The sequence below is a fragment of the Borostomias antarcticus genome (assembly GCF_949987555.1).
Source record: "Borostomias antarcticus genome assembly, chromosome: 3".
NCBI lineage: Eukaryota > Metazoa > Chordata > Actinopteri > Stomiiformes > Stomiidae > Borostomias > Borostomias antarcticus.
The window spans coordinates 3,637,772-3,891,740 of NC_140236.1; the positions used below are offsets into that span (position 1 = coordinate 3,637,772).

Genomic DNA, 253,969 nt, shown 5'->3' on the forward strand with positions numbered 1-253,969 from the left:
TTGACTGGTGTTGGCCTCAATTCAGTAATGAAATGTATGGAATTCAATTGAATGTCCATTTCCCAGCTAAATTCTTGTTTTAGATAGTGATCTATAGTGCGACTAAAAAGACTCTTCTCCCTCCCCTTTCATTGGAATCCTCTTATGTGTGTGTGTGTGTGTGTGTGTGTGTGTGTGTGTGTGTGTGTGTGTGTGTGTGTGTGTGTGTGTGTGTGTGTGTGTGTGTGTGTGTGTGTGTGATTTCAGCCCAACGAGGTGGTGCAGGTATGTGCTCCCCTCACCCTGAGAGGAGACGAGACGGAGGTGTACAGTGTCACATTGCTGGCTTTGGCCTCCAGAGCCAATCAGTAGCCTCCACTCAAACACTGACCAATCAGGTCAGGAGCCTCTACACACAAGCCATAAAATACCTACAGGCACAGAGCACTTAAAATGGGACAGCAGGAAGAAAAGGTTAACTCACTAGTTTGCACCTCCCATCAATCCTGTAAGTTAAAATGAACGATAGATATTCTTTACAAACATTGAATGGATGAATTTGTTTGAGAACTGTGGACACTTACTGTATATTACTGGTGAATATGAGTGTAAACAACAAATGCTTCTCTGTCTGATTCTACTGCTCTTGTTATTATATGTATCTATCAAATGATATATGTTGACAATTCCAATTCACTCTAAACGACGTTTTCAGATTCACCATCATTTTAGATTGGGCCCATCCTCTTCCATTCATCAGGTATTTGCTGCCCCATATTTCACCACCGGGGGGCATAACTGGGACACATACCTCACTATGAAGGGAGTGTCAGCCGTAAACCAGCACAGGTGCATGTGTGTATGTATTTGTGTTGATACCACAGCTGCTCCCGTTTTGTTTTTGTGTGTGTGTGTGTGTGTGTGTGTGTGTGTGTGTGTGTGTGTGTGTGTGTGTGTGTGTGTGTGTGTGTGTGTGTGTGTTAGTGCTAAACGCAAAGCAAAACCAAGGCGGTAACAAGAATCGTTTTTCTAAGCCCTGTGTTTCATTAGCTTAGGGCGGTTGGTCACTCTGGGCCGGTCTATTCAGGGTTGTGGAGAGGTCAGGTCAAGGACCCTGTGAAGGTAGAGATATACCCCATGACAGGAATAAAAGGGTATAATTCTTCTCTACTCTACTGTAAACAGTCACACCACTGGCCTGCTATAGACTGGATCAGACCACTGCAGTTACGGGTTCCTACCCCTAGGGGGCAACTAATCTGGGAATAATCTTACCAGTGCTTCTGTTCCAGAACGTCATAATGGATATTGATGGATCAGCTGTGATATTTCTGCCCTGCTTATTAAGCCGTTGCAGTTGTACAGTATGTGTCTTAAATATGACCCGTCTATAGCAATGAAAGGAATCGGTTACGTTTCTTGATTGTACAAACAGTTGCTACACCATTCTAGAAGAGAAAGCTGTAAAATGCTTCATGATGCATGGCTAAAGCATGGTAATCAAGGTACAGTATTACAACTATGATATGCCTACTCTTTAATGTCAAATATAATTATATGCACCACACATGCTCACTACATTTCAAGATGTACACCCAAAGCAGTGCAGAGAGCGTCAACATTAAATTTCAAGTGCATCTGTAAAGGAAAGAGAACTGATATTACTACTAACAGTGTGTCTAAAGAAAAATGACCAGGACACTGTTATGGAGGGGAATTTAAAAGGAAAATACATCCATGTTCATATAATTTAATAGTTAGCCTACAAAATAAATAGCTTGCTGATACTTTAAAATGTCAAACCAAAGATGTTGCATTTCAAAGGCACTCTATATAAACACAAGGCTCTTTATAGGAACAGCAGATATCAGTAATGCCGTGTGCCGACCAATAGGATCCGTCCTTCCTAAGAGATACATGCGGTAAGCATTTATCAGAGATTGAAGCAGATTACACTAAATCAGATTACTGTATCCCAACCTGGCTATAAAAAGCAAGGTCATTATGAGCTTAGCCTAATGTAATGTCACTCGTTTTATGAAAGGTATGAGATCATATTATGGGATATTTGTGTTGCCATTTTGCCTTATTCTAATCTGATTTCTCATCTGATCTCCACTAATACCCTATGATAGTGCCACTTACATACACTCTATGCTCAGTAGTTTGGGGAGTTATTCTGTTTGTGTGTTTGTGTGTGTGTGTGTGTGTGTGTGTGTGTGTGTGTGTGTGTGTGTGTGTGTGTGTGTGTGTGTGTGAGAGTTAGAGAGAAAGAGAAGGAGAAGGAGAAGGAGAAGAAGTCGTAGCAGTAGAATATACATATGGAGGATGCATAATAAGGACCTACAGTAGATCCCAAGTAATAGAAGCAGTTACTTTCTTGGGCCACTGGGTGGAAATACCACCAAAATGTAGCACAATCATTCACTAGCATTTTCATTCAGGTAAAAAGGCACATTTAGGATTCACAAACTTAAATATTTAAATATGTTTAAAATGTTAAAAGAAAACTCAAAAATGATTAAACATGTTGTTAGTGTGCATGTTACAATAGCAAAAGGATGTGGGCTTTTTTCTTTCAGACTATCAAGGCCGGTGCCGGTCAGACAACCATGCAAAACACTCCCATGTAGTGTAGCTTCACAACAGATGCATGCAGCCAGGTGTATCCAGGGCAACTAGATCTCAGCAGCACTTAGGTCTACCTGGATGTAGCTGGGTTATGCACATGGGTTCCTTGGAAACACTAGGGTCGGCTGGTGAAGACAGCTTCCTGTCTCCTAAAACACACGCACAGGGCTAGTCTTTTACAATAGTACACATACATCGGCAAACACACCAATACAGACACATGATAGGTGCCTATTCCATTCACGCTTTCCGAAATGCTCAGTGTTGAAGGAGATAAACACTATAGAAATGCATACTATTTAGAAGTTTATTTCAGGGACAACATACAAATACGTTAGTCTCCTTAGAGAGAAGATGCATTGTAGACTAACTTCTTGTACATAGACGGGATGCTGCAGATGTAAACCATGTTTTGTTTTTTTATGTGGGTGTTTATATTTGTCAACATGCAAGTGCATTGGAAATGTGTTCTTTTTGCATATCCCAACTCCCCCCGAGGCATGTGCAATGAGCTGGAATCAGCCAGGGTGGCCATTTCTCCAGCACCCCTGGATATATAACATGCAGCTCAATTAATTGAATTTTTGTGACTCTACAGATAGAGAATGATTGAATTATAAACTGGTGGAACTTTTACTTTACATGGTGTCTTGATCATTATCTCTGGAAGTACGTCATGCTAACGTTATTACCTACTAACTCCAGACAAACTGAGTTTTACAACTTCAAAACATAGATGAGCCACATCACAGAGGAAATGTAGAAAAGTGTGTTGCATCGCATGACTGGGGTTGTACTTGTCTCATGCACATTGTCATACTGTCCAAACACACACACACACACACGACAGATGAAGATAATGTACAATGTGTTAATCTAATTAATACTTGTTTAAATGGTTTTAGTGTTGATTGCTGTGAAATTCTCCCTTCTGTTAGTAGTATGTACTAAACATCAAATCAGTTTGCTCTACGTTATAAGACTGCATAGACAATAGGCTGCCTGGGATGTTTGTAAAACTTCAGAATAATTTCCATTAGAGGGAATGGCTACATGAAACAGATCTGGCATCTAGATGGACAAATATGAGGGCAGGTATGGGACAGAACAGAAGTATAGCAGGTCCTGGTTAACTAGAGTTTCAAGTGGGGGTTTGTTGACACTGCCTGCCTCCTCACTGGAGAGCAGCACTGATGGAGGGGCTCTGTCACTCCCCCAGGTAATGGATGAGGGGATATTGTGTTCCAGGTCTCTAAGTAACGCCTGAACCCGCTGAGCGACTGCTCTTCCTTTGAGCACTACATCACACACTAGCTACTGGTGATAATGAGCTATCTAGTCTGTGTAGACTGGTATTTCCCCTACAGACAGAAGTGGCAGAGGTCCCCTGACAATCCTGCTTGATCTAGCACACTTGTTTTTCTCTGACGCATTGGCAAATGTGGGACAATCTGTTAAGCCGTGATGCTGTTGAGGACCGGGCACTGCATTCAACCCAGAGTAAAAGAGAATTCCAGGGTCCAATGTGCTCGATTAAGACACATGCAGTGTGTTTAAAGGGGAAATGCGAATAAGCCTTAGCTATGGCTGTCTGAAGGTAGCCAACTGCATGAATATGCAATCTGGAATATGTAGAGGTGGGTCATATGCCCACCTCCCTTGTTCTCTGTAAAGCGCATTGTGTTGCCTCTGGGTATGAAATGCGCCGTACAAATAAAGCTTTGATTGATTGATTGATTGATTGATTGGTGAATGAACTGTGTGCCACAATACTTGACTTATTCCACTTCCTGGTCCTTTGGACACAATGAGGACATGATTGTGGACAATTTGAGTTAGGCAAGGCAAGTTTATTTGTATAGCACATTTCAGCAACCAGGCTATTCAAAGTGCTTTATATGAGACATTAAACACATCAAGACAAACACATAAAAGGCCATAAACAACGAAATGCAAAAAAGGACATTTAAAATATGCAATGCAGTGCAGGACAAATAAAATACAGGAATAAAAGTTACAGTGCAGTGTATGAATGAATAATTATTGGATTAGTGTTTGATTAGAGTTAGTGTTTGTTCAACAGGTAGACTCTTAATGAAGAGGTGAACTAGATTTTTAGGACACAAGCCACTGCTCTCAGAAACTACAGTGAAGCAATGACGTGCTTCAAAAGACCGAAACAATTGTTATCAAGTCATTGAGTCATCTTTCACTGCTCATTATGGGTTCCTTGTGTATAATTAAACTGCTAATAGAGATTAGGGTTGCTGCTAATTGTGTTCATCCATATCAATTAGAATCAAGTCTATATCATAGTAGCCTGTGCAGCATTTGCATACTAAATGACGTGAAATGTAAAGAAAACTAAAACTTTATTCAGTCAAGTGGCTAGCTAGATGTCACATTATTAGAATCAAGTCTATATTATAGTAGCCTGTGCAGCATTTGCATACCAAATGACGTGAAATGTAAAGAAAACAAACTTTATTCAGACAAGTGGCTAGCTAGATGTCACATTATCCCGGGAAAAAACGATCCGATTTTGGAGTGGCCGACCCTGTCCGTGCGTTGTGACGCTCCCGTAACGTGGGGTTTCCCAGAGCCGAGTGCAGGGTTACCGCGCCCATCTCTGCTGTCTGATGGCCGGAGGAAGCGTTTGAGACACTGGCGTGAAGAAAGAGAGAACAGGGGGAAGACGGTGGGAAATTACAAGAAGGACTGAAGAATCGGAAAGAAACTGTTCTGAATTGGAAAGAACACACGGAGACTCTAAAAACTCGTTTTTTCAAATCACGTTTGGTGCGGTTGAACATTGCCTGATCTTTGTGCCTCTGTGCCTGATCTTTGTGCCTCTGTGCCGGTGTGTCTCCCCTGGGCGGATCGGAAGCTGGGTTCGGGGAGTGCCGCTCCTCCATAGCTCGTTAGCTCGCTAGGTCTGTGTGCTAGGCGGAGAGGAGAGGCTATCTTAGGGGTTTCCAGTCAATGCGATATAAAGAACGGATAACCCTCGACTGAAAAACGGGTAAGACATTATTTGAAATGAGGGGACTGGGTAAAGAAAAGAGTTAAGATAATAGTTAACTCAAAGTACCTGAGTCAGCTTGAAAGCCAAGTGAAAACGGGTTAAATTGAGTGACTCGTTGTGGTGTTGAATGCTGTTAGCAGAGTAGCAGGAACGTTATGTGAAGCTAACATGCTAGCCAGTAACGTTATGTGAAGCTAACATGCTAGCCAGTAACGTTATGTGAAGCTAACATGCTAGCATGCTAACAGTATTGCGACGGGGATGAGGGGGGTCATAATTAGCTAGCTTGCTAACGAGGACTATTGGCCAACAACATTAATGAAGTGTTTCATTGCCCGAGTCACCTGAATAGCTAAGACTCAAATTTAGTGTGCAGTTTGCGTCTCTTAATAATTATTAAAGTGGTTTTGTAGCCTTTTGCGGGCTAATTTGATCTAACCCAGGCAGGACTAGCGTGCTGTAACACGTCCGGGTTTTCTCCGATAAGTTAGCTAGCTACTAGACTCACTTATATTTCTTACACTGTATTAATAAGTAGCTTAGCTGACCAGAAGTATGAACCGTATCCAAGCATCAATTAGAAATAATATACGTAATTAGGTGAAATTCGTACACTGATGGATCTGGGCCGGCGATGGTTTGCTAGGTACCAAGCTAAGCTAACGGTACATGTACTACAAGTTGGCTAGCATGCTAGTCGGCTAGCTAGTCAGCTACTTGTCAAGCAAGCTAACAAATTAGCCCTGTAAAGTTAGAAAGCTAACTATTTGAATTGCAAACTGAATACATCGATTAGTCAAATTCGTGAGTCGTCTTTATAGATATATACCAAGGCTATGATTTGATTATTCAAGCAACTGGACAAGACACTCCCTATAAAATAGTGTAAAACTTAGCTAGCTAACCAGTCAAGGGAGGGAGTCTAAAAATGGCTACTTGACCAACATAGCCAACATCCACCCCCACTTTCCCCAGCAGTTAACCTTACAGTTAAGCTAACGTTGGCTAGCGAGCTACGTTTATTGCTTGGTTATGCCTAGAAATAGGGTGTGTGTGCCTAGAAATAGGACCTAGTATTGGTAGCTACCTAACTAGATCCCCGGCCTTATATTAGACTTCAAAACACTTTGTCAATTCACTGTAGACTAAAAAATAAGGTGAAATGAGAGTGATAAAGTCTGTATAAGGCAACAGTCGTTGCCATTTGCAGATATTAATGCGAACCATCTACCAATGATCTCCTGTTACAGTCATTGGGGTTGACTTCGTCATATATGGCTTTGATGCCAGGGATTATTGCCACATTTCACATGGTGCATCAAGCGGTAGGCTTTGTAGTTATGAATCAGACATCCATTTTGCTAATGGACAGTGTGGTTAGCTCGCAAACTGGCTAGGTAGCATTATTAGTCTCTTGGGCTTTTCATTGGGATGCGTTAGAGGAAAATGTGGATAGGGAAATGACAAGTCGCACAGAGTGGATAGTTTAGAAGCACGTTAAATGTGTGCACTGTACACTCCCTAGTTTCATAAGTGTGAGCAGTTCAATGCATTAACGTTAGCTTGTCAGCTAGCTAGGTCACTGTCCAGGTGGATTTGATTGGCCTTAACTTAAGCCTCTGCTTCTAATGACATACGTGCGATGTGGACTAATTGGATCTTCGACAATCTATTTAACCCGAGCATAGATCTGTATAGGAGACTGTCTATTTAACCTGAGCATAGATCTGTATAGGAGACTGTCTATTTAACCTGAGCATAGATCTGTATAGGAGACTGTTTCTATGCTTCAGAGCACGGGCCACTCTGTGAATTGCATTTGCTAGACCGGTTTAGAGGAAACGAGAAACGTTACAACGGTTCCTCAATGAGGAAGCTGCAAATCCTATTAGTTTGTAACATTCACGGGGTGTGAGAACATGAAACCAGGCATTTTTAAATCCGCGAACTGAGCTTTTAGTGTTCAATTGAGCCAGGCTTTCTGTCGCAGAGCGTCCAGAGCGGCTGGCAGTGTTTCCTCTCTGGGACACTGGGTAACAGAATGGTCGCATTTCTGTTACATTTTTACATTCAACACAGCAACATGTTTTTGGCATGTTCATGGCTGATGATAGGTGATATGTTTGTCATGTAAATGCCTGTCTTTCAAAAGAGCTATTTGTTATTGCCTGTTAACAGAGATGAATTCATTTTGCCAGTCTGCCCCCCTCCTTGAATGAATGGGTTCCTGTATTCTGGGCCTAAGCAGCTGCAATGAACAAGATGGCGTTCAAAGCCTTTTTTCCTCGCCGCTTTTTCTCAGACTGAGTTAGACAGCAGCTCCTCATCGGATGTGTTTAGGCTTGATATTGATATTTATTTTAACGTTTATTGTTGATTTACACATTGCATCCGTACACTTGCGGTTATATTTATCAAGTAATGAATATGCCTCGAAAATAACGAAACCGGCGGTGTCTATGGTCTGAGATGTAGGACAACATGGAGGGATTGCTTGGGTAGCGGTTTAGTTAGTAGTAACGTTACATCTTTAGTATTTTTAAGTGGGACTGTACATCGAGAAATATTTGTAATGATCCTGATAGTAATTTATTATGATTACATTCAATTAACTAATTGAATGCTTTTTGTTAATCATTTAATTAAGGACTTTTTACAACCATGTTTTAAGTTGGTCGTTAATTGTAATGTTGAGCACTATTATATTAATGTTAAACTATAAAAGTTGTTCAATGATGCTGGAAGGCTATACTTAATTAGTTAGATGATTTTCCCCCTAGTTCCTTATAGACAACTATGTGACTACATTGAGAAGACGAACCACATTTGTGTATCAACTTAACCAGACAGATCAGAAAAGTTCATATGCTGGTGCCTCTGCATATTTATGCTTTATGTTATATAAAGGGCTGGTTGTCACGTTTTGATCATACAACTGTCTTGGCTTCATGTGACTTTGAGCAAAGGAGGATTGTACTTTGTAGAAATGTTTTCACATTGGCATAGGTGAAAAGGTTTGCAGCCGCTGATTGTCATTTCTTGTTATAGACTGAGAGGCATCAGCCCAATTACCCATAAGCCTAATTTTAGCTGCTAGTAGTGTCTGTGCCTTATAGTTCAGCTGAAGGCTACTCCTCGGTGTTCGTTTTTCATCTCACTTCATCCGCACAATTTTCCCAAAATATCCTCATCTGTGCAATGTGTCTGTGATTACGCTCACTAAGATTAGGTTTTGATCCTCTATTTGTTGTGTGCCTAGACGAGGAGTGTTTCATAGTCGTTTCGATGTGATTTCTACAAAACATGATGCTGTGAGACTTCAGACTTAAGTGTTTTCCTCAGTCACACATGGATTGAACTACAACTCCACAGTCAACCAATGAAAAGCATCAGCAGAACAATTACACGTTCTGCACATATTTAACCCCCAAGGTTTTTGTAAACATTGGAATGTGTGTGACCCTCTCATGACCCATATAATGGCATTTCCTACAGCGGCTTGTCACTTTCTGTCAATGGTGAGAGTATCATGGACAACCTCAGGATAACTTGACTGTCATATAAAGCCTATCCAGTGTGTCTAGGTGACATTTGCCCCCGCTGGTTTGTACACATCAGAGATGAGTGACTACGCTGGGATGAGCATATGCCTGAGCTGAATTATCTGCCCTGTGTGAATTAGAGGGATTTTTGTTTTGATACAGATTTTCATCACATTGGATTTTTTTTTTTTTCAGTAAGCGCAGCGTATGAATGGGATTAAAATCTTAGTCTGTGGATATCAGTCTCTAGGATTACAGGGCTTGGCCGGTCGGTGATAGTGCTGATTTTCCCATCTGATCCTGTTTTTAGCCATATGGAATTTCTTAATATCACAGTAACTGTCCCTCCCTTATCTTCGTGACCGCCAAATGGCATGGAATTCATGAATCAACTGTACTTAAAGTTTCTTTTTTTTCACATTTGTAATGTGTTTGACCAGGACAATATTTTTATAGCCTAGCTCTTAGGGCTGGAAGAACGCCAGCCAGCCGGCACCAACATCCTTTAGGCTAGTAGGTGGAACATATCTCTCATGAGCAGCTGCTTCCTGTCAGACCCTTCTCTCCTCTGGTGTCCGTCCTGGTTCCTCATTCCATAATTTAAGTGCGAGAGTTGGAGCAAAACGCCCCGGACACTTTCGTTTGGTAACGTGGGCTGCTCTCGTCGGCAGGGACGGTGCTTTTGAACAGGAACAGGTCGCCCAGATTTTATTAGATGCGATTGAATTAACCTTTGCCCCGTCCTTCTGCACTATGCACTAATAGCTAGATTTTGAGTCCGCAGACAGGCAAACCTAGTCTGAATTGAACCACTTAATCTGAATTGTTATTATTTTTGTCCGTGTAATCCACCCACTCTACTTCACCCACTCTTCCACTTTTGGTTTCACCCAGAGTGATCACACAACAAGGCTCTGCCGCAAGTCACAGCACTCCCCTTTCATGGGTCCTTGCTATCTCAAACGCAGGCCTAGTTTTTATTTTTAACCCAAGGTGCCAGTTTATGACTGCGTGTAGGCACTGGGCACGCTGATGTTGGTGAACCCCCCTCCCCGTCCTCCCGCCCTGCTCTGCGCAGAGAGGGGAGGGGTGTTGAAGCCTGTGCCTGACCCCTGAGGTCCAAGTATATTTGAACACAAACAAGTACATTTTCACCACAGTTTATTTTTAGTGTGGGCTGCATGTGACTGGCCAGTGGCCACTCTTCCCCCTCTTCTCTCCTCCCCCCCTCCTTCGTTTCTTCTCTCTTCGCCTCTCAAACCATTCATCAGCTGTATGATGGTGTGTGTGTGTGAGCGTGTGTGTGTGTGTGTGTGTGTGTGTGGGAGGGGTTGCCTAGAGTGAGAGGAGGGCCACACCAGATATTGTTGATACAGGTTGTGTGTGCGCATGTGAATGGGTGTGTTTGAGTTCATTTCCACGCCACAGCTGGAAGCTTTATCCACCATCAAATTGTAGGGTTGCTGTTAGTTGTTGACTGCATAGTCTTTGCTTCGACATAGATTTTTTTTACATTTATGAAATATACAACCAAATCAATTTTATTTTATTACCTTTCCCCCCTTTTAAAAAGTTTTTCCTCTGTTCTGTTTGTACCAGTTGGCTTGATTTGTTGGTTCTCCTGGTGTGGGTCAGTAGTACGATGGTAAAGTGTTATGGCTAGCAGCACCATCAGGTGAGTTTTGGTTTGGTAGTCAACACACTAGCTAGACTCTGACATACCAACTGAGTGTGTGAGTGCCTCTGTTTTGAATAGTCAAAGTGAGCAGTGACTGGGCCGTTAGTAGTGACCCACACCCACCCCTGTGTCATCATATCAGCCACACAGTCCTTTGCATGAAGCCGCTGGACGCCACCGCTTTGAAGTTTGAATAAAGACGGGCTCTATTTGTATTTCCATTCTAACCCAGTAGATTTGACTACAACTGGGGAAAATGCGACCTAACCTGAATTCCGACGCACCAGGAAGGCAGGCAGGCGAGAGGGTGATTTATTTAGTCTTGGCGTAGCGGCAGAGTGCAGTCGCTGAACTGAGGAAGCACGGGCGGGCAGTCATGTGACTTCTCACACACTTGTTGCTCTCTTTTTGGATTCAGGGGGGAGCGAGCGGGAGGGAGTGGGGAAGTATATTAATGCAATCAATGGAGTGTGTTTGGTGTTATAAACAAAGTCATGCTTTTGGCTCTGGGCTAGCTGGCCTTATTTTATTTTTTTTGCCATTCTATTCCATTGGATTTTTCTCTATGATGAAGCTGTTTGTGCACATTTCACAAGCAGAAACCATTTATATTAGAATGTAAAGGGGAAAAAAAAACAATCTATACCTACATTTTATTCTTTTTTTAAAGATTTGTTTTAAGTCTCGGTTTGAGCCCGGTAGTCGCTAGTGTCAACTTTTATTCCGCTAACCCTTAATGACTGTCCTCACACTGTGGCATTTTGGACTAAGTTAGCCAGCATGGGCGCTAGCCTGTGGAACCTGTTTGGCTCCAGCCTCATGCTCAGAGACGTAACAGGAACAGAGGGGGTAGGGCCAGAGGGTGGGCCTATGGCTGCAGAGAGCAGGGGTGCCTGGGAATGTAGGTACCAGAGGGCAGGTGAGAGGTCAGTCGGTCTTCACCACTCCTCTTACTTGAGTGGCTCTGGGGGGTGGGGGTGTGTCCCAAGCCGCCTCATTGTCTTCGTGTGTCGGTGGTGGCCTGGTAATGGCATGGTGAGAATTTGCTATAGGATTTACTCGAGGATTGGGATTGTATCGCATCCATGAAATGGGAAGATGCACCTTTTATGTTCAGTGATTAAGCCACCACCCTAAGTCAGGTGCCGCTTATAGCTTATTTATTTTTGCCACCGGGAACTACCTCCACAGGAAAGGCCATGCCCGCTCTTTCCACCCGCAGCCATCCTCCGCTTGCTAGGAGCTCCTGGCACCATGGAACGTTTCACCAGTCAATCAGTTAAACTCTACTCTCACTCCCATTGATGTTATGTCTCTTATGGTCAGACGTTCTCGCCACAGACCTGCAACCATCATCCACTCATCTACTCTTACTGCAAATGGGACTGACTAATGGGACGATTCACTCAGTCTGAAGAAGAGCAGTGGCTCGAAACGTGGCAGATTAAAGCATGTTAAATGGAGCTCCAGTGGGCGGATCATCCATTCTTCCTACGATTCACTCAGAAACCATAAGAGGTTATTGTTTTTTTTAAGTTCTACGTTGCTCAAACCACCGTTTATGAACATACCAGGGGCAGCCATTGTTTTTTTTGCCTCGCCGGGGCGGAAGTATATATTTTCGGTTGTGTGTGTTCGTTACTTCTTTCGTTCTTTAGCAGGATTTTCAGCCTGGCCCAACATACTGGCTGGTGGCCGAGTTAAGCAGTTGCAATCTGTAGACCCGGGTTCGAATGCAGACCAAGATTTTTTTTTTCTTTTCATTACAATGACGAGTCAAATTAACTTTAAATAGCCTATATATATATATATCTGCTTCATTTTTTTGCTGTTTAAGCAAACATCTCTATGCATGTAAAGCAAAATAATATCTGATTCTCATTATTAGGCAAAATTACATTTTCCTAGCCTGGATCCTGTGGTAAGCTATTACATATAAACTGAGTGTTTTTAACCATTTCAACTGAGTTAAACCAACAAAATGTATTAATTCACGGAGGCCTGTGCTCTGAGCACACTTTATAGTTTTGCATTTATTTTGCTAACTTTTAGGGAAAAGAAGAAGAAAGGAAGTTAATGTTTTTCACTTCACAAACTCCCAATAGATATACTGCAGTAAGCCATAGTTGGCCTTCTATGCCAGTATGTAAGAGACGTGCGTCATCGTCATATGCCTATATGTTCTGACTGCATCATCGGACGTGCATAGCTATGGATTTAACAGTGCAGTGCTCCATTTAATTAATCCTTAAATTGAATAAGGCGACCTGTCCTGACCACACACGACCAGCTCATGTCAGTTTTCTGGTTTGACAGAACAGGATGTTCAGACCATATCTCTCACAACTGTGTTTGAGGGGGGGTCTACCTACTATCTTGTCAAGGAAGAAATGCAATGGCTCAGCTGCGCACATTTAGCCTCTAGATGTAAAGCTAGCGAGGTGGAAATGTTTTTGTGTAGACAATATAGTAAGCCTTGATGCTGCCCTCAAAAAGGCCTTTTCTTAATGGCCTCTTCCCGATCTCAGTCAGCCCCCGGGTTCTGACTGGTTTAATACTACATGTGATGTCACATGCGTTGAAAGCATACCACTATGTTTGGGCCTTTGTTGATGCGTATGGCGAAGCATATGGTGACCTATCTTTAATGCAATGATCCAAACTGTATCCTAACTGGTCCACGTCAGAGTACAGAAGCAGGAGTCTCTGTGAATGGGTCCATTGAACGTTCCTTTTGTGTCTTTTACATGGATGTACATGGCAGGAACTGTAGCCTAATTGTATAACCACTGTAATTCAAAAGAATTATCTGGAAAATCCCAGTCAAAATTGTCATCTTATGTAGTACAAATTTGTAGCCTGGGGATTTTGGATCCAAATCTGCTGTGCTCTAGTTTTTCATGGAGGAAATGGGCTGAGGGACATTTTTAGTTGGGTGGTTCTCCTCTAGTCTTATAAGTGATTAAGAATTCACCTATTCCTAAGACATTTACAAATTAAGGCCAGGTCCTCCCTCTATCCCTGTTAAACAGTGCAAAGCCACAGAATCGCAATATTAATAGGACAGGCTTGGCAGCTATTCCAATCCAAACTCAAGGTTTTATGCTGTGTACAATTTCTAGTATGGTCCCAAAGGAACCCACAACCTGGCGTTGTATGAACATTGCTCAACTAATAGATTCATACCAGCTTAAAAGTAGCATGGCAGGCCAGTATACTATAGACCAAGGCTAGGGCAGGGGATTGCCACTGATTTTCTCTAAAACGATTGATTCCGATTCACAAGGCCCCTATTTGATTTTCGATAGCGATTCGGTTAGATACATTTCAGTCAATACCAATTTTGCTTGGATTGCTTGCTCTCTCTCGCTGTAAATTGTAGGAGGTAACCCTTTAACTTGGTGTATTTAAAAAAATATTAGTCTAATGTTTAGATTACATTAAGAATTGACCCCAAAGCAGAACACATTACATTACATTAGTCATTTAGCTGACGCTTTTCTCCAAAGCGACTTATAATAATTGCATTTGTACTACTACTTGCCAGAACTCATAAGTGAGCCTGCAGAGAAAGATGGGCTCTGCTGTCCTGACGTCAGTGGGCAGTCATTCCACCACTGCAGGGCCAGGACAGAGAAGAGCCGTGACCGTGTCGATTGACCTTAGGGGCCTCAGTGACGGGGCTTCCAGTTGCCCCGAGGTGGCATAGCGTTGTGGTCTGGGGTGGTATAGGGTTTGACACATGAATGTGCTTCTTATTTAACATGACCAACACTAAGGCAGTCAACACAATATAGTGTAAGCTGTGCATCTCTACGGACTCTACAGTCAATGAGAGTGACCAGTATGGAGAACTGAGCATGTGTCTTTATGCACAGAGCTTTATTTTGACGTTTCAGCGAAACTGGAAGTTGCCACCTTCTGGTGTATAAAGTCATGGCATACCATCAGCTAGCTGTCATTTGAATGCTAGCAAACGTCAGCTAATGATCAGTATGATCATTCAGATGTTCAGAATGATCATTTGCTAACACATTACTAATGTGCTAGCTAGCTAGCTAAATAATATGAACTAGCTACAAGCAGTAGATAAATGTGTAAGCTAGATTGTTAGCTAGCTAGCTCCCACAGCTCATATGTCCAGCACTAGATAGTCTTGCTTGTTACCGCGTTAACAAGGCATATTTAAAAGATCGATCTCGGGATTTATGAATCGATAGCGATCATTCAAATGTAGATCTATTTTACCCAGCCCTAGTAAAGACTATGGTGTTAAGTAAAATCATGACTGAGTTTTATTTTGTTTTGTATGTGTCCCATGTTCATGGTTGCATATGTCCCTGTCTGGCATCAGTGAAACAGCCAGCAGCCCCTCCCATGCAGTCATGGTTGTGTCTGGCTGTCTGCTTGAATTTGTCTTCTACTGTAACTATGCAGAGACAGGGGACACTCTCTCTGTCTCTCTCTCTCTGTCTCTCTCTTTGTCTCTCTTTGTCTCTCTCTTTGTCTCTCTCTCTCTCTGTCTTTGTCTGTCGGTCTCTCTCTCTCTCTCTCTCTCTCTGTCTCCCTCTCTCTCTCTCTCTCTCTTTCTCTTTCATTCTCAAATGCCAATGGTGGATTCCATTTGGGAAGGAGAGGGACTGAGAGCTAGTGTGAGTGGGGTTTGGGGCTTTTAAGAAATGGCCGGGAGCAACTCCTACCTCTCCTCTGCGTCATATCCCTTGTCCCGGCCCTCGTCGTGACCTCCTTGTGTTTCACATGCATGACTTCCTCACAGCACTTAGCCTCCCGCTCGGATACCAACCCCACACACAGTCCGGACTGTTGCTCGGGACATCCCAGGGGGAGTGTGTGTTTCGGGAGAGGAAGTAACGTTAGGCCTACAACTCTTATTTTGTGCACGTTTGTGGCTGTGGTGTAGGGGGAGAGGTAGTTGTTAGGGCTGGGATTAAATCAAATCTGAATCAAATGATTCAGAATCGATTCATGAATCCCATAATCAATCTTTTATTTAATGAATGAATGAAGGAATGAATAGTTCATTAATTCCTTCAATGATTCATTCATTCATTCATTCATTTTTGGAAATCAGCATTGATACCCAGCCCTAGTATTGATGTGTTGCATAACTTGGCAGTCATGTAATTAAGGTTACAGCTATAAAAAAATAAAAAATAAAATCGATATTGAATCGAATTGAATCGTGATAATCGATTCTGAACCTTGTGAATCGGAATCAAATCGATTCTTGAAATTCAAATCGATACCCAGCCCTAGTAGTTGTTGATAGTTTGGTTTTACCTGAATCATCCCTGCTCCTCTAGGCGAGCGTGAGTGAGAAATGGGAGGTGGATTTGGGGAGGAAGGATTGTTTCCATACTATTCAATATTGCATGCTGTCCATCTCTGGATGGATGGAGGGTAGGTAGGTGGGTGGGTGCTCTTTACAGACTGCAGAGACGGAGCCCCTCGTATAGCTACAGCCAAGCGAACGCTGCTCTACTTCAGGCCATGGCTGCGCCATCTGGGCGCCTCAATTACTGGGGCATTATGTTTCCATTGACCATTCTGATTACTACAATCATAAAGCCTAACTCGCATTTATAACATAGATTTATGGTGCCCAGATCGGTGCCATTTGTGCTTAGCGGGTTTTAGTGTGGAGAGAAGTGGTAGCGGTTCTTGGCTGTTCTTTCCATCGTATTTACAGTCCCTTGTCTTCATATTTGTCAGACTGTTTCTGCCTTTTAGGGTTATGTGATCTCTGGAATCATTGGCTTGTGGCCTATTTGTGTTTTTTCTGTCTGGGCTAAAATGTAATTCTTATTTTGTTGTCTGGGAATAAGGGTGACGTGCTTGCTACTCCCAAACCTCTCAGGTGAAAGACTGGGTGTGGAAAATTGGAACAGTATGATGGGATATGTAGCCTGTGTGTCAACACTTCAAATTGTATCCTTATACTCTTCCTTCATTTCCCCTCAATAGCGCATAGGCTGTTTTCATTAGAAATCAACGGTCCCAGACTCCAGATGAGTTTAGATGTAGTCTAGCACTTCATTACATACTCAACTTTCATACCATTTTAGAATGCAGAGCCCGCAGCGTGAGATTACATCGGGTCACAGTTCTAGCGAGTGTAGTGTACTGTACATGTGGATTAATCTGAGGTGGGAGTGGTATAATCTCTGGACCAGAGCACCGGCTTCTGACTCAAACCGCAGCAGCTTGCCATCACACAGCACCTCCTGCTGATCAAGCGAGCAGCTGTCTGGGTTGCCTGGGGCTGTGGCACACTATCAGTGAATAGGGAGAACCCCCAACAAGCCAATCAGGGACCAACCACTTAATCATCTGCTATTGGGTCGTGCTACATTCTATTGGGTCCTGAGGTATGGCTTAAATTGCAGACGGGATTGCAGCCGTCTAATATGTGTGGTTAATTACCCCGGAAGAGCGAGCTGTGTTTTGGGTGGATGCGCTGTCGCCACTTCCGCTGGGTGTTTCGACAGAGCGAGCGAGCCAGGGCCAAGAGCAGCAGAGGAAACACCCTTTCAGAGGAAACGCCCGTTCGGAGAAGTCTCCACACTGTGGTGGAGGCAGTCTGCTGACACACACACAAAACAGTGGTGGAAGAAGCACCGACACAAGTCGTCTATTGACTGGTTCTCCCCCGCCGTAAGCAGTCAGAGAGAGGACGAAACTTCCCTGACGCCTCGTTAAGAGGGGGGCAAATGGTTATCAGCTAAATGCCACCCCAAGGAATAGGACGACCAGGGCAGAGAGACGGTAAGAGGGCAGGAAAGGCGTGAGGCAGCTGGCGCGGAGTCAGGGGGCCTTTAATTATTAAGACCACCCTGCTCACTCTGCTCTTAACCAGGGCCTTAAGGTTTAATAGTACTAGGTACTGTGTGGGGAGAGGCAGCCTCCTCTTCTCATAATAGCTACCGAATCTCTGCCACAGATTTCTGTGTTGGGGTTTCCTACCCCACAACCTCGTTGGGGTGAGGCAGCTCTTCTCTCTGTGGGATCGATCATGGGGTCGACTTAAGCAATAAACCATGAGAGGCCGTGTGTTATAGTGATTTTATAACAGCTAGGGGGCGTTGTTAGGCGCGAAGCGGAGTGCCTAAAACCCCCCTAGCTGTTATAAAATCACTATAACACGGCCTCGAGTGGTTTATTGCTTTTATACAACGGTTACTACAGCTATTAGTGTAAAATAAACACACAGCAATGTAAAATATTAACATTTATTCAAAACGAAGCATCATCCCCTCAATTCCGCCGAGCAAAATAGTTCCCCTAACAAAAGGGTTGCCAAGCAACAACAACAACAACTACAATGCATTGGATCAAATGGGAAGCGCATTAATACTGATAATGGAATGATATGCGGTCCCAGGTGTGTTACAAAGTATTTTAACACGGCTTCCAGCCAATCAGAATCAAGAACCAGAACTAACCGTTGTATAAAAGATGATTAAGATTGATTCAGTCAGGGAAGTAGTGACTCATCTGTACGGCTACTAGTATGATTTAAGTGTTGAGTTGAATTTTGACTGGGTGCATCTGTGTACCCAGAGGCCAGGGGCTTTGACAAGCCACGGTCTTATCAATGATGATACTGGCTATATTTCTTTTAATTTCATGTCATAGTTGTTCATAGGTTAATCTCATGCTGCTGAAGTGTTCAAAAGCTGAAAATGAATTTGTAACAAATGATCGTTTTACGGTCGAATTACGGTCAGAATTTTACAGGCTTATCATTAATAGGCTATACTTACTTTACTTACTTGCCTTTATGTAAACTCAGCCAGTGACCACAGTGGAAACAATATTATTGTGCATAAGATGAGAGTAGCCACACCCACTGCACCTGCCGGCACCTGTCTGTCCTGCTGCCTTCAGTGGGTGCCCAGCGAGGTGAGCCTTAGTCTCTCCAGACTCAAATATTACGTTGAAGCGCTGTGCTCCGCATACTACATAATAGAGTCTGTGCCACTTCGCCAACCGAGCTGGTGTTCTGAGGGCGTATCGACGGTTCAAATTTCAAAAAGGTGTCGGGTCGTAGCAGCAAATGAGAGGCACAGCTATGGGTGGGAGCGCCTGATCGCGAAAGTCGTTACTGATTGGTGTCGCAGGGATTCCTGCGAAACTAATGAATTGCCAGGATTTGAGCACCAAATTTTTGCGTGAAGTGTCCCAGGCCCATAGAGAGATCTGCAGCATGCAGTAACGTAGTTAGCGTAGCGTACGTAGCGTATCAGCGGAAGCACTCTCATGGATCTGGCGTTGACTAGGTGAGCCGCGGCGTGCGGCGTGCGCCTGCTCCGCCGGGGCCCTTAATGCCGTGAAGGTTACCACACCCTGTTCCTCCTTCACCAAGGGGTTAATTAGTAGCTCTCCTCCCAGTCGTCCTCTGCTTGTTCACTCTCATTAGGCTAATCTGTCTCTGTCCTCCACCGCGCCTCCCTCGCCTGTATCCTCCTGTGCACCGGGATGCCTCCCTGCCTGCCCCCGGCCGGCAGCCTCGACCCGCACTCCCCATCCTCGCGCCGTGGGGTGGAGCCTTCCACCGTGCATCGTCGTTCGTGTGGATCCATGTCCGAGTCGAACCCACATGTTCATATATTTAGGAGGAGTCGTCTTCTTCGTATGGGTTAGATGTTTGTTTCTCCTTCTCCCCCCCAGGCTCGGGGCCGAGGGGCTATCCTTTTACCACCCCGAGCCTGGAGGAGTTATGTGTTGGTTGTCAAGTTCTGAATCAAGCCTCTTCTGATGTTACCTGAACGTTCCAAGTAACTTTCCAACAAGCCTTTAGGGCTTCAGAGAGATGGGATCCCGTTGGGTATCCTGCCTCTGGGTTTCTGACAGTGCCAATGATCCAATTCAAGTTGAAAGTAATGAGAATAATCACTTTTTCTGGTGTATTATTATTGAAACACTCTTAAATGGTCTTTGGACATATGGGGGCTGCATGTGTGGAGTGAGTGTACATGAGGGCTACACGTGGGAGTGAGCGCTTGCTTTAATAAATGCCCATTTGGAGCTTTTATAGGCAGAAGAATGGGTATCAAACACTGAAGTGGGGTCAAATTTCACTTCCTTCTCCTCTTGTCACCGCGTTGCTTGAGATGACGGGCCTGATAGGACTGGCTGGAAAATGTGAAGTCTGCTTCCCTCCTCCTCCTCCTCCTCCTCCTCCTCCTCCTCCTCCACCACCACCTCTCTAAAAATAGCCCACTGCGAGGAGCCAGTAACGTAGAGGCGGGCTCTATCAGTGGGGCTCCCAGTGGTTTCAACACACTCCCACCACCAGCGCAGAAAAGAAAAAAAACCTCTCCGAATCACACCTGCCGCCATCGCAGAGCTCTCTCTCCCTCTGAAAACGAAGACACACCCGTCACCAATGCAGAATCCCCACTCACCAAAATATACCCGCCACTGCCTACCGGACCCCCAATGAAGCCCGTTCATGCCACCGCAATAACAAAATGTGTGTTCTGTACTGGATCATATTACATCATTTTGGTCTCATTTTGATGGGAAAAAAAAGAATGGGATTGACCCACGCCGCTTCTACCTCCAACAGTAGTCCTATCCAATATAAATAATTAAAATTGCTCATAGATTTAAAAATTGACCTTCCAACTCCACAGTGGATTGTAAATGTATTCAGTTTAGAAACATCCGTTTTTATTTAGAAGCTGGAGCCTTTAACCTGTCTATACCGTAATGGAAAAAGGCCACCAGCTTCTAACTGGCTGTGACACAGAGGGCTGTCATTACAGAGGAGACGAGGAGACTTAGGCATATTACCATGACACATTTTTATCAACCAGATTAGGTGGTTAAGTCGCATTGCTGAAATGCAGACCCAGTTAGCCGCGCTGACCAATCGGGTGGCAGGTAGCACCCCGGGACGGGTCAGGTGCTTGAAGGATAAGGTCTTCATTCAGAAGGTTTCAACCATCCTCAGGACAGACGCAGGACCTGTACAGAAAAGAGAGAGAGGAAAAAAGAGGGAGGTAAGATTAATTGGATAATCCAAACAAGGTGGATGCCTTTTTACAAAAACATTGCTGGTCTATTTACATAGTAAAGACCTTGTAAAGACTAAATGAGAATTGTATTTCTTTGTGATGGTAGGGATGACTGTGGAAAAAGTAGTCTGCCAGGATTTGACCCATCCTCTTGTGATTGGTTTGCAGTGTAATTTTTCGCGGAGTTTTCCTTCATCTTCATTAAACTGTGTAGGTAGAAGCCTGTTGTTTTATGCGGCACTGTTAACCATTTTGATTTTGAAAGCCAATGGCGTGTAGAAGAAAGGAATGAAGGAAGGGAAGCACCGTCAGGCTGCTGGTGATGGTAGATCATTGTAGATTGGTAGCAGTCAGCAAGTTCCTCTTTTGCATGAAGGGGTAGGAGGAGGACTTAGAATTGGGTGCATTCGGTACAGTCTTCCACGTATAGAGCTTATCCAACTTAGCATCAACACGAAAGGTTCGTCAAACCCACAAAGTCAGTTGGCAGAGCATCTGCCATGTACCAATGGCCTGTATCCCAGGTATGCTGTAGGCTACTTTTGTTTTTATTTAGTCTCCTTTCTCTAGAGAGTGAAAGTGTCAGGGCTAAGCCCGTTGACCAGAGGATTGGGGTCAGCGGGATAGCCACTGCTTTTAGGATCATCAGCAGGTTTTGTCTTAACCGGATTTGGCTGGAGGAGCTGAATCAACTGTGTCCCAGGATTACAGGGATGACATTGGGAGGATAGTTTAGAGTCCAGTGACCAAGGCCAGAGCGCTGAGAGCCCAGAGCGCAACCAGAGCCTGCCCTCAAAACCCCAGCACCTCTGGGCTCCAGTAGCACGCAGAAAACCTACCTTCCAGCTTCTCTAGCGCAAGCTCCAGGCCTTACCGTTGCGCCAGGAAAAACGAGGGCTGGGGGTACGTTCACGTTCAACGCCTCGGTCCACAGAGTGGGTTTCAATCTCGCGTCGGCTGTCCAGGAACGGTCACCGGCCACTTCAGTGTTTGCTTTGGGCTGGCCGTGCATAAGGGAAACAAATTCTGCGTTATTTTAGAAATGGTGATCTTTAGCAACTAACTGGCTGCAGAAGCCTGTTGCTAGGTAACCGTTTCATGCTGGCAAGGACACATTTTGGTTTCTCTAGAAAGTGTTGGGATTCTGCGATTTCCAGCTAGTATTTCTGCGACCCTTGGGTCAGGTCAGGGGGAAGCGGGGTGATTGAACAGGGATTTGTTTGTGCATTAATCTGTGCCTACGTGGCAGGCGATTTCTTGTAGATGTTTCCTTTCCTTTTGGAGATGCATGGAACATTTTCAACATCTTACATGTACAAAGTTATTCTATTGCCCGCTGTCTAAACATGCTGACTTGAAAGTGTTTTCTGTGAAGCAGTAATTAGCCCACTTGCAACCCAGACCTTGCCTTTTGTTGTCCCTGGAATAGTGTCTGGACTGCATCCAAGTCTGCATTTTCGTTCATAAGTATTTTGACGATCGGCAAGCTTATCAATACATTTGGAAGCCCTGTTACGGCAGTGAGTCAACGTAAACCCTTGTGTAATGCAAATCGCTAATGCTAGGGACAGTGTGAACGATGTCCAGGGTGTTGAGCGTGTGTCCTCTCTCTCATGTCGTCCCCCAGATCACCACGAGTCCCGGCGGCGGAGCGAAGCACACCATTAGCGAAGGAAAATGAGCGAACTGGACCAGCTACGCCAGGAGGCCGAGCAGCTCAAGAACCAGATCAGAGTACGTTTTCAGCCATGTCCCACCTCCCCCTCTCTCCCCCTTTGTTTTAAACACTTTAAACACGGCATCGTTTGTTTATGCGGAGAGGTTGCGTAATACCGCTAAAGGACGGTACAGCCTACGTAGACTTTAACGTAAAAGTTCTAACAATTTGCCGTCTTTGCAAGCCGCTTTCTTTGCTCTCGTTCTGCTACAAGATGTTATGTGACGCTTGCATGTTATGTAACAGTTTTGCTAGAAACAAACAAACATCTTCACAAGACGAGCAATTTTTAAGTAATTATTAATAATTAATGTTTTTATTAGCTATTTGAAAAAATTGCAGCAGCCGTAATTCTTTTTTTCTTACCTTGTTAATTTACGAAAATGGGGTGTGTTGATGCAACTCATTTCAACAGTTTGCGTTTTAACCCAAAGCACAGATTCAAGCAGTATACTGTAGCCTTTTAGGGCCATGGTTCCTCATCCTGGCTGACGCATCAGGTTGTGTAATGAACATTGCCTCCACGCTAATACATAAAATATGTGAATGTTGTCATGGGTGTGAATGTTGTCATGGGTGTATGTTCCTCACGCTCTCCCTCGGTCATTCTGACCAGTCCCCCTCCATGTTAGGAGTACAGAAATCCAGACCTGTACTGTTACAGGATGTTCAGCTTTAGCCTATGTATTCACTCACTAAAAGCTGTATCGGTTTCCATATCAAGTCTTCTGCTGAGTTTGTGTCTGTTCATGGAAGTAGTTGTGCTTCTGTGTTTGTGTGTTATACTAGTGTGGCCCTCTTTAGTGTTATTTTTGTGTTAATAAAATCAACTTCTTACTAGTGACATTTACCAATGGCAATTAAGCCTTGAAATGAATTAACATTATTATTTTGGAAAATCACATGTTGCAGTTTCTAAGTACTCCCTGGACTACAACATGGTGACCAGAAGTGTAGTTTATTTTGTTACTGAAGTGGAGCTTGGTCCATGTAATGCTATATCCGGACCTATGTTCAGATCTAATGCGGGTCCCAGTGTAATGGTGCCCCTATACCGAATGGAAGAAGGAGATCTGACACCATTGTGACCAGGTCAGGGGGGGGCATGAGAGGCCAGGGTCTGTGTTACTCAATTTAGGTCAGCTGGAAAAATGCCAAATGTCTACAGAGACATGATTGGATTAAATGAATCTATCGAGACACTTATCATTAGCACTTTACTGTTGAGTGAAAATGAATGAAAAGTAACGAAAAGATGTTTTTGTTTTTCAGGATGCCAGGAAAGCGTGTGCGGATGCTACCCTGTCTCAGGTGAGAAGCCTCCTTCTTTGTCGAGTTCCAGGAAGCTCAACCTTCACTGGCAGTTCAGATATGAGGACGTGGAATCCTGAAGCTTTTCGTTCAGACAACCAATGTCATCATGTCTCTGGCAGATGGTAAAAACATATTTGCAGATGGTAAAAACATTTTTTTTTTTGCAGATGGTAAAAACATTTTTCCAGGCGTAGAAAGTTATACGGCTAGATTAGTTACCATACCTTGAGTAAAGGTATGGTAACTAGTCCAGCCATATAACTTGATATATATACTAGACATCCATGTTTGTCTGCTACCGCGAGCTACTTTGGACTGACCAGTAGTTGTAGGAAGAGAAAGCCTGATCAAAGCTTCTAGTAAACAGTAATACAGCTAAACTGAGTGACGTGGGTGAGGTCATCAGGGTCCAATGAGTTCAAAACAAAAGCATATAGTCTGCATCCTTGTCACCACATACCTACTGTTTCATCAGATATTCCCGTTTTTGTTTTGTTTTTTAAACTAAAATTAATATGAAGTACAGATAGATCATTGAAAAATGCTTTTACCATCTGTCAGAGATGACATTAGTTGTCTGAACGAAAAGTTCTTTCATTTCTGTCGCATTCCTTCCCTTTCTGACTTGTTTGTGAATGCAGCAGCTAGCCAGTATTAGCTTTTAGCTAGCGCTAGCTAGTGATACGATAATCAGCCAGGTTGTATGCAGACAGGAGAATCCACTTGTAGTAGATAATGGATATTAAGCAATACCTGTGGTCATTTTGTAGACATTTATGAGCCAGTAGTGCCAAGTAGTGCATTGTGCATAATGTAGTGAAGTGAGAAAAGCTCTCATAATGTAAGTTTTATATTATCAAACAGTCCAATTCACGGAGTGATCTTATCCATCTTTGTTGTTACCTTTCTGGGTATTTTAGTGTGAAACCTTAGAGACATCCATTATTGGTTTATCTCAGAGAAGCTATAACTATACCTGTCACTGAAAAACACCTTAATGTTCCCAATCTACATTGGTTGGTACTCATACGTTCCCAATCTAACGTATTAATGCAGCATCATTGAGAGAATGACAGATCTAAGGATTCCACTGCAGAGATTTAGAAAAAAAAAGGGGAAAAAAAACATACATATGCAGATAGACCACCTCTTGACTTGTCTCTAATTTATGTCTTGACTTGTCTCCAATTTAATGTATATTTCTTCCCCTTAGATCACTGCTAACATCGACCCTGTTGGCCGAATTCAGATGCGCACCAGACGGACACTGAGGGGGCATCTGGCTAAAATCTATGCCATGCACTGGGGCACTGACTCGAGGTAATCTCCTCTAGCTCCCTCCACCCTCACACACACACATGCCATGCACTGGGGCACTGACTCGAGGTAATCTCATCTAGCTAGGTTCTATTCATTAAATAACCCCCCCACACACACACACACACACACACACACACACACACACACACAATCCAGGAAATGGACAAAACGGTTGTATTCACTTGCCAATGGCATCTCCTGTAAATCCTTGTTTTGGTGGAGAACCATTTGGTGTGTGTGTGGAAAATAGTTCACTCGCAAGTGTTTTATGCACACTGCGCGTGCATCAGTGAATGTGAACGCAAGAGTGCTTTTGTGCACTGGAGTGTTTGTGTCGGTGCATTGTGTATGTGTGTGTTTACTGTGTGTGTGTGTGTAAGGGGTGGCGTATGTGGGTAGGGAAAACATTCAAAATGGAGTCGTCCTCTGGTTGTGTTGTGCCTGAGCAGGGGAGGCAGACACTCGTACACAGACACACACCTAGGTGGCTGTCCCAAGAGCCCCCACACCATCTCTCACCCCAGCAACCGGCTAGCTAATTACACGACCGCAGGTGTGCACTAGTCCACAGAGACGCCACACGCCAAACCACACTAAACTGCATTGTCATCTTGCCTGGTTGCTCATTCAATTCTGCCCCTTCTCAACCTCTAGCCTACAAAACAAAATCAACTGTTCTTTACCAATTAACTCACCGCAATGCAACAGCAACAGCCATCACCCCCATGTTTTATTTATGGCTTCTTTATTTGGGTGAGTGCTTGGCAGTCAAATTAGACCCCCTGGTGAGGCTCAGACCAGCGAGAACGTGGGTGGAGATATTGACCTGGAGTCCGGTGCTATTTCTGGACAGGGGTCATGTCCCAACTGTTATTTATAGCCCCCCGTGACTCGCTTTTAATTAACCGAGAGCAAGGAACTCATACAGGTTGAAACAAGTCTCGTCTTTTCTCTGTGTGCTATCAATCCCTGTCTCAAAGACTGACATCTAAAACATTTTAGTTCAAATGTCTGCTAAATTGTTTTCCCCCTTTGCGGTACGAGTCTTGACTTCCTCGCTCGGTGGAGTCACGTCATGTAAATCAGTGGCCTTAAAGGTGCACTTGTTTGTGACTTGTTTGTCCCCTGTGGCCCCATGATGAAATGTACAAACGTTTAATATTCAAAACAAACACTCAAACACAAACAGGCTTACATCAAAGGTAACCAGTATGTTTGATGAGACCAGGCTGCCCCTCCAGCCAGTCATTCTTTTGATTTTTAGGAATTACACCACAAAATGCACCCGAGTATATCGGTCAAAAACCCGTTGGTCATTTTGAGTGCCCCACTAAGTTGAGGCAGTAGTGTGATGTAAAAGCAAGTAAAGCCAAATTCAATTTGTAATCAGTAAATGCAACTGAATTTAGGCACTAATCTAGCAAGAACAGAGCTAGTTAATTCCACTCCTGCCTTATTGCAGCGTGTTGGCAAAGCCAGATAATGCGCTACAATCTCCGCTAAGCATCTTACTACTCTGGAGAAAGGGTAGAGTGCGTCTCGGCGTTTCAAAGTAAACTTTCACACGTTAATGATCAGATGATGTTATGATCAGAATCGGGACAGAAATTCACAAGGTTTGACACGGAACGTTCCAGATCCCTCAATTCCTCACAGGCCTTCACATTCTCTCTCCGTTTCGGACGGTTTTATCCCGCAGTTGTTTTGATGAGAAGCATGACGCAGCACACACTCAGGAGAGCGTGTCACCTCGCCTTAAGGCGAGAAGCGGCTTCCTTTGCAAAAGCAGACGAACACCTTTGAGTGTCTCCTCACGTGCGTAAACGTGATACTACCAACCCCTTCGTATCTCACTGGGAGTCTGTGAACCTGCTACGAATCACTTTCCAATATTAAAGGTGTGTGTGTTTGGCAGGCAAGCGAGGGTTTTCATACTCTGAGCAGGGTCCACAGGGAGTCAATGTGCCCCAGCATGTGTGCCGTCCTACTCCCTCCTCGGTGCGTTGGGGCTGGTTTCTGTGGTTACTTTGTTTTGAGTCACCCAGAAAGCAGAGCTGTGCTCCCGAGGTCCCCAGCCACGCAGGCACCTGGAAACCACATCACCCCTCAGACGCAAAACACTATTCCACCATTAATATCTGCACATGGTCGCAATCTGTAGTTTCACCTGGGGTTTATAAAAAGATTAGGCCTGGAGTGTGTCAGGTAATGTGTGCTGTCGTTGTTTGGGATTTTGGTGTCTTGCCTTTGATTTCAAAATGTTCTTTCTCATTCATGGCCATAGAGGACAAAGAAGTTGGAAAAATGATTCCTTATTACTAGATTGACTCATTCCTTACATTTTGTGTCTCCAGGCTTTTAGTCAGTGCCTCTCAAGATGGTAAACTCATCATTTGGGACAGCTACACCACAAACAAGGTAAGACCAACACTCTGGGACCTCCAAGATCAGAACAGCAGGCCTCATTCACCAGTATCTTCCTATATTCCGTTCGTGACTTTCTTCCTAAGAACGTTTCTAAGAACGAAAGCTCCCGTCTGATTCACGGCGTGTTTGTAAACCACCGGATGAGCTCATACCTGCCTTCTCATGATGATGCATCCCATTGTTTCGTGACTTGAAAGCGCCAGGTCTCCCGAATTAGCATAGGTTATACACCCCGCCAGCTCCATATAAGGGCATGTGACCAAGGGGCCATGCGCAAATGTCTGTCTGTATGAATACCTGTCACCTGCGGCGTCGACCTGCTGACTTTTCAGTAGTGTAGTGGTTAAGGCGCTGTTGTGTCAAGTGCGTTGGAAAGTCAGAGGACCTTAGATCGAATCCGGCTTCGATTAGCCTGCTCGTTCAGTGAGTACTGTGTCCGGAGAAGGGCGCACGGCGGTTTTAGCTGGACCAGCGCATCGGGGCTATTATTGGAAAGGCAGCACTTTCGTTTTGTAAAATAATAAAACCAATTATTAAAAGATATGACAAATTATATAAATATGATTGTATTCCAATCATATAATATTATATAACTGTAGAGTTGAAGTAAACGCAATAATTTTGTATGAACATGTCTTTGGCATGAATATGTCCTCACTCCTGTAGCTTGCTTGCAACTCAGAGTTAGTAGATTCTGTTCTTGGCTACAGAAAAACCCCACATGGGAGAACATTGGTGAATGCCAGAATCTTAATGGAAACTGTGAAAGTGGAGTTTAAGAAGAAAATGCTTCGTAAGAACTTCTTAACTTTGTTCGTGAATGAGGCCCAATGCTTTTCATTATTCAGCCTTTACTGAAAAGCGTGACTGTGATTGAGTCCATATGGATTTGTGTGCATGCGAGTTCTCTTTTTCCTTTATTGAACCTTTATTCAGGCTAGTCTGTCTGAGAAAAAAATCGATCTTGCAAGATGAACCTGTTCAAGATTGCGGCGAGCTCTGTATGTGATGTAAGACCCTCCACAACAGTGTGGTTTCTGAGTGCTCCCCAGACTCATCGATGGGCCTCCACTAAAGACCGGACTAGGACCGAAAAGAGACATCGGCCTCCCATGATTCCTCTAATGCTACTTCCGCTCTCTCTCAGGTCCACGCCATCCCGCTGCGCTCTTCCTGGGTGATGACGTGCGCCTACGCGCCCTCTGGGAACTATGTGGCCTGCGGAGGCCTGGACAACATCTGCTCCATCTACAACCTGAAGACCCGCGAGGGTAACGTGCGCGTCAGCCGCGAGCTGGCCGGACACACAGGTCAGTGAGCGCTGCCCGCCCCTCACACACACGCGCCAGGGAGGGCGCAGATGGAATAACCGTCACATTTGTGTTTGTGATGACGATTTTAACCCCAATTGTCTGCACGCCTCCAAGTGTAGTTAAATTGCTGAGCCTTGGCATTAGCCCAGGGGGCATTTGAGGTTGTCTGGTCTCAGACGAGGCAAATTCGTCTGATCCATCACAGGATTAAGGAACTGTGTCAACTATCTAGATCACTTGGTTTAATACGGGGCGTCAATTCCATATCTGCAGAAGTTGCTTTTGCAGAAGTTACTTTTGAACTTTGGATCATTCAAGAGAACCCCCATCTGTCCCTTCTTAAATACACTGAACTGAATCTAAATGTGACTCGGTGCTCATTGGCTGTTCTGGTGTTCATGTCAGGTTACCTGTCCTGCTGTCGCTTCCTGGATGACAACCAGATCGTCACCAGCTCTGGAGACACCACCTGGTGAGTGGAGGAACTGCGCCATGGTCAGGGGTGGCATCCACTTCCTCCAGATCACCCAACAGATTACTTTTCCCCACACAAGCTTTTCATTGTTGAATAAATGCATGTGAAGTGTTTAATAACATTCTGAGGTAGTACGTCACTTTGAACAGTGCCAAAAGGATCAAGTGAATGGCTTCTAGCATCATCTAGCATCGTCTTGACACAGTTATGCTTACTTGCGCTGTCTGAGAAGTGCATACCCGTACTTCACCGCTTAAGACTTAAAAGTTGAAGATGAGCACTCGGTGGAACGTGGCTTTTGCAAAGACACACAGCTCATTAGTTTATCCTTTTGTAGATTTTGCACATTTATTCAAACATTTTCAGTCAAGCCTAAACTGCAAACCCCCTAGTTCACAGCTCACTACTTTTAAGTGTTCCTGACATGTACCCCCCCATCCCCCAGTGCTCTCTGGGACATTGAGACGGGGCAGCAGACGACCACATTCGCTGGCCACACCGGCGATGTCATGAGCCTGTCGCTGGCACCAGACACCAGGCTGTTTGTGTCCGGGGCGTGCGACGCCTCCGCCAAGCTCTGGGACGTCAGAGAAGGAATGTGCCGACAGACGTTCACCGGGCACGAGTCGGACATCAACGCCATCTGTGTAAGCCCACCTCTCATCCTCGTCGTGGTTATTCTTATGAGCAGCTGTCATGCCAAATAGTGTCTGGGGTAGGAAGTCCAATTGTCCAGTTGTAACTTTTCTGAGTTACAATTGGACAATGAACACGCATACATACACATATCAACGTTTCTAATTCATTTGAATGAAAAATATCTCTAGAATTGAAAAATCTGGTCCACGAACGTAAGCTACTTAGGGAGCTGGTAGCTAACGTTGGGAGCTAGCAAGCTGGCTAATGTTTGTGGACAAGACGGGTAGCTAACGTTCTTGGATGACATTTTTCAATTATATAGAGATTTTTCATTAAATTGAATTACAAACATTGATAGTATATATACGTGTACTGACCTCAGACAAGTTAGGTAACGAGCTAGCAGCAACAACAACAAAAAACACAGAATTTAATAGACAATCAAACTTCTTACCCACGGACACAATTTGGCAAGTGGACACATTTTTGCATGACAGCCATACTTCCTGAATGTTTTCTTTATTAATTTTAATTCTCTCTGTCGCAATGAATTCACCCCCCGTAAAAAGTAGGCAGTGCTTTCCTCACCTGTCGGACTCTCATCTGCCTCTTCCTAAACCTGACTAGACATACTAAACCTAACTAGACATACTAAACCTAACTAGACATACTCTACTCATCTGATACTAAACCTGACTAGACATACTCTACTCATCTGATACTAAACCTGACTAGACATACTAAACCTGACTAGACATGCTAAACCTAACTAGACATACTCTACTCATCTGATACTAAACCTAACTAGACATACTCTACTCATCTGATACTAAACCTAACTAGACATACTCTACTCATCTGATACTAAACCTAACTAGACATACTCTACTCATCTGATACTAAACCTAACTAGACATACTAAACCTAACTAGACATACTCTACTCATCTGATAGTAAACCTAACTAGACATACTCTACTCATCTGATACTAAACCTAACTAGACATACTCTACTCATCTGATACTAAACCTAACTAGACATACTCTACTCATCTGATAGTAAACCTAACTAGACATACTCTACTCATCTGATACTAAACCTAACTAGACATACTCTACTCATCTGATAGTAAACCTAACTAGACATACTCTACTCATCTGATACTAAACCTAACTAGACATACTCTACTCATCTGATAGTAAACCTAACTAGACATACTCTACTCATCTGATACTAAACCTAACTAGACATACTCTACTCATCTGATAGTAAACCTAACTAGACATACAGTACACTCTTGACCCTTAACCCTTACTCTTTTCCCAGTTCTTCCCCAATGGCAACGCCTTCGCCACAGGCTCGGACGACGCCACCTGCCGGCTGTTTGACCTGCGCGCCGACCAGGAGCTGATGGTCTACTCGCACGACAACATCATCTGCGGGATCACCTCGGTGGCGTTCTCCAAGAGCGGCCGCCTGCTGCTGGCCGGCTACGATGACTTCAACTGCAACGTGTGGGACTCCCTCAAAGCCGACCGCGCAGGTGAGAAAGTTGTTCAAGTTGATTTGTCATCTGCACGTGTTAAAATGCATGCAGCCTTAGAATCGGCTGGTGGATACAGAGACGGGGCTAGCCTACCCATAAGGAGTAGCGTGGCGTTACAATAGTCATTTAGTACACACTTTTATCCAAAGCGACTTAGAGTAATTGTATTTAACGTAGGTAGTCAATGTACTACTAATCGTCAGAACTCACAAGTACAACTCCTTTTCAAAACAAGTGACTTAGAGCATCGTCTAGTGCAAAGTGCAAGAGTAGCAAAATATGTGGCATTGTATAGAAATACAGTTGATGAAAGGGCAGAATATATAGTGTTTTGCATTAGAATAATACACCATGAATAGTATTGTGCTATGACAACGCTTGTGGGGAATCACTGTGATGGAAAAAGGGCGTGTCCACTACCATGGCAAGCGGTGTCACGTTACCGTAGCAGTGAAGTGAAGAACTCCAGCAGTAGCCTCTGTAATTTCTTCAGCGGTGTGTTAGTGATATATGGGGTGAATAGCCGCTGTAGGGGTGTACCGTACAGCTATTGGGGGAGGGTGTACACTAAGGATAAAAGGAGTTTAGGGTGCACAGCAGGGTCACAGAACAGTCATGGGGAGGGGGCATCTGAGGTGCTGTAAAGCACCAATGCGAGAACCGAATAGCCGCCACAGGAGTGTGTTGTTGTGGATGTACAGCGCAGGGTAGTGGATGGTGCTGCATCACCCCTGCCTCCTCACCTGCTCCACCGGCGGAAGAGCCCCCACAGAGGCATGAATACTTTAGAGCTATCGACCGCATGCGCGGGTAGGATCAGGGCAGGGAGAGATCTGGGGCTGACGCCACAGACACACGTACACAAACGCATACGTACGAAATCAAATCAAACTTTATTCGTATAGCGCATTTCATACAGAGAGGCAACGCAATGGGCTTTACAGAGAGCAATAGGGGGAGTGGGGGGGCATAGGTCCCATTCTTACATATTCCAGAGGGAAGTGAAAAAAACAGTATGTATATATACACACAGGCGTACGTGTAGGTACACGCTCGTACACACATACATGTGAGCGTACATACACTCAAAACAAAGAGTACACCCCTTGTGAAATTGGCCTGCTAATTTTCCACCGATTGTTGTAAGATATGTGTCAAGGCTCACAAAGCAATAGGTTATTGTAATCAGTGCACAACATTGTAGAAGTGAATAGCCTTACAACATTCATATTAGGTAGGTAGTCGTCTCAATATTGTTCTGTGACCTGATCTCCTCCCTACCGCTGCCTTCCCTCCTCAGGTGTTCTGGCCGGGCATGACAACCGTGTGAGCTGTTTGGGCGTGACCGACGATGGCATGGCCGTTGCAACAGGGTCCTGGGACAGCTTCCTCAAGATCTGGAACTAGAGCCTGAAGGTACGGCACCACCACCCCCACCCAGTAGCCAAAAACGGGGTTGGGGGTCATATACCAGCCGTGACACTCTTCTGACCATCGTCACTTGCTCTCATAGTGCCCTAGTGTTAAACACTGGCCGTGTGAAATGAATGTGCATTAACACAGTTATGAGGGAATGTGCGTTAACTTAATAGTATGCTATTGGAACATAGTTGTCCGTTTATAGAATAAGTATCTTGTAATGGATCGTTGACGTCTATCAGTCCAACTAGCTGAAGGGTTAGCCAATATGGTTATACTGGTGGAACAATATTTTACCACTTAGCATTGAAGCATCTAAATAAAGTAGCTAGTGAAAACCTTTCTGGAGAATGAACTAGATTCTGGGATATTTTACTGGGGTATATTTTGAGTGCGCTACTGTATGCCTTGGTTCACATCATCATTGATGCATCTCTGTGGCAAATGCTCTAGTTGTATAATGGCACTGGAGAAATGTTGGCTGTATTTCATGTGTGTGTGCTGCCATCTTGGGGCAAAAATGGGATGTACAGCAAAAATGTTGCTTGGCTTGGACAAGAAGTTACACAACTGTAAAAACCACACACTTGGAAACAAATTCTAAAATGGACTGTCTTTAAAATGCGGTTTCTTATTGTATGTCTTGTCCTTTTCCAGATGGCGGACTCCAGAGTGGAGTGGAAGACCATTCCAACATTGAAATATTCAATTTTATTGCATATCCAGTCCTCTCAAAACACCACGATACTGACTCCCAACACCCCCAACAAACTACCAAGGGCAAATATTCTCTTTCTCTCCTTCTCATTTAAAAGAAGAGCACAATTGTTATCACTCACTCAGCTAAAAAGATGAGGAATCAATGGTATGAAATGGAAAAATATTGTGCATTCCTCCTGGGACCATCCTCTGATAATGTAGTGAACAAAACATGAACACTCACCCCCAACGCAAACGTCACCCATCTTCAGAACGCAAGGTTTGAGTGAAGTAAAGTACACAAACAGCGATCTAACTCCTGATAGTTTTTTGGCCATTTTTCTTTTTTCTTTTTTTTTTTTGTTTGTTCACTTTTTTCTTTTTTGTTTGAGAACTAGATCAGTGAACCCTTGTCGGTTAATGTTTAAATGAGGAACGAAAGCTTTCTTTTATTTCATAGTCTTTACACATTTTAGAATGATGTTTGTAGATTGAAAATAAAAACTTTCAAATGATCATGTCATTTTTAATCCAGCTTTATCCCACCGGAGAAAGAAGAGAGAGTTGAATTTAAACAGGCAGTCCTTGGGCCGCCCGTGGGTCCGGCCGTTCTGTATATTTAGTCCCAAGATACTTTTACTCTTTGTTTCTGTTTTCCGTCTAGTCACAAATCTTTGTTTGCACAAAATTAAACTTTGCGTATATAGAATAATGTTTAAGGAAAAAGTTAACTAACCAAGCACATGCTGTTTATGATAATGAATGCTCATTTTTAAAACGAAAACAAACATCAAAACATACATTTTAACCATTCTCTTTTCACCTTTTGTCAGGCATCAATGTAGAATAATTAAATGAAGATTAACCCATTGGTTCATTATTTCTTTATTTTCATTTTTGTTTTCCCTTTTTTTCTGTTGACTGTGGTTGGGACCGGTGATGTGATTTGGTTGGGCAGGGAGAACCTCCATTTTATACCCGGTTTCATTCCGGAGTTTGTTTCAACAGAGGTGCCCATTCCGTGCTTGGAAATGCAGTTACTACTCTGTGAATGACATGTTGTATAAATCAATGTTTGAAAATAATGATATTGAAACTTTTTAAGTTAAAAACAAAAAAAAAAAGATTTTGGTTGTCTGCCATGGGTGGGTTAACTCTTAGAATCGCATGCTGTAGAATTGCTTAAAAAAGAGGTGCATATGGAACTAAGTCCTTTGATGTTTTTCTTTAAGAAAAGAACCTGTTAAATGTCATCATTACAACGGCAGTTATATTGTTTTTGGCTACTCTGTGCATACATAATTCAATTAAAATGTCAAAGCTATGCACTTGAGAGAAGCAAACACCACAACAAACGGTTACCCGGTCCATGAGAAGGATTCTACGAGAAAAGTAATGTAAACATTGAAAATGTATACACACAAACACAAATGGAACAAATAAAATTTCATTCCTTCTGTAGCAAACAAATTCCACCGACAAAGACACATTTTGTAACAAACAGGTTTTTTTCTGTCCTCCTTTAATAATAAAAAAAGAAAAAAACTTGCAGCATCTGAATGGCAGAATTTTCTGTTGTTCCCCTCTCCTTGTAAACAGAGACGCTCTTTCTTTAGCAGTAGTGGCATTTTTTTCCATTCTGTTTTTTCTCTGCGACATTCTGTACAAAAATGTGCTGTAATTGTGCGTTAGGCCTGGAGTTGGCAAAAAATAAGAAAAATAAAAAAAATATTAAAAATTAATTAAATTCCCTTTCCTTTTCTCTCCATGAAATAACTGTAGAGCTCTGCACCCCACTGTCCCCTTCTCACCTTTTGTATTTAATTTTAAAGTCAGTGTACAACCGAAAGCTGGATGCAAGATAGAAACTATATTAAAATGTACTGTTATTTAAGATGTAATAAAAAGCAGTTTGAGATCTACAGTGTTTTGTGTCATTTCATATGAAACATTTTGTAGCAGTTGAAATATTTGAAATTGTTAGATGATGTAATTACCCTTGAGTCAAATAGAATAATTTCATATACACTGATAAATCAGCCTGTTTTCTCTTACCACAGGTAGTTAAAAAGTTCAATTTTTTATGCTATGGCTCCTCTGGAACTTGCAAATATGATATACAAGTTCGAATATGAGCTACAACTTGCCTTCTGCAGATGGCAGACACTTGACAAGATGATTGCAATCTCTTGAAATCAATCTTCTCTCTAGAAATTAAGTATTATGAACTAGTGATATCTACATTGGCCATCTAGTGACCTTTTTTTTTGAGTAGTGTTATGTGCAATGTGTGTGCTGTTGAGGTATACGGAACAATCCAAGGTCGTGTGCAAGTTGTGCAGGGGGTATAGTCAGTGTGTGTGTGTGTGTGTGTGTGTGTGTGTGGTGGGGGGGGGGTTCATGGGGGGACACAAGCCTTGTTAATGAGTCTGATGGCCGTGGGAAAGAAACTGTTTTTGTGGCGTGAGGATCTGGTCCCAGTGGCTCGCAGTCTCCTGCCAGAGGGGAGTGGGTCAAAGAGACCATGACCGGGATGGGAGGGGTTGGCCACGATCTTATTGGCCCATGTTAGGGTCCTGGAGGCGTGCAGGTCCTGGAGGGGTAGCAGTCTACAACCGATCACCCTCTCAGCGGAGCGGAGTATTATGGTTGTGGTTATGACAATAGTGTTGTAATGTGCTGATGTTTCAGTTTTGCTATAGCTAGATTTGAAGAAAATAAAAGTAATTCTTGTTAACCCCATTGGCAATAACAGTGCACAGTAAACATGTCCCCCATCCATGATGCATGTGCCTTTGTGTCAATGAAGGAGTGGAAATGTGACCTTTTCTGAATGAATATGTGAAATGTGTTATAGTCATATTCATATTATGTGCATAGTATATGTACATGTGCATAGTATGTTATATGTATCTGTGCATGTTACTGTATGTTATATGTACATGTAATGTTGAATTGTATATGGTTCAATGAAGTAGGGCATTATGGTCTGACAGTTGCATTGCATGTGAATTACATTGTGCAATAAGCAAGGAAGCTCTTAAAACTCTGGATTTCAAAATTTAAGATTTTTTAAGAAGTTTATTTCGCCAGGTAGCCAACATGGTTTACACATACTAGGAATTGGACCAGGGTAATGGAATACATTGATGAAGACGACACAAGACATGGTCCAGGACAGTGCAAAGACATGACAGTGCAATACAAAAAACAGTAAAAATACAGTGCAAATGAAGAGTTCATAGGTTTTGATAAATTATTTTTTCAATCACATATTGGTATCCTTTTGATTGATATTTGATGGAAAAAAATGATTTATCAAAACGAACTCTTTAAATACAAAATATAATATAACCAATAAAAAGAAAGGCACACTGCAAATTACTCAATTCACTATATGCACAACTCCAGTACTTCCTGAAATTAGACATGCTTCTCTATTTCCTGTCTCACACTATTGGATGAAATGATTATTCAGGTGTGCCTGATCATTGTGCTGCAGTCAGGCACACCTGATTAATCACTTCATCCAATAGTGTAGGACAGGAAATAGAGAAGCATGACTAATTTCAGGAAGTACTGGAGTTGTGCAATATGCTAATAGAGTTTTGTGAGTACAGTGTGTGGGGAAGTATAAGGACCCCTGAATAGAACTATACTGGTACTGAAACACAAAGTAGGCTACATGATTATGTATACAAAGCAATACCCTATGTATTGAATGGCAATGGGGAAATGAACGGCGGTTAGCACTGCTAGTAGCCCATGTATTGAAAAAATGAACAGTGGCTAGCACTCTGATACATCTCATAGAACGGACGGACGAACGCCCTTTTAAAAGATCTCCTCCGATTTCATAGGGTGGGGGACAATACATATTATAAAACTAATGTAAGCAGCATTAAGCAAGTAAACAGGTCCTGAGACCCAGACCACTGCGGTTCATGATGACTAGAATCGGACGCTGATACAGTTCAACCTATCCTGGCGTCACCAGGCTCTCCTCGGGGGAGAGGCTGGTTTCTATTCACTCTGTTTCCGGTCTAGAGCCCGTTGGTATTCTGTCACACAAATGCCGAATCGAGCAGCCTAGTCTCGCCAGTCGCTACGAATTAGAATAAAACACGGACATACCAAACGAAGTAGCCATTCCAGGAGAAGTTCTTGTCGCATCGCAGCGTAGGTTTACGGGTATGCCTGTTTTTGGACAGTATCCGCGTAGACCGGAAACCACAACTGCAAAGCAAATATGCCCCAGGCTAGTTCAACCTGATAAGGCAAAGAGTATGGAATGTCAAGAGGGGACACACCATTGATTATCTTATGGAACCACCCAGCTCCTGAGCTGTCAAGTCGATTGCACAACCTGTGCTGCACTGTTAGCTGTCTGTGTCATGCACTCACTTTTTCATGTTGAGTTTGATGACTTTGCTGACCTGCTGCCTATTATCTGTATTGACTTTGACCGTGTGGTTCTTGTTGGTGATGTTGACAACCCTCAGGATATAGGGGCTAAAGAACTGTTTTGTGTCCTTGATAACTATGGACTGACTCAGCATGTAATGGAGCCAGATTCAGAATGCTGCTGCTCAAGTCACATCACTCCATTTCTGAGGTCTTTAACTGGCTTCCTGTCTTTCAAAGAATTGACTTTAAAATACTGCTGTTGGTTTATAAAGCACTGAATGGTTTAGGGCCAAAATATATTTCTGATCTGCTGCTACATTATGAACCATCCAGACCTCTCAGGTCGTCTGGCACAGGCCTGCTTTCTGTCCCCAGAGTTAAAACAACATGGAAAAGCAGCGTTCAGTTTTTATGCTCCTCATATCTGGAACAAACTTCCAGAAAACTGCAGGTCTGCTGCAACTCTCAGTTCTTTTAAATCAAGACCTGAAGACTTCTTTTTGCCGCTGCTTTTTATTAAATCAAATAATTATTAATTCATACACTGCACTGTAACTTTTATTCCTGTGTTTTATTTTTACTGCATTTTGTTTTAAATGTCCTTTTTTTTAATTTTGTTTTAGGCTATATGATCTTTTGTGTTTCTTGCACTTTGTCTTGATGCTGTTAATGTCTGATGTAAAGCGCTTTGAATTGCCTTGTTGCTGAAATGTGCTGTACAAATAAACTGGCCTTGCTTTGTCTTACTAAATAATAAATCATCAGGAAATCCCAGTATTACGATCTCACTCTTTTTATTTTATCTTCATGAAAATACACAATTAAATCTGCACAAATACTATACACGTTACTCATTTAATATAGACTGATACAGCTACTGTACATCCACACAGGTTTACAAAAGGTACAACTTTTCCCTTTTTTCACTGAATTTAATTTCCACAGAAATGTTTGTTTCATAGTGAAATCTATGTCCATACGCATATTTACATACCTACACTTCTATTTCATCAGTGTTTATACCATATTTACATCCCAGCTACACCTCTATTTCACCAATGTTCATACTCATTGAATTCAAACCTTCATTTATTCAGGCTAGACAATTGAGCTCTCTTTTTCAATGCCGCCCTGATTACAATAAACCAGGCCAGGCCAAGCCTGGCTTATGTGTGTGGCTGGCTTGTTTCTGTTCAGGACTGGTAGGACGGAAGCTAGTCATGCCACTGAAATAGCTGTGAATTGAAATGACATGAAACTGTCTGATAAATTAAGATAGATATTGTCGCCTGGACACATCAGTTCCAAAACGTAAACAACAGCATTTGTTCAGCTACATATAGACTAGAGGAGTTTCGCTCAGCATAGACGGTAATCTCTGAGAATGTCCCACATGGGTCCAATGCTCTGACCACTACTCTACTTGTGGAATTAAGGTAAGGGATAAAAAGGTTCGAGTGAAAGAATGAACGTGTGGAGGTTTGGGGTATAGTCCCATAAAGTCATCCCCACTGGTTCTTGAACCCCGGTCTCCCGGGTGGGAATCCAATGCTCTGACCACTACTCTACTTGTGCAGTGGAGATCAGTGAGTTGATTTTGGTTGATTTTGATTTTCCAGTCCCTAGTGTGGGTTGGGGTTAGAATAAGAGTTGGGGTTGGGACAGGATCTGATCTATAAGGCAAGGGGTAAAGGTTGGAGTGAGAGGATGAACATGCGGAGGTTTGGGGTATAGTCCCATAAAGTCATCCCCACCGGGTCTTTAGAGAAGTAGGTGAGGCATGGATATACAGAACATCACCATCGTCAAAGACATATAATATTGTTGAGAAGCAGAAAAACAGGATTTATTTCTGAAAAGGAATCCTATCTTTCCCCTTAGCTTCTTGGTGAAGTGTTCCACATGGGTCTGGAATGATAGCCTGCTATTCAGCCAGTCAACAATTTCTATTTGCATCCCCTGTAGAGTGTGAATACTTGTACTGGCAACAGTCCCACGAGACCTTGAAAACAACATACATTTTGTCTTGTCGGAATTTAGGACAAGCTTACAGCCAATAAGCGACAGCTGGATAGCATCAAAAGCAGACTGCAGATTTGCAGTGGCCATTCTAAGAGTAGGTCCTGTACTGTAGGACTGTGTGGTCAGCATAATAATGGACAGAACAGTGTGGGAAGAGGGGCACAATGTTGTAAATATATGGACACAAGATGGACCCTTGTGGGACACAGAACAGCCTGAGTCCTCCCAGTAAGATAGTTTGAGAACTAATTAACCGATAGCTTGTCTAGACCTATGGAGGATAGTATGTTTAATAAAATTCTGTGATCTACCATATCAAACGCCTTAGACAGGTCAATTAAAAGTGCAGCGTAGTGCTGGCGGTTATCAAGAGTGCGGACTATATCGTTCACCACAAATGTTGTGTCTGAACCCTGATTGTTGAGGTTGAAGTATATTGAATGCCTCCAAGAAAGCCCGTAACTGAGAATTAACTAAGGATTTGAGAATCTTGACTAGACAACATAGCTTTGAAATTGGGTGGTAGTTATCTAGCTCAGTAGGATAACCACCTTTAAGCAGCAGTATAACCTGTGCAGCTTTCCATACAGTAGAGATTTTACCAGAGACAACCGTCAGATTGAACAAGTGGACGAGTGGGGATGGATCACATGTGCCCTAAGGCGGAGAAGATAAGCATCAAGATCATCCTCACCCTTAGATTTCTTAGTGCTTAATTGTGAGAGAGCATTATAAACTTCAATGTGGCTTACTGGTCTAAGTGTGAGGCTACCGCACACATCGGCCGAGCTCCCAGCCACTAGACCAGAGATACGGTCCGCAGAAGATGCACTAGCAGGCCTTCTATCAAAAAGGTGGCCAGACCCAGATAGCAAGCGGATCTGGGCCATATGCAGGCCAGATCTGGCCCTTGTGGCTTAGTTCTGGCCCATATATGGCCCAGATCCGCTTGCTATCTGGGGAGGATCGAAAGTGGTGGTTAAAAACATGGCACAGGACATATCCGTTTCCTTGTTTAGAATCTGAAACTTATCGCTACAGATCTGCGGTGGGAGAGAGGAAGTAGGCCTGAGTTTAAGAGATTTCATAGTTCTCCAGAAGCTAGCTGCATTTTCTCTGGAACTTGTAAGAAAGGCCAGATAATAATCAGAAATAGCTTTTCTAATCATGCATGTGCATCTATTCCGCAGTTGACTTAAGTGCAACCAGTCTGATGGACGGTTGGTATGTCTGGCTTTAGACCAAACCAAATCTCTGACTTGAAGGGCTGTCCGTCAATTCTGCAGAAGACCAGCATTCGGTCGAGTGGGGAAAGAGATCAACTGAGTAAGATTTAATTCTAGACACAATTCTTTGAACCTATAAGAATTCACAGATGACCATTTCAAGTTCAGGTCACCTAAAGCAATTATTTCAGATGAGGAACTTAAATATATCAGTTTGCTAATTTCCTCCAGGGCCAAATTAGTTGTAGATGAAGGATGGTAAATGCCAAAAACTCTGAGGTGACCCAGACCAATATCTAAAACAATATATTCAAAGTTCTTGGGAACAGAGGAGGCTGCCAGTTGACGTGCATCTAGGTGTTATTTAACATAGACAACCCCACCCTCTTTTGACTCCGCTATTCTAAATATAGATCGACTTTCTCCAAGAGCCAAGATTCCGTCCAGACAAATATGTCTGGTGAGGCTTCATCACTCAACACATTAATAACATGTTTAAGTGCAGTAGTTTTAACCCATTAACATGCCTGAAAATCCTGTGGCGATCGTCAACTGAATTCACAGCAGAAGAGGTAGACACATTTTTAATTAGATTTGTATTGATATGTAGGCCTACATCGCACCCTGCGGTCTGTATTTCTGACACAGCAGACATGTACAGTGGGTGTGATGACAGTAGGCTAATATGCATGTTATTACTATTTGGCCTACAGTTGGAGTTATTGGTGACATGTTATCCCGCGTGAGCAGCAGTAGGCCTATCAAAGCTAGACACAGCAGGCCTTGACTTGAACCCGATTGAACGTCTCTGGAAAGACCTGAAAATAGCTGTGCAGCAACGCTCCCCATCTAACCTGACAGAGCTTGAGAGGATCTGGAGATAAGAATGTGAAAATACCCCAAATACAGGTGTGCCAAGCTTGTAGCGTCATACCCAAGAAGGCTTGAGGCTGTAATCGCTGCCAAAGGTGCCTCAACAAAGTACTGAATAGGGGTGCCCTGGTAACTCACCGGGTAAGGTACGCACCATATGAAGGCTAGTCCTTTGCGCGGCGGACCCGGGTTCGATTCCCTGTTCGGGTCCCTCTCTCTCTCCCACATTTCCTGTCTCTCTACACTGTCCTATATCATTAAAAAAACAAGCTGAAAAGCCCTAAAAAAAAACAAGTACTGAATAATAATAATACTTTGTGTATGTAAATGTGATATTTTTTATTTTATTCTTAATTAAATTGTATTTTTAATACATTAGCAAAAATTCTTTAAAAGGTTTTTTCACATTGTCATTGTGGGGCATTGTGTGTACATTGATGAGGGAAAAAATTAATGTAATCCATTTTGGAATAAGGCTGTAACATAACAAAATGTGGAGAAAGTGAAGGGGTGTGAATACTTTCTGGATGCACTGTACATGCACGGAGTGCTTCACATAAAAATACACATAAAAGATAAAGATAGGAATCAAATAAAATACAGTGCAAAAATGGCAATTTAATAAAATATTGTACTAAAGAGATATACATTTAAAGAGAAAGAAAAGTACAGTATGGCTATTTTCTTTTATATATATATATTATTACTGTATTTTATTTTTCCTGCATTTTGTTTTAAATGTCATTTTTAGCATTTCATTTTATATGACCTTTTATGTGTTTCTTGCACTTTGTCTTGATGCTTTAATGTCTCATGTAAAGCACTTTGAATTGCTTTGTTGCTGAAATGTGCTATACAAATAAACGTGCCTTGCCTTCTACACTTTTGTGAACATGTTGAACAAACAATTACCTGTCAGAATCTTTGGGGAACTGGTGAAAGGCAAGCTCTGCACATGTACCCTGATAATCCTGACAATTTATTGCAGAACACTGTTTTTGTTTTTTCCAAGCTGATAGTCTTCATGTTGACCTGACTGGATGAATTTGGCAGCAGCTGACATAATGGCGGCGAATCTACGCGAGCGCCCTCTTTAGGCGGGTGCCAAAAATCACACAAGTGTCCCCTCTTGGCATTCTATACTCTTTGTGGCCCAGTGAGCCTGTTGTTCACAATGACGTCAGTAATTACAGCGCAATCAGGAAACTACACAGTTGACAGCTCGAGAGTTGGAGAGGGCAGTGGGAGCTAGCCAGCTAGTTAATGATAACAGGGCTGATACAGTCGAAAGGAACAGCCAACTAAGCAGATGGATAGGCTCTGATCCAACATTGGGTCCCAGTTCTTCGTGGCACGTCGTGAAAGTCTTAAGTTATAAGGTAATGGGTGATGCAATTAGCTAGCTAGTTAGCTAGCTAACGTTATTGGCTAACTTCGCTAGCTTGCATGCTTAAAGTAACGTTGACGTTAACACAGCTAACGCCAGTGCTAACTAGGCTTGTCGCTCGTTTGATATCTAGTGACATTGTTAATGCATATTTGATCGTTTATAAAATCAGAAGAATTTGGAACCCTAGTAGCACTAGCCGGGGTTCTAGAACGTCGAAGCTAACGTTCTAGGCAGGGCTGAACTCATTTTACCCACTTCTTGAAAATGAGACAGTTTGTTCACCTATTTTCTGATCAACTGTATTAATCGATGACAATCGACAGAGTTTACCAGCCTCTGTATACCACTACACCCCTGGTTATAGGTTGCGCATCGGTAGGTAAGTTGGCGCAGCAAATGACCAATAACGTTATACTAGCTAAGACTAGAACCAGACACAGCCTGGTTTATGGGCTGGGCCGGATTGTTTATCTTCTGGACTGGTTAGTAGGACGGAACCAGCTAGCCATGCCACTGAAATAGCTGTGAACCGAAATGACATGAAATCATTTCTGATAAATTAAGATTTATTTTTTGTCCAGGGTTCAGAATTAACACCCTCCAAGCGCCAGATGCGGGTATATTTTTCATTTGGCGTGTATGTTTTGGATGCCACCCGACACTTTGGCAGGTGACATTTTTTGCAACAAAATATCAGCATTGATGACTCGGTGCTTAACAAAATATCAGTCTTTGTGGATCATAGTACAGAAAACATCTTTGCAATAAAATACCAGTATTGACGCAGTGTGGGTAAGATCAGCCTTGGTGGCTCATACAGTGCAGTGAGCGCACAAGTGAATGTAGTGATGGAATAGATCACTTTTTGTGGATCTGCTTGTTGTGCATCAAACGAAACAAGCTGTAAAATTATTTGGGGGCCTGTCTCAAGCCTGCAAGGTACAGTTACTATGCTACTAATTGGCTAACATTTCTGTTGTGTTGACCGGTGAACCAACATATGTAGGCTATTCACAGCAAGCAAACTTGTCATCGAAATCTATGCTACGTTAGCTGACTGGGACTGTCTCGTGACAAGCTAACGTTAGCTAACTACTGTAACTAACTGTATTATGCCAGACAGCCAAACAAGCGTCACATTTATTTGAGATTCTGGCTAGAATCAGTATTGTGAAATATGTTTTAACAACTGGTCAGTTGATATGTTGCGCAGCAAACAAGCAGTACAATATCGTTAGGGCTAGTATGTTAGTACCAACACACGTGTGTGTGTGTATGTGTGTGTGAGAACTGTGTTAATAAAAGGTGGAGTTGATGGCTAGGGTTTAAAGGAATCCCATTCATACATTCATACATTGGCAACGTTAGCTAGCTTACCTTGTTGGTTTTGCAAGGAATTTTCGCAACAAGGTTTCTAAAAGTTGGCGATTCTACTATTGAAAGAGGTCGCATATCTTCGACAACATGCTCTGCTACAAATCTCCTTATGTCTCGTACTTTATATACGTAGATTGCACTTCACTATGACATTGTTGCCCTGGTCTTTGACCAACTCATGTCATCAAGTAATTGGAGCAGGCTATATCTATTTCGAAAAAGCTTGTTGCCATTGTGTTCTCATCGCGGGATACAGTATGCATTGTGTAGCTATGCACATTCCAGGCGAGCTGTGGTCACAAGTCAAAGTTGCAGCCTCTACTCCCTAGGCCCCACCCCCTCTGAACCTCTTTACCAATCATTCATCCACATCCTCCCCCGCTCCTGTGGTATCAAATGCCAGCAATCAACACAAACAATAAACTTCCTTCTCCCCATGCTCCAAGCCATAGCGTGGCGGTCTGTCTTTCTGTAACGTGGTAAAGCATTATTTTATATGACATAAAATAATGACCAAAAGACATATGACCAAAAGCAATATGTTAATGTAATGCGCTACACCCAACTATGCCATTATCCCTCCTCCACCAAACTTACAGTTGGCACAATGCAGTCAGGCTGGTAACGTTCTCCTGGCATTCGCCAAACCCAGCCTCGTCCATCAGACTGGCAGATAGAGAAGCGTGTCACGCCACACAACACGTTTCCACTGCTCCAGCGTCCAGTGGCGGTGTGCTTTACACCACTCCATCCGACGCTTGGCATTACGCTTGGAAGCTTGCGTGCAGTTGCTCGGCCATGGAAACCCATGTCATTAAGCTTCTGGCGCACAGTTTTTGTGCTTATTTTAATGCCAGAGGAGGTTTGGAACTTAGCGTTGGCGGGTTTTACGCACTATGTGCCTCAGCACTCGGTGACCCCGCTCTGTAACTTTACGTGGTCTGACACTTCTTGGTTGAGTTGCTGTGGTTCCTTAATGCTTCCACTTTGCAATAATACCACTTACAGTTGATCCTGGAATATCTATAGACATATCTATAGATATATTATATATCTATATATAGACATATCACAAACTGAACTGTTGCAACGGGGGCATCCTATTACAGTACCACGCTGGAATTCAGTGAGCTCTTTAGAATGACCCATTCTTTAACAAATGTTTGTAGAGGCAGAGTCCATGGCTAGGTGCTTGCTTTTATACACCTGTGGCAATGGGACAATGAAACACCTGGATTCAATTATTAAAAGATATGTCCCAATACTTCTGTCCATACAGTGTATGTTAATCTGGTGAGGTGACAGCTTTGTTTAAAACATTAAATAGTGTTCCTGACTGATTGTCTTGGGACTCTTACAAATTCACTAACGTTAAGTACATTTTAAGTAAGTTTAACTGATGATGTAACTGATTATATACTAATCCAGCCATATGCATTATTAGGAAAATTTGGAATGAATTATATGAACCAATTAATAGTAGTAGTAAGACTACTACCACACAAAGTAGGCTATACCAGATTGGAGATACTGTCTAGCCAATCATCTTGGTTGAACTTTGACTCATGTTTACATGTTATTTTCTTCTTCTCAGCCTGTTGAGATGGAGAGTGGAGAGCAGGTTGGAGTGGATGCTGTCCCCTACTGCTGTTCTACCTGTGACAGTGGGCAAACCCCCAGCCGTGGCTTCGCTATGTGTGGCAGGAAAACCCGCAGTCTGAGCACCTGCTCTGCCCTCGGCTCCTCAGAATTCAGGTATTGTACTTTTATAGTGGTATTTCTGTTACTAGGTTAAGGTTATTGCCACATTGCTCAGTGTGGTTTTTGGGTAGGTCTTTGCGACATGGTTTCTGGAACTGAATGTCATTGTTGCACCATCCTGAATATTTCAGCAAATCGAACTTAGGCAAGGCAAAGCAAGTTTATTTGTATAGCACATTTCAGCAACAAGGCAATTCAAAGTGCTTTACATGAGACATTAAAAGCATCAAGACTAAGTGCAACACATACTGTAAAAGGTCAGGAAATGCAAAAAATGACGTTTAAAACAAAATACAGGAAAAATAAAATACAGGAATAAAAGTTACAGTGCAGTGTATGAATAAATAATTATTTGATTTAATAAAAAAGCAGCGGCAAAAAGAAACGTAATTTGTAGAGTGCATTTCAATGTGCTTTACAATGAGCAATGGGGGGATGGAAATAGATCCTACCCCTAACTTTTCCAGGATTTCAGGATCTATAATCACAAGTTCAGGCTGTGTGTGTTTATATTTGTGTTTGTGTGTGATGGCAACCATCAGCTGAGCCTTCCTACAAGGATAAACGAGGTGAAAAGACAAGGGATTACCTAATTATTGTATCGGTCATCACACAGACATGGTCCACACTCTACAGGCTTAATCACTGTGGATAAGGAAGAAAGTAGATCTCACTTTTTTGTCAACATCCCTTTTTGTGAAAAGAAAAGGTTAACTCTCTCACTTGCAATATCAAGATCATCTTTTGAAATGTTGAATACCCAACAATATCGGTTGGCCACACAGAATTTCTCTCTCTAGTCTGGCTAGTGAATTTTTGTTTGTGCTGTCTGGCTAGTGAGTGTGGTGTTTATGAACAAGCCAGTAGCAGATGGTGAACTCATATAACTAAACTACTAATAGGATTTGCTAAACAGAGTCACGTGATATGGCCCTGGGGCCTATTTGAAGGGAGGGGAGGCAACCACATTGTGCAGCTCCATTAAAGCTTGAGGACTCATTCTGAGTATTTGGAAGTAACCTTTCATCCCCATTACAGTTAGCAATGTTTAATTAAGTTTGGAAACCATGAGTACACAATTTTCCATTGCCGCATCATCAAGCGGACACAGTTTTTGTCAGGTACTCATTAGCCTTGTAGTTCAAAGAGTTTGTGAATGTTTACATTGTTGTCCTTAGGCGTGTTCTGATTTTTATCAGTATTTCATCAGTATTTGCACGAGACCTTGACAAGACTTTACCTGTTTGAGTTGCATCTTACCTTTCGGTTAAAGTAAAGGTGTATATTGCTTTGATAAAATTAGATTTTAAATTTCAATTAAATTTAATTGAGACTAATTTCATTCTCTGTGAAACAGTCTCACACAGCCCCCCCCCCCAACATGTCTGGTTGTCCTCTGAGGGGTTTATAGGCAAATACAATTTAAATACGAAGTTATTTCAGTTATGAAAAAGAACAAAAAGAGTCTGTTGCTGCTAGATGTACCAAACCCATTCATTACTTTGCATATTGTATTTAAATTACTGTTCATATACACCAGGGGTGCCCACACTTTTTGGGCGGTGAGCTACTTTTAAAATGACCAGCTCATCAAGATCTACCACCCAAACCCCGCCCCCCGGCGGGCCCCTGCCTCACACCCCGGAACCCCCCGCCCTTCTGTCACTTGTCACTTAACATTGGCTAGGTTTTAATTCATGTGTCATTAAAGTCATATCTTAAAAGAAAAAATAATCCCATACTGAAAATAACATAACATTAATTAACACCTCTTGTGGTGCCAACAGAGAAATGCAGGTAGGGAGGGAGTGATAACCGGTCAAACGCTATTCTAGGTGCGCTGGCCTACAGCCATGCACAAAAAAACACTGCCTTTTGTGGTAGCAACATAGAACTGCAGGTCAACAACCCGACGGAGGGAGGGAGGGAGTGACAACTGGATATTTGCCATCTTTGGTGCGTCGCCACGCACAAAAATAACAACATACAACCGAAATAACAACATACGGCTACTGTTTCAAAATCAATTATTATTAATGATTAATCAAGCGGTGAAAGTGGAACGTTAACTTTGTTGTATATATGCCTTGCACAATCTTAACAGGTAACAATCAACTAATGGTCAGAACAGAGTGTCTTTAGCCTGCTTACATGACTCAATCACAGCACAATACACTCTGCTGACTTGCACTGAATGGATCAGTCAGGGTTGCAGAATTCGGGCTTTTTTGAGTTTCTGATTGATTTTGCTGGGCTACTATCAGCTGTCAGCTACACATACAAGACTAAACAATGATGAAATCAGCCCACACATGATTCAATCATTAAAACGCTCAGCTAAACTGCAGGTCACCCTTGTAATCTACAAAGTAGCAGGAGGAAAAAGTTGCTCATTTGGACAAAAAGAGAGGTGATGAGACTGCTTATCTCTGCACACGCAACTTCAACACGCATCATCAAGTCGCCTTTTAATGGCTTTTCTTTTGAATGGCTGGAGATCTACCAGCATAGAGATCTACCAGCATAGAGATCTACCAGCATAGAGATCTACCAGCATAGAGATCTACCAGCATAACCTCTGAGATCTACTGGTCAATCGCGATCGACGTATTGGGCACCCCTGATATACACAGATTGGCAGCCTTAAATTATTCATTTTAAATGTGTTCATGCTTAACAAGTTTTGAGAAGCACAGAGATTAGTATTATTTTCTGACATATGAGTGACATATATTGCTTTTTCTCTGTTTTCTTCTAGGCGAAATCAGTCTCTTCATGGACCAAGCCCGGTGACCACCTTTGGACCGAAAGCATGTATGCTACAGAATCCACTTGCCATTATGTAAGTTGGACTCAAAAAAATTTTTTATGTTTACATTTACGTTTACTGAAGGGATCAGGCAGGTTCAGCCAGGGTTGCATAATCCTGACTTTTTTTCAGGTTTCTGATTGATTTTGCTAGACTATCAGATATCAGCTACTGTGCACATACAAGCCTGAACAATAATGGAATCAGCCCACACATAATGAATTCATTAAAATACTCAGCTGAACTGCAGTACAAAAGGTCACACCTGTAATATACAAAGGAGCAGGAGAAAAAGTTGCACATTTGGACAATACATGACTGCTTGCCTGCGCACACGCAACTTCAACGTGCGTCATCAAGTCACCTTCTCTTGTGGCTTTTCTTTTGAATGGCTCGAGATCTACCAGCATAGAGATCTACCAGCATAGAGACCTACCAGCATAGAGACCTACTAGCATAGAGATCTACCAGCATAGAGACCTACCAGCATAGAGATCTACCAGCATAGAGATCTACCAGCATAGAGATCTACCAGCATAGAGATCTACCAGCATAGAGACCTACCAGCATAGAGATCTACCAACATAGAGATCTACCAGCATAGAGATCTACCAGCATAGAGATCTACCAGCATAGAGATCTACCAGCATAGAGATCTACCAACATAGAGATCTACCAGCATAGAGATCTACGAGCATAGAGATCTACCAGCATAGAGATCTACCAGCATAGAGATCTCCCAGCATAGAGATCTCCCAGCATAGAGATCTCCCAGCATAGAGATCTACCAGCATAGAGATCTCCCAGCATAGAGACCTACCAGCATAGAGATCTACCAGCATAGCCTCTGCGACCTACTGGTCGATCGTGATGGACGTATTGGGCACCCCTGCTGTAGGGAGATGACCACAGCCCTTAACCCCAGTTACCACCCCCCTTCCAGAGGGACATTATCAGGCACCCTCACACCTGCTTGGCATGCAGCTGAAAAGAGAAACATAGGTGAGCTTGCCAATGTGTCAGAAGTAGCCATAACCAGCAATGGCTGGACAAGTATCACACAGGATCACACTATATTACAGTGATGGTCCAATATGTAAATGTAGGCTAACTGAGACAGAAAGTCAAAGACAAATGGGCCATTGACATTTTTGGAATACCTCCTTGTCAACAACATGACTCGTCAGCACACAAATACTCAGCTGGCGGTCTCTCTTGTATTTCCATGTATTCTGAATCTTCTAGACTCCTAGGAAGTCTGACTTCCCATGCATGAAAAATCACCAAACATTGCACATAGGTCCAGTCCTATGCCAGAAGTCCTCAACTGGCATTGTGGGCCAATAGTCCTGATGGTGGCGCTACAGCAGCCGTCTAGAGTTTAAAACGTTAAAAAAATCATAACAAATCAGCCGTTTGTGCTCACTTTGCAACCACCACCAAACTGTAGGCCCAAGTGAGCAGAAACTGCCATATGCTTTGAGCTGGCAGGAATTAAGTCCATTACTCTGTTTTTCCCAAAAACTGTAAAACCCGACTCCTCCCACATTTTTTTGTCAATTGACACCCCAATTGCTACAGTACATCTTCAGACTCCCCCACAAACGATCTTCACCGATTTTTGAAATATCAAAAAATTGAGCCCACAGCGCATCAAAATGTTTTACTGTAAATAGCACTGTATGCAAATACTGCTAATACTTGCTCAATAAATCTCCAATGTTCATGAAAAAATGACAAAATGTTCATGACATGGTAGATGTAGTGTGAACATTTTCAGAATTTTATTTCAAAAACGGTATTTTTGACAGTATTTTGTCTTCTTCCTCCTTTTCTACATCATGTACACTTCCCCATAGTTTCTTTGTATTGAGGCAACCCAGGAGACAGGGAAGACCACAAATGGCAGTGGCACACAGAGACAACGGAAGCAAGTTGCAGAAAATAGCCAGAGGTTGTCTCTTTAATAAAGTTAGTGCTGCTAAATGACAGATCTCAAACAAACAGAATCCACAGATGAGTCAGCATGCTGTCTGCCTCACCCCTCTTCTCCCACTATTAGTCACAATACTATTCTCTATAGGTAGCAATTTTAAACTAGCCTGTGCTTTACATAGATGTCTGTTGTAGGCAACAGTTTATTTATATAGCACATTTCAGCCACAGGGCAATTCAAGGTGCTTTACATGAGACATTAAAAGCATTAAAACAAAAAGCAAGACATTATAGACATTTAAAACAAAAGGCAGGACAAATTAAAAGCATTAAAACAGTTTCTACAATCAGGTACTTCAAAGAAGGGAAAGAATCCAAAAATATGCTCAGATCAGAAGAGTCAACATGAAGTAAAAATAGTCATTCTCAGGATAGAATAGAATAAGAGGACATTTGTTTAGAAAAGAAAGAAAAGCAAATCGTCCCTTTTTTAGTAACATTAACAGCCCACTGCAAATACTCCAGCTGTGACTGTTCACTAACGCACACATGTGACTGATCACTAACGCACACACGTGACGGACTCATTCATTGCTAGTTTCCCCGGTTGCCCTCTAGTCTCTCAACTTCAAGTAAACTGACTGACTGAGTGCACGTCTAACCAGGAAGTCTAACCAGGAAGTCTAACCAGGAAGTCTAACCAGGAAGTCTAACCAGGATGTCTAACCAGGAAGTCTAACCAGGATGTCTAACCAGGAAGTCTAACCAGGAAGTCTAACCAGGAAGTCTAACCAGGAAGTCTAACCAGGAAGTCTAACCAGGAAGTCTAACCAGGACGTCTAACCAGGACGTCTAACCAGGACGTCTAACCAGGACGTCTAACCAGGACGTCTAACCAGGACGTCTAACCAGGACGTCTAACCAGGACGTCTAACCAGGAAGTCTAACCAGGAAGTCCAACCAGGAAGTCCAACCAGGAAGTCAAACCAGGAAGTCTAACCAGGACGTCTAACCAGGACGTCTAACCAGGACGTCTAACCAGGAAGTCTAACCAGGACGTCTAACCAGGACGTCTAACCAGGACGTCTAACCAGGACGTCTAACCAGGACGTCTAACCAGGAAGTCTAACCAGGAAGTCTAACCAGGACGTCTAACCAGGACGTCTAACCAGGACGTCTAACCAGGACGTCTAACCAGGAAGTCTAACAAAAAGCAAGTCATTATAGACATTTAAACAAAAAGCAGGACAAATAGAATACAGGAATAAAAGTTACAGTGCAGTATACTGATAAACATAGCTCCTCTTAGAAAGCAGTGGCAAAAAGAAAAGTCTTAAGGCTTGTTTTAAAAGAACCAAGAGTTGCAGTTGTACCTAATAACCAGCTTGCGGTTTTACTGTAGTTATACGTTGTGAGATGTTGGTAATAAAATCTCTGTTTGGGATTAGTTGTATATTTGCTGGGTAGATACTTTAGTCTCCTCACAACGTTGGGCTAAAAATAAGCAGGGGGATTGTTGACATGACAAAAACACATACACTACAAGGACTGAATTTAGTTGAATTTAGACTCACTTTTACAGGAGGACTTCTGATTTTCTTTATCCGTATTGAACTTCAGACTATATGAATAACCCAGCAATTCAGTCTGTTAGTTTGTCATCAGTCTCATGATTGTCCCCCACCCAGGACTTTAGATCGACCTGTGTACTGTATGTTCGTTCGTTCGTTCGTTCGTTCGTGTGTTCCTTCATTTGATCGTCCACTAGGTGGCACATGGCCATGTTTCCCATTGTCAAGTACATTTTGCTTTGTACATTAAAAAATATGCTTAGTATCTCAGTAAAAGTATAGTCTTTTCTGCTCAGAGACCCATTTACTTTCTAAATCCACAGAGTTCAGAGCTTGAGCTTTTAGTAGCTCTTTTGGGGCTTCTTCTAAATGTTAGGTTCTAAATGTTCTCTTAGCTTAGTATCGAGGTTAGGTGCATTATGGGTACAATTATCATTAGTTGTAGTTGTTATATTTTAAAACATACAGTAGATCATATTACACTTTAGGTACAGTAGTTTGATCATGTTGGATAGCGCAAAGATGTGTTTGGCTAGGTCATATATGTCCAACCATGACAGTTAGTCATGCCGTTAGGTGTGGAGTCTGTGGGGTTTGGTTGTGGAATGCACTACAGCGCTCCCTACTTCTGCGATCGATGTTTGGGTCGCCTACTGTATGTGTTTAGAGGCTCACACTTCGGAGGTTATGAGGATCTCTGAACCACACAGGCGTATGAAGCAAGGTTATTATAGTTAACGAAAACTAACTAAAAAACTAAAACTAGGTGTGAAAAAACATTTTAGTTAACTGAAATAAAAATAAAAACTAGACTTTACAAAAAAACGATAACTAACTAAAACTGTATTGTGTGTTACTAAACTAACTAAAATAAACTAAAATTGAGAAAATGTCCTTAGTTTTAGTCTTTTTCATTTCATACATTAGCCTAATATTTTGGGTGGATATGTACTGTAATCTATATCCTCCATTTTTTCTTAGCCGTGCCCCTGCGCAGAAGTAACCTGACGTGCGCCAGATGGCTTGTTTCACACGGAGTGAAACAACGTGAGCTCGCGAGATCAGGATAGTCTCATGAGGCTAGCACAGAAGAAAAAAAAAAAGAAAACTAATAAAAACTAAACTAAAACTAAGCATTTTCCAAAAATAAAAACTAAACTAAACTAGCAAACCTCCTTTAAAACTAATCAAAACTAAACTGAAATTGAAAACAAAAAGTTAAAACGATAAAAAAATAAAAACTAATGACAAAAGCAAAACTATTATAACCTTGGTTTGAAGCCCAGCTTTGCAAAGCTTCACTCACCGGTGCTCACGTTTCACGTTCGTTGGCTAAGAATGCGCTTTGAACAATGCACTCCAGAGGGAACGAGCGTCTCTTGGAACGAGAAGCAGAGCTAGTTAGTTAGTTAGTTTCTTTTATTAATCCCCAAGGGGTGAATTGAGTGCCACCATCGTACAAAAACACACAACACAACATACTGTACAACATACAACACAGCACAAAAGGGCTTTTCACACTGTACTTAGCCCAGGGCTAAACACATTTTTAGAACCTTCTTAACCCCAGGCTAAGAAAGCTTTCACACTGGCACAATCCTGGCACATTCGAAAGTTGGCTGACCCCGACTTTAGCCTAGGGCTTGCTGGCCCTGCTCTGGAGGGGTTAAAAGGCGCCAGTGTGACGGGGCTAAAGTAAACAATGGACTTTGCATCACGTTTTTGTTGTTCAATCACACAACTTTTTCACGTCATTACAGTAGGCACTAGGCAACCAAAATCGTTTTAGCTACACTACTTAAGGCAACACCATAGCTATCTAAAACAACAATAATATGGCCATAAAAAGATTTTAAAAGATCAAATTGATCGCAGGTGGAAACAGCAATGTTTCTGAGTGGTCGGAAAAGTAAGTTCAGAACAAACTAATGTTGCTGCTTACTCTTAATGAATAGGCTAGTCACACGTCATTCGAATGTAAATACATTAGTATTTACGTACATTAGTTGTGTGTTCCAACAGACATTTAACCCAGGGCTAGTAGAGCTGCAGTGTGAATCATATAGTCCTTGGCTTAGGTTAACTCTGGCCCTCCAGAATACAGGACAATAAAGCACATCTCAAGGCAATGTAGGCAGTAGATGGAGAACACAGACATGACAAAGACGTTCATTAAAGAACTTCACAGCAGCAGGTACAAAGGACTTCACAAATCAGTAGAGCACTTAGGCATCACAAGAGCGAATGAAACTCAGTGGACAGAAGCTACAGTATGTGTATCACACCACACTGAATCCTTTGTTTTACCTACAAACGGTCAGACATTTCACAAATGCAGGAACAGTACAATGCATCTGCTTCACGTTGCCACGACGCAAGCGAAAAAAACTGACTGGTGCACATTGTGACAATTGAGTCATTTTCTGGATTTCCAGAATTGAAAGAAAGCGCTCAGGTGCTCTTCTGCTTTTCACACAGTTTAGAGCGCGTATGCACATAAAATGAATAACACAACATTTCATTTATTCCTGAAGAAAAGATCATGTTTCCACTCCATTGCCACAAAGGGACATGCATCATGGGTGGGGGACGACATGTTTACTGTGTACTTGTTTTCAAGTCGTTTCCTACGGCCTTTTGGGAACCAGCTACACTGGTTAATTGTTTCCTTGTCTGTGGAAGGGCGTTGTTGTGAAACTGCCCACGTGTGATTGGGATGGGCTTTTTGTGAGCAAAATAGAGAGAGATACTGAGAAGATCCACGCCGAGAAAGATGCACACACAATATTGGCAAGGTCAATTAAGTTCTTGTCAGAGTTGCCATCTGCTTTGTATTCATCTGCCACAGAGCTCTGTGATACCCTATAATCTTAATTAAACATATTTCTAGAATGTGTTAAAGGTCAATAGCAACTCTTTTTTGTTAACCCATACTACTATAGTCAATAAATCACCCTTTTTAGTAATGAGAATCAATATTATACAACATGAGCAAACAGTAAAATCTGTTTCTATTAATGACATTTTGGTGTTACGGTAAATTGTTCAATGGTATTGGCAGGTAGTAAACCTATGCTGGGAAACGCCCAAATTCTTCCCCAGTATTATGACACACCTTACCAATGAGGAAGACTTTATTTCTCTGAAAGGGGCGTGTCCCTTGTGGAAGTGTGGGCTGGTCTAGGAGAATGCCATCCTCCCAGCTCTGTCTTACGATGAGGGAGAAGCTTTGGTCACCAGCAGAATGCAGAGAGAAGATTTAGCGTTAAGACCCTGTGTGTGTAAATCTTGACACAAGTCAGCCTTGGAAGAACTGTGACTTCCTCGCTAGTTTTGATTGAAGGCAGCTCATTGGAAGATTTCCTGCAGAATTATTACCGCTGTAGTAAGTTGATAATGAAGAATTTTAATTGAACGTGAGATATGAGGGCAGAATGAGACGTTTTGTTGGATATAGTGTAATTTGTAGACTGAAGGGTAGTAGGTAGGGCTGAATTAAGCACAAAGAGTGCTCACTCCATCCACCCTGGCTTGAAGACACACTAGCATCACATGCAGACAGCCATGAAATTCAACCAATCTTGGCACCAGCAAGGTCCAGGGAACAGTGGCAACCTGCTGTGGAAATGGTGAGAACTTTCTTGTCTTATTGTACGTCTGGAAGGGGGTTTCTCGATGCAGGGAATAATAATAATAACAATAATAATTAACTAGCAGCACTCAATTGATACTGTAGCAGTTCGAGGGAAGTCGCCAGAGGCGAGTTCCCTGAAAGTCTTGTAGTAAGATTGTGACCTTAATTCTATGCTGCTCTACACAACCCATTATCTTCTATGACATGACTGCAATTTATGGTCTTTGTCAGGACACAGCCTTTGTTTTATTTGTTATATTTGTTTAACAAAGGCTGTTTTTAGCTGTAGTGCCAGCACCTAGGATAACTGTTTTATGTATCACTTTGGGATGTGAATTGGCAGTGTTTTTTGCATTAGAATATAGCCTAGTGCAACCTTAAACCACAACTCTAAAAAGAACGATGAAATGTTCGGTTTTTAAGGAACTTGCATTAACTAGTTTTGTGACATTCTGAAAGTAACCTATTGAGCTGCGGCACGTAGCGCATTTTTGCCTTTAGTGAGAGTCACAATGAAAGCATGGAGTCATGAGTTTTTGCTGTGTCTTTGTTCTGTCATGTTTTAATACAAGCCCTCCTCTGACCATTAGTTGTAGCAGCCCTGTCTCACCAACACAGACAGCTCAGCTGTTTACAGACATTGCATCACAGCGTGCTACAAAGGTTGAGGATATGTATCGTAACTATGATTAGTACTCAATCAATTAATCAATCAAAGCTTTACTCGACACAACCTGAGAGAAATGGGTAACCTGGCCGGCTTATCAAGGCTTTTCATGGTGGGCTTTCATTTGGAAAACTGTTTTTTACAGGCATTCAATATCACTATCACCATGAGATTATAGATAACCCCAAAATGTGCTGTAATCTTATGGCAGAGGCCTATCGTATTGCTTACCATCATTTTGTGACTGTGTGCCCGTACACGTTAACCCATGGGACGATTCTGTGAATTGACCTTAAATCGTGCTGGGTCACTTGCATAAAAGAAAAGGGAAGCCCTATTGTTGAGTGAGATAATGCAGCAACTCTCCCAGGTAGAGGGATGCTGGAAAATACGGAAGCTAAGTTGACCTCTCTTCAGTATTTCTAATATGGAACCCATCCATAGCATTTATTTTACATAACAGCAGTTCCATTTCATTGATATGGCTGTTAAATCGGTGTTGAACCCAGCAGTTACCCAAATGAGTACCATTATCAGTGACGAAATTTAAAGAACAGTTTGTTCCTTGTAATAGTCCTTGTTTTATAATATCTGTTGCACGATTTTGTATGTGCTGTGTTACAGATAAAGGCCATGTGTAACCACTAAGTCTATATGGGCAGATAATGCCTGACATCAGTGTTGTGTAATGCTAGATTATAATACCTGACTCAGGTTCCCGGGCTGCTGTTTAGAAATCAGAAATATTTGATTGATCTTTCAGTCGGCAGTGGGAAAGTTGAATTGCTTGTGTGCGTCTGCCTTGCTTTCTTTCATCCCTTTGGTCCATCCCTTCTTTAGATAGATAGATAGATAGATGGATAGATGGATAGATGGGTAGATAGATGGGTAGATCGATCGATCCTGAGTTGACCACTGGCCCTGTTACACTTTCTCTGTGCTACTAGACTGTAATGGGTTCCCTTTATTTAGCCCTGGTCCTTGTCCTGGCCCAGCTGGACAGTGAGCCAGCACTTGCCTAAGCCCCAGCCTCTAATTGGATAGGGGATGTGACTTCAGCAGTAAGGCATGTTATCCAACCAGGCAAAAACAAACAGCAGGTACAGTAGCTTCGGTTAGCTCGCTACAAGACCCAGCTAACAACACAGACATTTATGAATATGCTACAGTGTAGCGTATTCATAAAGTGTAGAGTGCTCACCAAAACGAAAGCAGGCCTCCACAGATCACAACCTTACATTCTACTTTAAAATAATCACCTGTTAGTACAGTACAATATATCACTTTTTGCTTTTTTATTTTATTGATTTTATATGTTTGACCTACGCCTAATTATGGGTGAAAATCTCCGGCGGTCTATCCATCTGTACAGGCACATCCAGGACCCGGCCAGTCAAAGACTGACATGGAACAAGCCTCCTAAAAGTGTCCTTGTCATCAAGAAGATCCGCGATGCCAGTCTTCTACAGCCTTTCAAAGACCTCTGTGTGTTTCTCACTGAGGTATGAGGAAGGGCTGTGTGGCCAATGGCATCACATTCTGGAAATACCTGTGATTGTTCAACCATACAGTACATGTGTGCGCGAAATGCGCTGGAGACTGTATAACCTGTTAACCTACACAAGTGCGTTTGCTGTTGTAGCTGAAAAACATGGTTGTTTACGTGGAGACGAAAGTTCTGGAGGACCCGGCCATTGCAGCCGATGAAAGCTTTGGGGCTGTCATCAAAAAATTCTGCACCTTTAGAGAAGGTATGGAACATGTCTGAATGGTTGTAGTTTAAGGTAGCAGTTTCATATTATGAGTATTCCCTTGATAATGCTTGTGGTCGACCCCTCAGATCTTGATGACATCTCCAATCGAGTGGACTTCATCATTTGTCTCGGTGGAGATGGAACCTTACTTTACGCATCTTCTCTCTTTCAGGTATGCAATTTCTGGATCTGTCATCTTTTGATGAACTACCAAGGCTGAATTCTACTGTAGTTTACCAACTGGTTGTGTACTGCTTAGCAGATCATGTACACTCTGTGTGTGTGTGTGTGTGTGTGTGTGTGTGTGTGTGTGTGTGTGTGTGTGTGTGTGTGTGTGTGTGTGTGTGTGTGTGTGTGTGTGTGTGTGTGTGTGTGTGTGTGTGTGTGTGTTCTAACTTGGTGGGCTGCCGTGTCTTTTCAGGAGAGCGTTCCACCAGTCATGGCCTTCCACCTGGGCTCTCTGGGCTTCCTCACGCCTTTCAACTTTGACACCTACCAGTCTCAGGTCACCCAAATCATCGAGGGTATGTTGACCAAGTTTCACAACAGGAGGGTGCCCTCTTATCTATACTGTATACTGGGTTATTTACCCAGCACAGATTGAGAGAGCATTTCCAACCACTAGTTTAACCATTTTGCGCTAATGTAACCCTTTTGTGCCAGGATTGTTCTGATGTGTGTTGTGTGTGTGTGTGTGTGTGTGTGTGTGTGCAGGTAATACTGCCATCATCCTGCGTAGTCGTCTGAGAGTGAGGGTACTGAAGGAGACCAGAGATAAGAAGACCAGGGTGGATGAGAAGGGCGTCATCATCACCAATGGCGACAGCGAACCCGGCCGCAGAGCCGTGCAATATCAGGTGAGCTACACCCGACATCAGGGACCTGATGACCCCTAGATCAGACACTAGGTGGTCAGAAAGTTTCTTAAAGTTAAATATGATTTGATCTGCTTAAACTAGTCACCCAACGTTTAGCACATTACTGCAATCCATTTTCCGAAGTAAAGCTAACGTTAAAAGATGCATTTTCACGTTTTACTTGCATTTCGAGTTGAACGTGATGGCTTCAAAAGCTATTTTTAAATTGTTCCCTAGTTGTGCTGACAAACTCGCCCCGGTTAGTTTCAAATAATTTTCAGTGGTTATTATTTTCTTTTTAACCCTCTCTACAGTCTATACGCCAATGGTCTGTCTTCCTGTTTACATGGTAGCCGTTGCTGGGAATGCTGGGTAGAGAAAATAATATAAAATAAAAACTACTGAAAGTTATTTGGGTGACTAGTTTAAGGAGATCAAATCATATTTAGACCGGTATGGTCCTTTTAAGGACCCTTAGACTGGCTTTTGTACGAGGTAGTATCCACCTTTTGGTTGGTTATTTTAGTGCTCTGGCTCCAGACGAGCACAGGCGAGCACCAGATAAAGTCTTTGAGGTTTAGAAATGCTTTAAACCCAGGTCTGTTCCCATCATGGTGACTTGGCACATATCCGTCAAAAGACCTCTGTCGTCACTCTGTGGTCGGACTGGCTGTATACTGTTACAAAAGCTGATGACTCACACGTGATGCATTTACACAGTAGGTTTCTCCCCAGTTCCATGGCGCCATAGGCAACTTCCTTTTAGGTGCCTGTGAGTAAAGTAGCTCTCCCTCCCTCTGTCTGACAGGTGTTGAATGAAGTAGTAGTGGACAGAGGCCCATCCTCCTACCTCTCCAACGTTGACCTCTTCCTGGACGGACACCTCATCACCACAGTCCAGGGAGACGGTGAGTGATTGTCAACTGGACCTCCTGCCAGAAATTCCAGACTTTCAGACGATAAATATTAGCCTGTCCCTAATCAATACAGGTGCATCTCAGAAAATGAGAATATTGTGGAAAGATAATTATTTTCCGTAATTTAATTAAAAAACTTTCATATATTATTACACATGAAGCGAAATATTTCAAGGCTGATTGCCTCCATGCCGCGCTCCACGTTGATGCAGTAATTTGTGCAAAAGGAGCCACATTTATACACCAAGTATTGAGTGTATAAATAAACATACTGAACATACTGTACAATCATAAAGATTGAAACAAAAAAGGCTTGAAATATTTCACTTTGTGTAATGGATCTAGAATACATGAAAGTGTCACTTTTGGAATTAAATTACGGAAAACAATGAACTTTTTCCACAATATTCTAGTTTTCCCGGATGCACCTGTATTCTAGTTGCCCCGATGTTCCATGCCCTGGTCCTGTTGCTCTCTGCTTCAGTGGTACGCGGCACATGCACTGTTACAACCCACACAGGTAGAGTTGCGGATAGGAAAAAGTTTAGTCCCAGCTCTAGTGTCTGCCCTTCACTTCCTGGAAAGGCACTTCATGGAAAAGTTTCAGAGCTTATTGCAGTGAATTGATATTTCACTCGGGTGCCAACTAACGTACACGCTTTGTAACTAGCCCTGATGAAGGCCCCATGGCCAAAACATGTTGGCTGTTTTATTTTATTCTGTTCTAAGATGAACTAGCCGATAATTAAAGCTTTTTAATCAAGAAGAGTTTCATCAGAGATCAAAAAGATGAATCCCATGTTTTCCCTGACATCCAAAGAGCACCTTTGCTACTTTTACTACAAGAAAGCCGAAGCCCTCCTTTCCATTCATATAACGTACACGTATTTTGGATTTCATCGCTGTCAACAGCCAACTGCCGAAGTAGTGACTGTATGTGCGTGCGTGTGGGTGTGTTTCAGGTGTAATAGTATCCACTCCCACGGGTAGCACGGCGTACGCAGTGGCGGCCGGGGCCTCTATGATCCATCCTAACGTTCCCGCCATCATGATCACGCCCATCTGTCCTCACTCGCTCTCCTTCAGGCCCATTGTTGTGCCCGCTGGGGTGGAGCTCAAGGTGAAAACGTACATCTGTACATAGGATCACACAAACATAGTCTCAAACCTGCATACCGATACTACATACATCTCCATTTTAAATCCCTTTACACAACACTTAAAAGGCCTCACTGCTATTACCATATCATTTGTTCATACATTTTAAGAATGTGGAGTGTCATTTAATGCAATTACACCAAACATTATTTTTCTCACAACACCTGCATACTTACCTGACTGAACATGCTTACCCATAATTCCTTGTCTCACTCAGATCATGTTGTCCCAAGATGCCAGAAACACAGCGTGGGTGTCCTTTGACGGGCGAAAGAGACAAGAGGTCTGCCATGGAGACAGGTACAAAAAAAAACTTTACTCCCCACGGGTCATCGCAACTCACAAACATGATCGAGCAGTATGAGCTGAGCCCTGGTGACATAACTCCATTGATTGACCTGTTGGGTAGATTTTCCAATTGTCGAAGGAGAAATCTCTTCCTTGATGCTCAAAAAGAACTTTAATAGATGTCAAATGCCAAGCGCCTACTTTGTTTCCTTCTTCATTGTGTTGTGTTAAATACCTGGAATATTTGTGTCGTCGCCCGCATGGAACAGAGCGTGACTTTTGTTCTTTTCCTTTATGCTCAAAGGGAACCAGCTTTAAATGATGTCAAGTGCCACGTGTTCACTTTGCTTCCTCCTTCGCATGGAACATTTCCACCCCCCCCCGACTCGCACCGAGCTGACTGTGACTTTTGCCATCTTTTGTTGTTTCGTCTTTTCCCCTGCAGCATCACTATCACTACATCCTGCTTCCCTGTTCCTTCTATCTGCTTCCGGGACCCGGTGAATGACTGGTTCGAGAGTCTGTCCCAATGTTTACACTGGAACGTGAGGAAGAAGCAGAACTACCTCATCTCGGAGGAGGATGAGTTCTGAGGCGGAACTCTGCTCTGGGATGCGAATTGGAGAATGCATTGACTTCTGTAAGGCTGATTCTATCTGGGTCAATTGCAAAGAGTCATCAGATTCAGATTCTCAATTGCATTATTGCTACAGGATCCCTAACGATGTTTTCCTCATTTTCTTTACCATTTTTGTTTTTAGTTCATCACTTGGCAGACACAAACCGTCTATTCTGCCTTTTGATGAGGAAAATGTCAATAGGATTTCGTCACCGCTGAACTCAAACTGCAAATCAGTTGGAGTGAGAAGTGAGACCAGGTAATACGTGAAGATGGTGATGATCTAAAGACAAGACCAAGAGCTGAACTCCTGACAGCACTCATCATTATCGACCTGGGTGTGGGAAAGGATTTGTTGTACTGGAACGTTGCATCTTGTATTCGGCTGTCAGGCGCAAACCTCTCCACCACTTAAACGATCACTGTTGTTTTTCAGAAGAGCAAATGGCTGAAAGATTAACAGATGTAATGACAAGATTCTCCCTAATCTAATCATCATTATCATGTTCATCAAGACCAATGTTCAATTCACGCTTTTCAGTAATGATTGGTTTTTGGTTTTATACAAACCCCTTATAGAAAAAAGAGAAGTACTTCAGGAATAACATGAGCATTGTATCCACTCAGCAATAATGATGTAAGTTTATTGTGCCTTAAACACCTAATTATTTTATAAAAAATCAAATTTTCTAAGGTTTACATCCTGCATCTTTTTTATTTTCTTATTCACAACCATGTCTTAGTGCAGGAGTATCATTCACATTTTCTCAGTATTCCTCCTTGCAGTCTCTGCAGCATCTACAAAACATTTGTTATTGTTATAAGGACCCCAGGAAGAATAGCCGTAGCCATGCTGCAGCTAATGGTGGATCCTAAATAAACAAACACACAAACAAACATTTGAGAGGCTTGAACATTGTCAACAACCAATGTGTCACCTTTTACAGTATGAAACGTCAAAGACCGCATGAAAAGAGAATGTAAGGACTACTATACATTCCAGAGCATAGGAGAGCACACCGCTGATGTCTTCAAAGCCTCTCTTATGAAGCCATGGCTGGTCTGCATCTTAGTCTCTCAGTACATAAACAGGGTACAAGTTGGATATCGTCGTCTGAAGCCCAGGCAGGCTGTTACTATTGTAAAGTGAATGTGATCCTGCAGAATCTAGCACGGTAGCACCTGCTGTATCTTACATAAGGTGTCAGGCTGTAATCCGAGTATGTATGACAATGTTGTATTTGTAAGACTGAGGTTTTCAGTCCAAGCCGAAAGCTTCATACCCTACTAAGCCAGTATGGTATCTAAGAGTTTACCTTACCCTATCTAGAGTTTACCCTACGACTAGAATTTGGTTGCATTGTAGATCAACAGGAATAGAAGTATTTTTATTTTCATCTGATAAGATGTAATAATTCTGTATATTATTACATACACTAAAAATGGGCTAATGCTAATAAAACTAATTTACAAGCCAGTAAAATATCTAGAAAACTGGTGAATACTAACGGACCACACTCCAAGCGGACCAGTGTTCATTCAACTCATTTCTGAAATAAATCATTCCGTTAATTCCCATTACATACAGTATAGGATGGTTTAATTGAAGCTATTTGGATATAGCCTATATGTTTATTAACCAATTTATACTGTCACTGTTATTAAAACGTATTTGGTACTTTTTTGTATGTTCATATATGATTCTCTTACGGTCTTCAGAAGTTAGTTTCTCTAAATTGTACATTTTGTTAAGGTTGGGAAAAAAACAACCTCTTACAATAGAATTTGGTGTATAATCATTTTTTTTCTTTGCTATTAACTCTTTCTCTTAGTAATTAAGGGATGGTTAACTTCACTTTTGGCAGTTTGATTATTTTTTAAAATGTTTGTCTCTATGTGATATTATACGTGCTCCTTCAGAACAGGAAGTAGATCTCTTGACCTGTGCCCCGTCTTCTGGACTTGAGGCATTTGTGGACTTTGCCTTACAAACCTGTCTAAATATCATGAAGAAACTAGTTATTACACTGAATTAGTGCAGGTTAGTGCACACTTCCCCATGGCTATACCTTTGTGGGAGAAAGACATCTGTTTCTATGAAGCTTTGTCATGTCTTCTCACTTCAACTGTTTTGACTTTTTAATGGTAAGATTGTAAATATTATTTCTGAAATGAATTCTGCTATTTTTCAAGAGCACTTTAATAAACAAAGACGACATATTACTTGTTTTTGTTTTTTTTTCAATATGAAATGTTAATATTTTAAGGTGTTTGGAGAGCCACAATTTATTTTAGGCAAATTTCAGGTGAAGTTAATGTCCAGAACCATTGTTGGCGTTGTTCTAGCTGTAAGCATCAATGCCAAACAAATGGCCAAAATGTGAAGAGTGAATACAAGAATAAATCAGTGCCTCAGTCTCTACATAGAACCACCTGTGATTTAATGGAGACATAGCAAACGTTGCTTGTATTGCTGAGCTTTGTTGCATTTGGTTTCGGTTGAGCATCAAACAACTGAAAAAAGGGTCATATTTCCCTGACAACCTCAAGTAGCATACGTGTAAGGGAAATATGACCCACCCTTTTATAAAATGTCCACAAGAAAGAAAACTAACATATTTATTACCCATCTAAATTGAGGAAGCAGTTGCACTTCCCCTGCATTGCACCTCATTTGTTGTATATTCTGAGGGACCTGAGCAACAAAGAGGGCTTATACAACAGTTTCGGTTGATATATCTTTAATTAAAACTTTCCGTTAAAAAAAACACATTGTTAGGTTGTCAAAGAATCTTAGTCTAATCATTATCACTGTCTCGATTTGAGTGACTGAATGATTCAAAGAAAATTGTTAAGATTTGTTAATAAATAGAAATATAACAATATGTATAAAAAAGGATACAAACCCCATAAGTTCCCATATATCAGTGAGTGAACAGAAATCCCCTGTGCAAATGGAAATAAAATGTTAGCCTCATACTTCTCAACCGCTTGAATTCTTCCATTTCAAATGGTCTCATATTGCCAATAAGAGTATATTGTCTTTGGTTTCTACTATTAGAGCACTAACTAATATGTTGTTCCAGATTCTGACCAAGTATCAGGTTTACCAGAAATGTGCAAACACTCACATAATGCACACCTGAAGAGTTACTCTTTCAGTGCAATTTCCAGAGAAAGGTTGTGCATGATGTAGTCAGTATTAATCTTACTGGGCTGTTAGCAGCTCACGTCCTGTAGTGGGCACATTGAAGAGGAAGAAATAACTAAAACAAATTTTGTAAACTTTTTTTTTTTAAAGAAAAGAGTAACTAGCCGCCTTAGATTACCTTATAAAGTTCAATCAATATGTTAAACCTTAAACCAATAGTGAAGCACAACAGTCCAATTCCTTTCCTTTAGTTACACCTAATTGGAATCGTCCATCTCCTAACCGAGGGTTAGTTGCATGAAGAAAGGTTGCAGAGTGGTCGATCTTGAGTCATCGTTGGCTGCAACCTCCCACCAGTGCTACCTCATGCCCTACTGCTTGTCCGATGCAAACACTGCAGAGAAAAGGTAGTAATTCACAGTAATGTCTCCATTCTCCACCACTCTCCAGTCAACAAACAAACGGTTGAAGGTATGTTTCAAGATACAAATCTCTCTGAAAACCTAGTCCTTCCCTGCACGACTAGTCATTTGTTTTATGTTTCATGTCTGGTCTGTTATAGGCTTAGTTTGCCTCAAACTTCAACTTCTAGTTATGCTACAACGGGTCAGGAAAGAAAAGAGACAGGAAGTACTCACTCCTCTCCCTCAGGCCCTGTCCAAAACTGCGCACCAGTCTGACGAGGGCCCAAAGCAGCACGCCCTTAATCAGGACTGAGATCAGCGCCCCGGTGATGGTGGCTGCCTCCAGAGTGTATGTCTTATCCTGGCCCCACTTAACACCTATCTGAAACCAGCGATCGTATGGAGTCAATCACTAGAGAACGCATATTCAGGGACTGAAGTCACGTTCGGAGACTGGGATCACGGTTTTAATCAGCTCACCTTGTACATTAGATAGATGAAATAGGCCAGCTCCGGAACGTTCTGCAGCACAAAGACTGACACCAGCAACTTGGCTTCTTTTAAAACCTGAGAACAGACAAACCTGTTCTTTAGACAAGCCTGCTTGGCAAATTAGCGAGTGGCTTACCTCATATCTCTACATTGGTGTGTTATTAAAGTATTTACTGCTCTTTACCTTTACATAGTCACCTTGCTATTCCTAAACCTGTACCTACGATATACGGATAAAGTGGCTTTTGACAATGACGAACTGGTACACCAGAAAGGGTGCAATCACTCACCGCAATAGTCCCAACGGCAGCTGTGAGACAGGCCCAGACCACTCCGATGGCCAGGATAAGGTTGTCAGGGAAGGACATGGTTGTTGTTCCTGATGTCATGATCAGGATACACAGGCATAGCTGACAGACAAAAGGAGAAATAATCTAGAATACGAGTGCACATTTCCGTGGCAATTCAAAGATCTTTAAGTAAAACCAACTCATAAAGTGTTGTGTGCAGTAATTACTGCTTAGGGAGAGGAGGAGGCAACTACATATGAAACTTGGGGCTGGAATGCAGTCGTACCTGAGCCTGTAGGTCGAATGTTACCATGGAGAAGCACAGGTTGAGCAGGAAGTACTGTTCCTGGATGCTTTCCAGTGCCCCGCCCACGCGGAAGGCCATCATGTTGGGTCTCTGAATGAGCAGGGTGGTGCAGAAGACATGGGCCACGCCCACACACAGGATACACACAAACCGAACCTGGTACATGAACACACACCAAGAATGTCTAGACTGAATTTGATTGAAATTATTTGAAATCTCAATTTTTTTGTGATGATGATGGCTTCAGTTCAGTTCATGACTTTCGATTTGATACGAGACAAGTGTTGACAGACTTCAAAATTAAACTACATTTGTATCGCTATTTCTGCCATGCCTGGCAGGCAGATAATGTTAAAACTATCATCAAAATATCATAGACCCCAACAGAGGGCAGCATACCAGCAATTCCTTCCTGTCCTGGAAAGGAAGTACTATAAAGTTGACCACAGAGCGCGCCATGACCACCATCACACTGAGAACAAAGACTATAAGCTCCTGTCTGTTCTCCTGTAGGATACCCCTGGTGATGTAGTATATGCAGAACACTAGGGAAACAGAAACAGATGACAGTTTACAGTTACAATGAAGGCATAACATGGATTGACAGAGTTAACTTTTAGGGAAAAAGATGTCAGAACAGTGGGGGAACACACACAATTGTGATTTCACATAAAACTTAGGAAATAGACATGACACTAATAATAACTGTAATAGTGAATCACATAGTAGTAGGGTAGTAGTCTCAACGCCAGACCCATGAGAGTTATTTCGCCGATACACTACGTAAGCTACGCTAACTACGTTACTCCACGCTGCAGATCTCTCTATGGGTCTGGGACACTTCATGCAAAAATCTGGTGCTCAAATCCTGACAATTCATTGGTTTCTCAGGAATCCCTGCAACATCAATCAGTAACCACTTTCGCGATCAGGCGTTTCCACCCATAGATTTGCCCCGCCCATCTAATCTGGGCTAGCGTCTCTCATTTGCTGCTACGACCTGTCACTCTTTCAATTTTGAACCGTCAACACGCCCTCAGAATACCAGCTTGGGCGGCGAAGTGGCACAGAGTCTATTATGTAGTATGCGGAGCGTGGCAATTCAACGTAATATTTGAGTCTGGAGAGAGACTAAAAGGGTAGTAGCTACTGTATATAATTAACACTGATGAAGGCTTGATGTTGGCTGCATAATAATTGCATCACAACAGACAATGACGCCATTGGTATAATAATCTTAACAGTAGTTGTCATCGCATGCTCACAGGATACTTCTGCCTTCTGGAAAGAGGGAGAGGCATGTACAATTGATCTAGTCATGAACGACCAATCTTTTAGTATCGCTACTAATCTAAGTCACACCACTTACATATTCCAACCAGCTGTATGAGGGATACAGTGGAGTCGTCCTCATAGCTGTAGGTCGCCTTGTTCTGCCTGTAGATGTTGCTCACTGTGAGGGCGAACAGTGCCAGAAGAGATGTGATGGAGAAGCAGAAGTAGACCTTGACCAGGCAGGATAGCTCTGACCAAGGCTTTATCTGTGGGAAAGTAAAAGCACACTGAACCTCAGATCCAGGGAGATACACAATCGAACCGATGCAGACTCAAGGAGCTTAGCTAAGGAAAAGTCCTCTGTTTAGGCTTGTTGATGTGACAAATGTACAAGTATGTGACAAAAGTAAAATAATGTAGGAAGGTAAAATCATGTTTCCCTGTAGCCCTGGGTCAAGTGTATAGGTCAAATATTTGAAAATGATCGATCTACCAAATTAACATTTTTATTTTATTTATTTTATTCCAGTTAGTTTCAGACCCAGTTTTGAGTTTCAGCAACCCCCCCCAACATAGCAATGAGTGTTTTTAATGGAATAATCCTTATCCGCATTATGCCATTTGTGCATTTCAGTGAACACATGTGGGCCATTTGGAAAAAAAGACATTTCCTCTCTTTCATCCCATGTCAAGGACTTCTTGACAATGGTTCAGCTGGACCTCTGACATCAACAGGTAAACAAAACAAACTTGTGGATGTCTGCTTGGTTTTATGTGTGCCTACTGTGCACCTGTCTGATGGCTTAATTGTTTTCAAAGCGCGAGACTCAATTGAATACAGGCTAAGTGGATATATAATTGAGGACAATATCTCACCGGACCACATGGTGTTGGGATCAGTTCCTGATGCCTGGGCCTCAGGTTTGGGGACAGGAGATCAGGAGTCTCTTGCGTCTGGCTGCCCAGCAGTGGACTGAAACATGGTCAACATCAGCCTTAGCAGTGAGAGGGTGGATAGCGGTGACAGCTAAAGGCAATTACTTAAATGCACTTTATTTTATAATCTGAAAAGTGAGAATACTAAATCAGATGTAGCCTACCCAAAAGCCTGGGTGTAGGTTTATATCGAACAGACTGCTTATATATCGAACAGGCTACTCCCCTTATAAAAGCCGGAAATATTGCACTTCAATTCAGACACAAAACAGCAGCGTTGTTGACATATTATAGCCGATTACAGAATTGTTAACTAAAATGTTGTCAAAAACTGACCTTATCTCGTCCATATCTAACACGCCGACCAATGCACTTCCTGTTCTACATTACTGCAAACAAGCCACGTCACGCTCAAATAAACCACGGCATCACTTTGCTTTGGATAGGCTACCAAATATTAAAAACTGTTATTATCATCCACGGATGTTTTGATCTTCTTTATGCTCTGGTTCAGCTGACAAGTTGTATCTGACGTCATTCCGCACAGGGTGCGTTCATGCTGTATACTGTACGTGCAGTGTCTACGAATGTTATGTTTGCCTCCTTTTGAAACATCAATAACACAACATTTAAAACCGTATTATTTATTAAATGATGAATGAATACATACATTCTGTAAAAGTGGTCCGTGTACCCTCTGTCCAAAGCTTTATTCAACTTGATTGATGACAGGATAAATGCATTTACGTTTTTGTGTGTGAATAGCCTAATAAAAAAAAGGAAAAACCGCAAGCTTTTCCCATTCTCGTTTTCAAATCGGCAATTGAAATATAGATTAAACCAAAAACAGATAACAGCTTGCTTTTCGCTTTTATTATTATTCAAATATATTCATAAGCGTCCGGCGTCTGATTGGCTGGCTGGGCCGCTTGTGCCGCCTATGGTCCGGCCTGCATTCAAGAATCCGCTTCCCTGCTTAGTAGACAGTCCGGGAGCCGCGGTGCTGAACCTACTTTTGTCGGGTGACGTTTTCTACCCTGCTTCTTGTAGATTGGGGTCCCTCTTCAAAATACAACAGGAGATATGCTTGGAGGATTTTCATATATTAACCCCTTTGCCCAAAACCCAGCAAAATATTTGGATTTATGAAATTACATGTAGCCTACTCAAATCAGATGCAGCAAATTTGCTTTCTCCAGTGTTTATTCATAATGAAGGTCATCTGTGTATCTGATTCCAAATTAATGAATATTAACCCTTTTACACCATGCCAATAAAACACACTTTTGATGAAAAAAAGGGATAAAAGTACGAAGATGAAGATGAGGTCGTGTAATTCATGTCAAGTTGTCAGAAAGGGTTGGGGGTATAAAGGTGAGTTTATATTTCAGCTTGACTCTTTCAGTGGCCTACATCCAACATCCAGTTCCTGATTTACAGCATTTTGCAACTAGGGTTAAAACTACATTTTAATTGAGGACCAGAGTGCATTAAAGGACCAGAGAATATATTTGTTTAAGATAAGAATTAATTGAAGTGCCACAGTCTGGTCTTGCGCGGTCTTATATTCAAAGCAATACACAGGTATGACGCTTCCAGGGATGTGATTGGCTAACCTATCTGTACACATCATAATAAATGGCATACATCATCAACAGTGGTCAAGAGTTGAGACGCGTGATATGAGAAAGAGCGGTAGATAGGACAATAGAACAAAGAATGGTTATTCAGGCCAGACAAAATCTAGGTGTGTTGACCTCCTGAAGGGAGGTCATCCTGTCATAAATTAGATTAGCACAGCTATGTGAAAGGTTGAGGGAGGTGGTGAGGTGGTGAAACTACCATTTCTATGACAGTACAGTATGACACTGTAACTGTATCGGTGTCCTCAGGCAATCCTATTTTGTCAAGGTTTAAAAAGACTAACAGGTACACCCTTATTCATAAGAGCGTCTATTCCACCAGGGGTCAGCTAAGCCCTACCTTAGGGTTCCCTGTATCTAACATCATTTTGTTTACTCTGTGTTATTTAAAGCTGCAGGGCAACATGGGAAAAGCTAAGTGAGAAACATGAGAGGGGAGATGAGAGAGGGGTGAACGAGGAGAGGAGAGGGGGGTAGGAAAGAGGAGAGGAGAGAGGGAAGATTCCGTCTCGTCTGTCCTCTCCTCCCCACTGACTTTCAATCCATTGCATGTTAGTGTGCATTGAAGAGAAAGCAATGCCTTGCACTGTTACCAAGTGTTTATGTCATAGGGTGTTATAAGACACGAACCATTCCGCAAGCCATCTGGCACCTGAATGACTCAAAGTAATGTATACTGTTCCACTATATCTAGTGGGTCAGAATATCTAGTGTATATAACATAACCATACATGTAAATGCAGATGTCAGTATACCTCACCCCTGGGATTATTTCTTATAGCTATAGTATATACATAACTGACATATACATATACATTTCAAACAGTTGTGCTGTTTGTTCAAGTGAATGGTTTATTCAACATCAACACATAAAACATTTGCCCTTTGAAGTGTGTGTCAGGGTTGGGTTTACAATTTTCACTGTTTAAAGAGTACTATCACATGAACATGCACCAAAACAGCCTTGATCATCATGCAATTTTAACTCACACTCTTAAAAATAATGGTCACATATGCAACCATTTTGGTCGCAGTCTCGAGTTCTGTTGTGGGCATGATTCACGCATGCACACAAAAAAATCTTGATGACAGTGTCATGTCAGCCTTATATATATATATTATATATATATATATATAGAGAGAGAGATATAGATATAGATATAGATATAGATATAGATATAGATATAGATATAGATATAGATATAGATAGATATAGATAGATATAGATAGATATAGATAGATATAGATAGATATAGATATATGCACACACATACACACCTTTCACTCAAGTTTTTCATCAAGTTAACATGCTTTTAGGAAAAGGGGCTTTGGTTTGCAACCACTCTATTCTCAATAACTTGTTACACTATGGATACAAAAAACTGCTGCTCAGGCTAGGCTCAGAACAGGATGAAAGAAAAGACATGAGACTGGAGGCATCATCATTTCTTTTTTATTGGGCAAAAACCTGTAGGCCTCCAAAATCAAAAGCTATGTCTGCCTAACACTAATTTCACCTGAGAACATTCTGACAAATCTAACACTTGGAATCAAATGTCTTAAGTAGGCTACATAGGCTGTAGCAACTGTCTTCAGTAGGCTAACTGTCTCATTCAAAGGACAAAGGATGGGTCACCTTTGCAGCTATGTGTAGGCTAACTACAATACACTGGTTATCGGCTAAACGATGGACAAACTTGCAGGCTATTGAAACATGTAACATCTTTTAGGCTATTGAAACATGAAACATCCTCTCCACCCTTCAGGAGAAAGGTGTCACTGGCTCTGCAGTTCCCTGTTTGCATCCTACCTGACGGGCTGCTCCTACCAGGTGACATGGAAAGGGTCGATGTTGGAGCCACGTAGTCTGACTATGGGGGTTCCACAAGGGTCTGTCCTGGGTCCTGTCCTTTTTTCCCTCTACACTACATCTCTGGGTTCTGTCATTCGCTCACATGGCTTCTCCTATCACTGCTATGCCAATGACACCCAACTGGTCCTGTCATTTCCCCCTTTTGATACACAAGTGGAGGCGCGCATAGCTGGGTGCTTGGCTGACATCCTGGAGTGGAGGGTTAGTGGAAGGCGACACACCACCTCAAGCTCAACCTGGACAAGATTGAGCTGCTGTTCCTCCCGGAGAAGGGCTGCTCAATCTCCATTTCCGGAGGTATGCCGCTAGTGTCTGCATGTCCTGGCACAGTGTCTCCTCCACGGCCTACCAGTCTCCAGCTGAGCGCAAGGTCGCCTGCGTAGGCGCACTTCCTGGAGACTGTGATCAGCAGGTCGTAGGTGTAGATGTGGAGGAGGGTGACGAGGGCCTTGGTGAGTCAAACTGATGACGAGGGCCTTGGTGATGCAGGCCAGGTGCTCGATGACGTTGATTTTACTGGGGGGTGAGCCCTTCGGAGTTCAGCTGCAGAATTCTGGGTTGGGAGCAAACTCCGCCGGCTGCTCTCCCCTCCTGTGGCAGCCGAACACCAGCCTGGATGGTGGCCCTCATTTGGGAGACTTTGCTTCGCTTACAGTGGTTAATCGCAGCTACTACTGTCTGCTGTGGATGTCGTAGCATGTCCATAGGATGCCCTCTCTCCTATGATGCTTTTTTAGCCTCTCTTACTCTGAAATGTAATTTAACGTAATGTATTGCTTTATAAATGTTCTTAGCCGGTAGACAAACATACTCCTGGAGCTTGCTCGATCGCCTTGTTTAGAGGGGTCAGGGAAGAATTTTTTACAGCTCACTTATCTGGCCCCTGGGTGATCACTGTTTTTTTGCTTTTCTCTGGAATATGTAGAGAGTGGGTCGTATGCCCACCTCCCTTGCTCTCTGTAAAGCGCATTGTGTTGCCTCTGGGTATGAAATGCGCTATACAAATAAAGCTTTGATTGATTGATTGATACTGATGGGGGGCCCCACGAGAAGGTGTCTGCCTCGCCCCCCGAAGTTGCTGACGCATAACAACATTCGGCCTCGAGGCTCTGCGAGAGGTGGAAAAAATTATTAGAATTAAATGAAATAATTCATAATGCTATCTTATGGGCCCAGTTAATGGTGAGTTCTGCTATGTAATACTAGCTCATGTGCCCAGCTGATGATGTTATAAATGTATGCGTTATATTACTACGAATCTAGAAATGTTTCGAAGCGAGATCTAGACACAAATCATGATAGAATTTGTATTTGTTTTGTATTTTACTGCTTTGTAACACTAATTCAAGTAGGGACAAGCCTGAACATGCCTGTTCAAGGTCAAGATGACTCTTAGTTATGATGATTGCTTTTGAGCTATCTTCCTGTACCAGAATAATCACAGAGAGGAAAAATGTATCACGAGGAGTTGGTGAGCATGTGATTGTTTGATGATTATCATAATGATATGAAGAATAGATATCAGGATGACATTGTAACAGTGAGCATGTGACGACCATGAGATGATCACTCTGTATGAGGTTATGATGTGTGCCTTTGATTGGTTGAAATTTATGTAACGTTTTAAGAGAGGGAGGAGTGTTTACTTTGATTGGTTGAAATTGAGGTAATGCCTGATGTGATGGGAGGAGAGAGAGATGAGGGAAAGAGTATAAAAGATAGGGAGCAACGATACTCCTTGGGACTCTGGGGGCTCAGGCCTGCACCCCAGAAGGAGATTCGGGACCAGAGTCCCCCAGCCGATACTGTGGAAATTGAGCAGTCTCCTGATTCTACGAAGAAAGAAACTCTGATCTGAGCTGAAAGAAAATAAGTTTCAGAAAGAAAAGAGAAGTTAGAAAGAAGCTTCCAGAGAGAAACACTCTGATCTGAACTAAAAGGGTTCATTCAGAAAAGAAGCCTTCCAAGTCCATGCTAGAACCTCTGTGAGGAGAGCTGCTGCAATTGACAACTAGAAATGGTGCTCAGAGAGCACAGACCTCCGCCCCTGAATGCATATCGTGGCTCTGTGCACGCCAAAATAGAATAGGTTCAAAATTAGCCCATGCTACAGCCCTCCACCGAGTTTTATGAAAAGCAGTCTGATGGTTTTTGCGTAATCATAGTCTAAAAAATGAATGGAAGTGAATGGGCAGTTGGAACGTGTTTGGGCGGCCTATGGACCCGACCCATGATTCAGGTCTTCTCCAAAATGTAATGGGTTCTAAGATGGACGATGCTACACCCTTCTACTGAGTTTCGTGAAAATCAGCTCAGCTTTTGCGTAATCCTGCAAACAGACAAACACACACACACACACATGCACACACCAACAAACGCATTTATTTAATATTATCTTTCATCTATGTTTTTTTGCTTTTGGACTTGCCCTGATAATCAATTAAGTAATAAAGTAAAGATTACATTTAAAGTTACAGTTCTGTTGTCTCTGTAAAAGGTTTTATGCATGCTAAGGATCTGACAGGTTACCCTGGACTCTAAAGAAACATTTCCCTACAGTAAAAGTATACTTACTATTAAATTAATTTCTAGCAACCACACCAACAGACATCTCAATGAGAATTTGTATCTATCAGGTCACAGGAGGGGTGTAGTTTGACAATGAACCGAGAAGGAAACAGGAGGCAAGGCAAGGCTTTACATGAGACATCGAAAGCATCAAGACAAAGTGCAAGAAACACGTAAAAGGTCATATAAAACAAAATGCAAAAAAATAGATAAATAAATAAATAAAAGGACATTTAAAACAAAATGCAGGAGAAAAATAAAATACAGGAATAAAAGTCACAGTGCAGTGTATGAATGAATAATTATTTGATTTAATAAAAAGCAGCAGCAAAAAGAAAAGTGATTCAGTCTTCATTTAAAAGAATTGAGAGTTGCAGCAGACCTGCAGTTTTCTGGAAGTTTGTTCCAGATATGTGGAGCATAAAAACTGAACGCTGCTTCTCCATGTTTTGTTTTAACTCTGGGGACAGAAAGCACGCCTGTGCGAGACGACCTGAGAGGTCTGGATGGTTCATAAAGTAGCAGCAGATCAAAAATATATTATGGCCATTTTGACATGCATAGGAGGGTATATACTCTGGGAGAACAATCAAGGAACAACATACAGGTGTGTGAGATATCATTGTCTGAGAAATATTTTGCCACCATATGCCATCATCATTCTACAAATAAATAAAACATTTGCAAACTTATGGAACAAATACAAAAAGATCAGAGGTGGATGTTGCATTATCACAACGCTTGCAATAATTTTGTGCCTCTTCCTGTGTGTGTATGTGTGCGTGTGTGTGTGTGTGTATGTGTGTGTGTGTGTGTGTGTGTTTGCGTGCGCGTGTGTGTGTGAGGCCCTTAAAAGCGGCAAAACCACGATTTCCTGAGAGGCTCATTTAGTCAAAACCTCATGAAAGTTGATGACAGAGTTAAAAAGATATGGAGGTTATATTGCGACATAGAATGCTATACTGTAAACGCACCTGCTCTACCAGTACACATCCGGCTGAACTATTGACATGCTGAACTATGTAGAATTCTAAACATAGGGCTGCGGTTGGAAAGATTCTTAACTGAACCTGTCAACAGTGTGACCAGCGAAGCAGCCTCAGCTAAGTTCTTGCTGACAGTGACATTTTGCTGACGATGTACAGTGCTCTCCCCAACAGTCTAAACCTTTACCGGTAATTTGAAAATGTACTGGTTGAAATGTTTTCCTACTTTGTTCTGATTGGCTTATAGCCCTGATAGTACTTTCTTAAAAGTGTCAACTTGCTTTGGAAGCCTCACGTTATTCTGACCTGACCACCACAACTGATGTCAAGCTCTGAACCAGATTAGTACCGTATCAGACATCTTTATTCTGTAACTTCACATTTTATACTTACGTTTTTGATCATTAAAACATTTATAATTGTATTAGTTTGTAGTTTTGTGAACATCTCCTGACACGTAGGCATAGAGAGATAGAGAGACGTATCTTGACATGTGCAACAAGACATAACGAGACACAGGTGCATACAATCACCCAGATTGTTTCACAGCAGCGGGCACAGGAGCTCAGGGGCAGGGGTCCAGGCCAGGCACAGGGGGTGAACAGGGCGAACTGAGGGTTTGGGGCAGGAGCAAGGTTCTGGACCAGGAGCAGGGGGGTGAGAAGAGCAAACCAGGGGTCCAGGGTAGGGGCGAGGGTCCAGACTGGGAGCAGGGGGTGAGCTGGGTGGACCCGGCCAGAACCACAACAAGAGGCTAGACAAATCTACTCAATCCCAGCTTAATAGTATTCATTAGAATCCCAGTGAAGGTGTAAACCCTATGGGCTGAAGAATAAAGAACCCTTATTACACAGGATAAGCTGGTGCTGGGCTCTTGTACTGGAGAATCGGGAGACACCCTACACTACATTCTCCAGAGTCCACAGGCACCTACGCCACGTTTGTGGACTTCAGCTCTGCTTTCAACACCCTCCTCCCGCCCTCCCTGGAGGGCGTGCTCTCCCTGCTGTGTGCCCGACTCCACCAGCAGGTGGATCACAGACTTTCTGTCTAACAGGAAACGGCATTAGCACATTAGGCTCCCCCCCAAAGCTGTGTTCTTTCCCCTCTACTCTTCTCCCTGTACATGAACAGCTGCGCCTCCAGCCACCGGTCTGTTAAGCTCCTGAGGTTTGCAGACGACACCACCCTCATCAGACTCATCCCCGAGGGCCACGAGTCTGCCTACAGGTGGGAGATCCACCAGCTGCTGTCCTGGTGCGGCCAAAACAACCTGGAGCTCAACGCTCTCAAGACAGTGGAAATAGTAGCCCTTGTCTATTCATGTAGATAAGCATGTACTCTCTGATCCAAATTATATTTGTTTTGCTTTTAATAAGCACTTCACTGAGGCTGGGCACTTATTTGATAGGTTGTTTACTGGGCTGGCTCCCTTGGATACTGATTCTGGTTACATTCCCCCTTTGGACCGTGTCTCTCATTTCTCCTTTCGGCCTTTTACACTTAGTGAAACGTTAGGAATCTTGCAATCCATAGACCCTAAGTGTTCTACTGGTGAGTACAGTCTAGATCCGTTTTTTATAAGACTGCCCAGATAGCAAGCGGATCTGGGCCATATACAACCTCACATGTCACATCCGTCACACGTTCCTGCAGATTCATGCTCTACAACATCAGGAGGATTCGCCCTTTCCTCACTAATGAAACGGCGCAGGTACTCATCCAGGCCCTGGTCATCTCCCGCCTGGACTACTGCAACTCCCTCCTCGCGGGGGCCCCGGCGTCAGCCATTAAACCTCTGGAACTTGTCCAGAAAGCTGCTGCTCGCCTGGTGTTCAACCACCCCAAATTCTCCCACACAACTTCCCTCCTCCGTTCCCTACACTGGCTCCCTGTAGCGGCTCGCATCCAGTTTAAAACTCTGGCGCTAACCTACAGGGCAATGAAAGGAACAGCCCCCTCCTACCTCCAGGCCATGGTCAAACCCTACATCCCCTCCCGACCGCTACGCTCTGCTACCTCAGGGCGACTGGTTGCCCCGTCACTCCGAGGCTCCTGCGGTCGATCGACACGGTCCCGGCTCTTCCCTGTCCTGGCCCCGCAGTGGTGGAATGAGCTGCCCACTGATGTCAGGACAGCAGAGTCACTGCCCATCTTTCGTCGCAGGCTCAAAACTCATCTCTTCAAGAAGTACTACAACAATCCTCCCACCTAAGCACTTATTATATTATATTGCACTGTACTTTAGATTGTGATCCTTGCACTTTGCCTTCAGCACTAGATTATGCTCTTAGTCACTTGTTTTAGAAAGAAGATGCACTTGTGAGTTCTGGCAAGTAGTAGTACATTGGCTCTTCCTACGTTAAATGCAATTATTGTTAGTCGCTTTGGATAAAAGCGTCTGCTAAATGACTGTAATGTAATGTAATGTAATATACAGGCCAGATCTGGCCCTTGTGGCTTTGTTCCGGCCCATATATGGCCCAGAACCATTACACATCCGCTTGCTATCTGGGTGGCAGCCCCAGTCATTAGTGAGCCGTTGTCATGCATTTTTAATCTCTCCATTGCGTCAGGTATAGTTCCTCTGGTTTGGAAATCTGCCCAAGTGGTCCCGTTGCTCAAAGGGGTTGATAGGGATAAGATGGATAACTATCGTCCTATCTCCAGATTGCCATGCTTAGCTAAAGTTCTGGAGATCTTGGTAAATAACCAATTGACATCTTTTCTTTCAAGTCACTCAGTTTTAAGTACTCACCAATCTGGATTCAGAGCTAATCACAGCACCATTTCTGCTGTTACTCTTGTTACTAATGACATCATCTCGGCATTAGACAACAGGAAACATTGTGCTGCCCTCTTTGTAGATCTTTCAAAAGTATTTGATACAGTCGATCACTACCTGCTTTTAAATAGACTATCTAGTATTGATTTGGATAGAGGTGCTTGTGATTGGTTTCAGGACAATCTGTCGTCAAGGTGTCAGTGTATGAAATTGGGTAATGTAACATTCGATCTGATTTCTTGTCTCTAGCTAAAGGTATTCCCCAAGGCTCAGTGTTGGGTCCTGTCGTTTTCACCATCTATATTAATGATATTGTCTCTGCACTAACTGGCTGTCACGCTCATCGGTGCAACACACCTGGACTAACTATTGGGCTATGGTAGACGGCTATTGAACGTCTAATGTGGGGCGAGGATAGCCTACTTGGGCTATGGTAGACATCTACAGTATGAGTATTGCTCTAACAGCCCAAATATAGCCGAGATTTAGCCTAGACGTCAGGATACGTCAGGAGACGTCAACAGATAAAGACAAGGCCAGACTGCAGCGCATCATCCACTTCGCTGAGAGGGTGATCGTTTGTAGACTGCCATCTCTACAGGACCTGCACGCCTCCAGGACCCTACGGGCCAGAAAGATTGTGGCCAACCCCTCCCATCCCGGTCACGGTCTCTTTGAACCACTCCCAAACGCACCTGCTCTACCAGTACACATCCGGCTGAACTATTGACATGCTGAACTATGTAGTTAAACATATGTTATGTAGCTATGTAGCTATGTAAGCTATGTAGCTAAACATAGGGCTGCGGTTGGAAAGATGCTTAACTGAACCTATCAACAGTGTGACCAGTGAAGCAGCCTCAGCTGAGTTCTTGCTGACAGTGACATTTTGCTGGCAGAAAGATTGTGGCAGAAAGATTGTGGCCAACCCCTCCCATCCCGGTCACGGTCTCTTTGAACCACTCCCCTCTGGCAGGAGTCTTCTTTCCCACAGCTATCAGACTCATTAACAAGGCTCGTGTTCCCCCACAACGCCTCCTCCACCCTCCCCATTGACTCTTAACCCTCTGCACCAATTGACTATCACACCACACTCTGCACACCCAATGTGGGTGTTTACTGACTCAATGACAATGGTGATTTAAAAAAAAAAAGAATTTCCTTATATATATCATTAAATATCTGTTTTTTTTTCTTGTTACCTTACTATGTATTTTGTTTACTGTGTATTGTACATTGTTTTGAACCCCAGGAAGAGTATGTTATAATTTGTAAATGCTAATGGAGATCCTAATAAACTAAACTGTACATACACCAACCACACTCTATTCTGTATATATTGATTAATTTGCATATTGAATATTGTATTTTGTATGTGCACTGTATTTTGTATTTGCACTGTTTTTGTGTGACATTTGCACTGTTATGTCTTTGCAATGTCCTGTCCTCCTATGTCTTCATTAGCGTACGCCATTACATTACATTACAGTCATTTAGCAGACGCTTTTATCCAAAGCGACTAACAATAATTGCATTTAACGTAGGAAGAGCCAATGTACTACTACTTGCCAGAACTCACAAGTGCATCTTCTTTCTAAAACAAACAAGTGACTAAGAGCATAATCTAGTGCTGAAGGCAAAGTGCAAGAATCACAATCTAAAGTACAGTGCAATTACGCCATTACCCTAGTTAAATTCCTAGTATGTGTAAACCACATACATGGCAAATAAACAGATCTTGAATCTTGAGCACACTAGGAAAAAGGGAAGGGACACATGAGAGAACAGTCAGACAGTCCCCTTTATCCACAAGCAGAGCCAACCCCCCTGCTGATTCTGTGTGAGTAGCAGTATTTTGTTAGTTATTTGTATATTGTGTCCACCCTATTTATCCCATATTTATTATATATTCATATTCTGCACATTTTATTATCCTTACTCTCTTAATCTGCTGTGAAACAGAAATTTCCGGGGATAAATAAAGATCTATCTATCTATCTATCTATCTATCTATCTATCTATCTATCTATCTATCTATCTATCTATCTATCTATCTGTCTGTCTGTCTGTCTGTCTGTCTGTCTGTCTGTCTGTCTGTCTGTCTATCTAATCTATCTATTTGTTCACCAATCAGGGCTCAATCACAGCTACAGAGCCGTGGGCACTCTTTCTTCCAAACAAACGAATGGGTACCCTATATTTTACGGCCACAAGGGGCAGCAGTTGTATTTGTTTTTAGAAGCAGCTACATATACATGCTACAGTCCCATGAACAGTCCCAACAAAGCAAAGCACAACTTACAAAGACGCCAGATAGGAGGACACTAAACCACTAAAACAGTCCAAATATGTCATGCACCTGATTAATTAGATTGAAGAATTGTATCAGATAAAGAATAATACATCTGCGTCGGTCGAGCTTGAGCCAATGTAAACTCCGTGAAAGCTACTGAACGCTCAACCCAGGGGGTGTTTTTTTTTTTTTCTTCTTTTCTTTTACTTGACACTTCATCGGGTGGTGCCTCCGAAGCAGCTCAACGGGGTTGATATCATGCTAACGAAGGTTTTTCACTCAGAAATGCATATAATCAGTTGATTCAGTTGATGTGGCAGTGGATCACAGTAGGATCTGGCCTTGTTGTGGACATAGGTGGCATACCACTTGGTGAGATCGTTTTCCAATCTTAACTGTTGTGGTTATTATAACGTAACTAGCCAACATGCTGTCTAGAATAACGCCATTTCAGTGATACTAGCTAGCTGGATCGTGGATGTATTGAGCTAGATCAGTGGCACGATTTCATGTTAGCTACGTTTGCTAGTTTAGCATATTCAGTAACGTTAGTTAGCTAGCTAACGTTATATGCTAACTGCTTGAAACGCAATACCAGAAACGCATACGTAGCTAGCTAGTGCTAGTTAGCTACCCTGTTTTTTTCATTTTACTACTGTACAATTTTGTTAACCTGCTAAACTAACACGTGGGAAAGCTATTTAGCTAACGCAACCTAGCTACTGTATCGTTACTTAGTGTTAACTGGCTAAATACGTTTAGCAAAAATATCATCAGATCAAAAACTCCAATGCCTCTAATTCACTTTGAACCTTTGTGTACTATTGTTTCCTATGGGTTGGCCCAAACTGCTAGATGTCTAGTGTTCACTGCACAGTGCAATGGAAAGCTACGAATATGACTAGCTCTCCTCACTCAGTGTTGACATGGTATACACGTGGTGTGGACTTTCCACCCTAGAATATCTGAATTTCTCTTTTGTGTTATTACAGGTGACAGTGCGCACCAGTAGCTACCTTAATAATGCTGGACACCCTACTGGACTGACGCTCAGGCTGAAGATGGACTGACAAACTACAAGTCACCTCTCACACAGGTCCTTCTGTGTTTCTACCTGCTGGACCCCGGTGGGTCCTCAGTGACTGGGCACCATGATGGCCAATGGGCGGCCCGCAAGGCACTCCATATGGCGCCTCCTATCACCCTTCCGGAATCGGCAGGAGCGTGTGGTGCTGGCACGCAGCGAGAGTCATTCGGGTGAGCGGGTGCTGAAGATCACAATCACAGAGACCACGGTGATCGAGGCAGACTCGGGAGTGTGGAACTCCCGCTCTGTGTCGTACTTGGGCCTGTGGTACTTCTTCAGCTTCTGTACACTTTTCCTCAACAAGTACATCCTGTCACTGCTGGAAGGGGAACCGAGCATGTTGGGTAAGGGCCCTCCTTGTTACATCTCCCTACCTCCTTCTCATATTGTATTTGAGAGCAAGGTAAAAGGGAAGAGATCTCAGATTTCCTCTCTGAGATCTTGTCCACCAGCGCCATTTTGAGAAGAGGGTGGGGAGAGGCTTGGGTAGGTATAAAAATAGGCAAGATGGAACTTGCTGGGCCTATCCCTTATAACAGTTTGTTACATTAGACGCCCTAAAATACCCAATGGAGTATGTCAATTAGTATATAATACTTAATTCAGGCCAAGGAATCATGTATTAATTGTATGAATAATATGTTTGCAGGTGCTGTCCAAATGCTCTCCACAACAGTCATAGGCTGCATCAAGATGTATGTGCCTTGCTGCTTTTACCAGCACAAGACCAGGGTGGAGTACCCTCCCAACTTCCTCATGATAATGTTGTTCGTAGGAATGATGAGGTGAGTCTATACACTTGCCTTTCACTAATGTTCAGACAAAGCCAATGGGCCAATAGGTAAAGCAATTTATAATATTCTATACAGTTTGTACCCAGCAAGCAATTTTACTACTACTAGACGTTTAACAGTCTATCGTAGTCCCTGACGTCTAGGCTAAATCTCGGCTATATTTGGGCTGTTAGAGCAATACTCATACTGTAGATGTCTACCATAGCCCAAGTAGGCTAGCCTCGCCCCACATTAGACGTTCAATAGCCATGTACCATAGCCCAATAGTTAGATGTCCAGGTGTGTTGCACCGACAGCCCAAATATAGCTGTGTTTTAGTCTAGACTTCCAGAGTCATTCAATAGTCATCTACAGTAAATGTGAATGAATGTATCCAAACAAATTCAATATATATAATTTACAAAAACAATAAAACAGGAACATTTTAAACAACTTAACATAGCCTACTGTATTAGCCTAAACATAATAGCTACATATTACAAAAACAGTGTTTGTTAAACATTTTAAACAAATTAGACTAACATTAAAACATGATGGCCTACATGAACAATCCCTGTAAACATGGTCTTACTGTTAACGAAAAAAACTTAACACTGCAAAGTAGGCGACTTAACAGTGTTTCGGCAAACTTTTCAAAGCCAAGAGTAGCATTGCAGGTTGGATATCACAGCATGTAATAGTGCATCATGGTTTGTATTGCATAATATACTCTCCCGGCCAATCAAAAACAATGGAAAAGGCTAATTCCCATTAAATCTAGTCATGCTGTGTACACAAACACTTCATATTGTGGCAATCTCATTATCCCATATAAACCCACTACGACTGCGATCATTAGGCTACATCCACAATGGCACAATGGTTATTGAGCAAACAATTTAATACAAAGTTGTGGGTTTAAAACTGCATGCGCAATTGATAACTGCTACACTATTTTGTTTGTCCAATTTCAGTCTTTCTAAGAGCTGAACATAACCAGACAGCATGTGTCCAAGGACCTCCAGCAGACCCTCAGTAGACTTGGAGTGGTCTGCATCCACCATTTATCACAGTGGCAGGCGTTCTCTGTCTTCAGCCTTGGGCTGTACTAGGAACGGGAGATGTTAATTGTTAGGTTCGATATAGCGTTCAAAATCTATTACCTGAGGCCACTAGCTTTTCACTGTAAACCACTAGACCTTTTATTATGAATGCATCCATACCCTTTTTTAGCTATAAGAAATAGACCTCTGGATTTGGGACTCGTTATCAGGTATGAGTGTAACATCTAGCTCTTCCTACGTCTTGACCAATGACAGGCATTCTTATAAAGGCCGAGTAGGCGTACAAGTTAGGGGTGGAGCTGGAGAGAGAGGCCTCGTGGAGCCAGGAGGAGTGGGAGGAGCCATGGCGAGGAGGGGGAGGGGCCAGGGGGAGGGTTTGTTGGCTGGAGCTGTGGAGCACAAGGAGCCGCCGCTGCCGCCAGCCGAATGGTCATGGGACGATGACATCACAGACGGTTGTACCGAGAAAGAGGAAAAACATGGAACCTGATAGCATTCATATCACTTCCTGTTAATGGGACAGTGTGACGCCAAACACAATCAGTGAATGTAAACATTGTACATTGCAGATAACTAGCTGACTTGCGTTGAGAGGCAGGGATCTGGCGGATGTAGCTCGCTGATGGCGGTCAGTGCCGGAGTTTTCAGTTAGTTTTATTGTCACTGGTAAGGTACATACAAGTGAAAATCTTTGGCTGGGAAGCTTCATCATTAAAACCATTTAGACCATTTAAAAAGCATTAAACTATAATAAAATATATGATAAAATCAGTAATTACTAAAAATAGTGATATAATTAAATGATAGAAATACATAGTAATCAATATAAACAGTAGGGATAAGAGATAAAAGCTACACATTCCTTCCATTTAGCAGTCTAATTGCCTGGGGAGAAAAACCTGTTCCTTAGCCTGCTGGTACGAGCTTTGCAGGTCTTGTAGCCCTTTCTCTTTGGGAGCGCAGAGGGGAGAACAGGCTTTTGTGGGGGGGGGGGGGGGGGGGGGGTCTTTGATGATCCTGAGGGGAGGGATCCTGCCGGACCTGACTTGCTGGACTGCTGACTTGCTGGACTGCTGACCCTGACTGACTGAGTCCTTCTTGGACTTCAGAGAGGCACCAACAGGATGCTCTTAAAAGCAAGATAGAATGCATTGAGCGTTAAAGGAGAAGCATAATGTCGTAAGTCAGCAGTTGGTGGTCCGGCGAGCCAAGTGGAATTCATAATTTATCCGCATGTATGAGTCTAGATCCACGGAAGAATTTTGAGGTTAAGTGATGGAAATGAGTGGGGATTGAGTGTAGTGTTCCCAAGAGAGAAACAGATAAAAAAAAAGGCTATTCACGCAAAACATACAAGCACCTCAGGGTCTCTCCTGGCTCAGAATGGGTCTTTGGGGGGGGATGCACACACAAAAAATCCTCTATGCAGGAAACCCAGCACACATGCCTTGTTCCTCCAGGCGAGCGCTGTGGACCAGGGCCCGGTTCTTGGTGCTGCTCATCAAGTTAGTCAGCCTCTCCCGGCAGGGCCTCTCCCTCGGCCTCTCCCTCAGCCTCTCCCTCAGCTTCTCCCTCAGCCTCTCAGCCCCTCCCTCAGCCTCTCCCTCAGCTTCTCTCTCAGCCTCTCAGCCCCTCCCTCAGCCTCTCCCTCAGCTTCTCCCTCAGCCTCTCAGCCCCTCCCTCAGCCTCTCCGTCAGCCTCTCCCTCAGCCCCTCCCTCAGCCTCTCTCTCAGCCTCTCCCTCAGATTATCCCTTAGCCTCTCCCTTAGCCTCTCCCTTAGCCCCTCCCTCAGCCCCTCCCTCAGCCTCTCCCTCAGCCTCTCCCAGTAGCAGACCCAGCCCTGCAGCAGCCTCACCGCCACGCAGGGCCCTACGCAGCCCCACACTCCAATCCAATCCAACTTTATTTATAGAGCCCTTTTAAAACAACAAGAGTTGACCAAAGAGCTTTCCATTTCAATCAATACAAAAAAACACAGTAGACAACACAATGGGATAATAGAAGCATAATGAAAGATAATAAAGAGCTACTCTGATACTTAGTATTAAAACGCCAGGGAAAAGAAACGTGTTTTTAGGCGGGACTTAAACACTGGAAGCCTTAAACACGGGAAGCGTTCCCATGGCAGCTGCACATAGGGTGGAGGTAGAGTCGAGGATTACTTCATGACACTTTGTCATATGTGTTGGAAAGATCATGTTTTTTTACCCGGTCAGGTCCCAGGTGGGAGGGGAACCAACACCTAGCAACAGTCAACACCTGGCAACAGTCAATCACTGACTTTATTCAGCCCCACATAGCGTGAAATAATTCTTGAGCTACCTGTGTCCTGAAAGAGCAACAGCCACTGTAGATGAAAGGCAAGGGACCAGGCCTACTATAATGTACGTGTTTCAACTTGTAGTGCCTTAGTATACTGCGGAGGGTTAGCTGCTGTACATAAAACATGCAGGTGTTACTGTTGAGGGCGTCACAATTCTCCAAATCCACGATAGCTTTCAGTCAAGTGACGTCACCTTCAGCTTCACATGCCATCTCTGGCCTTCTTAAAAGCCATATTATATTATACTGTATATCCCAGCAAATGAAGCCTACTCGCTAGCAAGCTAACAGGATGTTATATTCAGGTGATGGTGTTACTAGCATAGTCAGGAAATGCACTTTTCTAGGCCTCACTTCCTTCCAGCAACTTATCACAGCATTTGCAAAGTGAGAAAAGCATGTCTTCAAACTTCATTCATGGGTTTATGGCACTGCATCAAAATTCACCCATTAATATTATACCTGTGCAAAAATAAATACTTTTTCATATTTGCAGATGTTAATGAATGAATTGTATGACAGTAAAACATAATGCAAATTATGGATAGGCTGGAATCAGGCCAAATCAGGCTACATGTCACTAGCCATCTAATTGAGAGCTAAATCGTGTCAATGAAATGATACCTTGTGTTCAATGCAAATTATGGTGATCTTAATAATTTGGATATCTATCTCACCAGCTCCGTAGGCAAAAACTAAGGAAAATGTTTTGGCTAGCAGTTGGTAGAATTCGGGGCTAGGCATAGACCAGGTCAAATCACCTCGCTGGAAGGGCTAATATTCAGGATAGATGCAGGTCATAACCGTCTAATTCGAGCTAAATCATAGCCTATGTCAATGAAATGATAATACTTTGTATTTATTATTTACATTGCAAATTATGGCGATATTAATAGTATGGATATCTATCCCACAAGCTGCGTAGGCACAAACAATTATGAACCAGTTTGGGCTAGAGTCGGCTATAAAAGACCCGGTCGAATTGAGAGCTTAATCGTGGCTACACATAGACCATGTCAAATAAATTAAACGAAAAACCTTTTAACCACACGTTGACGTTGCTTACATGATGGAATATCATACATCTCACAAGCTGCGTCAGCAAAAATTAATTCTAACCAGCTTTCAAGATTTTCTGGCTACAAGAGGGTTACGCCTAGACGACTCGATCTGGGATTATAGCCAGCCGACACGTCTAAATGACGACTTTTCCTTGCAGGGTATCAGGTGTCAGCTACTGCAGTCACTCGATGTTTTCTTACTCTGGTGGATGTGGTGATGATGCATGTTTCATGGATTACAATGATAATGGGTAGATCCATTCATAACAATGGCTATTCAGATGGTTACTTGGCCCCGTTTTTATTAACAAGATGGTTTGTCCTTACATCAGGAGAAATACTAGTCTAACACAAATGTCAAAACCGCACATTTTAGGGAAGTGAAACGCTGCCAAGTAAAATACAACAGTGTGAGCTCAGCATGCGTCTAGCTTGGAAGATATTTAGGGTATGAGTGACAAACAGCCTTTGTTTAGCTGTTGCGGGGGTGAGTTGAGGGGTATAGCTTTTGTCTTCGAACGCAACCCATCTTTCCTGTTCCGTAGGTTCACTACCGTGGTGCTGGGCCTGGTGAGCCTGAAGAACGTGGCGGTGTCCTTCGCCGAGACGGTGAAGAGCTCTGCGCCCATCTTCACTGTGATCATGTCTAGACTCATCCTTGGGGAATACACAGGTGAAGCTCACAGAACAGTCCACACCCGGGCGGGCTGGGTTCCATTTCCTTTGTCCCGGCCCCTGACTGTCTTGCTTCGTTCCAATTCCAGATATTTCTGTATCAGAAATATGCTCATCATGATGCCTGCAATTATCTGTCTCCTTGAGTAAATATTTAGTGAAACTACTGAACCGCTTGTTGAACTATGACTTACAGAGGGTTGACTCACTGCTTTCTGATGGAAAGTATTTCAGTGTCAGCTGGGTACACTGCTATTTTATGGTGTTATATACCTGATACCAGATATGACTATTTGAAACCTAGGTCAAAGTGTCTTGTTCAGCAGATTCTGCATGTGCATTTAGCTGTGTGTGTTGTGTGTCTTGTGTGCGCGTGTGTGTGCGTGTGTGTGTGTGTGTGAATACTCTAGGTCTGTGGGTGAACTTGTCTCTGTTCCCTGTCATGGTTGGCCTGGCATTCTGCACAGCCTCAGAGGTCAGCTTCAACATGCTGGGCTTCTCTGCAGCCCTCTCCACCAACGTCATGGACTGGTATAAGACACACACACACACACACACACACACACACACACACCGACCGTGCGGGCCTCTCTCTCTCTCTCTCTCTCTCTCTCTCTCTCTCTCACGCTCTCTCTCTCTCTCTCACGCACACACACACACCGACCGTGCGGGTCTCTCTCTCTCTCTCTCTCTCTCTCTCTCTCTCTCTCTCTCTCTCTCACGCACACACACACACACACACACACACACCAACCATGCGGGCCTCTCTCTCTCTTTCTCTCTCTTTCACGCACACACACACACACACACACACACACACACACACACACACACACCAACCATGCGGGCCTCTCTCTCTCTCTCTCTCTCTCTCTCTCTCTCTCTCTCTCTCTCACACACACACAATAGCACAATACCCCTGTGTCAAATTTCACCAGCTGTGAATGACACTACACTCTTATTCTATGTCTTCTCAGTTTACAGAATGTATTCTCCAAAAAACTACTGAGTGGGGACACATACAAATTCAGGTACATGCATGTTTTTGTTTTCCTCATCGGTGTGTTACCTAACAGCAGGGCTTAAAATGAACACCTGCCACTGGCCAAATGCAGGTAAAATTTCCAATTGGCGACTAGATTTCGGAAGGCTATGTGGAAAAAAAAAAAAAAAAACTTGGCCGGTAGATTTTTTCATCTACAGTCCCCCTTGGCAGGTGACTCGCCGTGAGCCAAAAAGTTAATTTTCACCCCTGTGTGGGCCTATTCCATATAAGGGTCTAAGGTACAGTTATTAGTGATAAGGTTGTGCAGTGATACATTAGTGAAGATTATGAGTTTGCATTTGATGGGGGTAGTCAGTTTTTCTGTGTTGGGTGTAATTCGTTGCACATTAGATATGGTTTCGTTTAATTTCCTGAAAGTGAATACGTGTTTGTGTACAATGCTCAGCCCTCCAGAACTCCAGTTCTACACCAGTGCCGCTGCCGTCGTCATGCTCATACCTGCCTGGGTCTTCCTCATGGTCAGTCCAATATTCTGCACTGCAGTGTCTTATTGACTGTCTATATTGTGTATACTAGTACAGTGCTTACTGAATGCTAAATGTATGTCGGTGTAGCCTCCAGTGCTTCATTAATTGGAATTGGTTTAATGAGCTAGTTCCCAGAGCACAACCTAATCCTTGAGCTAAATGCAGAACTCCTTTGAACATAGCGAAACATTGTTTCGACACACTGAGGGGATTTCATCAGGGGGGTCGGATTTGACATCGGTATAATCCCACGCATCCTTAGGACATTCCAGTGATTGGGAAGAGTGGGCGGGGCTTCAGCTTCAATCAGGACGTAGTGGTGCTGCTGTTGTTCGACGGGGCCCTCTTCCATCTCCAGAGTGTCACCGCCTACGCGCTCATGGGCCGCATCTCCCCAGTCACGTTCAGGTAGGAGACGGTGTCGTCGGCATACAGCCTGAGAAACTCACACATCATCTCCAGGAGGATTGTCCTTGACATTTGACATAACCACGGGCTTAAGAGTTTTCTGGTGAAGCGTGAAAGTGTGCATGACTCCTAAATGTAAGATTTCGGGAGGGTTCAAAACTGCGACTAAAGTACCTCAACTAAAAAAAGTTGGTATGACCAGTGCTACCAGTGGAAAATGCTAGTTTTGAACCCTGGGTTTCGGGTGTCCAGTAAAAGGGATTGTGGAAGAAGCAGAGAACTGGCACTCATGGAATAAATAGTAACTATATATTTCACAGGCAAACGGATAATTGATATGCTGATGATGGCTTAATATCGAATCGTGTCGGGTCGCTTATTAAATATATTAATAAAACATCTTCTAAAACTATTGTTTCTATTTTTGCTCCATCTTTACCCCCAACAGTGTTGCGAGCACCGTGAAGCACGCCATGTCCATCTGGCTGAGCATCATCGTGTTCAGTAACCAGATCACCGTGCTCAGCGCCATCGGCACAGTCCTGGTGGTCATCGGCGTGCTGCTTTACAACAAAGCCAAGCAGTTCCAGAGGTGCACCCTGCAGGCAATGGCTGCAGAGCAGGACCAGAAACCGCTCACGCAGGACCACGACATTAAAGCGTCCCAGTCCTAGAGTCCTCAGGAGACCAAGACGAGACAGCGGGTCGGCAAACTAAAGGGGAAGTGGGCAGAAGTCATGGTTCTCTCCTCAACTGTGACACTGTAACCAGGACGACGCCGACATAACAACTGGAGCACATTTGTTCTAGCATTCCAAATCTGAGACATCAGCGTTCCCCAGAGATGGGGATCACTCAGTAGGAATGAACTCTGGGGCTTCACTTGCATGTCATTGCATATCTTGACACACTCGCTGTCTCCAATGTGAACTTGCCTTTGCTGATGGTTTTTGTATGGGCTAGTGTTTGATTAAGGTTGGTGTGTTTGGACACTGGCCAAGCCTGTGGAACTCAACTCGCCTCTTCAAAGTTCACTATTTTCCTCAAGTACTGTTCTTTCATAATGTTATATGGTAAAATGAAAAGGGTAAACTCAGGATTTCTCTCTTTTGTTGATGGGAACTCGATGCAAACCTAGTTTATATTTTCATACTTGCCTTCACACATCTTCATACAATTTTTTCCAAGATGTTTGGTTATGGGAAGAACTGCACAACATCCAAACTCCTGAAACCTTTAGAGCACTTAAGAATGCTTACTTGAGCCATGCTGAACCAAAAGTAGTCATGGTGCCAGTTATGGTTCATCTCGTTTCTTTTTTTTTTTTCCTCTTTTTTCTTTTTCTTTTTTTTTTAACCTTACTAAAGCTCAGTTTTTACTCAGTGCTTTTCAAAGCAGCTTGTGACATATGTCACAATGCCACTGTCTTCTGGGAAAGCAAAAGCATAATGCTTCAACTTGTCTTAAGATCCACCATGCATCCTCTAGTTTTGTTTTTCGTTTGATCTTTATTGTCTTGCATGGAATCTGAAAAGGTCCTTCACGTAAGGGACTCTTATGGATTGTGTCGATATTTTTTCCACAACCCTGTCTTATTTTCATCCAATGCCACAAGCAACCCTGCTGAGTAGCTTGAGCATGTGACTGTAAAAGGGAATTCCACTATGAGGTGCTAATTATCTAACTTATCTTCTTTAATTCATTGCAGAGACTGAATTGTTTGCCTTTCTTTACATTCCATAAATGTGTCTTTGTATTCATCCCACATATTGCTGAATGTTTAAATTATTCCGACTGAAACGTCTCTTCTCCAACATTTGCATATTCTTAGTGTGTACTGAACACTGTTTTTTGCATTCTGTTTCTCTTGTTGAATCTCCAAAGACTTGTGACTAAGATAATTCTCCAGAGTCACCGTGTTTTTACAGTATCTCCATTTACAATCTTTTTTTTAATTATATAATCACTTAATTAATTATCAATTAATTGCAATCCCATACTGAATTCTGCCTGGTTAACCCGATGGGGTGATTAATGATTTTCAGGGAGAAACAAATTGCTAAATGATTGCTCTCTGATCCATAACATTAACCAGTGAAAAACACAAGTGATCAAGTGTCTTGTCTGTATAAACAATTTTTATAAAATAATTTTGTTATTGATGAAAATGTCATGACTCAACATCTCCCTTGGTTAGATGGGCTTAAAGAAAACTGACTTCTCTTTGTAAGAGGACCACGTGTGTCTGTCCATTTGCTTTGAGTACTTGAATTCTTCTGTGCCACTTGCACAACAATTGTGCCTACTAGGGCTTTTCTTTATTCATGTTCTTGCCAAAATGTGCTTTACTGATGGTTCAGTGTTTGAGACTACTGTGATCATGGTTATATATTTTGGATTTTGTTCACCCAAAAGAGGTGAATCTCACAGAGCATAGAAAAACAAGTTTGTGTACATCGAGGAGCCTAGTTTACTACCCGTGGTTTAGATGGGGTTGTTCAAGTAGAAGCAGAAGAACTTCAAAGTTAATTGAAAGGGAAGTTAATTTCTCCTGCATCCTGTAAATCTATCTAGGTGACCATTTGACCCTATTTTAAGAGTTTACGTTAAGGAACCTAATAATTGTATGTTGAAAGCAATTTGCACAAATATTGGTCATTAGAAATGTGTAAGATTATCTTTGGCTGATGTCGATGCATTCCGTGCAAACCTGATATAGTAGTTTTACACTGTGATTATCCCCATTATCATACTGGAATGATAATTACCTATAGGAATCCAGTACAAGACCATGAATGGTATTGTATTGAAAAAAAAAAAAAAAAGGGGGTGGCTTCAATTTCTGTGTAGCAAGGAGGAAATCTTAAACTGTATATTCTGGAAGAAATTGAATTTAATCTGGGATGTAATTATGGTTACCTGATCGTCTAAACAAAGTTTCATTTCGAAATAAAATTATTTCTCGTCCGCAATAACGCAGTCATGTTTATTCTAGTAGTTCAGCTCCTGGCCGGTGGTCGCGCGCTCACATCCTCGTGACGCATGGAACCGCGAAGAGAACAGGATGTGATTGGTTGACTCGTGACCCATGACCCCAACAGGGACAAAAAACGTGTTGAATCTTCCGGCGTTACAAAATAGCGCGGAGCAAATTTCAGGTTTGTTAAAAATGTTGACATGGGAAGGAATCAAGATTGAAAAAGATAATCCGGCGCGGATTTATAGTGACAGTATTAAGTGCAATTGTAATTTGATCCAAGCTATAAATGTAGTAGTGGGGGGATCACCAGTAGCCTACGTTTCTCTGTCTTTGTTGCCAAATGATGCTAGCATGCTAACGTTAGCTAGCTAGCTAAAATAACACAAGTATGTTCTCGACCCCGGCCTTGCAAGATAAACATAGCTAACGTTAGTTATACACAATAACTTGGCTATAGCCTGTAAGATTGAGTTTACACCCAAATCACCAACGTGACTAGCTAGCACTACATACTAGTTCTAGATATCAAGCATGCTCAGGCTAGATATCCAACAGGGTCTCGTCACATTTGCAGGGACAGTTACAGTGTGTAGTAAAACTGGTATCAGAAAGTTAATTTGTTAAAATTAGCTAGCGTTAGTTTAGTTAGCTTGCTTCTGGCTAGACTGATATTGACTGGTTCTTAGCAATGCTGAGCTGATTCTACGAGTCAAACCTTGAGTCACAAGTTGACTTTACAGCGATATTTACTCTCCACTTACGCCTAAAGGTTATCCCACCACCATTTTTGGATTGGTCTCTTGTGTTTATTTTTCTACCAGTGAGAGTGTGACGTTACTACTATGGATAAGATACGAGGCACTCCTCAGGTAACGCTAAACATTATAGGCTTTGAATTTAACCCTCTTCCTCCTACAATCTCCTGTAAAATAAACTGTTTTTCGGCATCGCACCTCCTGTACACTTGTACACCCATTGAATCCCTCCACCCCAAGGTGCCTCAAGTGTCATGTGTTCATCTGTGTTGCACACAGTGCAGTTTTGCAGTCCAAGCAACTCCAAGCAATACGTACATTAGTCTACATTATATGCACATTAGTCTACATTTTTTGGCTTGTCAGTACTCTTGCAGTTGTGTCCCCTCTTGTCAGCCTAAAGCAGCGGGTCTCTTTTCCCCCCCTCTGTGTTGCAGGTGGTGGTGGTGAGTGGGTGCTGATGGGGGACGAAAAGGAGACCTGGAAAGTGAAAACACTCGACGAGATTCTCCAAGAGAAGAAACGCAGAAGGGAGCTGGAGGAGAGGACTGAGCCCAAGTGCCAGAAAAATGTAAACTCTCATGTCAGGGAGCCCACATTTAAAGATGGGTTGAAATTGCCCCAGGGCATTGAAATGATGTCGATCTTAGGTCAGTTGGGTTTTATGTGATATGAAGACTTGACTATAAGTCTAGAGGCGACAGGGCTTTTGCGGCGGCTGCCCCCAGGCTATGGAACAACCTGCCCCTTCATATTAGATCCTCCCAGACCCTTGAGTTTTTTTTAAATACTCCCTAAAAAAACTCTTTCTCCCTGCCGTTTTAACCAGTCTGCTCAAGCCTTGTTCACGTTCAATGTCTGTATTGTTTTCTGTAATTTCCTTCTTTTGATGATAAATGTTTTTACCTAGGACCCACCTTTTATACAGCACTTCGGTCAACTGTTGTCGTTGTAAACGTGTTCTATAAATACATTTTGATTTGATTTGACTAACTCCTCCGTCTTGATTGCTCCTCTCTCTCTCTCTCTTTGTGTCGTCCAGTTCGCCCCGTGCCCTGTTGCACAGACGGATGACCGGGAAGCCAAACGGAACACTCCGGAGGAAGGAGAACTACGGGATCACAGAATGGAAATAACAATTCGGAATTCCCCGTACATACGGGAAGACTCTACAGAAGACAGGTACTGGGATGTGGGGGGGGAAGTGGGATGTGGGGGGGGAAGTGGGATGTGGGGGGGGAAGTGGAGAACTCGCCTTTGAACTCAGCATCACCTGATTCTTGTCTAGGAAACATTTCTCACTCTCTGCTTGAGAATGTTACTCCCGTTTTGCTGCTGCCGTGCCGGACTCTGATGTGTGTTCTATATTCCCCGGGGTCCATACAGTCTCCTTTTCACAAATTCCAGGGGAGAAGAGGACGAATCGCTCGCCATCAAGCCTCCGCAGCAGATGGCCAGGAAAGACAAATCTCACCACAGAAAGGAAGAGAAGAGGAAGGACAAACGGCGCCATCGCAGCCACTCCGCAGAAGGAGGTACGTTGCGATCGCGGCTTGGCTCACCCGCGTGTATGATGATGACGAGAGACGGAATTGTGTGGAGATGCGAGCGTCCGGCGCTGCGTGCGGGCGTGTCCCCTGATGTCTTGCGTGTGTTTTGTCCAGCGGGGAAGCACGTGCGTCCCAAGGAGAAGGAGAAGGAGCGGGAGAGCGAGCGGAGGAAGCGCCAGTGGGAGGAGCAGGACAAGGCCTATAGAGACTGGGACCGGCAGAAGCGTCGCGAGCAGGCCAGAGCGCACTCACGCAGAGAGAGGTGACCCCTGGCCCATGGAAACACACACTCACTCACTCACTCACTCTCTCACACGCACACACGCACGCACTCTCACACACACTCTCACTCACTCACTCACTCACTCACTCACTCACTCACTCACTCACTCACTCACACACACACACTCACTCACTCACATACACACACACACACTCACTCACTCACTCACACACACACACTAACACACACACACACTCACTCACTCACTCACTCACTCACTCACTCACTCACTCACACACACTCACTCACTCACTCACTCACATACACACACATTCACTCACTCACTCACTCACTCACTCACTCACTCACTCACTCACTCACTCACTCACTCACTCACTTACTCACACACACACACACTCACTCACTCACTCACTCACTCACTCACACACACACTAACACACACTCACACACACACTCACTCACTCACTCACTCACTCACACACACACACACACTCACTCACTCACTCACTCACTCACTCACTCACTCTCACACACACTCTCACACACACTCTCACACACACTCTCACACACTCACACACACACACTCAGTCTCAGAGTGAGTCACTGACTGCGAAAACGTTAGCCAATTCTCAGCAGAGTTGGTATTATTGTCGCATGCTAATTACCTATTGCGCATGCACATGGTTTTGTTTACATAATGATCAAGTGTAAATATTGCGATAGTAAAAAAAGAAAATGTGGATACTTTTTAACCAGGACTCAGTTTGATGGATTAAACCATTAATGTACTGCTAATGGAAACTGTTAGACCTGTAATACTGCTGTACCAGCTGCTATAACAAAACCAAAAAGTATCGGTTTTGGCTAATAGATGATTGGCGATCGGTATCGACGGCAAAAAAAAAAAAAACATTATCGGGGCATCCCCTAAAATATAGTCAAGATCATTTTATGAATGTTTGATGAACCTTAAACTGTGCATTTTTAATGTTGTGTTAATTAATAATGTATCTTAATATGTGACCTGTGATGTTCCGCACTGACATTAGAAGGTGACTCCCAAGAGTGTGGCTATTTTGCTAAAGCGTATTAGTGTATGAAAGTATGAAAGAAACCTTAAAGCAAACGGGGGGGAAAGTGTGACCATTGAGAGAAGAAGCTTATGTGCACTTTTTCCAGAATGCGTACACTGCCTCATAGTTTAGTTGATCACTTTCACCATCTTGACGGTCATATTATTGCCACACTCTTGGTGGCCATCTTGTTAATTCTGCGGTAAAAGAGAGAGAGAGAGGGGAGGCTAGCCCTGGCTAACAAATAACTTGCTCACCAAGCTAACTGTTAGCATCGGGCCCCCCTTCCCTCTCCCTTTCTCTCATGGCTGTCTCTGTTAACTCCTCCTCTGCCCTAGCAGACATTAATGGTGTGGGGTGGGTGGCTTTTGGGTTTTTGGAGAGCCCCTGACAGGATTCCCCCGTCTTCCCCGGACTACAGGGACAGGCTGGAGCAGCTCGAGCGCCAGCGCGAGCGCGACAGGAAGCTGCGCGAGCTGCAGCAGAAGGAGCAGCGCGACCTGAAGGAGAGGGAGCGGCGGGCCGAGGAGCGCCGCAAGGAGCGCGAGTCGCGCCGAGAAGGTTCGACCTCGTCTCGTTTACGACGTCTATGACCGTTACTTGTATCGTCTAGCGTCTCGGCGACGTCCCAGCCAATCCCCGAGGGGCGCGGTGCCGGTGAGGAAGGCTAAATGTGTTGTTGTCTCTCCGATAGCGCCGCCCCACCACCGCGGGCTGCCTGAGGAGTACGACGACAAGCCCAAACAGAGTCACCGGAGCCGCAGCCCCAACCCCAACCCCAACCGGGCCCCCCGCGACCGAGCGGAGCACAGCGAGCCACGCAGGACCAGCGGTAAGTCTCCGTCCAATCAGCACACAGAGCCCTCAGGGCTGGCATGTGTGTTGTTTTTGTCCGGGGGTCGGGAGGAGAACAGAAGACGGGTTTCCGTCGCAAAACAGACGGACGACTTATTTTGGAAAATGACCCCCCTGACACGAGCGAGGTCATCCTAAATTGAGTCCAGCGCCCGTCTGTTGTCACCCGTCAGCCGTGAAGGAAGAGAAGCCCGAGGACCTGAAGGACCCGCTCGCTGACCTCCAGGACATCAGCGACAGCGAGAGGAAGACCAGCACAGGGGACTCCTCCGTGGGTAAGAACAACACCGCCATTATTAAAGTTACCAGATAATATACAGTGACTCACATTGAACATATCTTAAAGGGGCCCTACGTCCTAGTGACGTAGAGTGACACGGGAGATTGGAATGGCTTCCTGGGACTGACTTTTTTCTAATGTTTTCATTTTTGCTGACCACAACAAAACTGGGTTGTTTCACTTCATACTTTGTGTGTTAGTAGGCCCATCAGAGACTCAAATGTACACGCAAAATGAAAAAGTTAGTTTTGCAAACATGGACCCCTTTAATATTTCGTGTTTCTTTATATAGTTGCGTACACCTCATCCGCGTGAGTTATTCGAGGGTGTTAAGAGGATTTGTCCCGACCGTAGGCTCAGGGTCCGGCTCCGACGACGGAGAGGAGGAGGAGGACGACGACGAGTCGAGCAGCCCGAGCGAGGGGGAGGAGGAGTCCGCCTCTGGCTCCGGAGGATCTGACCAGAGCGCCGGTAGGAAAAAAAAAAAACCCCGCCCCGCGTTTTCCCTCCCGCCCCCGCGGCTGCTGCTCTCTCTCCCCGACCGTCACGCTGACTCGGCGTCTCTCGTTTCAGACGAGGCGACCGGGGAGGAGCCGTCGGAGGAGGAGGAGGAGTTCGAAGAGGAGAGGGAAAACGGCAACCACATCCCGCCAGGTAGGCGTCTCGCGCCGCCTTCCGGCCTTTTGCCGCCAGGACCCGAGCGGCGCTCCCCGGGGTTCTGGAACGGCGTTCCCGATCAACGGCCTCTCGTCCCCTCAGTGCCGGAGTCACGCTTCGAACACGACGACACGGAGGAGAGCGGCGAGGAGATGGACGACGACGACGAGGAGGAGGAGGCGGCGGAGGGAGACGTCACCCCCCAGTCCCAGACCCACTCCCGCTCGGCCACGCCCGAGGACAACTACATCCCCGACTCGCCCCCCATCTCTCCTGTGGAGCTGAAGAAGGAGCTGCCCAAGTATCTGCCTGCTCTACAGGTATATCTGTCAGCACACATGTTCTCTCTCTCTCTCGCTCTCTCTCTCTCGCTCTCTCTCTCTCTCGCTCTCTCTCTCTCTCTCCGTCTCTCTCTTTCTCTCTCTCTCACTCTCACTCACACTCCCCCCCTCTCTCACTCTCCCACTCACTCCCTCTCTCTCTCTCTCTCTCTCTCTCTCTCGCACTCACTCACTCACTCCCCCCCCTCACTCACTCACTCACTCACTCACTCACTCACTCACTCACTCACTCACTCACTCACTCACTCACTCACTCACTCACTCACACTCTCACTCACACTCTCACCCCCTCTCTCTCTCGCTCTCTCTCTCTCTCGCTCTCTCTCTCACTCACTCACTCACTCACTCACTCACTCACTCACTCACTCACTCTCTCTCTCTCCCCCCCTCTCTCTCTCTCTCCCCCTCTCTCTCTCTCTCTCTCTCTCTCTCTCTCTCTCATGTTGACAACATAATACAGCCTCCAAATGTCTGGAATGACACTGAATCGTGTTGATTTCATCAGGGCTGTCGGAGCGTTGAGGAGTTCCAGTGTCTAAACAGGATTGAGGAGGGGACCTACGGCGTGGTGTACAGAGCCAAGGATAAGAAGACAGGTGTGTAGAGGCTTCCACCGGGTACATTTCCTGTACATTTCCAGTCCTGTTTTATCGACCCAACTCAAACATGATCGTTACAGACGAGATCGTGGCCTTGAAACGACTGAAGATGGAGAAGGAGAAAGAGGGCTTCCCCATCACCTCCCTGAGAGAGATCAACACCATCCTGAAGGCACAGCACCCAAACATCGTCACCGTCAGGGTGAGTCGTTATGTGACTATTCACTCGGGAGAACATCCCTCTCATAGTCCACTAGCTAAACTCATCCCATCTCTTTTTCTGCCATAATAGGAAATAGTCGTTGGAAGCAACATGGACAAGATCTACATCGTGATGAATTACGTGGAGCACGACCTGAAGAGCTTGATGGAGACGATGAAGCAACCCTTCCTTCCCGGTAAGACCCTTCCTCCCTGATAAGACCCTTCCTCCCCTATAAGACCCTTCCTCCCCGATAAGACCCTTCCTCCCTGATAAGACCCTTCCTCCCCTATAAGACCCTTCCTCCCCGATAAGACCCTTCCTCCCTGATAAGACCCTTCCTCCCCTATAAGACCCTTCCTCCCTGATAAGTCCCTTCCTCCCCGATAAGACCCTTCCTCCCCGATAAGACCCTTCCTCCCTGATAAGACCCTTCCTCCCTGATAAGACCCTCCCTGATAAGACCCTTCCTCCCCTATAAGACCCTTCCTCCCCGATAAGACCCTTCCTCCCCGGTAAGACCCTTCCTCCCTGATAAGACCCTTCCTCCCTGATAAGACCCTTCCTCCCCGATAAGACCCTCCCTGATAAGACCCTTCCTCCCCGATAAGACCCTTCATCCCCTATAAGACCCTTCCTCCCTGATAAGACCCTTCCTCCCCTATAAGACCCTTCCTCCCCGGTAAGACCCTTCCTCCCTGATAAGACCCTTCCTCCCCGATAAGACCCTTCCTCCCTGATAAGACCCTTCCTCCCTGATAAGACCCTTCCTCCCTGATAAGACCCTTCCTCCCTGATAAGACCCTTCCTCCCCTATAAGACCCTTCCTCCCTGATAAGACCCTTCCTCCCCGATAAGACCCTTCCTCCCTGATAAGACCCTTCCTCCCTGATAAGACCCTTCCTCCCCGGTAAGTCCCTTCCTCCCCGGTAAGACCCTTCCTCCCCGATAAGACCCTTCCTTCCCGGTAAGACCCTTCCTCCCCGGTAAGACCCTTCCTCCCCGATAAGACCCTTCCTCCCCGATAAGACCCTTCCTCCCCGATAAGACCCTTCCTCACCTAGAAGACCCTTCCTCCCCAGTAAGACCCTTCCTCCCTGATAAGACCCTTCCTCCCCGGTAAGTCCCTTCCTCCCCGGTAAGACCCTTCCTCCCCGATAAGACCCTTCCTCCCTGGTAAGACCCTTCCTCCCTGATAAGACCCTTCCTCCCTGGTAAGACCCTTCCTCCCTGATAAGACCCTTCCTCCCTGATAAGACCCTTCCTCCCCTATAAGACCCTTCCTCCCCAGTAAGACCCTTCCTCCCCGATAAGACCCTTCCTCCCCTATAAGACCCTTCCTCCCTGATAAGACCCTTCCTCCCCTATAAGACCCTTCCTCCCTGGTAAGACCCTTCCTCCCTGATAAGACCCTTCCTCCCTGATAAGACCCTTCCTCCCTGATAAGACCCTTCCTCCCCTATAAGACCCTTCCTCCCCTATAAGACCCTTCCTCCCTGATAAGACCCTTCCTCCCCGGTAAGACCCTTCCTCCCCGGTAAGACCCTTCCTCCCCGATAAGACCCTTCCTCCCCGATAAGACCCTTCCTCCCTGATAAGACCCTTCCTCCCCTATAAGACCCTTCCTCCCTGGTAAGACCCTTCCTCCCTGATAAGACCCTTCCTCCCTGATAAGACCCTTCCTCCCTGATAAGACCCTTCCTCCCCTATAAGACCCTTCCTCCCCTATAAGACCCTTCCTCCCTGATAAGACCCTTCCTCCCCGGTAAGACCCTTCCTCCCCGGTAAGACCCTTCCTCCCCGGTAAGACCCTTCCTCCCCGATAAGGCCCCTACTCCCTGATAAGACCCTTCCTCCCTGATAAGACCCTTCTCCTCCCTGATAAGACCCTTCCTCCCTGATAAGACCCTTCCTCCCCGATAAGACCATTCCTCCCCTATAAGACCCTTCCTCCTTGATAAGACCCTTCCTCCCTGATAAGACCCTTCCTCCCCTATAAGACCCTTCCTCCCCGATAAGACCCTTCCTCCCTGATAAGACCCTTCCTCCCTGATAAGACCCTTCCTCCCTGATAAGACCCTTCCTCCCTGATAAGACCCTTCCTCCCCTATAAGACCCTTCCTCCCTGATAAGTCCCTTCCTCCCCGATAAGACCCTTCCTCCCCGATAAGACCCTTCCTCCCTGATAAGACCCTCCCTGATAAGACCCTTCCTCCCCTATAAGACCCTTCCTCCCCGATAAGACCCTTCCTCCCCGGTAAGACCCTTCCTCCCTGATAAGACCCTTCCTCCCTGATAAGACCCTTCCTCCCCGATAAGACCCTCCCTGATAAGACCCTTCCTCCCCGATAAGACCCTTCATCCCCTATAAGACCCTTCCTCCCTGATAAGACCCTTCCTCCCCTATAAGACCCTTCCTCCCCGGTAAGACCCTTCCTCCCCGATAAGACCCTTCCTCCCCGATAAGACCCTTCCTCCCTGATAAGACCCTCCCTGATAAGACCCTTCCTCCCTGATAAGACCCTTCCTCCCTGATAAGACCCTTCCTCCCCGATAAGACCCTTCCTCCCTGATAAGACCCTTCCTCCCCGATAAGACCCTTCCTCCCTGATAAGACCCTTCCTCCCTGATAAGACCCTTCCTCCCCGGTAAGTCCCTTCCTCCCCGGTAAGACCCTTCCTCCCTGATAAGACCCTTCCTTCCCGGTAAGACCCTTCCTCCCCGGTAAGACCCTTCCTCCCCGATAAGACCCTTCCTCCCCGATAAGACCCTTCCTCCCTGATAAGACCCTTCCTCACCTAGAAGACCCTTCCTCCCCAGTAAGACCCTTCCTCCCTGATAAGACCCTTCCTCCCCGGTAAGTCCCTTCCTCCCCGGTAAGACCCTTCCTCCCTGATAAGACCCTTCCTCCCTGGTAAGACCCTTCCTCCCTGATAAGACCCTTCCTCCCTGGTAAGACCCTTCCTCCCTGATAAGACCCTTCCTCCCTGATAAGACCCTTCCTCCCCTATAAGACCCTTCCTCCCCAGTAAGACCCTTCCTCCCCGATAAGACCCTTCCTCCCCTATAAGACCCTTCCTCCCTGATAAGACCCTTCCTCCCCTATAAGACCCTTCCTCCCTGGTAAGACCCTTCCTCCCTGATAAGACCCTTCCTCCCTGATAAGACCCTTCCTCCCTGATAAGACCCTTCCTCCCCTATAAGACCCTTCCTCCCCTATAAGACCCTTCCTCCCTGATAAGACCCTTCCTCCCCGGTAAGACCCTTCCTCCCCGGTAAGACCCTTCCTCCCCGGTAAGACCCTTCCTCCCCGGTAAGACCCTTCCTCCCTGATAAGACCCTTCCTCCCTGATAAGACCCTTCCTCCCTGATAAGACCCTTCCTCCCCTATAAGACCCTTCCTCCCTGGTAAGACCCTTCCTCCCTGATAAGACCCTTCCTCCCTGATAAGACCCTTCCTCCCTGATAAGACCCTTCCTCCCCTATAAGACCCTTCCTCCCCTATAAGACCCTTCCTCCCTGATAAGACCCTTCCTCCCCGGTAAGACCCTTCCTCCCCGGTAAGACCCTTCCTCCCCGGTAAGACCCTTCCTCCCCGGTAAGACCCTTCCTCCCCGATAAGACCCTTCCTCCCTGATAAGACCCTTCCTCCCTGATAAGACCCTTCCTCCCTGATAAGACCCTTCCTCCCTGATAAGACCCTTCCTCCCCGATAAGACCATTCCTCCCCTATAAGACCCTTCCTCCTTGATAAGACCCTTCCTCCCTGATAAGACCCTTCCTCCCCTATAAGACCCTTCCTCCCCGATAAGACCCTTCCTCCCTGATAAGACCCTTCCTCCCTGATAAGACCCTTCCTCCCTGATAAGACCCTTCCTCCCTGATAAGACCCTTCCTCCCCTATAAGACCATTCCTCCCCTATAAGACCCTTCCTCCCTGATAAGACCCTTCCTCCCCTATAAGACCCTTCCTCCCTGATAAGACCCTTCCTCCCCGGTAAGACCCTTCCTCCCCGATAAGACCCTTCCTCCCCGATAAGACCCTTCCTCCCCGATAAGACCCTTCCTCCCCGATAAGACCCTTCCTCCCTGATAAGACCCTTCCTCCCCTATAAGACCCTTCCTCCCCTATAAGACCCTTCCTCCCCGGTAAGACCCTTCCTCCCCGGTAAGACCCCTCCTCCCCGATAAGACCCTTCCTCCCCGGTAAGACCCTTCCTCCCCGGTAAGACCGGATGCGGTTTGAGTTTCTGAGGTTATGGCCACGACGCATCGCTGCATGTAATAATACTACAGCGTGCTCTGTTTCAAATAACAGACGAGTGCACCAGCGGTTTGCTGGTCTCTCTTTTGTTTTCCTAGAAAACGTAGTCATGCTCTTGCGGTAGCGGTGCGGTTTGTTGGGGTTTAGGAACGTTTCTGTGCGCGATGAGCTCGTTAAGATTATGATCTCTCTCGTGCCTCTCTCTCTTTTTCTCTCGCTCTCTCTCTTCCTCAGGTGAAGTGAAGACTCTGATGATTCAGCTGCTACGCGGCGTCCGCCATCTCCATGACAACTGGATCCTCCACCGCGACCTGAAGACGTCGAACCTGCTGCTGAGTCACAAGGGCATCCTCAAGGTACCTCGGGACTAGGGCTGGGTTTAAAAAATTCATGAATTCATGAATCCCAAAATCGATCTTTTATTTAATGAATGAATGAATAAATGAAGGAATTAATAGTTAATTAATTCATTCAATGATTCATTCATTTTTAGTGCAGAGAGAGTCTCCCCCCGCAGGCATGAATGTATTGTGCGAAAACGTCATAACGTTAACTAGCAACAGGTGCCACCGAGCTAACTTAGCTGTGTAACGTTATGGGCTAGCTAACACTGCCTTGCAAAATGGACAAATTTGGGGGGTTGGGGGCGCGCAGGGGGAACGGGTGTGTCATTGTTTTCAGTGGGGAGGCCCACATTGATGGAGTTTGGGAACCCGTGGTTTAAAGGAATGTATCACCTCAAGTTTTGTTGAGTAAATGTGTGTTTTTGCCGTTGGTAGATTGGGGACTTCGGTTTGGCCCGTGAGTACGGCTCACCCCTGAAGCCCTATACCCCCGTGGTGGTGACGCTGTGGTACCGCTCTCCAGAGCTGCTGCTGGGGGCGAAGGTGAGGCCCGGAAAGATCTGGACTGAGCCACTCCATCACAACACCCGCACCTCCAGACCGCATCCGCATGACATCATCCTAACACGCGCACACGGGGACACAACGACATCACCGGGTCAAAACACCCGCACACTGACTCAACAACCCCCAGTCTCTCAGTTCACCACGACAGCCGAAACATCTCCACAACCCATCAATAAAAATCCAGGTCAAAACACATCCACACTACATTAGGACATCTATATGATCCAGGCCCTAGACTACACCGTTGCCTTATGTGTGTCAGCGCGTACCCACATACCTAGACTAAACACCAGGGGCCGGTTGCACAAAACACCTTAAGTTTTTCCCTTAAGTATGACCCTTAAGGGTTAATTTCCCCTTAGTTAAGGGAATTTCTTAAGGGTGTTGCACAGAATCCCTTACAAGGTTTCCTTAGCTAAGGGGAAACGTTAAGGATTTTCATACAAGGGAAGAGATTTTACAGCAGTAAAATTGTAGTTTCCATGGTGACCATTGCTTTGCTTGCACGTGACCGGCTATCTGTCACAACACTACACTGGAACGTCCTGCAACGCTGCGACGAAAAATATAGACTGTCGATCAAATCTGTAATGAAATATCAGTCGCTCCTCACTAAGAGTGTCTAGTGGGTTCTCCCTGTCGCGGAAACTCTTCTTGGGATGCGATTTCCATCGTTTATGTTCATAAACGCAGCCATGTGACTTAGAAAAGGTTGGGTTAGAGGTCCCTTACGTTTTTTCCCTTATTTTGCTGTCTAAGGTCTTTTGTGCAACACCTTAACGGACTTTAAGGGACTCCTTAAGTATTAGACCGAGATGAGTAGAAAACATTAAATACTTAAGGGACATCTTAAGGAAACTATAAGGGGAATACTTAAGGGTGTTTGTGCAAGAGATTTTATTTTAAGGAAACCTAAGTCAGAACTTAAGGGAAATATTAACTTAAGGTGTTTTTTGCAACCGGCCCCTGGATCCAAGCAGGGCTGTGTGCTGTCTGGGGCAGTGCGGTCTAAGCCTGCATGTGTTTGTTCTTCTCTCCACAGGAGTACTCCACAGCTGTGGACATGTGGTCAGTGGGCTGCATTTTTGGCGAGCTGCTTACCCAGAAACCTCTTTTCCCTGGAAAATCCGAAATTGACCAAATTAACAAGATATTTAAGGTAAAAATGCCCTCATGCATCCTCCAGAAGCAGTGACATCATTTTACTGTCAAGGAAAATTACGTTCATTTTGGTCCGTATGCTGCTTGCTTTCTTGACAGCTTGAGTGCTTGTGTCAGATTACTGTTCTTAATTTCCCCATTAGGTAGTGAAGTTAATGGTCGATTATGAGACAAAGTGCATGTGACTGCTAATTGAATTTCTCAGAAACCAATCACAGCTCTTTCCCCCAGTCTAACTCAAATGTATTGTATGTTGTGATGAAGCTGCAGACGGCTGTCTTGTGAGGAAGTTGTGGACCTCAAATGTAAAATTGGCACTTCACTAAAACTATTAAGGCAAAAAAAATCTTGCCTATTACGTGCCGTTTTCCTGTCGGCTCTAAAGTTGCCGAATAACGTATGAAATGGCAGACAAAGTGAGAAACCCCCTCCCCCTCCTCCACTAACCCCACGTGTCTGTTTCGACGGGCGCGTTGACACCAGGATTTGGGGTCACCCAGCGAGAAGATCTGGCCGGGCTACAACGAGCTCCCTGCTGTGAAGAAGATGACTTTCACAGAATACCCGTACAACAACCTGCGCAAACGCTTCGGCGCGCTCCTCTCAGACCAAGGCTTCGACCTCATGAACAAGTAAGACTCCACTCTTCACTCCCCCACTCCGGCTGGATTAGAAAAACAGACTGCTAACGAATGAATACCTACGGCTAGGTTAGAGGTGAATTTATCGCACCTCTGAACAAAAAACGTATAGTTTCCGAAGTCCGCTGGGCTTAAACTGTTTTCTGAGAAACTCTAAATCACCATTTATTATGTGTTCCCCCCTCTGGTGTTCTGTACGAGTTGCTGACCCTTGATGAAATATGTGGCCTTCCCATCATGTGCTTTTATGCTTTCCAGGGCTTTTGGTTCAGCCACTGCACTTTTGGCAGGCCGACTATAAACATGACAGAGGTAGCGTCCTGGCGATTCATCAAAGAGCCCCGGCCTCTCTTCCACCCCTGTGTTAGATTTCACAGACAGGCTTGCAGTGGTTCGTCTAAACCACGAATAAAGTACGAGTAGACTGTTTGGTCAGGGGAATGAGAGAGGTTGTGGTGTTTTTGACTGTACTCTAAAGAAGCTGGCCTGTGAATGCCAATTATTATTATGGTGTTACATGTTATTTCAATTCAATTCAAACCTTTTGTTTTCACTCAAAAGGCACCGTGTCGTTGTCGTGACATACGGCCGTTGCGTAGCCAACGGGATCATCTTCCAGGTCAAGTTTGACATTATTCCAACAAAACAGAACATCATAACCGGGGGAGACATTCACCCCCAGGGCTGCTGTAGCCAGAAGGCCCTTCACCCCGCTGTGGCTGGGAGGCTTTCAAGCCCTGCTGTGCTGAGCGAAAGTCCATCCGATGTGTGTGTAGGTCAGCGGGCAGACATATCACAGGCCTGTTTGGAATATCACGCTCCTGTGTGGCTCCAGTGTTACAGGTCAAGGCCTACCATGCAGAGATAGCGGACGTAGCTGAAGCATTGTGGGTGATTTACGACCCGGCCGCTAGCGGGACCGGAGAACAAGTCGGCACCCGTTAGCGGGTTAAAGGAACGCCCGTCCGGCGTGATCCGGTCCGTCGAGTGACCCGTTCTCCCCCTTCCACCTCACCCTAGGTTCCTCACCTACTGCCCCAGCAAGAGGATCCTGTCTGACGAAGGGCTTAAGCACGAGTATTTCCGCGAGACGCCGCAGCCCATCGACCCGTCCATGTTCCCCACCTGGCCCGCCAAGAGCGAGCAGCAGCGGGTGAAGAGGAGCACCAGCCCCCAGCCCCCCGAGGGAGGCCTGGGCTACAGCCAGCTGGTGAGCAGGACGCTCCCTCTCTTACTGGGGCTGGGTATCCATTCAAGTTTCAAGAATCGATTCGATTCCGATTCACAAGGTTCAGAATCGATGATCACGGTACGATTCGATTCAATATCGATTCGGTTAGTGTTGTTGAAAGCTTAATTACATGACTGCCAAGTTATGCAACACATCAATACTAGGGCTGGGTATCGATGATGATTTCCAAAAATGAATTAATGAATGAATCATTGAATGAATGAATGAACTATTCATTCCTTCATTCATTCATTAAATAAAAGATCGATTATGGGATTCATGAATCGATTTTGAATCATTTGATTCAGAATCGATTCAGAATCGATTAATCAATTATTTTTTTTAACCCAGCCCTATCTCTTACTTCCCTTCTCTTCTTTTCCACTATCATTCTATCATATTCTAGCTTTCCGATCAGGACACTGATTGTTCTTGTTTGGTGTCCTCTCTCTCTCCAGGGTGACGATGACCTGAAAGACACCGGCTTCCACTTGACATCCAGTAACCAGGGCGCCTCGGCCGTCGGCCCGGGGTTCAGCCTCAAGTTCTGAGCTCTCGTCTGGACACCTCGGGTGCGCGAGGAGACAGACCGGCCACCTGAGAGTGGGACATGTTGGCAGGTTCTGCCAGGACCGGACTCGTCGTGGGAATGGTTTTTATCTAACGCCATAACCCTGTTAGGGGAAAGAGAACGGAACAATGGAACGGTCTAAGGCGTCCGCAAATTCCTTTTTTCTCCCCCCTCAACAATATGTATAATTTCAGACTGTCTGTAGTAGCTTGAGAATTTTCACAAACAATTTAGCTCTTGTGGGAAGACGGCTATTGTATTTTTCAACTGTCCTGTCTCTCTGAGGTTTAGCCTCCATGTTGGCTTTTTGCTCAATTTTTCTTTTTTTATGCCGTGAAAGATGACCAGATTTTAATGGGTTGGCATTTCCTGAGTGCTGGAGCTACTGTATAATAATGTACTATTGGCTCTCTCTCGATCCATCATATTGTAAGGACATTAAAGCTATGACTGTCGGTTCACAGACCGACATGGGGTCAATGTTTTTGCTAGAAATAAAGATTGAAACTTTTTTTGGCTGCCATTTCGCCTATATTTATAAACGCTGTCTGCGCTATGCAAACACACACTGCTCACTGCCAGAGAGAAGGAAAAAAAAAAAAAAGTCGAGCCCCCAAAAAAATCCAGCCTTGAACCTAGCTCAATAGTTGCTTTCCAAGAGTGATGTCATTCTTTGCACTGCATACTTTGTCTCAGTACTTTGTTCTCTCAGGGAAAAGTGCCCACAGACTTCTCTGCCTTTGTTGTTTAAGTGGCTCTGCGATTTTAGGACTAAACCAATAAATTCTTTGATTTTGAGCCGGAGAAAAATAAACAGTATAGTCTCATTCCTACGAGGCGTCTGGCTGCTTTGACTGGAACGGGCGCAGAAACGCTCACTCGCCCAGGGACCCCTTATAACCAGCAGAAATGGAAATGAATTAGTTTTATCTTTGACTCCCCTCTCATCCCTGCTGTGGAGCGTTACACCTGATGTGTTGAATAAGCGTGGAAAGAGAGCTGGTCGTGGAACCAACTGCACCATCTCTGGAGGCAGCCCATTGGCTACAATTTAAGGCTAGTAAAGCAAGCTAGACGTCTGAGGTGTTCCATATGTGGAGAAAGGCCCAAATAGTTCTTGTGACTGTAGACAATGTTGCTTCTGGCTCTAGTGCTTCTGCTTTCTCAGTTTGTGAATTATTCAAGTGGTATGCATTGAATTAGCTTTATAAGATGCCTCTTACAATGTAGCCTGCATAATTGAGATTATACCTCAATGTTTTTCCAAGTCGAGGACTACTACCTCTTGACTATAACGTGATGCGACTGAGTTTTCAGCCACGTCAGCAGTCATGGGAACAATACACGGGTTATCTGGCACATGGTCTCACGAAATAAAAAAAAAAAGAAGTACTTGTCACAGAACAAGTGTTTATTGTTCACACAAGTGAGATCACTTACAAAACATAACAAGAAACAACTGTCAGGGGATTTTTAAGAAATAGAAAATACATCCATTGAATGAAATATGTGCCCAAGTGAATGAGGTCCCCGTTTGACCAAGCAAGGTGTGAGTGTGTGTGTGTCCCCTTCTGTTCTAATACCCAGTGCTTCTGTGTTAAAAGGCTGGAACCCCTGACCCCCCCTCAGAAGCGAACGCGTACCCTCCAGGAGTAATTAGTGAGGACCTTGTTCTTTTTTCTGACGATGCAGGTGTACGTGCCCTCGTTGATGGCGTTGGCTACGATGCTGAGGTGGTCGTCCTTCAGGGAGATGTAGCCAGGATGGGAGTACTCCAGAAGCTCACCATCCTTATACCAGCTGGGGAAAACCAGTGTGAAACACCATTCAGACAATTGAATTATTGTTCTCCAGAGAACCATTTCCATTGTCTACACTGGCTCTCTGTGGCAGCTCGCATCCAGTTTAAAACTGGCGCTAGCCTACAGGGCAATGACCTCCTACCTTCAGGCCATGGTCAAGCCCTACACCACCTCCACCCCCCCCGACCACTACGCTCTGCTACCTCTAGGCGACTGGTTGCCCCGTCACTCCGAGGCCCCTGCGGTCGATCGACACGGTCACGGCTCTTCTCTGTCCTGGCCCCGCAGTGGTGGAACGAACTGCCCACTGACGTCAGGACAGCAGAGTCACTGCCCATATTTCGCCGCAGGCTCAAAACTCACCTCTTCAAGAAGTACTACCAGAATCCTACCACTTAAATCACCTATTGTATTTATATATTTTGCTACTCATGCACTTTCACTTGATGCTCTTAGTCACTTGTTTAGAAAGGAGATGCACTTGTGAGTTCTGGCAAGTAGTAGTACACTGACTACCTATGTTAAATGCAATTATTGTAAGTCGCTTTGGATAAAAACGTCCGCTAAACGACTAATGTAATGTATGGCCTCCACCATTTACAGTAGCTATGCAACCAACCATGCAGAACAGTTTTGGCGTTTGTTGCTTTTGCCCTCCTTATTAGCGTAGGACTACAAAGTGATCATTTACACGACCAAAGAATACTCACGATACTTTGCCCCTTTTGGCTGCAATTTTCTTCCCACAGCGGAAGGTGAGCTTCTTGCCCTCTGCCACCAGCTTGTTTTTGGTTCGTGGGGGGGCAGGGGTGGGCGCCACGGTGGGGAAGGGGAACTCTGAAGACAGGGAACGGAAGAACCGGTCTAAGGAAATACACTTCTGTACAGCAGATCTGGGTCAATATACAATTTGAAATCCTGTCAGTTACTATATTACTTTAGTTTATACTGCTTGACTCTACCTGGATCAGGTGACTTGACTCTACTCTCAGGTGAGTAGAGTTTGCATTTTTGGGAACAGCGAAAAAATAAACATTTATATAACAATAGAATGCCTAGGTTTCAATCAAATAAGTCTGAGTCTGAGTACTGTAAGTATGTCCTGTCCACAGACCCTTAGCGCCCTTAGCTTGGTGTACAGTCCTCATTTCACATATTTTCATGACCTTTATCATTTTTCTGTTGACATGGTCGTAAAAGTGCTTCCACATTACTCTGGGTACTTTTGCAACCTCCATAAAAAGACCTTACACCTGTCAGAGAGGCCTATTGTAGATGTCAGCGCTTTCCCCAGCGATCAAACCAGTGAGTGATAAATCCAGTCATCGTAATCCGCATCTGGTCTGAGAGACGCGCAGCATTAGGCCTAATGACGCCTCAGCTGGAAGTCTGTTTAAAAACAGTTGCTCTTGTTAAGGCCGCAAAAATCCCAAATTGACCTTCTGCGTCTCGAGCCATCAAGCCGCAGTCTGAAATTCCAGCGGTTTGGAGTCACTCAGGAATTTTCCACTGCCGTACGCCGTCTCCCAATCAACAATGAGGAACAGATTATCCAGAGCCAGGGATTGTATCCTCTCTCTTACTCTCTTTCTCTCTCTCTCTCTCTCTCTCTCTCTCTCTCCTTCACTCTCCCTTGTTACACACAACAATCTGATAAACCTACAACAATCTATTACTGCAACTGTTAGGAGTAGTCACTTCCTGTTGTGCAACTGGGGGCCTCAACGCTCGTCCGTCTGACTGTAAGAGCTTATGAGAATTCAAGCTGTCAACGTGCTTTAGTGATAAACTCTACACTTTAGAGCCCATCCAATTGGTCGACTCTTTCTGAATGAGTCTCCTTCAGCGGGAATATCGTATCTCCCTTCAAGCCGTTCAGCTTGAAGCTCCTATCATGGTTGTGCATCGCTGGACCTGTTGGCTCCTGTTGCTCCATTGGCAACGGGTTCAGAACAGTTTCCCAGCACCAGTAGATTTGATAGTAATCCCTTTCCTCTGGACTACTACTACACTCTTACCGTAACAGAAATCACAGCTGGAAGGGCAGTGCTTCTGCATGAGCTTGCGCTTGCTGTCGCAATAGCCTTTCCGTGCCCAGGCTGGACAGATAAAAAATCTATCCAAACATCCTGAAGCAGAGGAAAGAGAGGAGGGAAGACAGGGATCAGGGAGAAATTCGCAGTCTGCAGCAAAGGAACGTGGAGCAGCAACAGTATCTGCCATCAGGATTTTAGCCAGACAGGGCAATTTAGAAATAGAGTGATAGCTGATGTTTACAACTATCACCCTATTTCAAAACGGTCCTGCCTGCCAGCAGATCCTGCAATCCCTTGTAAATTATCAATTTAAGACTTTTCTTTTCAGACACCGTGCTGAGCTCTTAATAGTCTGGTTTCAGTGAGAAGCAGAGCACCATCTCCACCTCCTCAGCTAGAAATTCTATTGTGACTGGTCTGGATAGGAAACGACATTGTGCTGTTCTTTTTGGTGACCTTTCTAAGGCGTTTGACACTGTTAATCGCCCATTGTTATTGCGCAGACAGACTATCGCATATCGGATTCGATTCTGCTGCCTGCAATTGGTGGACTGTTTTCCAGAGCTAAAACAATTATTATGATCATCTCCACATTTGCACTCTTAACCATACTGTACTATTTACCCTTATTGTAAATATTTAGGCATCTGGATTGATGTTGAATTTACTTATAATGCATCTGGATTGATGTTGAATTTACTTATAAGGCATCTGGATTGATGTTGAATTTACTTATAAGGCATCTGGATTGATGTTGAATTTACTTTGGAAGGGTGGTCCACATTGATCATCTGTTAAACAAACTGTAGATAAAACTTGGCTTCTTGTATAGAAACAAATTTAAAATGTCTCGCTGTAGTACAAGACTGAATCTATGACATTGACTGAGGCCATGCTGGCTTTTGAACTGTTGAATAGTAAGTAGGAACAAAAAATAACATTTTCATTTTCTTCCAGAACCAAAGTTTCTGATCCTTGTTTTCCAAGTCTATCTCAGTTACTTGGCGTACCGTAGAGTCGGTGCAGGCCCCACACGTCATCCTGTGTGATCAGCTTGCGCCCCGTCAAAGTTGCGTTCAGGTGCATGATAGCATTGGGGTTCAAGGAGTGCATGAGGCCCAGAACATGACCGATCTCATGGGCCGCGACATGGACCAGGTCTGTCAGCCACACCCCTGCACAAACAAACAACAGCATGTTTTGTCTGTGTGTTATTATCTCAATTGTGCGTTCCGTAGCTTTTTCTCCTCTCCAATCTGACCTGGAAGAACTATAAACGCTAGTAATAGTTACTACCTCTCAGAAGTACGCCCATGATTAATTTGGAAAGTTGACAACATAAGGTAGCCTACAGACCTTTCTTCCAACTGAAGCGCATGTTTCCCAGAATCCAATACTCATGGTCGTCAAAGTGGATCTCGCCTGTCTGGGGGAAGAAGGCGTGGGCCAGCTCTCCGGTGATCCCGTCAAAACAGTGGTGCAAGTAGGACTGCAGACAGTCTGTGTGGTTGATGGGGTAGAAGCCTGCCAAGACGGAGAAATGTGCTTCAGAGCCGTGGGGGGAAACTCTCGCTCCAGCTCCTCTAACTCCACATACAGTACAGTTTAGAGATGACGAATTCCAAAAGGACAAACTTCTCCTCAAAATCCCCCCAGAGGATGACAGCCATTTTTCTCACTTTCACCAAGAATTTAGACTGGAACCGGAGTCCCAGACCCTGAGGCTTGATCTCAAAGGGACGTATAAGGCTTGATTTACAGTGGGCTCCAAAATTACTGGCACTGCTGACAGGCAATGCACAAAAAAGAAAAAAGATAAAAGAATTATAGAGGAACTCCAAATAAAAGCATGTTATAAATTCTGTACTATATTAATGTTCCAATGGAAGCAAACAAAACCATTTACTGATTTAATTAAAAATCTATTTCCTCCAAATCAAGGTTTCACAATTAATGACACCCTCAAAGGTTATTGTAAATAACATCATTCAAAATTACACCAGGTATTAGATTCCACTTACTGAAGTTCACCTAAGTCTAAAGGAACTATATTGAGACATTACATCACTTACTGTTTCACTATGGTATACAAATGAGGTAACACACATGCAATATCCCTTTGTCATCAAATACCATGAAGAAAACAAAATAATTGGCAGTTCAAAAGAGACAGGTGCTCGTAGACCTTCATAAATCTGGTTAAGGCTACAAGAAGATCCACAAACGATTTTATATACCACAGAGCACTGTCGGGGCAATTATTTAAAAATTCTAAAGACGTGAAACCATTGAAAACCTCATGGGTAGTGGACTCAACTGAATATTGCGCCCCAGGATACTGAGGAGAATGGTGAAAGGAAATCCCCACAAATCACAGTGAAAGAATCTCAGGCCTTGGTGGCGTCTTGGGGTCACCAGATTTCAAAAGGTGCCATCAGACACCACCTCCGCAAGCACAGACTCTTTGGAAACATTGCCAGAAGAAGGCCTTTGAACATTTTGGTCAAATTGTCTTTGACTTTGACAAACATGACAGGAAAAGACTCCATGCTGTTATCCTTGCCAGAGTTGGTTGCACTAAGTACTAAATGAGGGATGCCAATCATTTTGAAACCTTGATTTTGTTGACATTTATTTGGCATTAAATAATCGTTATGATTTTGGTTGATTCTATTGAATGAAGTACAGTATTTCACACATTTTGGTATATTCAGTTTCTCTACAATTATATTCTTCATATTTTTATGTATTATTTGTGCATTACCAGTCAGGGGTGCCAGTAAGTTTGGAGCCCACTCTAGATCACCTCAAAATGCTTACACAAGCTTGGAAGCTGTACTTTTAAAATTGTGTTTCATATAAAGCATGAATTATGCTGAGCATTAGATAAGCCATACAGTAGAGGTACAAGTGATCTCAATCAGTATGGTGTTACGCTCAGACACATTTTGCTGATGATGCTGGAACGCTAATGTTCCAGAATAGAGATTCAATCACAGCGCCCATCTGTTTCTGTGCTTTCTATGTTCCGCCCACCTATCTTGATGTCTGCCTCTTGGTCAGCTGGCACCTCTCTGAAGCTGAAGGGTGAGACGTCACTCCACATGCCGAAGGCCTTGGCGATGCCCCTACGCGTGTCACTGGCATTCATCAGATTCTTTGGGAAAGAGAGCAGCCTGCCCAGAAACAAAGCCATCATCTCATTAAACTTGTGTATAAAGTTTTCTACCAGATAAGCTAAAATCATGTATTCTCTATGCCCAAATAAAGCTACTGTAACCGTCCCTTTTTTGACAATCATCTCATACTTTCTATTGTGTTGTACTTCTACAGGGAACATTTTATAAACATTTAATTATTCTATGGGGAACAAATGCACTCCTTCATGTATGCAATTTCAGATTTGGTTGGAGAATCACCATAATTGACAGGCTGTAAAACGTGATATCCATACTTGTATGTGAGCTTGAGCTTGTCCCATTTGAGCTTCTCAGGCGTGAGGGTGTAGCGCTTGTTCCTGGAGAGGTGGAGCACATGCGAGCGAGCATCTTTACGAATCCCAATGAGCAACACACCAGAGGTGTGAGCTTCTTCCTTGGACAAAAACATCTTTGATTAACCACATGGGATTTGGATCAAGAAGACATGATGAAAAAGGCAAGAAGGAGAAACTGGGAGCTTTCAGTTCTGAGTGATATGGATGGAGTTGCCAATGGTCTCTTGCTGAGAATAGGTGAAAAATATCTCTACATCCTGCATTCTCATGCCTATGAATGTATGTTGCCATAATCTAAGTAAACTCTTGCTGCATCTTCAATATCTCTTTGTACCTTGAGTGTCCTAATTTGAATTGTCCAGCTGTGGAGATTCAACTCTATTGTAATTTTATAGTACTGCATATAACGCATTATTGCTATCCTCTTGCCTTGCAAATGTTACGTGTTACATTTTCATGTGAGGGCATTCCATCCCATGGAAACAGGAAGTGGTCACCCGTAAAACTGCTTTCCAAATGTTAAGTATGATATATTTTGCAGATATGTCTGATGTCCCTTTGGGGAAGGGCAAATAAGACTCCCAAATAATAACACCTGGATTCAATTCTACTTTTACAGCTTTGAAATCCCAGCAATGGATGCTTTGTGTTTCAGAACTATCATAAATGTGTTGTGAGTGACAAAGTATGCATGTTAAAGCTGCAGTATGTAGCTTCTGCACTATGAGCCTGCTATGAGCTAGCAATGAAGGACAATTTAGTCATCTTCAATCTCACAGTTTGTGGGTTTGGGTATCAAGGTCACAGAATAATAATATTTTAATATTTAAAATCTCATGAAAATCTTACATACTGCAGCTTTAAAGGAACAGATCTGATGATTCAATAGTAGGACGCAAAAATACAGTGTACAATATAATGACTGATTAGAGAACCATGGAATCAATTGTCTCAAATCGCAACAAGTAGGCTACATAGGAAACTACTGAGCAGAATAAAAACTCATTCCACACTTTTCTGTCAACAGGCTCAGTAAAGGCAGTAAACAGTAAAGGCAATGATTTTGATCTTGAATATGATTCATACCTTGTAGTGTTTCAAACTTACAGATATCATAAAATCCCACAACTCATCATAGCAAACAGAACAAAATATTCTCATAAAACCTTTGTGCACAGTATGCATTCTTCCAAGAAGCGCATTCTCTTCAATCTTTGGAAAAACAGTGAAAAACTAGTAAGAAAGAGTGAAGCCTTCCTGTTTTACTGATAATGGAGTCAAGGCGACATACATTACAACATAGGAAAACATTTTAACCAAAAGATTTAACCAAAAAGGAGCCGACATTCCATTTCAGTGGGAGCAATGTGAGAGCCCTCCATGTACCCTGGCCCTAAATCATGATTTCTTGAAACTACATGTTGTTCTAAGCTGCAGCCTTGGCAAACTACTGCTGGGAAAACAAATCAAAATAGGAAGGGAATTTCTGGTCCAAAACAAGTGCACTGGAGTTAACCTTCAGAAATCGATCAGTCTACAGTAACTGTGCTCACAATTTTTCATCTGATGAATACACCTGAACTACTGTACTTCAGCTTCAGATTTAAAGGAGTAGTAAAGGGAAATGCATGTTTAGCTCTGTTTTAAGGTTACTTATGATCATATACAATGGTTCAGATCAAAACTAGCACTTTTGAGAAAGTCTGATAATTGCTCTACCACCGTCATACAATGGATGTGGGTGGGCACCTTGAAAAATCATTCAAAAACATGTTAAACACTTGATTTCAAAGACAAGAAGCTCACCGATGGGGTAATTGGTGTCCGTTGGTGTTCTGACATCAAATTCGCCGCAAAGTATGAATCCTGTAGGGTTTTATTGATCATTTTATGAAATCCATTGACTTGTCTTGAAGCGACCGTTGTAGATGTGTAGATCAATCCGCAGAGGGGATTCAGGAAGCGGAACTACTTACGGTAGCTATTGTTATTGTTTATGTTGCTAGGCTACCTAGTTTGCAGAGGTTTACACACGTATGTGCTGCGACTAAAAAGTTATATGCCAAATATTTAAAAAAGCCTTTCCAGATGTACTAGAATCTTACTTCATGGCGAATTATATGTCAAAACGCCTTCTTGTCTTTGAAATTGAGAGTTTAACATGTTTTTTGAATGATTTTTCAAGATGCCCACCCACATCCATTGTATGACCAAAACGGTGGTAGAGCAATTATCAGACTTTCTCAAAAGTGCTAGTTTTGTCAACGTTTTGATCTGAACCATTGTATAAGATCATAAGTAACCTTAAAACAGGGCTAAACATGCATTTTCCCTTTACTACTCCTTTAAAGTCATGAACAAATGGAGAAACCTATAGTGGAGTTGCTGAATATCACATCACATATTAGATTTTTTTTTTTTTTCCTTCTTGATCACAAAGGGGAAAAGTAATCAACTATTCTTTTTACACACCTGGTTCTTTAGTCTAGGAGACATTTTAGTTAGGGAAAAAAATCAATTCTATTCACCCACAGAGGATATTCTGTCAGCATGTCTGTGTCAAAGGAAATGACATAGTATCCAATCCATATCCAAGTCACTAATAGATGGAGGGAATGTATCCTGCAGTTCCCAACTGTGCACACTGGGCAGCTATGAGGCTGAATTGATATGGGTCAGGAAATTGAATCTGTACTGTACACTTCATGTATCAACATTATGAAAAACATAATTCACCTTTATTCATAATAAAAAATAAAATAAATCTGAAATTGTATTTGAAGTTGGGGCATGGGATCGTGTCATGCGTGATCACGGGTATACTGTACATCAAAGTCAGAGTCCTCTTCAATTTTTACAACGAAAATGTTTGCATGATATTGCATTTTTCTGTTATGACTGATTTAGCCTAATTCTTATTGTCACCAAGCTGGAGGCAGTCTGTCGCTGCAATGACACGAAATGAAATGAATAAAATAATGTGATAAACTCGTGTGAACGTAGGCTATTTTATCTAATTAAAATTGTATAACCGCGCAAACTGAATATTCTGTCTGGGGTACCAGTTTAGATTTTTTTTTTAATCTGTCAGAAATAGAGCAATGGCTTTAAAGTTTCAATTCAGGCGTGTTAAAATGTGAAATGATCACACCATACCTCTAATCTCCAGGTAGGAAATGCTGTGGTTTCTTGCATCCCTACGAACAGGACACTGAGCACCGCCACAACAAGGAGAGGAGCACTGAAGTCGCCGCTTCGTAAACTTCTGAATGTCTGACCCACCATCGTTGCGATATCACCCTCCAGAAAATTCCCTCAACGTAGACAGACTATACTATTTCACCACCATCTATACCTGTGGATATCAATGATCTTCCATTGCAAGCTTTTATAGCAGCCTACAATCTTAGTTGCAGTTGGTGGCAGCGCAGTCCAGAGGACTGGGTTGTGGAGTCTTTGGTCACCAGCCGCCCAGAAGGCTGCATCAAAGTTTGTAGCTTTCTATTCAACCCGGCCGCAGCGCTATTCCGCACCGTCTGCCAAAAGGTTTCACATTACTTTTAATGGAGGTCAGAGCTTGACAAGTTTAAATGGAAAGGAAACCATCACACGTAGGCTATTCATCTTGAATCATAAACACCAAAAATAACACGAAAAAATAATGAATAGGTCGGTTTATGATTTCGATTTCTTTGTGTTGGCCAAATTCTTTGATTCAGTTTCTAATTATTTCCACACATGATCAACTTTGAGTCACTCCATATCAAAAATGCTTCACATAGGCCCCAACAGTTTGGAATATCTGATTTAAAATCAACTCATTTTGGTCATTGTGCAATACATTTAGGTCTGTCTTGATTAGACTAACTTAATATCCTACTTTAATTGTGAGATCTTGTAATGCCTTTGGGGGGGGGGGGGGGTGTTGCCATTCAAATCACACGATTTCTTCCAACCACAAACATAGTTTCATCATCAACATCAACACCATCCTGTGACCTGAATGGCCAAGAGACATTTATTAATGAAACATTGAGCTCTATAATTAATTAATTTGGTGCCAGCTTTGTAGCGTCTGGGAGAGTCACATTGAATAAGTGGGGGTCATGATTGGGGTGCAAGGCCTTGTGGTGCTTATAATGCAAGGGCAAGGGCAGAACTTGAGGCTGAGTTTTTATCAACTACCTATATATGGGGGTACATTCGAGGGCTGCAATGTTTGTAGAGGTTTTCAGCGAGAAACGCGTTCGACCCAAATATGCAAAAAGCCAGGTAAAAATGATAGGAGTTAAATTAGCATATACTTGCGTGATGATTATAAGGGAATTATTATGGCCATAATTATAACATATGAACAAAGATATCTTGCATAAATGTAGTTACAACACGCGGAACGTTTTTTAATCTCGAGTTTCCCCACGACCCACAATCTAGTTGCACTTAAAAGGAACGGAGTAAATGGCGCCCGTCAAGTACAGGGTGAACTGTGGTCAGCCAGTAAAATAGCGTCAAAATTGACACGTAGCAGCCTCGAAATCTGGGCAGGGTCAGACCTGTGTATGGATAGTGGTCATAGGGAAAAAAATCAAATGGCGTGAATGAGTTTATCTGAGAGATCCATCATAAAAAGGTAGGTTCCGGGTCGGACATTTCATTTCTTCCCCTCCTTTGGATGAATCTCACTTTAGCACTCTGGCTAGTTAGCTTTAATCCCATAATCTCTGTTAGCTTGCTTGCTAACGTTAGTTGTCTTCTTAGCCCCGCGATGTCTTTATAGTGGCTAATTTTCAGCATTTCATATGTGGAAAATGAACTGCACATGCTAGCAGCCACAGTGAAATGTGAACGTTAACCAAGTTCATAGCACCCTTCTACAGCTGAAACGACCTCCTTAGCGATCCCATCTAGCTAGGTTGATTTAATCTTAATATAAACAATTTGTTTTCTCTTAGCCTCCCATCCTAATCCGTTGCCTCTGGCTTTCGTAGCTTTAACCTTCAAAGGATGTTGATGATCATAACCGTTACATAAAGTGATGGTCACTGCAAAATGAACTGCCTCCAATGCTTTGTGGTCTTTGTGATTTTAGGTCCACCATCCTCATTTTGGAGCACTGTTGCTCTTATTTTGGAGCACAGTACTTCTGCTGACCTTGGCAGAGGTATGGCTGATGGACAGAAATTCAGCAGGGCAGAAACATTTGTTGTGGACGGATGTAACGGACACAATGGGATGAGAAAACCGGGTTTGAATGACACGTTGAACCACCATACGTCCAATCACAGAATCTCAGGGATGGCCCGCGTCACCTCCCACATGAGGAACAAGTGTGCTGCCTATGTGCTGGCCCTGAGGCCCTGGAGCTTCAGTGCTTCGCTCACGCCGGTGGCTCTGGGCACTGCCCTGGCCTACAAGCTGGAGGGCTCTGTCGACTTGGTCATCCTGATGGTGTGTGCCGTGGCCGTCTTGGTAGTGCACGGTGCAGGGAACCTTGTGAACACGTACTATGACTTCTCCAAAGGGATTGACCACAAGAAGAGCGACGATAGGACTCTGGTGGACGAGATCCTCGCCCCACAGGATGTAGTCATGTTCGGAGCAGTGCTGTACTCTGTGGGGTGCTTGTGTGCCACTCTGCTGTACTTTCTCTCTACTTTGCGGATGGAGCATCTAGCCCTTATTTATTTTGGAGGGCTCTCCAGCTCTTTTCTATACACGGGAGGTAGGTCAAATAGTAGGCTCAACTATTAGATGCTGCATGTAGGCTGTTATTTCTATCTTTCCTGTATTCTAAACAAACATGCATTTATTGTACATCACAGTCTGACTGAGTAACGGTTTACTTACTATGTTCTCAGGGGATTTTGTTCTTGCCACAACAATGAGGGAGCATCATTCATTCATTTATTTGTACAAGCATTTAAAAAGTTCCCTCCATCAAATAATAAGCATGTATTATCACACACACAAACTGTAGGTCGACTAATTGTTGACAGATGTAGGTGATTGTTTGTTCTTGTTTCCAGGCATCGGTCTGAAATACGTGGCCCTTGGAGACGTGGTGATCCTGATTACCTTTGGCCCACTGGCGGTCATGTTTGCCCACGCCGTGCAGGTGGGCTACCTATCAGTCTTGCCGCTAGTCTATGGCGTCCCTCTGGCCCTCAACACAGAGGCCATCCTCCACAGCAACAACACCAGAGACATGGACTCCGACAAGCAGGCGGGCATCGTCACACTGGCCATTCTCATTGGCCCCACCCTCTCCTACGTCCTCTACAACCTCCTGCTTTTTGTCCCCTATGTGGTCTTCTGCATCCTGGCCACACGCTACACCATTAGCATGGCTCTGCCTCTGCTCTCTCTGCCCATGGCCTTTCCCCTGGAGAGGCAGTTTCGCAGCCAGTGTTATTACAACATACCCCAAAAGACAGCCAAGCTCAACCTCCTAATGGGAATCTTCTATGTCTTCGGGATCATTCTGGCACCTCAGGGCTGCTTACCATTACTGTGAATTTGCTTTTTGGGAGGGAGGACTGTTTTGTTTTAATACAGACTAGTTTATGGATGTCTTTGTATTTGTAATGATTTACTTGAGGAGGTAAATGCTTTAATTTATTGTATAATTTATACACTTGAGAGTAATTGACAGTGTAGTTGCTCCTACTGACGATATAACCAGACGTGTCATTGTTTCAGTATTTTGCACACAACATTGTTGGTTGGTGTTGGTTTAATTAAGTATTACTCTCATATTTGTATCTGCTTTAAACAAGGGGCCTCATGACGCGATTAAGGAACCATAGGTTGCTATATCGCTTGTTGGGGTCTTCAGACTAGCAGCCAGTGATGCCATTATCCATAATGTCATTAAACCAAATGTAAATCTTTAATTTTCTGTAAATGGTATTCTTAAATGTGTTTTAATTGTTGACTCATTTGATGAGCCACGAATTGATTTAATTGGATTCAAATTAAACATTTTGAAAGATAATGGTGAATCTTTGAGTCTTTCTGACCAATAACTAACACTGTAGCTTGAGAGTATGATTCAATCTCTCCAAATGCATGGTCTGGTACCCCAAGTCTAAAATTTGTGCATTGATAATTCAAAGTACTACTGAACCCCTGCATCAAGAAAAAACATTCAGTAAAAATTGTGCCACTAGCCTTCAAAGAAATGCGAAATCGCGTATTTGTGTAGGGTTATTGTGTATGCACCATTTATAATGGGGATAAGATGTAGGCACCATAAAATGAAGAATCCCACATGCTCATACTAGCCTAAATTGATGAATGTTGCAAAGTTGACTGGTCTACTTTCCATATGAGGGGCAGGTCCGTGTACCGTTTATCAGTTTAATTAGATCAATGACGTGACTAAATAGAATAATACGTAATGGCTAGCAATATTTCAATTGTGCATTTTTTTATGTTAAATAGAAATTTCACTATGTGGATTCGTTTTTTCCCAATTGTCGATTTTTGTTTATACAACGGTTAGTTCTGGTTCTTGATTCTGATTGGCTGGAAGCCGTGTTAAAATACTTTGTAACACACCTGGGACCGCATATCATTCAATTTTCAGTATTAATGCGCCTCCCATTTGATCCAATGCATTGTAGTTGTTATTGTTGCTTGGCAACCCTTTTGTTAGGGGAACTATTTTGCTCGGCGGAATTGAGGGGATGATGCTTCGTTTTTAATAAATCTTAATATTTTACATTGCTGTGTGTTTATTTTACACTAATAGATGTAGTAACCGTTGTATAAAAGCAATAAACCACTCGAGGCCGTGTGTTATTGATTTTATAACAGCTAGGGGGGTTTTAGGCACTCCGCTTCGCGTCGTGCCTAACAACGCCCCCTAGCTGTTATAAAATCACTATAACACACGGCCTCGAGTGGTTACGTGCTTAAATACGATCCTTTGAAAAATGAAAATTGAAATATCGACACAGGTCAGAAAACTGTAATATTTCCTGTTTTTCGCCTCATCTGGAGGGAGGAGGGGCGGGAACTCTGCTGCACGTCATCAAATGTCACAGCGGAAGCAACCAATCACACTGCCGGCTTGTTTCTGGCAGTATTTTCAGTTTATTTCCCGTCTGCGTTCCCCGTAGTCAGCTAATGTTACGTTGAGCTAGCATAGATATAATCAACAATCGCCCTGTAGCCTACATCAATATACTGTACTATGCATATTCACCAAAACAACTACTGTCATATGTCTATATATTAATTTAATCGTGCCATATATTAATGTAATCGTACCACCATAACATATATTCAAAGCATATCTTCATTATTTTCGCCATGCTAAAATCGCTGTGCTACAGTTAGAGTTGCACTTATTGTAAGTTAAAGGAAACTGAGTCTTCTGCTCGATCTAGCCTTTATTAGGCCTATTGGCCAAAATATCGAGGTGGACATCATCCTCTCTTCCTAGAATCTGTCTGTGTGCTTTTCTTATCTACCGGATCAATTAAGTAGGCTATTGAACTATCTATCTTGAGCAGTTTGATTACTGTCATTATAAGGAGAATAACCGGAGAATAACCACGCATTGACCCGACCCCCTTATGGACTTGAATGAAATTCTCCATTCATTATCTGCGGTTGTGTGTGTGAGTGATTCTGCACACAGAGAGTAGCCTGTATGAGTCAGGAGGCTATAGTTTATCTGCGTATTAGACTCTGAGGCTCCAGAGTAGGATAAGGCTCAATTGTTGTAAGAACAATATGGGTATCTCCACTATAGCCTAGTCTACATTGTGGAAGTTTATTCGAGACAGTAGGCTATGATCAGTCAACTCATTGGGGTTTATAGACCAAGTAAGCCTACTTAGCTCTTAGCAGGAGCACAGATACCCACTTCTTCAGAAGACCATGTCCAGTCGAAAAGTTGCCTGTCCATATCTTAAATGAATAAAGTATCAGGACCTAATCCATCGTGCGGATATCCTATCCTCTCAGAATTGAACCTTTTTATCCTGCACCTGGCTAAATGGTTGGATGTGCATACAGCTACTCTGTCACTGACTGAACGTGTACAGTAGCCTATCAGATAATGTATTCTACTATACTGTAGGCTAGGCTATACTTGTATATTGATGTACAGGGCGAAGATGGATTATATTTTATGATAGTTTAACGTAACGTTAGCTGACTACGTGGAACGCAGACAGAAATAAACTGAAACTGCCTTAAACAAGCCGGGCAGTGTGATTGGTTGATTCCGTTGTGACATTTGATAACCTGCAGCAGAGTTCCCTCCCCTCCTACCTAGGCTACAGATGAGGCGAAAAACACCCAAAAGTGTCTCGAAAAACAGGAAATACTACAGTTGTTTGTTTGTTTTACTTGCGTCTGTATTTCAATTTTCATTTTTCTTAGAAGCATACAAAAATCGACAATTGGACAACACGAGTCCACATAGGGAAATTTCTATTTAACATCAGGAAATATTGCAACCAATTACGTATTATTCTATTTAGTCACGTTAATAAAATTGAACTGATAAACGTTACGGACGCAAACGGTTACAGTAGAGACTATACAGTAACAGTATAGCTACGGTAGCCTAATTGAACTTGATAGTCGGCAGAGGGTTGTAGGCTACGTTGCAAGAAATTGTATTGCCTTTACTGAGATCACCACGACCTGTCGCCACACGTCCACCCAAAGAATCTCAGGGATGGCCCGCGTCACCTCCGACATGAGGAACAAGTGTGCTGCCTATGTGCTGGCCCTGAGGCCCTGGAGCTTCAGTGCTTCGCTCACGCCGGTGGCTCTGGGCACTGCCCTGGCCTACAAGCTGGAGGGCTCTGTGGACTTGGTCATCCTGATGGTGTGTGTCGTGGCCGTCTTGGTAGTGCACGGCGCAGGGAACCTTGTGAACACGTACTATGACTTCTCCAAAGGGATTGACCACAAGAAGAGCGACGATAGGACTCTGGTGGACGAGATCCTCGCCCCACAGGATCTAGTCATGCTCGGAGCAGTGCTGTACTCTGTGGGGTGCTTGTGTGCCACTCTGCTGTACTTTCTCTCACCTTTGCGGATGGAGCATCTAGCCCTTATTTATTTTGGAGGGCTCTCCAGCTCTTTTCTATACACGGGAGGTAGGTCAAATAGTAGGCTCAACTTTTAGATGCTGCATGTAGGCTGTTATTTCAATCTTTCCTGCATTCTTAACAAACATGCACTTATTGTACATCACATAGTCTGACTGAGTAACGGTTTACTTACTATGTTCTCAGGGGATTTTGTTCTTGCCACAACAATGAGGGAGTATCATTCATTCATTTATTTGTACAAGCATTTAAAAAGTTCCCTCCATCAAATAATAAGCATGTATTATCACACACACAAACTGTAGGTCGACTAATTGTTGACAGATGTAGGTGATTGTTTGTTCTTGTTTCCAGGCATCGGTCTGAAATACGTGGCCCTTGGAGACGTGGTGATCCTGATTACCTTTGGCCCACTGGCGGTCATGTTTGCCCACGCCCTGCAGGTGGGCTACCTATCGATCTCTCCCCTGGTCTATGCCGTCCCTCTGGCCCTCAACATAGAGGCCATCCTCCACAGCAACAACACCAGAGACATGGACTCCGACAAGAAGGCAGGCATCGTCACACTGGCAATTCTCATAGGCCCCACCCTCTCCTACGTCCTCTACAACCTCCTGCTTTTTGTCCCCTATGTGGTCTTCTGCATCCTGGCCACACGCTACACCATTAGCATGGCTCTGCCTCTGCTCTCTCTGCCCATGGCCTTTCCCCTGGAGAAGCAGCTCCGCACCCGGTGTTATTACAACATACCCCAAAATACAGCCAAGCTCAACGTCCTAATGGGAATCCTTTATGTCTTCGGGATCATTCTGGCACCTCAGGGCAGCTTACCATTACTGTGAATTTGCTTTTTGGGAGGGAGGACTCTTTTGTTTTAATACAGACTAGTTCATGGATATATTTGTATTTGTAACGATCTACTTGAGGAGGTAAAAGACTTGAATTTATTGTCTAGGCCTAATTTATACATTTCAGAGAAATTGACAGTTTAGTTGCTCCTCTGTAATAATGACGATATAACCAGACGTGTCATTGTTTCAGTATTTTGCACACAACATTGTTGGTTGGTGTTGGTTTAATTAAGTATTACTCTCATATTTGTATCTGCTTTAAACAAGGGGCCTCATGACGCGATTAAGGAACCATAGGTTGCCATATCGCTTGTTGGGGTCCTCAGACTAGCAGCCAGTGACGCCATTATCCATAATGTCATTAAATCAAATGTAAATCTTTAATTTTCTGTAAATGGTACTCTTAAATGTGTTTTAACTGTTGACTCATTTTATGAGCCACAAATTGATTTAATTGGATTCAAATTAAACATTTTGAAAGATAATGGGTGAGTCTTTCTGAGTCTTTCTGACCAATGACTAATTTATAGGCTACTGTAGCTTGACAGTATGATTCAATCTAAAAATGTATGGTCTGGTACCCCAAGTCTAACATTGTACATTACTAGTCAATAAAGTACTACTGAACCCCTCCATCAAGAAAAAAACATTCAGTAAAAATTGTGCCACTAGCCTTAAAGTCGCACAGAAATGAAAAAATCATTCTGTCCCATTTTGGTTCACATAATTGGTCATAGTGTTCACCTATTCAACGATGTATGCAAAAAGTAGCCTATATCATTTCTTACTTCCTGGAAAACGGTAGGTCACGTGCAATTACGACACCAGGTACCTTAGATTTTAGGCCAATAATCTCATGACATCCACCCTGTCAATCAAAACGTCAACTACTCTGCAGCCTCAAGTGTTGAATATCCCGCCCACTCATAACATTCCAATGAAATTAATCTAAACGTATGTCCCGCCCTTGCAGCCCGTTTCAGGCGGAAATACGTTGGCCGTGTCCGAAATGCATACTACCTGCTACATGCTATATAGTAGGCACTATATAGTACGCATACTGCATACTATATAGTACCTACTGTTCCACAAAACGCGTGTAGTATGCGAGAAAATACAGCATGCTACTCGAGTCATCCAGCGGAAGTGACGGGATACGATACTGTTTACTCCCGCGAAGCTGTGGTACAATTATCCAGTGTTTTCTGTGATCATTTTGGGTATTATCCACAAAAATGTAGCCTTTTCCTGGCATGGGATGTGCGGCTGCTGCTGCCGCCAGGAGAAGACGTGTTAACGCTGCAAGGAGAAGAGCCGTCATGAGATCTTCTCGACATGCTTGTAGTTGAGGTAAATATTGAACGTTAGCTTGCTAGCTACGCTAGTTAGATAGGTTAGTTGATAGCCCCGCATGTGCTGGCTTGGGGCTATACTGTTACATTTGTTCCAGGGATGTTATATTAAATAGATTCTGAGAGGCAGGTAAGCAAAACAATAAAACTCAACTCATTTTAAAGAGGTGGGTAACTGAGTTTACCTGGGTTTACTCATCACTACACGCCTGCTTTGTAATGTTACATTTTAGCTCTACAGATAATGACATCTATCTATTATCATATTGTAAAGACAAGTATATGCCATACGCACAAATGAGTTAAAGTTTGCCCTAATAATATTCCCCCTGTAGGCTCACATGGAAGACAGAGGTCCTCACCAAGTCAACCTCCACGTCCCTGCTGAGGACCTATTTTGACGGCGCGGACACAAGGAGGGACTTCAGATTGTCAAAATCGACACAGAGGAACCTTGGTGATGGTTAGGAGGATGGGGCAAGACCATGGAGGTGCTAATAATAGCAATAATAATAATAATTCATTGCATTTAGAGCTTTTCTCAGTACTCACCCTTTACAATGGTCTTGTCATTCACACACAGGTGCTAGTCTTTGGAGGTAACATTACATCAGTCATTTAGCAGACACTTTTGTCCAGCATTACCTTAGTCATTTATTTAGCAGACACTTTTGTGTGTCTGCTAAGCGACTTACAGTAGGCCTAATTGCATTTAACCATTTAAAGGTTGAAGACCTTGATGGTGGCCATGGTCCTGCTGCTGCAGATCATCCCAACCCTGGAGATGGCCTCAGAAAGTGTCTCGCAGCGGCAGCACCAGCACAAGCTGCCTGGATCGCAGCTCTTGGTGAGCACGACTACCCCCATCCTGCCATAAGTAGTCAGTCTATCAGTTCATGAGTGTGCTTTGCCTTGTTCCTTATAGACAGCCTTGAGGCTTTAAACACCGATCAGTTGGTTATAGGCAGCCTTGAGGCATTTGTTTAAATGTATTTGTATTTAAATGTATGTGTAACACTGTACATAGTAATCAGTTTAAGTATTTTGGGGGGAGACAACAGATCAGCGTTCTCCTGTCAGTACCTTTTGCAAGGAAAGCTAATGATCTGACCAAATATAAACAAGTCAAAAGTATATTTGAAGACCATTGTGTAATAAAAATATCCAAGAAATGTTTATGGTTGTGTTTCTTCCATTATACATGTAAAGGTTACTTCTTGATGTATTAACATTTCAACAAAGTGTAATATCTACACATCAGACACATTGTCTTGATATGTCTACAGGTCATGTACAGTAACTTGGAAGGTCTTAACACAACACGCAGAGCGCTTTGGACATGTAACTCCCTTATCAAGTAGTCGTTAGTCAGACACATTAAACAGTGAAGCTTTCATAACCGTCTCTGAATAATTCCAATGAAGCATTGTGAACCAACATGTGTGTTCCGTCTTTTATGCCTAATTGCAAACTACAATGTCCATTAGGAATGTTCTTTTACTCTAATGACTGGTTTTAGGTATAGTGACATTTGTTCTTTGACTGGGAAGACATTACAAGGAATGACACACAAACACCAATTTAATTCAAGAAAATACATTTAATAAAAAATAACAAAAACAATAATGGAACAAGATAAAACAGTTTTTTTTGACTGAGGCTTCTAGAAGCAACATCAGCCGGTCCTCCCTCTCCTTAAACAACCCCCTTTCCTCCCTCCACTCAGCCTTCATCTCTGCCTTCTCTCTCCCCCGTTCAACATCAGCCGGTCCTCCCTCTGGAGGACGGCCAACTCTTCCCTGTTTACGGGGAAGAGAAACACCACGCTGAAAGGCTTGGAGTAAGTTAACTAACGTATGCATTGTTGTTCAGAAGCAATCCAGCGGTCTGTTTACTTTGGATATTGATTTATGTAGGACCTACATCTTAGAAGCTGGGCTGCAGGGGAAGACGGAGACAGCCTGGATAAAGCACAAAACCTTGTAGCCATGTACAAGGTGATTTTGATCTACAGGCTACATGATAGCAAATATATTGATAGGGACTCACAGTTTGTATGACACTAGAAAACTGTTATCTAACCTCATAGGACCTAAAGAGCCCCAGAACTGGGGTCAGCACAGAGGGAGGGGAGGCCACAGCCGCTTCGTGGAAGTGGTACGGGGTCTTGGAAGAGGCGATGGGGGCCACCCATGCAGCCGTCCTCCAGAGGATCATCGTCCCTGGTGTGGTCGTTGGTCCCTGTAATACATCCAGAAGTATTATGGGACAATGAATATTAATATATGATATATGAACAGTTGAACTCGTTTAAATCATGGAATGAACAGACAATTGTTTAAACAACTTCAAGTAACGTTAGGCTCGGTGGCTTAGGTTTGCCATTTAACAACTCATCACAATTTCGACATTTCTTGCACATTTCTTAAGCGATCATGGTCATATTACATGGACATGTTACTCTGTTTGTCTTGATTCTAGCTATAGAAACATCTAAGATTTGACATGAATACGTTTTGAGCAAGAGCCGTCTGAACACCTGTAACGTTAGCCTATTAACGTTAGCTGGGCTAACTAGCTAACGTAACGTCCACCACAGAGATCAATGCAAGCAGCTAGCTATCATGACGTTCTTTTTCGAAATGTCATTTCTACCCCACCTATATACACAAAACTGCATTTGTAGCTCTGTGTCGTTATAACTAAGATATCTGTCCGAAAAAATAATTTTTCCATCGACAAATTAAGTCAATACTTACATTTGAAAACTCCCGCTGCGGTCCCGGAGATCTCTTCGTTCGCCATCTTTTTTTATTTTTCTCACTGCCCAGTGACGTCTCACGTCTCGACTTCCGGAACAGTATGCTCTGGACTATGCTACATTTACGCCCATTTTTTCGCCGATTTCGCCTACTATATAGTACCTACTATATAGTAGGCGAAATACAGTATGCACAGTTTTGATGCAGCATGCTGCATCTCGCCTACTATATAGCAAGTAGTATGCAATTCGGACACGGCCGTTGTGTATGCACCATTTATAATGGTGATATGACGTAGGCACCATCAAATGAAGAATCACACATGCTCATAGTCTAGGCTACTAGGATACTAGGCTAAAACGATGTTGCAAAGTTGACTGGTCTACTTTCCATAGGGGCATTTATAACTAGGCGGTTTAGCAGTTTAATTTTATCAATGACGTGACTAAATAGAATAATATGTAATGGGTTGCAATATTCAATTCAATTTTGCATTTTTTATACCTGATAAAAATTTGACTATGTGGACTCCTTGTTTCCAACTGTCGATTTTTGTATACGATTCTTTGAAAAATTGAAATATTGACTCAAGTCAGAAAACTAGTATTTCCTGTTCTTCGTCTCATCTAGAGGGAGGAGGGGAGGGAACTCTGCTGCACGTCATCAAAAATACTAGTAGCCTATATTGATGTACTGGGCGAAACTACGGGGAACGCAGACAGAAATAAACTGAAAATAGTGCCAGAAGCAAGCCAGCAGTGTGATTGGTTGATTCCGCTGTGACATTTGATGACGCGCAGCAGAGTTCCCGCCCCTCCTCCCCCCAGATGAGTGAGATGGGGCGAAAAACAGGTAATACTAGTTTTCTGACCTGCGTCAATATTTCAATTTTCATTGATTTCATTGAAGGAGTATATACAAAAATCGACAATTGGAAAAAACTAGTCCACATAGCAAATTTATAATTTGTTTTTCTCGATTGTTTTGGCACATTTCTTGAAACAGAAATGATATTCTCAAAACAACACGGAAAAACCACCAAAGCACTGGGCAACTGGGCACTTGTTCATAACAGATTTGAATTTCTCATTCCTTTAATCAAATTGCAAATATCTTAGTACATCTTTGCAAATGATTAAGTACAATTCCCTACAGTTATCAATTGAATATACCTTGCTGATCTAAACTGACTCAGTCAAATGGTTGTACTCTCCAAAACATGTACAAACATATTTTCATTGTGTGAGTTATCACATGCAAAACTGTCCATTCAATTGTCACAACTTGTCAGGGATATAATACCACGAATATCATCACATAACATGGTATACATTCTCTTGTAGAACATTTGCTAAATTGATTACAGTAATTGACTGCCAGGTGAAACTAGAACTTGACTAATGAAGGGTGAGTGTCACACATCTCAGATGAGCAATCAAACACTATGTTTAGTTACCTGACAGGTGCTATCCATGAGTATGATTTTTGCCAAACATATATAAAGAGCTTCACCAGAATCAGTAAAATTTCTGAACATGGAGACACCTGGCCAGGTAAATGAACAAGGACAAATGGCTGCTCGAGGAAGAGCAAGAAGAGGAAGAGGAGTGAGGGTGCGTGGTGGGGGAGTAGGGGAAGGAGTCCGAGGAGCATGAAGACACCAAGCTGTCCCAGATGAAATTGGGGTTACACTTGTAGATCGTGTAATCAACCATGGCCTCACAATGGCAGAGGCAGGTCGTCGAGTGCGCACCCCTAATGTACCCTGCTCTACAGTCTCTTTCATCATACAAATCTTCCGCAGGGAGAACAGGTATGTACTCGGGCAACAATGGAATTATTGATGGTACAGTTTACAGTAGTAATCCAGCTACTGTACAACAATGCATTAGAATTGCAGTTACAGTAACAACGGTACAACTACAGTGGTAACTCATTATATAAGAAATTCATAAGGCATAGGCTACAGTAGGCCTGCTACAGCACAGGACAGGACAGTGCATCACTTTACAAACGGTAATATTGTCCTTTTGTGAATTCTATGTCTAGGAGAACGACAACCTCATATGTGTGGCAGAAGAACACTTCTAAACCAACAGCAGGAGCAATAGATCTGCAATATGGTGATGGCAAATAATGCCATCACACTGATACAAATCCGCACTACGATTCTACAGGACAATGTCATATTCCAGAATATCAACACTATCAGCAATAGACAGGGTGTTGAACAAGCATCAGATGAGCATGAAACAACTGTGCAAGGTACCATTTGAGCCCCTTACTGTACAGATACAGTAACAGTGGTAGCTGCTGTAATTGAACTTGATGGTCGGCAGGGGGTAGTACGATGCAACAAATTGTACTGCCTTCACCGAGATCACCACGACCTATGAAGCTCACAGTAGTGTACGTCGTTTTGCCATGGTTTATCTGTCACCATTAACGTTACAACAATGATGGATCCATGTTTTACACACAAGATGGGTGTTTTAATTGTGGCACACGTGCGCGTTTAGTTGATTGGCTTGACGGAACAGCAAGCTCACTCTATTTCGCCAGCAATCGTAATGTATTTGGTAAACGTACCTACAAGAACTAATAAACAATTCAGTAGACGGCATGATTTTTCTCGGGAAGAGGGGTAGCTGTTTTTGGTAATATTTATGTTTGCTGCTTGCTAGTTAAGGTATCGCACTGGCTCGTATAAGAGAGCAAGTGGTCCAAACGAGTGACGCACTGCCCTGTATGGGCGTGTTGGTTTGTTGTTGGTCTGAAGCTAGTTAAGCTAACATGCTAACCTGCCTGCTCGCTGCTAACAAGCTGAACACGTTCAGTCCTTCAGCACCACAAAAGGTGTCATCATGGCCTTGAACGCTTTTATGGAACAGCACCTGCGGACTCGTCAAAGACGCTTCGTGTAAAGGTAACAAAAGCTGAACTAAAATGTTTGCATAGCTAACGTTAGCTTGCTTGGTGTGTGTGTCAAGGCAAGCCTCCTGTTCAACTTGGATAGCTTGTTAGCTTTCAAGACAGCCTAAACTGAAGTGTACACTACATTTAACTGCCAAGCTATCTACACATTTCGCTGTAGTTTGCTAGCGTAACTATTATTTGCATTGTCATATAGTCATGTCGATACAGACTACTGGCCCGTACTCAAGACTGTTAAACGTTAGATACAACCTCGCTGCTCCACTCTGTTCAAATATGGTTCGATTTGGCTCAAAGGGTTTAGTGTTTATCCTTGGTCCACTTTACCTGAGGTCAGAAGTCACAACGTGGTTATATTGTAAATATGGCCAAAATGTGTATGAGGAAAAATTAATGTGCTCTCCAAAAACTCACTTTCTCTACTCTACGATCGGCTTGTTGGTGCCTGGAATATTGTGTGCAATATGCCTGAATATTAAACAGATTTTGAGGCTATATTAGATGACTTGGAATATGATGGACGTCGATCGTAGCGTAGAGAATGTGAGCCGCGAGTGTAGCCTACAGACGGAGAATAGCCAGTTTGCGCGCTGTGTGCATGCGTGCTGGAGCAAGTGGGGAAGCTATTTTGTTTCTAAAGACGTTTCTAAAGATCATATTACAGAGGCATGTGAAAAACCACAACAAGCCCTCGCTCTATGTAAGCACAACTAGCGATTCATAAAGACAGATTGATTAAAACAACCGTTTCGCGGCACTAAATCTATTTTTTTTTTTAGAAGCTGCATTCTCAGTGCCACGTCCGCCGCCATTACATGGATATACTTGGCTCGCGCTGGATTTTACATTTCTTCTACAGGCCTCCGAATTACACCAAAGTTATCTCGTGAGTCAAACGTCTTATAATATGCCGTAAATAAGGTCCAGGTTGTCATTACCGTGGCGGTGCTTTCATTTCTCTTCCATGTCCTTGCAAATAAACATATTTAAAAGCTGATGTGTGGTTGGATGCATTACTTACCATCAGATTGAATAACCCACAACCAAGTTTTCATGAAGCTATTGGAATCGAAAAACGCAGCCTTTTAATGTGGATGCACTGCCCAGCTCATAGCCTATTAAGCCTACCGTTAGGCTACTCTGAAAACTCTAAGCCTACAATATGCAACCAGACCTCTAATTTACTAATCAAAATTAAGTATTAAACCAAGCCTTTACTGCCGATGCTGGATAACAAGTGAATTAATTTTTAGCATTATCTAAAAAGCAGAAGAACCGTTGCACTCACTGCCTATTTCCAATTTATTTATCAAAACTAAATAGATTTATTGAACAATAGGCCTATTCATTCAATATTTATTCATAGCAGGCTGGAAAACTATAAGAGTAGGCTATACGCACAAAAATATATACCGACAAAATCAGAGACCCGGTACCAGTGTTTAATTGTCAAAACAAAACAAATTAAGTCTCTTATATAGGCTATACTCACTAGTTCTCTCATAGGCTACCTACGCTGTAACAGGTTTGAAAGTCTGAGGCTCGATCCATAAAATGCTTTAACACTATGCAAAACCACGGTGTAGTTTGATCCGAAAATGCTTAACAGTACGGAAAACCGAACCATGGACAGCTAGCATTAGCAAGCCCATGGGCTAATTATTGCTAGTTTTCGTGACCACGTAACTTTGCACCCGAGAACTGTGTCCATGTAAATAAATATAGCTTTTAAAGCGTAACCAGTTAGCTGGCTAGACAGTAGTCAACTAGTAATCAGTCATCACTGCCCCTGACAGCTGCATTTATTATTTTTTCGATTGGTGCACTTTCAGATATTCCGTATGGCAGGCAGGGAGGTCTCCCGGGATCCCCAGACAGCTGACGAGTCATGCCCTACCTAATATCTGATCAGGGGGTTCCCCCAAGATCCCCAGACAGCTGACGAGTCATGCCCTATCTAATATCTGATCATTGGTTGCCTGAAAGAGCCGCAGTGACGTTGGCAGCGCCTTTCTGAAAAGTTGAGATGGCAATGTTTTCAAAAAGCCGGAGCACTCGAAAAAAGACTATACAGCGCTTTTCTCCAGGCAGCCGCCAACGCTCTATCCTCTTTGGTAACAATTGAAAAAGGGCACAGGCGCTCAGAAATGCGCGCTTTCACGGCCAAACATGCCGTATTGTATAGCCTTTAGATTAACCGAGAACTGTTTATTTTCCGACTAGCAGATCGTCTACTCGAGTACTCGGTTAACCGTGCACATCCCTAGTGATAAAACAATGAACAAAGCCATAAATTAATGAGTATAAATGTGTATGTACTAAAGGTATCTGAATCCAGAAATGTTTTAAATGCATTTTGGCAAATAGCAACACAGTTTCTTTGATCAATTCATGATGGGACTCTTTCTAATCAATTGCCAAGCAGTCCTCTGTATCTGGCTTCCTCCTACTTCTCATTAGAGCTGTAGCCAGAAAGGGAAACACAGCAACTAGACACACACACACACACACACACACTTGCACATGTACAGTACACACACAGTCACTATATTATACTAATTCATTTAACTAGTGAACTTCAAGCATTCTAAATGCTGGACCAGAAAGCTCATTTGAACCAAGCCACTTTGGGATCCTCTTTGACATAGTGAAGCCATTTGATCTTCTGCCAACTCAATGCTGCTTGTCCCTCTGATTCTCGGGTCTCTGACAATGTGCTGAGAAAAGGACTTGAAGTCGCCGTGCCCACGTTCAACCACCTTGTATGGCTCGTTCCTCCTTGTCACTCTCACAAAAGTGGAACCGTCTGGGCTGTATACCGGCACATTTGTCCTGACTGTCTCAGTTGCAGCATGGCCACTGATACACTCCCATCTGGCTGTTCCCAGATTCCATGAACTTGTGGTCTATGATAAAGATTATAGGCAATGTTTTGACTGCACAGAGACACATTCCCGTTCTGCCTTCCACATGTGGCACTGTACTTCTTACACCGTGTCCTAACTACACGCGACGCGAGCGAGCGTCAGCGACAAAATACGTTCCATTGCTTTGTTTTCTATTGTTATGTCCTAACTGGACGCGAGCGACGCAGCGTGAAGCGGCGCGACGTTTTAACTGCCCTTTTGACGCTCACCCTGTTCCTATTTCCCTCCTGTCGCTCGCGTTGACAGGCGTTCGTTCTTTAACCGTCTTCAGTTGGGAATATAGACAAATGACGTAATAGAACAGGAAATTTAACAGTTTCAGTTAGGACAGCAAGCATGCGATGTCGCGTTCTGTTGCTCGCGTCGCAAGCAGTTAGGACACGGTGTTACAGCACCGCCTGCTCAGTGTCTGAAAGGGTGGACAAGCTACTGGAACATGCATGTGCTGGTCTCTGATGAGCAAACCCTCCCCTTCACCCTCATGCCACATATACCATCGTGCTTCTTTGCTGTCTAACTCCCACACTGTGGGATTGTACGTGCTTAACTTTCACGAGTAATCGAGACTGCTGCCATCGCTCCAGGGTGTGGTCAGCTCTTGCTCAAGATCAGATGTGACAGCTTTCTAAGAGGACAGTACTCGGGCTCGTCTCTTGTGCTTTTTCCTCCTTGTGTTCTTTGGCCTGCGCTTTTCTCGTCGGGTGGATGTTTTGTTCTTCAGGGTTTTCCCTCTCGCTCGCTGTCATCTAGGCGCTTGTTACCACTCTCAGTACAGTATCTTTTCGGGGGGTTGACGGAAGCCCAGGTTGAACTCGGTATCAAACATGAATCTGTAGAAAATAGGTTTTTCTACATTCACTTTCCATTCATTGTGGCCTTTTTTGTACTCGGGAGTTCATACATTTTGTCACATGCAACCAAGACGCCTGTATAGCTGTTGTCTTTCCTGCAGTAGTGTGACCCGGCTGTTGGAAACAACCTGATATGCTTTCTGGATAGGTTCTTGTTGTGCTCAGGGATTTTTCTTCCAGGTGAAGGTTTTCCCTTCAAGCTTGCAGAGAACCTGGGTAGTCCATGCAGTTTGCCTCCGCAAGCCCCCCCTCTAACTGTGACGTGATGAAGTAACCTGAAGGGTCTTCTCTTATCACAAAAATGATTGATTGATTGATTAGGTCATAGGCCCTGCTCAAGTGAAAACCGCCACCCAGAGATGTCAGTGTGTGACTTCATGAATCAAACTCCGTTCACAGACTTATCACCACAAGCTTTTTTGAGGGATGTGGGACAAAGTAGGCTTTTACAGAAATTTTCAAGATAAGTTTGCTGTAACATTACAAGAAGTTATTACTGTTTACATGAGAGGAATCTTAGAGTGCATGTTAATATTTTGTACGGCGTATGGTATGGTACTACTTATAAAAACACGTTCATTCATCCGATGGCATTTTTTCCAAGAATTCATATGTGATATACACCCGAATTCTCTGTCTGTAATAGTTAGAAAGATTTGAAGCTTCTAGTGTTTCATGCGTTTGCATCGGTCAAAACCCAGACTTTACGTTCTCACCACAGGTATTAACAGTGCTCAGCCCTAAGCTTGTGTTTGCTGTGTTGCTGAGTGTTTGTGCAGAGTTCCCCACCACACGTTAATGAAGAAACAAGCGAACCCGTTCATCCAATGAGCTGGCGTTTCAGGACTCAGATCATCAGAAACAATGCGCTCCACTATGCCATCCCCTCCCAAAGAACACCTGCGCCCCCCTTTCTATCGTGTCCGCGCACGTTCCGCGCCCGTGTTTCACCTGAGACCCTGGGGTTCTATTTTGAGCCGCGGTATTCCTAGTATGTCCGTGTCACGCTGCGGATCAGACGCGCGGTCTGGTCTGAATGCCTGTCCTTAGTCCCCTGCGCTAGGCCGGCTCATCGTATGGACAACACCGGCTTTGTTTACGAGCCAGGGAGCAGAGCGGCAGACTTCATTACAGGAGGCTGTCTGCTCTGGCGACACACCACTACCCCCCCCCTGTTCAACCCCCCCCCCCCCCTTTCATTGGCCAGTCAGACGCTAGGAATGTCAGCTGCTGCGTGTCTGTGTCAGAAGAGCGGGTACGTCTATGTGCCGTTGTCAGTGGAACACACCGAGGGTGTCTGCGAGACGCACTGTCCACGACTCCCACAGCGGCTCATCGAGGGATGTTCTCAAGGCTGTGGAAGTGAAGCTTTCCCGACCATCTTGGGTCTGTGCTAACACACCGCGCGCACACCCACACACACACACACACAAACGTACACATACGCACACCAGCCCGGGAATTGAAAATCGGAATCATGGCAGGTGCTCGTATATCAAGTCCCCCCTGCGTCCCCGCCCCTTTTCATCTTCTAGAGAGGCACGCTCCTCTCTCCAAAACACCGCCCCTCCCCCTCCCCTACGGCACTCATCATCCCCCCTCCCCCCCTCCCTCCCCCCCTCCCTCCCCCATCCTCTGTTCTCCGCCTGGCTGTGCACTGGCAAGCGGAGAGAGGCATCCTTGTGGTACGACAAGGGAGGCTGTACACTTGTTTCTTGGATGCATTTGTGTGTTTTTTTTGTCGTTGCGTGTATCGATGAATGCGTTCACCGGTGGTGGGAATTGCAGCTGAGCGGCATTGAGCGCAGAAAAAGCCCATCAGCCCGCGTGTGTGTGAGGGTGAGAAAGAGAGCGTGTGTTTGTTTGCCTGCGTCTGTATAGAGCGCTCGTGTGCGCGTGGACCTCATCGGGCAGCAGCGCCCGCCGCCGCTCACCCCCCCGTGTCATTCTCCTCCTCCTCCGATAATCCTTGCTGACGCGGCGCACAAAGGACTAAATGTTGGCTGCATCTCTCCGCCAGCAGAGCCGTCTCCGCTCCCCCCTGCTGCACTCTCCTCCTGCTCCTCCTCCTCCTTCTCCTCCGGTCGTGATTTAATACCCCGGGGCTGTCAGGTCCACACCGACTCTTCGGGGACGAGCAGCACGATGCCGCCGCCGCCGCCGTCGTAACGCTCGCCGCTACATCATGCGTCTGGAATACTGGACCTCCTCCTCCTCCTCCTCCTCCTCCTCCTCTGCTGGTCCATTCTGAGAGCGCCACAGGACAGGATTCCAGTCTCCAGCCCTCCGTTTTCCTCATCCCCCCTTTTACTGAAAGGGGTTCTTGTGCCTGGTGGGACTGGCGGTCCCCCCCCTCTCTCCCCCCCCGCTCTCCCCCCTTCCCCCTCTCTCTCTCGCTCTCTCCCCCTCTCTCTCTCTCTCTCACCATCTTGCGCAGACCTAAAGGAAGATACCGTGTCCTCTCCTCCCCTCTGATGCGGTCTCTCCCTCGCTCAACGCGCAGCGTGCATCTATTCCAACAGGTAAACCGGTGTGTCGAGCGCTGGGTTTCTAGCTAGCTGTAATGTCATTCCTCTTCCCTGACGTGCGTTTCCCCAGCTGATATGAAAACATTAGGCTAGATGGAATTACAGACTGTGTTTTCTCCTAATGCATCTTTCGGTAAGACACCGCAGTGCATTTATTGTGCTTTCACTGTTGCCATTCTGACTTCATTGTTTTGGTTCAATGGCTTTGTTTTTCTTGGCGTGGTAGCGTTTTCCCCTGCTAAATGACCTACGCTGTACCCTACATTGCAGCCTATATCAAATGTGTTGCTTTACATGGATATTTTATCCATAATCTATTAGTTAGGGCACATAGCTGTAGAACAAGGAACCCATGAAATATTAGCAACAGCAACATAACAAGCATCACCATGGCTACAGTTCTACCACTGTGCCATGTATCGTTGAAAAGTGTAGTAAAGCCAGTTGGCAAGCGTATGACCACCTGCAGTTGTTGTATAACAAGCAAGGGATCACAAACTGGCACATGTCTGTGCTACGACCTGCAGTTAGAAACCCGACATTAACCCCATCAACAGTAGCTATTTCTACGACTGTGATTGAGGGTCATTTATCTAGAATATTGCCCTGCAGAGATGTGGGTTTGTGATTTGGATTTAGGTGCCAAGACTGTTTTGAACAGTGTATGTAGCCTAGATTCTCGTGTTCAGCCTGATCTTGAAAAAATATAAAAGCTAAAATGGTGTGAGGGGGAAATTAGCTTTTATGGTCCTAATGTTTACACTGTTGTCAGGTTTTGGTCAATCTCACTCCAGCTGTGCATGTGTGCGTGTGTGCATGTGTGCGTGTGTGTTTGTGTCCTGACATTCATAATCTACTTTGTTTAAACCGTCAGGATTCTGAGCAACATCTGGCATCCATTGCACATATTACAAATGCACACAAAAACCTGTACATTGCTGGTCTCGCCATGACCGTATTGTCAACATGTCTGTCTGATGCTGTACAAAAGATTTTACCATCAAGTGCAGCAATGTACAGTATAAAATTCAACAGTGTCACCAGAATGGTTTAATTACACCTGCATTCCTTTTTGTTGATATCAGGCACAGGGAGGTCCTGATTCTAGAAGTAGGCTGTCTTTTTGATCTATACACAGACCATGCTTTCCAAGAAAGAATATTCTACCTCAATATTATAACCAACTTTGGTTACAGATGTAAACTGCATATTCATATTTGGAAGTGTGGGCTGTGTATATAAAGTACAGCAGGAGAGGTCTGAACATTGCTGGCTTGAGAAAGAGCAAAGCCAAACTTGGTAAATACTGCTCTGTTCCAGCTGTCATGGGCGGCTCAGCCGTGTGGAGGAGAAGGGCCATGCGTGTCCTGAGGTGCTCTTATTGTCTTGCCTTATCACATTACTGAGTATATTTGATTCCGTGCTGTCGTAATAGAATTTATGAAATCAAATAAAGTATTTGTGTCCGTGTGTGCGTGAGAAAGAGAGAGAGGGAGTGTGTGAGAGAGAGAAATACAGACTAAGGCACTGTGAGTCACCAGGCGTCATTGGTGCTATCTTGCAAAAATAGCCGCCTTGTGTTTTTGGCCACGGAAAGGGAACATATTCTGTCCTTGAACTGCCAAAAAAGTAGCCTAGCCCCCCACCCCCCACCCTCCACCCTCCAAAAAACTCGCAAGTTACAAAACAAAGAGCAAAGTTCACAGCAATACAAACACACTGCTGGAACAAGTCTGATGGCAGGTCCACAGGACGGTGAGTCTTTCTCCCGCGGACCAGCCGAGACACGGCAGCGCCAGCCTCATGTCCTGCCTCTTCAGGGTCCGTAAGAAGATGTTCAGAAGTGGGCTGGAGATCATGGGGCGTGAGTCATGTTCTTATTTTACCATCAGCTGGACTATATCTCTGTATATATATACAACTGGCAGCATTTCTAATCATACTATTTCCTAGCAGTTATAGAGTTAGGGCCTGATAGCGTACAGTAGAACGCGTTAGGTAGTAGGGCTGGGTTAAAAAAATGGATTCATCGATTCGGAATCAAATGATTCGGAATCGATTCATGAATCCCAAAATCTTTTATTTAGTGAATGAATGAATAAATGAAGGAATGAATAGTTCATTAATTCATTCAATGATTCCTTCATTCATTCATTTTTGGAAATCGGTATCGATACCCAGCCCTAGTATTGATGTGTTGCATAACTTGGCAGTCATGTAATTAAGGTTACAGCTAAAAAAAAAAAAAAGGTTTTAGTAACACAAACCGAATCAATATTGAATTGAGATAATCGATTCTGAACCTTGTGAATCGGAATCGAATCGATACCCAGCCCTAGCAGTTATGTAGCGTTGGGGCCTGATGACGTACAGTAGAACGCGTTAGGTACGCTGAACTGTATCAGACTGCTAGTTGAGGCTCTTCTGTAGCCAGCCTGCTGTGAGATTGTTTTTGAATCATTTGAAAAGATCTGCCTGCTTAGAATACAGCCTGTACCTTTCTCAGGCACATTGTGTGTGTGTATAAGCGAGAGGACAGTACTCTGTTGAATTTGGATATGAGGGTAAATATGGTACAAAGGTACTGTATGTTTTGTAATTGTGTTGGGCTAGATCATCCGGTCGCTTCATATCAAGATGTGAACGTTTTGGACTTGGAGGAAGTTGGACTACCATTGGTGTACCTTCTATATTGCTTTTTTTGGACAGCCTCGTAGTGATGGAATCGCCTGATGTCACATAAAATAGCCTACACTGACATTGCCTGGTGTCTGTGATTGTGTTATACTGGCAAGTCTTGAATCTTTATTGGAAAGGGCTCTACTGTAGTGAAAAAAATCTACAGCTACCGTGTTGTCCATTGTTGCCATCGACTGTAGATGGAGCGTGAAATGAAAATCAGCAAATATATTATGATGTCATCTGGTGAAATGTGCTGGTTATCCAGGGTCGGCTTTGATTGTTCTTAAAACCCTTCGTTACCAGATGTTTCTGACGTGGGCCGGTTCCAAGGCTTTCACCCGTTCCAGATGCCAGAGCTAGAAATCCCTTGAATCAAATCCCTCTTGTTAAACCATGTGTTTGGACACCACCTCAAACCCAAGGCTTTACAGATAATATATTGTCGGTTAAAAAAAAAAAAGGCGAAAAAAAGTCCAGATCAGCATCTTTGATATTACACATTATTGATACTTCCTGGATGACGATGTTACACAAGTGTCAGGCGCTGAATCCAGTAACATTGTCTCATATTCTCACACCACTGAGATTCTGTCAGTTAAACAGACATTCATGTAGGATGGCGGGACTGCCATCAAATTGAGGATTCCTCCTTATCAAGACTTGAATTAGAGAACTGTCATTCTCTAATTCAAGTCTTGCGTTACAGTATGAATGTTACAGTATGAATGTACTGATGTTACAGTTTGAATGTTGATTGTCCTTCATAGGCCACCATAGGGCAAAGTGATCTGACTACTGAATGCAGTGTTTTTGGTCTGTCTATTGACATTTCAGGCAATGCATATTGAGTAGTCTTGTGTGTTTTGTAAATGGTGTCTTTGTCCCTATGTTAGAGAGAGAGAGAGAGAGAGAGAGAGTGTGTGTGTGTGTGTGAGACTCTTGCTACTGTTGGATTTGGATATTGATTTGTGTCTTTGATTGAAAATCCAATAAAGAAATTGAAGTGTGTGTGTGCGTACGTGTGTGTGTGTGAATGAAGTGTGTGTGTGTGTCTGTGTGCGTGTGTGTGTGTGTGCGCGTGTGTGTGTGTGTGTGAATGAGAGGTGAACAGAGAGACTGAGCAGTGTGTGATTGAGACGGGTCCATCTGTTGTGTGAAGCGGAGGGGGTGTGTGGCGGAGAGCGCAGCCCTCAGACTCAGATTGGCGGGGACAGCTCGCCAACAGGTGGTCCGCCTGCCTCCCGCCCGCCCCCCGGGGCGCCGCCACTCACCGCCGGTGACCCCCCCCCCCCCCCCCAGTACACGGCGCTACCACACACCCCTGTAGAGCCCTTCTGCGAATTGAGATGTTTGTATTTATGTGTGTGTGTTTCTGGGAAATGTAATTCCTCTACTCTCGTTTTTTTGTTCTTTGTTCTCTCTCTCACTCTCTCTCTCTCAACCTTGGTCATTCTATTTATTTTACTCTTACTTTCTCTCCTCTCTCTCTCACTCTCTCTCAACCTTGGTGGTTCTGTTTATTTTGCTCTAATTTTTCTATCTTCCGCAACACACTCAGCATTTTCTCTCTTGCACATATGATCAGTCAGTTGGATTTACTGTCATAGCGCATCAATGAAACGGTCGTCATGCAGCGGGCCGGTGTCTTGTTTTCCTGCTCAAATCATTCCTAGTTTGTGGTTCCGGTTTGCCTTGAGAAGCCCTTTAGAAAGACCTCGCGTTAAAACACGGTTGTGCTCGTTGGACTGTGGCCATTAGGTATTAGTTATTGATTAGGCGTGTGGCTGTACCAGATGGCCGCTAAACACCTCCCATGTGAGGGTTTTTCTATCCCACCTTCTGGCATGGCACTAACGTAACCCGAAGAAGTGTTAATATTGATTCTCAGATGTTTCTCCCTGACCCAGTGTGAGTGACCAGAGATAAGCTCACACAGGGGAACATTGCTCCTTTTAAAGCCTGGATAAGAGCTTCTCATTTACATAGAGTCATCCCCCCCGCCCCCTCCTCCCGAGTACCCCCCGCTGAGAGTGTGCTAGGCACGGCTACCGCTAACCTATTTAATTCTGTTGAGATGTTAGTCTGCTCCCGCAGGTCTTGCGAAATCCCCATTGAATTGAATGCGCTTGCCCTCAGGGAGCTTCCCAGTTTGGGTGGTACTTTCCTCTAGTCGGCTCTGCTGAAGCATCCGTAACCAAGGGGCAAACGCTAATATTACACGGAATCTTCTTATTGCCCTCTTTCTCCAGTCAAACCTACCAATATTTGAGCATTTCATTGTACATGTGCCTTGTAAATAAAATAAAAAAACACCATTGATTAAGTTAACATCCTTAACACACCTCAAGGCTCCCTGGCGGCGCCTGTCCGCAGTCAAAGGTAAGATGGCCGTCCGTTTGGCCGAACTCTCTCATGCGCATCTCTCTAATGGAGCCATCATTACAGCGGCCGCTTGACTGATGGGCTGCGTCTCTCGGAGGAAAGCTATTCAAATTGACAAATGTGAGCTAGGAGCCTCTCCAGGATTTCTTGGCTCTCCGTCATGAGACAGGCCGTTTATTTATAGGGGTCACAGCAGTACTAGTAGTTATTTTTGTCAGGACTGAAATGGGCAGTGTGTTGCTCAAGGTTCAACACACCGACCCTCACATCCACACACTCGGCATGGAACACATTGATCATTCAGTCAGAGGGCTTGGAAGAACAATGGGATTGGAGATTTGCTGTTTTTTCTTGCCCGTACCTCTCAAACCGGCACACACACGCGCACACACACACACACACACACACACACACACACACACACACAATGTTGGCTAAACAGTGACGTAAGGGGGTCTTGTTTGGAAAGGTTATCTACACAAACTAGGCACACACAAGGTGTACTTTGGGGTGTTGGTAGGTTCCTGTTGTGGGCGGTTCAGAGTGTAGAATGACCCTTCAGCCCAGGGTCATTAGTCCACTAAAAACAGATTTTAAGATGACGATTTTGTCCGGAAAACTGAGAGAATGAGCAGCCTGCTCGTACGCACTTACGTTTTCATGCTTTATCAGATCCTTTCAGTACCAATATAACACTGTAAATCTGTCTAAGACTATATTAATCTCATATATTATGTTCACTTGATTGTCCTGTTACAGCTGGATTAGGATGCATTAAGGTTAGGCGTGCTTGATAATCCCTGATGTATTTGAACAGATCAAGCGTGGATTAAGGATGCGTTAGGTGAGAACAAGATGAAGTGTAGTGTTAAATTCACACTGGCGTTGTCAATCACACTTAAAACAATGACATATTGCCTAGTGTGAAGCCTCCTAGCTTGTGTGTGTGTGTGTGTGTGATTGTAATAGTTGCAGATTCCCCCTGGATTGGAAACTGTGGGTGTGAAATAGTTGAAAGAATTTTTTGCAATTAAAATGCCTCTCAGACGTGCTGTGAGCTAGCCTAGCCTAGTTCACTTCTACCAGAATAGTCACATTATTCAAATTAGTTTGTGTACGGCTCCTTTTTTTCTTTTTTTACCTTCATCCCTGCCTCTACCTCTTAACTTGAAGGACACACACACACATACATATTCACCGCATTTTTGCGTGCTGTTATGTAAAGGCTGTAAACCCTCAGAAGGCCGGCCAGGCCTGAGGAGGATGCAGGGAGACGGGCTGACCTACAGTAGCATCGCTCCCAATCCCGTGTGTGCGTGTGTGTGTGTGTGTGTGTGTGTGTGTGTGTGTTTGGGGGTGGGGGGGTCTAGATGCTCTCTGGTCAAGGTCTGAGATACTCATTTAGAGACTGTGAATGTATTTTAATTTTTTATTTTAATTTTTTAAGTAGGCCATGTGAGCTGTCTGACTGGTTTGCCGTTGATTATTAACTTAGTCTGACGGTTCCAGCCTTGTGTTTACTGACTTGAAAGGACAATTCATGGTCGGTTAGACATGTGTCATCTTACCATGACATCTGACGATGACATACGAAAAAGGACATCTGACACTTTCTGAATAAGGCGCGGCTGACACTAGAGACACTCAACCCGGCCGACACTTTGCGTCATCTCTGTGGTAACTATGCCAAAGCATAATTTGTTTACAATTAGTACAACAGACTTTCCGGACTATGCGACAATCTATGACTGCATCCGTGACAAATTTCAGGAGTTGACAGGTCTGTGATGCCCCAATCTGACATATATACGTGTCTTGACTCTGATGTCATTTTTGTGTAAGACATGTCGTACGACACCTGTCTCACCGAGCGTAAAATTGGCCTTCAGTTCTCCACACGAACAGCTTCCTGAGTTAGTTCTTGTTGCAAGTGGCCAGCAGCATTAATTCTAAATGGCTGCGACATCATTCTTTCCTGCCTTCCCTGTCTGTCTGCCTGCCTACTTGCGCGTGTGTGTGTGTGCGCGTGTGTGTGTGTGTGTGCAGCCTGTGTCAGGTCCGATAGCCAGCTGCTCCCTCCATAAGTGTGCCGTGACACACAGCTTGGCCCCGGATGGGAAAAGACCAGGGCTCTATAGGCTAATGAAACAGCTCAGGCGTGTGTGTCGTGGTGCGTTCCCCTCAGAAGAGAATTACCTTGCTCTCTGTGAAGCGCATTGTGTTATACAAATAAAGTTTGACTCGATTTGACTTAGTTGCATCAGTGATTGTTTTGAAACCGATTGCAGTTTGATTTGACTTAGTTGCATCGGAGTGATTGGTGTGAATCCCATTGCAGTGTTTCGGGCTTCCCTGTGTTGTGCCGACTTTTCATCCACGGTTCTCTAACCCCCTCCTTTCCTCTGTCTGTGCCCCCCCTCAGTAACCCCCGACCTGTTCCCAGAGACGCCCCTGGTGCCCTCCGTGACCTCTGGGTGGGCGGAGCCTGCCCTGTGGAGGCCCCGGAGGCGCAGCAGCGCCGAGACCGCCGCCAGGCCCCGCCCCTCCCGCTCTCCGGCGCCCGGCCCGGTCCGCCCCAGCAAGCGCGGCATGGAGGTGGGCATGCGCGTGGTGCGCGGCCTGGACTGGAAGTGGGGGAACCAGGATGACGGCGAGGGCCACGTCGGCAGCGTGGTGGAGATCGGGCGGCAGGGCAGCACCACCACGCCGGACAAGACCGTGGTGGTGCAGTGGGACAGCGGCACGCGCACCAACTACCGCACCGGCTACCAGGGCTCCTACGATCTGCTGCTCTACGACAACGCCCAGATCGGTGAGCGCGTCAGCCGGCTACTCCAAAAACAGGCCTGCGGGCCGTAATAACTGTTATGACCCGGCTCTTGGGGCCATAACAAAAAGGGAGACACACACCATGTATAATCAAAATAATCAAGAATATACAAAATAAACTCGCTTTGCCCAGGTGAGTGTACGCAGTGGGAGGTCTGGTGAGGAGGGTGTTGTATGGTGGACAGGGTTTTTCCTGCATAGAGACATTTTTGACGCCCCCCAAAGAGATTTTAGCCAGAGCCAAAGGAAAATCACCAGAGCCAAAATGCTAAAAATTGAGAATAAATAAGCAATTCACATCCTCTCCAAATGTGCAGCCCATCCCTGTTTCTTGCATTGTCCGTGGTTTGGACCGACAGGTTATCAGTATCCTAAACATTTTGTCTTCATATCCATTTTGTGTCATGTCGGGAGATTTCCCGCGACTGTGAAAAGTGAGCTCAGTCAGAAAGACAGCAAAGAATACAGGCCTATACATGCTGGTAGGATACTCGGCATAAAACAGAGGTTTCCCCCAAATATTGTGTGCACATCACCCCCTCAAAGACCCATTCTGAGCCAGGAAAAGCCCTGGTGTAGGATAACAAAACCAAGCCAAAGCCAGAGGAATGGTGCTGGTGGAGAGAGAGACAGCTTGTGGACTGTACCCAGGACAACCAGGCAGCTGTCCCCCCGATTGTCCTGATGGGTGTCCTGCCCTGCCCACTGGGTAGCCTACGTGCTTGGAAACCAGACCGAGGAAGGCTACCCATACAGGGCCAGAGGGCCGTCACATAACAAGAACTGTTGAGAAAATATGTTGCTTCATTCATGTCAAGGCCTGCTTATTTATCATGCTTGTGACTCTCAAGTGAGCAGCCTGAAGTGAATTTCTTTTGTCAGCGTGACGCAGCAAAGGCCAGCTTTTTCCATCGGCAACGCGTCCTTATTTTGGGATCCGACGGCTCACGCTAAGTCCGCTCCGTCTGACGGTGACGTTGTTCCGCCTCGGAAGCCGAGCCTTCGTTTAACGGAGCAAATGAAATGAAAGAGTGAAAGAATGAGAGAGTGCAGAGAGGGAGGAGGGCAGGAAAGAGAGGAGGAGAAACAGAAGAGGGGAGGAGGAACGGTATCTCTTGTCGTCTCTTGAATGTGTAATATGCTGGACATTTAATGCCATCAGGCCCAGGGTAATACCATTCAGGGAAAAGGCCTAGTATGTTGTAGAGGTGGAATGGTAGCTCTCCTTATGCCACTGGCTGGTAATGTTGTAATTTAGAGATCCGGATACATAATGGAACTTTACAGCCGGTATGAGATTTTCAGCACAGGGACTCTCATCGTCAGGTTCAAATGGCCTAGCGCCGAAACGTTCATTTCAGTCGCTGCTAGTGAAGAGGACAGTGTGCTGCAGCTTTTTTCTTTATTCAGCCCTTGTGTGTTCCTCCTACGCACCTGCCTGTGCAGATGTGCAAAAAGGTTTTTTCTTCCTCTCTCTAAAGCACAGGGACTAACATAAGTTCACAAATGACTAACACCTGGTATCGGGGAGACTTGGAAGGCTGGACTGGATAAAAATAGAGCCGTAGAAAATGTAATTTGAGTCATCACACCAGGGGACTCGATAGTATCATGCTACATTTTTGACTCCCGTCTTTTGCTTGCGGCTTTGCCTTGACCTTTGACCCCTAACCCCCCCCCCCCCCCCCCATCTCTCCCATCTTCCAGGGGTCCGTCACTCGAACATTATCTGCGACAGCTGCAAGAAGCACGGCATCATGGGGATGCGCTGGAAGTGCAAGGTGTGCTTTGACTACGACCTGTGCACACAGTGCTACATGAACAACAAGCATGACCTGGGCCACGCCTTCGAGCGCTACGAGACCGCCCACTCTCAGCCGTGAGTATAGGACCGTCGACGCCGCCTCTTCCCCCCGACTCCTGAGTCGTTTGAGTCGATTCAGTCGTTTTGTGCATGTTTTTTTTTTTTTTTTTTGCTGTGTCATCCTTTAGAATCTTTATCGATGTTGGATTCCCTTTGCTTGATCAAAACCACAGCTTGTCTAGCTGCTGGAGACAATTTGAAGTGCTCTCTTGTCGCCACACTCCCTTGCATATCGTTGAATTACCCATCGTTTTACCGCCCCGAGACTGGGAGGTCGTGAGTTCGATCCCCGGCCGAGTCATACCAAAGACTATTAAAAATGGTACCCGATGCCTCCCTGCTTGGCGCTCAGCATCAAGGGTTGGATTGGGGGTGAGTTCCTGCAACTTACTAGCGTCATGTCAAGGTTGTGTACTTGTACATCAAGCTGCCTCAAGCTACAGAAACAGGAGATAAGCTCCAGCCCCATGGGCCACCAGGCCCCAGAAACATTGGTTCTCAAAAGGCTTACTTACAAGCGTGAGCGCTATGAAGGGATCTGTTCCCTCCTCTGCCTTCCGCCCGCGTTCTGCATCAGTTCACAGTGAAGCTCCAGCCCCCTCAGGCACTGTCTGAATGTCAGCTGGGCAGACTGTTCCCATTTTAATGGGGCAAAATTAAAATGGGCACATTTAAAATGGGCCACAGAATCGTCCCGTATCCCACCACTTCACAGCCCGTAACTCTCAGGCTCACGTGTGAGTGTTGCAGGGACGTCTTCAAGGTTGAAACCCTAAAAGGCAAGACATCTCTCAAGAGTCACCCTTTAATGTAGCTCCTCATTTAGTGTAAATTATGTAGCTTTAGGCCGCATCATCTGTAAGAGCTGAAGTATCTTTTAAGTAATAGTGGTTATCCAGTTTATGTTCAGCGATATGAGTCGTCTATCTATTTTCGTGTCATTGGCTTCCTTGATTAGGACACTTTGGGTCCATTGAAGAATTTACGGAAATTGGGAAATTCTGTGGTTTTAGGTCGGAAACCTCACAATGCTTCCTCTTTCTACGCCGCTACAATGGTCTTTTTTAGTCTAAACGTTTTACCTGGTTCCTGGTGGTAATCTAAAAGACTCACCCTGAGCTGCCCGGAAGCTCAGTAAGTCTAATAAAGCACAACCACTTTTCCGGTTTCCTTTCTCCCCCACGTAGAGAGAAAATGCGGTATTTCTCTCGCAGGTGGCCTAGACATAGCTACGGTACGCTGCCCTCTGTCTGAGGTTCACTCACTCGTCTCACCTCGTATGGTATCTCTCCTATGGTATTGCGTTCTTATCAGGGCTGAATGTTGTTTGGCTCAGCAATGTCCTTCATTAAACCAGAGGAGGGGTTTGGGTGGAGCAAACTCACTCACTTGCAAACAAACTGTGTGCAAGTCCTCTAGACAGTCTTCATCCTCTTGTTATTCATTTTTCAATTACCTCATTTTTAATGAGGTAAAGTTGTTTCAGTTCACAGTGCCATGTCTCCTTCCTTCAAATTTCACCAGTCACCAGGTTAAATGTTCAGGGATTGTTTGTCTGAAAGGTGCAGATTTGATCTCTCTTCCTGGTGTTGCATTACAGGGTATGATGCCCAGGAGAGCTTCTAAGCGCTTGTGTTATTTTGAGGTTGTTAACAACCCCTCAACACCTCTGTGAGATTTAAATACCCAGCGAGACGATAAGATAAACGGCATAAAGGCTAATTACAAAGATAATGTAAACACTGGAAATAGACCTACTGAAAAAAAACAGCCTATAACACTTTGGCTTAAATTCTACAGCATGTCGTGATACAGCACTAACAGGAATTGAATCCACCCAACTTTGGCAGCCCAAAACCAAAATCAGTAATGAAAGGAGAGGGTTTGTCGCTGGACACTGACTGAAACTTGGTCAACCTCATTGTGAGTCTGGAGATGTATCTGGTAGATATCTCCATCATGAATGGGACATTTGGTCTGAAGAGGCATGCGCAAACAATGTGTAAACCTAGGATTTATCGGCTTTTCCAAATGTTTTGGAAATAGAGACAGTGTTTACATGTGTTTTTCAGTGTGTACAAAACATTTTTATATAGAACATATAGTCATCGGTAAATATTGGTTATCGGCCATAACAGCAATGCTAATATCTGTTAGCGGTATCGGCCAAAATTGTCGTATCGGTGCCTCCCTAAGGATTTGACAATGCAGAGGAATCACTGATGATGGTTTTCAGTTGTGATCAATACTTCCCTCTTTCAAACACTAGTCTATTTGTCTACATGCCGCAAAGGTATTGTACAATGTACAGCATTGTAGTGAGAGCCACAGACTTGGATTCCATTGATTCGCTTTCTGCTGGTCTTATAACCATGTTGTTCATCCTGAAGAGTTCCACACACGTCTCTCTCTCTCTCTCTCTCTTCTTCTCTTCTCTTCCTCTCTCTTTCTCTCCCTTCCTCTTTCTTTCTCTCTCTTTCTCTCTCTTTCTCTCTCTCTCTCCCCCTCCCCCTCCCTCCCTCCCTGTGCCCAAACACGGCCATTGCATACGCTTATCCTCACTTGAAATCCAGCCAGCCCGTCATCTATATTTCAACACCTCATCATAGCGTAGCTCATCCATTCTTCATTGCTGCCATGAGCATTTTACGCATAATATAGCAGCTTACAATCAACATGCCATCCATACCATAGGCGCTTACAGAACATTGCATTCATATTTCAGAAGCTTAAATCTCTATCACATTTCACCTAACTTACATTTGATTTAGATATTCGGTTAAGTCAGGAAGTCTGTGGTGGTGTAGCAGTCTAATGCGTTGTACTCTGGCCACCGGGGACCAGGACTCGCGCCTCGGTCTCGCCCGATCCTGGCTGGATCCCAGAGGGAGGGGCATATTGGGCCGCTGCTCCCCAGGGGGGGGGTTAGTTTAATCTCGGTTCGACGGTTAGGCGTACTGCAGCGACCCCGTGAAGTTGTCTCTCCTTTGCATCGCCAACCGGCCGGGTTGCGTGACGAATCCAGTTAATAGAGGGCGATTGGACGCTAGGTCAGGGGCAGTTAGCTGCTAAATTGGGTGAAAATGGGATAAAATCGAAAAATAAACGTATTCAAAATAAATATATATTCAGCAGAATGGATATAAAGAGCTGTCCGTAATACGAATACAAAATGTGAAGCCTCAGCTGGTGCTATCCAGTCTTTCATTACACAGGGAAGAGATTACTAAACACAAAATCACATCTCCATAATGACCAGCTGCTGTGTGAAATGGGGATGATGGCATCATATGAAAGGCATGATGGCTTTCCACTTCTGCACCGTGGCTCGTGTGCATGGTACCAAACACACTCACACTCTCTCTCTCCCAAAGTCCTAGATGACAAAAAAATAATTTATTACTTTAAGATCTACTGACAGATTTGAGCTTTTTTATTTTTTTGTTTTTTTTTATGTACACGATTAATATTATTGGAAGGAAGCTGAGTTTGGCTAATTCCCATGATGAGAAAGGTCTCTGTTATTGTGTTGGAAGGGATTGAGACCAGGCTCATCATGGTAAATAGGTTTCATTTAACGTGTGAGAAAGCGTAGCCAAGCATGTGGCTAAGGGCTGACAGCGTGTTAGCTGGCTAAGCTAGCAAGCTAATAATGTTTTGCACTCGGATACTGGCATGGGGTCAGTGTGGTCTTTGAGTTGAGCTAGACATGCAGTGTTGGAGACCGCTATTGTAATTGTATTGGCGACCTGTATTGTAACTAATTAACTTAACAGGATTAGGATGCTAGCATTTCTGTATGCGTGGATTATCACGTTAGCATTTTCACCTTCCTGATGGAGGCGTGTTATATAATTGGTGTCATTTGTGATGATAGTGGATGTGCCTTGATCATGGGCATGTCTCAGTAGTACTAAGGGAATATTCTGAAAGGGGTGTTGGTCTAATCTAGGTGCACAGGCACAGACTGAAATTGAACCCAAATGCCACAGAAATCTTTGTCATCTTGTGAATTGCTTCTGATTGTGTAATAAGTACACACAGGTTTGTGATTGGGCTTACAATGTGTCACTTTGTTTGGTAAAGAGCTACATTTTGTCAGGAGGGTGGTGTTATACAGTATGTAAAAGGTTTATGGCGTTTATTTTAGTCGGAGTTTCTCTCGTGGTAACTGCCGTATCGTGATCCGGGACATGTGTGAAGGTGATGGCGTGCTGACGATGCGCAGTGCAGCATATGGGTGTCCATATGTTTACCGCGGAGGAAATGGAACAAGAACTTCCCAGTCAGTTAATCCCAACCAAACACAAACATACACAAACCCCCACCCTTGCAGTCATGCGAGAGCCTGTCATTGTAATCCTAATCCTAATCCACCAGGGCATGTCAACAACACCTGACCTCCTCACCACTGCACCTCCTCCTGTTTCTACCCTATCCACCCCTCTTCGGGGGTTATTCCTTACCCCCTCGCTGGGCTCTATGGGCAATAAACAGTAAAAGTGTGTACCTTGCAGGGCGCCCTGGTAGCTCACCAGGTAAGGCGCGCACCATATGAAGGCTAGTCCTTCACGCGGCGGACCCGGGTTCGATTCCCGGCTCGGGTCCTGTGCCGCATGTCCTCCCCTCTCTCTCTCCCACATTTCCTGTCTCTCTGCACTGTCCTATAACAATAAAGCTGAAAAGCCTTTATTTATTTAAATAAATAAATAGTGTGTACCTTGCATCATCAAATCATGACAACACAGCGTTTACAGAAGGAAATTATGTTTCGGGGGAGATTGGGAAACTGGGACTTGCCATGGTTGGTCCCTCGCTACCGTACGTGATTAGAATTGTGACGCAACGGACATTCCGTCCGAAAGTCATGTCACAACTACAGCGGACGCTCAGCAAACAGTCATGTCAACAGGTCAACAGATCCCGATCCGGATCTGACTGGACGTAGACATATGTTCTCGGTGGTAACGAGACATTCGGTCAGGCAGGATTAAAAGTACAGATCCCTTAAAAGAGCGGCTGCTCTCGCTAACTGTTTAATCATTGACAGACCGACAACAACAACATGTCAACAACAGTGTCCGTCCCCTCATGAACGCAGTAAAACCATCACATGATTGTCACTAGTTTCTGACATTATCTTGATAGATTAGACCAGACTGTGTTTTGTACGTGGTATCTGGGCATTTAAATCAATATTTATTGGCTGTGCTGTTGTTAGACTGGCACGGTTGGCTTTTGCACACTCAGTATCTCCCTGATCCACTCAAGCAGGAAGCCTGATGAGATTGAGACAAGTGATTTAATTCATGACATCATCATCAAATTTGCATTGAATTATTTGATAATTCGAACCCGACCCCGGATAAGCAGATGAAGATGGATGGATGGATGGCTAGATATTTGATAAGCCTGTTGCAGCATCAAATCCCCTCCACTGTCAATTTGGCCTATAATGCAGTCTTCCCATCAAAGACCTACAGTAGACCTATACGCCTGTATCCCTCAAAGGACCAACACAGGAAGCTTAGAGAGACATATGTTGTCTCTGTGGTGACGCGAGTGTATTCTTGGCACAGACACTGACATGAACACACACGCACACACACGCACACACACACTTGGCCTTGCTCTCTGACGGCCTGCTTCCTGATTGCCTGCTGTCTAGAGATTAAAGCCCAAAGCTCTGCTTTCAGCCACACGCACCTGACCACAGCACCTGAGTCATAGCCCAGGCCAGCCAGACAAGCCAATATTGAGATTTATCCTCAACTCAGTCTCACACTAAGCCACTAAGAAGCGAAGGACTGCACTACTGGCCCCATCAGCTGTGACCCCGTGCCTCCCAGGCAGACCCAGGAGGAAGGACCCTAGCCTGGGCTAGCTCCGCTTCCCTTCTCCGTGCTTATGGACTGCAAAGCTCTCGTCCGACCCAAGGGAGAGAGAGACATAGGAGTAGGGAGTCTCTCGTCCTCATCCTCCCCCCGAGGAAGTCTGCCCTCAGGAGGCATCGATCACAGCGGATTTATACGTTTCGATATCAAGTATTGCCGAAGCTCTAAGACCGAAACGAAAGCTGGATGTTGACCCTGTGGAGAAAGCATGGGAATAGGCAGCTCGTTCGCGCCGAGATCCGACCAAATCTTTACCATAAGGTACGTCTCCCGAACCCATTCTGTCTCGTTTCCTGAGGAACTCCGTGCGATCGCTCGAACCTGTCGTTGTGTCGGCTTTGGCAGCCGTGCTCCACCAGGGCGTGTTGACAACAGTTGATATCTCAGTTTTTTTTTTTTGAAGGCATGTGTTTTCAGTTAAACGCGGCTCTCAGCCTTCAGCGGAGCCGAAGCTCTATCAAAAACAGAGGCCTCTCCTTGATTTGGACAAACAGTATAGCACATGTACACCATCTTCCCTTTGGCAAGAACCACTTCAGAACAGACGCCCCTTTGTATCCCCCCCCCCCCCCCGATATATCTACTGATTTATGTCCCCCGCGGCTTCTTCCCCAACTTTTGACCCAAGTCTAGGACTTTGAGGTTTGTGTGTGAATGCACGTGTCTCTAAACCAGAGCTGTTAAAGGTGGCGCCGTTTGCCTGTGCCACTTAGCGGGTGTATAATGTATGCTTGCTTAATTCATAGAGAGTTAGATGTGCAGAGGGTTAGCTAGTGTATTTCCAGAGGTCGATAAGCGATGGAATTTGGAAGACGCCTCTGTCTGTTTGGTTTTCGATTTGCTGAAACGTCTGGATCATGATGTTTTGGAGTCTCTCCAAGGTGTTCTATTGTTCTAAGTTCCAACATAGTGTTACATGAAGAATGTGTTGTTTTTTTTTGTGTACTTTTGGCTCTTCACAGAGTGAGCTTGGCACCGAGGCAGAATCTCCCACGGATCATCCTTAAAGGAATCTTCCAGGGGGTGAAAGTGGTCCGCGGACCCGACTGGGATTGGGGGAACCAAGATGGTGAGTGACGGGAGCGAATGAACATCCTTCACTCATACTAACCAGGTCCATCCTCGCTAACCGAGGCTGCATGCACACTAACCCTCTTCTGCGTGCGAGTGCGAGTACAGTACATCCATGTGTTCGTGTCTCATTCCGATAACCTGTGACCTCACCCTATAACCTCATCCTAACCGTACCCTTAACTCATCCTAACCGTACCCTTTTCTCATCAACCTCACTCAGACTCTCGACTCTTGCTCACAAGTGAGTCAGTTAAGCCTGTTACACAGATGTTTTATAAGAGATGTCATTAAGGTTTATTTTCCTGCCATTTCCCAGTATGTGTAGTGGAAAAAAGTCACATGAACGCAAAAAAAAGTCACATGAACTCTAATTATAGCTGTTTTGTAACTTTGGGGAAGGGAAATAATCTTTAAGGGTTTTGAAATGTGGATTTCTTGGCTTCTATGCTGTTGATTTCTGTTGGATTCCATAACCTAACACGTCAAGAGTCTGAGGAATTTATTAGACACTGACAACTCCCAACTGTTACAGGAGAGCAGTTTGCCAGAATCGCTTATGAAGACTTGTTGTCAACGTTTTGGTCCAAACCCTTCAACATTGGTTAGAGCACAGGAGAAGGTCCTCGCCTATCTGCGTTGTCTCAGTGGAGTTAGCACTTTGAACGGCATCGAGTGGCTGGCAAGGGCCTGGTGTCCAGTGACACCAGTGTCAATCACCAGTGTTGAATGTCATGTGCAGTAAAGCATAGCAAACGTCTGGGCATGCCAGAATTTTCGTTTCTCTCTCATCTAGATTCTAGAACACTGGCAGATTCTAGAACACTGGCGGAGTATGAAGGCACACCGTTTAAGTACAGTAGCATCGAACGGTACTGTAGATGTTGTTTTTTAGGGGAAGTCAAGATTAATCAACATGTTAAAAAGTCATTGTCTTCTCTCTGTTATGAGTGCATGGTACTGTGTGTTGAACTTTCCAGGTGTAAAACTGACGGAGTGTATTGACTGTGTTGCCTGGGCTATCCATCCCCACTGACTCCCTTCTCAGCTGTTTGCATGTGTATCTTTCTCTCTCTTTCCAGTTTTTCTACTTCCACATACAGTGAGTGTGCATATGGAACTTGTGGAATGCGAAATGTTGATGGGTACCATGTTTGCATGTGTTGTCTGTCCTATTAACCTTTAACATGTTTTATGTTTTTCATCGGAAATTCGTGCAAGCAACTGAAATACACACAATATCATTATGTTCCCTTGGTCTTTTCCTCGTTAGACACCCCCCAACCCCCAGTAGCTCATACAGTATCCTCCTGCTCTCTTCGCGTCGTCATTTCTCCAACACCGCTATACTATTGACCTCTCCTGCTTGTGGTGGTTCTATGGTTGTGTGTGTGTGGTTGTGTGTGTGTGTGTGTGTGTGCAGGTGGAGAGGGTAAGGTTGGGAAGGTTGTAGACATTCGTGGCTGGGACACTGAATCGGGCCGCAGCGTGGCCAGTGTCACGTGGTCCAACGGCAGCACTAATGTCTACAGAATGGGTCACAAAGGCAAGGTGGACCTCAAGTACGTCTCGGACGTCCAGGGAGGCTTCTACTACAAAGACCACCTCCCTAAACTAGGTAGGAACTACAACCACCTCATACTGGACGGTGTGTGATTTTTCCAAAGTCTATTCACTGCTGCACATTGTGTTAAATCAGAATGAAGGCGGAAACTATGTCATAATACATGGACGTCTGTAGTTAGCGCTGCTCTTGCAGATGACGTGTGACATGTGTGACTTGTGTGACTCAGGGGAGCACGCAGAGCTGCAGAGGCAGGAGAGCGCAGACGGCCACAACTTCCAGCAGGGAGACAAGGTGAAGTGTCTCCTGGAAGTAGACATCCTCAGACAGATGCAGGAGGGCCACGGAGGATGGAACCCCAAAATGGCCGAGGTACTGCACTCTTCGCTCCCCAAGTTAAACGGATGTTCGTTCTCTCACATTATTCATCCTCTCAAAAGAGGCTAACCTCTCTTCTGTGTAAAACTCTTAAAGCTACAGTATGTAACTTTTGCGGTACGTGCCCCGCTACGAGCTAGCAACAATGGAAAATTCCGTCTGCCAGGGTGGATTCGGTTTGAGTCGCACTCATAGTTTGTGGGTTTGGGTACGCCCACGCTACGTGCCCCGCTACGAGCTAGCAACAAGGGAAAATTCCATCTGCCAGGGTAAATTCGGTCACACTCAGTTTGTGTATTTGGGTACGCCCACACTCCCAAATAAGGCCGTAGAGGAATGCCCCATGTTGCTGAGTGAATCTCACAACGCCCGCATGCTTGGAACCAGGTATGGCCACGCCTCTATGGGAGGAGGCAGCCTCAGTTCCAAACTTAGTTTTTTTTATGCTCTGGTGTAGTTTCCTGACGCCAACGTTTAGAATTGCTGTAGCAGAGCCAAACTGCGGTCTACGTTGTACAAAGACGCGGTTTTCAGGAGCTCATTCCACTGATGCCTCTCAATTTATCATTGCAATATAGAGGTATTTAAAGCAACCGTATGTACGATTTTCGTAGGATTTTAATCAGTACTGAATACACTCGTTAACAGATCTAACTGAGGTGAATCTCAAGTCTAGTTCCTGCGAACACTACTCCTCTAGTTGTCATACTGTAGATCGCTACCTTTGTGTAAAAAAAAAAAAAGAAGCTTCATCCGAGTGTATTATTTAGCTTGAACCTGACCGAGCTTTAAGTAGCGTCACCACTGGTGCGCGATGGAGCAAACCAAACCGAGCATGTTACACTCAAATCAGTGCAGCCATTGGAATGACGAGGTCAATGGCCACAGTGTGCAGCTTAGGCTAAAAACAGACTTGTGTGTTTGCAGTACATTTGTCGAATCGGGACAGTACACAGGATCACGGATCGAGGGGATGTCAGGGTTCAATACAGCAACAACATTCGCTGGACTTTCCACCCTGGGGCCCTCACCAAGGTATTCTATCTGAACTGAACACAGGATTACTAGTGTTTGTTAGTGTTACCTCTCTAAGGTCCCTTTTTTATATGCATTAGAGTAGGTAGCATTGATTTGGCATTTTTTATCCATAGGTGAATACGTTTGGAGTTGGTGAGCTGGTGCGAGTGTTGGAAGATATCGACAATGTAAAAAGACTCCAGGCCGGACATGGAGAGTGGACTGACAGCATGGCACCTGTATGATCATTCAGCCTGATACTATGCTAACTACCTTTAGCCTTATGCTAACTACCTTTAGCCTTGTGCTAACTACCTTTAGCCTTGTGCTAACTACCTTTAGCCTTGTGCTAACTACCTTTAGCCTTGTGCTAACTACCCGTAGCCAAGAATCCAGATCCCTTTATTGATTCAAGATTCCTGAGGCTAACGACCTTTAGCCTGTTGCTAACTACCTTTTGCCTGGCGGTAACTTTGTGCCTGACGTACATTTTCAGTTACTTCAGGCCTAACTTCCTGTGTCTTAGAGGAAGCACCGTATATGGGCGTTAACTTTCCATAATCCCAACCTTGGCTGACAGCTGGCCTTTTGAATTAGAGAGACGGTCAATGGAAAAATACCCTCTCTGTCAGGACTAATCAAGCTTAGTGCTTATTCCTTGAAAGCAATCTGATTATTTATCTAAAAATAAAATGCCGGATCGTTTCCTTGAGAGTGGCGTCGGCGCCTGACTGTCTGCCTGCGGCCTCACGACTGTCAACACCTGTCCTTTATTTTCACCCTCATCTCTCTCTCCCTCTCCCTCCCTCCCTCTCTCTCGCTCTCTCTCTATCCGTGTATCTGTCCTGGTCCAGGCCCTAGGCCAGGTTGGCAAGGTGCTGAAGGTGTACGCTGACGGAGACCTGCGCGTGGCCTTCGGCGGCCAGACCTGGACCTTCAACCCGGCGTGCCTCTCAGCCCAGCCCGTAGAGGTGGACGCCAACCTCATGACGGCCGAGAACCCCAACGAACCCGGAAGTAAGGACCACGCCCAGGAAGGGGGGGGCATCTCTGTCCATCATCCGCTCTCATCCAGACCGCGCTGCTTCCACCTCCTTTCTCGCTCGCATCCTTCCTTCCTTCCCTAGCCCACTCTCTCTCTACCTCCTCTTCCTAATCCAGCCATGCATGCACTGTGTCAAGGCTAAGATGGCGGCTGTTCGATGCCATTTTACCGTCACTATTCCTGCATGTGTGATAAAGGGTGTTCTTTCCATGTCTTTCTCATTGAAATGTCTGTTCTTTCTTTCTGTGCTGTCTCAGGACGCTGCATGTTGGAAGGGATTCACAGAGGCTTTGTCAGAATAGCAAGCCTCTGTTCGTCATTGTGTTGAAGGGTGCTCTCTCTCTCTCTCTCTCTCTCACTCTCTCACTCTCTCGCTCTCTCTCTCTCCGTGCCCTGACTCAACTCGCTTTCTCATTTTCACAAAGAAGAGAGAGTGGAAGCAGGGCTTGCTGCAGTGTGCTTATGTGCTCCACATTTTGTCTCCTTCCATTGGTGTTTTCATTGACTTTCATTGACCGGCTCACCAAGATGTCCGTGTTGATCTGGCGTGACCTCTGCCGCTAGTAGGACCCGGGGGACACTGCGATGCAGACCACAGCAGGAACGTCGTGCTTGGGATTCCGTCACTAAAATGTTACTCTCTCTCTCTCTTTCTTTCTCTCTCTCCCTCTCCCCATCCCCCTCTCTCTCTAGGCACGGTGATTTCAGTCCTGGAGAAGCTGCTGTCCCAGTCCACGGAGCAGGACAACCCCAGCCGGCTGGTCATCGAGGCGGCGCACGGCAGTGCCAACAAAGTCAGGGAGCTGGTGCAGAAGTACCCCGACAAGGTTGGTTGGGATGCCCCACAGGAGGCGTCTTTCGGACAATCGGGCCTCAAAAGAAAACCGTTTGTGGGCGTTCCTCTTTCTCCATCTGTGCGTTTGCGCGTCTCCTCCAGGTGGACATCAAGAACCAGGGGAAGACGGCCCTGCAGGTGGCTGCCCACCAGGGCCACGTGGAGGTGGTGAAGGCTCTGCTCCAGGCCAACAGCTCCATCGAGGTGAAGGACGAGGACGGAGACACGGCGCTGCACTACACGGCGTTCGGGTGAGAGGGGACGCGCACACACACGCACACACACACACGCATCATAGACACACATCATCCACGGAAGCACACGTGCCACATAGCCCTGAGATTAGTTGCCGCGCACACACACACACACACACGCACACATACACACACGCACACACACACACACACACACACACACACATACACAGCCCTTAGATGAGCTTAACACACACACATACTCCTCTCTAAAACAGGGGTGGTATGACCATGGTCCCTAATCCCTCCTCCCCGTCACAACACAATATATAACCGAGCTCAGAAAGGCGGATTCAGATGGCAACTTTGAGAAAACTTTTAGCACTTATTGGGAATTACAAGCATCCCTTTGGAAAGATGTCATGCAAACAAGCGGCAGGTTTGTTCTGGATCATGTGCAGTTGGTATTCAACCCTGGGGGGGGGGGGGGCTGTGAATCCAGCATTCCAGCGTTCCCACGCCATTGTCACCACAAAGCATCATGGGTGGGGGTGGGGGGGACAACATGTACCGTACACTTCTTTCTGATCCTGTTAAGACTTAAAGCTCACGATACGATCTTTTTTATAGTTCAATGTTCACCTTTACTTGCTATTCATTTATGAATTGGCCTTAGCAAGAGCCCAAACATTTTTTGTGACATGAGACTGCATGAGACCCTGTGAATTTATTATTTTACAATTTTGGTGTACTGGCTAGTACAGTACTAGTAAGGAAATCTTGTGGTGGAAGCGGAAGTGACGCTTTTTGCGTGTCACAATATCAGGACTTGTCACGTAAACACGTCTTTCTCTCTTTCCCTCTCGCTCGTGTGTTTTGCGGCCGAGCAGGAATCAGGCGGAGATCGCGCGGCTGCTGTTGAGCAAGGGCGCCAACGTCAACCTGCTGAACAACTCCATGTGCACGGCCCTGCACATCGCCGTCAACAAGGGCTTCACCGACGTGGTGCGCGTGCTGTCGGAGCACGCGGCGGACGTCAACCTGCAGGTGAGGCCTGCTGCAGCGCGAGGCCACTTCCATAAAGCGCTTCCCTCTCTATACTCTTGTAGCCTCGCGTCAGTCACCAGTCTCTCCTCGGGGAGAAGAGCCTGGTGTCTGTTTACTTCACTGCCTTAAGCCCGCCCCTTCTTCCGGCTCGAGCCTGTAGAGCCCGCCTCCTACTTCCGCTTGCTTTATTTTTCCTTAACCGGTAGTTCTTGCATCTTCTTTTACAATTTACGTCGGTGTTATGTCTGGTGATGCCATCGCCAATCTACTCGAAACTTCACCATGTGCAGCCTACAGTAAAAACATTACAGACCGGAAGATTATGCGATGCGTCATCCTAGGCGCTTCCCCTGGCGAAACAACTGCGAAAGAGACAGGCCCCAGACTAATACTCTTGCGGTGAGCTGAGGGATTTGAAGAATAACTTTTTTAGCACTTTTTTGCACGGGCAGGCGTGTAAGAGAAACTCACAAGGACTGGATAAAGAAAAAAGCTCCCCCACACGCTGTCCTCTTCAGTGGCAGCCATTTTTTTAATGAACACCTTTTCGGCGCTAGGCCATCGTCAGGTTCAAATGTCCTAGTGCCGAAACGTTGTTTATAAAAACTGCTGCTAGTAAAGAGGACAGTGTGAGGGAGCGTTTTTCTTTATTCAGAGCTGAGGGGTTTAACAGGTGTAGGCTGTCCCTGTGGGATAACTAGCTCCATCTTGCCTTGGAATCAGCTGGTTAGATTAGCCGTGTCCTGCGCATGTCAGACCTTTTTGCTCAGCGACAAAAATGTGTCATTCACACCTGTCGGTTACTTACAACGCCCACACGTTCATATTTGTCACACCTAGAGCTCACCTGGCCTTTTTTCACACACTTTACACCCCAGTTCTGTCACCTGACTCTCACACAAAGACACGTGCGCGCACACACACACGCACACACCCACACACACACACTCACACCAGTCTTTCTCACTTACCATGAGCAACACGGCACACAAAAACCTGTTTGATGAAACTTTTGATATCGGCCGTTGTATATGCTCATAAATAACCTTATAACAAGGCTTATAACGCTAAATTCCGAACTTTAAGGCTGCTTGAGCCTCATGCTCAGTTGAGTCCATCTCCGTGGTTCATTAATACCATTCAGACTGACTCTAAACCTCTGCTGGGGCTTTCTTCAAATGGCAGCACGATATGTCAACCAACCAGTCTCCGGATCTCGTTTGGGGGGCTGGGAAAGCTCTGCTAGAACAGCTCTGCTCAAGTGGAAGGGCTAGTGCCCGGAGCGGGGTGTGTGTGTGTGTGTCATTCCATAAAAAGATCATAAAATCACTCCGCCACAGACCTCTAAGCACTGCAATAGTAAAAGAGACTTAGTATCAGTTTATTAAAGATGTATATCCTGTTCCTTCCCTCTGTCAGTGTGGAATGACTCAACTCTTTCCTCCGTACCGTCTCTTCTCCCTCAGGACTCGTACGGCGACACGCCGCTCCACGACGCCATCGCCAAAGACTTCAGGAACATCATCGAGATCCTGGCCGTGGTGCCGAACATCGACTTCACCCAGCAGAACAACCGCGGCTTCAACCTGCTGCACCACGCCTCCCTCAAAGGCAACAAGCTGTGAGTACTGGTTACTACACGACACCGCGGTGCGCACCGCAGCCTGTACCGCACACACACCGCATCGCAAAGTGTGTGTGTGTGTGTGTGTGTGTGTGTGTGTGTGTGTGTGTGTGTGTGTGTGTGTGTGTGTGTGTCATCTTGTTTCTGTGACTGTCTCATGAGGGGCTAACAGTATTACATTACATTAGTCATTTAGCAGACGCTTGTACGCAAAGAGAGTAACAATAATTGCATTTAATGTAGGAAAGCCAATGTACTACTACTTGCCAGAACTCACAAGTGCATCTCCTTTCTAAATCAAGTGACTAAGAGCATAATCTAGTGCTGAAAGCAAAGTGCAAAAATAGCAATCTAAAATACAATAGGTGCTTAAGAGGGTGGAGTTGGGGCCTGGATGAGCAGCTGCGCCTGATGTTGTAGAGCATGAATCTGCAGGAGCGTGGGACGTATGTGATATGTGAGGTTGGTCATCCAGGGTCACATGTGAGGAGAATGACAGTTGGTCATCCAGGGTCACACCCAGATTCCTGTTGATTTGGTAGTGGGAGGAGAGGGAAGGGCTCATTGAAATTTCCACTAAGATCTTCAAGAGCAGTCAAGAGACATCAAGGCTGAAAGAGTGATGCTGACACAAACTGTTGAGTCTTCAAACTGGATTCTGATGATTTTGTTTAGGCTACTGGGCGTACGGTAGAGCTGTCATGCCAGATAGTGTCCGGGTGATGATGTCGTTGCTATACTGTACCGTCGCTAGCATTGCTAATATTCCTGATGCTCCTCTCTTGCTGTAGCTAGTTGTAGAGTTGTGATATTGCAGGTCAAATTTGGTTTAATGGGGTTAAATAATGTTCTCTTTTTAGCTGCACCGTACAGCTTGTGCATAAAGTCGGCATTTATATTTGATTTAACATTGTTTTTATTAGGAATGTTTTTTGAAAAGCTGAAAAAATGCATAATTTTGGGTGAAAGCCCTCCTAGACCAGCTACCTTGTTAGCAAACTAGCTAACATCATCTATGGCTAATTATCTGTGAAATGTACTCCTTATACCCACAGGAGTCATAAACATAGACTAGTTAATCTCCTTTCATACACACAATAATTTGTTGATCTCGTTGATCTTGTCTCCAGTAAATTGTGATTCTGAAGTAACGCAAACACAATAATGCTAACTCAGGAATGTCTAGAATGCTATCGTCAGCATAGCAACAGACGCGTCATGATGTTCTAAAGACATTATTACATCACCCGGACACTTTGGCATGACAGAGCCAAAAAGAGCCTCTAAACTGGATTTAAAGCTTCAGTATGTGACTCTTACACTACGAGCCGGCTACAAGCTAGCAGTGGGGGGAAATGCTCTGGTGTTGACCCGACATCAAATGACTTATTATTATAATTGCTTTTGCAGAGCCAAACGCGTCTACAAAGACGCAGGAGTTCATTCACTTACCCCTCTCGATTTATGATAGCAGTATAGCAATAATGTAAACATTTAAACTCTTAAAATCTTACATACTGCAGCTTTGGAAAAAATGTAATGTTTTCAAAATGAAATAGCAACGTTTCAACCATCAAAACATTTCCATTGATTGCAGGAGTGTTGTTCATCATGCTATTATTCTTTTACTCTTTATATGAAGTGTCTTGGATATGCATCCATTACCATACATACTTTTCACTGAGATTCTTCCCAGAATTAAGTCTAGGTCAGGGCTAACCAAATTTTAGGTTAGGTCCCCTCCCCCTCCAGTCACCATAGTTATAACCCAGGTTTTTTCATCTCCTTGGCAGAGACCTCACTTCCCCTAGCCCCAATGCAACCCCCCCCCCCCCAAGCCTGAAATTCATCATAAACACATTTCAATCAATCAATCAATCATTCATCATAAACACATTTAGACCCTGTTTAGGTTTTAAAATGCGTTTTGGACGATCAGATCACAAGTGGACAGCGAGAGACATCATCGTTTACACCTGTGTCTATCATGCGTCTCCAATTGTGTCCAGCTGACTACTTGTGTTCGTATATAGTAACCATAGTAACTCACTCACTCCTGCCTGCTTGCGTGTCGCACAGCTGTTCCATGTAAACAAATCAATAATCAGTCGGTTTGACTTCGAGCAACCAAAGATGTTTGAAGAACTAATTAACATAGTAGGACTTTTTCCAACTGTTTCGATTGATAGAAGTCATTTGCGACTTGAAAAAGAGCGCAGGATAAGGCGAAAAAGGAGAAAAATGATCCAGCATTGATGACGTGTTTTCCTGTTACGTCTTTGTTGGGGACGCATCAGGACGCATTAGCGTTTAGGCTACTAAAGACATGTGGTCAAATGGTCTCCGGCAAGTCAAAACGTTTTGGTGGCCGTTTACACTTGTATTTAGCGCTGTCCACTTTGAATCTGATCGTTCAAAACCCATTCTAAGACCTAAATGGGGTCTTGGAGACACACTACCACAGACGCACTGTACTACACGCACGTAGGCTACCGTACATAGAATAACAGATGCACAAGCGACTGCCCTCTCCTTGTATGGAGCGAATGTTGACCAAGCACCCAGGAAGAGGGATGGAATCGAGCCGCACCACAGTATTATGAGACAAGTGGCCAATCTGTTCTGGAAAGTGTCGTACAGTATGTACAGTTCTGAAGTTCACTGTCCTCTCCCCCAGCATTCCTGACATCAGTTGCTGCAGAGCGCTGGGAGACAGTTCTAGTATGTTCTACAGTATATGAACAAGCAAGCTCCCTCACAGCTTCAAATGTTCACAATACGGGTGCATTGAGTGCATTGGTTTTTTTATGGAAGTGTGGTGCTCAAGAGCATGTTGATTGCCATGGCGTGTTTGGTTGTTTTTGCAGAGCAGTGTCCCTAAAGCTGTTTTTAGTTCAGCTGGAAATCCTCAGATTCCTTCACGGCTTCTCTCTGGTGGTTTGCCGATAAAAATGTGCGTTTGTTTATTGGAGTTGAAGGTATTTATTTAGTTTATCTGAGGATATGGAAAAAGAGGGTCTTGGCCTGGTTCTAAAAGGACCCTGGGAAGAGGGAGAGGCAGGGAGCCAGAGCAACACTGGAGGAGCTCTCTAGCCACACACAGACAGGCAGACAGGCAGACAGGCAGACAGGCAGACAGGCAGGGAGACGGACAGACGGACGGACAGGGAGACAGACGGACAGGGAGACAGACGGACAGGGAGACAGACGGACAGGGAGACAGACGGACAGGGAGACAGACGGACAGGGAGACAGACGGACAGGGAGACAGACGGACAGGGAGACAGACGGACAGGGAGACAGACAGGGAGATAAACAGACAGGGAGACGAGGGAGAAAGGGCGTGGGGCTTGGTCAGTCGAGCTGCTGATGAAGACTTGCGTTTTTCTCGCCCTCTCCCTTCTCCGTCTCTCTGTCCCTCGTCCGGTGTGTGGTGACACGGTGTGTCTCTCTCTCTCAGGCTCCCGGTGCCGTGCAAACACCCCCGGTCTTCTGGGCTTGTAGCCAGAGGCCTGTCTGTTTTCACCTCCTCAGCCAGTCATCACACCCAACACACTCAACACACCGCGCTACCAGATTAACGCATACGCTAACCCCGACTCCAAACCACTACTCCGCATAATGACATTTCCGTCTGAAGTTCACATAGAAATGTACTTCTTTTCTCATCTCTTTTTCCAATCCCCAGATCGAAATCGAAGAATCGAAATCGCTCAAAGCTGCAGTTTATGCTCGTTTTCTCTTATGAGGCTGTGATTAAGAAGAGCGCCAAAAATACCAGGATGATGAATTTTCTCTCCAGCGAGCAGTCATTACCGCCGCATTTGGATCCCCTTAAGCTGTGACGACAGTAATACTTCGCACATCAGGGCGGATTTGAATATTCATGCTGCAGGCTAGTTTCGGGAATCGTGCAGGGTTATGGGGGGGGTGCAGTCACATTGTAGGAGGGAGGGGAAACCAGCCTCCTGACACCCTCAACTATCTACTAACACCCCCCCGCCCCCCCGACGAGTCCTCTGCACTGCAGGTGCCAACGACCCCCCACCTCCCACCGCCAGCGCCAATCTCTCAGAAGCACGACTGCACACGCCTCTCAACAAGGCTGCCCTGAGGGGAGCCGTGACCGTATACGACCGCCCTCCCGCTCGTTACCCACCAGCCCCGCCTGCGTGGAACGGAGGAGTCGAGCACTAACGAGCCTCCGCGCTCTGCGGTCGGTTTGAGGGCCGTCGTGAATTATGCTGGATCGAGTCCCATGCTTTACACATGTTGTGCAGACTTAAAGCTGCAATCATTGGGTTTTGTTTACTGCTAGATGGCAGTGAGGGAGTTGTTTACAAACGAAAGGCTTGAATGTATAATAGATACGTTTAAGGCACGGGGGCGGAGCAAAGGCACAAGATGGATATGGACAACACAGGGAGAAATACTGGAATAACAGATTTAGCGAGCGGTAGGGATGAGTCATTGAAGTATGACACCTAGGACACTATGGCTCAATAAAACAATCTGATCAGGTGGCTCTAATTAGTTTTGACAATCTGAATAAAATCAATGATTGCAGCTTTAATTGGACTATGCTACCAGCCTGCCTTTACACCCCTCAAGTAGGCTATATCTTGACCCGCAAAAAATCAGTTATAATAATAATATATCCCCTCTACCTTCTACAAAGTGGCAATCTTTTTGGATACAGTAATGTACACTAACACCCAACTCGTGTAAAATGACCGTTTTCAGGGCATTCTAGAATGAACTCGGAGCATTCTGCGATTTGCAGCGACGCTCTGCCGACCTTACCGAGCAAGAGTCAAAGTTCCTCAAAATGTTGAAAACCAACAGAGCGGAGACTGACTAATAGTTTGACTAATAGTCTCGGGTCTGGGGTCCTGGCTCGTGTCAGGAGACCGAGTGTGACGCTCTGCAGGACTGTCACTAAGGGCTGTTGGGTTCAATTTCACACACCATAAAACAGGCCAACGCAGAGGACAGCCCTGGTTTACGGCCCGGCCATATCAAGCCGCAATATCAAAGCTCAGCGCGTGAATAAGGAAAGCGTGACTAGCCTAGCCGGCTCTCCAGCTCCGATGTCCTTGTTTGTCCTCTGACGCAAACTCTCAACATCCCCCTTGCTTGTTTGTTCAAGGCAATGATATGTACAGGATTTACCATGAGCTGCTTTTCAGTATTTGTGTTCACAATGTTCCTCAACCCCCCCCTTTTTTTTTTTAAGCAAGATGATTTTTATTTTGTAAAGTGAGCAAGGAAATCCATTATTTTGGCAGTGGCACATGGATTAGGATGCATTATAATGAATAGCTGGAGGAAGCTTTATCTGGGACAAACCTCTGTTTTATGCCGGGTAGCCTACCAGCGTATGCAGGCCTGTATTCTTTGCTGTCGTTCTGACTGAGCTCACTTTTCAATCCCGACATGACACAAAATGGATATGAAGCCAAAATGTTTAAGATACTGATCACCTGTCTATTAATTATCTCGATTACTAGTGGTCCAAGCCACAATGCAAGAAAGAGGGATGGGCTGCACTTGAAACAAGCTATCAAACACATTTGGAGAGGATTTATTTGCTATTTTTATTCTCAATTTTTAGCATTTTGCCTCTGGTGATTTTCCTTTGGCTCTGGCTAAAATCTCAGCCAAAAATTCCTCTATGCAGTAAAAACCCTGCGCTCACGGTTCACGCTGTCTCTTTATGTGCCGGGTTCCGAGGGCATACGAGTGCTTGTTTGTGCAGGACTGTATATATGTTTGTCCTTGGGTGCACGCCACGCACATGGCGTGCTGCGCTGTGAATGTGATAGACGTTGCCCTGAGGCCCGGCTGTAAGAACAGCTTAACCTCCCCAAATCCTGACCTTTTACCCTGGTGGAATATCACCAGGCTGCTCACCTCGGTTCAGTCTCTCGTTTGTGGGCTGCTGTCGAAAGGGAGAGGGTGGCGCGGAATGTTTCGCGTTCAAGAACAAACGTGCCCCCTCACGGCGAACGCCCTCCGACTATCACCACAGCGCTTCCATCCTCCGGTGTTGAATACACGGCCGCCGACGTTGTCCTGACCGTGACTATTAACCCCCCCCCCCCCCTCCCCCCCTCCCTCGCTTCCCTGCCCAGTGCCACCGAGAAGATCCTGGGCAGAGCGCGCCAGCTGGTGGACGTTAAGAAGGACGACGGCTTCTCGGCGCTGCACCTGGCTGCCCTTAACAACCACAACGAGGTGGCGGAGATCCTCATGAAGGAGGTGGGTGGGAGATGTAGTCCATAGACCCTCCCCCCCCCGGACGGGTCAGCGTCTTCACCCAACATGCCTTTCCTGTTCCCATGTCTCTCTTATGGAGTATCTAGCCCATGTTTACTGCTCTGTATATGTTCTTAGCCAAGAATATATACATATACACATATATAGACATGTATATTTTCCAGGAGCTTGCTCGATCGTCTCGTTGAGAGAGGTCAGGGAAGAATTTTTACAGCTCACTTTTGCGGCCCCCCGGGTGAAACTGTTTTTTTCCTTCCCTCTGGAATATGTAGGGGTGGGACCTATGCCCATCCTCCTATTGTTCTCTGTAAAGCGCATTGTGTTGCCTCTGTGTATGAAATGCACTATACAAATAACGTTTGATTTGATTTGATACTCCACTACAGTACTGAGAGAAAGCTCACCCTAGTGGCCAGTCAGGGTAATTCATGTACATGTTGGGTGTACAGTTCCTCCTACAGTCGCCTCCCCCAGTGTACACGCCTGCCGTGCCCTCCGTCTCACAGTCAATTAGGGACGACCAGAGCTCGGTAATCAGACCCGCTGCTAATCGAATACCGTTCCCCCTCCCTCTCCCTCGCCTCAGGGCCGCTGCGACGTCAACATCCGCAACAACCGCAACCAGACGCCGCTGCAGCTGGCGGTGACGCAGGGCCACGGGGACCTGGTGCAGCTGCTAGTGGCGGACGGCGCCGACGTCAACGTGGAGGACGAGGACGGCGACACGGCCATGCACGTGGCCCTGAGCCGGCCGCAGCTGGCCAACGCCACCCTGGCGCCCGCCGCCCCGGTCACCACCACCTCCTCCTCCTCCTCCTCCTCCTCCACCACCACCACGACCAGCACCAACGCCCCCGCCCCCACGCAAGGGGGAGAGAGCTGCTCCACACTCTACTGTCGGGTAAGGAAGGGAGGGAGGGAGGGAGGGAGGGAGGGAGCGAGATGGTGACTGATAGGGAGGGAGGGAGGGAGAGAGATAGGGAGTGATAGGGAGGGGGGGAGAGAGCTAGTGAGTGATAGGGAGGGAGGGAAGGAGGGAGAGAGGGAGGGAGGGAGGGAGAGAGATGGTGACTGATAGGGAGGGAGGGAGGGAGAGAGATGGGGAGTGATAGGGAGGGGGGGAGAGAGCTAGTGAGTGATAGGGAGGGAGGGAAGGAGGGAGGGAGGGAGGGAGGGAGAGAGATGGTGACTGATAGGGAGGGAGGGAGAGAGATAGGGAGGGAGAGAGCTAGTGAGTGATGGGGAGGGAGGGAGAGAGATAGGGAGTGATAGGGAGGGAGGGAGAGAGATGGGGAGTGATAGGGAGGGAGGGAGAGAGATGGGGAGTGATAGGGAGGGAGGGAGAGAGATAGGGAGTGATAGGGAGGGAGGGAGAGAGCTAGGGAGTGATGGGGAGGGAGGGAGAGAGATGGGGAGTGATAGGGAGGGAGGGAGAGAGTTAGGGAGTGATAGGGAGGGAGGGAGAGAGAGATTCCACTCCATCCTCAAGCTGTCCAGCCCCCCTGCCGAATGTCCAGGCTTAACCTCCCTCCTGCTACCACTGCCATCCAATCATCCCCAGCTTCACACTGAGACACTTTAATACCTGCTGAGCGGTGAACTCACACTTAAGGCTTTTCCTGTATTGCTTGGGGGAAAAAAACGATACAGTGATCTTTGGCGAGGGGAAAAAAAAGCCCGATACACTGGAAAGCACTTGTAGTGATCACGTCTGTCCGGGTCAAATTGATCACTACAGTATAAGAGGCCGGTTATTATAATCACATTTTATATCGCGACACCGCGTCAACCTCCTCCCGGCGCAGAACCGCAATAACGTTCTCTCCGTTAATAAATCGCTCAAACCAGCTTATGGAGTCGTCCTCCCAGGCTCTCTGCCAGTTCTCCTGCCCGCTGAGGGGAGTGTGACGTGACCCAGGAGTTATCAATCCACTCGCAAGAGCAGCCGCGAGTAGATCAACCACAGGTGCGCAGTTCAGGAGCGCTTCGACGCGCTCTCGGTCTCGTCGGCCCGTTCTTGGCAGTTTGATGAGGAGACTGTGTTTTTCATTGAGAGAAAAAATTAACGTGAAATGAATGAAATTATGTTTCCCATGATTTCAGCGCAGGGCTACTGTACAGCCTGACACTCTGAATGGTCGTTTCATTTCACTTCACATTTGGGAAAAGGGGGCGGAGACGGGGCTACACAGAACCAGCCGGAGCAAAGCAGGCGGGTCACCGCAAGGCGAAGCACGCTGTCATGAGGGTTTGAACGATATCATGATCATTTTTATCACTCAACGCACTTGTAAATGAGGACAACCTCAATGTGTTTTTGAGTATAAATAAAGCTTTGAATGAATGAATGAATGAATGAATGAATGAATGAATGAATGAATGAACATATATCAGTTACCTCCGCCCCAGCGACAGCCCCAAAACTATGGGATAGGTTTTCACGAAACAAAGGGTGTAGCATGGTCCACCTTAGAACCCATTACACTACGAGCCGCTCAAACACGGCTGGCCATTCATTTTTTTAGACCAGGTTTACTCAGTAAAAAAAATGAAAAGTGAATATAAGCGGTTGATCAGTGTAACCGTGGTGACTGTAAGCGGTTTCCACGGTAAATGCGAGGGACCTGGCTGGTTTTCATAGCCGTCCGCGCCAGCGCCTGCGTCACTGAAGGACGTCCTCTTCAGCCGGGACGACCCCAAACACTGCAGCGTTCCCCGGCAGCCCTGGACACGTGCCAAGCCTTGTTGGATTGAAGTGGAACACCACACACACACACACACACACACACAGACACACACACGCACAGTGCTTTGTATTCACACACACACACAGACACACACACGCACACGCACAGTGCTTTGTATTCACACACACACTGACACACACATGCACACACACAGTGCTTTGTATTCACGTTGTCAGCCGATGAGTTATTTGGGGGTTCTGTAGACTTGATTGGGTTTAGGCTCGTCTATAAGCTGGTGTTGTGGGCCGTTGCGTGTAATTCAATTACTCACGTGCCTCCCAGTCTCAGTCTAACATCGTCCTCTGACGTCCTTTTCTGTTTGATGAGCAGATGTCCATTCTGTTTTAATTGATGGCATTACTAGTAATTGTAAAGTGAGCGAGTTGTTGCGTTAATTGATAAACCCTTAATGAAAAGCATGTGCACAATCCCATCTCGAGAAGAATTACTGTCGCGTCATATCGGTAACCTTCATCAGCAATCTTGGCCGGGTACCATATTTTTTTCTGACTCTCTCTGTCCCTCCCCTCCTCCTCCTCCTCCTCCTCCCCTTCTCTCTCTCCGTCGACAGCTGAGCAGCTCGGGGCTGCTGGGTAACGTGGAGCTGACCGTGGGCGCGGCCATCGCCTGCTTCCTGGCGCAGGAGGGCGCCGACGTCAATTACGCCAACCACAAGGGCAAGAGTCCGCTGGACCTGGTGGCCGACAGCGCCGTCCTGCAGCTCATCAAGAGCTTCTCCGAGAAGCACAGGTACCGACCGACCCGGCCTTCCGCTCCGCCGGCCGTACCAAGGCCCTTTTTAGTTGAAATCGCGGTCGCGATCAGACCGACCCAGAAATCAAAACCCACCAAAAAAAGCAATGCAAATCACGTCATGGTTGCTCATATATCCACGTTTGGACAGCAGAGTCGCTGCCCATCTTTCGTCGCAAGGCAAGGCAAATTTATTTGTATAGCACATTTCAGCAACAAGGAAATTCAAAGTGCTTTACATGACACATTAAAAGCATCAAAACAAAGTGCAAAAAACGCATAAAAGGTCGCAGGCTCAAAACTCATCTCTTCAAGAAGTACTACCACGACCCTCCCTCTTAAGCACCTATTGTATTTTAGATTGCTATTCTTGCTCTTTGCCTTCAGCACTAGATTATGCTCTTAGTCACTGGTTTTAGAAAGGAGATACACTAGTAGTACACTGGCTTTTCCTACGTTAAATGCAATCATTGGATCAGCTTTGGATAAAAGCGTCTGCTAAATGACTGTGATGTAATGGTTGACGGTTGCTGTGTCCGTCCGTCCGGCGGCGTCCTCGTCCTCCAGGCTCCAGCGGTTGCAGGCCATCTCGTGCGGCCAGGCCCTGGGCAGCGGCAGCCTGCGGCGGGTGCACACCACGCCCAACACCATGACCAACCTGACGGTGCCCGCCGTGCCCGGCCCCGGGGAGTGCCTCATCTGCTCCGAGCTGGCGCTGCTCGTCCTCTTCTGCCCCTGCCAGCACAGCGTCGCCTGCGAAGGTGCGCCTTGTTACCGAGCGCGTGTGTGTGTGTGTTCCTGTGTGTGTTCCTGTGTGTGTGTTTTCCCGTGTGCGTGCATGTGTGTGTGCTCCTTTGTGTGTGTGTTTTTCAGTGTGTGTGTGTGTGTGTTTTTCAGTGTGTGTGTGTTTTTCAGTGTGTGTGTGTGTGTGTTTTTCAGTGTGTGTGTCCCTGTGTGTTCCCCTGTGTGTGTTCCTGTGTGTGTGCTCCTGTGTGTGTTCCTGTGTGTGTGTGTGTGTTTTCCCGTGTGCGTGTGTGTGTGTGTGTGTGTGTGTGTGTTTTTCAGTGTGTGTGTGTCCCTGTGTGTGTTCCCCTGTGTGTGTTCCCGTGTGTGTGTGCTCTCGTGTGTGTGTGTGTGCGTCAGTGGTAAACGCGTGGAGAGTGTGGAGGCCCATCATGTCTCAGGTCAGTGAAAGCCTCAGAGGAGCTCACCGGTCTCTCTCACCTGTCTCTCTCACCTGTCTCTCCCCAAACAGAGTGCGCTCATCGGATGAAGAAGTGCATCAAGTGCCAGGTCACCATCACCAAGAAAATAAGACAAGGTAAGGAAGCAAATGTCCACATGAAGAAAGACAAAACATTTTGTGTGTTTGGTTTTTAGGGGAAATTAAATCACAGGACTAGCAGCTGACTGTGTGGGGACTTTCATTTTTTCATTTGAGTTTTTGGGTTCAGCACCAGCTTGTTTGTGATGTGCATATATATATATGTATATGTGTGCCTATATATATATGTATATGTATATATATATATATATATATATTTATTTTATTTATTATTTTATTTTATTTATTTATTTATTGTATATATATATATATCATTGTTTCTATAAGGAAGCGAATCTCCGCCCTAATACGGACACGCTCGTTGGGGTGTGTTTCTGGGGGAGGGGTCTGCCTTGTCGGAGGGGCGGGGGGGCCGTGTTCTCTCCTGACCCCGCCTCTCCTCCTCCCCTCCTCAGACCAGACGGAGGTGGACTGCAGCCCCGGCTCGGAGAACCCCGAGCAGCACAACCTGCTGGAGCAGCTGCAGTCGCGCTACCGTCAGATGGAGGAGCGCATCACCTGCCCCATCTGCATCGACAACCACATCAAGCTGGTCTTCCAGTGCGGCCACGCCTCCTGCATCGACTGCAGCGCCGCGCTCAAGACCTGCCCCATCTGCCGGCAGACCATCCGCGAGCGCATCCAGCTCTTCGTCTGACCCCTCCCCCCCCACCCCCCGTCCCCCTCCGTGACCCCCCTCACCCCTCCCCTCCCTCGCCGTTCGCCGTGCCCCCCCCCCCCCCGGTATACCCGCCCAGAACCCCCCATGAGTTGTGACCGGTCAGCGGGGGGGGGGGGGGTCGAGGAGACGTGCGTCCGTCGGTCTCTTCCGTCGCGTCACAGACGCCCGGTGTTACGCGTTCCGTTCCGGTTCCACGCTTCTGTTACGTTCCGAGTAGTGTTGCGACAGCACGGCGCCCGTTACTGCATGGTGAAGGCGGAGGCCCCCCCCCCCGGGTGAAAAGTGGCGCCCTGAAGTGGCTAACTTCCTGGCTCGCACTGAAGGCGTGGGGGTCATGTGACGAGATGGCAATACACATCCCCCGCAAGCTTCTCTCTTACTGATTGGTGCACGAGGAGGAAGTCTCCCCTAGGTCGCCCCCCCCCCTCCCCTCCTCTCCTCTCCAATGAGGCTGCTTCCCCACCCCTTGAAACTCCCCCTACCTTGGCTGCTTTAAGTGGATGTCTGTTACCCCTCCCTCTGCCTGTCTTTGCCCCCCCGCCCTCCCCCTCCTGTTTACAATGCTGCAGAGAAACCTGTCTGATTCCCCCCCCCCCCCCTCCTGTCTGATACCACCCCCCCCCCCCCTCCTCCTGTCTGATAACCCCCCCCCCCTCCTCCCCCCCCCCTCCTCGGCTCTTGTGAATTATGTCTGCTCCCGTTCGTATCCAGCTCTGTAATCAGTGTTAGTCTCTGGAGAGGGTGATGGTATAACTAAAGGCTCTCTGTATAGTCCTTTCCCAATCGCCTGTATGCAAGGGGATACACTTTATATGCATGCGTATATGCATACGATGAAGCTGAAAAGACTGTGTTGTGGGTTTTTTGGTTACATTTGTGGTTTAATGTACCAGTAATTAGTACAGATTTATTTATGTCCGAGAGGTGATTCTATTTAGCGATGTTCTTTTTTTTGTTTTTGTTGTTTGCTTGACATACGATGTTTCTGCTCAAACGTACCCCAAGCCTATGTCCTCTACTCAGGGTCTTGAATCATTGAAAGCACGTAGAATAAAAATGTGGTGGAACGGTTTGAAAGTCAACCCCCTGTTTTTACAGTCGGAACCGTCAGAGAACTCTGGTGTGTGTGTGTGTTCGCCAGAGGAAGATTTCATTTACGTCACACTCAGTTTGGGAGTTACAAACTAGACAAGGACATTGGATTAACAGCAGGATAAACCTAGTTCACTTTAACATTACCTTCAAACTTACCTTTTATGCTTGATTATGAAATGAATGTTCGTCCTATTGTAGTGAGTGGTTTTGTGTTAAACAAAGGGAAATAGTTCCTTGTCAGATCAGTCATGTTCCTTATACCATCACCCGGATACAGCACCTACTTGGTTTTGGATATTTTTTGGATTTGAATCAAAAGCTTGATCGTTGCCCCTTGAAGCCTGTTTGGTAGAGGAGCGTTCATCCCGTGTGGGGTGGTTCTGCTGTACATGGGGTGTACTGCCCGTGTCACAGAGGTCAAAGAGCGTAGGTCAACTTTGGATACATTCAGACATGTCTTGACGTCTGGAGGTTCGTGGGCTCGCTGGATGAAGGAAATTTACTGACCTTAATGAATCCAGAAATACAGAACAGAAAGGACGATCTCACTATCAAAATTTGGGTCACAATTGAAAGGTTGGATTTGGCAGTCTTGGGACTTGGTTTTTCTTTAATTGCATTTTTCTTTCAAACAGATGTATTGTAAAATGGTGAATTAGAAGGGCGAAAAATAATTAAGTGTTGCATCTGTAGGTATGCGTCTCTTGTCCTAGTCAGTAGAAGCCTACTTGGATGTTCTTCCTGTCTGTATTTTTTGGCTTTTTGGATTGTACATCATTTCATCCTCTGAATATTTAGGTTGTTATCAGAAGGGCTTATGCATTTAAGACAAAAACCATATCTATTTTAATTTTTTATTTCATTTTTTTTCTATTGTTAACTTCCAGAGAGGGGGTGTTGTAGATCCCAGTTTTGGGAGAGCCAATATTAAGATATACATTTGAATGTCCAAAAATGTAACCCGTCTTACTCTGTCTTTTTTGTGGAAAGGCTGTGAAGATTTCCAAGAGAAAGAGACAGAGTGAGAGAGGAGGTAAGGTTTATCGTGAAGGTTTACTCCGAGAAGTACCATTACACCAGTGCCAAAATCGTAAAAGGATGTGCACATGCCTGCACACCCTGGTTCCTCTAGACTCTATGCTAGCTATACTGAGCCTATGAGGTTTAAGGCATTTAAACAAAGTTAACTACACCAAGTCAGATTTACCAGTTGCGCAATCGAAAGAGAGCATGACAGTATGTGGGAGAATCCGTTAATACTGAGCGTAGAGTTTGGATGGCAGTGTACTGTAATAAGTTAGACGTCCTCTGTGAATAATAGCTAGCAGTGTTGAGTCTCTCTCAGCACAACGCGTCTCTCCCCGGCCTCTCAAAGACAACTGATGTCTCTGATCAGTTCCATAGTAATCAATCTCAATTTTGTACGACGACACAAGGAATCTAGAGAAGCATTTCTCATGTTTGAACAAAAGAACTAGAGATCATTAAAGATTGTCTTCTGGTGTCATAAGTTTGGCCGAGCAAGTAGAGTGTGCAAAGGCAATAATGTTTAGAAGAACTTGGACGTTTGAAGTTTTTACAAGCGGGTTGCATCAGAAAAAGCATTACATAAAATACTATTAAAGCAACAGATGTTACTAGTGGTTGTACAGTACAGCTCTTGGAGTTCTGATGTTGGCCTTACTGTCCATTCCTCCTATGTTGTTTTTTTTTCAGTTGTATTCTGTACAAAAATATTTTGCAATAAATATGGAACTGTTTTATAAGGACACTGCATCACGCTCTAGTTTATTAATGCTGTTAGTCATTGCCCTTTGCGTATTGTTGACATTACTGTAAGTTTGCAAGTCAGTTGCTTCATGTTCAATTATGATTTATTATCCCGTTCCTACAGTAATCGATTCTGTTTCCTCTAGTTCGTCTTTGTTAGAGGTCTGGTAAGAACACATGAGTAAGATGTGTTTAAGTAAAATAAACTAGTGTAAGGTGAGATGGGATGTACAGCACTATTGGTTTTAATTTACTGTACATGTAATGAATATGAAGCTGCACCAATACTATGCGGTTTAAATACTATGAAGTGTCATTTTATGATTAGCAAATTACATGAACTTTGCCAGTCATTTTTGCGCTCATAAATTAACAGCCATGCTTATGGTAAGTATGGAGCATACCATGTTGTAGAGTTGAATTGAAACCTTTATTCAGGGGAGACAGTTGAGAAAAAGCTCTCGTTTTTAATGTCGCCCTGATTACAATAATAAATAAAAAAAACATACAGACTAGGGACATGGTACAACAAAACATAAAATCACAAAAAGAAGTCACAAGATCCAAGAATAAAAGCAAGACGGTGTTTAGAGTATATGGCGCGTAAGTATTGACCTTTTGCTTGTAACACATTTAAAGATGATAGAAGCAAGATTTTTTAATTTTTTAATTTAACCATTATTTTACCAGGAAGTCCCATTGAGAATGGGAGATCTCTTTTACAAGGGAGACCTGGCAAATATGGCAGCAGCAGATAAAAGATACAGTGCATCAAAACACAGTACACCACAAATACATTAACAAAAGTTATCACATTCGTGCAACATAAAGTTTAGTTTAAGGAGGTAACTTTTAGGTTTTTGTGATTTTCACAGCACTAACCTGAAAACCACAGATCAAATGTTCCGGAATGAAGACACGAACCATGCGCTTCTCTCTCCTCTTGGAAGCGGCAACCGAGCGGCGGAAACCCCACCTTCAGAAAACCAGGTGCAACATCACCTGAGTTAAGAGGTTCCGCTCTTCTCTTTCCTAACGAACTAAAGACTTCTGAGCGTAGTCGAGCGCCTCTGTCCTGGGCTCCTTTCAATGCTGCTACGAGTAGTCTTCAAAGTAACCAAACGTCCTTGAATATAAATGATTCATAGAGATCGATTATCCTCATTTAATATCGCCAATAATGCTTATCTCTATCGAAAACGTGGACAATTAAGCGACTGTAGCGCTGCATGTCATCAATATGGAGACATATCGGCTGTTTCCGGCCTTTTAATACAATATAATCAAAAGAAAAAAAGAACAATAGAATGTGTCTGGAGTCTCTGGACTAAGATTTGCTGCTGTGTGCCAATTCCTAGTCCTAATTATCTTGCAGCTCAGATGGCCTTGGCATATGACTCAGCGATTTAACAGTGACATCTTCCCTGGGAAGGTGGTGGCAGCTTTGCTCCAGAGACAGGGACACACACACACACACCACACTCCTGTTCTAAAGGCACCTCTCTGCTCTAAGAGGACCATGGTAAACTAAGGTTATCTTAAAGGCATAGTCTGGAATTTTTGGACATAGGGCCTCATTTACAACTTAGCCATCATGTTGTTGATATAGATAATTTTCAGCTGCTTCCATGCTGCCCCTCTTGCTAATGCTAAGTGCAACACAATAGTACAGGCTAGCATCCACAACTAAACTCACTTAAACACTCCACTATGAACCCAGAGCAAATAAAAGTGGACAGTCTGTTGAGGGCTCATTTGAGTGTTTACACCATTTTTGATGTCCGAATCATTGAATCCTTTACTATGTGGGGATCTATTTTCTCTGTGGAAGTAGAAAGGAGGAGTGATACTTCACATTACCTACCTAATATACCGTAGAGCCTGTGTTCCGTTCATAGGTAATGTGAAGTATCACTCCGCCTCATTGGTGACAAGGGACCACACTCCAGCTAGAATTATCAGGCTAAAATCAGACCTAACTTGCCTCATTCAGGCTGGAAAACATGAGGATAAATAAAGTAATCAGTGCCAGGCTAGAACAGTTGGATGATGATTTAATAAGCATTGAGCGACGATAGTCTAATTTGAGACAAAACATTGCCTGAGCGGCTTCCGTCCCTAGCGCGGTGTCTTTAATGGGTCAATCATCTCGCTCTGCTGCAGAGCCATGGCAGACCAGCGGTTATGAGACATGACAGGCCAACACAAACCTCATGTCTCTCTCTCTCTTCAGAAGCACATCGGCCCACTGACCCACTACATACAGTATTGAAGTATTGATTGATTAAATAAAGTATTGACTACAGTATGTGCAATGTTTTTTGGGGGGATGATGAGCTGCGTCAGAGAACGCTACAACAATAGTTCCGTTTCGATTGGAGTCTGTTCACTTTGCCTTAATTGACTAAATTAAAACAAAACAGACAAACACTGGAGACAGAGGGCAGTTGGTAGGTGAATGAATGAATGAATGAATGAATGAATGAATGAATGAATGAAGACATGGTGTGCAATTTACCAGAACACATTTCCCCATGGATGTGCATAGCAATACTGCACTTAACACCTCTGGTAGTATGAGGGAATACCATGGGAATTACAGCGTTGCATATAGGCCTAGCTTTCTGTATTCAAGTGGTCAGCCTGGTCGAGCACAGAGAGACTGAGGAAGAGCTTCTTTCTGCACCTGAATGACTCTATCTAACGTACTTTATCACTATACCTAGAGGCATGAACACATGCAGTGGTTCCCCCCCGGGATTATATATTACAGTTATAACATGTACATACAGTAACATACCCAAACTACCCCCCCCCCCCCCCCAAGGGTTATTAATTTATTCATATCCATAGCATACATAATCCATCCAGACCGCCATCTTACCTAACGGATCTAACTTTTACATTTGTAATTGAGTTGAATGTAAATTGAGTATTGCAGTTTATCTATAAATGAGCATAATCTTGGAGCCGGCAGCAGCATTTCACTGTGACTGTACACCGCACGTTACTGTGATCCCTCCACACTCTAACCCGACACTTGGAGCCAGAACGAGGGGAGATAGCGCCCCCTGGTGTTGTGAAGTAGCAACTGCAGCTGAGTTGGTTAGAGGAGGGAGGGATGCAGTTGCCCCAACGGGAGGGGGGCGGGGTAGGTGGGGGGACCCACTTGTTCACATACCTGTTCTTGATTCTCTCCCAGTCTTTTTAGCTCTGTGTATTTACTGAGATGATAAACTATGTTGTATTCATAGCGTAGAACAGTAAAAATATAAGTTAAGAATGGCAATAATACTGCACTGAGAAATTTACTGTAAACCTTCCAGTAAGACTGCCTTTTTTTGTCATTCTCATTCATCATATCATGTCATTGTCGTTAATAAGACATTCAGCTCTCAACGCTCAACTAGAACACTGCATTCATGACGCAAATAAAACACACTGCAACAGTGTAGCCTTGCAGTGCCTCTATCACACTCATCTGACCTTGATCTTTAGTTGCTTATTCATTACTTATTATTCAAATTAATCATGATTTTCTGTTCATTGTAACGCTCAGGAGGTAGAGCGGGCCGTTCAATGATCGTAGGGTCGGCGGTTCGAATCCCGGGTTCTCCTGACGACATGCCGAAGTGTCCTTGAGCAAGACACTGAATCCCAAATTGCTCCCAATGAGAAGGCTTGTATAAGTATAAGCGCTATATAAGTGCATCCATTTACCACTGTACTCTGTTTATAAGACGAGTATTACCAGTTGGTGAAATGGTCCAAGTGTTCTTTATCAACAGCGGTTGTCATGACTACTGGCATCCTGTCTTTCTCCCCCTCCCTGTTCTGCTGAACTGGGCGGAGGAGGTTGTCAGGGTAGAAATCCCACTGATGCAATGTTTCCCAGCCTCAGTTACTAATCAGAGGGACACACACACACACCCGCACGCGCACACACACACACACACAAACACATACACTCACACAACACACACTAAGCATACCTGTATCTTACACATATGACAAATAAACCCTCTGGAACCTTGAACACACACACACACACATACACACACACACACACACACACACACATACACACACACACACCGCTTTTTGCACCCCCACCCCCATTACTTGGACGTATTTGCCTGACACACCCAAATGTAACACAGCAACAGTAAACAAAAGACTTCACATATGCATAGCATTAGGCAAAAGTATACATTCAGAGCCAGGAGGGGTCCTCTTTTAAACACAGTCGTACAAGTAGATTCTTGCCCTGGGATGCACAAATACACCTACTTTAAATCCACAGTCCCACCTTCCTAAGGACTTCTCTAATGCCTCAAAAGCCCACCCTTGCCAGGACCTGTGAGGGCGGGCGAGCCCACCCTCCATTGTGGAGACCTGCTGTCGGGTCGGCCCAGACTCAGGGGGTTCGTTACCAAGGTGGTCATTACGCTGCCTATAGGTGAATAAGGCCCATCTGTAGAGGGAGGACGTAGCAGATGGGGCCTTGTGGAGAGCACCCCAATTAAGTCAGTGCACAACCGGGTCGTGGGCCTATACGTGTCGCGCTGCGTCCTGTGAGATCTACATGTGTTTTGTACACGCCGGAGATCAGGTGGGATTTTGTTGGTGGCGGTAAAGCCCGAGAAATGGGTCCATTCCCTTTGTCCTTATTGTCATACCTCTGAATAGTCCCGGCTTAACTGAACATAGGGCTGGGATGTAGTTTCTAGAATGCTCTAAATAATCAGCAGTGCCGTCTGCAGGCCAGGGTGTTATGGGTAAGCATCCTTGTACCAGGATGCCCAAGATCTGAAATAGGTTTTGTCTGTGAGCATCAAGGAGCTTTTCCAAGAGCCAGGAGTTGTACCTGACTAAGTGGAACGGACAGGAAAATGGATATGATTAGGCTCCGGAGTTAAATCCTGCTCAGTGGACAAGAAAACTCAATCGGCCTCTATTCTGTTTGTCTGTAGCCTATAGCACAGCACCGTTTGTCATTTGCCCTTTGCGGATATCCTCTTCCCAAGCGCGTTGGAGACAGACTGTTGACTTAGCTAAGTCCACTCAGGTTCCAGGTTGCTTTGCATCCTTGTTTAGTTTGTAGAAAAGGAGCAGGGAGGCGCAGAGAAGCGCAGCATTCACTCTGCTAATGCAAAATTATTTGCATAGGGAAATGACAGTGTGGTCCTTGTATGGTTTGAGAGTTGGGGTGGTGGTGGTGGTGGTGGTGAACGCATACTGCCTCTCCACAGCTCTTTCATCTATTTGGGATGTCATTTAACATAGATTCTATACAACCCCACTAACCACAAACAAACACATTTGTTAATACTTGTAGTATTCTATAGATCATGTGTTGAAAACTTTTAATTACTGGTGAATGTAGCAATTTGTTTTTTCATAAATACTGGTAAAATGAGTAGTCTTTGTAGCTTTTTTACAGCCATTGACATTTCCCTTGTGTGTGAATAGTCTATTTGAGGTCCATACAGGCTGTACGTAGGCCTGCGTTGTTCTGAACACATTATACTCGGCTTTCTCTTTCAACCATTGAACCAGACTGATTTGCCTCTGATGCAAATGCCAACTGAAGGAGGGATGTGAACGCAGGGGGAGGTGAAGGTGGAGGAGAAGAGAGCTCCAGGTGACTCATTTGAATCTTAACAACAGAAAGAATTCTCTGCACATCCAAAGAGCCTTCTTAGTTCAAAGACTTATGGATTTAGCCATTTCAATCAATCAATCAAAGCTTTATTTGTATAGCACATTTCACACACAGAGGCAACACAATGCGCTTTACAGAGAACAAGGGAGGTGGGCATACGACCCACCCCTACATATTCCAGAGGGAAGCAAAAAAAACAGTTTCACCCAGGGGCCAGATAAGTGAGCTGTAAAAATTCTTCCCTGACCCCTCTAACCATTTGACCATTCCTGTGTCATATTATTCTTAGCTATGTGTATTGTGTAATAAACCTGTAATTGTAATCAACCTGGTTCAACGACCTGAAGTTCTCCCACACAACTTCCCTTCTCCGTTCTCTACATTGGCTTCCTGTAGCGGCTCACATCTAGTTTAAAACTCTGGTACTAGCCTACAGGGAAACAATGAAAGGAACAGCTCCCTCCTCCCTCCAGGCCATGGTCAAGCCCTACACCCCCTCCTGACCGCTACGCTCTGCTACCTCAGGGCGACTGGTTGCTCCGTCACTCTGAGGCCCCTGCGGTCGATCGACACGGTCACGGCTCTTCTCTCTCCTGGCCCCGCAGTGGTGGAATTAACTGGCCACTGACGTCAGGTCAGCAGATTCGCTGCCCATTTTTTAGCCACAAGCTCAAAACTCACCTCTTCAAGAAGTTCTACCACGATCCTCCCTCTTATGCACCTATTGTATTTTTAGTTTGCTATTCTTGCACTTTGCCTTCAGCACTAGATTATGCTCTTAGTCACTTGTTTTAGAAAGGAGATGCACTTGTGAGTTCTGGCAAGTAGTAGTACATTGGCTTTTCCTACTTTAAATGCAATTGTTGTAAGCCACATTGCATAAAAGTGTCAGCTAAATGTAATGTATGTAATGACTGTAATGACTGTAATGTAATGTAATGTAATTGAACCTACAGTGAAGTTCTGCTTTAGTTATACATGTAGCAATAATAGATAACTCATGTCATATAATGTTGACTATAGGACTAGTGTTGATTATGACAGACAGACAGACAGACAGACAGACAGACAGACAAACAGACAGACAGACACACACACACACACACACACACACACACACACACACACACAGACAGACACACACCTCTCATCCTTTGAAGTGTGTTGTGTGTTGGCGTGGTCCTTGTCTGCGCCCCCCCACATGAATAGACCCAGGCCTTGTGCAGTTGGCAGATGTTTCCTTTGAACGCCCAAAGACAAAAAGCCTTAAATCTACAGACCCCTTTTCATGTGTGCATTTGATACCTGTCCTCCTCAACCCCACTGTCACAGCATACAGCTCTGGCCTCTGGGCTCCGATCACTAGTCTGCCTCCGCAAAAAATATTCGCCACCCTCAAATTGTTCAAATATGCATTTGCACAGAAACAAATATGTGACAATGTGTAGGCTATGTGTGATTTTCTGACAGGCACCATGCGGAGTGTGACCAATTATTGGGGTACAGTAAAAAAAAAAAATGCTGTATACACAATATAAGAAGAACCCTGAGGGGAAATGAAACAGAGACGGTTTTTAAAAGCACTTTGGCAAGTCTCTCTCTCATGCCTCCCATACACCTAATGCCCTCTCACAAAAAAAAACCACAGATGAAAGCTAAAAATAGTAGCTTTGGAGGAAGAAAAAAGGAGTAGGCTTGTGGGGCATCTGCGATAACCCAAACGGTGGACCCTCCGGTGTTTGACTGCCTCCCTTACAGGAAGGGCAATTAGGAATTTTTTCAGGGCAGGATTCCTTGGCCATGTGTGAGAGCGAGAGGCTGGGGCCATACTCTGTACCAGGCAAAGGTTTCCACCAAGCTATTCTTGCATAACCCGCCGTGATAACGCCGGTGCATTCCTCTCAACACACATCACAACTGCCAACATCTTTTTTCCCCCCATTCTCCCCTTCCCTCGTCTTGGTCGGCTCACGTTTTAAAGAGCGCAGCAGACAAAGTGCAGTCTTTTGGGCTGGAGAGAATGGATTTTAAATGAACTGGATTTTAGATGGAGGAGGAGGTGGAAGGGCCGAGTTTCTATGTAGTGGTGTGTCTCCGGATGTTTCTTTGTTGCTGTTTTTTTCCCTGGTGGAAGAGGAGACTTCTGGATGGGATTCTTTTCCAGGTCATAGGTCACGTTCATCATGAGGTAGGTCACCTGGGGTTAAGGCTGAAGGTGTTCCCACCTTCCCAGGGTCTTCCTGTTGCTAGGACAGAAAACAGAGTTTTTGTCTTGGCGCAGCTGATAAATTGTCGATTCTTGCTGTGAATGAGTGAGTGAAAAAGGAATCAAAGCTGACATAAAATAATCACTTTCAAATGAGTCTTTTGAAAATGCTTTTGAGTTGTTTCTGGCATTTCTTCTCTGACCTCTCACCTTTATAAACTAGTTTGTACGTCTTTTTAAAGCTCATTTAGTTGTGCTGCTCAGGGGTAGATGTAAAGTATTGCGGAAAAAAAGGTTGTGGAAATACATATTTTTTGCTGTGGGTGACGTTATCATGTGTATGCACAAGGGCACTTTACAATACATGTTTACACAGTAGCCTACCATGTGGTAAACTTCAGTGATGCATGCATGAGGTAATGTTCAGGCCAAACCAGGATGTTGATTCAGAACCACATTTAACACCTGTTTCTTCCTGAATTCTGGCATATTAGTACAAACACCAGGTTTTATTACACTGACTGGTTCAAACACCCACCCAAAATAGTTTACGCCATCTTTGCCACACTGATCCACCAGCCAAATGACGTGTGCCTATCCTGAAGATCATTATTCATCATCTGAGGAACAGCCGGTCTCCTTGACTCCTGCTCTCTCCCTCGGTCTCCCCGGGACGGAGCTGTGCCTAGCTGGGCTCTGATTGGCTGCGAGGCCTGTGCCTGGAGACCTCGTTGTTGACAGAGCTGCGCCCAAATCCAAGGGTGTGTTTGTAAGGCAGTAAAACCTTGCCAGGATTGAGCAACCCCCCTGTTATACTACTACTGTGAACGTGTTAATGTATAGCCCTCTCACACACATCAGAGTGTGTGTATGATGGAGTCAGACGGTCTGCTGGCTGATGAACTTTGAAACTCATTTCAACCTGATTCATTGAAAATGAATGAAATCTGCTGATCTAATCATATGCAAGGTCAGCTAGAGTTAATAAAGTCATTACTGTTACAGGAAAACTGTTTCTAGGTGATTCTATTTTTACTTTAGGTCAGTCAGGGTCCATCATTACTGTTCATAGGAGGAATCGAGGGGGGGGGGGGGGGGTAATAATTTGACCCCTGTACATGTGCCGTGCGTGTTGTAGCCTACGCTAGTGCTAGGTGCTAGGTTAGGCACTTTCAAAAATACTTGGCAGGTGATTGGATGAGCCATCTGCCTATCAACGTCTGTCACACGCCTCTCTCTCCAGACTCAAATATTACGTTGAATTGCTGCGCTCCGCATAGCCTACAACATAATAGAGTCTGCTCTCTCCTCCTTCTACATAATAGAGTCTGCTCTCTCCTCCTACTACATAATAGAGTCTGCTCTCTCCTCCTTCTACATAATAGAGTCTGCTCTCTCCTCCTACTACATAATAGAGTCTGCTCTCTCCTCCTACTACATAATAGAGTCTGCTCTCTCCTCCTACTACATAATAGAGTCTGCTCTCTCCTCCTACTACATAATAGAGTCTGCTCTCTCCTCCTACTACATAATAGAGTCTGTGCCACTTCGCCACCCAAACTGGTGTTCTGAGGGAATGTCTGGGGGGGTCAACATTGAAAGAGTGACAGGTCGTAGCAGCAAATGAGAGACGTTAGACCAGGTTAGATGGGCGGGGCCAGGTTGGTTGGGAACGCCTGATTGCGGAAGTCGTTACTGACTGGTGTCGCAGGGATTCCGGCACTATCAATCAGTTGCCAGGATTTGAACGCCAGTTTTTTTGCATGAAGTGTCCCAGACCCATAGAGAGAGAGCTTGCGTAGTGTATCAGCGAAATAACTCTCATGGGTCTGGCGCTGAGACTATATCCTTGTGAAAGGTCAAAGGCATCTATGCATGTCAATCTGCACAAAATAAAGTTGGAACAGTGATTCTATCTCAAATTATTTTTTGTAGCTTCCATATCAGCGGAAGGACTCTCATGGGTGTGGCGTTGAGACTGATCAGCTGCGCTAGCTTCAACTCCTCGCTGTCATCACCTCAACCCACGCAGCTTACTGTAGCTGTTTGTATTTCAAATTCCTCAGAACCAACGCTGATTGGCGAGATCGTTTTCCGATCTGGCACAAATGGATCTCTATGGAGAGTATCCAGACTGATTTGTGAGAGAAACAGAATGTGAGCTCGCAAAATCAGGATGGTCTCACGAGGCTAGATATACTGTGGGTCCATGGATCAAGAAGTAGGTATAGCCTACTGGAGGTCTAGTATACTCCATAGACACTACCTCTGTATACCCTCCACAACACAACACCACTCCACTACACCACTGGTCTATAAGGATGCTGTCTACTTTCTAAATTCATAGTTCAGAGGTGTTTGCTCTTTTCCCCTGTAGAATGCATTGAGCAGACCCACTGCATTGTTAGTATTGCCCCAACCTATTATCTAGTATCCAATTTAACATATTATTAATATGACTATATATATATGAAATAAATTGAAATTAAATTTGATATATGATCAATAGCATAGGTCTTGGTCACTCCCATGACCACTAGGTTACATACCTACCTTCAATCTGTCAGATGCATGGAAGCAACCGAAGGAGTTGCCATGCGTTTTATGTGGGAGCTCAGTGAAAAGATTAACTGGAACAAGGGATTTAAAAGTAGAGTAGTGGCTCACATTTGGAAATAAACCGAAGATAAATCACTGACACTGTTGTGGACGTGGTTGTGGGATAAATTCATCGAGGATTTGGTGAGTTCAAAACTCAAACTCTCACTATTGATAGGCTATTATTAGCCTAGCCAATTAGTCAACACTAGCGAACTGCTACTACCTGGCAAACTATTTTCAAAGTTAGCCTATATATATTTAATTCAAAACTGAATGAAGCTATCATCCAAACTTGTTTTAAGACATGGGGACGTTTTTTGTTTTGTTTACAAGTTATTAATCATTTATCTGCAAGCTTGTAGCGCGCAGTGGGGTTACGCAATCGCACTGTTGCCCATGAGTTTGGCGCCAGTTCCTATGTTGGAGAAAGCGCACATTCTAACTGCTTTTATCGTGAACAGCACTTAGTTTGTTTTGGTTTTGTGTTGTAAGAAATTTCAGCTTTAGGCGAAAGTATAGGGATTGGTGATCTATTTGAGGTACTATTGTCTTCATAATTTTAGCTGCTGTGATTGTTTTAAAACCTGTTTTTAATCAAACATCCCAGGGTTGAGCTGGTTCCAACATCTCTGTTGAGGTAGTTTTATAATGTTGGATAGATCAGAGGGTATGGTCAGCTATGGACCAGGGCATGAGGTGAGCTCTTCGAGCCCTTGTCTCCATTAAGCGTTTTTTCACTCAGTCTGCTTACATATAATACATATAATATATTTTCAGTTTTTGAATGATGAAAGCCTTTTTCTCTGTGGTGGCTTGAATTGCAGCTGCCGCCATTGGTGTATGAATGGGTGTGAATGGGTGAATGAGAGGCCTCAGACCATTGTAAAGCGCTTTGGATATAAGTGCAGTCCATTTACCATTTACAAGGACAGACAAAAAAGACATCGAAAAGTCAGTGTAGCTCGGCAGGTAGAGCTACTGGCTGGTTCAATTCCAGCTCCCGGCATTGTTTGCTGAAGTGTTCCTGATACAGAACCCCTACGGCACGGTGGTGTAGTACTTAGTACTGTAGCCTCACAGCAAGAAGGTCTCCAGGCCTTTCTGTGTGGAGTTTGTATGTGTTCACAAGGGTTTCCTCCCAAAAGAACCCAATGTGAAAAACATGCAGAAGAACAGATGCTCTTCAGTCCGGTCCCCTGACCAAGACCTGGACTGAGCGCTTGGACTTGGTCCCCGGGCACGGATGGCTGCCCACTGCTCCTGGCTGCCCCCGGAGGAGGACAGCTGGGATGGGAGAAATGCAGGGAACAATTTCCACCGGCGACACCCGAAAATTGCATGCTCACTGTGTGCGTAATGGTGTGTGTTACTGTGTGACTAGTCTCGCATAGCCAGTCCTATCTCCACACTTCGTTTACGCTGTGCCAGCGCCGGAGACAGGTCTGGCTGGACATATTACCATTCTGCAATAGGGGGGGGAAAAAACACAGTATTTCTTTAAACCAATCACAGTCGTCTTGGGCGGAGCCAGCCCCAGACGCTGCGACGGTGCTCTCGCAAAATAGTCTGGATCGAATCTGATTGGTGCCGAGAGAATCTCTCGGCCCGAATCAGATTAATTTGCATCGCCAGTCTCGCCACTGATTGGGCAGTGTAACAACGAATGACAAGGTTTATTGCCAAAACCTACATCCGTTGAGTCAGACTACTGTGTGACAGAATAAAGTCCCCCCCCCACCCTTGGGTCCTGTAAATATGTTTATCAGTATTGCAGGAAATAGTATTGCAGCCATCAGATATTGTAAATGCTAGATGTTACATAAAAGGTCATTAACTTTGATAAATCAGCCTCATAACAGGATTTATTCCTGGATCAGATTGAGTCTTTGAGGGGGTGATGCGCACACAATTTTGTGGGGAAACCTCAGTTTTATGCTGAGTATCCTACCAGCACATATAGGCCTATATTCTACCAGCATATATAGGCCTATATTCTACCAGCATATATAGGCCTGTATTCTACCAGCATATATAGGCCTGTATTCTACCAGCATATATAGGCCTGTATTCTACCAGCATATATAGGCCTGTATTCTTCGCTGTCGTTCTGACTGAGCTCACTTTTCACAATCGCAGGAAATCTCCCAACATGACACAAAATGGATATGAAGACAAAATGTTTAAGATACTGATAACCTGTCTATTAATGATATTGATTACTAGTGGTCCAAACCATGAACAATCCAAGAAAGAGGGATGGGCAGCACTTGAAACAAGCTATCAAACACATTTGGAGACGATTTGAATTGCTATTTTTATTCTAAATTTTTAGCATTTTGGCACTGGTGATTTTCCTTTGGCTCTGGCTAAAATCTCTTTGGGGGGCGCCAATAAATCCTCTATGCAGGAAAAACCCTGCATTATCTCATAGTGCCACGTTCACCCACAGAGAAGATCTTAACAGGATACCGTACGTCATGGTCAGATCACCCAGTACGGTTGGACACATGGAATTCCACTGAAGACGTCATTTAAGATTACCGTGTCTCTGTAGTTCTGGATGAACCCTTTACCTCTCATCACGATGCTTCCTACGTCCACTGACATGATGCCATACCTTTGAGGGATATCTCCATAATACCTGAGGTGTTGGCTTTCCCAGTGTTTAGGATCGTTCTGGGAAGTTCCCCTCAGATGCATTTGCCAGCAAGGGGAGTGTTGAATATCTCGGTATCCCCCTACTCACTGTAGTGCTTAGGTCAGATGTATTCTTTGGCTGTGGCTGTCAGTGTTGCAAGCACTCGTCTGTAAATCACTTTTAATTGGGACCTTTACCATAAGTCATCTTAGTCACCGGACGGGGAGAGGAGCCATAGATTACGCTACCCGTCATTGGAGAACTCGGAGTCCCGTGAAGACAGCGGCAAAAAGACTATGCTACAGATTTGACTCAAATGGGATGAGAGGGATGAAATTGTTTACTGTGTAAAACACGTTTACAGTTTCTGAATATTGCTTTCTCATGCTGCTTGTTTCTCTAACACTGGGGACAGATTGACATTTTATAGTCCAATGATCGATATAATATGAATAGGATTTACCACTGTCATCTTTACCTGAGATATAGTTTCATGGTTTAGGACCTGTGGCCCATCATGGTACAGTAGGCTAGCTTGGTTGACGTGGCGATGATAACGGGGCGCTCCGCTCGCATCCCTTTGTGGAGACGGTCCCCTCCTTGACGACAGGTCCCACTGAGCCCGGTGATGGCTGTCTTCACCTGGACACGGGTCCCAGAGGAGTCCCCCCCATCACAAACACATCTTGCATCATTAGCAGGACCTGCTGTTACCTGGCTCAGAAATGATACCCTCCGTGGGAGAGATATCACTAAGGCTTTATACCGGTACAGTACGTTACAATACATCATAATGCATTATAAGCCCTGTCATAAACAATATGTCCTTACTGTAGAATGTGTGTGTCATCATCTCAGAATGACTGAGCATTTTTGAATCAGTTGAATTTTTTTCATTAACCTTTATTGGCTTTATTTTTGAATGATCAAAAGCCTCTATACTCTATATTATGACTCCAAGACATTAGCTTATAGCCTACAGTACATGTTTATAACAAGACTGAAAAACCGTTGATTTACCATGTTTTTTTCCTCTCACTGACTGCAAACATCATATTAGCCCAATTCTTAAACTCTTAAATCCTCACAATGCCCCAAAAAAGTGAAAGCTATATTTTACTGGAAGGGACAGGTGTGTTTGAGGATGGTACGGTACGCTATCCTACCTGCTCATAATAACATCAACTGAGCACACAAAGCGTCCAGAGCAAGACAATACCAGATCTGTCCGTGAGGCAGACACTCGCGCTCTTTGCGTTCGGTACAATGGAGGAAACCTGCAGGTCAACATTTAGTCTCATTTAAAAAACAAACATCATCGGTCAGCCTGTGGCTCTCTCTTCTCATTACTGAAACTTGACACAGGAAAGAAGCGTTGCAGCTGTGTTTTATGGGCCATAAGGGCCCAGGCTGTATGGCCTTCAATGTGTACATGTGTGTGTGTGTGTGTGTGTGTGTGTGTGTGTGTGTGTGTGTGTGTGTGTAACCCCTTGTCTCCACTGCGGCCGTCAGCTTAAAGTAAACCATCTACTCGTGAGACGCTCAGGAAATGAACCCATTGTAATCACTGACTGAGGCTCTGCTGTAGCCGTGGCGTCGCGTTCCACGCCGGCGTCCAACGTTAAGAGAATCGCCGAGGTTCATTTCTTGATTTTTTGACGGACGCTGACCGTTGACGCCGACGGCTGCAGGGGAGCCAAGCCGTAAGCGCGTGTTAAGTGTGTGTTAAGCGTGTGTAAAACATGTGTTAAGCGTGTGAGTAAACATGTGATCCTATGTACTATTTAAATAAAACACAGTACTTTTCATGTAAAAGGGCAACTTTGAAAAAATCTCATTTAATTGTAGTATAATTTAAGTCACATCACACTGTAGTACATAGAATATTATGTTTGACCAAAAATCGGACTTCTCTTCCTGGTGATGTACTGCTTCGTCTCCACCGGTGATGTCAGACTTTTGAATGCAGTGTGAGGACCACTGGGTCGGTCTAACAGGTGTGTTGTGGAATAAGATGCTATGATAATTGGTATGTCTGACTCCCCTTCCTCCCTGTCCCTATGGCAACCATCCCACTGGGGCTTATGGGATATTGCTCCCACATACACACACCCTACCCCCACAATCCTTTGGGGCCAATTACCTGTTGGTGGTAGAGGGTGACAAGTTGAAGCAAGGCTGTGGTTGCTTGTGTGTGGAGCTGTCCCTGGGTGATTGTCTAGCTTCTGAAAACGTATCTATATCCTCTCTTTAGCATATAAACATACTGAATATTAGCAGAATCAAATTGTAAAATGAAATTCCTAACGGTCCATAATCTAGTATAGAAACCATTCAAATGTTCTGTCATTTGAAATGTGTTGAAAGGTCATATATTCTCATCTTTATTTCGAATGTTGTGGCACACTGAGCTGAACTCTCGTAACCTGTTTATGTGCTAGCTAGCCAGACAGAAAGCTAATTGGTGAGAGACTCCATAGAAATCAATGGTTGAGCACTGATCAGTATAATGGGAGGCCTTTAAACTTCACACCTGGGTTAAATCCTCTAATTTCCTGTAAGACAATGTACATGTCTGTAATTATCCCAGTCACCTGAGCAGAAGGACAAAGACGAGGCAGGTGGACTCATCAACGGAAAAATACAAAACAGAGATGCAGCATAATGTGTGGGGATGAGCACTGAGCTAACCAATAATGGCTTTTATAAAGTCATTTTTATTACAGGTATTTATATAACATACCATCTTACAATGAAGGCATATGTATTGTGTAACTTAGTAGAAGGGCTGAGCTGTGACTCCGTTGTCCGTAAAGCACCATAAAGATCCAGGATGCGCTCAACTGATCCACAGAAGAAGACGCTACTGTCAGACTGTAGGTGACGTAATGCAAATAATCAAATGACCTCACAAGAATTAGACAAACAATAGATACACTGATCATAGAGACACCCAGCACTCAGTACAGTACTGTATTCAAAAAGTAAAACATGAATTCAACCTAAAACGGTAATAAAAATGGATTAAAAAAATGATTTAATTATGTCTCTTTAGCATGGCGCATCTGCTCTGATTGCTGTTTGAATGTGTGTGTGTGTGCGTGTGTGTGTGTGTGTGTGTGTGTGTGTGCATGTGTGTGTGCGTGCGTGTGTGTGCGCGCGCATGTGTGTGTGTGTGCGCGCATGTGCGTTTGTGTGTGTGTGTGCGCGCGTGTGTGTGCGTGTGTGTGTGTGTGTGCGCGCATGTGTGTGTGTGCATGTGTGTGCATGGTTGTGTGTGTGTGTGTGTGTGCGTGCGTGCGTGTGTGTGTGTGTGCTGCTAAAGGAGATGCCCCGGCACCCTTCCTTGCGTGACAGGCTGGCCTGATAACCATCAGTACCCAAATGAGTTCAGGTCGGGCCCCATAGCTTCACTCCAAACCTCATTTGGAATGCAAATGAAAATACTAAACAAAGCAAACCTTTGAGACAGGTGCAATTCACAGAGCCAGTCCCTTTGAACAGGCTTAACTTAGGGGGGACTTTAGTGAGAGGAAGGAATCCTAATTTCCTATTTAGCAGAGAGATGCTCACGCATAAAAATGTTCTCAACAGAGAAGTGATTTGGTTCCCTTCTAGCCCGATAATTCATCAACTATAATGCAACAAAAACAGCTTGATGTATTTCTCCATTACGGTACTTTACTATATTCATAAGATAAGATAAGATAAAATTAACTTTAATATTCCCTGGGAGGGAGGGCGATGTGATTTGGGCGTTTAATACGTTTAACAATTTGCTAGCCTTTCTCACCCATAGTTGCAATGACTGAGAGGTTTATGACATTGTGTAAAAGACTAAGGGCAGCCATTGGAAGAACTTCGCTGTCTATATCTGTGGAATCAGCCTATATTATTTTGATAGTATCTACAGTAGAGTTGCAGGCATGTACTGTAGTCAGTTATGAACCCTGAAAAAGCCATCCACTGTTAACATTAACTAATTTGTAACAGATACCACGGGCAAACAATGTAGAAAGATAATTCTAAACCCAGCTAATATCCCACAGCTACAGTATACGTGGCCCCTCTCCCACAATCCCCTTCCTCCTCAAAACCACCTCCTCCCCGACCACGCAGGTTCCCTGCAACGCAAGACACGCCCCTCCGAAACAGGATCTGGTGTTGGCATTGTGCTCTTTGTTAGGGGCTAATCCAGACAATTACACCTCCAAAACGAGAGTAGCTGCTATGCCCAGAGCTAGCCTAGCCCCAGATCAGGCCTGGGATTAAGGCCTGATGCCTTTGGGGCGAAGGGGCTCCGCCACGCCAGACCCAGTGATTGATAGACCAACATGTCTTGTTCGGGTTGCTTCCCTCCCTCCCTCTCTCTCTCTCCCTCCCTCTCTCCCTCCCTCCCCCACCAGGGTGTCTCACCTCAAACCGTCTGTCTGTGTCAGTCTGGTCTGCGCTCAACTCACCCGCACTTTGTTCACCTGTCATTCTAACTATAAACCAGTAGGTCTTTTTTTTGTCTGGCTGAACCGGGCGTGCGATCACAATGGAAGAGAGAGAGTGAAGAGAGAAGGGCAAAGGGCAGGTATTTCAGGTTACAACCGTCACATGATGCTGAGAAGCAGACAAGAGTTCACGTGATATTCGCCTCGCCTCTATCTCGGGCTGCATGGTTTCTGTCCCGATTGCGTCGGTTTTACTCGCTGCTCGGTTGTGTCCATTGTGCGAGAATGGGTGTGGATCGGGGGTTTGGAGATGATGGTGGCCCAGTTGTTGTGATAGGGACAGAGGAGGCCGTTCACACAGAAGCCCAGGCTGACATCATAAACACATACAAAGTGCCCGGGGGGGTGCAGGCGGGGTGCAGGTGGGGGGTGTGTGTGGGGGGGGGGGGGGGCAGGGGAACCGGTGTGGTGGGACCGGGGGGGGGGTGCGTCTTCGCTCTGATTGGTCCGACGCAGTACGGTGGACACACCTGTGAGCGCCAGAGGCGAAGGAGATTGGCTGCGACCTGAAAATTACACCTGTGGGGGAGGGAGGGCCAGGCTACATGTAAACCAAGCCCTTTACAAACTCTGTCTCTCTTCTCGAAGAGCTTAACCTGTTTGCATCGCCGCCTCCAGCTCCCGGAAAACTTTTTTTTTTTTTTTTTTACAGACGTCTCCAATGGCTTAAAACCTGTTGATTCTGTTCCTGGGCTGGTTCTGGTTCTGGCCCCGACCTCCTTATCAAGCCAAGTCGAGGCTCGACGAAGAGAACGCGGCGAGTTTTTCAAGAGAACGCCATAGAGGTCGATGGTCCTTCAACGGGAGGAGGGAAGAGGAAGCCTAGCCTTCGCCGACGCCACCGAGCCAACACACAATGATGCCTCTTGTCTTGGGTTTCTGGATCCATGACCACACCTGGGGAGGACTCGGTAACTCACTAACGTAATACCTCGTCTGTTGTCTTCGGCCTGAAAAATATCGAATGTTATCTTGATTTTATGATGCAACGTCGGTTTGTCTGCGCCTCTAGTCCGGCGTTGTCACGCAGGAAGACCGAAGCGAAGTAGGTGATAAACTGTATACACTGTAATAACCAGGAAATGAATGGCAGCCCAACCAGGTCGTCGTGTAAAGCCCTTGGCGCTGTGTCTGTGGTTACAGGTCTACTAGTTTCGATGGGAGGCAAATCATAATCTATATCAGATTGCAGTTCCATTTAAAAAGAAAGAACAAGAGAAAACAATAGGAGTTAACATTCATTCCTAAACTTGATAGACCAGTTGGGGCAGGTAGAGGCAAACCGCCAGACATGTCAAAGGATATAAAGACAGGATTATTTCCTTCATTAGAACACTGAAAATGAACATTTGTGGAGTGTTTCAAGCAACTGTATGGTATGGGACAATTTAACTCAACGCTTGGGATAGGCTAAGTGGAGAAATGGCTTTTAATATTTTTTTGTTTCTTTAAAGAAAGAAACATTTTCTGTAGTTTACTGCCTCAATATTTTAGTTAGTTTAAAGCTTTTTACAATTTTCCTGGATCCGAAATGGCGTTCGATGGCTTTTCGTCTTCATAACCTGTTGAATGTCTCGTCGGTTTTTTCGTTGGAAGATTGCATGTCTTGAAAACAGGACTGAAATACCTGTGATAGAACCTGTTGTTACATGTCTCTTTTGGCTTGAATAGAGAGGTTTGAGAGAATAATCTGTTTTTCTGGCCTATGATGTGAGAAAAGCAAGGCTTTTATGCAGTGGATGTTGCTGAACGTAAAATGTCTGCTCATCCATTTTGCTTGCCTGTGAAGTTCATAGTGACAGGTTGAGACTGATCACCATTGTTTATCAGTCTTGATAAGTGGATTATCATGATAATGCTGACATTTAGGGAACGTGTAAATCGTTTAGATGTCTAAAGCCATTATCCTGCATATTTCATGAAGTTGACAATGGCGCTCATAAAGTGGAGGGAAAATGTCGACTACAGTAGGCTACAGTGAATTATGAGTGAGGTGGATGAATTTGATTGGAGGATTTGTTCAATTCCATCCATAACCTGAATACCTAAAATCACCTGTTTGCTTCTCATGAGATATACTGGCTTTTAGCTACAGGTTGGGAATTACAGATTGTAGCTGCTTTGAGAGGAAGCTCAATAGTATACCTGGTACAGTATCAAAAAGGGAGGCTATACAAAATGGTGGATGATTTTTTTCTACATTTGCTTTTGTAGTTTCTGCACAGTTTGCCTCCTGAAGATGATAGACAAGCTACAGTAGAATGTGTATTTTCACCAATAGAGTAACAATAAGATGATACAAGGAGTGCTGAACATTATCAAACAGTATTATGAAGATTAATTTTATTTTTGTATCACACCATGCAGTGGCATACGGACATCTCAACATACTGTACTGCAGTGTCCATATTGATAATACTGTGGGTAAACTTTAAGATTTAGTGTCTCATACGCCTGCCTGAGGGAACAATATCTGACTATCTGAATATGACTGCTGGCACCATATAATGATACATACCACTAGCCTTTTCTGATTAACAAATTTCTTGCAAATACGTGCCACTCTTTCCACTGGAAATATTCAAACCAGGAAAGGGACAGGAAACGGTAGGAGTAGGAGGAAACTGCTAGTAGTAAAACAAAACATTATATCCCTTATGGGTATATAGTAATAGTGTACACACATTCAGATCACTATTAATTAGAATAGCAGCTAATAATAGTGAACATTATAGTGTTTAATAGTGAACTCTGAGGTACTGTATAACAATTAAACAAAAAGAAAGGATTCAAACAACAATTATATAGTAACTAAGCTCCTTGCTCAGTAGTCTAGAGGCCCAATTAGGGGGTGTTGAGATAAGGTCCGGTCTTAAATAAGGTTTTGTGTTTCTTCGCCATTGTTCTCCTACAAAGAAGCCAACTATTGATTAAGGGCCAGGCTGGTTTACCTATGGGGTTGTCCATTTCACAGTGGAGTCACATTCCAGCACAGAGGGCAGGGTTACCTGATCACGTCTCACTCACAACTCAGGCAAAAGCATGGGCAGCCGTAAGCGGTACAGCCCACACCGAAACGAAGCTCAAACAATGGAATAACTTCACACCTGAGCTAAAACAAGGAACCAACTTCTCCGAAGAGAAAAAAAGGAGCTTAAAATCGTCCAAAAGAAGCGGTAACTAACGAACGGAACCTTTCATTGCAAGTGTTTATTGGCGGTATAGGAAATCAACAGGTGCTCAGGTAATGCTTCAAACTAAAGTCTCTAGTTTAACCAGATACTGTTGTTTCATTGTCCTCTCCTTCTCTATATTCTCTCCTAATCTGTTTTCTCTTCTTTCCCCCTCTCCCTCTCTCTTCCTCAGAGGGCCTGCTGCAGTGGTTTATAATGCTGATGATTAACTAAATAGAGTCTGGGAGAGCAGGTCTGCTTGGCTTTCTCATTTCATGAGGCCTGGCTGACCGAGGGGAAGACGAAGCGTTCTCAGGCGCTGCCTGGAAATTCAAGATCTTTTTCCTTTTCTCTCGCTTCCCCTCCCTTCACTTGGTTTTGTTACATTCTTTCCTTGGGGTCCCTTTCACGACGGTAAGGTTACAGGTGCATGTGTTCTCCATTTTCATTCTCCACCTCCTTTTTCCCTGTGCTTTCCCTCCCTTATGCCCGGTCTCTCTCTCTCTCTCTCCCTCCCCCTCTCCCTCTCTCTCCCTCTCTCACTCATGCGCTTCCATTTCGCTCACTTGCCGGATGGCTTGAAACCAATTCTTTCCCTAAATTCAAGAGAAGCCTATATCAATCTTAGAGAAATGTATTATGACTTTTCAGTAGCTTTTAAGGTTTTAAGGATTAAGCAGATATCTACTTTGTTGGCATGGCTATTACCTGTTACCAATGTTACCATGCTTCAAGAATATAGACAATGCTAATAGTCACTTGAGACTAGTATGGGAAATCAAACATCCACCGTGTGGAACTATTAATTAAAGTGACTGTGTTAACTTAGAAATGATGTAATATGAATAAATAGACATAATGAGAAATATTTTATCTTGAAATGATAAAAGAGGTGGGACGTTTTCACACGATGCACCTGTGAATGGCACACGTTATTCAGTAAAGGAGGGCTGTCTAAAATGACCTTCTGCACACACGGTGTAGGCTTAGGTCAGCCAGCATTCCTCCAGCCTCTCATCACACTGCAAACACAAAAGCAGGAGGCTTAAAAAGCACCGCGGCGCGGTGGGAAAAAAAATCAAATCAAAATAGCTTCCTACACCTAAAATGTCAGTTGATATGACCTCACATCTTTACGTGTGTTGCGACATAACAGTAATATAATTAGCATCTTCCAGGACTTCCAAGATATGACAACAGGGAGAATTCCCCAAGGCCTAGTTGCTCTGACATGGTGGTGCTACAGGTTTGATTAGTACAGAACGAGTGTTTGAAATTAGTAACTGCCATCCGTTGTAAGGAAAAGCAACCCTTCAAGGCTTGCGGTGCCACAGAATCAGACCAGTCAGAACAGGTTTGGGCAATCATTAACAGCCACAGTGGCCCACTCTGCTGCTTGTGTCAGCCAGCCTAAGTTACAGCCCTCCTGGAACAAAGCCCCTGCACTCAGCTCGCTTTAAGATGCATTTTAGTAAGTGAGTTTCAAATACATGTTTACCCCCTTGATATCGTTTCATTTTGGGTTAATCATAAATTGTACTTACCGTTGTACAGTTTGAATTTGAGGCAGCAAAAGGCCCAAGCTTGTTGTGTTCAACATAACATCACAATCATTATGTTAGCTGAAGTGGAATTGTACTACTGTAGATGAATTCATGTCATATTTGTGACTGTGTTGTAGAAGGGACACACTTTTGAATGGGCTTTGTTTTCTCTGTGCCAGATGTAGGTGATGTACTGAGGGCAGACTTCCCCATTGTATGTTTTTTTTTTCATTTGACAGGTCATGCAATTAATTTATGTTTTCTGTCAGAGTTGTCAACCGCTAAGAACCCCCATTTACAGTACAATGGAATGTTCCTGAAGCCTAGGGCATAGCCTACCTTTGGGAGGGGCTAATCCACACACAGCCCCGTCATGGGGGTTCATGAAGCATTCTTTCATACGTCTTATATTTTTTCTCTGGTAAATTGAGAAGATTGACCCAATAAGCACAGAAAGTAGCTTTTATAAAGTCAGTGTTACCTGTCTTTTTTTTTGTTTTTTGACCAAGTTATATTTGGATGGTTATCTCCATCTTACGAGGCAGCATTGGATATCATCACTCCTTCTAATACTGCCTGGTAATGATGATGATAGCCATCTGCAAACCTTTAGCCAAATATGCTAACATGGTGTTCAAACGTGGCGGCCATTTTGTTCGGTATGAATCAAGTTCACCTGAAATGGTGCTCAGGATCCATCTTACCTGACAGTGCTGGATTGTACAACTGTGTTCTAACACTGTCTGGTAACGATGTTTCCTGGGTGACCCAAATATCTCGACACAACTGTTACACTTGAGAAGATTAGTCTATTTATTACCTTGATATTGGTTACCCTCCAGGTTGAACTAATCTAATCTAAACAATTTTGTGACCATTATTAATCTGGGTGGTTATGTCTACGACGTTGTTGATAACGACACCTAGTTTAGGTGTAACAGCTTTGGACATCCTAGTAGTTGTAATGTCTTTGACCATTCAACCACGGTTACATAGGGCTGCATCTTTTGGCTACTACCGTAGTGTTGAGCCCTACCAGGAAACTGGCAGAGAAAAGCAGAATGATTTGCATCATGATTCACTTTTTGGATCCAGTATGGTGACAGTTGGTGGTAGATAGGCCTTGGTTAGTAAGATACACTGACAATTACAGTCTTTCTTTAAATCAGACTCCTTAAAAGCGATTGGGTCTGACTGCTGTGGCGCGACGGGATCTCTTTCCCCCGGGAAACGAGAAAGTAAGAGCCCGGCTCCTGTATCATTCACTTCCCTGTCCTGTGTGATTATGGCGGCCCCACCCAGCCCTGGTTAAAGAATACCAGTCGCTTGGCGGTTCCACCGGTCGCCGTGGGAGTCATTTCCCCTCCCCCCCCCCCCTCCCCCCCCGTCCCCCCGGACGGCTTTGTGTTGCGTGGTCGTGATTGGCTCAGCTCCTTTTACCTGCGTGGCACATCCTCAAACTGACATACGAGCTCACCTGAGTGAGCAGTCAATGATAAAAATAGAATCCACGACATCCTTGACTTCATCCAGTCTTTACTCTCTTTTTTTTTCTGACAAAATACACACCTCTGTCATAATGGAAGAAATGCAATAAGATACTGACTGTGGTAATGTGTGACATTTCAGGGAGACGTACCTTTTGTCGCGTCTGAAATTTAGAAACGACGAACGATGAATAAACTGTGTTTAATGAATATATATCTTGAGACAGACTTTGTCCCCGTTCAATGTTTCATAGCTTTTATTGCTTTCCAGGAAGAAAAGACGTTCAAATTGAATGGGTAAAACCATCAAACAGACAGCAGACACATAGTCAAATAACACACAAGAGTTGCCAGAGCAGCGTGTTTGTTTAGGGAGGGAGAATTACCCTGCAAATATCAAACCACACCTTTATTTGTCCATTGAGGGCCTTTGTCTTTGTCACAGGCGCATGGAAAAGTTCAGTGTTTGTCATTTATTTTTATCTTTTCTTTTGCTCACCCCTTTCACCTTTTCTTTTCATAGCGTAAATGATTGGATGTTGATGTTTTTGGTCACACTTTACAATAAGGGTCACAAAAAACATTAGTTAACTGTTGCTTCATGCTAAACAATGCATTTACTAATGGTTATTAATGTACCCTTATTGTAAAGTGTTTTTGTATGTAATGAGGTGCATCCCTGGTTTCGTTTTCTTTAAAAAGGAAACTTTAAGGATTTTTTCTCTGTTCCTCTTCTTTTGTCTGTATGTTTTTTTTTGGTCTAAAAGTACCAGGTGTCACTACCACCATGTGCGATCTCATTTTTTGTAATGATAATTACATGTTTTTAATGGTTTTTTTCTGTTTTTTGTTTTTGAATATGACGTCAGAATGTAGGCTTAGGCTGCCCTTTATCTTTGTTTGATGACTGTGCAGCACATGTAACATATCTTTTTTCTAACCTGTCTCTCCCTGCACCTGTCTGTCTCTCTCAGCTGTCTCTCTCTCCTCTGTGTACAGGTGAAAGGCCAGAGGTCATCTTCTTCAGTCCTCTCTAGCCTGTTGATTGGCGTCTTACCAGACATGGTTAGATCTAATTATCTGTGTCTAATACTGTCTGGTAATGCCGTCTATTGAATGGCGTTAGCTTCCGCTCTTTTTCCCACTCCTCTCTCATTCTTGAGCAGAAGTGTACAGGATGCATGTCCGTTTCCATGCGGGACAGAAAGGTCGATGGCGTACGTACGCGTACCTGTATTTGTTTGATGGCAGATGGCGACGGGTGGGATATGGTGGTTATGGTGATGAAGATAAAGGAACTGTGAACCTTGCACTGAGAGCTTGATTCAGTTAGAGCTCTCCCACGTGCCTTGTGAGTTCCTCACCGTACAGCTGTCCAGGATAGGGGAAATAAAGGAGTATTTGTGCAAATCTCTATGATATATCTGAAGAAAATATACTGTAGGTAGGTAGGTAGGTACTGTAGGTACAGTAGGTTTCACATTACTTTCCTTTTGTCTCTCAAGCATAACAATACTGTATGTGTCTGTGCTTTGTCTCGCTCCACATTTGTCTCATTACATAATTTGTATAAAGAGCAGCTATCTGGCAATTTCTAAAGAATAGGGTGTTGCCTCTGTGTTCTTTCATTGTTGTCACAGTAGGTGAATTCCACCTGGGAATTGCCCCCGGGGCTACTACCTTTCCCTTCTGACCTCTCTGACTCAATCAATCCTTCTGAAAACCCTACATGTACCGTATGGATACTGACTGTACCTATGGATGTGCACTTTCAACGTGAGGTAATGTGTCATGCAAACATCAAATAAAAATGGAATGAAAAAATAAAACAAGACATTTTCTCGTATCTTTCCTGTGCATAAACGTGTTTATCCTGTTGCCTTGCATTCACAACTTCATCAGCTAGCTGACCGTTGGTGCTATAATCAGGGGCCTGGCCTGCCATAGAGGTTGGTCTGGTCATTGTGCTCCCGGGGCTCTTCAGTGGGCAGAGTGGAATGCCTGGCCCCAGTCAGGTGCAGATCGGGTTACAGGTGAACAGAGCTCCTTTTCAAATGCCTCAATCTACCCATGAGGTCCCTCCATCAGCCAAGCCCTCATTGTGTCGCACTCTCTATAGCGGCTCCTAACAGACCGGTCAGTGTTGTGGGTTTTCAGTATCATGAGGGCAAGATAATTCACCTTTGTTTACTACCTACATCCTCAATCACATACAAAGCCTGTTTTGTATTCAACCGGGTTAATCAGAAGCACAAACAAATAATGATTGGTAAAAATATTTTTACTGTCATCTCTCTCTTCTCTCTCTCTCTCTCTCTCTCTTTCTATCTCTCTCTCTCTCTCACACACACACGCACACACACACAAGAAAATAGCAGGCCTATTGGTGTTTAATTAGAGATGTGGGATCCAAGGGTTCGGACCGGTTGACTGCAACTCTGATTCTATCGGTGGGAACACAAGAGTCTACTAGACCGTTTACCATAGCTCCATTGATCTCCGTGCACAAGAGGGCTTTCAGTTTCTGCCGAGTGGTGAACAGCCAAGACATGCCATTGTGAATACTCAACCCTTTACTTAAGGTTATACATGACACGATGCAATACCTAAAAATAGCGTTCGCTGTAATCTACAGTATGCTGTAATCATTACACTACTTACTGAACTTTGAAGTTTTTGAGTGCAATGTTCCAACATTGTTTGCCTATGTCAAATCCCATAATGTATGAATACCTATAAATAACAAACATTGCACAATGTTTGAAACACCACAATTAGGGGGTTAAAGGTCGCCGAACATAAATGACAGGCACTGTAAAAGCTGTCATGAGGTGAAAAATACACTGCCGCCTAGGCCCTCTACAAAAGACCCATGAGGAAGTCGGCCATTTTGGCTTTGCGTGACATCACGGCGCAGAAGAATTCCAGGCTGCCCATAGTGTCTCTGGTGGAGTGGATTCCAGCGCTGGTCTGTGCATGCTCTGATGCAGTTGGACCAGATTCCTTCCGTAGTGTTGACTCTCTGGAGGAGGGTGAGGTTCACTCGTTTTGCCACTGAGCTGGAACGGCCCCATAACAGAGGCAGGGGGGGGTGATGGGTAAACGTCTGTGACATACCTACGCGTGTGCTGACGTAGGCCGGTGAGCTGTCACGCACTCCTAAGGTAGGGAACTCCCTTGAGAATGAGTCAGAGAGGTCGGAAGACGTTACAGTGCGTGGTACCAGGATACGGCGAACAGTTTCCACATCGTTCTAGGTTATTAGCGTTACATTACAGCTGCACGTCTTTGTAGATCAATATCAATACACGTCCTTAATTGATGCAACAGATGCAGCTTGCACAGATATTCAGTGGTGTTATGGGACAATGTTTCTTACATGTTCTATTTGATTGCTGTTTAAAGGTGCTTACTCAGCTACAGCTCAAATCCTATCCCTGTTATTAGTCATTATAAGTGGAAAATTAAATGTAGCTCTGCATCTGGGGTGATTGAGGGGTTCAAGTGAGTGGGTGCCCTTCTCTGGATTAAAGTCATTACAGACATGATGTTTACTACTGTATATTGTTGTATAATTGTTATTATTATGATTGTTATTATTAGTAGTTATTATTAAAGGAGTAGTAAAGGGAAAATGCATGTTTAGCCCTGTTTTAAGGTTACTCATGATCATATACAGTGGTTCAGATCAAAACGTTGACAAAACTAGCACTTTTGAGAAAGTCTGATAATTGCTCTACCACTGTTTTGGTCATATAATGGATGTGGGTGGGCACCTTGAAAAATCATTAAAAAAACATGTTAAACTCTCAATTTCAAAGACAAGAAACTCACCGAGGTGTTAGTTAAGTAGAGCAATTATCAGACTTTCTCAAATGTGGTAGTTTTGTCAACGTTTTGATCTGAACGTTTTGTATATGATCATAAGTAACCTTAAAACAGGGCTAAACATGCATTTTCCCTTTACTACTCCTTTAATGGTGAGAAAGGGTCTTAAAGAGACAACACCTTTGTCAGGTCCACCAGCTTTAAAATCCCACTTCATCATGTATAATATCTGCTCTCACTTCAAGCCGAAAGCAGACCAATAGGGAGCTGAAGAACCTATTCTCAAATAGAATATGCAAAATAGCATTTCTCTCACACTGCTTGCACTGTTATCATGCCAATGCATTCATGCTACACACTTTGACACTTTAAAAAGCATTCCCTAATACACAGTAATGCCTGTCTTAATAGCTTTTTCTCATAGGATAGGAAAGCAATGCATTACCATTAAGGTGCATATTGCATTACAATACATGTGTCTGTTTATTGCATTAGGTTAGGGTTAAGGTAGAAGGCCAGTGGTTAGGGTCAGGGTATGAGTTAAGATTATGTAACTCCAATCGGCTAGGGCTTGTGTAAAATGGGTTAAGGTTAGGCGGGGGGGGGTGGGGGGGTGGTTAGGGTTTAGGTCAGATGGGTTCAGTTTAGTGTTAGGGTCAGATGGGTTCAGGTTAGGCATATAACTGATCGGTTAGGATTTGGGTCAGATGGGTTCAGATTAGGCATGTAACTGTTCAGTTAGGGTTAGGGTCAGATGGGTTCAGGTTAGGCATGTAAGTGATCGGTTAGGGTTTGGGTCAGATGTGTTCAGGTTAGTGTTAGGGTCAGATGGGTTAGGTTAGGCATGTAACTGATCAGTTAGGGTTTGGGGAGGAGCTGTGGGGGATAAGGAGCACCTTCAGCCACAGACTCATCCCACCCAGGTGCTGAGAGGTTCAGCCACTCCTTTGTGCCAACGGCCATCAGACTCAACAGTGCCTGAGTGTTCCTGTGTTCCTGAGTGCTGTGGGTGTATGTATGTATGTATGTATGTATGTATGTATGTATGTATGTATGTATGTATGTATGTAAGTGTTTTTTGATAATCACAAGTTTATATATCCATGTGTAGACTGGCAGAAATATAACCACTAAGAAAAAATGACATTATTTTATTTTGAATACCACATAAAAACAAAAACAAAACTGTGTTACACTGAAAGACATTAGACGTCATTGACCCATGTATGTATCCAATATTTGGGCATACTGTATATAAAGATTTTTTTTTCCTTGTTATTTAATTTGATCTATCTATCTATCTATCTATCTATCTATCTATCGAAGGTTAGGCATGTAACAACGATCGTCAGATGGGTTAAGGTTAGTGTTAGGGTAAGATGGGTTAAGGTTAGGCATGTACTGTATCTCTGATTGGTTAGGGTCAGGGTAAGATGGGTTAAGGTTAGTGTTAGGGTAAGATGGGTTAAGGTTAGGCACGTAACTCCGATCAGTTAGGGTAAAACAAAAAGGATTGCTTTTGGCAAACCAATGTGAAAAGACCAAGCCAAGCTATTACAACGGCAGTACGTTGCTGTTCTGTCCTCCTCAATTCCCAATTTACGGTATCACCACGCTCAAACACACACAATATGTTGCACATATAAGCTCTGAAGGGTTTAGAAACACACACGGTATTGCATTTATTTTCTCAATAGCAAAACCATAGCAGGTGCGTTCCATTATTGACCCTTGGCTTAGGGTTAGGGCTAGTCAAGTGTGAACAGTATAAGAATTGGGATTGACTAAACATGATACATATTTTTGAAAGAGTTCTCACAATTTGGGAAAGGTGGCAAAAACCCGATAGGAATCATGGGAACTGGCTGACTCCCACAGCCCCTAGCCACTGTAATCCTGTAAGGACTTTATGAATAGTGGGTGAGAGACCCCATTGAAACAGCCTTTCATGGCATCGTAACTTAAGTCCTATCCCTTCCACTATGACACCCTGACAAGGAGAATCCCTCCAAATAATGGGTTGTGTAGGGACACCATTGCTGGAGGGTGCACACCTACAATTGCTGATTACTTCCTGGTGCAAGAGGCAGTTGGTGTGACATGGGAATGGGCAGATCTCCAAAGACCCACACCTTGCCCTGTCTCCATGACTCCGCCCAACAGCCCACACTGACACACTCGCACACACACGCACGCACACACTCACTCACACAAACACACACAGTCTTGGCAGATGGCGAGCCGAGGGATTGACAGGGCTGTAAAACAAACCTGTTCTCTTTGTCCACCTACGCAGCACTTTGCACAGAGTGTCTATCAGATGGCGTCTCTTTATCAAGGTGTGGCTGACACTGGCTGAATACTACCGAACACACAGCACCTTTAACGCCAGAACATGGGAGAGCCACGTAGAAAACCCAGAGGTGCTCTGGGCTATCTTCAGTTCCCTGACACAGAGCCAACAGACCGATGACTTTTGACAATAGCTGTTAGCCATTTTACATATTAGCCAATGTGTAATTGTATGGTCGCATGGGTGTTAGTTGCATGCACCCCTCCCAGTGAATTAGGGGGTGGTGATGTTGGGACGAAGAGGGAGATTAGGGGTAATTGCCTGCTGTCACCGGGGCCGGGCTGGGTCAGCTGTAGGCAAATCATTGAGATGAGAAGTGAGTATTACTGGATGTGCCGAAGGTAAAGCTATGAGGGAGAAAAACGTTGTCTAGCTGCATATTTGTCCTTTGACTAGCCTACTTGGCAGGCTGTAGCCTACAGCAAATTATTCCAGTAAGAATTCTTCAGTCATCTTCAGGAAAATGATTATCTCATATGATTCATGATTGTACAATGTCAACCACAACCAGGGTTATACAGTGCATTACCTTCTACTCTGATCAGTTGAAGACATTGGAGCATTTATTAAGAACATTTGATGAGGAAAATAATGTATATACAGTAGTAGATAACCCAATTAACTGGCTAATGGAACCACAAATATGAGGTCCTCTGTGCCCTAGGGAGTGGATTACCTGTAGCCTGATAGTATGTAGGTGAGATGATTATCACAGTAAGAATGAAAGACATTTCCTCTTTATAGATGTCTCACTTTCATTATAATAAAAAAGAATTCATCTTGAAACATTTACCAGAAAATACTGTTTTACAGGTTTTTAAAGATATACTGTGTTGGAAAAGTGGCAAATCCATTTTGAATGACACTCTTCTCATATTACTGTAGAGCGAACACCACAAGTCTTACAGTTAATTAATATTTCATGGCTCTAAACTTAGAAGTGTGGTGGATGTGGGATTCATATCCTTCAAGTCGTATATCTTGTGAAGGTATTGTTGCAAGATGCTATCTAGAATTAACAACTGTTGCCAAGGCACCCATTTCCCAGGCAACCACTGGTTGTTTACACTTTCCTATTGTGTTCGTACAGCTTTGACTTTGCTAGCTGGCTACCACAGTCTGTACAGGTCGGCAAGTTCAAGAGGGATATGGACTCACTCTGACTTCAACAGTTTATCTTGTTTCTTCTAAAAAATCTTCACTTTTTTGGACCTCATGTGAATCCCCAGATGAAATGCACACAGCGAAGTAAGTGAGTTGTTTTATGTGGGCTTAATCTGCAAGCAAGCTGAAGGTAGAAGTGAATGTTTCCGCTCTGTAGGTGTCAGTGTGCACAGAACCAGAAACTCATGAACTCAGTTACCACCAGTAGTTTGCACTGCAGGCTAACGCATTGTACCTCTCACACCCTTTGCAATTTCCTGTAAAGTGGTGATTTATAAAGCAGCAATGCAATAGATTAATTAGTGATGTTGTGATCGTTGATATTGACTATTTAAAAGCAAAATGCACTGTAATTTAATTAAACTGTCACCAGAAGAATAGCAGTACAGTGAACAAGCAGGGAGTCACTTCTAACTTATACTAAAACAATTCTTCAGTAATCTTACCCTCTCACAACTCCAGTAAATCTTAAGAGCAAGGTGTGTCATTTGCTATACACTGATCCAGCTAACCTTTTGGCCACGGGTCAGAGGGTGTTCAGTGGAGGTTTGGTCTCCCGGTGACGGCCCCCCCAATGGACGATCCCTGTTCTGCCCCCACGATCTGGGTCAGCGGTGAGTGATGTCATCTGAGAACTGGGTTGAGCCCTTCCCTCCGGCCGAGTCAGACGGACGTGTCCCAGAACGAGGAGTGGACACTCTGCTGGCCTGTGGGAGCAACCAGCCCGGGGACAAACAGAGCCAGAGGGACTCGGATGAGGACCCGGGAGAACACAGCGGGTCCCCAGCCCGCAGGAAGACAAAGGAAGTGACATCACAAGCACGAGTCCAGGTGGAAGCTGGGAGGAGGTGTGCGGGGGGGACGCGGGAGAGCGCGGTGCGAGGGACAGAGAGCCCGGATGGAGGGCCAGGTGTGTGTGGGGAAAGGTGGGATGCCATTTTGAATTTTGATCGTTTCTGATCTAAATCAGCATTCAGGAAGTAGTCTAAACTGTTCACCCACGGTTTAGGGGTTATTTATCTACAACCCAGACAGGTTTAGTTACCTATTGACCACTTGCTGAATGGAAATTTGGACTCAGCTGCCTACGCATTTCCTAGAGCAATATAGAGGTTTAATGCTTAATAGCAGTGACATGTGTAGGCTTTATCTAATGTTGATCACACTGTGCATGTGTTTGTGTGTATGTACATGTATGTGTGTGTGTGCGTGAGTGTGTGTGTTGTGTGTGTGTGTGTGTGTGTGTGTACATGCATGTGTGTGTGTGTGTGCATGCATGCATGTGTGTGTGTGTGTGTGTGCGTGTGTGTGTGTGTGCATGCATGCGTGTGTGTGTGTGTGTGCATGTATGCGTGTGTGTGTGTGTGTGTGTGTGTGTGCATGTATGCGTGTGTGTGTGTGTGTGCATGTATGCGTGTGTGTTGTGTGTGTGTGTGAGTGCATGCATGCATGTGTGTGCGTGTGTGTGTGTGCATGCATGCATGTGCGTGTGTGTGCATGTGTGTGTGTGCGTGTGTGTGCACGTGTGTGTGTGTGTGTGTGTGTGCGTGTGTGTGTGTGTGTGAGCAGGTGTGTCTCTGGAGGAGCGCTGCGTCAGCTGGGGCCAGCGGAGGTCCTCTCCCAGGGCAGCGGGGCTCCTGTCGTACCCAGAGAGAGAGAGGGACAGGCGGGTAGAGGAGCCCAGAGGACCGGGGCCCTTCTACTTCTTTGGAGGAGCGAATGGGGCTGCTATGTGAGCATTAAAACCCAAATATGTTTTGGAAAGAATAGTGAAAGTATTGTGAGTATTTTTATGTGAGTACTCCTGTTCATTCGAAGGGGTGGCAGAGCAATACTGCAAAAAATGATTTGTAGACAGTTAAATGATCAATCCTGACCATAAAAATGATCAGTAAATTCACAGAACAACTGTGTAATGTTGGAACAGGAATCAAACCAACTTGGATGGCCTGACAACTGAGCTTGGAGGGACATTCCCTGTACTGTATATTAATGCTTCATTATGGGGAGAATTATGTTTGGTTGGGTTTGATTTTAACCTCATTCTGTGGTTCTTCACACATTACAATTTACGAATCATTTACGGATGCTTTAATTATTAACAAATGTTAAAAGGACAGTTATTTTAGGGGCTTACCCATGGTTGATTGTGCATTGTTTCTTTGAGTGAGCTTCTTGTCTTTGAAATCGAGAGTTTAACATGTTTTTGAACGATTTTTCAAGGTGCCCATCCACATCCATTGTATGACCAAAACGGTGGTAGAGCAATTATCAGACTTTCTCAAAAGTGCTAGTTTTGTCAACGTTTTGATCTGAACCATTGTATATGATCATAAGTAACCTTAAAACAGGGATAAACATGCATTTTCCCTTTACTACTCCTTTAACTAAAACATCCAGAGTGACCTCTTATTGTGAGAGCAGAGGATGGCAACGGATCTACGACAAGACGAGAGAGGACTTTAAGCTCAAGTGGTGTGAGACCAGATCAACCGCCACCTACTACAACTTTAAAGAAGGTTGGGTAGTTATACTGTGCAGCAGAAGAATATATCAGTCCCCTACAGAAATGACCTGGTATTATCTTTAGGGAAACAGTACCAGTGTATGACATCACCTAAGGTATGGTGGCCCTGAAGTGCAAAACATGACATTTTGCAAAACACGACAAACGTTTTGCAAAACACGACATTTCACGAAACACAACATTTCACAAAACACTACGACATCACTTAGCTTTTTTTGTGACACTTTTCGGCACAACACCGGCAGATCCAACTTGCCTTAGACCTGCCTTAGACTGGTAAAAAGCGATTAGCCCCAGACAACCGAGAGTAGAAACAGGAAATGACATTGAACTTGGGTTCCGTCCAATCACAAACAAGAAGTATTGTTCCTCCCTTTTCCGTAATATCTGAAATGTCGTCGTGTTTTGTGAAATGTTGTGTTTTTCCAAACGTCGTTGTGTTTTGCAAAATGTCATTGTTTTCTGACGTTTTGCTAAATGTTGTGTTTAATAAAATGTGTGTTTTGCAAAATGTCGGCGTGTTTGGTACCTCAGGGCCACCATACTTAAGTGATGTACTGTAGTAGGCTACATGCAAAAAGAAAACTTGGATCTGTGACAGTTTGAAAAGTTAAAAGTTTAATGACCACTGCAGATTCAGAATCTGAACCAGAATCAGAATGCTGATTATTTGCCAAATACCTTTTCACATACAAGGACTTTGAATCTATGGATGAAGTGCAGGATTTTCACAGGACGCATATTAAACTATTGTGTCCTGTTTGTGTCCAGGTGAGCAACTGATCTATCAGATTCCCAACAACAAGGTTCTGACCACTAAGATTGGTCTCCTCAACAGCCTGCGAGAGTACGACCGCGTCAGCAGGAAGGTCAATCACGGACGAGGACTGAGGTGAGGCGTCATACTGTAGGCGATGCGGAAATAATACTGTCCTACAGACGTGTCTTAGAACGTGTCTCAGAGAAGGATAGTCCTCTTCTAGACTATTCTTCAACTCATTATAGACTTCTTCTTGATTACACCTCAATCAGTAGTTTGATGATCAAAACGAACCCAAGTGATCCCCAGGGGATGAGACAGCATCATGCAGTACATGCTTATGAGAAGTCTGATGTAGGGCTGCACGATTATCACAAAAGATAATAATTGCGATTATTTGCTTCAAAATGGTAATTGCGATTAATAATTGCGATTCATATTTAATATATAATATTAATATATAATAACCAAAATGCTCCCAAATCACGGACGTTGATCCCTTTCTTGCTACTAATTCACTCACCTCGTTTTCGCTCATTTTTTCACTACTCACGGCTGCAGGTACTCTTGTGACACTTGTCTTGACCTACTGCTATCTGTCTTCTCAGTGAAATTGCTGCGCACAGCCCACTCAGCGGGAACGCATGTGATTGGTCAGACAGCATAAGCGCCTGTGATTCGTCCGTGTAGTCCTAGCACACTCAATTCAAAGCAAAATTATGAATCACGTTAATTGCGGCCTTTTGCGATTAGTTAATTGCGGAGGTCATAATCGCGATTTCGATTAATTCACGATTAATTGTGCAGCCCTAGTCTGATGAGACCGCAGGTTGAGCACTCAACTTAGACGAGATGTTACAACTTCGTTATGACACAGGAGGCTGAGTGAGGTGAGCCTTCAGTGCTTTGACCTGCTTTCATGTCCAGTAATAGCTCTTTGCTGTCTCTTACTTAAGGTGGAAGCTATTCCTGTACCACAAACAAGGGGTTACATTACTCTGGCCACATCACTGCTGTTACTCTATACAGGGTTCAGGTACCTGTCTTAACGAAGGGGAGACTTCTCCATGTCTTTGCAGGAGGCTGAGAATGGAGGAGTTTTTCCCTGCTACCTTCCGTATGGATGTGAGAGAAGAGAGAGACGCTTTCTTTATCCAGCAGGAAGGTAAAAAGGGCCACACATTCAGTATTACGCCTCTAGTAACACAAATCCAGGGCCCTAAATCTAGCACAACACAATACTTGTTTCAACTAGGAGCGGATCTTAAAACACACGCCATGCAGTGGCATGAACAGACAATGAATTGTGCCTGACTGACAACAGTAATACTCGCCTTAGCTAATGTTTTTCCGAGCTTCTTTTGAATGCTGGCAAATAATACCCCATTTTCCATTCACGGTACTACACCACCCAGAAGGCCAGAGATAAACCCACTAGGGAAAGCTGCTGTTGCTATAGAGACGGCCATCAGAGGGCAGCGCTGAGACACTCAAGAGATAAATCTTCCTCAGGCTTTACTCAGCCCATTTCACACTGACACTGCACACAGTACACTGCTGCTTCTGTTGAACTGTATTAAAGTGTATATGATATAATTGTCAATTTGATGAAAGCTATACCATTTCATATTAGCCTACTGGTATGATGATATCTCATTGAGCACACAGGGATAACTGCAAACTAGCACCACACGCAAAGCCTTGACAAAACACATAGTTATTATGGCCTGTGTTTGTAGACTGTGATAACTGCTATCACAAAGTTTACAAATAGCCTAAGATAAAGCCATCTGTCGCAGTCAAATCACTGGATGTCGGTGTCAACTCGTTTTCGAGCGCAACACAACACCGAACACAACAGAGCCGACAACAAGAGAGCGAGTGATTTTTTGGCTAAATCAACAGAACTCAAATGTGTTTTGCAGCGCTTCGCTCATATCTCTCCGTCCTGTTGCTAGGTGAATGTGACGAGGAGACCAGCGTGTGGATCTGTAAACCCACAGGCCTGAACCAGGGGAGGGGCATCTTCCTCCTGCGGGGCAAGGGGGACGTCTCTGCCCTCAGACTGAAGCTGCAGAGCCTGGCGGAGAGCCAGGGCAACAGGAAGCTACCTTTCCGTCTGCCCCAGGCACGAGTTGTGCAACGGTGGGTTATGTCTTTGGAACGGAAGTCTATTATATGCAAAGCACAATATGCAAACCGATATCGCTGGACTGTCATTAATTGAACCCTTTATTCAATATGATTATTATTAGCCTATTATATATTTTTTTGTAAATGTAACATCTCTCCATAATAGACATATTGACTGTTAAAATTGTTGTGCTTTTTTTTCAGTTGTGTTATGTTATGCTTTTAAACCTGTAGCACTCTGAGATTTTTAAATGAAAAGAGTGTTTTTTTATTATTTAAATTATTCTTATTATTCTTATTGTTGTTGTTGTTAATAATAATAATAACAATAATAATGATGATGATAATAATAATAATAATATCATCATCATCATTATAATTATTGTTATAATTATTGTTATTATTATTATTATTATTATTATTATTATTATATTGGCTGTCATGTTGATTCCCACTGACAGAGGGACCGTGGTCAGGTCACATGGTTGTGTTGAGCAGCCCGTATCAAAGAGCCCTCTGCTTCCCCCCAGGTACGTCCAGAACCCTCTGCTTCTGAAGGGGAGAAAGTTTGACGTCCGCTCCTACTTCCTCATCGCCTGCACCTCGCCTTATATGGTGTTCTTTCGCCATGGTTACGTACGATTGACCTGCGATCTTTATGACCCCAACACCAACAACCTCTCAGCCCACTTGACCAATCAGGTAGGTGCACCACAAGCAGGGGTGTAGTGAAGGGGGAGCCAGTTTACTGACCTACTTACTGATCAATGCTACGATGAGGGATATCAAGGTGGGTACCCAGATAGCAAGCGGATCTGGTCCATATATGGGCCGGAACTAAGACACACAAGTGCCAGATCTGGCCTGTATATGGCCCTGATCGGATTGCTGTCTGGGTAAAGTCTTCACTCCACAGTATTTACCCACCTCTGTATTTACCACTACACCCCTGTGTACTGGGCTGTTCAACTTTTAACCACAGTGTACTGCAGCGTGCAGCGTGACTGTTTTGCTAACAGGAAATCTCCACCAGACATCAAATCAAAATAGATCTGAAACTAGTTTTTTTTTTTTTAACCCTATCTGAAAGTGAAGGTCTTGGTCTTGGCTCATAACCCAAATTCTGGTGAAGAGGAATATGGAATATGATTCTGCAGTATGTTCTCCTAAAACGTATTGCGTGGGCTGCAGGCCTATATAATTTATATTTTCCTTAACTGCCTTATTGTTTACCTACAGAATACTTAACTCTCTAATTGTCACATTTAATATTTGTGCAGCGATGGGTGAACACAACACTTGTGAATGCAACTGTCAAGTGTCAACCAGTCTAACAACAACCACTTAAGGAGATCATACAGTAGGGCTACAAGATTGTCACACTTCTCCTGACCTTTCTGTGTGTCTCCTGGTCCCCCTGCTGTCACCCTGCAGTACATGCAGAAGAAGAACCCCCTCTACAGCCTGCTGAAGGAAGAGACTGTCTGGTCCATGGAGAGATTCAACGCCTACGTCAATGAGAAGCTCAGGGTTGCCAACAGTCTCCCGAGGGACTGGGTGCTCGGTGCCTTTGCCGTGAGTGTTTTTGTGTATGATGGGCAATTAGGAAAGCATGATTAGAGTTACATAGTGTAGTGTTAAATTACCTTATTGACTTTGGTAAGATTTAAATGAGCCCACCTCCCTGAGAGAATCAAATCAAATCAAACTTTATTTATATATCCCTCTGAGAGAATGTCCTATTCTCTCACGCGGTTAGACTAAAATATAAAACCTGTCTGTCTTTTCCGATCATTAGAAACGAATGCAGCAGATCGTAACCCAGTGCTTTTTCGCTGTCAAATCCAAGCTGGAGCGAAAACTGGGCTACTTCGACCTGATCGGCTGCGACTTCATGATCGACGAGGACTTCAAGGTGAACTCAACTCCTCAAAGGTTCTTCACGTGTAGTATGTCTTTGCGTGAGGGGAGAAAATAAAAGCAACCACCCAGATAGCAAGCGGATCTGGGCCATATACAGGCCAGATCTGGCCCTTGTGGCTTAGTTTCGGCCCATATATGGCCCAGAATTATTACACATCCGCTTGCTATCTGGGCAAGTTCATGATGAGGGCCCTCCTGCTCTAGGTTTGGCTGCTGGAAATGAACTGTAACCCGGCTCTCCACACGAACTGTGAGGTCCTGAAGGATGTGGTGCCTGGAACAGTAGTGGAGGCCCTGGGTGAGCACAGCATCAGTAGCACTACCATGATAGTTTATAAGATGATTTACAGTACGTGATTCTTGTCCTTTACAGAATTTGGGCCTTTTGAAACTGCTTTTCGGATTGAAGGCAGTACTAGACGTTCAAATAAAGTTGGTTATTTTTGTTTCATTGGCACAGTGTGTTTCAGTTCCTCTTATTAACGTGTTAGAAATGTCATCTGTGTGTGCCCCTCTCTGTGTAGCTGTGGCGCGACCCAACACAACCCAGCGGTTTGTTACTCTTTTCCCCTCCAGACCTCACACTTGAGATCTTCCACAAGTGTCGCAGTGGACTGAAGATCGTCCCTCTGGCCAATCAGAAGGACTTTGTTCTCCTGTATGACGGCGAGACGCCCCCTGTTCCGGCCGTGACGCGTCCCGGTAAAACGGCGGGGCCTCTCAGGGCCCAGAGGCCGAAGAGCGTGTCGTGCCAGAAGCCCGCCTGCAAAACCCAGAGAGTGGCGAGGCAGAAGTCAGAGTCGGGGGGAAAGGTCGATCCTGTGAACCCGACGTCAGACGTGTCCAGGACCGTTTCGGAGACCCTGCTCTGTACCGCGGGTACCCCGACCCCTGTGACCCCGACCCCCGTGACCCCGACCGCTGCGCCATCCACCTCGCCCCTCCCCCGCACATCCTCCACCAGCGACGACCCTTCAATGATGGCCGCCCCCGCGAAACCCCACCCCCCTCCCCGAGCCTCCGAGACCCCCAAAGCCAGCTCTCGTCCCCCTAAGCCCGCCAAGGCTCGCGTGGAGCTCCGGCTCAGCAAGTGCACCTGGGAGCGGCGCTCGGGGAAGCCGGACCGCCGGAAGTCTCCGGAACCCCCGTGGGCAAAGAGCGGCTTCGCGAGCCTCTCGACCCCGGCGTTGGCCGGGGGTCAGGTCTCTGTCCGCCGCCTCGGGACCACCAGGGCTGCCCCTGTGTCGGACCACGACCCGCCCTTCTGCTGCTCCCTCAAGCCCACCCAGTTCCCCCTCGCTCGGCTCGGCTCAGGAGAGAACGAGAAGGGAGGGGCGTCAGGAGGACGGGAGCCTGGGGAGGACACACAGAGCACAGCCAAGGAAGAGGAAGAGAATTGCAAACTATGATACATATAAGAAAAAAAAAATTATCCTTGAATTGTTTTGGTTATTTTGGGCAAAATATCAATGGATTCAGATTTGAAACCCACAATGATTTGTTGTCTGCTCAAGTTTCCATTGCAGAAAAGCGCAGTACTTGATCACGTCTGATAAGAATAAATTATCTCTGTTCCTCAAATAAACACACTTGTTTTGCATTCTGATTCTGTGTTGATGAGGTCCATCACATTCGCTTATCGTCGATACATCGGCCTGATCCAACCAAGCAGGAACAACATACTGTACAGTAGGCTACATACTGTATAAGACAGCTCTGTTGTACAGTAACTGCGGTTTGTTATGACTGCAACCTTGTATCTCCTAGCTGTGTAACACCTAATTATCTTGTCTGTGCACACGTAAACAGGGATTATTTTAAATATGGGCAACATGTTTGCCAATGGGTCTGTCATCAATTGCTTCATCTACATTAGTCTGCAAAATAGGACAGACAGCAATGGATGTTAACTCAACAATGGTCAACTTGTCTTACTTTTTCCGAAGAAGAAGAAGAAGAAGAAAAAGAAGAAGAAGAAGTGAAAAAAGGAGTCTATCTTGCCATGACACCTTCAAAGCAGAAAAGCCACTAAGGAAATTACATTGGCATCGCGCAACTATTGACTTCTATTGAAACTGACAGGAAGGAAGAGCAAGTGCACCGTGAGTTCTGTTAAGACTGCAGCATCCAGCTGCCGCGAGCCTTTAGCCTCAACATTCATAGATTTGTAAGTCTAGTTTATTTTATTTTTTTATTTTTTTTTAGAAAAAGGGGGAACTAAGGTTTAGCAATTACAACCCCACCCACCCCACGCCTGCAAATCCGCCCCCCCCCCCTTGGAACCAGCACCCCGTCCGTATCGCCACTTCTCTGTGGTCTTCGAACGGAGAGGCAGGGATGAGCGCTCGGACACGTGGTAACCAGTGTGAGGACTGTAGTGATTGAGAAGGGGAAGAGGGAAGGGTGATTGAGAAGGGGAAGAGGGAAGGGTGTCTGGACTGAGACTGAGAGGAGAGAGAGAGGGCTCCTCGGTCATGGGATGCTGCAGCATGACTCAGAGGCACTCTGGGATTGACGAAGTGGGCCCCGATGAGATCGAGCTCCTGGAACTCTCTACAGACAATCCTGGGTAAGGGTTTGGCTATTAATAATTAAAAACATACAATATGCACTTATGACAGCTCTTGAGTTGTACTTTGCCAGGCTCTCAGGATAGAGGAGGGCTGTTCAACTTTGAACAGTTTAGCTGGCTAACTTTTTAAGTTAGATTTTATGTTGAAGTATATGACTTTGGTGATGTGAAACATCACATGACACCAGTAGCCTACATACTATAAAACTACAAAGCATGGACCAAACATTCATTTTGTACTAAGACTGCATAAGAAGATCGGCTCTTATTACATATATGTATTTGTTATATCATTCTTAAAGTTTCAACAATCCTGACTTGGATGAATCATTTTTGCGTTGTATTGTCTGCTGATGAAAACAGAATGCGGTTAGTTGGTTCACAAGACTCTAAAGGGAAGCGGTGCCGACTGACAAGAGATGCTAGTTTCAACCTCTGCGGTTTTCTGTAGCAGAATCAAAAACAGATCTAGATGAAATGGCACGTTACTGCAGCCGTTCTGCTGTCAAGAAATACAGTCATGTCTGGTGTTTATGCTGAATTATGCAGGTTTCCAGTACCTGCACATTAGAACGATTATGGAAGGCCAGAACAACAATCTGTTATTGCCTCTACAGTAGCTTGGCAAATTCAGAATTGTCTTATTTAAAGCAAGTGTCTCTGATAACAATGCCCTTTTACATGTACAGTAGGCTACTGTACTTGTTACTGTTCCTTGAATAAGAAACAATTCAGAAATTATTTTAATGTTGCTGGCATTTTGAAATGACAGCTCCTTGTTAGTTCCCAAGGTGGGAAATGTAGCTTGGCAGGACGTCAACTTAAGAACTCATTGATGCTGCACTAATTAGTTTAGGACATGAGTGGTCGGTGATATTGTCATCACACTAATTAAAGAACAATGGTGGTGCAGCTCACCCTCTGTCCAGACCGCTGTCTGACCGGGGGGTTAGGGCCGGCTAAATCCCTTCATTAAAAGAGTGGGGGATTATTAGGAAGGCTAATCACCACAGGATCTCACACAACACATGTGTCCAAACTGTGTGAAGATGGGGGGGTCAGCAACATGCACGTCGTGGTACATGTGTGCACACACATACTGTGAACACACACTCAGATGTGCACACGGAGGCCTATTCATGTGCATGCATGCACGCACACACACACACGCACCCGCGCACACACACAAATACATACACAGATGAAATAAGTTGATGTTCAAGTGCACTTCTGCATTAATGCAGATCCCTCATATTGAAAAGCACACACACACACACACACACACACACAGAAATCCATTTTGAGGTGTCAGTATATTGTTGTAAGTGCAGCTCAAGTACTGTTAAGTACCTGATCAGTACAGGGAGGCAGCATGTCTGGGTGAGGAGGGTCAAAGGGCACATCTGCTCCTCAGACCCCCTCCACAGTAATCTGCTTATGTCTGGACCCTGGTGGGGTGGAGGGAGGGACCCTGGTGGGGTGGAGGGAGGGGACGGGGGCTAGAAATTGGTCAGGAGATGAGATGGTCAAATGTTGGGAGTGTTGGTGACCTTATTACCGTCAGAGTTTGATCAAATTGACTGCAGAATTGAGACAACCCATGTTCAGTGGGTAAACCTAAAAGGCTAGTAAAATAATACATATTTGAGATATACAGTATAGTATACTGTAGTATATCAAGCTCAAGTTTAGAGTTATAACCTCTGCCCAGGACAAAGTCCGTGAGAGGAGATTATGTTTTTAGTTCTGTTTGTTTGTTCGTTAGTTAGTTTGTTCGTTCATCAGAAGGATTATGCAAAAACTACCAAACCGATTTTCATAAAACTCGGAGGAGAGGTGTAGCATGGGCCAAGGAAGAACCTGTTACAGTTTGGAGAAGATCCGCATCACGTGGCAGATCCACAAATTATTTTTCACTTTTGTTATTAACATTGAAAGTGTAGTGAGGAGTTATTAATAGTTGTGACCGATCACCAGAGAGCAGCAAAGACTACCTCTCTCCATAAAGATACACTTGTAATGGCGAATTAGTCAGTAGGATTTTAGTAGAAGACACCACACTATGCTGGATGCACAGGTATAGAATACTTGTTCATTCTTTTGATTAGAAACATCAACGAGATCGAGCATTTGGCCTTGTTATATTATGCACCAAAGTGCCACCTGGGGTTTAATGATATTGCGATATGGGCCATTTGACGGATTCACAAAATATTTTGCATTTTTAACATCGAGATCAAGAGACATCCTTTGCTAAACTAGAAAAGCCCGCTCCACTTACACATTCAACAACTGTACATGCTGACGCATCACGGCCGGAGGTCTACGCTCTCCGATGCCCTTGTACTTGTATTATATATTACTGCATGTACAGCATATATACAGTATCATGATGGTGTGGCTTAGGGTGAAATTTATAACGTTGATACAGCAGCTTTGTGAAATGCAAGAGTGAATACTGTCACTTGATACCATTGGAATTACATCATCATGAAGTGTATAATGTTGTTTCAGGATATGGAGTCTGGGGGAGACCAAGCTACAGGGAGAGACCAGGATGCAGCTGTCTGTGAGGAATGAAAAAGATGCGCCATCTCCTCACTGCCCCTCAGTACGACACTTTGAACACGAGGTAAGTTGAGGGCAAAGGGTGTGTGTTTGTGTGTGTGTGTGTTTGTGTGTGTGTGTGTGTGTGTTTGTGTGTGTCTGTGTACCCGCTGTACAGTATGAGCGAAAGAAACGGATGCATGTACTTGTCACACAGGAAAAACAACTTGATGCACAAAAACGTCTGAAAACACTGAAGTGTGAATAATGTGGTAGAACATTCTAGGCAACAATGACACTATTTCCCCTTGGTGTTGTCATATTAGTCAGAATCCTACTGAGAGAATGAGGACAGTAGGTGAAGTGAATCATTGGACATATAAAAACATTCCATGAGAGAGGAAAAATACAGAACACTTTGGTTCCTGTTTGCGAAGCCCTGAATAGAGTTAATATCCAGAATGAAATCTACTAAAAAACCATGGGCCCAGCTCAGCAATCATTAAATGGAGGCTAAAATGAAAGCTGTGGTATGATAGACAGCGGTGAATAATATTGGCAGGTGTATTAGAAGTAGGTCACCTGTAGTGTTAGTTCTCTCCCTCTAGGTGGTGCTGTGGGGCAGGTGCAAGGAAGACTGGCACCACAGAATCTATTCCCAGCCAATCAGGGACTGGGAGGGGCAGCCCGCTCACACGTATGGAGAGATCGTCCACTCATCCCTGGTGTCTCTCTATAACCGCAACACACAGGTAGCGTAAACCTTAACAAGGAGCGACCCTTACAGCTGCGTTGGAACAGTGTAACCATGCCAATAATGTTTTTATTTATTTATATGAACTGTACATTAACATGGTGATTTGTTCATCTCTACATTGCAAGACTACATTGTGTGTAGTACTATAATGTACGCTCTATTTTGATTTGTAATTATATTGTGTCTCACAACTCATTGTGAGTGGTCCTTAACTTTTTATTATTGCACTTTTGTACTAATGTGATGGAAATGTCTGTTAAGGTGACACAAAAATAAAGATAAAAATAAAGATTTATCTGCAATTGGTCATGTAGGCCTAGTACATAATCACCACACTACATCCTGATACTGTGTAGATCTAGTAGGTCTAGAGTCTCCTTGCCAGGCCACACACAGTTGGAACTAATTCGTTCTAAACAGTTCCAATTAGTACAGTTAGACCTCATTACTACCTTGAACCTGACTTTTGAGTCTCTCTCTGTGTGTGTGTGTGTGTGTGTGTGTGTGTGTGTGTGTGTGTGTGTGTGTGTGTGTGTGTGTGTGTGTGTGTGAGTGTGTGTGTGTGTCCATTTGTCTGTTCCCACAGTTGATGACTGAACATTATCTAGTGCTGTTCTCCTTCCACTTGCTCATCCTATCTCTGGACCATTCTCAACACGACTTCGTCTACGAGGGCATCCTGCCTCTCTCCGGACTCACATTCCGATCCGTCTCCCTGGACCCCCACACGTCACATTCCTTTACGTTCGAAATCAGCGGTAAACCTTTTTTACTCGTACGCGATAGAGCAGCACTTCCAAAAAGTATGGCTCCGCGCCGAATGATTCCCTTTGGCCTCTCTCTTGCTAGGTCCAATGGTGGACTCGAAAATCTTCATGTGCGCCAGCGAGGCCGAGCTGAGGAAATGGATGGAGCACATGGAGGAGAGGACGTACAAATCCACCACGCGACCTCTAAGCCCCTCCCACTGCGCATTGTCTTACCTGGTACAGCGCCCGCTCAAGTCTCGCATTCAGAGGTCAGTAGATTCGAATTTGAACACCGATGGATCTGACCGTTCTCACCTCCCCTCCGCACTGTCTCTCCTCCACACCGTAGCTCCCCTGTGATGAGAGCTGGAAGAGAGAGGAGCTGAAGAGGTACCTGCTTCAGGCCCCAATAAGCCGGTGGGAAGGTTCTCCCATACAACACATGGGCCAGCCTGAATACCTGTCCTTTCTCTATATCATCAACACACAGAGACAGGTAAGAAGCCGCAGGTGTAACAGCCTCTGTAGTGTTCACTAATGAACCATACCCAGATAGCAAGCGGATGTTTAATAATTCTGGGCCATATATGGGCCGGAACTAAGCCACAAGGGCCAGATCTGGCCTGTATATGGCCCTGATCCGCTTGCTATCTGGGTAAAGTGAAGTGATTCTAATGAGGGAGCAGTAATAGTACAGGTAAACAAAGATTCATCTTTGCAGGGACTCCAAGAGAGACTGATGGTTCTCTTTCCTCAAGATGTCCTTCTACTCTACGTGGATGTCGAGCATCTCAATATAACATATCAGGTATGACGTCTAAGTGGAAACGCTGCGCTCATGGCTACAAAACAATCCCTCTGAGTTCTGGGGTTTCCTGTTATCAAAACAAAGTAGGCTACTGTATAGTCTGGTTTGACATACTGTACAGCAGGGAATATTGGGAATACTATAGGGAATGTAGGGAATATTATAAGTCAAGCCTTCCATCCAGCCGACCAAACCATTGGATATGTGTACAGTATGACTTGGGAGCTGCATGCAAGAACATACAGATGTTATCAATCAATCAATCAATCAAAGCTTTATTTGTATAGCGCATTTCATACCCAGACGCAACACAATGCGCTTTACAGAGAACAAGGGAGGTGGGCAGACGTCCCACCCCTACATATTATCTTATCTTATCTACTTATCTTATCTATTTATACCCGGATGTGTGGATGTGTAATGATTCTGGGCCATATATGGGCCGGAACTGAGCCACAAGGGCCAGATCTGGCCTGTATATGGCCCAGATCCGCTTGCTATCTGGGTATTGATTAAAAAATCAATCAAGAACTTGATGTGGTAAAAGAAGCAGCGGTGGTATTAAAGCTTACCTTTCTCAAGTTAACACTTTAACACTAACTCTTATTTCTCTTCAGGGTAGATTACCTCGGACAAGCATCAGCGCTGTGGAGAAGTCTGCCTCTCCAGGGAGACTGGAGTTTGAGTTGAGAGGTAACATATAATCAAAAGAGACGTAGAGTAAACCGATGATAATAATCTGTTTAATTGCATGGAAACATGCAATACCTTCTGATGTGTTCCAGGTGATTTGATGGAGCCCTTGCAAGTATTCTGTAACTGTCCAGAAGATTATCAGAACTGGATTTTCCGGTTACAGCGGGTACAGTATACTGTATGGCCTTTACAGTTGTGGTGAAAATTGAATAATAACGTTCAGTTGTTATTTATAATTAAATTTCTGCTATACACTGATTAACAAAAATTTATATGATTGAAAAATATTCCTTTTTCATAGCTGGAAAAAAGTATTCAAGCTACCTCAAATCCCACAGCCCCGCCTCTCATGCCTAAAAAACAGAGGAGCAGGAAGTCGTCCGCCAATCAGCACAGCTCATGACTGTGCCCCACCAATCAGGACGAGGGCCTCCGTTTATTGACAGACTGGGTGAATCTGGTTATCATACAGCATGAGGTTAACATGTAAATAAGCATGCATTATTGGTACCATGAAAAGGATCAGATTTCTGTGAAATTGAAGACGGGGTGGAACAGTGGCTTGTAAGAGTGCATTTTTACATGAGTGTATTTGTTGTGTGTTCCAAACGTTTCTCTGTGATTCAACACAATATGACATGTTGTTCAGTCACACTTCTTCTGTTTTCACTTTTGTTATTCATTTTCCATTTTCTAATTAATAAAGTATTTCTCAAGAATGAATAGTAAGTCTATTTTAAACTTCAATACTGAGACCTTTGTTTTCCTTTTTCTGCCACATACAGTAGGCAGTGTTGGGAGTAAGCTACTGTATGGTATCACAAGCTTTTCATTCACAACACTGCTGAAGTATTTGCATTTATTTCAGGGGTTAGACATGTACATTATTGTGCATTATTGTGCAGTAAAACCTCCAGTGTGTCCAGGACTCTTTAGGTATCTAAAGATCCACTGTAAGTTCAAATATTTATTGTATTGGAATGGCATATTTTTTGGCAGACCCTGGCTCTTATAAATTACAATCAATATAGTAAATTAGCCACATACTATTCATTTAAACATGTAAGTACATCTACAGTATGAAATTTACATTATTATCTCCATAGAGAATAACCAGCTATAGGAGCATAAACAAATAAACACACATGCTGCAACAGCATTAATTTAAATTAGTACTACAACTGTAATATAGCAAAGTTACATTTAAGAACAGTGAATGTGCCACTGGAAAGGTGAGCATCTTTGTAGATGATAGTGGTTGGTCAATAATGTGTGCTTTTGCACTGAATAGTATGTTTATGGGGCAAATGAAACACAAAACATTAAGTTCTCTAATTATTCCAACATTGGTGTTGTATGCATTATAGCAAGCATACAACGGAAATGGCTACTACACAGCTAAGTAGCCATATTGCTAAACTTGAGACAATATTTTGGTAAACACCTCGTTAGCACCTGCAGACTACGGTAAATAAAGCTCCCACATCCAGATCACTTATAAAATTCAGTTTAGATACAGTATTGTTTAAATGGTTCTAGAAAAACCACTTGTGCTGAGTAACTGCAAATGTTTGCGATTTGACATTCCGAGCACGGAGAAATGACAGATTGCACCATGGAAAGGAGGTTTAAAAGAACTCCTCCTCCAGTTTCTGAGTAACACACTTGACACGGATGTTCTCCCGGAGGTTGCGGAGACGTGCACTGCGACTGGTAATCTCCTCAACGTAGGTTTTGGGGAACCAGCCCCTCTCTCCGTCAGACAGTCGAATGCCCTCCACCCAGCCTGTGGAAACAGGGTCAAATAAAAGTTAACCCTGTGGCATTAATAGTCTGGGTTATACTGTATAATACAAGCTATGGCTCGTAGCTCAGCACACAGTGTAAACTAGGTGCTATCTGGTGCTTTGCTAACATCAATGTTTTGCATGTTTAAAGGGGAAGTTCAGAATTTTGGACATAGAGCCTAATTTATGACTTACCCATAATGCAACCCGGTATCATGGCTAAACGTCTAACAGACGAGTAGAGTCACTCGGGCGAATGGCTCAGTATGACGTTTTAGACATGCTTAAACATAGAATACACCTGTTGTTTAAAAATGTATAACAGACACGTTGCGTACTATAAGTGAGTTTTCTTTGAATATTATCCATTTCGGTTCGCTTGCGCTAGTATTAGCATGCCGCTAACGCCGGAACGAGAGAGAACACGGAATCAGCTAAACATATTATCCATCATGATATCGTCGTGAATGAGGCTCTATGTCCGAAATTCTGAACTAACCCTTTTTAAGCTGGTGTTTTGCATGTTTAAGACTCAAATTTTGGGATCGCCACATTTTACTGTTACAGCAGCTGATTCTCACCATCACTTGTAATGGTCTTGGCTTGAAGAATATCAGCCTTCTCCAACGTGAGCTCATCATGTTCCTGGGCCTGGTAGCTCTTGATGCACTGAACCTGGGAAAGATCTGAGAGGAAAGCATTGAAGGTTAAAACCTCTCAGTCCATTCCAATATGTGAACTGCTTTAACAATAAGGTGTGAGTGTCGTGTTCACAGGCTTATTATGCTAACGGTTAACAGACCTTCGTTGATGCTGGCCTGTTCAATGTCCTCCAACGGGTCACATGGAAACATAGCTGTAATCCATCTCTGTTTCCCACTCCTGGGTAGAAACCAAACATATGGAATGTCAAAGTACAGGTATCAGCTATCCGCACAGTTTCTGTAGGCTTTAGACTAATCCGACATACTGTGCTTTTTAGGTTACTGTTCAGGAATCAAACGGGGATCTGGTTCTTTAGAAGTGGGCAAGCGGATGTGTAATGATTCTGGGCCATATATGGGCCGGAACTAAGCCACAAGGGCCAGATCTGGCCTTTATATGGCCCAGATCCGCTTGCTATCTGGGGAATGTAGAGGTAGCTCGCTCACTCTGTGTGGGACTTGAGCAGGATCTGGTGTTTGAGCTGCTGGCCTTCACACAGCTGGAGGTGGAAGATGAACCCTGAGATCCCCTGGAGCTTCTGGCTGAGGTCCTTCACTTTCAACTCTCCGATCTTCGCGTGCACAAAGACCATGAACTTCCAGGTGCTGGAAGTAACAGGATAGCACACTTTACTACCATGTCAGCTGGCATTTACAGTATGTTGGGTCCTACTTTAAATGAAGAGCACATTGACAAGCGTACTGCAAGGCCTCTATAATATCTCACGGGACCTTTGATGCTTCACAAACGATAAATGATTCATGCTACATAAAGGTTTGTTATGAATGCACCCATATTTCTCTCACTATTCATGTTATTGTATATCTCAAGTACTCACTCCTTCCTCCTGGAAAGCAGAAGACAGTCGTTGAACAGATGCAAGTACACAGGCTTTGTGGGCAACTTGAACTTTGACCCGGAAATACTCATGGTCTGTGTGTCCACCTCCAGCAGTTCACCGTGCTTCACCAGCCAGCGAGACTGAGAGATCAGGGGGAAGATCTTGGAGAGGGAGATTGACGTTCGTCATTACAGACTGGGCATGTGAAGTTAATACATTGTGGTTGGAATTTGAAGCACAGGATACCTTTGAATGTATACCTGAAATGTATGAACGTGATAAGTACAGTGCTACACAAACCTTGCCCTCAAAGTTAATTTTCTTATTGAGGTGAATCAGCTCTTCCATTCTCTTCATTGACTGCACACTGGAGTTACATTCCTTTATGATCTATGGAAATACAAATATAGCATCTGCATTACATGTTTGACATTGATGGACAGTAAACTAAAGTCTTTGTATGCACGCACAAATAGTGCACCAGTATTCTTTTCTGTTTTTTTATATATATATATATTTTTTTTTTTACAACCAACAACAATAGAAATATAAAATCAGTGCCAGTCACCAATTTTCGAAAAAGAAGCAACACATGACAAGAACAACAATGATCGTGACATATTGTACATAATAATTAAGAATTAAAATTAAAAAAGTAGAATATAGGTATCTTTGCTGTTTGTGCTTCTATACCCTTTTCAGCTCATTGAAAGCCTTGGTCGCCGTGTCCTCGTCCCGGGAGCCTGGCGTTGTCCTCTTTAGAATGTTCTAGAGGACAGAACCCAGGAAGAAAACGTCACGACAAGCATTAGACTGTAGAGGGCGATCATTCCCCATCTTTCTTTCCAGAGCTCTAAAGTAAAAACCCACAGCTGCTGGTTTGGTAAGTAGCCAGGCCCGGCGCCAGGAGGAAGTGGCAGTTAAATATGTCAAGGGGGCTTTTCATGTAGTAAAACAACTGGTTAGCATCCTGCTATGTCCATTTATGCTTTTGTTTTCATCCGGCGGGTTTGAATAGATGTGGACAATTCACCTCACAAAAAGAATCCACTTCCCCCCTCCTCTCTTCACTCCCAAGCATCCAGCATCCCCCTCTCCCCAGAGAGCACTACATTTCTAATGTTGCTTGCTGGACATTCTGACCTTGCCTGCCACTGGGGTAACATTAACATCTTCTGAGGCTGTTTCTAGATAGGGTTACAGTTAGGGGGGGTTAGAGGGGCTGCTGGCCTCGGCTGGGGTCTCTACGGAGTTTTGTTTTGTCTTACAAAGCCTTATTCCTCAACTGCTTTTTGGCTAAGCTAACAAGCTATGTAATGCGATGGTGAAAGTTTACCTACCTAAATTTATTTGGCATGCAAACTAGCTTGAGTGTTAACGGTTGTATCTTTTTTGCATCACATCACTTAGGCTCAAATCGAATAAATAAATCTCTTGACGACGCACAACAAACAGCGCTGTCCGTGGTTCTGAAATAAAACCGCTATGCTCCATGTTTGAATGTGGTTTGTGCAGTGGGAAAAGAGACTAATAACAAGCTTCGATATTTTATGGAGAACTTAACAAATTCAAATTTCAAATTTCAAATTTCAAACTTCAAATTTCAGTTTCATTACTGTCATCCCTATGACACTTATATCTCAGAAAATACAATCGTAATCGTGCCGTACGGACACCCTCGTACCTCCACCAGCATTTTGAGCCGTGTGATTCGCTGGAAAGGGAGGATGAGGAAGGAGGTGAGAGGAAGCCTCTGGCAGACGGGGTCTTCCTCCAGACGAGCCAGAATACCAGGGAAGCGAGCGTTCTCCTGCCTGAGGGGACAGGAAGCAACCAAGTATGATTGAACTGTTGCTACATGAATACAAAAAATCCAGATGCAACACGAAACATGTTGTCATCCACCCATGATGCATGTTCCATTGTGGTAATGAAGGAGTGGAAACGTGATGTTCTTCAGGACTATGAATATAAGAAATGTTTGAAGTGTTAATCATTTTATGTGCACACTATTTAACTCCTGGAGCTCTGAACTCTGTGTGAAAAGTAGAAGGGTCCCTGAGTACTTTCTTTCAATTCTGAAAATCCAGAAAACAGTACAAATGACTCTCTTCAACAGCCCGGCAAAATACAATGTGCAGTTTTGTTTTGCTTGATTGTGGCAACAATCGGCCCTTGGTAGATACCTGTAAGCACCATTTAGAACAAGCAACAAAAGCTTTAAAAAAAACTTTAAAGTAACCTCAAGCTCTGAACTCTGTGGATTTAGAGAAAGTAGACAGGCTCCTGAGTAGAATAGACTACTTTTTATTTTTATGTACAAAGAAAAATGTACTCGGCAATGGGAAAAACGAATTGTGGTGAGTGCCACCCGGTGGTGGGCTTTGGTACACGCATGATGGACGAGAGAACGAACGCACACACGTACTACACAGGTCACTAAAACTAGGCTTTAAAAAAAAAAGTCCTTAGTTTAAGTGTTTTTCATTTCATACATAAGCCTATAGTATTTTGGGTGGATATGACATCTATTTTTTCTTTAGCTGTGCCCCTGTGCAGAAGTAACCTGACGTGCGTCAGATGGTGTGTTTTGCACGGAGTGAAACAATGTGAGCTCACAAGATCAGGATAGTCTCACGGAGGCTAGTGCAGAAAAAAAAAATACAACTAAAGCATTTAAAAAAAAAAAAAAAACTTAACTCAACTAAACTAGCAAACCTCCTTTAAAAACTAATTACAACTAAACTGAAATTTAAAACAAAAAGTTATAACGATATGAAAATAAAAACTAATGAAAAAAGCAAACTATTATAACCTTGTCTGGAATAGCCGAATAGAAAAGCCAGGTAAAGTAAGAGTTGCTCACAGCAGCCGTTGGTAGGTCTGTTCCTGGTAGGCCTGGTTGGTCACGTAGGGGAGGTAGACCCTGCGCAGCGCTGGACAGTGGGACAGGACGATGTCACACACGTCAAAACGCAGAATGTCCTCCTCCAGCCTGTGCTCCAGGTCTTGCAGGAATCTAGACGAATGAGAGAGAAAGAGAGAAAAAAGGGAGAAGGAAAGAAAGATAGAAAGAAAGAAAGAAAGAAAGAAAGAAAGAAAGAAAGAAAAAAGAAAGAAAGAAAGAAAGAAAGAAAGAAAGAAAGAAAGAAAGAAAGAAAGAAGGAAGGAAGGAAAGAAAGTAGGAAGGAAAGAAAGAAAGAAAGAAAGAAAGTAGGAAGGAAAGAAAGAAAGAAAGAAAGAAGGAAGGAAGGAAGGAAGGAAAGAAAGAAAGAAAGAAAGAAAGAAAGAAAGAAAGAAAGAAAGAAAGAAAGAAAGAAATCGAGCACAATTAGTGAGAAAAGGAGGACAGGCGTGGACAGTAAGATCCAGATCCAGAGACCGTCTCTTCGGCGGGTTCTCTCTGTACCGTTCGCTGACATCCTTGACCTCTGGGAGCTTGGAGAAGAGCCACTGTCTGTTCTGCACCCCCAGACACTCGGCCAGGTCCTGGGACTGCATGAAGTGGTCCACCGCGATGGTCAGGCTGCGCATGTACGATGCCTCTGATGTCACCAGCTCAAACTTAGCCTGCCGGGACAAGGCACGTCCGAGACAAACACACAGTTGGATGTCATGAATTTGATATCATACCAGGGCCGTCTGGGAGATATGCGAGGCCCTGTGTGAAATAGGCATTGCGAGGCCTTCATGTTCTATGCATACGTCTTTTTTTCCACACGGCACAAAATACGCACCGTCACGTAGTCTACCAGTAGGCTATGCTAAATTTTAGGGCTATGATTGACTATTAATGAATATGTTTATCACATGTGTAACATGTAAATAGTTCTTAAAGCAAAAAATAAAAAATAAAAAAAATCCTCCCTGACGCGAGGCCTTCTAAAGCGCGAGGCCCGGTGCGACCGCCCCTCCCCCCCCCTAGCGGCGGGCCTGTATCATACCTACTACAAAAAGGAATCAGATAGAATGTGGTCAAGCTCACCTCTTGGAGCTTGCGTTCCTCATTGCTGAAGTTGTCCAGCTGGCCGCTGGTCCGGACGTCGGGGATGTCTTGCCACAGGGAGAAGGCGGAGCCACGTGACGAGCGAAAGGAACTGGATGGAGACAGATTGGATGGAGACGGGGTGTCATCTGACCCTCCTTCCCTAAGCCCCTCCTCCTCTGTACCTGGCTCCTCCCCTTGCTGCCTTTGGATTTCCCGATTGATGGCAACATCGCTGTACTCCTGGTAGAGGATCGCTGTGAGAGGCAGAGAGTGGACACGATGGAACGAGACAGAGGGAGAGGGGAAACAGGGAAACAGAGTTATTTAAAGGTGCAGTGTGTGATTTTTAACGCCATCTAGTGGTGAGGTTGCAGATTGCAACTGAATACAACTACATGGTGCAAAATGGCGTCATCCGTGAAAAGGACCCGCTCCCTATGTAAATGTAAAGGGCTCGTTCTAAGGTAACAAAAAATAATGATTCTTATTTTCATCTAATTAAAACGTACTTATGAATATTATATCCCATTTCTGCCAAGTCTGCACAAAATTCTGCCACATAATTCTACACACTGATCCTTTAATCAAAAGAAGAAAGTAATTCAACTTTCTCAGCCTAATTCAACTTTCAATTGAATTGCCACGGCATTGTGCCTGTTAATCCAATTCAAATACGAATAGAATGTAACAGAGCTAGTCTTATTCAGGAAAAAAAAAGTAGAAACACTGACAGTTGGGAAGAAACCGCGACAGACGATTGGAGCTGCTGAGAATTGGAGGAGAGCACCAGTCCTCCTCTATGGACTTCTTTCTCATGCTGTAGAGAAAGGGCGAGCTGTTGTTACACAGTAAGAGACTGGTGACATGGCCACTTCAACAATCGGATATTCGTCTTAGCCATTACCTGAGTTTAGTACTCCATCGATGTAGTGTCATGTTGCTTTCTGTAGGGGGCGCTGGTGGAGAAGGTCCGATAGGACTGTGGGGGGCGCTGTCACCGGAGCCCCCTGAGCTGCGATGCCTGGAGTTGGACTTACCTGGACACGATGGCAGAAGAAGTAAGCCACAGAGTTGACAGTATTACCTAACAGTATGCAGAAGTATTATGTATTACAGTACTATTATGTTTTGCTTTTCATTGAAATATTTGAAGCTTAAAATGTAAATGCCATTTACATTGACAGTCGTGTTACTGTTTTGTAATGTCAGTGTCTTCTTTTACATCAGAAGATGGTTAAAGGCCTAGTACATTGTGATGTGTATCATTCACACAAAATATTATTAGGATGGTCTGTACATCTGTTGAACCGGGTGAAACTGTTTTTTTGCTTCCCTATATGTAGGGGTGAGACCTATGCCCACCCCCCAAATTGCTCTCTGTAAAGTGCATTGTGTTGCCTCTGTGTATGAAAATTTCATTCATTTAATGCGCTATGCAAATAAAGTTTAATTGTATTTTATTTAATCTGTTACTGATCAAGCACTCCCCCTCCCAAAAATCTAAATTCACATATATGGAATTGTCTAGAGACCTAATTTGGAAAGTGACTATCAAAAAAGATGAATAAGGTCCTGATAAAATGGTCTGTCTGCGTTGCGTCTAAGTGTGACGCCCTCCCTGCGAGGGCCACTCACAGTCAGGCCCGGGGCTGAGGCTGCTGGGATTCTGCCGGTCTCTGGAAGCCACGCGCGCCGAGAGCGACTTCCCGAGCTTCAGGGTGAAAGAGTTCTTCCTCTGGGACAGCTGCAGTCTGGAGATCAGCTCTGAAGCTGAGAACCGCCGGCGCTCATGGTCTGTAGAGCGAGCGCGGGTTAAAGAGCTCCCCCCGGTGGCAGGGGGCATCTCTGCAGCTACACCGTCCTCCCCTACACCTGATATAAAGTCCTCAGACAGCTGCATTGTCTCTGTGGACAGCAGAGGGCAGTTTGAGGTCTTTGGGCAGTTTGAGGTTTGCTGGTCCACAGCCTCTGTTGACGGAGAGCTTGTTGTTTCCTCAGGGGAAGTCCCACCCTCTAAGTCCTCCTCCAGGAAGGACGCAAAGGGTGCTGGGAAAAGACACTCGCCGTCCAGGACAGGGCTGTTCAGAGACTCGTCGCTCAGACTGTCGGTAGAGTACACTCGCATTTTCCGCCCTGAAACAAGACACAAAGAATGAAAAGATGAGCGGAGCAAGTTAATCGCCAATAGATGCAGCATGAGAAAATATTTCACAATTTCACTCCTATATTGAAATAAGAGTCTGATTGGGATTTCAAGTTGCCATACACATTATATTGGCCATCTGCTGATTCAGCAGATTAAGTCATAACGGAAACATCGCTTACGGATGGATTTCTCCTTGAGGGAACCCTGCGACGTTCTCCTCTGAGGATGATAGGCGTCCGGGCTTTGGAACTCTTGTCCCTCGGGAGAGGACGGAGATCCGGGTAGCTGAGAGTCCCAGGAGTCCCTGTCCCCGTACAGAGAGGACAGAGGGAGAGACAGGGGGAGGCTGAAGGCCGCGTGGAGGGGTCGACACACCGTCAAAACCGCCAGGCCTTTCTCAGCCTGTTCCCGCGTAGGGGAACCGGTTCTCGAGTCGTTCTGGGCATCCGGCTCGTCGTCGTCGTCGTCCCCTAGCTCCAGTCTGAGTTCGGTTTCGGCGTCGAGATCGGTCGTGTTTCTCCGGCTACAATATTGCGCCTCGTTGACCGTATCGCTGAGGCTACCCAGAGAGAAAGTGCTGAGCTGTGCGTCTGAACTGAATTTCGGGGAACCCCGTCCGTTCACTCTGGGGTTCACCGGCGGCTGAAGCTCGATGAAGGCGAGGGTTTCCTGCTGGCACACGGCGACGTGCTTGTGGCGGCACGGCCGAAGGAGGGGCCTGTCGTCCCGGGCCTCGCTCAGAGCCTGGGACTCGCCCGAGCCGGGGATCCACATGCTGGGGCTCTCTCCTCGGCAGCGGAAGGCGTGGAGGTGAGGCTGGAAGTCAGGGAGAGGGGAGAATCCATACCCAGGGAGCATGTCTGAGAGAACACATGGGAGCTGCAGGGCAGAGAGACAACGGGAGTTACGGTTGAGTTTCGCCTCACAGAACTCATTTCGTTTCATCTCAAACCTTTATTTTTACTCGTAAACCACCGTGGTATCCCTCATTTACAGTGTTGACGAGTTAACAACGCAAAGAACCGTGAGGCCCACATATGGAGAGAATTTGTGTACAGTAGGCACCACTTCTGAAAATTGGACCTCCTTCAGAAGACCATTAAAGTAAGTAGCCACTTATCCAACAGCTACCAGTGGACGTCTATACATGACTCATTGTTTGCAAATTGGCCTCCTGTCGCCAGGGAGATTCCTTGGAGTTGGTCAAGTGTTTCACAGCAGTGGTCAACGGTAACAAACAGTACAGAACCCAGATAACAAGCGGATCTGGGCCATATACGGGCCAGATCTGGCTTAGTTCCGGCCCATATATGGCCCAGAATCATTACACATCCGCTTGCTATCTGGGAATGTGACAGTAAATCCTTAAACAAACCTTTTAGCTTCTTTGCACTGAGGCTTGTACTGTTCCTGCAGTGTACACTACTTACTGTACATAAGGGACGGCATATTTCTGTAATATTTATATCATTATCCCGCAGGATGCATCCCTGTCATTTTACCTGGACATAATACTGGTGGCGGTCATGCGTCCATCACAAAAACACACACCACACTTTAGGGCTGAAACTTTGACAAGTGCAGGATATGCACACACACACAGGCACACGCGTGCGCACACACACACGCACACACACACACACACATATACTGTACACACACGCTCACACGCACACACATACTGTACACACGTACACACACACACACACACACACACACACACACCACCCCTCCCCTAAGTCTGGTCTGTGCGACGGCTGATCCATGTCTTCCTGCTCTAATTAGAGGCTGCTCCACACACAGCTCTTAGCCTCTATACTTATTCCCATCACAAATACACACACACACGGGCGCACACACATACACCCACACACACACACACACACACACACGCACACACACACACACACACACACACACACACACACACGGGCGCACAAAAACACAACCCTCTAAAGATGGCATGTCAGGCCAGGCCAGAGCTACACACAAAATCCAGAGGAAGAGAATATGGAACATCCATCACCACTCTCCCCTCTCACTGCTGCTGACTCATACCTGTCTGTCTGTCTGTCTGTCTTTGTGTGTCTATCTGTCGCTCTGTCTGTCTGTCTGTCTGTCTGTCTGTCTGTCTTTGTGTGTCTGTCTGTCTGTCTGTCTGTCGCTCTGTCTGTGTCTGTCTACAGCATCTGTCTGTCTGTCTGTCTGTGTCGGTCTGTCTGTTGGTCGCTCTGTCTCTCTGTCTGTCTGTCTGTCTGTCTGTCTGTCTGTCTGTCTGTCTGTCTGTCTGTGTCTGTCTACAGTATCTGTCTGTCTGTCTGTCTGTCGGTCGGTCGCTGTGTCTGTCTGTCTGTCTGTCTGTCTGTCTGTCCGTCTGGCTCTCTGGCTGACTCTAGTATTGTTGTCACAAAATCGACCTCATAAACTCAATCAGTTAATCTTGAACTCATAACCACATTTGGACTGCGAGGGCTACTTAGAGACAGTGTCTCTGTGAACTGTAGCTTGGGACACAGGGCTGCTTCTTTTCCCATGATGCACACTGGCCCTCTGTTTGAGGCTCGTTCCCCCCTCTCTCTACACAGGTAATCCTCTCCTCCGCGCCCCCCTTTACAATCCCCACTCAGGTAACCGGGACAGGCCCCTGTTAAAGTGATACACATGCAAACACACACTCCAATGCACACCAAACAAACACGCATGTGTACACACAGTACACACACTTTCTCGTGTGTGGACATACGAGGACACGCAAAGTCCACGCGAACACAATTCACGCTCTCCTTTTACACGGCCGCACCCACTCTGAGTGTGCGCACACACACACACACACACACACACATGCATGGGCACACACACACGCACATATACGCACACGCACACACACGCACACACACATACAGTACATGCACGCGCACACGTACGCACACGCACACATACACGCACACGCACACATACGCACATGCACACGCACACACACTGGAGCATACACAAACAGTTCCCTGTTCCCTGTTCTAGACAAAGGCAGTCTGTATCCCTATGACTGGGGGAGGCACCGAGAGCAAAGGACACCTGAGAGGTTGTGGGAGCTGTTAATACTGCTTACACACAAATAGCAATTGAAGGCTGCTTACCTCTCATATTAATACATTGCATATTAAAGCTACTAGCAATGTTGTGTGGGCCGAATTAACTTTAATACTTTGAATGACTGTATCATACACTCAGTTACAGTAGGCATACTTGTGTACATGTTGATAAACGTACAGGTACTGTACAAATAAGATAACCCTCCCTCCCTATAAGATGGTTTTCTCAAGGGCTCGGTGTAACAACCAATATTTCAATGTTCAACTTCTCACCATTTCAATTAGATTTTTATTATTATCTTGTATTTACCTCCGCCCCAGCGAAAGCGCAGGGCGAGAGGTAATGTTTTCGTGGCGTATGTTTGTCCGTGCATACGTATGTACGTCCGTTAGCAGGAAGGATTACACAAAAACTACCAGGCCGATTTTCATGAAACTCTGTGGAGTGAGGTAGCATGGGCCAACTTAGAACCCATTCAATTTTGGAGCAGATCCAAATAATGGGGCCGGTACACGAGCCGTTTGTTTGTTTGTTTGTTTGTTAGCAGGATTAGGCAAAAACTACCAGATCGATTTTCACGTAACTCGGTGGACGGGTGTAGCATGGGCCAACTTAGAACCCATTCAAGTGGATCCCAATCACAGGATGGGTCCACAACCCGCCCAAACATGGCCGGCCATTCACCTCCATTCATTTGTTGAGAAATTCCCTCCATTCTTTGTCAGTGGGGGGAATTGAAACGGCCATATATCAACACGGGAAGGTCACAGAGACACAGGGTTTAAACTTGCATAAAGCTCTTGATGTAATGAATGCAGCAACACCAAACATGTCCTGCTAACACACACATGCGCACACAGAGCCACCAAATACATTCATGGGCAGAGGCCTGTGCTCTCCGACCACCATTTCTAGTTTATTTATTGTTGTTGCTTCAAGGCTGAGCGGCCAGAACCCAAAAATGTTACTGTATTTATACTTGCATGATGGATTTAATAAAGTATCTTGAATCAACATTAAGTTGCCCAGTTACAGGCATTTGAGTTTGTGTGTATTCCACACCCTGATAACGATTATCACATTACGTTACATTTTCAATTCAAAGGGTTTATAATTTGCCTTGTCACAAGGTGTTATTTGTGAGTGTTATGGACTTTGCTCTAAGCGTTTCTCCCTGTAATTTCCATAGGCCTCTGTTAGACAGAATGTCTACACAGGTAGTTAATGAATAGCACTCTGGCATCTCTTTTACGGCTTACTGTATGATTAAAGAAGAATATTCCCCATTTTAATGTGTGGCTTAATCCCTTAATCGACCACTGTATATTCATTTGAACAAGAGCATACATTCAGTGCTGATTTAGCACTATGAAAAGCCTCACAATTACAATCAGACATGTAAAGTTTCTTGGCTGTGTCATGGTGCAGTAATAGACATTGATGTAATGGCAGATTGGCAGTAATGTTTAGAGCTACAGGGTGAATTGCTGTATGCTTGATTCTTTTTCCGTTTGGATGGATTCAGGGCGGATGTTTAATGTTAATGTATGGCTTGAATATCACCTGAGGGGGTCCAAACATTTTTCAAGCAACATCACAAAAAAATGGATTAAGAAGATTGATGTATAACCTCTGTCCCTTGCACTAAATCACTACCAAAGTGAACTAATAAAGATACACTCAACACAGAACACAGCTTCCAGTCCTGCAAACCTCAACCTCCTCGACTGCTACTGTACCAAATAGAAATCAAATCCTGCATAAACCTTTCACACATGTATGGGAAATTATAACGGTGGGGAAAAAAGGAATTATTTTTCCAACATTTTACAACGCCGGCTGATAACCCCCCCCCCCCCCCCCCCCGCCCCCCCTCCTCCCCCTCTGTCAACATTCTGTCTCTGTCTTAGTCTGTCTGAAGACTGGTGTGTGTGTGTGTGTGTGTGTGTGTGTGTGTATGTGTGTGTGTGCGTGTGTGCGTTTGTGTCTGTGTGTCTATGTGTCTGTGTGTGTGTGTGTGTCTGTCTGTGTGTCTGTGTGTCTATGTGTCTGTGTGTGTCTGTCTGTGTGTCTATGTGTGTGTGTGTGTGTGTGTGTGTGTGTGTGTCTGTCTGTCTGTGTGTGTGTCTGTGTGTCTATGTGTCTGTGTGTGTGTGTGTCTGTCTGTGTGTCTGTGTGTGTGTGTGTGTGTGTGTGTGTGTGTGCGTGTGTGTCTGTATATCTATGTGTCAGTGTGTGTGTGTGTGTGTGTGTGTGTGTGTGTGTCTGTCTGTGTGTGTGTGTGTGTGTGTGTGTGTGTGTGTGTGTGTGTGTGTGTGTGTGTGTGTGTGTGTGTGTGTGTGTGTGTGAGTGTGTGTGTGTGTGTGTGTGTATGTGTGTGTGTGTGTGTGTGTGAGGAGAGAGTGGAGTGGTGTGGCGGTGGTCTGGCGGTGTGGTGTGAGCAGATGCAGTGTGTGTGTGAGGAAGCAGTGAAGCTCAGTCACATCAGAGCACTAATTGCACTGCGAGAGATTCTAGAAGCTTCTGCTGTTTCCCGTCAGATGCGCCGCGTTACATCAGCGAGACCAGTGGGCGGAGTCTTTATACTAGGGGATCCTCTGCCCAAGACTTTCTTCAAACTTTCCTAACTATGTAAGGAGAACGATTCAGGATCTGAGGTTTCAAGGATCAGGGTTATATACTTACTGTACATGATATTGCCGTGAAATACATAAAATACCATGTGAGATGAGATTATATGAAGTATAGATTAGGGCTGCACAATTAATCGTGAATTAATCGAAATCGCGATTATGACCTCCGCGATTAACTAATCGCAAAAGGCCGCAATTAATGTGATTAATAATTTTGCTTTGTGCTAGGACTACACGGATGAATCACAGGCGCTTATGCTGTCTGACCAATCACATGCGTTCCTGCTCAGTGGTTACGAAAAAGATGATGCCGCTCAAGCCCAGCAGGTCATATGCAAACTGTGCAGAGCTAAAGCTATTACTTTGAAATATTAATCACAATTATGAATCGCAATTACCATTTTGAAGCAAATAATCGCAATTATTATCTTTTGTCATAATCGTGCAGCCCTAGTATAGATGTATGATGTATGTACAGTACTGTATGATGTCTAATATATTATATGGGAACACATCTCCATTAGTAAGCAGCATAGCGGGTGCATTTTCCATTTATTAATTCCATAAGAACTCAAACACATCTGACTCACGCTAAATTGAATAGCCTCTTATAATGGATGTCAGAGATCAATAGTTGGATTTTGTCTGCACCATGGCTGACTGAATGAGTCAGTGCTCTCTTGTATCAAATCAAATCAAACTTTATTTGTATAGCGCATTTCATACACAGAGGCAACACAATGCGCTTCACAGAGAGCAAAGAGGGGATGGGCATAGGTCCTACCCCGACATTTTCCAGAGGGAAGCGAAAAACCAGTTCAACCAAGGACCCACTAGCCCCTGTCCTGCTCAGCGTTCAACACAGGTGAGCTCTTCAGCTTCCCAGGGGCACGGGAGGGGGAAACCCCCCGATGTTTACACACCCTGTGGATCCTAATCCTGTTTTTAAGCCCGGAGCAGCTAGCCATGTCCTATGAAGACACCATGAAGACACATACTGACAACCTGGATTAGACTCACACAAAGGACTGACACCTGGTAGACCCGGGGTGGACGCGTATTTGTATGTAGGGGGGCGTGAGGCCAGCTGTCTGATTGAAAGTGAGAAGACGTAAGAAAAGCCCCCGATGACCTTGTCAACCCTCCGGCTCCTTGCTCAGGACTACAACTAATGGAAATAGGCGGCGCAAACAACAATGTCGCCTTTAAATGCCTACAAAAATGGAGACCATCTCACATGTAAACACTAAGTCCTGTCCAATTTGTCTCCCCCCCTCCGCCATCGTCCCCATCCTCACAGAGTCCCGGGACTTCTTGTCTTTAACACAATAACACCAGCGTACAAGGCTATCGTCGGAGTTCGGCTCAGATTCTTTCAGCTTTGTTGTTGTGTACCTGCACTCGAACCGTCAATCGAAGATCTTTGATTTAGACCTGATTATCTGCCACAATGCATTCTGGGTGACCTACATAAAAGTAATTTTGGGATTCATCCACTTCCTGTTTTTGCCCTCTCTCTGCCCCCGCCGTCTCTGTTTGCTCCCTCCTCCTCCTCCTCCTCCACCTCCTCCTCCTCCTCCTCCTCCTCTCCACGTTTTAACCAAGCCAACATTTTCCTGTCAATCCCCCTCTTTTATTATCTGGACAGGTATGGACAAGTCATCTCCAGGATTGCTTTTTTTTTGTGAAACGTGATCGGGTAGGGAACACGCCTTGAAGCTGACCATGCAGTATGTCTCTCAGGAAAATGTTTGCTTTTGCCTATAGGTGAATCGAAAAACGATTAAAAACTAAACCGTGACTAAATGCCAACAGTTCAAAGAATAAAGAGTTGTGTAGATTTCTCTGAAGTTGGCGTGTAAACTGCACTTCAACCTTTCCAGTGATGTTCCGGGACGTTTGAAAGAGGCCATGCAGCCGCATGAATTAACTAAAGAACTGTAACTGACTTTTTTAAATAATTTCACCGAGGAGGGAACATCATTCTGATTGAAATCGGCTATTTTACACGAGTGAGTGTGTGAACCTTTCACCATATCATAATAGATGGCTTGGCTACCTCCTAGTTGGGGGAAGGCCTGAGGGTAGGAGTCTTAGACAGGTGTGCACGCCACTCAGCCAGGGAAGCGTCTCGCACATGCATCCCCAGGGCCAGGCTTCTTCAGCGGCCTTTTAACAATAACAACCATTTATGGGACGTATACTCTCCCACACACACAAGAACATGTGTTGTGTGCTCTCTGGACGTTTCCACCTTTTTCAAAATATCTCCAAACGTGAGGTAACCACAACAAACCTGACTGGCTGTTTTATGCTCATGAGGGGTCAAAGGTCTCAGTGTATTCACCACCTCCACATTTAAAGTTTGAAGTATCAACACACGGGGTCAAACCAGCCAAAAAATAAATGTTTTAACTTTTCAATGATGAATACCCAAAAGGTCATACAGTACAACCTTGAGGCATATCTATTTTTTGTTTTTAACAGCGAGAGTCAACAAGTTCACGTCCAACTTCACTCCCCCCCCTGCCCCCAAAAAACACTCTCTGACACACTGAGACACTCTTCCACATTCCCTGAATTACAAGGCTTCTGTCGTTCCTCTGGAATTGCTCAGGAAGGAGTGGTAAGAGACAAAGAGACTGGACTTTCCATGTCCGAGAGCAAAGACTGCTATTAGAGACTATTTAGGCCTCAGCCATTTAGGCCATGGGCCGAAAGAGCCTGAGAAAGTGATTAACTCTGTGTCAAATATCAAAGTCAAAGTCAAAGTCAACTTTATTTATATAGCACTGCTCATACAAACAAATGTAGCACACAGTGCTTTACAGCATGAATACAGAATAAAACACAACACACATCATACATGGTAAAAGAGAATTGAAAGTAAGAGAATAGAAAAAAAGTGAAAGATTAAAAGTATGTAAAAAATCTAATGAATATAATATAACATGTAGGTAAAACTACACGATGAAAGCAAGATTTAAAAGGTAAGTCTTAAGATCTCGCTTAAAAGTTCCCACAGTTTCAGCCATCCTCCTTAGATATTCTGTCAGGTTATTCCAGAGGCTGTGGGCGTAAAAACTGAAGGCTGCCTCCCCATGTCTCTTGGTCCTGGGATGGCTCCAGGAACCATTAAACGTTCAGTGCCAGTGGATCTCAGGGACCTACTCATGCCTGATACGTATTCAGGTGCATGACTATGGAGTGCTTTATAAACGAATAAAATCATCTTAAAATCTATTCTATATCAGTTTCCATTTATTTAACAGATGTATTGTTTCCTAACCGCCCTAAACCGCAGCATACCCATTACCTCAATGGTCCTCAACAGCCAATATAATTACCGTGACTATCCATTTAGACCTAGACTTAACACGACTTACCATTATGGCAACTGCCCAGCCCTAATCTGTAACAACATTACTACTATAGTACAACCAGTCAGAACAGGTGCTGCTTCAAAGGCTTAGTCACAACTCTGAGGGGCAGACATCCACCTTTAGAAAAAGACAAAGCCACACTGTACCCTCTCAAAATAAGGGCTCCATCACCAAACGTCTAGTTCATAATAAAGGTAGATCAGTGGTAGAGCATTTTGCAGCAGATCGATACGCCCCTAAAAAGCTTTGATGGAGCATCCACCTTTAGAGGAGATGAACCCAAGTGACCTTCTCAAGAACAGTTGAAGCCTACAGATGAATAACCATATACTCAAACCATATAATAAAATAATTCCTACAGTCACATTTACAGGTGTGTTACAGGTGTGTTAATTGGTCTGTTTTGTAATCTCAGTGTCTTCTGACTTTTACTTTAGAAGGGGTTGGTGCATATCTTACAGTACATACATTGTGTACTGTACTTGCAAGTGATGTATATCATTCGCACAAAATATTATTAGGATGGCCTGTACATCTGTTACTGATCAAGCTCTCCCCAAAAACAAAATGGACATATGGTTATTCATCTATAGGCCTCAATTTATGATCAATTTACTTTATCTTCAGCCAATTCATGGGAGGGGTAGCCCTATAGCTTAATAGTAGAACATTTGACAGCAGATCAAGACGTCTCAGGCTCAAATCCTGGTGCCTCCTCAAAAGCTTTGTAGCTCAGAGTAGTTCATCCTTTAGAAAAGATGAAGCCAAATACAGCAGCTCTTGAACTCTGTGGATTTAGAAAGAAGACGGGCTCCTGAGTGGAAAGGACTATTACTGAGACACCAAGCATAGTTTTTTTTATGTAATGCTAAATGTACTTGGCAATGGGAAAAATGAATTGCGCCGAGTGCCCGATTGCGCCAAGCGAACAATGACATGGACACCACATGACTACCTTTTATGGCATATAAAATATGATTATTTCTGCTATGTTATGTTTGCTCTAACAATTATTCAATCCGTTTTGCACTCACTTTTGCTTTTTCTTCAGTTACAGGTACAGTATGACTTTACGTTTGCTGTGTCACAAAAAAGTTTGCACTCTCAGAATTATATTATTATATTATACAACCACACTTTATATCCTCTCAGTCTCAGTCTCATCACATTGCATTAGGCTATTTATTATACATTCAGTTCATTATTGGCTCATTCGTTCATAATTAAAGGCCCTACGAGGAGTTTCGGGAAGCGGAAGTGTTTTCCGCCCAAAAAGACTACATTTCCCATGAGCCTCCCCGCACACTGTCGTAAACCTTAGCTACCTGAGCCAGGTGTTTTGAAGACGGAATGATGGCCACCAACGAGGTAATTACATAGGTCTTACTAGTAACGTTACTTTTGACAATATATAATGGTCATATTTAAATTATTCTTCGTCTTGTCTGCGGCGTAGGCTACTGTAGTAAATCGTTTCGTCATTCCAAGGAAGTTCTGGACGACCCAACCACGAAATAATAATCTAAAAATAAACTACATACAAGAAACGACATTTGTCGAAAATGGACACACAAAGAAGTGTGGGTAATGTAGATTCACCCACATTAAAATGAGACTGTTTCGTAACCAAAAATAAACTCCTCGGGGTACCTTTAATTTAAATAATTTCACAAATGATATCATTTGAGATATCAAATGATATCATTTCAATGGGTTTGTAATGTACTGTAACGCTAACCGGGTTGGTTTGAGTTCAGTTCAACAAGCGAATATTGTAAATCTGGACAGTGCAAAACAAACTGTCAACAGAAATAGTCAAGCATGTCATGTTGTGATCTGGTTTTCAGAGCGAAACCCCAGACACAGTGTGTGTGTGTGTGTGTGTGTGTGTGTGTGTGTGTGTGTGTGTGTGTGTGTGCGTGCGTGTGTGTGCGTGTGTGTATGTGTCTGCATGTGTGTGTGTGTATGTGTGTGTGTGTGTGTGTGTGTGTGAGCTAAGCATGCAGGTAGGATTTGCTTGTGAGGTCAGATGGGGGAGGAGGTGCCAGGAAAGGAACATGGAGAAGGGTGTGGCATGGCGTCTCACTTCACTGCAGTGCACACACACGCACACACACGCACGCACACACACGCACACACACACACACACACACACACACACACACACACACACACACACAGTCTGAGCTGAGTGACAGGTGATGGAGCAGGTGCTACAGACTCCAGCATGGTTGTTTGGGGGGGGGGGGGGGTTGCACTGTGTTAAATTGAGTTATAAATCTGATAAAAAATCTTCAGGGTGGCATGAACTTAAATCCAGTCCCTTACCCAATAAGGCCTGGTATACAGAAATGGGCTTTCAGCCAAAAAGAAGATCAAAGTAATTTTTCTCTGATAGGAATATTGTGCCATTTCATAGTCTTCCCACTATATTTCAATATAATTATGAAAATACTGTACATGTTTTTTGACAGAGACACTTGTTCAACATCAACTTACAGTAAATTGCTTCCGCATAGTATTATCCAGCCAAAATTGTACTGACAACTTGCATGCACTGTACCCGATCAGTGCTGGACTAGCGCTGGTTTGGAAAGCACTTATGCAGACTAGATACGTCTCTTGATGTTACCAGCTGTATTGTTGTCTGTGAGGTCTGGGTCAGACAAGTTATGGGTCCTCCGTCAGACAACAAACCACGTGATATCACAGACTGTGGGTCTGGATCTGCTCTAAAGAGATGATCTGATCCATGCCCTCAGTAGTCTTCTAGACTACATACACGTACCATCAGTATGCTATAATTGAATGCTTTTTCAGCCACAACAAAAGGGTTTGGACTTGTTCTGTGACAGTATATGACTTCAATCTATAATAAATTAGTTCCATTGACTCTTTATTATTCATATTGAAACAAACAAATATACACACCTAGACACACAGACAGGCAGACAGAGACAGACAGACAGACAGACAGACAGACACACACACACACACACACACACACACACACACACACACACACACTCTACTTTGATGACAGCACCCTCGGTCATTGGCTAGACAGACAAAATAGGCATGCATCACAATAGCTCACGCTTCCACTTGGAACCATTTCTAATGAATTATCTATGAGTCACAAACTTAGAGGTCTTTTGGGATTTGTCCTACTTCAAACTTTCGTCGGGAGAGCAGCGAGCTTAAGAGCAAGTAATGGCTTCTCAAGCACTGAACAGTTATATTGCCTAGCTGTTGAATGCCATCACATTGCATCATTTGTTTGTTCCTCATAGGGGTGCGTAAACAGCTTAGGGTCGATTGCAGGTCCCGTGAGAGAGCGGGTTAAATGGACAAACAGGACCAAAAAAAACACTTCCCTGCACAAACACCAGCTCTGAGAAACACACACACACACGCACACACTCCTCAGTTTACAGCCTAGGGTCACCAAAATCAACTGAGAAGAGAAAGTCGTTATAGTTCAACTGTCCCCTCTGAAGAGTGCGAGCAGCACGGCACCAACTTTCAGCCATGTACAGTTTTCTTCTTCTTTTTTTTTTCCAACTCATCTCTCAGCATATTCCAGACATGCAGTTACCTGTCGAGCTGTACAGAAAACCACTTCTCCCACACTGTAGCCAGACAGTAGACTGAAGTCTATCATGACTTGCAATGGCTCACTTTCAGTGCTGATGAATTGAAATCCATCATCAATTCAAACAAGAAATCTGTGATGGAATACATTATCATGTAATTTGATGATCGAACATTATTCGACTGGCACTGTTTATGTACAGTAGCAACAGTAGGCCTAAATGCCGTATATTCATGTTTTTGTCTACAGTACATCACTCCAATTTGATGTGTTAGAATGAAACCCACAATGAAAACATTAAATATTACGACTCAGTTTAGAGACAACATCAAACTGACGGTAGGTTATTGTTATTTACTAAAACAGCTGCTCACCAACATTCTGCCACCTGACAACAGAATTACTTTTCAAAATCGAGAACACAGCACTGATGCACTCACATAGCCCAACAACAAGACATCACTCCTGTCCTCCCCAGGGTGACAACAACAACAGGTCTACAAACAGGTCTACACACAGGTCTTCATTGATCTAGAAGGGGTAAGGTACCGATGTGGATGAGGAATCACAGACAGACGGTAGAGAGACCTGTACCTCATGTATCAGAAGCTTCTGGGCTGGACGGGTGCCAGCGGCAGTGAGCAAATCAAGACCATCCTAGCGTGATAGCAGAGCCACTGTATCCATGACTGCCTTGTGTTCCTCCCGGCTTCTCTCGTCTCTCCCCTCTGTTTTTTACTCCACTCGTCCGCGGACAGGGCGGCGGGGCAAGAAAACGGTTCCCCCGGGAGAGGCTCCACGACTCCTCCGTTTGATCCCTCTTTTCTTCTCCTCGGTGCAAAAGCGAGGAGAAAGCAGTGCTGTGCTGGCTACTTACAATGCAGATCCCTCCTCGGGCTTCTGCTCCCCACTCCTCGGTCTCTCTCTCTCTCTCTCTCTCCCTCCCTCCTTCGCTCTCCTCTCTCTCTCTCTATTTCTCTCTCTCTCTCCTTCTCCACCCCTCCGACTCTCTCTGCCACTTTTGAGGAAGTTCACTCTTCCATTCCCCTCTCCCTCCTCCCACTCCCCCTTTTTTTTTCTCTCCGTCTAATAGTTATTTAGTGTTTCATTTCAACACCTGCTCATGGGGAGAGAGAGAGAGAGAGAGAGAGAGAGAGAGGAGGGAGGGAGAGAGAGAGAGAGAGAGAGAGAGGGAGGGAGAGAGAGAGAGAGAGAGGGAGAGAGAGAGAGAGAGAGAGGGAGGGGGAGAGAGAGAGAGAGGGCAGAGAGAGAGAGAGGGAGAGAGAGAGGGAGAGAGAGAGAGAGGGAGAGCGAGAGAGGGAGAGAGAGAGGGAGGGAGGGAGAGGGAGATAGAGAGAGAGAGAGAGAGAGGGAGAGAGAGGGAGAGAGAGGGAGAGAGAGAGGCAGAGAAGAGAGCCCTACCAGCCGTCTTAGGAGAAAAGTCTTCCCTTGAGTTGTTGAGAGTGTGTGTGCACGTGCGCGCACCAGTTAAATTCTGAGTGTGTCAACAAAATGCACCACTATACCAGCAGGGAGTTAAATACTGGCTGAGTATGTGAGTGTGTGTGTGTGTGTGTGTGTGTGTGTGTGTGTGTGTGTGTTAACAAAATGCACCACTATACCAGCAGGGAGTTAGATACTGGCTGAGTATGTGAGTCTGTGTGTGTGTGTGTGTGTGTGTGTGTGTGTTGTGTGTGTGTGTGAGGGGGGGGTGGGTGCGGGGGGTTGTATGTGTGTGTATGCGTGTCTTTTCTTGAGTGCATGTATGCATAGTGCATGTGAAAGGCTGCACTTACAGTAAGTTTGAAGAAAGAAAGTAGTCGCACGCTCAAACTCCATCTCCCTTACTCTCTCCCTCTCTCTCTCTCCCTCTCTCTCTCTCTCTCTGGGTCTTATCTCTTTCTCTCAGCACCATCATTTTATCACCCCTAATGACTGTTTAATCAGAGCTGGAAACCTCAGGCCAGCCTCTAAGCAGTGGTGAGAGGAAGGGTTTAGGGTTACGTTGTCCTTGGCTGTCTTTAGCTGAACACTTATCAAACCAAACAAAAACAGGCATCTAAGACCTAAAAGGCCAGATAGTTTCCAAATCTAACAGTTCATTTTTCATTTTTTAAGTCGTGTCAAATCTATATACAATACAATTAAGGCCAGTATTTTTTTATAATTATCTTGGTGATAAGTTGATAAGTTGATCAGCGCATCAATCAACACGCCGATTCATAATGATAGTGTCATTAAGTTGTAGTGTTGTGGCCCTTCTCTCGCTCTGCTTCATTCTGGGTTTGCCTTGAATTTGGGGGCCTGTTTCAAACGCCCCCCCCCACCCCCCCAATCCCCAAAGATTTGGCTTATCAAAATCCAACTAAAACAATGTGATTATCAACAAATCATTTCTGTATTGTATGTGAACATGGCTCTATTGGTCATGCTAGAGATGGCCCCCTAGTGGTGTGGGGCCCACATAATTTGAAACATATAAATCATAGCAAACTCCCACCCCTGGGTATTAGGACAGTCAGTGTGAGAGGGGGCCCGCTGTCCACGTTGCATACTTCTGCTACCTGACAAGTACTAACTCACTCTTCCTGCAGGCTGTATGGCTGAGGAACGCACAACAATCAAAGCAATCAAAAGATTAACTCTGTGCGAAAGAGAGAGAGAGAGAGAGGGAGAGGGAGGGATAGGGGAGAGAAGAGGGGAGAGCGAGATGGGGGTGAAGGAGAGAAGGGAAAGGGAGGGAGAAGGGACAGCGACGTGAGAAAGAGGAAGAGAGGGAGGGAAGGAGGGAGGGAGGGAAGGAGGGAGGGAGGAGGGAGGGGAGGGAGAGACTGCCAGAGAGTCGCCCAGGGCCACAGGAATATTTTCTGAACTGTGGAGGTGGAGGGGAGAGGAGAGAAATCATTAAAGAACACCTGTCCTCTCCCTGTCTCTGACTAATAAATCAATATAGTACCACCTCACCCTTAGAAGACTTAGAGAACAGAGATCCAGTGTGGAGGTACAGTATCTTATTACTGTATGTACTGTAACTTATATCAGACTCACATATCGTCCCTGAGTGTACGGGTACTGGATTTTAAATCTTCTGCCACCCCTGTTAAAGAGGAAGAGGCCCTTTGGCACATTCCTCAAACCAAGTTTATTTCCAAAAATGTGAAATGCAAAACAGCTCATATACAAGGATTCATGTCACATATAAGGACTTCAGTCTTGTAATGTCGTTCTCTTACGCCAATAACATTTCCAATATGTTTGATCTCCATACAAATATAGAGTAATATTGTAGAAAAGCCAGACATTTTTCACATTCGTAAACATCCAGGTATACTCTAAGGGCGCTTTCACACCTAAAGGTCTAGACCAAGGTCCGAACCAGAATTCCGTTTGGCGCTTTCACATTTGTTATGTTTTATTGATTAGTTCCATAACTTTCGCTTTCACACCAGCGGACCAAAGGATTTCTGGTGGCAGACCTACATGATGTCATCATCGCTTGCATGGGGGTGTGTCTACCTATACTTGACACTGATTGTCACTTCCTATAATTGATCCGAAAGTGCGAACCTTTGATTTCACATTAGGCAGCAACGAACCTTGGTTCGAGCCGAGACCACCTCTTGAGGTCGGACCAAAGACCGAGTCTTGGACCCGCTCACCGTCGGTGGTCCAGGAAGTTTCACACCTGTCAATTTGGTTCGGATCAAACTGGACTGAGTTTGAACTAAGTCTGAACGTCCGGACTAAACAACGCAGGTGTGAAAGGGTCCTAAGTGTATTCTAGGTCAAACACATTTCAACACAGTGAAAAACATCACAATTGTCATCTATTGTAATTGTACTGTACTTGAATGGTAGACGTTACCAGTTTTACAGTAAAGAAGACAAACTCACTCTAGCATGTTCGGTTCAAGCATGCTCCTCGGGGGGCGGGGAGCCCATAGAATGTTCCGGCAATTCTTTCAGCCCGACACTAATACACCTGAATCAGCTAATGGTCACACTTTACAATAAGGGTCACGAAAACATTAGTGAACTGTTAACTAATGCTTATTTAGGGTTAGGTTAGGTTACTAATGTTAATTAATACTTTAATTAAGGTTAGCGTTAGGTGAGTTAACCTTAGTTAACATAAATAACATTAGTAAATGGTTAATAGAGACATTAGTTAACTGTTACTTAATGCTTAATAATGCATTAACTAATGCTTATTAATGTGCCCTTATTGTAAAGTGTTACCCAGCCAATCAAAAGTTAATCATGCGTGTGCTCAAACAGGTGTGACCGTACCGGTGCTGAAATGAGTCTTCTCACACGGTGGTTCTTCAGAACCGGGACTATAGAACTCTGCCTCATCACACAGGCAGACGGGCAGCCGACACACGGGCAAATCCAACCATAATATTCCAACATGCGAAGGAATCTTTTATCTCTCCTTCTGCCGCCCCCCCCCCCCCATCCCCCCATCCTCCTCCTCCTCTCTTCTCCTCCTCCCGGTGCCCTCGCTTGCTTCCGCGCTGCGGTCCTAACTCATGTTTCCAAAGGACGCGTCGCTTGCTTCAGGGCACGGTACGGTTCAGTTCAGACAGGGGACGAATGGGGAAGAGGAGAAGACATTGTTGTGAGTTTTGGTGGTGTCATAAGAACAGAGCAACATGTGGTTTAAGCACAGGCACACTATGTAACTGTTATGGCTACTATCGTACCAGAACACATCACTTCTACTGTATTTCACAAGACCGTCAAATAATAATGAGTACATCAACGGTTGTGCTAAAAATGATAGGGGTGGAATCAAATATGTGTGGGCAATCGCTATGGACGCCTATTAATGATATCCTCCTCGTACCGGTAGAACACAAGTACTCACCACATCCTGGATACTGGCTACATGAAACACACCACAATGAGGAATGGGTCAGAACACGAGGACACACACACACACGTCACCGCTCACGCCAGCGCTGATGTCACAATAACGGAACCGGCGCGTCCTCACGCTCATGGAGGGTGCAGAGAGAAAGACCCGCGGTGGCGCCGCAGCTGAGAAACTAGGCGCTCGGTCACCTTTGACCCCCCACATACACAGTTCTATGGTCACGGTCTGGATGAAGATTTACATTCATATCATTTAAACGTCTGATATTGGTTTATGGAGACATTAATAACTGCGTGGGGATGAAGTCGATCTGTACGTCGCCTGGGG

The 253,969-nt window shown here is 44.5% G+C and overlaps 13 protein-coding genes across 23 annotated transcripts in view; 9 read left to right on the forward strand and 4 right to left on the reverse strand.

Annotated features, from left to right (window-relative positions):
• cfap74 (cilia and flagella associated protein 74) overlaps positions 1–351 on the forward strand; it is a gene marked incomplete at both ends in the record, with an annotated part of 37,633 nt that extends 37,282 nt beyond the window's left edge. Inside the window, one exon of the mRNA XM_084461925.1 lies at positions 247–351. Coding sequence (XP_084318051.1) covers positions 247–351 — 105 coding nt within the window. The remainder of the gene's footprint in view (positions 1–246) is intronic.
• A 4,913-nt stretch (positions 352–5,264) lies between these two features.
• On the forward strand, positions 5,265–34,960 carry gnb1a (guanine nucleotide binding protein (G protein), beta polypeptide 1a). Of its 2 annotated transcripts, XM_084435819.1 has the most exons (11): positions 5,265–5,632; positions 22,526–22,632; positions 23,888–23,926; positions 25,143–25,249; positions 27,604–27,667; positions 28,824–28,986; positions 29,395–29,461; positions 29,910–30,111; positions 31,430–31,646; positions 32,950–33,065; positions 33,726–34,960. In XM_084435819.1, the coding sequence occupies exons 2-10, from the start codon at positions 22,576–22,578 to the stop codon at positions 33,054–33,056; spliced, it is 1,023 nt and encodes a 340-aa protein (XP_084291945.1). In that variant the 5' UTR covers positions 5,265–5,632; positions 22,526–22,575; the 3' UTR covers positions 33,057–33,065; positions 33,726–34,960. The 2 variants fall into 2 exon arrangements, with proteins under 2 accessions (XP_084291945.1, XP_084291946.1); XM_084435820.1 differs by lacking the exons at positions 5,265–5,632; positions 22,526–22,632; positions 23,888–23,926; positions 25,143–25,249 and adding an exon at positions 25,295–25,315.
• An 8,576-nt stretch (positions 34,961–43,536) lies between these two features.
• Positions 43,537–65,240, forward strand: nadka (NAD kinase a). Its single transcript, XM_084436469.1, has 13 exons — positions 43,537–43,674; positions 46,657–46,817; positions 49,582–49,665; positions 58,812–58,941; positions 59,082–59,190; positions 59,280–59,365; positions 59,615–59,717; positions 59,908–60,050; positions 60,859–60,958; positions 61,930–62,087; positions 62,343–62,425; positions 62,859–63,053; positions 63,175–65,240. The coding sequence occupies exons 2-12, from the start codon at positions 46,666–46,668 to the stop codon at positions 63,004–63,006; spliced, it is 1,296 nt and encodes a 431-aa protein (XP_084292595.1). The 5' UTR covers positions 43,537–43,674; positions 46,657–46,665; the 3' UTR covers positions 63,007–63,053; positions 63,175–65,240.
• Positions 65,241–65,703: 463 nt separating this feature from the next.
• LOC311307157 (uncharacterized protein) lies at positions 65,704–70,393 on the reverse strand. 2 transcript variants are annotated; one of them, XR_014630360.1, is made up of 10 exons: positions 70,224–70,393; positions 69,828–69,924; positions 69,046–69,217; positions 68,076–68,221; positions 67,656–67,832; positions 67,370–67,489; positions 67,068–67,154; positions 66,822–66,969; positions 66,164–66,577; positions 65,704–65,978 (listed from the first exon to the last, which is right to left on the reverse strand). XR_014630360.1 is itself a non-coding variant. In XM_084435959.1 (9 exons), exons 1-9 carry the CDS (start codon positions 70,235–70,237, stop codon positions 66,555–66,557), a joined length of 984 nt encoding a protein of 327 aa, XP_084292085.1. In that variant the 5' UTR covers positions 70,238–70,393; the 3' UTR covers positions 65,704–66,554. The 2 variants fall into 2 exon arrangements, 1 of the variants encoding a protein (XP_084292085.1); XM_084435959.1 differs by having other exon boundaries at positions 65,704–66,577.
• Positions 70,394–82,274: 11,881 nt separating this feature from the next.
• On the forward strand, positions 82,275–93,092 carry LOC311307048 (solute carrier family 35 member E2A). Its single transcript, XM_084435792.1, has 9 exons — positions 82,275–82,407; positions 83,028–83,466; positions 83,772–83,907; positions 88,889–89,016; positions 89,429–89,549; positions 89,996–90,049; positions 90,470–90,542; positions 90,814–90,959; positions 91,408–93,092. Exons 2-9 carry the CDS (start codon positions 83,187–83,189, stop codon positions 91,631–91,633), a joined length of 1,164 nt encoding a protein of 387 aa, XP_084291918.1. The 5' UTR covers positions 82,275–82,407; positions 83,028–83,186; the 3' UTR covers positions 91,634–93,092.
• Positions 93,093–94,076: 984 nt separating this feature from the next.
• Positions 94,077–109,768, forward strand: cdk11b (cyclin dependent kinase 11B). Of its 8 annotated transcripts, none has more exons than XM_084461696.1 (21): positions 94,091–94,117; positions 94,761–94,808; positions 95,132–95,265; positions 95,737–95,876; positions 96,081–96,229; positions 96,359–96,506; positions 97,944–98,122; positions 98,256–98,393; positions 98,590–98,691; positions 99,051–99,167; positions 99,270–99,350; positions 99,456–99,673; positions 100,200–100,290; positions 100,374–100,495; positions 100,586–100,691; positions 104,994–105,115; positions 105,539–105,646; positions 106,713–106,829; positions 107,315–107,463; positions 108,493–108,682; positions 109,162–109,768. In XM_084461696.1, exons 3-21 carry the CDS (start codon positions 95,155–95,157, stop codon positions 109,252–109,254), a joined length of 2,481 nt encoding a protein of 826 aa, XP_084317822.1. In that variant the 5' UTR covers positions 94,091–94,117; positions 94,761–94,808; positions 95,132–95,154; the 3' UTR covers positions 109,255–109,768. The 8 variants fall into 8 exon arrangements, with proteins under 8 accessions (XP_084317818.1, XP_084317822.1, XP_084317824.1 ...); XM_084461698.1 differs by having other exon boundaries at positions 96,102–96,229; XM_084461697.1 differs by having other exon boundaries at positions 96,102–96,229; positions 97,983–98,122.
• Positions 109,769–110,808: 1,040 nt separating this feature from the next.
• mmp23ba (matrix metallopeptidase 23ba) lies at positions 110,809–120,057 on the reverse strand. Its single transcript, XM_084461651.1, has 8 exons — positions 119,765–120,057; positions 116,567–116,706; positions 116,149–116,288; positions 114,469–114,636; positions 114,123–114,287; positions 113,095–113,205; positions 111,787–111,913; positions 110,809–111,074 (listed from the first exon to the last, which is right to left on the reverse strand). Exons 1-8 carry the CDS (start codon positions 119,891–119,893, stop codon positions 110,900–110,902), a joined length of 1,155 nt encoding a protein of 384 aa, XP_084317777.1. The 5' UTR covers positions 119,894–120,057; the 3' UTR covers positions 110,809–110,899.
• A 1,011-nt stretch (positions 120,058–121,068) lies between these two features.
• On the forward strand, positions 121,069–124,162 carry LOC311329803 (ubiA prenyltransferase domain-containing protein 1-like). The gene is made up of 3 exons (XM_084461729.1): positions 121,069–121,238; positions 121,698–122,330; positions 122,635–124,162. Exons 2-3 carry the CDS (start codon positions 121,772–121,774, stop codon positions 123,120–123,122), a joined length of 1,047 nt encoding a protein of 348 aa, XP_084317855.1. The 5' UTR covers positions 121,069–121,238; positions 121,698–121,771; the 3' UTR covers positions 123,123–124,162.
• Positions 124,163–126,305: 2,143 nt separating this feature from the next.
• On the forward strand, positions 126,306–127,526 carry LOC311307503 (ubiA prenyltransferase domain-containing protein 1; the record flags this gene model as incomplete). Its single annotated transcript, XM_084436318.1, has 2 exons — positions 126,306–126,732; positions 127,039–127,526. 2 exons carry the CDS (start codon positions 126,306–126,308, stop codon positions 127,524–127,526), a joined length of 915 nt encoding a protein of 304 aa, XP_084292444.1.
• Positions 127,527–142,626: 15,100 nt separating this feature from the next.
• On the forward strand, positions 142,627–179,964 carry mib2 (MIB E3 ubiquitin protein ligase 2). 2 transcript variants are annotated; one of them, XM_084436200.1, is made up of 19 exons: positions 142,627–142,753; positions 148,376–148,765; positions 150,490–150,661; positions 157,503–157,609; positions 159,035–159,229; positions 159,405–159,547; positions 160,481–160,588; positions 160,705–160,809; positions 161,425–161,587; positions 162,309–162,442; positions 162,553–162,701; positions 163,535–163,691; positions 165,158–165,312; positions 171,450–171,576; positions 172,181–172,495; positions 174,913–175,091; positions 175,662–175,855; positions 176,350–176,415; positions 176,835–179,964. In XM_084436200.1, the coding sequence occupies exons 1-19, from the start codon at positions 142,693–142,695 to the stop codon at positions 177,074–177,076; spliced, it is 3,162 nt and encodes a 1,053-aa protein (XP_084292326.1). In that variant the 5' UTR covers positions 142,627–142,692; the 3' UTR covers positions 177,077–179,964. The 2 variants fall into 2 exon arrangements, with proteins under 2 accessions (XP_084292326.1, XP_084292327.1); XM_084436201.1 differs by lacking the exon at positions 160,705–160,809.
• A 31,780-nt stretch (positions 179,965–211,744) lies between these two features.
• Positions 211,745–219,875, forward strand: ttll10 (tubulin tyrosine ligase-like family, member 10; the record flags this gene model as incomplete). The annotated part of the gene is made up of 11 exons (XM_084461927.1): positions 211,745–212,033; positions 212,693–212,855; positions 213,524–213,642; positions 214,422–214,542; positions 215,490–215,575; positions 216,369–216,555; positions 217,074–217,245; positions 217,978–218,118; positions 218,342–218,458; positions 218,671–218,764; positions 219,043–219,875. The coding sequence occupies 11 exons, from the start codon at positions 211,745–211,747 to the stop codon at positions 219,873–219,875; spliced, it is 2,322 nt and encodes a 773-aa protein (XP_084318053.1).
• Positions 219,876–228,223: 8,348 nt separating this feature from the next.
• On the reverse strand, positions 228,224–236,920 carry arhgef19 (Rho guanine nucleotide exchange factor (GEF) 19; the record flags this gene model as incomplete). The annotated part of the gene is made up of 15 exons (XM_084462053.1): positions 228,224–228,381; positions 228,964–229,068; positions 229,185–229,264; positions 229,534–229,692; positions 229,926–230,089; positions 230,229–230,318; positions 230,622–230,696; positions 231,613–231,742; positions 232,795–232,947; positions 233,338–233,498; positions 233,914–234,170; positions 234,648–234,751; positions 234,821–234,953; positions 235,552–236,049; positions 236,242–236,920. 15 exons carry the CDS (start codon positions 236,918–236,920, stop codon positions 228,224–228,226), a joined length of 2,946 nt encoding a protein of 981 aa, XP_084318179.1.
• A 2,179-nt stretch (positions 236,921–239,099) lies between these two features.
• The window catches only part of ano11 (anoctamin 11), a gene marked incomplete at both ends in the record, with an annotated part of 32,014 nt that continues 17,144 nt past the window's right edge, over positions 239,100–253,969 (reverse strand). Inside the window, one exon of the mRNA XM_084461928.1 lies at positions 239,100–239,105. Within this exon, the coding sequence (XP_084318054.1) occupies positions 239,100–239,105 (6 nt within the window). The remainder of the gene's footprint in view (positions 239,106–253,969) is intronic.

What these genes read in the sequence shown, in the direction of transcription:
- gnb1a (XM_084435819.1), top strand. Translation starts at nt 22,576, where the DNA reads ATGAGCGAACTGGACCAGCTACGCCAGGAGGCCGAGCAGCTCAAGAAC. An exon ending in AGCTCAAGAACCAGATCAGA is followed by an intron (nt 22,633 to 23,887) that starts GTACGTTTTCAG and finishes TTTGTTTTTCAG; the next exon opens with GATGCCAGGAAAGCGTGTGC. An exon ending in CCTCAAAGCCGACCGCGCAG is followed by an intron (nt 31,647 to 32,949) that starts GTGAGAAAGTTG and finishes TTCCCTCCTCAG; the next exon opens with GTGTTCTGGCCGGGCATGAC.
- nadka (XM_084436469.1), top strand. Translation starts at nt 46,666, where the DNA reads ATGGAGAGTGGAGAGCAGGTTGGAGTGGATGCTGTCCCCTACTGCTGT. An exon ending in CTCGGCTCCTCAGAATTCAG is followed by an intron (nt 46,818 to 49,581) that starts GTATTGTACTTT and finishes GTTTTCTTCTAG; the next exon opens with GCGAAATCAGTCTCTTCATG. An exon ending in GAGGTCTGCCATGGAGACAG is followed by an intron (nt 62,426 to 62,858) that starts GTACAAAAAAAA and finishes TTTCCCCTGCAG; the next exon opens with CATCACTATCACTACATCCT.
- LOC311307157 (XM_084435959.1), bottom strand. An exon ending in AGGACAGGAAGGAATTGCTG is followed by an intron (nt 67,833 to 68,075) that starts GTATGCTGCCCT and finishes TTCATGTACCAG; the next exon opens with GTTCGGTTTGTGTGTATCCT. An exon ending in TCATCTATCTAATGTACAAG is followed by an intron (nt 66,970 to 67,067) that starts GTGAGCTGATTA and finishes CGCTGGTTTCAG; the next exon opens with ATAGGTGTTAAGTGGGGCCA.
- LOC311307048 (XM_084435792.1), top strand. Translation starts at nt 83,187, where the DNA reads ATGATGGCCAATGGGCGGCCCGCAAGGCACTCCATATGGCGCCTCCTA. An exon ending in CATCCTTGGGGAATACACAG is followed by an intron (nt 89,017 to 89,428) that starts GTGAAGCTCACA and finishes TGAATACTCTAG; the next exon opens with GTCTGTGGGTGAACTTGTCT. An exon ending in GGGGACACATACAAATTCAG is followed by an intron (nt 90,050 to 90,469) that starts GTACATGCATGT and finishes TACAATGCTCAG; the next exon opens with CCCTCCAGAACTCCAGTTCT.
- cdk11b (XM_084461692.1), top strand. Translation starts at nt 95,155, where the DNA reads ATGGGGGACGAAAAGGAGACCTGGAAAGTGAAAACACTCGACGAGATT. An exon ending in CACAGGGGACTCCTCCGTGG is followed by an intron (nt 98,692 to 99,050) that starts GTAAGAACAACA and finishes TCCCGACCGTAG; the next exon opens with GCTCAGGGTCCGGCTCCGAC. An exon ending in AGCTGCTGCTGGGGGCGAAG is followed by an intron (nt 105,647 to 106,712) that starts GTGAGGCCCGGA and finishes TTCTCTCCACAG; the next exon opens with GAGTACTCCACAGCTGTGGA.
- mmp23ba (XM_084461651.1), bottom strand. Translation starts at nt 119,893, where the DNA reads ATGGTGGGTCAGACATTCAGAAGTTTACGAAGCGGCGACTTCAGTGCT. An exon ending in AAGCTCAAGCTCACATACAA is followed by an intron (nt 116,289 to 116,566) that starts GTATGGATATCA and finishes GTTTCTGGGCAG; the next exon opens with GCTGCTCTCTTTCCCAAAGA. An exon ending in CAGCTGTGATTTCTGTTACG is followed by an intron (nt 111,914 to 113,094) that starts GTAAGAGTGTAG and finishes CCCTGTCTTCAG; the next exon opens with AGTTCCCCTTCCCCACCGTG.
- LOC311329803 (XM_084461729.1), top strand. Translation starts at nt 121,772, where the DNA reads ATGGCTGATGGACAGAAATTCAGCAGGGCAGAAACATTTGTTGTGGAC. An exon ending in CTCTTTTCTATACACGGGAG is followed by an intron (nt 122,331 to 122,634) that starts GTAGGTCAAATA and finishes TCTTGTTTCCAG; the next exon opens with GCATCGGTCTGAAATACGTG.
- mib2 (XM_084436200.1), top strand. Translation starts at nt 142,693, where the DNA reads ATGTCCTGCCTCTTCAGGGTCCGTAAGAAGATGTTCAGAAGTGGGCTG. An exon ending in TGGGCTGGAGATCATGGGGC is followed by an intron (nt 142,754 to 148,375) that starts GTGAGTCATGTT and finishes GCCCCCCCTCAG; the next exon opens with TAACCCCCGACCTGTTCCCA. An exon ending in AGCTTCTCCGAGAAGCACAG is followed by an intron (nt 175,092 to 175,661) that starts GTACCGACCGAC and finishes CTCGTCCTCCAG; the next exon opens with GCTCCAGCGGTTGCAGGCCA.